This window comes from Perissodus microlepis, chromosome 13 (genome assembly GCF_051167445.1).
Source record: "Perissodus microlepis isolate ML-2025 ecotype Zambia chromosome 13, ASM5116744v1, whole genome shotgun sequence".
Taxonomy (NCBI): domain Eukaryota; kingdom Metazoa; phylum Chordata; class Actinopteri; order Cichliformes; family Cichlidae; genus Perissodus; species Perissodus microlepis.
The window spans coordinates 31,565,636-31,851,551 of NC_140473.1; the positions used below are offsets into that span (position 1 = coordinate 31,565,636).

General features: G+C 45.7%; 9 protein-coding genes and 11 non-coding genes across 43 annotated transcripts in view; 9 read left to right on the forward strand and 11 right to left on the reverse strand.

Moving 5' to 3' along the window:
- Window positions 1-14,782: 14,782 nt before the first annotated feature.
- trnat-agu (transfer RNA threonine (anticodon AGU)) lies at window positions 14,783-14,856 on the reverse strand. Its single transcript has one exon. It is a non-coding gene; the product is annotated as a tRNA-Thr (tRNA).
- Window positions 14,857-16,939: 2,083 nt separating this feature from the next.
- On the reverse strand, window positions 16,940-17,013 carry trnai-uau (transfer RNA isoleucine (anticodon UAU)). The gene has a single exon. It is a non-coding gene; the product is annotated as a tRNA-Ile (tRNA).
- Window positions 17,014-27,272: 10,259 nt separating this feature from the next.
- Window positions 27,273-38,515, forward strand: LOC146375409 (uncharacterized). The gene is made up of 4 exons (XM_084947903.1): window positions 27,273-27,707; window positions 30,732-31,007; window positions 31,449-31,580; window positions 36,851-38,515. Exons 1-4 carry the CDS (start codon window positions 27,338-27,340, stop codon window positions 37,126-37,128), a joined length of 1,056 nt encoding a protein of 351 aa, XP_084804029.1. The 5' UTR covers window positions 27,273-27,337; the 3' UTR covers window positions 37,129-38,515.
- Window positions 38,516-64,153: 25,638 nt separating this feature from the next.
- On the reverse strand, window positions 64,154-74,262 carry LOC146375410 (clathrin heavy chain linker domain-containing protein 1-like). Of its 2 annotated transcripts, XM_084949515.1 has the most exons (11): window positions 73,871-74,262; window positions 73,269-73,456; window positions 72,985-73,073; window positions 71,330-71,528; window positions 70,009-70,124; window positions 67,741-67,831; window positions 67,550-67,656; window positions 67,077-67,248; window positions 66,809-67,011; window positions 65,321-65,503; window positions 64,154-64,494 (listed from the first exon to the last, which is right to left on the reverse strand). In XM_084949515.1, exons 1-11 carry the CDS (start codon window positions 74,036-74,038, stop codon window positions 64,298-64,300), a joined length of 1,713 nt encoding a protein of 570 aa, XP_084805641.1. In that variant the 5' UTR covers window positions 74,039-74,262; the 3' UTR covers window positions 64,154-64,297. The 2 variants fall into 2 exon arrangements, with proteins under 2 accessions (XP_084805641.1, XP_084805642.1); XM_084949516.1 differs by lacking the exon at window positions 65,321-65,503.
- A 95-nt stretch (window positions 74,263-74,357) lies between these two features.
- Window positions 74,358-77,589, forward strand: rps27a (ribosomal protein S27a). Its single transcript, XM_084949526.1, has 6 exons — window positions 74,358-74,425; window positions 74,535-74,599; window positions 74,986-75,040; window positions 75,859-75,944; window positions 77,196-77,327; window positions 77,405-77,589. Exons 2-6 carry the CDS (start codon window positions 74,552-74,554, stop codon window positions 77,552-77,554), a joined length of 471 nt encoding a protein of 156 aa, XP_084805652.1. The 5' UTR covers window positions 74,358-74,425; window positions 74,535-74,551; the 3' UTR covers window positions 77,555-77,589.
- Window positions 77,590-78,725: 1,136 nt separating this feature from the next.
- LOC146375412 (bone morphogenetic protein receptor type-1A-like) lies at window positions 78,726-119,662 on the reverse strand. Of its 8 annotated transcripts, XM_084949525.1 has the most exons (13): window positions 119,447-119,657; window positions 102,075-102,173; window positions 89,271-89,552; window positions 84,054-84,216; window positions 83,865-83,967; window positions 83,669-83,768; window positions 83,485-83,572; window positions 82,665-82,809; window positions 82,132-82,324; window positions 81,508-81,805; window positions 81,256-81,431; window positions 81,015-81,145; window positions 78,726-80,642 (listed from the first exon to the last, which is right to left on the reverse strand). In XM_084949525.1, exons 3-13 carry the CDS (start codon window positions 89,335-89,337, stop codon window positions 80,517-80,519), a joined length of 1,590 nt encoding a protein of 529 aa, XP_084805651.1. In that variant the 5' UTR covers window positions 89,338-89,552; window positions 102,075-102,173; window positions 119,447-119,657; the 3' UTR covers window positions 78,726-80,516. The 8 variants fall into 8 exon arrangements, with proteins under 8 accessions (XP_084805651.1, XP_084805643.1, XP_084805645.1 ...); XM_084949517.1 differs by having other exon boundaries at window positions 83,485-83,768; window positions 119,447-119,662; XM_084949519.1 differs by lacking the exon at window positions 119,447-119,657 and adding an exon at window positions 108,279-109,519 and having other exon boundaries at window positions 83,485-83,768.
- A 4,725-nt stretch (window positions 119,663-124,387) lies between these two features.
- On the reverse strand, window positions 124,388-160,554 carry LOC146375413 (LIM domain-binding protein 3-like). Of its 4 annotated transcripts, XM_084948495.1 has the most exons (15): window positions 155,518-155,753; window positions 155,242-155,429; window positions 144,454-144,605; window positions 142,083-142,152; window positions 141,129-141,295; window positions 137,137-137,325; window positions 135,001-135,164; window positions 134,748-134,787; window positions 131,278-131,334; window positions 129,178-129,446; window positions 128,697-129,090; window positions 128,333-128,513; window positions 128,067-128,187; window positions 127,616-127,731; window positions 124,388-127,511 (listed from the first exon to the last, which is right to left on the reverse strand). In XM_084948495.1, the coding sequence occupies exons 2-15, from the start codon at window positions 155,335-155,337 to the stop codon at window positions 127,422-127,424; spliced, it is 2,106 nt and encodes a 701-aa protein (XP_084804621.1). In that variant the 5' UTR covers window positions 155,338-155,429; window positions 155,518-155,753; the 3' UTR covers window positions 124,388-127,421. The 4 variants fall into 4 exon arrangements, with proteins under 4 accessions (XP_084804621.1, XP_084804618.1, XP_084804619.1 ...); XM_084948492.1 differs by lacking the exons at window positions 137,137-137,325; window positions 155,518-155,753 and adding an exon at window positions 160,464-160,554; XM_084948493.1 differs by lacking the exon at window positions 137,137-137,325.
- Window positions 145,807-145,880, reverse strand: trnat-agu (transfer RNA threonine (anticodon AGU)). Its single transcript has one exon. It is a non-coding gene; the product is annotated as a tRNA-Thr (tRNA).
- trnat-ugu (transfer RNA threonine (anticodon UGU)) lies at window positions 147,018-147,091 on the forward strand. The gene has a single exon. It is a non-coding gene; the product is annotated as a tRNA-Thr (tRNA).
- A 1,755-nt stretch (window positions 160,555-162,309) lies between the features above and the next one.
- opn4a (opsin 4a (melanopsin)) lies at window positions 162,310-201,457 on the reverse strand. Its single transcript, XM_084948620.1, has 12 exons — window positions 200,614-201,457; window positions 197,504-197,711; window positions 176,063-176,205; window positions 173,930-174,063; window positions 172,952-173,155; window positions 172,620-172,791; window positions 172,366-172,542; window positions 171,533-171,640; window positions 170,241-170,436; window positions 170,002-170,166; window positions 168,805-168,864; window positions 162,310-166,970 (listed from the first exon to the last, which is right to left on the reverse strand). Exons 2-12 carry the CDS (start codon window positions 197,678-197,680, stop codon window positions 166,800-166,802), a joined length of 1,707 nt encoding a protein of 568 aa, XP_084804746.1. The 5' UTR covers window positions 197,681-197,711; window positions 200,614-201,457; the 3' UTR covers window positions 162,310-166,799.
- A 5,984-nt stretch (window positions 201,458-207,441) lies between these two features.
- On the forward strand, window positions 207,442-209,332 carry prorsd1 (prolyl-tRNA synthetase domain containing 1). The gene is made up of 4 exons (XM_084949636.1): window positions 207,442-207,635; window positions 208,412-208,537; window positions 208,611-208,700; window positions 208,786-209,332. The coding sequence occupies exons 1-4, from the start codon at window positions 207,555-207,557 to the stop codon at window positions 208,996-208,998; spliced, it is 510 nt and encodes a 169-aa protein (XP_084805762.1). The 5' UTR covers window positions 207,442-207,554; the 3' UTR covers window positions 208,999-209,332.
- A 376-nt stretch (window positions 209,333-209,708) lies between these two features.
- Window positions 209,709-209,782, forward strand: trnat-agu (transfer RNA threonine (anticodon AGU)). Its single transcript has one exon. It is a non-coding gene; the product is annotated as a tRNA-Thr (tRNA).
- Window positions 209,783-210,147: 365 nt separating this feature from the next.
- On the reverse strand, window positions 210,148-210,220 carry trnat-cgu (transfer RNA threonine (anticodon CGU)). The gene has a single exon. It is a non-coding gene; the product is annotated as a tRNA-Thr (tRNA).
- Window positions 210,221-210,330: 110 nt separating this feature from the next.
- trnat-ugu (transfer RNA threonine (anticodon UGU)) lies at window positions 210,331-210,404 on the forward strand. Its single transcript has one exon. It is a non-coding gene; the product is annotated as a tRNA-Thr (tRNA).
- A 1,993-nt stretch (window positions 210,405-212,397) lies between these two features.
- Window positions 212,398-212,471, forward strand: trnat-agu (transfer RNA threonine (anticodon AGU)). Its single transcript has one exon. It is a non-coding gene; the product is annotated as a tRNA-Thr (tRNA).
- Window positions 212,472-212,829: 358 nt separating this feature from the next.
- Window positions 212,830-212,903, reverse strand: trnat-cgu (transfer RNA threonine (anticodon CGU)). The gene has a single exon. It is a non-coding gene; the product is annotated as a tRNA-Thr (tRNA).
- A 110-nt stretch (window positions 212,904-213,013) lies between these two features.
- On the forward strand, window positions 213,014-213,087 carry trnat-ugu (transfer RNA threonine (anticodon UGU)). The gene has a single exon. It is a non-coding gene; the product is annotated as a tRNA-Thr (tRNA).
- Window positions 213,088-232,545: 19,458 nt separating this feature from the next.
- On the forward strand, window positions 232,546-272,826 carry usp54a (ubiquitin specific peptidase 54a). 10 transcript variants are annotated; one of them, XM_084949460.1, is made up of 23 exons: window positions 240,874-241,184; window positions 248,276-248,949; window positions 255,603-255,695; window positions 255,784-255,918; window positions 256,092-256,205; window positions 256,729-256,811; window positions 256,919-257,021; window positions 257,115-257,261; window positions 257,361-257,510; window positions 260,313-260,481; window positions 260,719-260,910; window positions 261,428-261,562; window positions 261,944-262,658; window positions 263,445-263,569; window positions 263,694-263,858; window positions 264,554-264,673; window positions 265,976-266,162; window positions 266,261-266,335; window positions 267,646-268,451; window positions 268,904-269,001; window positions 269,095-269,211; window positions 270,257-270,482; window positions 270,940-272,826. In XM_084949460.1, exons 2-23 carry the CDS (start codon window positions 248,761-248,763, stop codon window positions 271,476-271,478), a joined length of 4,683 nt encoding a protein of 1,560 aa, XP_084805586.1. In that variant the 5' UTR covers window positions 240,874-241,184; window positions 248,276-248,760; the 3' UTR covers window positions 271,479-272,826. The 10 variants fall into 10 exon arrangements, with proteins under 10 accessions (XP_084805579.1, XP_084805582.1, XP_084805586.1 ...); XM_084949453.1 differs by lacking the exons at window positions 240,874-241,184; window positions 266,261-266,335 and adding an exon at window positions 232,546-232,753; XM_084949456.1 differs by lacking the exons at window positions 240,874-241,184; window positions 266,261-266,335 and adding an exon at window positions 232,546-232,753 and having other exon boundaries at window positions 248,279-248,949.
- Window positions 234,457-234,530, reverse strand: trnat-agu (transfer RNA threonine (anticodon AGU)). The gene has a single exon. It is a non-coding gene; the product is annotated as a tRNA-Thr (tRNA).
- A 10-nt stretch (window positions 272,827-272,836) lies between the features above and the next one.
- mmrn2a (multimerin 2a) overlaps window positions 272,837-285,916 on the reverse strand; it is a 28,255-nt gene continuing 15,175 nt past the window's right edge. For 3 of the 4 annotated variants that reach the window (XM_084949462.1, XM_084949465.1, XM_084949464.1), the window contains 7 exons: window positions 283,355-283,621; window positions 278,171-278,595; window positions 276,789-276,986; window positions 276,219-276,683; window positions 275,705-276,086; window positions 275,078-275,542; window positions 272,837-274,967 (listed from right to left, as the gene is read on the reverse strand). In XM_084949462.1, coding sequence (XP_084805588.1) covers window positions 274,558-274,967; window positions 275,078-275,542; window positions 275,705-276,086; window positions 276,219-276,683; window positions 276,789-276,986; window positions 278,171-278,595; window positions 283,355-283,621 — 2,612 coding nt within the window. In that variant the 3' untranslated portion in view covers window positions 272,837-274,557. The remainder of the gene's footprint in view (window positions 274,968-275,077; window positions 275,543-275,704; window positions 276,087-276,218; window positions 276,684-276,788; window positions 276,987-278,170; window positions 278,596-283,354; window positions 283,622-285,916) is intronic. The other variant, XM_084949463.1, reaches the window with a different exon arrangement.

The window sequence follows — 285,916 nt, forward strand, 5'->3', positions numbered from 1 at the left end:
ACGACTCTGTCAAAATAAAACAGGAAACACTGAGAAAACACAATAATCAAAGAATAAAACTAAAATACACAAAACACTGAGCGGCAGACCCGGTGCTGTGACACAGGCAGACAGGACTTTGTACCTACGCTGAGGCTACTACTGGCTAATCTTCCCTCCCTCACATAGTGACAGTTTTTCCAGCAATGACATCGTCCTCCATTTAAACGGGATCCTTTTTAGCTTTTTCACGACATCACGGTAAACTTCAAATGTCCTCGTGTAGTGTCAGTGCGCGCTGCTGTTCATTGTTGTAGGTCGTGGAGTTTCAATGGTACAGACTGCACTCGGATACTAAACAGCGTCTATTTGTCAAAGTCACCCATTCAAAAACTGATCCCAGCAAAATTGATCAATGTGACAGATCGAAGACACGTTTTATTCCTGCCATAAACTGCAAACATGTGGGACTGACTTTAAAATAAATGTTTATATTCATGAGCATTTTTATATTAATAGAACAATGAACAACAGTGAGGAATTATTCATTTAACAGTATTCATAAGAAACATTGCATATTATTACAAGGGCCAATGCATTTTCATTTAAAAATCAAAGTATATATTCATTTACAAGAAAAGGAAATATTGTTTTTCTTTAAACATCTAAATGTCTCTGTGATGACACAGAGCTTCTGTTTGGGTTTTGTTAGCTTTTTAGGATGGAGGTGATCATTTTGGGAGCTATTCTCTGTATTTCCACTGATTCCAATGCACGTTGAGCACTCTCCCAGTTGCTGCACACGTCCGTTTCAGTGTTGTTGGGTTTTTTTGGTGTGATAAGTTTTTTCACTGTGCTTTCATGTTACAGCGCTGATGTTTCAAAGGATTCAAACAAAGGCTCAGTCTAGGTACACATTTCTGTCTCCAGTGTAATTGTCATATTAAAGAATCACACAGAAATATAAATGCTTATATTTGCTCACAGAAAACTAAAATGAGTATAAAATAAAGCCAACACCCTACTGTTACCAGGGTAACCCTGCCTTCTCACTGATCTCAGAGATGTTACCAAATATCATCCAAAGTTTGGAAGTCTTGTTGTCAGTGTGGACAAAGCTGTAAGCAGATGTTCTTGACAGAATCCTCTTCTCACTGTCCACAGTTGTTTTCACAGATCATTTAAGGCAATCGGCTCCGTCGCTTCTTTAGATGTGATAATGGACCCAAACTGTTGTTTTGGACACTTGTAATGTTTTCACCATCTCTGATGGATCTCTTGTGTTTGCAGCCTGACCTGTTTCAACTGCAGTGGGATCTCATTTTGTCATTTCAGAGATATCACTTCCAAACTTCCTTATCATACTGACCATCCTCTGGCCTTTTTATCTGATCTGTGCATCTGATGAAGAAATAACCCACACAAAGAAATACAATAGCTTGTGAGCAGATGACTGTACTTTTCAGCACCTGCAATTTAAGACTTTATTCAACAAATAAAGTAAAGCGCTATACAAATACAGGCCATTTACCAAATAGTTCACTGAGCTGTTGTGGTGCGTTTTATTATTATGGTCTAGGATCATGCTGCTTTTATGTTTGGCTCCTCCCACCATGGTCTGTGGGTTTGAGCTTTTCTTTTCTCTACTCTCTCCAAGCTCTGTGTGTGTGTGTGTGTGTGTGTGTGTGTGTGTGTGTGTGTGTGTGTGTGTGTGTTTTCATGCACACATCTATCCAGTCATCCTTTGGCTTTTAAAAGAACAATAATAGTGTGAACAACAAGATCCGACCCACAGAAACAGATCACAGCAATTCAGTGCCATTGGGCATCAATTAAAATGTTGACAATTAGATTAAACAACCGGTGACAAAAGCAACGACAGGTTGTAAAGTCATCCAGTCAGCTGCTCACGCCCATCCCTACTTCCTAGCCTCACCTACTCACAACAACCCAGCTACAACTTTCTTAAGCAGTAAATGGCATCATTTCAGTTCTGCTGTTTTGGCTCATGATTGATTTTAAATAATTGTTCTTTCACACACAAATTATAGTGACTGCATCAACAGCTTAACAGCAAAGTAACCTCAAGAGCTTGAGTACTGACCCACATCTATAAGACTGCAGGCACAACGTGACCTCTTTATACGCTCGAAAACAACACTGAAGATGACGTTTAATGAATTTCATTCTTTAGCCGGGATATTTCCACCACTGTAGCAGAGCAAAGATGTAGGCTGGTGCCAGTCCGTGCACAGCTCTGTAGGTCAAGACCAGGATCTTAAAATCAACTCTAAATTTAACAGGAAGCCAGTGTAACTGAGATAACAACGGTGTCACATGTGAGTACTTGGAGGATTTTGTCAAAAGCCTCGCTGCAGCGTTTTGCACAACCTGCAGACGATCCAGAGAACCTTTGCTTAGACACATAAACAGCGAATCACAATAATCCAAGCGTGACGAAATAAATGCATGTATAGCAATCTCCAGTTCAGAGCGAGATAAAACCGGGCTTAGCTTAGCCACATTTCTCAAATGATAAAAACAAGACCGAACCAGAGATTTCACATGCCCATCCAATGTGAGACTCGAGTCAAAGGTGACACTAAATTCCTGATAGAGGATTTAACATAGAGTGAGAGAGGACCAAGGGCTTTCACTATCTGCGATAGAAACCTATCAGGGGCGCATACGAGGACTTCGGTTTTCCCCTCGTTGAGTTGGAGGAAATTTGCAGCCATCCAACGTTTGATCGAATCTAAGCAATCATTCAGACGCTGAAGCTTAGATAAATCCTCAGGCATAAAAGAAACGTACAACTGAATGTCATCAGCATAACAGTGATAAGAAATGTCCTCAAAAGAGCCCATTATATGCTGGAGGGGGAGAAGATAAATTAAAAACAATAAAGGCCCCAAAACTGACCCTTGAGGGACACCATAAGTAAGGGAGGTAGAGGATGACCTAAAATCGGAGACTGCCACAGAAAAGGATCGGTGATGGAGATAAGAGGAGAACCACTCTAATGCAGTTCCAGATACACCAACCCATTTTTTCAGCCTTTCAATGAGGATGTGATGGTCAACTGTGTCGAAAGCTGATGTGAGGTCCAACATGAGTAGAACAGAGCATTTTCCTGCATCATTATTCATCAAGATATCACTTGAGACCCTAAGAAGAGCTGTCTCCGTGGAGTGAAATCGACGAAAACCGGACTGAAACTTATCCTAAACGCCATGTTTATCCAGAGCTGCCATAAGCTGCTTAGCCACAACCTTTTCTAGAAGCTTAGCGATTAACGGTAACTTAGAGATAGGTCTGTAGCTGCTCCAAAGAGAGGGGTCAAGCTGAGGTTGTTTTAAAAGTGGGAGAATAGCAGCGTTTTTAAAATAAACCGGAACTGTACCAGATGCCAGTGAAGAGTTGATTAAAGTGAGCACACATGGGCCAATAGACTGGAAGACATTTTTGAATAATGATGCAGGTACAATGTCAAGTGAACAGGAGGATGCTTTCACTGAATTCACTAATGTCACCAGCTCAGGTAGTGAAACCGGAGAGAAAGTATCCAAGATAATGGGCCGGGATGGGGTAGAGATCGAGATAACAGGTGCTGAGTGTGTAAAACTCATTCGCACGTTATGAATTTTTGCAAGCAGAAAAGAGAGAAAATTTTCACAGTCCTCGTTAGAAAAAATAGGGGCCGCAGGCAGAGCAGGAGTAACAATGTGACTAATGGTGTTGAATAGCACCTTAGGATTGCCTCTGCTCTTTGTAACCAAGTGTGAGAAATGGGCAGCCCTCGCATCTCTGATCGCATTATTAAAAGAAGCTAAAAGGTTTAGATGAGTTTTCCTCCACCTGCGCTCCGCTTTACGACAATCACGTTTTAGACAACGAATACTGTCATTTAGCCAAGGAGGAGATTTAGAGGCAGAAACACTCCTCGTCTTAACCGGACAGATTTAATCTAAAATAAAAAGGCAATAATTATTAAAAAGACTGGTTGAGAAATCAACACCATTTTGAGGAGATAGCTGTAAGTTAAAAGCATCCGCAAATTTCTCCGCTGTGGAGGAGTTTAAGATGCGAGAGCTAACCATCCGTCTGACGGGGGACAAAGGCTCATTAAAAGACAAGTTAAAAACAATAACATAGTGATCAGAAATAAAAATGTCCTCAGAGCAAATAAAATCAATATTTAAACCCAAAGTAAAAACAAGGTCCAGTGTGTGAGCTTTGCTGTGTGTAGGACCGGACACATGCTGAGTCAAATGAAAAGAATCCATAATGTTCATAAAGTCTCTGGTGAATGGGTCGGAGTCATCATCAACGTGAATGTTAAAGTCCCCAACTATAAGCACTCTAGACAGCCTCATAGTAGCGGATAAGAAGTCACTGAGCTCCGATAAAAATAACCTGTTATATCCAGGTGGACGATACACCACAGCACAGTAGAAAGGATCCTTGTTACCAATTTTAAGCAGCTGCAGCTCAAACGAGCGAAAAAGTCCAGTTTTCACGGAGCGGCAGGAGAAACGGTCCTGGAAAGCCACGGCAAGCCCACCACCCCGACCAGACAACCGAGGCTGGGTAATAAAAGTACAGCTATCCGGGCAGAGTTCAATAAGTGACGAGTAGTCTACATCCCGCTGCCAGGTCTCAGTCAGGAATAAAAAATTGAGTTTTTTAGATAATATAAAATCATTCAACAAGAATGATTTATTAGAGAGAGCTCGAGCGTTAAAAAGCGCCATATTCAGTGAGCTAGAAGCCTCATTATTTGCAGAGGCTCGAGTTAAGGGACGTAAATACACAGGGTTCGAGCCGTCACGCTCGTAGAATCCACTCACCGAGGGAAGAAAAAGCCAGCCCGCAGAAGAGTCTGGATAAACCCTCCTGAGGTGGCACGGTCTCAAAGAGCCGGGCCCAGCGTATCCAAACAAGGCCGTGGAAAACAAGTCGCCCTCCATGGAGCTTTTCTGGACACAGGAGACAACGCACGCTCGACGTCGCTTGCCAGCCAAACCACGCCGCCAGTACATCCTGAGCTTTACCTGAATACCTCCTCTTCTCCCTCTCCTTCTCCGTGGTCTGGAGGGACCACTGAAATCGCCCGACGAGGATCCAGCTAATGCTTGCCCAGAGAAACATTCGTACGATGCCTCCTGCTTGTCTGCACTAACCCACCTACAGAACACCAATACAGACATAAGAAGAACAGCAGAAAAACACACGAACGTGCTGCAGATGTGGGATTCAGAGCAGGATGTGGTTTGTACAGTGACGGCACACTTGGACATGTTACCCATGTCAGACATGATGGTCACAAAAAGCAGAGCTCCAAGAGTGGAAGGCCCACAGCTGGATTCCTAACCCGCTGACCTGTATTTTGACCCTGTGAGCTATCAGGGCTGTTCCATTATATGATTGCTTTGAGCATTATCTCAGTCTTTCCTGTTCATGGCTGCTCAATTCCACAATAAATAGAAATGAAAATGTGTTTTTGACATTAGTTGAGGTCACCATACTTGTGCTCCGGTCCACCAAGCTTTACTTCCACCTGCTTGTTGTTCAGATTGATCCCAGTGTGTTTAAATCCCCACCTCTGGTTGTTTTTGTGATTGTGTTGCTGAGAAGCAGCTTTGTGTCTACATCAGCATCTCTTCAGAGTGAGGATGAGTGCAGGAAGCTTTCATCCCCTTCGATGAAGCTCTGGCTCTTTAATCAGTCTTTCTCCACAGGGTCCCCGTACCTGGGATGGACCCTCCTGTCCTGTTTCTGGATCTCAGTGGGATGTTGTTGAAGCTCCCGGCTGTTTGTGTGCGCGTCCGTGTGTGTTTTCCCTCCAGATCATTAAAACTACCAGATGCAGATGGAGGGAAATCTCGAGTCATTTCCTTTGGATGTGTTCCAGGTGAAGGCCGAGGCATCCTGGGACTCAACAGTCCACGAGCGCTCCCAGCTGAGTCGTGCGGCGCCCGCTGACCAGAGCGTGTAGCTGACAGTGCGCAGGGCGGTGCAGATGGTCCTCAGGAGACGCATCTGTGTCAGTGTTACTGGAAGACAGGTGTGGCGTACAGTACAACAGGCTGAACCAGAGGGGGTCGAGCAGGCTCTGCTCCCTAACCTGAGTTTGTGATCAGGAAGGCTGACTCTGCCTGGCTACAAGCTGGGTACTGCTGAGGCTGTGGGAGGGAGGAGGTGACGGAGCAAACTGTTATCCATCAGGCATAATCCTGACCACCTTCTCTATCACCAAGGACAGATACCTTCTCTGCATCCATTATTATTATAGGATATATTGTACAATATAAAGCGCCTGGTGTTGTGATTTGGGGCTATATAAATAAAATTGAATTGATTACAGAACATCTGTCATACCACACGCAGTAACTCCTTAAACTACTCTTTAATTTCATATTTTTACTGCCATTTAAAATTCTGTGATCACTTCTAGGCTTTGTTATACATGGATGAGGAGAGGTGGTGCTCTGTCCTCCTGCACCTCTCATGTTTCATCATCAGGAACTGTGGCCACATTTAATCCGAGCATCAGACACAGAGGAAGGAGAGGACAGTGCTGTGTGTGATTATGTAGAGTCAAGCGCCGACAAAGGTCCTAAGTTGACTTTAATGAGGATGTTGTGGTTCAGGGTCAGAGCAGGCGGAAAATATTAACATGCAAATTATTTAGGAATTTAATCTCTAAAAGAATAAAGCAAAATGTAAATATTTCCTCCTGAATGCAGTGAAGCAGAAACATAAAGAGGAAATGATCTATGAGCTAACTCACAAATGGGCATCAGTGCAAAGAAATGCTGCTTTAGGAGGAATGCAGAGATATCCAGGGTGGCCTGACAGGGTCACATATACAGTTACACAGCATGCTGATGACAGGCCAGGCTCTATATATAACATGTGAATATATATGTCACAGTATTTATGGCTGCTTCACACGCACAGCAGGCCAGCATGTGATCACATGTGAGAGGAGCCGAGGAGGCTGCATATTTACAGAACTGTCCCTTCAGTAAGATCTGACATCATCTCCTTTACTTAAATGATTGATGACTAAACTTCAGCTTTAGTTCTGCTTAAGCCTTTGACTCAGAAACACGTCCTCAGTGTAAAGACAATAAACTGTTATTATCTCTGGTTATAAAGAAGTGAAACAGCCGTGAAAAGAGAAAGTTGAGGTGACTGCTGAGAGCATGAACGAACATGGTGATGTGAGTCATAAGGAGATAAATCTTCACGGGTTAACCAAAACCAACGTCTGTGAAACTCAGAGATCCACGAGTGGATTTTACCCACGCAGACGAACCGTCACCGTCTGAACACTGAAACTGAAACCTGACCCAAGCTCAGTGTCACGATCATTAAAGGAGGGGCGGCGTGCCGGGGATGGCACGGGTCATCCTGGCTCCACCCTCATGTAAATAATCACAAAGTTTAATTTTCAAATAAGAAAACAGCTTTAAGAGTTTAGTTTCACCTGACCTGGACAGGTGTAGCTCTACCTGGACCACAGTAAAGATCTCAGTGTCTCATGTTGTTAAGCTTCATAAACTGACTGGACCTCATGCACTCCAGTAATGATGCTACGATAAGATAAACAGGGTTTGTGCAGCAAGTTCTGCTCATTTTTACTGCTACAGCAGATTTGCATGATTTAAAGTCCAAAATAATCCTTCTTTATCTCACACTGAGCCTCAGTTCATCCCAGCTGAAACAAGCTGTTTTAGCCCCTCCCCCTTAATCAACTTTAAACCAGAGGTGGGTGGAGCTTCTGTCCCTGACCATCTTAGGGATATCCCTTCTTTATGACATCATTCAGATCCAAGAGTAGAAAAAGCTGTGATAAACTGAGTGTGTTTGGGCTCACAGTGATCACAGCTCACACTCCGAGCTCATTACTGTGAACACGAAACAGGAAATGAGGAAAACAGAAAAGATCCACTTTAAACATTTTAGCTCTTCTGTGCAGCAGCCTGAGCTCTTACAGAGCCCTGTTAAAACAGCACATAACCAGGAGAAGTATCCTCAGATGCTACATCAGATACCACAGAAATACCACAGTAACTGCAGGAGGAGCAGAAGTGTAAGGACGGAGTATCAACAGAGTAAAAGAGCAAAACCTCCCCGAGCCAATTGCAGCTAAAGTACCGTGTCTGCCATGATAACGCTTCGTCTCCTCTAGCCTCTATAACATTTGGCCCGCGAAGCCATACCAAATTACTATTAGAGCTGGCCTACTGGTATTATACAGCTTATACTGCGGGCGGTTTATCCTTCAAGCTCGGGTCCTCTACCAGAGGCCTGGCAGCTTGAGGGTCCTGCGCAGTGTCTTAGCTGTTCCCAGGACTGCGCTCTTCTGGACAGAGATCTCCGATGTTGTTCCCGGCATCTGCTGGAGCCACTCGCCTAGCTTGGGAGTCACCGCACCTAGTGCTCCGATTACCACGGGGACCACCGTTACCTTCACCCTCCACATCCTCTCGAGCTCTTCTCTGAGCCCTGGATAGTGTGGTAGTTAGACTACACGCCTTTGGAGCAGAGGATCACAAGTTCAATTCCTGCCTGGGGCGTCTGTATCCAGTAAGGGTCCTAAAGCTAGACCCCCTATGCTAAGCGAGCCTACCGCAGACATGAGCGAGACAGATAAATATGAAGGCATGCCGGCTCGGACGTCGCCCGGATCAACAAGGTCCGAGTCAGGTGTTGAGGAACCAGGGCACTCTGAGGAGAAGTGGGCTACTGGAACAAGAAGGCATCGGTGGGCAAGAGACGAAAACAGGGCGTTGTTGGAATGCTACTACGCAAGTAACCCTGGCCGAAGGGGCTACATGAATAGGATGAGGGACCTATATATATATATATTGTTTAGTATTAAGCTTTGCTTGTTCCATATTCAGTTTTTCAGCAAAACGTGTTTGAGTCCATAAGAAAAGATTCATTCTTATATCTGGAGGAATAAATATATTTCAATAAATATTAACGTTAGCCCGCGACTTTGTTCCAGTTTTGAATTTTGGCCCACTGTGTATTTGAGTTTGACACCCCTGCTCTATAACGTCCAAGTCATAGACTGTACATAAAAGATGGACACCGCCATCCTGCAATCACCCACTTGTTTCTTCGCTCTGTATTTAAAGCTGTTATTTTTTAACCTATTAAGCTGCATTAAAACGAATAAAAAGTAGTTTTATACCTGCTGAAATTCAATGACTCTCCACATCAGGTACTGAAACACAGCAGAAATGATTACCTGCTAATCAGGGGTGGATTATTTAAGGTTCAGTTTCATGTTCAGAAGCAAAGTTTCTTAAGCAAAAGTCACACAACCTGCAGTGTGTGTGTCAGATCTGAAACTACTGAATTGTCAGGATTTGTTAATGTTCCGACGATTTTCTCGGTTAATACGTTTTGTTGTTTTGCACAGAACAAACTCAGTAATCATAACAATTAAAAGTCTTTGGTTTCCCAGAGCCCAACGACAAGACGACAGATGTTCCATCAAAATGAGCAGAGAAATGAATTCACCCCCAGCCTCAGCTCTGAGTGGGGGAGTGAAACCCCGTCACTGCCTCTGTGACCTCCACATCACAGCAGACGGTCTCCACTGTTTGCACTGGGATGGAAACAGCCGTCAGCTGACTGGGGGTTTACTGGGAGTCTGAGTCACCGCCAACAGGTGAATCACTGCGCACGTGACCAGTCTCTGCTGGAGCTCTGTTTAATGGTCACACCCTCCATCAAACACCAACACAAACCTGTGCGGCCTGTTAACACGGCTGCAGAGGTGTAGATGGAGACACTGAGCCACAAAGCCCATCAGCAGTTATTTGGATTGATCCTATAAAGCCGATCAGATCTTTGAGCCTTGATCCAGTTTAAACAGGCGACTTATAAAATCATCCTCCACCTGTGCAGGTGTCATGAAGGGGAAATTATCTTTAGAGACCAAAACAGGTTTTGTATCAGGTTTTTAACACGCAGATTTTAACATGGGAGTCTATGGCACTGACTCACTGCTGGGGCCCCTGCTGGACGTTAGAGGAACTGCAGCTGGGTTAAAAACAGTGAGGTGATGAAGCTTCGATACAGCGATCTGGTTTCCACTGTGAGCATGTTTGAGTCTTGCACAGTTTTACACACAGAGTTAGCACAGCAGCATTCAGTGGACAACGTGATAGAAACCAGAATGTGTCTGTGATCAGACACTTGAAGCAACGTGTGATTAAATCACTATTTCATGCTTTATTTTGTTTCCAGGGTAAACCAGTGCTAACTGGTGGATTGGTGTGAGTGTTGACCCAGTTGCTGCATGCTGCTGATATACAGAGTTATCTTTAGTCGATGATGATGAGGAGGATGATGGCAGCTGCTCTGATTAGCAGCGGTTGCCTAAGAACGGCGTGGACTGTTTACAGAGTGTTTGAGGAACATTTGGCAAACGTCTCGCAGAGAGCGGAGGACACAGAGAAAACTGAGTGCTTACTGAAGAGCCTGAGAGACATCAGCGAGGTCCAGAACCAGGCAGAACTGTCACGTCCTCTCAGGGCCGCAGCGTCAGTCCAGGTACCTTTATAAAGACACCCCAGCACCTAGTTACTGCACTTACTGAGGTCACTTTGAATCCTTTTACCCCGATGATTTGCTCACACTCTGTGTCAAAAACCTGACATGATTTCTGCTGAACCTCAGGTTTGAACCACTGATGTCAGCTATACAGCACAGATCCTGGTCTGGGGCAAAGCCACAACTAGTTTCTTTAGATTTTGCTCCCAAGGAGCCGGAATAAAGTTAAAGTGCTTTTGAGCCAAAGTTCTCCACCTTTCTAAAGAGTCTTTGGTCCAGTCCTTGTACCTGACCTATCAGAGGGGTGTTATTTGCTTATTAGGCCACTTAAATCTGACCTATGAATCATTAAAGCATAAAAAGACTCCTACCTCAAGTAACTAGTGTTGAGCCAATAAATGAGAGACGACTCAGCAAAGAAGCAGTTATAGATGGTGTCTTTAGGCTCTCTGTTAGCAGCAGCCTCTCACACAAACATCCTCTGTTTCCATTTCTTTATTGGCTTTGTGAAAAATGCCAAAGATGACACAGTTTGACATGTGATGATGATGATTCCCAAAGAGCTGTTAGTTGAAACTTGGCATATCTCAACATGCTGTGCAGCGTGTCCCTAAAATATTAAGGAAACTGGACAGAAGAAGAAGAAATGTGAGACCTAAAAACTCCCTGTAGATGAACAATATCTGAAAGTCACGTCTTTCATAAATGTGTCAGTGAAGGAGAAGCTGTCGGAGAAGGGAAACAGGAGGAAAGGCTGAGGTCTGAAAATGACACAAGAACTGAAGATGAGAGGAACAGGTGTGATGGAGAGATGGAGCCACATCATGGTCAGTTTGTACGAGGAGGTGAGGGGGAGGTCCAACAGTCTGCAGCCATCTGTGAAGCTGGGTGGAGGCTCTGTCATGGTTTCAGCTGCAGCTCAGTCAGAGCTGTTGGAGATCTTTGATAAACTGATGAATCACAGAGTCTGATCCACCACGCAGGAACATCTGGAAACATCTGACTGACAGCAGCTTCCTGTTCCAGCATGACAACGATGCAAACACACTGTCAGTGCAGTGAAAGCACACCTGGATCTGATAACACACAGCAGGACACCATCAGTCACGGATGGGCCTCAGCAGGACTGAAGCAGTGTGGGATCATCCTGACAGAAGAAGAAGCCTGGAGACGTCTTCCTGAGGATCCTCACAGAGCTGACAGACAGCTGCTCACACTGAGGGAAGGATGAAGCTGCTGCTGGTTTCTTCCTGTGCGGCTTTAATAAAGTCACAGTTACTGTGGATCGTCTCTCCAGCAGAAAAAATCCAGAAACTGAAAACAAGCAGCTAATCCCAGTGAGAAATATGTCCATGTGACTGCTGTCGGCTGCTCCTGCTTGGCCTCTGCAGGGTGAAAACACCGTTTCTCGACCCCTCCTGTGGAAATGCTGTGCAGCAGGCTGAACGTGGATTTGTGAGAGTCTTTTATTTGCTGTAAAGTGACTTAGTAAATAAAATAATGATGCAGGAGAGCAGGAGGAGAACAGACTGAATACGAGGACTGTAGATGAACACGAGGGAAATCAAATCAAACCCAGAATGCAAAAGTGCAAGAACAAAAACCGAGCTCAAAGGCCTCCTGAAAAAAGAAGAAGAACCAAAATGAAATCAGAGAATAATGAAGCTCAGTTCCAGGACCATGACATCTCCGGGTCTTTGCTGCCTCTTCTGGTCATTACAACACAGAGGGTTAACAGGGACTGTAGAACATCTGACTAGTATTGTTCATTAATGGGGATTTCCTATACCTGTTCAAAGTAGTACACTGTGCACGCACGCAGCGAGGGAATGTCTAGACCCGCCCCCCCGGGAGTCAAGCTGCTTGCATGTATTGTCTGCTCAGTGACATAGTAAACAAAGCTGCCAAGGAATCATGAATCCAGCGTCGTTACTACACATCAAACAGGGATGAGTTTGTCATCATTGTTGATTTGCAGTCTGCGCTGCTGCCTGTGGTTGTGTAACTGTCAGACTGCAAATCAGCACCTGTGACGGGTCTGAAGGTCACAACACACAACGAGTACACAAAGTTAAAAATGCTGCGTAATCCCCCACGCTTTCTCTATTTATACGCACGCGCACACACGCACGCACGCGCACGCACGCGCACACGCGCACACGCGCACGCACACACACACGCACACACACACACACACTGCTGGTGTAATACGCTCAGTCATGAGTCACTGGAGAGGAGACAAACTAAGTGTGTGTGTGTGTGTGTTTTTGTGTGTGTTTTGATGGATTGAAGGTGTTGTTGCTGGAAATATTTTGCAGAGCTGGTGGAAGATATTTGCGAGGTGGGCGGGGCTTGGCGTCAGCATCATGGAAATGTCTGTCTGAGCTCCTCTGCAGGACTTTGATTTATCCTTCGTCACATGTGCGAGGCGTCCACAGACTCACTGTCCAAACATCCACCACAGTCAGTAAGAATCTTATAATGAGGAAGAGGAGGGAGGAAAGGCAGCTCAGTGAGTTTTACCCAGCAGTCATCTTATTTGAACCCAGATCAGCCTGACGCATCCTTAAGTTTCACATTTCTGAGCAGAAGATTCAGAAATGTTACTGAAAATGAAACCAAACAGTCTGAGACTTCAGCAGCAGACACTCCTCGGAGCTTCTCCCAAGCAAGCCGGTCCTGAGTAAATGTGATTCTAATGACTCGTATGGTGATGATGCAGAAAATAAAGGAGTGTGTTACCTCAGCCAGGACAGGGAAATCTCAGCTCACGAGGTCAGGTGGGCTCAGCTTCTGGATCAGGTGGCAGTCAGAGGCCTCTGCAGTCGGACGCTGGGTTTGCAAAGCTCTCTGTAGGGACATGAAGTTTCTACTAAAAGTAAAAGAAATACATTTTTGTAGTCAAAAAACTGATGATGTCAGGAGGAATGACCACATGACCTGTGAGTCGTGTGAACCTGCCCTTTAACACCTGGGAGAACGGTGACGTTTGCAAGAAGGCGATAGAAAGTCAAAGAAGCTGTGTCATGCTGGACCAGCATTACACACACACACACACGCACACACACACACACACACACTGCAGGAGATCGATGTGCTGCGACACGAGCCAGGCTGTCGTGACTCAGCACTGAGTCTTTGGATCTTTTCCTCGTCTCTCTGCTCCTCAGCCTCAGCTTCGTCTTCCCCTCGTTTCATTTCTGCTCTGCACATTCGAGGCCTCAGTGTCGGCATTTTGGTCGCCTCTTTTTTTCCCTTTGACTCTCGCTGCTCTCCTTCTGCTCTCCTGAATTAATAAGAAAACAAACAGAGCTTAAAGCTCAGATTAATAACTGACCGTCCTCACAGACTCTCAGGGTACAATAAATGTTGGAGCCTTTTAACTGCAAATGTAAGAGAAATGATAGAAACGGCCGAGTGATGCAGTCCAGGATGGAGCTGTGAGTTCAGTCTCATAGTCAGCTGTTTCAGAGTAAACTGAGTGTTTTCATCCGCACGAATCACAGCTGAATTTAGGCTAATCTGGATTAAATCGCTGTGACCAGCTTTGCAGGTGTGCATGTGTACCTGTGTGCATGTGTACCTGTGTGCATGTGTACCTGTGTGCATGTGTACCTGTGTACCTGTGTGCATGTGTACCTGTGTGCATGTGTACCTGTGTGCACCTGTGTGCATGTGTACCTGTGTGCATGTGTACCTGTGTGCACCTGTGTGCATGTGTACCTGTGTGCATGTGTGCATGTGTACCTGTGTGCACCTGTGTGCATGTGTACCTGTGTGCACCTGTGTGCATGTGTACCTGTGTGCACCTGTGTGCATGTGTACCTGTGTACCTGTGTGCAGTGCCGTGGCTGAGCTGGTTAAAGCGCCTGTCAAATAAGGGTTCGAATCCTAGCAGCGCCTCAGTGCTGAGGCTTGTTTCTTTGGTTAGATAAACAGGCGAGAGTGAACAGAGAGGATGCTGGGTAAACAGTGCTCGCTGTGTTTATAGAGTGGTGGGAGTGTGTTTGTTCTGTGTGAGGCTTCATTCACTGCGACTGGACACAAAGGCTCCTCTGTCTGACCCCCTGAGTGTGTGTGTGTTTGCATAGAGGCACTTATGAGGACCCGTGACAGCGTCTCCACAGACGTCCTCAGCTCTGTTAACAGTGACAACTGCGATCGGCTCTTGCTGCTGCTTTCTTTTGTGCGTTAGCTTAAACTTGGAAAAAGTACAGCACCAAGGCACTGCTGGGATTCGAACCCAGGATCTCCTGTTTACTAGACAGGCGCTTTAACCATCTAAGCCACAGCGCCTTGCATGTGTGCGGATCACATGACCGCCTGCAGGAAGGTGTGGCCTTAAAGCTGGTCAAACTGTTTTCTGACTTCTTCAGTTTCAGACGACTTTGCCTCCGGGTGTGGAACGAAGAAAAGGTGAACGGCCCACGATCACCTCCCACCTCGCTGCCACGGTCACGGTTAAACCTCCGTCCATCCAACATCTCAGTTCAGCCTGTGTGTTTGGTAAAAAACATAATGATGACTGTAAAGGCTGCTGATGTTGGCCAGAAACATTAGAATTAATGCAAACTGATCAGTTAATAAAGCTCAGTGTCAAGTTAGAGAGGACATATTTATGGTCTTCACAAGGACACCGCTCGATAGGAGGCTGATAATAGTGCAGCAGCTGTTTCTAATAATAACAATAATAATAACAATAATAATAATAACAACAACAACAACACGCCTGTTGTTGAGAACATGCTTACAGTTGACATGATTCGACAGTTTTGCTGTGAGTGAAGCGTGGCACACGCCTCTCCTTTCAATGTCTCCTCTGCTCCTCTGGCGCCGGTGCCCACCTCTCAATTTCAAATCCATGTAGACATTGAGGGTTCTCGGGAGGGGCCGTGCTAACACCTGCTGCTCTCTGGCAGCAGCACCATGCTCTCCCGTGTTTTAAATGCACCTTAGAACAACACTACACATGAACAGCAACACTACACATGAGCGAGAGGAGGGAGGTTTGGGGTCTTCACACACCCCTGTTCTCTGCTGGCCATCGGGGCGGGGGGGCTGGGAGGAGGTGTTGGCCGTCCAATTGGGATCTGGGATGCGGGGCCTCCCTGCTGCTGCGGGGCCTGGGGCGGTCTGCTTGCCTCCACCCCGGGGGAAAGGGTAACATCTCCTGGGTCTAGGTGCCGTTTCCCCCTCCAGGGGCGAGGGTACCTGGACCTGGGGTATAGAGTTTGTTTGGGGAGTGTGATTGTGTGTACAGTGTCCATGTATGTCTATCCTTACGTTGGGTGAGTGCTGAGTATTTGTATATGTGTGCATGAGGGTGGGAATGCATGTTTGTGTCTGTGTCTATATGTCAGGTCGGGTCTTACACTCCACCTCTCTGGGAACTCCCCGGCCCTCCAAAGGCCTATCTCCCCTCACCACACTCCCTGCCGGTAACTGATGCCCTCAGGGGTCGGTGCGTTGGTGGTTCTTGGGGTCCGGGGCTGGGCGCTCAGGTATGTACCAGCTCACTCCCAGTGACTACCTGGCGGGGCCTGGTGCCTGTTGCTCGGTCAGGCCTCTTCCGGGGCAAAGGGGGCCCTCGGGCCTCCGGGCCTGCGGCTCGGTTCACTCTGGCACAGCTGGCTGCCGGCAGAGCCACCACCACTGCAGCCCCCTCTGGCTTCTGCTCCGTGGCTACTGGGTGACCCCTCATCTTGGGCTCTCCTCAGCTCTTCCCAGGAGGGTGGCACGGATGCCCGTCCGGTGGTCCTCCTTGGGCTCTCGCACTCTGGGGCCTCTGGATGTCTGGAGCCTGGATCTCCTCCATGCCTGCTTCATGCCCTGGGGGCGGGGCTATGGCTCTCTACATCCTCTAGCAGACCATTACATGGGGAAACCTTTTGAATACAAGCGGGCTGATCCACACAGGTGTGCACACGGGTGTTCACTGTTCATAGACATAAACTACACCTTTATTGGCTGCTATTTCCAAGCACATTGTGCGCTGTCGGTCCTGCTTGCTACACAACAACATTCAATATTTAGTATTTACTGCTGTTTACACTTAATAAATAAAATAAAAATAAATAACAACAACAAAGGTCGATCAAATGGACCAATATGTCAAGGCCGTGATGATCCATTTGGCAAAGTAAATCCATTGGGTATCCTTGTTGGTCTGCTAAGGAGCTAATAAAGGAAGCACTTTCCTTAGACGTGCAGATGCTTTATGGTGACTTGTGTCAGACGGGGTCCACCTAAACACACCAACACTCTGATCTCTGTGTTAGTGTGGGAGGTTGTGAGGCATCCACGATTTAAACTGGGGTAAAACCAGCAATCAAACCAGTAAAGGACACCTGTACAGTTTTAGGGGACCACACTCTGACAGCGGCACTGCTGGGATTTGAACCCAGGACCTCCTGTTTATAAAACAGGTGCTTTCACCTGCTCAGCCACAGAGCTGCAGTCAGCTGACCTGACAGCTGGTCATCAATCAGGATTCATCTGTAAAGTTGGACATGTTGAAAATGAGCAGGTATTTTGAACATGACATCAAAGTGCTCGTTACGACAGCGGCTTTCCTTAGGAGGAAAAACCTTCTGACCAATAAGACGCCGATGTCACGACTGTGATTCTGGACGTATTAACAGTGACATCATCAGTGATTGTGTCACTGTGCAGGTCACAGAAAACCAGCCTCTACACAAACAGCACTTCCTGAGAGAAACTACCTGCTGAGCCACGTTTGCAGAGCCACAGTTAACGACAGCTTTCAGGCTTTATGCACAGCTGGAACTTGAACCCTGAAACTCTGCATCTGCACAACAGCTGCAAGGCACTGCTGGGATATGCACCCTGTTTACTAGCCAGCACTTTAACCAGCTGACCCACAGCGCCACAGTCTGTAAACCTGTCACAGATGAGGAAAGGTCCAAAGGTTCATCTCTGCTGTAAGGCTGACACTTTAACCAGTGACGTCACAGCTCCTCAGCTGTCACAGGTTAGATTCAGTCACTGCACCATCTTGTGGTAGAAATCAGTATTGCACCAAAGAACAGCCAGGCCCTGCTTCGACTTCAGTTAAGTCATCAGTACTCAGACTCCTCTCAGGCTGTCTCAGGCTGTCGTGCACCTGCTGATGTTTGTAACTTAGTTTCACCTACAGTCTGTAAATCTGCCTCCATCAACACCAACGAGAGTAAAAGCTTGTTTGGACCTCATCCTCCTTTTCAGCCACTGAAACACAAGCAGCCACATGAAAACCTCAGTAACTGATGCTGGGTTTGGATGTAGGCGTCCAGCTCAGTATCTCTACAAGTGCCTGTGTTGGCTCACACATGTGTCTGAGCTCCTGCAGCATGGAGCAAAGTCAGGTTTCAGACCATCATGTTTGCAGAGGCGTGGTTAACACATCCCCACCTACAGTCTGTAAGCAGACATGACTCACAGTACATACACTGCCTGGATCAAACTGAAAGTACAGCGCAGACACAGACGTGTTTATAGTATCTGACATACCATCGGTAATCCAGCTGAACAGATGACGCCAGCGTCCTCATCAGGGGGGCGGTCTAACTGTCTGCAGACCACCTCAGCATCATCTAAGTCCCAGCCATCATCACAGATTGTTCCCCAGGAGCCACGCTGACAGAGTCCCAGTCTTCCAGAGCACCGAGTCGACCCAGACCCAGCTAATCTGAACAGAAGATGACTGACCTGCAGCAGAAAATGTCTGAACAGTTGATGCTATAATTTAATTAAATGTGTTGAATTAAAGCTGAAAGTTCTGAGTCGTGCAGTAAAACCTCCAAACTCACAGCAGAAATCACAGAGACAGAGATATTACAAACAAACAGGAACTTTTATTTCACCCCAAACCTCAGAGTGTAGCGACACGATTACAGCCTCAGAGCTCTGAAGTGTTTTTATTCCACAAACCTGATCTGGGACCTGCTTACTGTGACCTTTGACTCTGAGCTGTTCACCATGAAACACTGAGGTCATAAGGTCATACTTTAACTCTGCAAAGTTACACACTCCTCACCACAGACACGGAGGATTTCTGTGGAGGCGTGGCTGCCATCTGCTGGTGATTTTGTGTCATTGTTCCTTTGATCTGCTGGCAACGGGTGTTTGTTTTATTTATCAGAGCTTCTAAATGTTGCCTCTTACTTTTTTACCTGGAGCCAAACAGTGTGCAGACTTTTCCTCTGACCTTTCACAGCTCCATGATAACAGCCACCCAGCACAAACCTGCTGAAGATGTGACTGACACACAAACAAGGCTGAGCTTTGATGTGAACAAAAAGTCAAAGCTGTTCACTCGTACATTTTGTAAACATTAAAAACTCAAACTGAGTTTACACAAATAAGGTTTACATGCAAAGATGGAAGTACTCCATCTGTTATATGTCTGTAATGCAGACTGTTATGATGTTTCTGTTAGTTCAGCTTCAAACTAGAAACTGATTCTGGACTTGAGTAACTGCATGGATATCAGTTTGTTCAGTTCTACTGTTTCATAATAATAAATGACTATGAATAAAAAAGAAGCAGTGCAAACAAAACACAACAAACCACTTTAGTTATGGATCACATACACTGCCTACCTGTGACAGAGGTTAATAACAGATATGATTCAATGCAGAGAGGTCTGTTAATACATAGTGAGTGAAGAAGAAACACCCAATGCATCATGGGAATCCCCCGGCAGCCTACGTCTATTGCAGCATAACTAAGGGAGGATTCAGGGTCACCTGGTCCAGCCCTAACTATATGCTTTAGCAAAAAGGAAAGTTTGAAGCCTAATCTTAAAAGTAGAGATAGTTTCTGTCTCCTGAATCCAAACTGGAAGCTGGTTCCACAGAAGAGGGGCCTGAAAACTGAAGGCTCTGCCTCCCATTCTACTTTTAAATACTCTAGGAACAACAAGTAGGCCTGCAGAGCGAGAGCGAAGTGCTCTAATAGGGTGATATGGTACTACAAGGTCATTAAGATAAGATGGGGCCTGATTATTTAAGACCTTGTATGTGAGGAGCAGGATTTTGAATTCTGGATTTAACAGGAAGCCAATGAAGGGAAGCCAAAACAGGAGAAATATGCTCTCTCCTTCTAGTCCCTGTCAGGACTCTTGCTGTAGCATTTTGGATTAGCTGAAGGCTTTTCAGTGAGTTTTTTGGACATCCTGATAATAATGAATTACAGTCGTCCAGCCTGGAAGTAATAAATGCATGAACTAGTTTTTCAGCGTCACTCTGAGACAGGATATTTCTAACTTTAGAGATGTTGCACAAATGGAAGAAAGCAGTCTTACATATTTGTTTAATATGTGCATTGAAGGACATGTCCTGGTCAAAAATGAATCCAAGGTTCCTCACAGCGTTACTGGAGGCCAAGGTAATGCCATCCAGAGGAAGAATCTGCTGAGACCATATTTCTAAGATTTTCAGGGCCGAGTACAATAACCTCAGTTTGATCTGAATGAAGAAGCAGAAAGTTAGCGGCCATCCAGGTCTTTATGTCTTTAAGACATTCCTGCAGTTTAACTCATTGGTGTGTGTTATCTGGCTTCATGGACAGATAGAGCTGGGTGTCATCGGCATAGCAGTGAAAATGTATGCTATGTCTTCTAATGATGCTGCCTAAGGGAAGCATGTATAATGTAAACAGAACTGGTCCTAGCACTGAACCCTGTGGAACTCCATAATTAACCTCAGTGTGTGAAGAGGACTCTCCATTTACATGCACAAACTGGAGTCTATTAGATAGATATGATACAAACCACTGCAGCACAGTACCTGTAATACCTACAGCATGTTCTAATCGCTCTAATAGGATATTATGGTCAACAGTATCGAACGCTGCACTGAGGTCTAGCAGGACAAGCACAGAGATGAGTCCACTGTCAGAGGCCATAAGAAGATCATTTGTAACCTTCACTAAAGCTGTTTCTGTGCTGTGATGAGCTCTGAAACCTGACTGAAACGTTACTCTCAATGAGTAACGTAACGGAATACTTTGGATTACTTAATATATTATCATGCTTTTTACAACTACATGAATGTACTGTTGCTGTGTGATTTATTACTATTACTGAAGGCTACTCTCCATACCAACACCAACCAGATGTTTAAATCTTAATATAAATGAGTAACAGTAGGTGGACATTAGGTAAGGCTGCACTTTTTGCAGTGATCTCGTATAGAAAACTATTCCACGCTTCCTATAAAACAGGTCAGCGGCTCCGAACCGTAGTAAAGGGACCTCTGGCTAATACGTCGGGTTCGTGTCGGCTCGTAGCTGAAAACTAGCTTTACTTTGTCTGGGTCAACTTTGCTAGCGAGAGACAGAGAGAGGCGTTGAAAGGCTGCTGCAACAGGACTTATTGTTTCAGAGGAAACACGAACACAGCGTACAGTCGAGTCTTAATAGCTTACTTACAGCTGGGCTACACCGCCCATCAGGCTGCATGCTTTAGCGCTATGCCTGTAACACTGCCTGTTGCCTTCATATTAAATCATTTTTTGAGCACTGATTTTTAAAAATATTTGTTTACATCATTATGCTGCTGCAAGTAGAGGTGACATGGGCCGTGAGATTGAGACCCAGACATTAGAGCCTCTTAATGCGCGTTTTGTTTGGGTTTCCACCGGCGTGGAATTACCAAAAACAGAGAGGGCATAGCCGAACATATGAAACAGGAAAGTACCGCCATGTAATCCCTTTATTTAGACAAAGTAACTGTATTCTGAATATCACCTTTTTAAACGGTAACTGTAACAGAATACAGTTACTCATATTTTGTATTTTAAATACGTAACGGCGGCACATGTACTCTGTTACTCCCCGACACTGGCTGTGTGGCACACAAATGAACAGAAATGTTCAAAGGTTTTTTTTAATCCAACCAGTAAACTGATTAACATGTTCAAACAGTACAGACATCTGTGTCACGTAGCAGAGAGATGGTAGGTGTGAAAAACTGAGAGGTCTGGGTTTGTGATGCCGCTACAGTTTATCTGCTTCTTTCTGTCAGTGTGACTTCTGGTGGGAGTTTTGTGGTTTTACTGCAGTATAAATGAGAACACCAGCTGATGTTTTTTCCTGTGAAGTTGGTTCACGAGGCTGGCCATTTTAATAAACATGTTCCTTCATGTTCTGCATTTTAATGCCATTAATTCAGAGCTCTCCCATCATGACTCCTCATTGGAAACTTTTGGTTTTACATCTACAGGTCAGCAAAGGATGAGTGTCTTAGACTAGAGTGGATGTTTACACACCTGCTGTTAATATTTCCATCTACAGACAGGTTCATTTAGACAGTGACACTTTCATACAAGCCTCCATTATCACAGTAATTGAACAGTTTACTGAAGAACAGTTTCATGGCTGCGTGAATATAGAGAAGGAGAGAAACAGCTGGTGGTCTGAAGCATACCACATCACATGTCAAACATGGTGGAGGTAATGTTATGGCTCGGGCCTGTACGGCTGCAGTGGAAGTGGGTCACGGTTTATTGATGTTGTGACTGCTAATCGAAGCAGCAGGATGAACTGTGACGTGTGACCTTTGCTCTCCGCTCAGAGTCACGCAAAAGCTGCAAAACTGATCGGACAGAGCAGGTGGAGTATGAGCCAAAGCAAACTGTAAAAGCAAATAAAGTAAAGAAATGGAATGTTCTTAATGAAATTATGAAGTTTGACAGTTGAAGATTGTACACACGTGTATTTTCTTCCATATACGGCATTAAATATGACACGTGTGTGGCTTAATGTCCACTGTATTGTTCGCTGCTGTGCAAGAAAGCAGGAAGTGTCTTAAAGCCACAGTGTTCAGTCTTATCTGTAGCTTTCTGCCACTGACAGCTCATTTCACTCTTGTGTGTCTCAGCCATGTGGACACAGCAGACAAACTTCTTCTTTTTGGCCACAGGTGAGATGCATTTGACATCACTGAGTAGTTTTCTTATCTCAGCATGTTTCACTTTACAGTCCAGAGAATAATCAGCCTTGTTTCTCTTTTCTACAGTCTCTTGTGTGTCAGCTGCTGCAGGTCAGTCGTGTTTGACAAAATGAGTCTAAATGATAAAGTTTGGTGTAAATAACATGACATAAATACTGTGCACGCTCTTCTTTCTTCTGTTAGGTGGTCAGATCAGATTAGCTGGGTCTGGGTCAACTCGCTGCTCTGGAAGAGTTGAAATCTATCACAGTGGCTCCTGGGGAACAATCTGTGACGATGACTGGGACTTAAAAGATGCTGAGGTGGTCTGCAGACAGTTAGACTGTGGAACAGCACTGAGAGCCACTACAGATGCTCACTTTGGTGAAGGAACTGGGCCGATCTGGCTTCATTATTTGGTCTGTGCAGGAACTGAAACGTCTCTACGTAAGTGCGATCATGGAGGCTTTCGGCAACAAGACTGTGGACATCATGAGGACGCTGGTGTCATCTGTGTAGGTGAGAGATGTTTGGATTACGCACGGTGTGTCAGATACTGTAAACGCATGTTTTTGGCTGCACTGTACATTAAACAAATCTGTTTTATCATCCAGCAGTTCAGGTATGAAATGTTTCCTATTCAATATGAATGCAGCTGTAATCCACAGAGAAAAACATCCACTGTTCTCTAAGCTATAAAACTGAAAATAACTTTGTCCACACAGCTATGTTATAATTATGTGACACCCGTCCCACGCTCTATTGAGAGGGGCCCTGGGCTCCTGTTGTTACTTAGTGCTGATTCCCCCTTTCTGATGCTTGTGAAATGAAATATGCACTAAACTACACTATATGGAAATAAACCACACACTAGCAGGTTAATAAAGTTAACACTGCTTTAGTGACTGATTAGTTCCAAAAACACAAAAGAAAAGAAGTAAAATTAATAAAGTTGGTTGAGCAATGGTAAAGTATTTAACATCAACTGAAACCAAATAATTAAATAATAGTGTGGGCCCACTCTGTCACGGCTGTGGCAGCAGTCGTGTGGTGTAGTGAAGGAAGGACCCAAACTGCACTGGCTGTGATGCGAGTGAGCTTTATTGCAGAAGGTGAACACAACAAAGTGAGGGCAAAACTAAAACACAACCTAAACTGTGAACAACTAAAGAACAAACCTCAAACCACAGAAACACGGGATGAAGAGCAAAAATGGCACGGAGAATGTTGGGCAGAGAGACGCAGAAATTACACCAGGTTACACAGACGACGCGACAAGGAACACAGGCAGGCACACACTATGAATACACACAAGGTAAGGAGGGAATGACACACCACAGGGGAACACAGCTGAACCTAATTAGACAAGACAAGGAAGTAAAACAGAATACAGGACCTTCAAAGTAAAACAGGAAACACAGGGAAGTGTCCAAAACTCAAAAACACTGGGTCACCAACACAGGGCCATGACACACACACTCTCACTGACACACACACCTTAACTGCAACAGTCTTTCTGTTAGCAAACACCTCGTTGCAGGCCTGAGTCGTGGCTCGGGTGCGTTGGGACTAGGGATGGGTATCGTTTAGGTTTTATCCGATACTGGTGCCAAACCGGTACTTTTGAAACGGTGCTCGAACCGGTGCTGAAAGAATGGAAAAAACACAAACTTTGTCCAAAAACCTCTCATGTTTAGCTGTTTTCCACTTTTTCTTTGGTCATTTTAGCCTTTTTGGCCAGGGTGAAGGGAGCATCTGCCATCAAACAAGAAGACAGCCGCATGTAACTACGACGGTGTTTGCTAGTTCACCTTACGTGCATTAATGTAATAACGTGGTTAGCCTACTCAACGTAAATTACACACGAACAACATTAAGCTACTCACGCAGAGAAGAACGGCTGCTGCTGCATCATCATCCTCATCATTTCTGCTACACTGGCAGGGCTAGGGGCCAGGACTCTCCTCTTCGGGTTCTTGGGGGATGTTGCTAACTCCGGGTCCGATAACAGGCACCACACCCGCAGTAGATGTGCTCGGTGTGAGGTCTCGCAGCAAGCTATCAAATACGGCGCATTTCTCGGCTTTTAAAAAACGCTATGCGTCGCCAGGTGTTTCATCAGATTCGAGGCGTTACCTCCTTTGCACAGTATCAGCTTAAAGCACTTGTTGCAGGCTGCTGAGTTTGCATCTTTTGCTGTGAAGTACAGCCAGACTTTGACCGCTTCGCTTTGGGCATTTTTAATCTGTAGCTCTGCTCTAAAAGAACGTACGTACCTGGACCCGCCTACTATCCTTGCAAAGGTAAAATGATTGGCTAGAATCCAAAGTGTATGACATCTCAGGAAAATAAAGCACCGAAATGTGCGCTGCTTTTCAGTCTGGTTACTACCGTTTATGTCAGAACCGGTGCCACCCATCCCTAGTTGGGACCTAAAACAACATGGTAAATGGTCTGATTCTTATACAGATCTTTTCTAGTCTCCCGGAGTACTCAAAGCACTGCATACAACATGCTACATTCACCCAGTCACACAAGCACTTTCTCTAACCACATTCACACACATTCACACTCTGATGGATGCATCTGAGCAACTTGGGGTTAGTATCTTGCCCAAGGATACTTGGCATGCAGACTGGAGAAGCCAGGAATCGAACCACCAACCTTCCCATCAGTAGGCACGCTGCTCTACCTCCTGACCTACAGCCACCCATAATGACAACAATGACATACACATATGTTCGTTGTGTTTTGTGTTCAGGGGTCAGGCTAGCTGGGTCGACTCTGTGTTCTGGAAGAGTTGAAATCTACCACAGAAACTCGTGGAGAACAGTCTCTGATGATGGCTGGGACTTCACTGACGCTCAGGTGGTCTGTAATGAGCTGGACTGTGGAACACCAGTTAATGTCACGCACTTTGGTGAAGGATCCGGAGAAATCTGGTTTGATAATGTGACGTGTTCAGGAAATGAAACATCTCTAACTGAGTGCAGAAGATCTGAGATAAAAAGCAGCAGACTCCATAAATATGCTGGTGTTATCTGTTCAGGTGAGTTACATTATATATAGTTATTCTGTTATATAGATGTTTGCAGACAGATACTAACTTCTGTGAGATTATATCTACAACGCTCCCTCGTTTATTGCGGGAGTTACGTTCTAAAAATAACCTGCGATAGGTGAAATCTGCGAAGTAGTCAACTTTATTTTTTACAATTATTATAGATGTTTTAAGGCTGTAAAACCCCTCACTACAACCTTTATACGCTTTTCTCAGACAGGCATGAACATTTTCACACTTTTCTCTCTTGCTTAAACTGTCAAAGTTCAAACCTTCGTAGAAAAATATGCCCAGTGTTATAGAATGAAAGCAAAGATCAAACCCTGCTTTCAGGTTCAGAACATGAAACAACTGAATTATGCTCTTTGACAAATTTTGGCTCGTTGCAAGCCCCTGTACAGACAACATGCAAATCTAGGCAAGAACCCAGAGTGAAAGCTGTGTGATTGCTGACTGCAGGCCAGCAGACCCTGAACTTCAAAAGGTAACAGACTGATGAGCAGTCAGTATGCAGCCTCCATTTCTGCAGTGGCTGTAACTGTGGCCATTGCCTTGAAGTGGTTTTCTAGGCACTCTCACTTGGTGTTCGTGTTGGCTCAGTGTCACTTACTGTTCCTGTTACAGCTCTATAAATAAGCCGTTCCTATGCAGATGATCTGTTAGCTGTTGACTTGGGAGACGACCTGAAACAGTGCTTGCGCCACACTCTTTGCAGAGGTGGTGTGCAGCGGCACTCGTCTTGCATAATCCACCAGAACTAATACAAAGTCCAATGAGGTCCACACCAATGCACTTGAATGGGACCTCCATTAATGGTACTGGGCACAATAACTTTTGTAATGAATGACACTCCAGCCATGACATGCACGTCTGCTCGGATGCACGGTCATTGTTCTCTCCAGAGTTTTGTTGCATCTCATATGCCCCTTCCTCATTAGGAAGGCGACCCTTCCTAATGAGTCGCCTGGAAAATCATTTCCCAGCAGCTTCGCAGCACCAAGAATTCGGTTTGCGTTTCGTGGGTGTGAGTGTCACGACTCACTCAGCACAGCCTATCATTCCGTAATAGGAAATGCGGGTAAATCCGCACTTGTTTCTAGGCTGAGTGTAGGGTGTCATCACAAGACTGCTTCAGTGAAAAATCTTTTCGGCCACCTCCAAAAGCAGACAATCCTGCCTCAGGTGTCCCGGCCGCCCATGCTTCCAACGCACTTGCCCTGGCGTCTCTGCTGCTCTCCGTGGCTCCGAGGCGGTGTCAGGCGCTTCTGGGGTCTGGGCAGGAGACTGGGCCACAGATTAGTTGGGCTCCATGCTGGTGTCAGCTGGGGCAGGGAGATTCTTCCACGGCACTGGGACAGGCAGCCGGGGACCGGTAGGCTGGCCACCCCGCTCCACTTCCTCCATCCCAGCGGCCAGGTCGTCCTCGGCTAAGGTGACTTCTGCCTCCAGGCTCACTGGCCAGTGGCACAGAACACACTGGCCCGGGGAGCACCTCCACAAACTGCTCCAGCATGATCTGTGCGAGCATGTGGGCCTCCTCCTCCAATGTCCCGGCTGTAGCTATCTCGCGGCTGCATCTTGTAGCTTACATGCCCAGGTGAACAGCCACTCCCCTCTGGTCATCCGACTGGCCCCAAACCGTCGCCGGTGGTTGTCGGGAGAGAGGCCCAGACGATCCAGCACCACGGCCCCTGCCAGTCACTTCCATACCTCCGTCTGCCACTCGACTTTGTCCCGCAATGTAGCCAGCTGCTCATCGTGAGCTCCATGGCAATAATGAACAAATGTGTGGAAACACTGGTGTTCATTCTTCTGTGTTGTTTCTTTTGTACCCAGTCCCTCTGCAACAGCCCAGCATCTCCCTGACGTCTCCTAATGGAGGACTGGTCTGGGATCCTGAAGGTGCAGAGATCACCAAGGGCTCCAGCTTCGTCTTCAGCTGCTCCATTAACTCCAGATATACTCCAGGACATTTCAGGCTCTTCTTCTCTGGCGTGAACCTCACAGAGCCTGCAGTCAACCACTCGGCCAGCTTTAGTTTCCCTGCAGCTGAGTATGAACACCAGGGCGACTACAGCTGTGTGTATGAGTTACTGCTGCCATCAAGGACATTCACTTCTCCTGAGTCAGCACCAATTCATCTCATCATCACATGTAAGTAGAGCACAGGACTCAAATCCAGCAATGGGGTAGTTTATGGCAGGGATAGCTCCGTAGGTAGAGTGATCGCTCCCATGATCGGAAGTTCCAGGGAACACCTACCCTGAGGTACCCTTGAGCAAGGTACCGTCTCTACACACTCTCCCTGGGCACTGGAGTGGTAGCTGCCCACAGCTTCACTGAGTGAATGGGTTAAATTCAGAGGACTACAAAATTTCCCACGTGTGGGACTATAAGGGGTTAAAAATAAAATAAAAAATATGAGCAGTAAATAATAATGACACATTGGCCACTCGTCTGACTGCGAAAGCAAAACAAACACTTGTTAAGCAGCATCGGCCGTGCTGTAGACGATGAAGAAAGTTTTGAATTTAAAAATAAGTGACATTCAGAGAATCCATTGTATCACAGCTATAGTTGGACTCTTCAGTCTGACTGCTCACCAAGTAGTGATGTGCGATACCACTGATTTCCTTTCCGATCCGATACCAAGTAAAATTCAGGGTGGTATCGACGATACTGATCCGATACCGATACTTTGTACAAAAACTTATTTTATTTATTGTATCTTTTATTGTATCTCAAATTACAGCTTCATAATGACCACAGAACATCATAATAATAATAAATAATAATGGATTGCATTTATATAGCGCTTTTCGGGGCCCTCAAAGCGCTTTACAATGCCACTATTCATTCACTCTCACATTCACACACTGGTGGAGGCAACTACAGTTGTAGCCACAGCTATATTTGAGGATCGATCCGCACATCACTATCACCAAGCAACAGAAAGTGAAAGAAGTTGCTTTCAGAGCGAAATCTGCTCCAATATAGTCAAACTGACTGTGTTTAATTTGTCAGATTTGAAATGAATTTGGCCCAAGAAAGATGTCTTTTTTTTCTCTCTTTAGACCTAAAGAGTCAGTTTTAAGAGTTTTAATCATTTGTGTTTTCAAATGTATAAATAGGCTTGTCCCAGAGTATCCCAGAGTATCTTAATAGCTATCTTTCAGCTATTTATTAATAAGCAACTTATATATATATATATATATATATATATATATATATTCATATATACATAAAGTATATGTGGCACTATGTTAAAGACAGAGACATGAAAATAGTAGCCCCCCATTTTATTTGATGCTCAGAGACATTTTCTTTTAGTAAGGCCACTGTAATGTCAGTTTTACTGTTGTATAAGTTCCACCAGCAGAGGGCGCTCAGTCCTGTACGCATCGGTAGCTGACACTACACTAGAAGAAGTAGTGTCAGTGGTGACGAGGCAGCGTATGGCCCGCGCGCCGAAAGAACTGATTAATCAGACATTTTTCTGTCTTTACAGTTTTCTGTAAAAATAAATATGTTGCACGGGAGATGAGTTGGCCCATCATTTCAGCAGTGTAACATATTTATTGTACTATTCTTAGTTAGCGTATTGTCTGTCTTGTTAATGTTTGTTTATAATGGAGCACTGTAACAAAATAATTTCCCCCAGGGATCAATAAAGTATTCTGATTCTGATTCTAATAGATACATCCATAGACAAGATAGTTATCGTATTACTTGGAGCATTGCGAACAGCATCCGCAAAACATCATATCGCAGATCTAAATTTGGACAGTCAGCATTTTCCACAAAGGTTTGCCAATGGTAGAAAATTAGCGATAGCTATAAACTTATGTGCATTACATCAGCTTCATGTTTTGTACTTAGACTATGTTAAACTGCACTGCCCCTTTAAATAAATAAATAAAATATAGCCACAAAGATATGATCAGGTCTCAACTAAGAAAACTAATCGAAAAGGCAAGTTTGCCAAACTTCTCAGGACTCTAAACAGCTTGGAAATATAAAAGATGAAAAAGACCTTACTGTACATATAAGTCAATCTTCTGCTGATTAGAAGTCTTAAAGCAGGGGTCCCCAATCCCAGTCCACGAGGGCCGGTGTCCTGCAGGTTTTAGATCTCACTCTGGGTCAACACACCTGAATCAGATGATTAGTTCATTACCAGGCCTCTGGAGAACTTCAAGACATGTTGAGGAGGTCATTTATCCATTTAAATCAGCTGTGATGGATCAAGGACACATCTAAAACCTGCAGGGACACCGGCCCTCGTGGACTGGGATTGGGGACCCCTGCCTTAAAGACATGTAAAGCTGTCCAGGCTTTACATGGAGTTTAGTTCAAAACTGAAAGTTTTATTTGTTTAGATTGCACCTACATTTGGTTTCAGTAGCTCTACATTTAAACAGCCACCTCCTCTAGTGTATCCAGGGGAACACTAAGACATTCCCAGACCAGCTGACAGATATAATCTCTACAGCGTGTCCTGGGTCTGCCTGTGGGCCTCCTCCCAGTGAGACAGGCCCAGAACAGCTCACTCAGGAGGCATCCAGTAACACTACTGTTCTGTCAAGTCTGACTGTAAGCACTCGGTTTAGATTAGAAAATTAATTGACTTATACTGAGGATATTGTTGGGGAGTGAAAGGAGTACTTAAAGAACCTCCTTAATCCCACTGACATGTCTTTCATAGAGAAAGCAGACTGAGTGAGGGGGATGACTCATATGTAAGCAGGGCCAAGGTCACTGAGGCAGTTTAACAACTCCTTGGTGGCAGGGGTCCAAGGAGTGGATGAGGTTCGCCTCGAGTTCCTGAAGGCTCTGGATGTTGTAGGGCTGTTGCATGGAGATCTGGGACGATAGTTCTGGATTGGCAGAGTGGGGGTTCCCATCTATGAAGCGCCTTGAGGCGACTTTTGTTGTGATTTGGCGCTATATAAATAAAATTGAATTGAATTGAATTGAATTGAATCTTCGAGAAGAAGAAGCAATAAGTCTGACTCATTCACCATGGCTGTTGGACTCTACCAGGGCTGCCCTTTGTCACTGATTCTGTCCATAATGTTTATGGACAGAATTTCTAGGTATAGGAAGGCTTCCACTTGAATGGTCTCAGAATTTTGTCTCTGCTTTTCACTGGCGATGTGGTTCTGTTGGCTTTATCAGGCAGTGGCCTCCAGCTCACACTGGAGCAGTTCACAGCCAAGTGTGAAGCAGCAAGAATAAGAATCAGCACCTCCAAGTCTGAGGCCACGGCCCTCAGCCAGAGAAGAGTGGAGTGCCCACTCTGGGTCAGAGATGAGCTACTGCCTCAAATGAATAGTTTAAGTATCTCAGTCTTGGTCACAAATGAGGGGAGAGGGGAGCAGAAGATCAACAGAAGGATTGGTGCTACAGCTGCAGTGATGTGGATGCTGTCCATCATGTTGAAGAGAGCTGATTGTAAAAGTGAAGTTCTCTTTTTACCTTTCAGTGTCCCTTCCCTCACCTATGGTCACAAACAGTACAATCGGTATCTTTCTCTGAAGGGTGGCTGGCCTCTCCATTAGAGACAGGGTAAGGAGCTCGGCCATTCGGAAAGGGCTCAGAGCCGTTCCTCCTCCGCATTGAAAAGAACCAGTTGAGGTGGTTCGGGCATCTGACAAGGCTGCCTCCTGAGTGAGCTGTTCTGGGCATGTCCCACTGGGAGGAGGCCCACGGGCAGACCCAGGACACGCTGTAGAGATTATATCTGTCAGCTGGTCTGGGAACGCCTTGGTGTTCCCCTGGATACACTAGAGGAGGTGGCTGGGGAGACGGAAGACTGAGCGTCTCTGCTTAGGCTGCTGTCCTCGCAAGAGGTGGAACAAAATGGATGGATGTTGTAATCGTTTTCTCTCGTAGTTCCTTGGTGGCTGCTGGTGGTGTCAGCAGCTCCTGGCATCCTGGTGCTCCTGCTGGTCCTGTTGGTGGTCTGTCTGGTCCTCTGGAGAAGACGACGAGCCAGGCGGTTTGATCCCAACGTCCTAATGCAAAGTCTGTGCTCGTCTGAGCAAACAGTATACAGTGGGCAAAATAAGTATTTGACACTCTGTTGAATTCACCTTTTTAACTATTTACAAATAAATTATCAGTTTATAATTTTTAAATTAATAATTTCATTTTAATAGTGGAAGATGTTCTGTAACAGTGAATGTGTGTTGTAGTTGGAAAGCACAGCTGTGAGATGTTTCCTGTAGCTGGTCACCAGGTTTGTGGACGTCTCAGCAGATTTTAAACTTCTCCCTGCAGATCGTTGCTTGTATAAAAACTTCAGCTCTCTCTGGAGGTTTTATATCTGATTAAGTCCAGAGACTGGCCAGGCTGCTCCACGTCTACAATGTGCTTCTTCACGAGCCACTCATTGGTAGTTTTGGCCATACGCTCCGGGTCAAAACCTCTCCATGATGATTGTTCCTGGTTTTTTTTTTTTGTCTTCAGTGCCGTCCAAATGCCATGAGTGGACTGATGCCAGACAGCTCAGTTTTAGTCTCATATAACCCCATCACATTCTCTCAGGTCTCATCAGAATCATTCATGTGTTCAAATTCAAATTTCAAATTCAAATTTTATTTGTCACACACACACAACCATACACAGTATGACATGGGGGTGAAATGCTTGTAGCTGTACAATGCCTGACCATTAAATGACAGAAAAAAAGTTTTACAATATTTACAATTTACAGGTCACTACAAAATTTACAAATTAACTTAGGAATTTACAGTAAAGAATGTGCAAATAGCAGAAGAGATTATAAAGATTATAAATTATAGGAATTATAGGATTATAAGAAATGTGTGGTGGTGCGTGTGGTGATGTGATGTGTGTGAGAGTCCAGTCTTATAGTGACGTGTGTGGGAGAGTCCAGTCCTACACCTGGTTCAGGGCCCGAAAAGCCTGGGGGAAGAATCTCCTCATTCTCTCTGTTTTGGCCTTAAGGGAGCGGAAGCGCTTCCCAGACCTCAACAGTGAGAAGAGTCCATTGTTGGGATGGGAGAGGTCCATCATAATCTTCCTAGCTTTGGACTTGCACCGCTTGGTGTAGATGGACAGCAGGTCAGGGAGCTCTGATTGAATGATGCGTTCGGCCGAGCGCACCACTCTTTGCAGATCTCGTCTGTCCTGCTTGGTGCTGTTCCCAAACCAGGTGCAGATGTTTGCCGTCAGGACGCTCTCGATGGTGCAGGAGTAGAAGTTCTTGAGCACCTTCAGTGGCAGATGGAAGTCTCTAAGTCTTCTGAGGAAGAAGAGACGCTGACGGGCTTTCTTAACCAGGGTGTTGATGTGACAGGACCATGACAGGTCCTGAGTGATGTGGACACCCAGGTATCTGAAACTGTCCACTCTCTCCACTGGCGTGCCACTGATGATGAGGGGTTTGTAATTCCTCGCCTGCTTTGTAGTGAAGTCCACGATCAGCTCCTTAGTCTTGCTGATGTTTAGGAGGAGGTTATTCTCCTGGCACCAGGTCTCCAGGTTCCTAATCTCCTCCAGGTAGGCCGTCTCGATGTTGTCGGAGATCAGGCCCACAACAGCAGTGTCGTCAGCAAACTTGACAATGGAGGTGGTGTCTGATGTGGCTACACAGTCATAAGTGTACAGTGAGTACAGCAGGGGGCTTAAAACACAGCCCTGAGGCGCTCCAGTGCTGAGTGAGATGGAGGGGGAGACTTGTTTTCCCACCCGCACTGATTGGGGTCTGTCTGTGAGGAAGTTGAGGATCCACTGACACAGTGATGAGCTGAGTCCTAGATCCGTCAACTTGGTGAAAAGGGAATTATTGTGTTGAATGCTGAACTGTAGTCCACGAACAGCATCCTAACATAATTAGGATGCCAGTGTCCAGGTGACTCAGGGATGTGTGGAGCAGGTGAGATATGGCATCGTCTGTGGAACGATTAGTCCGGTAAGCAAACTGAAGTGAGTCGATGGTGGCAGGAAGTGAAGAAGTGATGTGATCTCTCATCAGTCTTTCAAAACACTTCATCACAATTGAAGTCAGTGCTACTGGACGGTAGTCATTGTGGCAAGCGGGCTGTTGTTTCTTTGGGACAGGAACAATAATGGACTGTTTGAAGCACGTGGGAACCACAGCTTGGGCCAGGGAGAGGTTGGAGATCTCCGTGAACACCGGTGCTAGCTGGCCAGCGCAGGCTCTCAGGACCCGGCCAGGGATTGCATCTGGTCCTGCTGCCTTCCTGGTGTTCACCCTCCTGAAGGTGTTCCTCACGGCATGCTCTGTGATGATGAATACATTTTCTTCACTGGTGCACTCCGAGCGCGCGCAGCCGTTTGTTGTTTTAATTGCTGCGGCGTCGAAGTGACCGTAAAACGTGTTCAGCTCATCAGCCAGTGAAGCATCGGCATTCATCATTGAAGAAGCTGGTCGTTTATAGTCCGTTATAGTCCGCAGTCCTTTCCACAGGCTCCTAGAGTCGCACTGTCGTAGCTGTGACTCTAGTTTTTCCCCGTAGCTCCGCTTTGCCTTTCTGACCGCGCTGCGCACGTTGTAGGACACAGCCTTGTATAGGTCCATATTACCGGAGACGAGCCCTTCATTGTAGGCAGCGGTGCGTGATCTCAGAGCGTCGCGGATGTTTTTATCCACCCACGGCCTCTGGTTGGGAAACGTTCGGATGATAGTTCTTTCTGCTGTGTCGTCCGCTAGTTTCCCGATAAATCCCACAACCACTTCCGTAAACATGTTGATGTCATCAGAGCTGCGCCGAAACATGTCCCAGTCTGCGTCATCCAGTGCGTCCTGCAGCGCGGCCACTGATTGGTCCGTCCAGCGAGCGACCTCCCTCCTGATTGGTGGTTGCTGCTTTAGCCTTTGTTTGTAAGCAGGCATGAGGAAGATGGCGGCATGGTCCGATTTTCCAAATGCCAGCAGGGGCTGAGCCTTGTAACAGTTCTTGAACGGGGTGTAGCAGTGGTCTAATGTCCTAGTGCCCCGGGTGGGGCAGTTGATGTGCTGGTGAAGGTTGTGAAATGTCCGTTTGAGATTCACTCTGTTAAAATCTCCCATAACAATGAGTGCGGCATCTTGGTGAAGTGTTTGTTGATGTGTGAGAGCCTCATGTAGCTCACATAAGGCAGTGTCCGAGTCCGCGTGAGGCGGAATGTAAACAGTGCAGGCAATGACCGCAGTGAATTCCCGAGGGAGATAGAAAGGGCGACATTTAACGATCAAAAGTTCCAGATTGGGCGAGCAAGAGCGTGTGAGTGGGGAGATGTTTGTGCTGTCGCACCATCTGTTGTTCACCATCAAACACACTCCACCACCTCTTTTCTTCCCCGACTCCATTGTCCTGTCCATGCAGTAAACCGAAAAGAACCCTGTCGGCTGCACGGCGTGGTCTGGTATCGCTGGGTTCAGCCAAGTCTCGGTGAAGCAGAGGAGGTTGCAGTCCCGAATGTCTCTCTGGAACTTGATTCTGGCTCTGAGGTCATCAAGCTTGTTCTCGATGGATTGAACATTGGCTAGCAGGATACTGGGCATGGGTGCGCGGTGTGCGCGAGCCCGTAGCCTGTTCCTGATGCCGGCTCGTTTACCTCGAGGCCGTCGCTTAGGGTCGCGTCCTTTGTTCTCTCTCAGGATCTCCTTTGGCCAGGTTGGGTCCGGAGTTAAACATGGTGAAATGTTCGTGTATTGTAGACCAATAGAAACCAAAGTGTCTCTACTGTAGCAAATTTGTGTGTTTTGCATGATGCCCATGCAAGATTATGGCAGATATAGCAAAAAGTGAGGAAAACCGCAAAAAGTGGAGAAGTTGGGGCAGAGCATCCAGCACGGCAGCCGACCTCACCGGCGCCATCTTTAAAACCATTGACAGACTTCAGATGTACATGAACGTGAGCCTTCTTGAGGAGTACCTGTGTGTGCTGCAGGTTTAAAACCAACACAGAATAATGTTTTCCTGCTCACTATGGTCCCAGCTGCTTTGAGATGCTTTTCTTTCTCTCTTCAAGCTGCTTGTATCAATGAGCAGTTCTTCAGTGTTGCTTGAAATATCAAATATGCACCTTTTAACCGTGTCAGGGAGAAAGGGACGGCCTGTAATGTTGCTGACGGGATTCTCCAAGTTTTCTTTGAAAGAAGTCAAGAGCTTATTGATGTCACTGGGGTTTAATGTCTCTGTCTTCTTAATTTGTTGGGCCTCAGGCTGTCAGAGTTTTCAAACATAAAAAACACACGGGTCTCTCCTCATCTCCTACCACGTTCACAGTGAGTGAATACATCATATTTCCTTTTTGGCTTATTATCAGCATTTGCCTCTTTGTCTTAGACTCAAACGTTTTTCTTTTCGTCACTGTCAAATATCTCTCCATTGTGATGACCATCCACAGCAGCAAATGTGCATTTATTATTAATGTAATGGAGTCGAATGTGGAACTAATTAATTACCACAATACTTTTCTGTAACTTGCGCCCCACCTGTTAGGCTCTGGTTACTCTTCCACTGATATTAATAAAACCAGCAAGTGGAGATATGATCCCCCTTCCGGCCTCAGGCTACATATGCCCGCTTCACCAATATCTGCTGTTCTCATTTTTATGCCCCCCTTTTCTTCTTTCCTTCATTCACTTCTCGTGAGTACATGGGGATCTGCCCGGCCCGGGAGACGCTGCCAGTCCCCTTTGAGGGCTTCCTGAAACCGCAGCACCAGTTCATGGCCTCTCATCCATCATCGCTCATCATAACTGAGCACGTGGTCCCAGCTAGTTAAACTTAGATGTTTTCAAATGTTCATAACTTGAGATATGATATATAAGTATGAGAGAATGATAGAAGGACAAAGGTTTTCTATCTAACACTATTTGACTTTATTTGAATGCTCTATTAACTGAAGGAGAGGTCTGTTATTCACAGAGCTTCGGACGAAGGTGAGTCAGATTGCACCAGTGAGGGGAGGAGGTTTGCTTACTTGTTTGCAGGTGAGGCAAGGCTAGAGTAGGGGTGGCCTACTTGTTGTTCCCAAAGTTTTTAGAAGTAGAATGGGAGGCAGAGCCTTCAGTTTTCAGGCCCCTCTTCTGTGGAACCAGCTTCCAGTTTGGATTCAGGAGACAGACACTATCTCTACTTTTAAGATTAGGCTTCATTGATTTAATTGATAGTGAAAAACAAATTGTCAAGAAAACCTATTAAAATCAACATACGACCTATGAATTCAACAAGAGTCAAATACTTAATGCTTCATTAAAAAAATGAATGTTTTTTATCTTCATATTTATTGATTTTGTTTTGTTGCTTGTGTTTTAGTGGCTGTCACAGCCAGATATGGGTGTGATGGCAAAAAGAAAGAAGAGGACGAGGAGGAAGAGAAGCACTATGTGAATGTTGAGCACGTGGAGACTGAAAGTAAATATGCAGAGCAAGCAGAAGGAGTGAAAGAGGAGGTGACTGACGCTGATTATGAGGAAATAGAGGATAAAGATAAAAGCTGTGATGATGAAAATAACTATGTACATGTAATAGAGGCGTGTGCTGAAGAAGATGTGGACGTTTATGGAGGAGAGCAAATTTACCAAAACTTTTAGATTTCACTGAAACGGACTGCTTCTAATATCATGCTTTTCCACCTGAGCATTCAAAGCATTCTGTACATTGACCCCTTCTTTTGAAACACCTACATGCTTTCTGTCTTAATTTCATATAAATTCATATTTGGTGAGCGGCTCAGGGTTAGCATCCTGCCCGAGGAGACAGCAGCAGCCAGTGATTGAATCACAAACCTTCAGATTAGTAGCTCTGCCTCTGAGCTACACCAGGCTGCATGAGGAGCATAATGAATTTGAGAGGTCATTACCAAATGTAACAGATTCTACAACACAATTAAAGGGCTTATGCAGAGTGTTGCCTGATTTTATTTTAAATATTTTAGTTCTCAGTCCTACAGGTGAAGTGGTGAAGGAAAGAGGACAAGGAGACTTGGTGGTGCAATTAGGAAGTTTGGGAAAGTATTCAAAGGAAGAAGTTAGTGAAGGAAAAGCAGGATAGTCGGAGAGATGAGCGTACATGAGGATAATAATAATCAGATTACAGCATTTACATTTATGTTAGACTACTTTTAATTAACTGCTTTAGCCCACTTACAATGAAAATGTAAACAAATCTTGTTCATGACCTGTAGCATGTTAACACTATTGGAAGGAAAAATAACCTGAAATCCAATAAAGCTCTGACTTGTATTCTGAGTCTGTGGTCTGGGAGAGAGTCTGTAACTCTGTCTGCAAAATACAGTAAATAATGACCAATGTTGGGCAATTAACTATATAGTTACTTCTTCAAAAAAGTAACTGAGTTATGCAAACAACAAAGTCTTTTGCAGCTGTTTACCTAAAAATGCAGCCAAGGCGTTTTTTAAATAAACATTTCAAACTATTTACAGAACAATCAGCTGTTCTGCATCAAATCTGATGCCACACAAATTATTTGTGCTGCTCCAAAAAATAATTTCTGTCCACTATGAGATGAAGGAGAACAACAGCCTGATACCTGCAGGCCTGACAGCAGCAGATGTATCACTGCTGTAACACCTGTAACACTCAGCAGTCGCCTCATTGTTCTGACACACACAACAAAACTATTGACTACACTACACACTAACTACACACTAACTACACAAGATTTGCGCTAAACGTTGCAAATCTCTCACATCTCAAACACGCCGTCACTCCTAAAACTTCCCCCTCCCTAAACAACTAAATGCCATGTTGCCATATCATTTTTTGATTGGTCCACATGGTACATTTTTCCACCAATAGGAAAGGCTGGAGGGGGGCTGTCTTTGCTCACAGGCTTTTGAGTGTTTTCCTTATAAAACGCCGTTTTTACCGTTTCTTCCCGCAGTAAATATAAACAACGACAGTATTCAGGAAGAAAACCAAACATTGCAGATATTTTTATCATAACTCTGGTTTTACGTGGCCGACCAACACTATTTAAAAACGGGTATAAAGTCCACACTGTTTCCGTCAGTTGTTCCGTCTGTCCTGCTCACATCTCCAATGGTTGTCCACGTTGGCTGTGTCCCAATTAAGAGACTATGGGCTCAAAATGTGGTCATAAATATTTTGTACTTGTAAATCAGTTTTGTATGTGTAAAAAAGATTTGTGTGTGGACTTAGCCAAAAAAAACTCTGCAAGTTACAAGTACGAATTTTGACCCTATTTTTCTTCCTTTCATCTGATTGGTCAATGTCATGTCAATCACAAATGTAACAATCCAATCGGAGAACAGATGGGTTTGGCTGTCGGAGGGGCGCTTTTTTGAACTTAACTGCTTTAAGTCACACAGAATAGATATCAGAGCCTTAAACAGGCTGACTTCTGCTAAATGGGTCAAACTGGGCAGAAAGTCTACAAACACATAACATCCTTATAGAATATGATGTAACACTATAGATCAACTTAGCTCAGAATATATAAAGCATATAAACAATTACAGCAATATGATGCAACAAACACAGCAGCTACTGATCCAAAACACTCAAAGCTTCATAGAACTGAAACAAACATTTATTTTTAGCTCCATTCTGCTGCTGATACAGACTTTAGGTTTCTGAACATTAAACTTGTTGCTGCCTTTCATAGTGTGTAACTTGAAGGCCCTGAGTACTTTCTCCCACACTGAAAACACTGGATGATCACATTATTTGAACATTACCTAATAAGACTGATTCAGGACAGACAGTTATGTTAAACTTTCCTAGCAGTCCTTCACAAACAGGGAACAGTCTGTCTATTCTCTCCATCTGTCAGCTGCTGCTGGCTCTTCCTCCTCCTCTTCCTCACACACTGCTGAGTTTGTCCTGGTGGATCATCAGGGGTGCAAAGCCTCACAGATGATGTGCAGCAGTGGGTCCCTCAGTCTGTCCTCACTCTGGACACCTGCAGTCGTCACACATGGAAATCAAATGTGTGATAAGCTGCAGGATTCAAACACAAGTGTAACTTATAAACACATGTTCATACTTTTATTCCACAATCAGAGAGAAAGAAACAGAGAGAGAGTGCAGGACAGACAGACAGGTGACAGTCTCAGGTGTACACACTGCTACACAACAGCACCAGAGAAGCAGGATTTAGTGTTTGTGTTATTACGAGTGCTAAACAAGAAGAGTTCCAGATGGTCCAGTGGACACATGTGTGACTGCTGTGATTAAAGCATCTTTCTTTCAGCTTAACGAGTGAACCGTCAGCTCGTTCAAACACACGTTAAAGTCCGTTTGGCTCGACACCACCGAACAGAGGCAGCAATATAACATAGCTAACATTAACAGTGCAGTGAATCCTGCTTGTGCCGTGATATTCAGGACTGCAAACCGAGCAGCATCACTGACTTTCAGCTTGTTGTGTTTGTGGATATATGACTGACTTTAATTATCCATAAATCATCAAATTCTCTGTAAGATTAAGGTCGACTATATATATATATGTAGAGGCTTTAAAACCAAGTTAACGCTGAAAGTACAAACATCACTAATGTCACATAACTTTGCCGACATGTGGCCAACAGTAATGTTTTAATTCGCACATAAATAAGTGACATCATATTCAGTACTTACTTTTGACAGTTCACTCTTCGGACGCTCCCTTCTGCTGGATTTTGCGGCAAAATTATCCACACCCACCGCCGCGCTATGAATTGTGGGATATATGGGACCACGAAGCGTGCACCGGACCACGCTTGATATTTGGGGAAATCGACGCTGCATTTGGAGTACACGGGACAGCCGTCGTCGCGTCACTGTGACGTAATAGGTCTCAAAATGCGTACTTGAAGCGTGCGGTCTCTGGATTGGGACACAGCCCTTGTCATTAACGTGGCTTCACTCCACATCAGCCGCTTTGCTCGCTAAAACACCGGTGTCGGCACATAAGGACGCTGTCATAGCCTGTCAACCACGTGGATTAGCTGCGTATATACGAATGTGAATCACATCGTTGGCTGGACTGTGGGATAAGGTGGCATCGTTCTGATCCCATACGGGAGCAGAGAGTCACTCACTGACTAACACTGCAAATCTCACAGCTGAGCTTGTCAACAACAGTTAGTCCAAGAGGATCAAATACTTCTTTCCTACTAAAATGCACATTTATTTGTAACTGGTACAGAATGTCTTCCACTGTTAAAATAAACCTGCTATAAAATGATCAATTATGAAATTATAAACTGATCATTTATTTCTAAAAGGTTAAAATGGTGAATTCAACAGAGTGTCAGAGACTTATTTCCACTGTATACTGTTTGTTCTGATGAGCACAGACTTTGGATCGGGACGTGGGGATCAAACCGCCTGGCTCGTCGTCTTCTCCAGAGGACCAGACAGACCACCAACAGGACCAGCAGGAGCACCAGGATCCCAGGAGCTGCTGACGCCACCAGCAGCCACCAAGGAACTACGAGAGAAAACGATTACAACATGTTTCTGGGAAATCTGCAACATGAAAAGTGATGCTGTATGAGCAGTCTCTTGGGGTCAAATGTCTGCCAACTGAAAGCAAAAGCACTTTGATGTTTTGTTGTCGTCAACGTTTTAGTTACATTTTTGAAACTTTTCAATTGTTTTTTTTTAACCTCCTAGGACCTGCCGTCCACATATGTGGACATCACATTTTGGGTTATTTAGACCAAAATACTGAATTTTGCTCTACATGGGCCTGATATCCACTTACGAGGACATTACGCTGCTACTGTTCTATCACATTTTAAAACGAATATCCTCATATGTGGCTCTTATTTTTCCTAAAAACAAAAATAAGGTTAAAAAAATCTGGTATTTCTTTGTTTTTACATTCATCGGGCCCCAATCAGCCCAAATATCAAAGAGAAATTAAAAATGCTGCTGTGGAAGAGTTCGGGTCTTAGGAGTATGCGTGTGTATGCACCAGCTATGCAAAAGTGGTCCTGTTTGAAGTATACATGTGGGATAATGCATCATGAAATGATGCTTTGTAGCAGCTTCTTGTGTGGAAACAAACCTTTGAATAACCTGTGGTGTTTGGCGATCAGGTGTTGTTGTGTGCACTGCTGAAAATACAATATTCACTATTTGAAACAACAGCAGCAGGAAATACCAGTGCTGATCGTTTGGACAACCTAAGTCTCCAGAGATGAGTAGTAGATGCTGATTAAACACCAGGACTGGATGGCATTTAACTCCAAGTCATTTGAGTCCTCCCCCAACGTCACTGTAGGTGGTTTTGTTCCATGTAGCCGTAGTTAAAGCTCTTAATTCTCATGTCCACTTCCTTTAATGTTGTATACTGATCTACTGCATGTAACATAATCAGTTTCATTTCATATTGTGCGACTCCCTCCAAGATATCATGCATAATATCAACAGAGAAATTTTCACATGTATTGAAGCACTGCAATGAGTTTAGAATCCAAGACTGTTTAACACCCATCACATAAGGCAGTCTGGGATTTGCCTCCATGTTTTGTTCAGTATGAAGTGCTTGAGTTGGCATAATTATCTTGGGTGAATCCTCTGTAACCTGTCTGAAAGTCGTCTTTCTCAGCAAGACAAAAGTGGCAACAATATCTGGCACTAAATGACTCTAGAAAACCAAACAGACAGTGAAGACCAAGGTTGTCAGTAGTAACTTGGACAGTAGTTCCATGTACTGGGTCATCATGCAGGGCAATCGTAACTCCATCCCCTCCAGGATTTTCATATCCTTCACAATTGGATCAAGTATCTTAGAGAAGCCATATGTTCGGGATGTTGAACTTCTTGGCAACTGAACATAATAAAATTGCATTATACATTTGAAATAAACACCAGAACAAGACAAAGAAAGTGAAATTAAATAAATTGAACAAAATAAACCTAAACAGTTGGTATAGCAGCTATTATAACATCATCCCCAAAGCTTGACTGATTCACACCATGAAACACGCAGGAAATGTTGACGTTTTTTACGCATTCCAGAAATGATCTGTAGGTCAGCTGGCCCGCAAAACTGATGCACTTCTGTTGTTCTCTGCACTTCACATGCACAGCTCGCATCCTTCATGATATGAAAAGGATATTTTTAAATAATTCGATTTACTACAAATACTTACAAAATTGAACAAAACACAGGCACACACAAAACACAAAGGGCTTAAGAAACATCTAAAACTGCACACTTGTGCAGACTGCAACCATGTATGCTTTTCAATTTGAGTAAAACACACGTGCTTGCTAAACTAACAGCAGTACACATACAAGGTTCACTCCATTAAACACACATGCTCCTAACCAAAGATCAGGCGAAAACAGTCGTGTATGTGACTCAGTTCAGAGTAAACCACACGTGCAAACTGAACAGGTGAAACATCCACAAACGTCAATCCTCGATAAAACACACACTAACAGAACATCAGGTAAAAAAGTTTCATGACTCAGTTTGGAGTAAAACACGTGCTCACCGACCTCTTTTGGATAAAACATTGGTGCACTGGATTTGCTACAAACACACGACTCTGGTCAGTTATCCTACCTAAAGCAGCTATTGAGCAATGCTAAACTTAGTTTAGTGATACATACCTTAATGCTGTCTGTGAATAGTCTAACGACATTAATTTAGCAGAAGCTAACGTAAGCATCAACCTTGCCAGTGATGCAGCATGTAGGACCCACAAGCTGTAATGTTACTTACAGACCTTTCAGATAAACAGAAATTCCCTATTTTATCCTAAATTAAATCATTATTGAGCACTTGGCTCACCTACCTGGCTCATCGCTGACAGTTGTCTCTGTTCTACTGTGGGATAGTGGGCGTGGTCATGCCATATTACTCCAATGGAATTTCCTCAGTTTTTTTGCTCCAACTCTGGCGGCCAATCGAAATGATTACAATCCAAAATGAGTAAAAATGACTCTTTTAGGGGGAAATAATGTTAAAAATTACTCTCTCCATTTTCCTGTGTAGGATAGCAACCTTGGAGGTGAGGACGCCTAAAAAGCTTAGTCCTGGGGTTGGTTCCCCCACCGTACTTTGGACGCAAGGTACGGTCCAGCACGTCTGGTGATCCAGGTTTATAAGCTGAGGACTCAGGGCTCTCAAACAATAACAGAATAACACTGAAACGGCCGCATAATCACGGGTTTACATTAACTCTGGAATAGAACAAGAGGATATTTTGACATCTAAGGTTGAATTACTCGCTTCAGTGGTAGAAACTGTTGATTGCTTTGTGCCTGTCCCCTGACGAGTGTGTAAAATTAAATAAGAAAGAGGAAAAGAGGGTAATTTGGAGCCACATAGAGATAGACGGGCGTAATTGGGTGCAATACTCTGTGGTGTAAAAAAAAAAAAAAACAGTAAGAGGTGAGTAGTGGTGTGAAATATGTTGGGTTTTAAATCTGACGTAGAGAAAGGAGAAATAAAGGGAGAGTGGAGAATTATGGAGAAGCAGAGAGAGGACTGTGTTGTGAGACGGGCGTTTGTGCTGTAAAGCTGGGCGTGTTGCCTGCTGGTCTATTTAACAGTGATGAAAATGATATTAAATAGATCTCTGAATACAGGAGGCTACGGACCTGGACCAACCGCCCACCACAAGCACAGCGACCGAAGCAAAATGATAGTGATGGGAACCACACCCAGCAAGAATCAGCAGCTGTGGAACCGACAGCAGAGAGGAGAGAAGTAGAGGAGAAACTAAGAGAAGCTGTAACACATAAAATTGGGTTGAAATTTGGGGCCAACGGACTTGTGGAAGTTGGGAAAGCGTCCGGAGCATCGCAACAAAAGGTGAAACAAAAACACACACAAGCAGAGAAACGTGAGAGAAAAGCTCCTTTTAAGGAAACGCCTTGTTTGGAAAAAAAGAAAAAAGCTAAGGCAGAGAGAAGCTTTGCTGGATCTGCAGCTGCAATGAACACACATAAAATTAACTCTCCTACAAACGCACACACATGCAATGAAGAGCAGCTTACACTCATGAACACGTGAAGATTTTTCAGCAAGGTTAAAGCAGGTAAACTTAACCTACACCTGTTGTTAAATGGTGAAGTTTATCCATTACTAACAAATAAACTCAACTTAACTTCAAAGAAAAAGAAAAGAAAAAGACTGGTTTGACCAACCAGTGATGAGACAACAAATTTAGTGGTTAAGAGTCAAATTGTGAGATGTTTCCTGCTGATTGAACAACACAAGTGAGTTACTGACAGAAGGAAAATTCTCTTTTGTGCTTTTAAACATGATCTTAAGAATTTAAACATGTACCTGTGTTGTCCTGTCAACTTGGTGGGCTATGAGTTGATTATATCGTGAGAAAAAAAAAAAAAAAAAAGGGGGAGAGAAGGCTGACACAGGGCCTGGCCCGGTGTCTCTCCCCTCTCTTTGTAACACAGCCAACACAACATCATTTTCCTGTTCGTCTGTTTTTGTTTTTTGTTTTTTCTCTGTATGTTTAATTACAGGCTGCTTTGCCGGCCCTGGAAGCCGAGGCTGACCTGGACTCCTCCTCTCCCCTCTACCATCTTTGCTCTCCCCTCTACCATCTTCGACGTGACCCTGACCAAACGCTGCAGCAGCTGGACCCACAACAACAACCTGAAAATGTCAACAGTGCTGCAGGAAAAGGATCTCATGCAGCGGAGACGGAGAGCGCTGAACCTAAGGCCCGCTGTTACGTTCTTAGTCTAGGCGTGTATTGAACGCAACAAGAAATTGGCCCCACTCAGCACCACCCAAGAAAGAACACAAACAGTCGTATCTTTTAAAGTGCTAAACAGCCATTTATTTGCTTCAGCAGTGAGCAGTGCCAAAAATAACAAACAAAACTCCCTAATGGTCCCTACGCTTTCCTACACAAGATGAAAACCAACCAAAAGACAATTCACTTACCTAACTTTCTAACAAAAAACAGGAGAAAACTTAATCAACAAAAACCGGCTTCTCACGCCTACTAGGCTGCTGCAGTGAACAATATATACAAGGTGAACAAAATACACAATTGCTACTTTACAAATCTATTTACAGCCATTTACAAAACTAAGACACTAACACCAGTCACACACACACACGGCTATACTTGCAAATCAATAGGCAAACGCTGCCGATCTCCGACCTGTATTCCCATGTGATGTCTATGTTGTGTGCGTAAGTCGGGGGGGGGGGTTCTATTCCACTGCGGGGCAACCTGCATGTGGCCAATAAAGCATTCGTTCATTCATTCGTTCATTCAAAGACACTCTATGAAACGACGACTCAAAAACACATGCTATTTGTTGGATGGTGGTGGCGAGTAGAGAGAGGGGGCCAGGTGGCTGTCATCTGGTAGTTAAATACTGGAGGTGATTAGCCAATTATCCAATCCAAGGACAGGGAGAGACTCCACCCAGCTACTCAGCAGGCACGCCCAGGTGTCAAACTCCTAAAAGAGAAAGGGGAAAAAACCCACAGCCATCCTCTGGTGGGAGGAGTCACTCATAACACAAACACTGACAACATTGGATCATAAGCTTCGTTCGGCGAGATGTCCGGACTGATATGTTGTAGATATTGACTTTGAGTGCAGAGGATGCAAACACACTTACACACACATGGATTATGATTAGAATAAGTCTCTGGGTCAGAGAGTCCTGAACATGATATTCTAAACCAAATTTGCATCACTAGAAGAACAATGGATAACAACATTAGATTATCAAGGCTAGGCAGAGAGGTGTTTTGGTTTTCTGCCTTACAGAGAAAGGAACAGACACCAGACGAGGTCACAGAGATACGAGGATCCTTCGCAGCAGAGACAGACACAGAGACGGCCAAGACAGCAACTGGGGTCAAGGGTCATGGTGTTTGGGCTCCGGCTAGTCACCTCGAGAGGATGGATCCCATAAACACAGCAATAAACACGAAGGGGTTGGCGAAAAACCAGGAACACCAGACCAACGAGGTTCGAGAGGCTCTTGGTAAAAAGGGGGACACGGCTGTGACCCCAGAATACACAGATCGTTGTTTGAAATCGGGGCAGAAAAATCCCCTGATCTGTGCAACGACCGAAGGGTGGTCTAACCCCTGAGGTCGAAGAAAGAAGAGCAGAGGATCACCCGACTGGAAGACACTGATAGCTGCAGCAATAAAATAAAGGTTAAAAGCTCCTTGGACAGAGGTTGTAGTCTGAGTACGTTTGAAAGGTACAAGGTGGGGGGCTGAAGCTATAAGTATGTAAGAAACGCTCAGACACTTCGAGATCAGGCGGACACCCTCCCGCGCTCATCTCCCCTCCGGATGGTTTATGCTCAAAAGTGTTGGAATAAAATGATTGTTGACTGAGCATTTATACATGAGTGTTGTCCTTCCTTCAGCCCAAAGATCAAAAGAACTGGGAGGATTTAACACAATGCATTCTGGGCAGTTTGTTCAAAGTCTGACCATTCTGCACTCCAGATGGGTTGATTGCGTTAAAAATTTTAATCACGTTAATTGTGATTACGGCATTAACGTGTTAACATTTACAGCCCTACAACAAACACAAAAACAGATGACATCATGATATAGACTTATAATTTGCACCGATGTATTTTCTATTTCTTGCTGTGTTGATTTGTCTGCTATTCTCAATGTATGACAAATTATAATGGCTGATTGTTCGCCATTTGCATAGGGGAGGGGACACAGAGGAGCCAAAGAATATGAAAAATACTAAATCAGAGAATATAAATTAGCAGGTCCAGTGATGACCTGAGAGCTCGTGATGAGGGGGTTTCAATCAGTGAAATAAAGACGTTTTGGTAAATCTGCTCTCCTGCAAAAATGTCCAGTTTGTTCAGCATCCATCTGTTACATTCACATAATCATTTTCCTCATCAGTGCTTTCAAATTCATCCTCTATGTTGACATAATTGTGATCGTCAGATTCCTCGTCTGACACTACTGCTTGCTCTGCACATTTCCTTTTTATCTTCACCGGCTCAACATTCACGTAATCCCTCTCTTCCTCCTCCTCCTCCTCCTCCTCCTCCTCATCATCATCATCATCCTCCTCCTCATATCTGTTTGTGGCAGCCACTGAAACACAAGCAGCAGAACTGAGTCAATAAATATGAACAGAAAAACACAGAAAATGGTTTTCGTCATGAAACAAACAAATATTTGATTCCTTGTTGAATTCATAATGAGCAGTATGTGTCAGGTTTCATTATGAAAGACAAACAGCTACAAATTCATGTGCATTTTACTGATTAACAGTTACCAAGCCAGCATTAACTACACCTGAAGCCCCAGCCTGACTTCAGCCTCACCACTGTGGGAAGCACAAAAGCCTGTGTGAGGATGTCGGGGACAGACTGCTGACCTCTGCTGTAGCTGGAGTGGGCTGCAGGAACATCAGCGAGCAGCTTGAAGACAAGATGAGACCTGTGTGTGAGATTATTCTCAAACGGATGGAACAGTGAGGGGTAACTCCAGAACTACACTGGAAGATCTCATGAAGGATCTCCAAGCAGCTGGGACGTTACACTGCGACGGTTTAAACCCTGCAGCACACACAGGTACTCCTGCTGAAGAGCTCACGTCCATGTGAAGTTTGTCAATGAACACATGAACGATTCTGATGAGACCAATCTGAGCTGTTTGAATGGAAAAGAACGAATTACTGCATCACACTGAGGGAAAGACAGGAAATCTTAGGCAGGGAAAAGCCTCATGGAGGAGTTTTGACCCAAAACATACGACTGAGGCTATCAAGAAGTGAGTCACGAAGAAACACATTACAGTCATGGAGCAGCCTGGTCAGTCTCTGACTTTAATCCAATAGAAAACCTCCAGAGAGCTCAAGTTTTTCTAGAAACCTTAAGGATCCTCTGCACGGAGGAGAAGTTTAAAATCAGCTGAGACGTCCACAAACCTGGTGACCAGCTACAGGAAACATCTCACAGCTGAGCTTGTCAACAACAGTTAGTCCAAGAGGATCAAATACTTCTTTCCTTACGGGGCGATCGTGGCTCAAGAGTTGGGCGTTCGCCTTGTAATCGGAAGGTTGCCGGTTCGAGCCCCGGCTCGGACAGCCTCGGTCGTTGTGCCCTTGGGCAAGACACTTCACCCGTTGCCTACTGGTGGTGGTCAGAGGGCCCGGTGGCGCCAGTGTCCGGCAGTCAGTGCGCCCCAGGGTGGCTGTGGCTACAATGTAGCTGCCATCACCAGTGTGTGGATGACTGGATGTGTAAAGCGCTATACAAATGACCATTTCCCACTAAAATGCACATTTATTTGTAACTGGTACAGAATGCCTTCCACTGTTAAAATAAACCTGCTATAAAATGATCAATCATGAAATTATAAACTGATCATTTATTTCTAAAAGGTCAAAAATGGTGAATTCAACAGAGTGTCAGAGACTTATTTCCACTGTATACTGTTTGTTCTGATGAGCACAGACTTTGGATCGGGACGTGGGGATCAAACCGCCTGGCTCGTCGTCTTCTCCAGAGGACCAGACAGACCACCAACAGGACCAGCAGGAGCACCAGGATCCCAGGAGCTGCTGACGCCACCAGCAGCCACCAAGGAACTACGAGAGAAAACGATTACAACATGTTTCTGGGACATCTGCAACATGAAAAGTGATGCTGTATGAGCAGTTATGTCTGTGTAGGTTGTCATTCATCCAGGTAATGGTGGTCAATCATGTGACTCATCACATGAGCCAAGGTGAGAAAAAAGGCGTCTGGGGAGCATCTGAAAACTGGATTATAGGTGCCAGGTGTCCAAGCCCCGCCCTCTGTTCAAGGATCACAGTGGACTCCTCTTTCAAGCCGCCTGTCTTCTCTGTCCAAAATATCCTCAAGGAGTGACCTTTGACCTTTAGATGCAGACGTACAGCTGAGTCTTGTCCTGTCGAGGTGGCTCTTCTATGTTGTGTGTTTATGAAGTGTTTGGTGTCTCCAGCGTAGAGGTCCGAGCGTTCCTCACTGCAGCTACGTTGTTGAGTTTGTGTTTGTGATGAAGCAGTTTGTGTCTGAGTGTGTGGCTGAGTCTAAACTGGGATGTCGTGCTTGGAGGAGACTCTCCTGAATTCCTCTGATAAACCTGCCACATAACGGAGGATGACGTCCTGTTTCTCTAAGGACTTAGAAGTGAAGACGCCTCATGGATGAGAGGTGAAAAGTCTTTCACTTTCTTTCCAAGCTCTTTAGAAAATTTGAAGGTGCATCGTGTCAGGTTGTTGAAAACTTCATATGTTTACATGTTGAATGGTTTAAAATGTCTTTCCATCAATTTTCAGATCTAAACAGGGTCCTAGAAGAGGAGCAGTCCTCACAGTGGACAGCAGAGTAACCCTGTAGTCACAAGTATCTATACATACATCTTTGTATTTATATGTAGAGCTGTTGAAACAACATGTATGTTCAATCTGGATTTGAGTCCTGTGCTCTACTTACATGTGATGATGAGATGAATTGGTGCTGACTCAGGAGAAGTGAATGTCCTTGATGGCAGCAGTAACTCATACACACAGCTGTAGTCGCCCTGATGTTCATACTCAGCTGCAGGGAAACTAAAGCTGGCCGAGTGGTTGACTGCAGGCTCTGTGAGGTTCACGCCAGAGAAGAAGAGCCTGAAACGTCCTGGAGTATATCTGGAGTTAATGGAGCAGCTGAAGACGAAGCTGGAGCCCTTGGTGATCTCTGCACCTTCAGGACCCCAGACCAGTCCTCCATTAGGAGAGGCCAGAGAGATGCTGGGCTGCTGCAGAGGATCTGGGTACAAAAGAAACAACACAGGAGATTGAACATCAGTGTTTGAACACTTTTATTCATTCTGATCTTCATCAAACTCGTCCTGTTCAGGTTCCGACTCTCAGCAACATTTAAGCCATGATCACAGACTGTTTTGTTGTTGCGATCAATAAAAAGTGCCGCCTCTCAGAAAGCCAGACACACCACACAGCTCATATTCTGAGTTCATATCAGTGATACATTCAGTCAGCCACAGCTGTACCACTCTGGAAATGCACACACTGTCCTTACTAATGCAAAGCAACATCTGTAACAACATCTGTAACTACATTTATGCTACATTTCATTTCATCATTAAAGTAAAGAACACTTCTATAAATACAAGTACAAACACTCACTGCCAGGGCTCTAGAGTGCGACCAATTTGGTCGCAAATGCGACCAAATTTTTCAGTGGTGCGACTAAAAAAAAAATATTTGGTTGCACCTGTGCGACCAACTGTTCAGGTAGCAAAAAAAAAAAAAATCTGCAACCTTCCCTGTGGTCAACAACAGACACACATTTTGCCCCTATCGTGGACTAAACCAATCAGAGATAGTAAGGGGCGGGACCTCTCTGATTGGCCGTGGTCCAGTTGAAAGTGCAGGTGGAAGTGGGAGGTGAGTAGCTTGAATAAAGCGATATCAATTCATTAAATCCTGAATCGACTTTTAAATATAACTGTGTTTTGCCAGAAACGCCAGATTCTCAGATCAAAGCTCACAAAACCATTTCAACAACAACCAAACAGCAGATGAGAGCAGGTACACGGATTCCACACAAAGACGTAAACACAGAACGGACCGACGCATCAGAATCAACTTTGTCTTTCTCGGCTTTCTCACCCGACGGCCCGTAGACGGACACGCTGTCGGAGCTCAGCGATTCTGATGCGTCCGGTCCGCGCTGTGTTTACGTCTTTTTGCGCTGATTCTGAGCTGCAGGTTTTGTCTCTCTCCAAAATTCACCGAGCCAGCAGCAAAAGAAGCAGCAAACTGCGCTTCACATTTGATCAATGTCGTCATGAATTTTGCTGTTTTGCTTCCACGACTATTAAAATCACACTTCATGCACAGCTAGCTCTCTCTCTATCTCTCTCTGTACTTCAAGAACAGTTTCCCGTCTCCAATCTCTGGTTTCTGTATTATTCATTCGCTTATTACCCACCAGTCTACCGTTGTTTACAGCGCTGTCGGCTGCTGTCTTTTTCTTTTCTTTTTTTCACTTAAATGACCTCGGACAAGAAAGCCTATTTTTTCTGTTGTTCAATACTGAAGAAATTTAAACTTTATATGCAGAACATTGTAGAATATTTTTAAGGTTATCTGCTATAAAAAGCCAGACCAGGAAAATCTCCTTCATGTTTTTCTGTTTTATTCTCAGTTACTTTCACACAAAGGCATCTGCTGTGATGTTCACAATTCTGATGAAGTCAGTACTGATAAATGATCAGAATTATAATATTTCTGACTGTCTGAGGCTAAGTTGAATCGAATCGGGACTTTGAAAACCGGAATCGAATGGATTATAGAAATCAGTGATGATACCCAGCCCTAGTGAGCAGCCTAGGCACGACAGAAGTGGATGTAGCTGTAATAGGAAAAGAACTATTGTTAACTTTTCTGTTAAGTTAAGACCTGATCCTTCTGAAATTCATAGCCAGTGCTCTGACACGGTGTCATCAATCTTTGAATGCTGAAAAAGCACAGTGTATCCAGAAAAACACATTATATAAATTATTATAAAATTTGTGTGCGCCTAACTTTTTAAAGTTAGGCATACCGGTACGCCCATGGCAAAAAGTTAGTCTAGAGCCCTGCTCACTGTAAAGTTTAACCTCATGGATTCATGTTGTGACTGATGTTTCTACTCACATGTGATGATGAGATGAATTGGTGCCGACTCAGGAGAAGTGAATGTCCTTGATGGCAGCAGTAACTCATACACACAGCTGTAGTCGCCCTGATGTTCATACTCAGCTGCAGGGAAACTAAAGCTGGCCGAGTGGTTGACTGCAGGCTCTGTGAGGTTCACGCCAGAGAAGAAGAGCCTGAAACGTCCTGGAGTATATCTGGAGTTAATGGAGCAGCTGAAGACGAAGCTGGAGCCCTTGGTGATCTCTGCACCTTCAGGATCCCAGACCAGTCCTCCATTAGGAGAGGCCAGAGAGATGCTGGGCTGCTGCAGAGGAACTGGGTACAAAAGAAACACAGGAGATTGAACATCAGTGTTTGAACACTTTTATTCATTCTGATCTTCATCAAACTCGTCCTGTTCAGGTTCCGACTCTCAGCAACATTTAAGCCATGATCACAGACTGTTTTGTTGTTGCGATCAATAAAAAGTGCCGCCTCTCAGAAAGCCAGACACACCACACAGCTCATATTCTGAGTTCATATCAGTGATACATTCAGTCAGCCACAGCTGTACCACTCTGGAAATGCACACACTGTCCTTACTAATGCAAAGCAACATCTGTAACAACATCTGTAACTACATTTATGCTACATTTCATTTCATCATTAAAGTAAAGAACACTTCTATAAATACAAGTACAAACACTCACTGCCAGGGCTCTAGAGTGCGACCAATTTGGTCGCAAATGTGACCAAATTTTTCAGTGGTGCGACTAAAAAAAAATATTTGGTTGCACCTGTGCGACCAACTGTTCAGGTAGCAAAAAAAAAAAAAAAAAAAAAAAAAAAAAAATCTGCAACCTTCCCTGTGGTCAACAACAGACACACATTATGCCCCTATCGTGGACTAAACCAATCAGAGATAGTAAGGGGCGGGACCTCTCTGATTGGCCGTGGTCCAGTTGAAAGTGCAGGTGGAAGTGGGAGGTGAGTAGCTTGAATAAAGCGATATCAATTCATTAAATCCTGAATCGACTTTTAAATATAACTGTGTTTTGCCAGAAACGCCAGATTCTCAGATTAAAGCTCACAAAACCATTTCAACAACAACCAAACAGCAGATGAGAGCAGGTACACGGATTCCACACTAAGACGTAAACACAGAACGGACCGACGCATCAGAATCAGCTTTGTCTTTCTCGGCTTTCTCAGCCGACGGCCCGTAGACGGACACGCTGTCGGAGCTCAGCGATTCTGATGCGTCCGGTCCGCGCTGTGTTTACGTCTTTTTGCGCTGATTCTGAGCTGCAGGTTTTGTCTCTCTCCAAAATTCACCGAGCCAGCAGCAAAAGAAGCAGCAAACTGCGCTTCACATTTGATCAATGTCCTCATGAATTTTGCTGTTTTGCTTCCACGACTATTAAAATCACACTCCATGCACAGCTAGCTCTCTCTCTCTCTCTCTGTACTTCAAGAACAGTTTCCCGTCTCCAATCTCTGTTTTCTGTATTATTCATTCGCTTATTACCCACCAGTCTACCGTTGTTTACAGCGCTGTCGGCTGCTGTCTTTTTCTTTTCTTTTTTTCACTTAAATGACCTCGGACAAGAAAGCCTATTTTTTCTGTTGTTCAATACTGAAGAAATTTAAACTTTATATGCAGAACATTGTAGAATATTTTTAAGGTTATCTGCTATAAAAAGCCAGACCAGGAAAATCTCCTTCATGTTTTTCTGTGTTTTATTCTCAGTTACTTTCACACAAAGGCATCTGCTGTGATGTTCACAATTCTGATGAAGTCAGTACTGATAAATGATCAGAATTATAATATTTCTGACTGTCTGAGGCTAAGTTGAATCGAATCAGGACTTTGAAAACCGGAATCGAATGGATTATAGAAATCAGTGATGATACCCAGCCCTAGTGAGCAGCCTAGGCACGACAGAAGTGGATGTAGCTGTAATAGGAAAAGAACTATTGTTAACTTTTCTGTTAAGTTAAGGCCTGATCCTTCTGAAATTCATAGCCAGTGCTCTGACACGGTGTCATCAATCTTTGAATGCTGAAAAAGCACAGTGTATCCAGAAAAACACATTATATAAATTATTATAAAATTTGTGTGCGCCTAACTTTTTAAAGTTAGGCGTACCGGTACGCCCATGGCAAAAAGTTAGTCTAGAGCCCTGCTCACTGTAAAGTTTAACCTCATGGATTCATGTTGTGACTGATGTTTCTACTCACATGTGACGATGAGATGAATTGGTGCCGACTCAGGAGAAGTGAATGTCCTTGATGACACATTTATCTCATACACACAGCTGTAGCTGCTCTGGTGTTCATACTCAGCTGCAGGGAAACTAAAGCTGGCTGGGTTTGTGACAGCAGGCTGTGTGTACTTTTGGGTTGATCCAGAGAAGAAGAGCCTGAAACAGTCTGGAGTATATCTGGAGTCAATGGAGCAGCTGAAGATGAAGCTGGAGCCTCCTGTGATCTCTGCACTTCCGTGTCCCTGCACGTGTCCTCCATCATGTCTCAGGTGGATTCTGGGCCGCTGCAGTGACTCTGTAGTAAAACAGAACAAAATGAAGACCTGAAACCGTCTGCAGCAGTTTGCCAGTGTGGACGTTAAACATTTCACTTTTATTTACGTCTTCCTCTGACTTTCTCACTGCATTAAAGAATTTCAAACCATCACCTTCACCATCACCATCAAAAACTAACCCCTCGCTCTCAGCACAGCTTATGATCAGCTGATATGTTCCAGGTTTTACATGCATTATATACATTTCAGTTATTCATCCATCTTCAGACGCTGATCCAGATCACAGAGACTCAGCAGGAGGGTCTCCTCTCAGGTAGAGTTTCCTGAAACAGCTCACAGGAAGCTTCCTCGTTTGATGCCAAAATAATAAAATGTCTCAGTTTAAATGTTTCATTCACTTTCTGTGTTCTAATGTTAATAAAAGATGGATTATTTTAGACAGCATCTCAACTTAGGGCTCCAGGAGTGAGTGTGCGAGCACATGCACGGCCATAACTGTATAATGTGAGTCTGTGTGAAGAGACAAACCAGCATATTTATGGTGTTTGTAGTAACTGGTGTTGTAGTGCAGCTCATTATAGACAACCAGAGCATCATCTCAGTCCCAGCCATCATCTCAGACTGTTCTCCATCATTCACAGTATCTGACACACCATCACAACCAAACGTCTCTCACCTGAACAGAGGACCCCAGCGTCCTCATGATGTCTACAGTAGGGCTGATATCTGTTGAGATCACACTCACTTAGAGACCTTTCATGTCCTGAACAGTTCACACGACGCAGCCAGATCGGCCCGGTTCCTTCACCAAAGTGAGCATCTGTAGTGGCTCTCAGTGCTGTTCCACAGTCTAACTGTCTGCAGACCACCTCAGCATCTTTTAAGTCCCAGTCATCGTCACAGATTGTTCCCCAGGAGCCATTGTGATAGATTTCAACTCTTCCAGAGCAGCGAGTCGACCCAGACCCAGCTAATCTGATCTGACCATCTAACAGAAGAAAGAAGAGCGTGCACAGTATTTATGTCATGTTATTTACAAACTTTATCATTTAGACTCATTTTGTCAAACACGACTGACCTGCAGCAGCTGACACACAAGAGACTGTAGAAAAGAGAAACAAGGCTGATTATTCTCTGGACTGTAAAGTGAAACATGCTGAGATAAGAAAACTACTCAGTGATGTCAAATGCATCTCACCTGTGGCCAAAAAGAAGAAGTTTGTCTGCTGTGTCCACATGGCTGAGACACACAAGAGTGAAATGAGCCGTCAGTGGCAGAAAGCTGCAGATAAGACTGAACACTGTGGCTTTAAGACACTTCCTGCTTTCTTATATGTTACCAATGAAAAACATACACCATGGTGTTCATGAATCTGTCATATTTAATGCCATATATGGAATAAAAAGAAGTCTGACTGGTAGGGCTGGGAGACACACCCTCAAAATTATATCATGAGATGTCAAAGAAGTGATCAACATACTAAACTAACTTCACCTTTAAACTCTTCAGAAGCTTCACAGCATCGTCTCGTAATCAAACTGAAAAATATTTTCTTCCTGTAACTGTTGTTGGCGTTTTTAAAACGTTTCTTAAAGCTCTGCTGTTCCCCATGTTTGAGTTGACGTCATACTTGGCTCAACGATGTGTAACTGCATCAGTAATTTTCATCCAGCGTTTGCTTTCCCCGTCATACGGTGTATCTACAGGGAGTGCAGAATTATTAGGCAAATGAGTATTTTGTCCACTTCATCCTCTTCATGCATGTTGTCTTACTCCAAGCTGTATAGGCTCGAAAGCCTACTACCAATTAAGCATATTAGGTGATGTGCATCTCTGTAATGAGAAGGGGTGTGGTCTAATGACATCAACACCCTATATCAGGTGTGCATAATTATTAGGCAACGTCCTTTCCTTTGGCAAAATGGGTCAAAAGAAGGACTTGACAGGCTCAGAAAAGTCAAAAATAGTGAGATATCTTGCAGAGGGATGCAGCAGTCTCAAAATTGCAAAGCTTCTGAAGCGCGATCATCGAACAATCAAGCGTTTCATTCAAAATAGTCAACAGGGTCGCAAGAAGCGTGTGGAAAAACCAAGGCGCAAAATAACTGCCCATGAACTGAGAAAAGTCAAGCGTGCAGCTGCCAAGATGCCACTTGCCACCAGTTTGGCCATATTTCAGAGCTGCAACATCACTGGAGTGCCCAAAAGCACAAGGTGTGCAATACTCAGAGACATGGCCAAGGTAAGAAAGGCTGAAAGACGACCACCACTGAACAAGACACACAAGCTGAAACGTCAAGACTGGGCCAAGAAATATCTCAAGACTGATTTTTCTAAGGTTTTATGGACTGATGAAATGAGAGTGAGTCTTGATGGGCCAGATGGATGGGCCCGTGGCTGGATTGGTAAAGGGCAGAGAGCTCCAGTCCGACTCAGACGCCAGCAAGGTGGAGGTGGAGTACTGGTTTGGGCTGGTATCATCAAAGATGAGCTTGTGGGGCCTTTTCGGGTTGAGGATGGAGTCAAGCTCAACTCCCAGTCCTACTGCCAGTTTCTGGAAGACACCTTCTTCAAGCAGTGGTACAGGAAGAAGTCTGCATCCTTCAAGAAAAACATGATTTTCATGCAGGACAATGCTCCATCACACGCGTCCAAGTACTCCACAGCGTGGCTGGCAAGAAAGGGTATAAAAGAAGAAAAACTAATGACATGGCCTCCTTGTTCACCTGATCTGAACCCCATTGAGAACCTGTGGTCCATCATCAAATGTGAGATTTACAAGGAGGGAAAACAGTACACCTCTCTGAACAGTGTCTGGGAGGCTGTGGTTGCTGCTGCACGCAATGTTGATGGTGAACAGATCAAAACACTGACAGAATCCATGGATGGCAGGCTTTTGAGTGTCCTTGCAAAGAAAGGTGGCTATATTGGTCGCTGATTTGTTTTTGTTTTGTTTTTGAATGTCAGAAATGTATATTTGTGAATGTGGAGATGTTATATTGGTTTCACTGGTAAAAATAAATAATTGAAATGGGTATATATTTGTTTTTTGTTAATTTGCCTAATAATTCTGCACAGTAATAGTCACCTGCACACACAGATATCCCCCTAAAATAGCTAAAACTAAAAACTACTTCCAAAAACATTCAGCTTTGATATTAATGAGTTTTTTGGGTTCATTGAGAACATGGTTGTTGTTCAATAATAAAATTATTCCTCAAAAATACAACTTGCCTAATAATTCTGCACTCCCTGTAACAGTGAAATTATGCTTCACACGTGGTTGCTTTCCCCCATTCTTTAATATTTAATATGTATAATGTTACATTTTGAGGTGTTGTGATGTTTCTGTTCAATCAAAGATAATTACTGAGAGTTCACAGGAAAACAAACTGCTTTTCTCAGTAAAACCACCAAACTGACAGAAAGAAGCAGAGAAACAAAGAGGAACCTGCAGATATTTCAGACCTAAACCTCAGAGTGTTACCGCAGACAGTCTGTCCAACATACTGCACGGGTAATATCTTTAATTCATGTATTTATCAGCTCATTTATCAAGTTATTGTGTAGGTACAAAAACATTTTATTCATGTGTCAGATACAGGTCACCTGTAACACATGAAACAATGAGACAGATGCTGGTCATTTATGGTTTGTAGAAACAGGAAGTCGGTGTCTCTAAATGCAGCTACAGCTGTGGTCACATGTTCACATCCCCCCATCGTGGGCATGAATGTCATGGTGATGTTGTGCTTTTAGAACGGCTCTTCTTCCAGGGTCGACTGTACAGCACACATCTCTAATAACTGTAAAAACAAGAGCCACATGTTTGATTTCAGGTTTTCTCTGCTCAGATACACGTGCACTAATATTTGGTTAAATGTGCTTTAGCGAGCTGCACCTTGGTCAGACACTTGTGTATCACTCCCTCTGCCCCGATCCATCGTTGTCAACTTTCTTCAGTCAAGATGAAAGAGACAGTCCTGAAGGAAACATGGTGTAGAAGCTCGCAGCACAGAACAAGCTCCTGTCCTGTGACCATGACTACACAGAAGCGGTGGTGCAACAGTGCAGAGCCAACAAAGATGTGAAGAGCGCATTGAAAACCAAAGGCATCGGCTCCGTCTCCCTATACAAAGCTGTGGGGCCACTCAGACTCGGACGAGCCTCGGGATCGTGCTGGATTCAACACTGCAACACTCAACCAGCTGGATGACACATCACCATGGCAACGCGTCAGTCGGCAAAACAAAGAGGGAGCTGTCAAACGTGTGCACGAGCGGCTTCAGGATCTGAGGTCTGATCACACTGAGTTTTCTTCGCCTCTTCATTGGAGCTCGTATTTAATGTTTGTGCATCAGAGACATGAAAACAATGATCTGAGCTGTGCTACAAACTACAGTGTCATGGCTGTGCTGTGGCAGGCAGGATGATTACCCAAACGCGGGAATTTTAACTGAAAAGAGCAGCTTCATTGCTGCAAATAAGTCTTCACAAATACAGGAAACAGAAGCAAAAGCGAGGAACTAGAAATATGAAATCAAACCAAAACTCGGAAACAGAGAGCTAGAAAACTACGAGCAGCCCGGAGGAAAAACACACAGCAAAGAGGATTAACAACACGACAACAAGCAGGCAAAGACTGAGGACCAAAATACACAAGCAGGTAACAAGAGGATGGGGAACACGTGGAAACTAATCAGACATAATGAGACACACTGCAGGACAGGGACTATCAAACTAAAACAGGAAGCACGACATTCATAAAGATGCAGACGAGACACTGAGACGTGGAAACATGAAGCACAGAGACAAAAGTAACCAGACACGGGGAAGACGTAGTGACAGAGAACCAAGACAAGCATACAACACACGGAGACGAAAGGAAAACTAGATTACAGAACAAAAGCTTCCCTAGAGACACGACACCTGGAACACAGGGGAGGCTCAGAAACAGGAAACCAGAAACTCTCAAAACAACACAACAATCAAAGAATAAACCTTAAACCAAAAACACAGCAGACTGTGGCATATAGTCCAATATCTATTTGAACATTGATTAGAAGTTTTACACCTCAATTACTGCAAAAGGACCAGAAACAGAAACATTTGTAACAGTTTTAACTGATGAAGATCAGTGCAGGTTTATTCAGGGCAGACAAACTCCAGGAGACACGGGGAGACTCACACACAGCATGAGGGAGATCACGACACTGACACAGAGAAACACAGGGCTCAAATACACCGGGAAATAACGAGCGGAATGAGACACAGCTGGGAGAAATCAGACATAACGAGACCCAAGGGAAGCAAAACTCAATACATTCACGTAGGACACAGACCTTCAAAGTAAAACAGGAAATGTAACATAGACGCAGACTTGACTAGGGGAGACAGAGCAACTAAGAAACACAGAGAACAATAACAGGGAGACACAGAGGGCGGCTACGAAATACTCAGAGAACTAAAGAGAATACAAGAGACCCAAACTAAGACACCAGACTAAAGAATAAACTGGGGCAACAAAGAGAACTAAGATCATAATACAAAAACTCAGAGACACAAACTCAAAGCACTGGGTCACCGACTCAGGACCGTGACACACAAACTTAAAACTGCACTTCCGAGCTGCACCACTTACGCCCCTGTGCAGTTGGTGTGATAACGCTTATGTACGGTGGAAAGATGTAGAGACCTGCGGCTCTGGCTATAAAATTCAAACAATATTGGGGAAGGGGAATTTGAACTCCTCACTTAAGAGTAAACTAGACCCTGTCACTGGGGTTAGGGTTAACCCTCTTTAGAAACATGGCTCTTTCTTGCTAAACAACTTAAACTGGAAAACTCTTAAAAGTTACTAAGGTGGATTGGCCTGGGCGATGGGCTCCAACCAGGGACACGTGACTCTGTATTTCAGGCCTGGATGAGAAAGGGTTCGACAGCCTTTTGTGTGAATAGAAACAATATGATGGGGAGTTTTCAGGACCTGAAAGACACATTTGGCCTTAAAAATCATGACCTGTTTAGAAATCTCCAGTTAAGACATAAAGATGTAGACGGTGCAGAACTGAAACCAATAGTTGAAACAATATGTGGAGCTTGTCACCAAAGGAACACTAAGATGATCTCTAAACTATACCGCAGTCTGAAGGCTGCATCACTTTATGTAAAAGCAAAATGGGAACAAGAACTTGATGTCACTGTCACAGAAGAAGAACGGTATCAAGCCTGCGGTTCCCTACAGACCTGCTCAAACTCTCTGCGGTGGACAGAACGTGTCATTAGGTCCTTTATCACTCCACATGTGAAGAGCAAAGAGCCCACGATGGGGGGATGCTACCTGACCACAGCTGTATCTGCATTTAGAGACACTGACTTCCTCTTTCTACAAACCATAAATGACCAGTAACTAATTACTATTTTCAAGTAACTTGACTGACACTTTATGGCTGATGTTTCATCTCTATGGTAAACTCAGTTGCCTTAGTAACCCCTTGATATCTTTACCAGGCTATAATAAGTCGATGAAAGTTATCTTTGCTCTCATTGGTCGCTCCTTTAAACTTCAGTTTCCCTCACATGCATCTTATCAGCAGCGCCTTGTACAAAAAGTCCTTCACACCTGGTCCTGACTCTGCGGTCAGAGTGAGAAGGCTTCAGCCTAAAACCAGTATACTTCATTTAAAAAAAAATAAAACTACACTTTATTATATTGTTGGATAACTGTTTCTGTACTTATCTATGGCACAACCAACATATGGCAAAAGCATCATTGTAGAAAACAATGCTGGCTGTCCGTGAACACACACACAAGTAGATTCCTCCTCATCCTGAGAAGTCATCTCACACATCCTCATTCATAAATCATGTTCTGGAAATAACGGACACCAAACAAAATGCAAGCACAATCATTAAATCGTACACACATCCTACTGTTCTTAGTCTTGGTAAATACAACATATTTTAAGACAATCATGCCACAGAAAATTCTTCTTTCACTCTTTGCCTCAGTCTTATGGAAGCCCGTTTCCGCCACTAAATAAAAACAAAAAAGCTAGTATCCATAACTCAAAATTTCGAGTTATTTTCTCGAAATTTCGAGTTAGCTCTGCCAATCAAAAATATACGTGAATGAGGTCGCTTTCTTGTTACCCGGAAGCATATGGCGCAGAGGACCGCGCACTCAAAAACGGATCCCAACAAATTGGCGCTTTCGCGAGTACGTTTGCTGATAGTAACACCATGTGATTCAGCTAATAACACAGGGATTTCATCATTTGTGAAGCCAGGCTGAAAACACTCAGCAATCTGTGCATTCACGACTGGATGTAATACCGGTAGCTTAGCTGTAGCATTTGTAGCTGAGGGCTTCAGCTTCCGGGTAACAAGGAAATGACGTCATTCACGTAGATTACTGATTGGCAGCGCTAACTCGAAATTTCGAGTTGCTTTTCTCAAAATTTTGAGTTAATAAATCGAAATTTCGAGTTAATATGTCGAAATTTCGAGAAAGTAACTCGAAATTTCGAGAAAATAACTCGAAATTTTGAGTTATGGATCCTTTTTTTTTTTTTTTAGTGGCGGAAACGGGCTTCCATACAGTCTGCTTTGGTCTGGTTAAATCCTTATAGCACAGGTGAGAGGATGCAGGGGTGCCGATTGCATTATTTCTAATGACTGTCCAGCAGGGGGCGACTCCTCTGAATGCAGAAAGATGTTTGTGATCTCTGAGCTTAGTAAACACAGTCGCTAGTTTCAAAGCCTTAATAAATAATCATGATGTTCCAGTTCTGTCTAAGGAGCAACAATATCACACACAGACTCAGCAAAATGCTTATTTTTTATTTTGTTATCATTACTATTTTTACTGATTCAGTAATAATTGTACTTGTGCTTTAAGAAGTAAAACGGTGTCACCACGCTTTGGGTTCTTCATGTTTTTCTTTTGGCAGTTTAGCAGAGATGTGCTGAACATGCTGAGCACGAGGCTCGTGATCTGCTTGTGCTCCTCGTCTCCTCCAACTTTGAGTCAAACGTGAACTTTTCCTTTGGCTTTTTTCACCTTCAGTCGCACTTCTTCTTGGAGATGGTTCGTTGTACATTGTGCTGGTCCCTTCCAGCTGCTCTCCTCTGAGCTGGTGCTCGTTCGGTTGGACATTTAAATCTGCACCAGAGTTCTCATGGATGCAACAACTTTAAATAACACACAATGTTGTTACTGAGCAGGTGCACATAAACATAAACATATAAATACACACCTACGCCAGAATGCTGTTTACAGACTTCAGTTCAGCGTTCAATACAATCCTCCCCTCACAACTCATCAGGAAACTGACAGACCTGGGCATCAGTTCCCTCATGTGCAAATGGTTACTGGACTTCCTGACCAATCAGCCCCAACATGTCCGGCTGGACAACCGCTGCTCATCTACAATCACAGTGAACACCGGTGTACCACAAGGCTGTGTGATGAGCCCTTTCCTCTACTCCATCTTCACCCACGACTGCAGACCTGCCGATGGTTCCAACACCATCATTAAGTTTGCAGATGACACCACGGTGATTGGCCTCATCAGTGACAACGATGAGGCCGCCTGCAGGGAGGAGGTGGATCGTCTGGCTGGACACAAACAACCTGCTGCTCAACACCGAGAAGACCAAGGAGCTCATCCTTGAGGCGACTGTTGTTGTGATTTGGCGCTATATAAATAAAATTCAGTTGAATACAATAATTATAGTTTTTACAACTGTTTAATAATACTCACAATTGTATATCTACAATCTGTATAGTTTTCATATTTTTAACCATATGTATAACCTTTCATAGCCTGTACATACTTATAGTTATAGTATATTCATAACATACCTTCATACCGTGCACATTATAACATACCTATATTACAGAATATGGATCCATTCTATCTATATTATGGCTAAAGCACTTCTGGATGGATGGAAACTGCATTTCGTTGCCTTGTACTTGTGACATGTGCAATGATAATAAAGTTGAATTCTTTTTTTTCTATTCTATTCCAATCTATCCATCACTTTGTGCATGATTTTAAATATATATTGTTTTTTTAAATTCTAATATCACAAAACAAATCAGAAGCAAAGAATGAAGACACGTGGAGACTTCCATGAGCAGCATAAAGCACAGCCGGCGCCTTCAGAGAGGCGAGGTCGTCCCAAAGCTCGCTGCTGCACTCTTTGATACCTTTCAGCAGGTGCAGGTGTGACCGCGGTTGTTTCTTATAGTTTCAGAATCTCCTGTTACTGTTTTATGCTTCACACCTGAGTGTTTTCAGCTGAAGCTCAGAGACTGCAGAGAGGAGCTCAGGTGTGATCCTAAGGGTGAATAAATACGTGAATAACAAGATTCAGACCAAAAACACCCCCCCCCCCCCCCCCCCCCCACCCCAAAAAAAAAAAGTCAGACGACTCTTTGCAGACTTGAGACGTTTTGTTTTGTTTATTGTGCAGTTATATCTTTGTGCCAGAAGGTGCTAACATGGAGTTAAAGTCTAAACTACCAGAACCTGTCTGTTGTTTCATGAGAAGGAGAAAATCTGCCTTCCAGTCCAGTCTTCACAGGTAAACGTGCTCCATGAGCCGGGCTCCCTCCGGGTCCGGGGTCACGATTCTGGTCCCGCTCTGACTCAGCAGGACGGACAGGATGGCCCGGCTCAGGTCGTCCCGCTCCAGCTCGGAGCACAGAGACACCACGTGGGTCCACACGTCCACCGAAGAGCCGACATCCCCCACGATCACTTCCTCTAAAGCCCCTGAGAAGACCAGCAGCACATGTATGTGTCCCAGAATTTTCTGTCCAAGCATCACGTCACAGGTGCTTTTATCCAAACAGACTGATAACAAGTCTTATTTCATTGGCTGTTTTTAACAGCAAGCATCTGTCAGGGGACTCAGTAAAACCATTTCTCATCTTTCTTTCTCAACTTTAAAATAAAATGTAAAAACCCAAACAGTTCTCAGTTTGGGGCAGTCACTGTGTTACCTGTAGTAGGTGGCATGAGGCCACGCCCCCCCAGAAACTAAAGCCACATATGATGAGTTTACACATCTGAAATAATGACCATCCGAGCCACAACAGTGGGCAGCTTTGGGTGAAGTGTGGGGCTGTGTGGGCACAGCATCTCACCCAAATACATGTGGACGAATCGCCTGAAAGCACAGATCAGCTCTGGCTGATTCCTGACTTTATTTTTTATAAATAAACAGAACAGCTCATCGTTCCTCTACCAGGACATTATAGACACTGCATGTTAGCCTGCACAGCTGCAGAGGGAACAGCGTCTGTGTAGGTCACTGTGGATTATCCTCTGCAGTGATCATACACCAATGAGCCTGCGTACATTTTGAATAAACATATAATACAGGAGGTAATGTGCAATAACACTTTAATGTTTCACAGGCTGCTGTCTTTACTTGTTAGAACTGTTTTGTAGTAGAGACGAGTCCAGAGTCCAGATGTCCCAGTTTTAGCACGTGTGTGTCACCGCTCACGTGTGAATCTAACACTCGTGGATGACTTCGTTGCAACACTTCTATAAGGAAGTGACCCGACGGGTGCCCGCTGTCTGCTCCACCCACCTCGCCCTCGGCTCACGAAGCTGTCCAGGAGCTGCAGCGCTACGGGCCGCCGCTGAGGGTCCGCCAGCAGAGCGGCACAAGCCCCGCCCACAGACAAGATGGCAGCACTGTCCTGCAGAGGCTCCGTCAGCAGCTGGAGGAGAGAGAGGCTGGGCGAGCGACACAGGACCCACATGCTGTCCTCTGAGAGAGAGAGAGAGAGAGAGAGCTGAAGCTGTTTTACTAATGCAGAAACCCTCGAACTGCACATGCTCAGTGAGACTGAAGCTCTCTGATGCTCATATTCTGATGCTTTACAGTTTATTATGATTAAACCATAATTATTTTGTGACGTTGCTCCTTCCACCTTTTCACACTTTCTGTGTGTGTTCGCACAGAGGTGGGAAGTCACTGAGTACAAATACTTAGTTACTGTTACTGTACTTAACGTCACATTTACCTAACTGATTTGAGTACATTTGTTAGAATCAAAATAGACTGAAATAAAGTTCTTTTTTTCCCATCTTCTAATATTATTTTATTACACTAATATAACACAAGGCTCAGTTAGCTTTGTGTACAAACAGCTTCCTGCAGAGCTGGTACTTTGTTCCTTAAGTGAAGAAGGGAGGCTGATGCCAACTCCCACCTCCTCGACCTTTAGGACATGGATGAGGAGGAGGATGACTCCACCTTCCCTGCCCAGCAGTGTAGGCCGCCAAGTGCCTATACGAGGTCTGCAAACGGGCTGCTACAAAGCTGGGTACCTCATGGCCAGCTGCCCAGGATGCAGAACGTGACCTGTTTGATGGCAGGAGGCTCCCACCAGCCTGGTCACCAAAGCAGCTTCTGCATGACAGTAATGACCTGCTGTTGGTCAAGCCCTTTACAAGCAAGCATCCAACCAAGCGCTGCTCTGAGCTCGAGGTCCAAGGGATGGGTGAGCTGGGGCTGCCCGAACCCCCGGCTGTGGAGCCTTCAGTGCTTCATCACCTTCACCCTAACCGAAGGGCGATCAGCTTCCTCCTGCATTTCTTTGCCCAGTGAGATAGATCGCCTCACTGCATCTATTTTTAAAGGGTGTACAAATATGCTGCACAGTCAGTGTGCTCTCTGGATGCAGACACACTGCTGTCGGTATATCAGGCACTCGTCAGCTGGACTCGGGGTCCCCAAAGCCAGCCATGAAATCTGTGTGGTCAATGATGTCATCCTTCGCTCCTCCAGGGGAGCTGTCCTAGGGTGTGGGTGTGTAATGGGTCTATGACGGAGGTCATAGATGCAGCCTATGACCCGCGACCAAGGGTCTCTTTGGCCCAGCCCTGGAGACAATGAGAGAGACGAGCACTCGCATTCTGTGTCACCCTCTCCTCCCCCACAGATCTTTTATCTTATTAAGAAAAATGACCCAAAACGAGACCCTAACGTTAGCCTGGAGCAGAAATGTCCTCGCTACACTGGTTTAACACCAAAACTGGTCCTCACAGAGACACTTCCACACACACAGACCTGCTGTGAGGTCCTCGCAGTGCTTCAGGAACTCGGCAGCACTGTGGATCAGCCCTCTCCTGCACATGCTCAGTGCGGCCTTCCTGTGCAGCCTGCAGGCCTCATAGATAATGGTGGCCAACGTCAGACACAGGTCAGCCACGCCGGGGTTCTCCTGAGCATGCTCAGTCAGGATGTCGCCCAGCTCCTCAGTGAAGGTCAGCCTGAGAGCAGAGAGAGTGTAAAGAAGGAGAAGCAGGGAAAGTGATGAAACTGACATGAAACTGACTTCTTATGGGTGACGGCGTAGCCGACGAGCTGCAGGGCACCGCTCTGGAGGGCACAGGAGACGCCCTGGAGGGAGAGCGGAGCCGACAGCTCGCCGTCGGCTCCGGCAGTGAACAGCAGCGCCCAGAAGAAGAGAAACGATGGGGAGAGCGAGCCCGGGAGGACCTCCACACCTGAAAGAAGACAGAGGTCGTCACACACAGCAGTGCCTTCATGAAGCACCACCAGCTGCAGTTCCTCTAACGTCCACCAGAAGCTCCAGCAGTGGGTGGGTGTCCATAGACCAACTTATTTACCTGACAGGTTTATAAGACGATGACTTCCCACCTCAGCTGCACTCACAGGGGTGTCCCTGCCTTTTGTGGTCAGATTGAGTCTCTGGGATTGTTTCAGTGCTTTGGGTCAGACTAATTTCATCTTTGCTTGAAATCAACATAATCAGAGCCCTGATAACTGTACAGGTGCTGTTCCCACCTTTGAACATCTCCATGGTGTCGATGTTCCTCAGGACTCCTCGAGGAGCTCTGGCGGCGATTAGAGCGGCGTCCTCGTACTGAGCCAACTCAAACAGCTCGAGAAACCTGCGGACAAAGGAGAAGGAGGAGATGGGCACTCGTCACACACACACACAAAAACTCATCAGAAGGTTTTTGTGGACGCAGCACCTGTCCAGGTAATCTGACACAAGTTCATCAGCTCCGGTCGGCTCCTGGTCCTCAAACAGCTGCTTGATGCTGCAGATGTCCTCGTCCGTCCCTGCAGGACAGAAACGCCATCTTTACAGCCACAGTCTGTCCACACTCATGTGTCAGGACAGGTAAAAGTTACCTGGTCCTCTCAACGTCTTAAAATAATTTAAACGCAGCCTCAGATGAACAATAGCACGTGACAGCGTGACATTATCTGCTTCCACAGGGGAGCGGGTCTGCATCGCTCAGGCGTGTGAACACAAAGGAGGAAACATCAGGATCTTAAAGACGAGTTAGAAGGTCATCTCCAATCTGAAGTCCAGTATTATGGTGCCAGTGAGCGTCACGGCAAATTAACCCCGAGAGCTCTCTCAGACTCTGCAGGCCTCAGTCAGCATGTTAGGGTTAAAGGTCACGATCAGAAACAGACTGACCAAACTACAAACACATGAAGGAAACCAAATGCGGCGTGAAGCCGTCTCACAGATAAAGCTCGGACCAAACTGATCATCAGCAGGACAAAGATCTGAGCACAGCTGCAAGTCTGCAACAGCACGTCTGCATGGAGCTGAAGCAACGCTGTAGAGAAGAGCGAAAACTGCTCCACGGTGATGTGAGAGACCGATGATGTCACATAGAAACCATCACTGGATTGCTTCTGGAGGAGGAGCTACAAGCTGCTGGATCAGGGGGCGGAGTCGGTTTGCTTTAGTTTCTGTCAAATAAATACTGACGTGATGTCATATGTCACATGATTTTGTTCTTCTGAGGCTGCATTCATCAAATTTTAAGACCTGATGATTTTGATCTTTACATGTTGTTGGAATTGATATTTCTTATATTGTCATTTGTGCTCAAATATATAGATATAGAATCATTGCCTTCATGTGTCCATATATGGCTACCATTACGAAGAAAAAGCCAGACAGTCAGAGGATTTATCTTCTAACATTTCCTTTATCTGTGTCTGTGCTGACAAAATGTGCTTTCTTTATTCAGAGTGCAGCTTAGTCCAGAGATGTGTTACACATTTGGAAAGCAACATGTTCTGTTTCTTTTAAAGTCCAAGACTTCACACCTTTAAATGTTCGTCTGAGATATGACTTATTACAAGTTCCTGTTTTTATAGTTTAGCAAAACGCTTATTTCTGCTTTTCTGCATACCTCATACACACAGTTTAAGTTCACTGAAAGGTCGTATGTCTATGTATAGTATAGACACACACACACACACACACACACACACACACACACACACACGTAATTGCATATTCATGAATGATTGCTTGCTGACAATAAAAAGGGCTGTAGCGAAGGAATCAGTTGGAGTTGCTTGGAGAGGCGAGTGACAACACTGCTCTCCAACGCTCCCCATGCAAGTGAAAAGTCCACTAGTGTCTGTGTGGTTGCTTTCAGTAACAGGTTCTGTTTACCAGCAGGATTGACTTAAACCCAACACATGTCCTGATATGTAAAACTACGGAGCCCCGCAGGGGACATGGGAGAAAAAAAAATAAAAATAACACGGACTTTTGCGAGATCTCGCAAAAACTTTTGCAACATCTCGCAAAAGTTTTAGCCGCATTCTTCGGAGGCCGCCAGCTCGAAGCTGACCGGGAGATCGAGGCACGATGTGCCGGGAAAGCGGTGTTCCTCCCGGCTGGAGTAGGTCTCGACCTCCTGTTAGCTTCGAGCTAGTGGGTGTCAGATCTCCGAAAACGTCGGAGCACTTTTGCAAATATGTGATGTCTTGTAAACCGAGCAGGTATCTGACGTTTACACAACTACATTCACGCCTCAAAATATATAAGTGTATTTTGTGACCCAGAAAGAGTAATATTACAACTAAATAGCTGCCGCCATTGTTGGAATTCAACTTTTGGGAGATCTCGCAAAAGTCCGTCTTCATTTTTTTTCTCCCATGTCCCCTGCGGGGCTGCGCATAAAACCTTAGAAGTGACAGGAATGTTGTTCCTCAGCAAAAAATTCAACATTTTTAGGATCTACTTAAAATAAATTGGAAAAAACAATTATACAAGTAAGAAAAGACGTAAAATATGTTTTAATTAAAATCTATATCCTTTTTTTAATATTGAGGTAAATATCTCACCATTGTGGAAGTGTTTGGTGACGTGAAGCAGCACAGAGAAATTATTCATTGATGTTTTACCACATTCATTCTGGAGGTACGCAGTGATCACTGACACTGAACCCAAAACTCTGCTGACTGCAGCAGCGTCTCACCGTCTGCCTCCCTGATGTTCTCCAGAGTGGAACCCACGAGTTCCCCCAGAGGCGCCGGCTGACCCTCCTCCTCCCAGCTGCTCAGACAGTCCCACACGCTCCTCAGACGTTTGTATCTAGAGACAGAAAGGTGATCGTGGTCTTCAGCGGCTGAGCCTCAAATCCAAACCACACTTGGTAAACTCAAACCTGCAGTGACTGCTTTGGTCCACTTGGGGGCAGCAGACACATCACCTTTAACTTTGTGGTGCTCTGTATCAGCTGTTAGGAGCATCATCAGGGGTCAGACGCAGGTTTTGCATGTGGAAACAGTGGAGTACTTAAATACTGTGCAGATACAGTTCATGAGAATGAGATTCATCCTCGTGTCATTTATAATCTGCAGGTTCACATCAGGTTGCTCGTTTTGTCAGTTTTGGTTGGTTCACCTTAAATATTAAGATGCTCTGATCATCTCTCTTTAACTTCCCTGCAGCTTTTGTTACCTAATATTTCCGCTCCTCGTCTGACTGCTTATAATTCGGATGCGTTTGTTTCTGTGAGCGTCAGTGTGATGAGATCCAGTCTGAATAAACTGCGACACGTAGCGCTGGTACCTGATGTTGGATCTGATTCTCAGAATTCACTGGAGCAAAGTTACAAAAGTGCATTCTGGGTAAACTTTAAAGGCTGATATCAGCCTGTGGGAAGGATGTTAGAACATATGCAAGGGTTCATTGGTTATCAGGCTGACCTCTGACCCCGACTCCCTCTGGTCTGATTCTGAGGTCGTTCTTTCTCCAGGTTGGGTTCAGTTTGTAAGGACTCGTTCTGACTCTGAATACTTTGCTTCTGTCAAACTGTTCTTTGGTGCAGACGATGTTCAGGATGTTGTTCTGTGAGATCAGCATTAAAACAGAGCCGGAGCCCAAAATCAGGTTTGTTTTTATTAAATCTGATTTCATGCTGACTTTCTGTCTAAAAGCTTTGTTTCCTGCTTTCATTATTTTCAATAATCTGTTTCCTGTTGGTGTCAAACATATTTCCTCATCTGCTCCTGCAGGAGTCTGCAGAGGTGCTCAGGAGGAAGCGATTCCCTAACCTTTCAAAATAAAAGGCACCTTTTTATCAAACTGAAATTATGTTTTTTTTCCTTTTAGGCATCTGGTGAAGGAGGAGCTTTACTGCATGACTACATCTTTGTGTTACTGACTTCAGGTGAAAGGTCCTTAATCCTTTAAGTAAAAATTCTAAAATATTCTGCACTCGTCCAGCATGAAGTCTTACTGATGACCTGCATATGTACAGAACTGTATGACTTCCTGTGAGTTTCTGCTCTTACAGGACTGTCAGGTGGTTGTTCTCGGCACTCAGCTCGTCTCTGCGGCGTTTGGCGGCCTGCAGCTCGGCGTCCAACTTAGTTTTGACCTCCAGAGGAACACAGTGACTCTTTCTGTCCAGCAGAGCGTCTCTCTGCGCCTCCATGTCCTTCAGGTACCCGTCCAGAGCCTCGGGATCCTCAGACTCAGCCACTGTCAGACCTGCGAGATGACACCAGTGTGGAGATCAACCCTGGAGGACCTGACAGAATATTTAGCAGCTATGAATGACAGATCTGTGGGATCTAACAGGAGACCCACCACAGAGGGGTGTGTTGTGTTTTTGGAGGTGCTGAGATCCTCGGGCAGCACTGCTTTAAAAGCAGATCTGATCCTGAGGTGGAAACCACTGCACGGGCTGAGGCACACATCTGAAAACCCCTGGCATCGAACACAGATCATCTCTGCATCCACACATGGATCCAGAAACACTGCCGCTGGGCCTGAGCTCATTCAGCATGTACGATTAAGGCCCAGCTAATATGTTGTTGTGTACGCTGCACTTTGAGCTTACTGAGACAAGACAAACCACTGTGAATGATCACATTATAAACACTAAACCGCTCCTGAAACAGGGAACTGCTCTTCATCCCAGCTCCAGGCAGGCGTTGCCGATTTGCAACAGTTAAAAACTAACAACCTGATTACCCCACATACATATTTTATGAGGTTTTTTTACTCAGAAGTACCACTGCAGGACTTGGTTGTGCATTAGCAACAAAACGTTTAATTTGAGCCTGAGAGGGTTAAATGTGGCATCCCCCAAGGATCCATTACAGGTCCTTTCCCGTTTTCATTAAACAGGTCAGCAGCTCCGTCTTTCAGGAACAGTGTCAGTGTTATAGTAGTGGGTTATAGCCACCTGCCACACATATCAGGAACTCTTTGACTGTGTGGAGGAAATCCTGAATGAGAAAACTTTATCTGAACCACCGAGCTCTACAAATACCCGAACTATATGTTCAACCCACATCTTTGAAATGTAGCTGAGAATTTGAGTTTTTGTGTAAAATTCTTTGACTTTTACTTTAATCAGATCAGTGAAGAAAAGCTTTCACCAACTGAAACGTTGTAAGGTAAAAGTCAGTTTGGTCTCTAAAGGTCCACGTCTTCATCAGCTCTCAGCTGGACCTCACTGTAAGTATCCTGGCAGCCTCATTCTGTTACAACACAGGTGGAGAGACTGACAGCAGAGTTTGCAGAAACTTCAATTATCCAATAACCTCAGTTAAAGGTGACAGCATGTCCATGTCCACACCCCTCATATGTAAACAATGACCAAAAAGCCGAGACAACAGCAAAACGTCTGTACTGCTAATCCATAATATTCCATCACTCTGTAACATAATACACATCAATTAACTTCATATTTACTTGCAGGACACTAAAGCTCAGCTATTATTATATTTATTCATTTGAATCTTTTTTTATTTGAAGGTTTTTATCATTTTGTTCTAGTATTTTATATTCTTTTAACATTTTGTTGCAGTTGTGTATTTTTGCTTCACTTTTCACTTTAATCATGTCCTTCGTATTTGTGTCTTTGGAGATGTGACATGCTAACATCCCCTCACAGGCTTTGAGGACCCTGCTTTAACTCATCTGTCTGAGGGTGTACCAGGTATCCATGTGCTCTGCTCTTTAGAAGTTTTCTCTCTCTCGATCTCCTCCTGAAGTTCTGCTGTTTCCCTCTGAAGGGTGGAGATCCTGCAAAGAGACAAAAAGCAGCAAAACAAAGGAAATGGAAAAATATCGACTAATAATTGTTTTTTTTTCCAGACAGTGTATTTTCTCACCTTCATCTCTGATAATGGTGACTTTTATTTACACATAATTCCCTGGAGGAAAGTTAATGTAGTCTACATACAGTAAGTCTTATTTACACAGACAGCAGTCACTCACCTCTCCCTCAGGTGGGCGGCTTGGCGCTCACAGGTAAGCAGTGATTTCAGGCGTGACTCCGAGGCTGCCACGGTTAGCCGTGCTGCCCTGGCTTCCTCCTCCCTCCTCTGCAGCTCTCTGATGGTGCTGTCATACTCCGACTTTACGGCCAACAGAAGCCTTTTATAGGCTGTTGCTCGTCCAATCACCTAACAGAACCAAGGAGGACACAGGAAAAGTTCATTTTCTTTTTTGGTTTAATGTTTCTCATTAATTTGTTTTTTTTTCTCTCTTGTAAATTGTCGAGTTTTTTCTAATAACTTTACATTTTTTGCAAATTCAGTTTGCATGTTTTATTATCAGGTAAATTTGTCACCCCGGGTTTTCGGTCCTCTGTGTCTTCCGATTTATCATTTTATTTTATATTTTTGTAAAAGAAGTAAAATTGTGGATTTTTTTCCCTTAAAAAATGGCAGTGAGGGGTTTATACGAGTACCAGGGTCTTCTCCTTTTACAGAGTTTTTCAGATTTTCTGCTTTCCTCGTAAAGTTGCATTTTTGAAGAAGTAAACCTGTCCAGTTTTCCTTTTAAGTTTTCCGGGTTTTTTTTTTTCATTGTAACACCTTGCTGAAGACGGAGCGGTGGACGGTGTATCGGAGCTCGTCGGGACCCTCCCCGGGACATTGCAGGCACTTCTTCTCGTGCTCCATGAACTCGTATAAAGACTGGATGAAGCTCCGGTCGCTGTCAGTCGTCAGCATGTCGGCTGTGAAACGTGAACTGCGGGACATTTGTGCATCGGACGTTGTTCTTTACGATGATATTTTAGGCTAACTTTCCGTTTAGTTTCCCTTCTTCCCACAATTTCAGGGGAATCCTCGCGTCGCCGTGGTTACCGCGAAAGTGCACCTGGGAAGTGTTGTTTTTAGTAGATGAGTCGACTTTTTCTTTAAATAATCATCCAAATGATCATTAAAGTGTAAAAAAAATCGACATTAGCACTAACAATATACGTGGGAGAAAAAAAGACGCCAGAAAATGACTAAATATAGTGTTTGCGTTGTATTTTGATCAGGCACCAGAACGGCGACCCTAACCCCTGCGAACGCGTGCAGAAAACCCCGTGTCTGGAGAGGAAAGCCCTCTTCTCATGATCCGCCATTAGGAGCAGACCGGTGGTAAGCTCGCGCTCCGTTTTTTGACGGGTTTTTGTTAAAAATCGGCACTTTTAAACTGACGCTTGGGCTCCAGCAGAGACTAAAGTGTCCTGTCTGTCTTCCCGTGCAGGTGGATTGAACGCCAGGATGCAGATTTTCGTGAAAACCCTTACGGGGAAGACTATAACCCTCGAGGTGGGTGACGGGCTGTGATGGAGGGCAGCGGCGTTCACGGGCTGCCGTTAACCCGAGTTTTACTTATTGTGGATCTAGATTAGAGCGGCCGTTTGTACACGTAACTGATCGGTGCTGTGTGTTAACTGCCGCCGTGTGTTTGGAGGCGGAATCAGGCCGTTAAACTGACGCTGTACCGAAGGCTAACGGCTAAGCTATCCAGGGCAGTGTAAACACGTGGAGCGGGCGCAGCAGCTTAGTGCCGTGCTCGTAAACCCCTGATTAGTTGTAGTTAGTTAATAAAAGTGAATGTGTCATTCGTGTTTAAAGAGTTGTAATCTGCATGTGAGTAGAGCTTTGACCGGAAGCGCGTGCTGTCCCGGCTCACCTGTCCTATGCTTCCACAGGTTGAGCCTTCAGACACCATCGAGAATGTCAAGGCCAAGATCCAGGACAAGGAGGGTGAGTGAGCCTGGCTGATTACTTTTACTCTATTACTTTATGCATCAAAGGCCAGGAGGCCTTTTTTATCCTAAAAAAGGTGAATGTGGGAGGCTGAGCTGCAACGAAGCTTCCTGTGTTTACCTGAAAACACGTGATGAGCTTCGTGTTTGTAGAGAAACACAGACTGCTCGAAATAAGAACTCTTCAGAAATCATGTGTGAGCTGTCAGGGGTCGTAGTTCAGACTGTTTATAGACCACAGACTGCAGCAGGAGTCCGTGAGGGAGATGGTCGGTCTTACAGATGCATACTGAGGGATTAGAAAGCATCATTACGGGGGTGTACGGGGCACACTTACAGGAGCATAGGTGTCAAATAACCAGGACGAACTGATGTTTAAATGTGAGTGAAACTTCCTGGAGGACGAACAGAAGTGCAGCTGTGTAGAGACGGTGTGGACAGTGGAAGCAGGGTGGTTGGTGTGATGATTAAAATAATCGTGTCAGGGTTTGAAGCGTTCAGACCGCCGTACTTAAATAAGAGAAATGTGCTCAGCCATCATCTACTCAAGCACCATGAAGCTGACACATGAGCGTCACTGTCAAAATCATTTACAGTCACAGATATGTTCAACAAGCGGGACAGTGATTTAAAACGTGCTGTCACAGGGAGGCGGAGCTTCAACCATACTGCGTTTCTGAGATGTGTGTGTGTGTGTGTGTTTGTTTCTGGAGTCCAGAAACCAAATGTATGCAGCAAAGTACAGGAAGTTCAAGTGCTGATTGATTACTGGGGAAACAGTGATGATCCTGATCAGCTGGTGTTTGCTCTCTGCAGGAATCCCTCCCGATCAGCAGAGGCTGATCTTCGCTGGGAAGCAGCTGGAAGATGGCCGCACGCTCTCCGACTACAACATCCAGAAGGTGAGCCGGGAACGCCGCCCCAGAGAAATGAAGGCTTTTCTGTAAATGTGGACTCCGAGTTCAGTTTGAGATTTAGAGCCAGCGTCATTCAAAGGTCATCTGATGAGCTGTTGCTGTGTTTATTTTACCTCTATTTTGGGTTTAATCGAGTTCCCAGAGCAGGGTTTAGATCAATTCTAGCTGCATTTGGACAGATGTTGGAATAAAAACATCTGGATCAGAACCTCTTTGGAGCAGTTGGTTCATAAATTCAGACCAAAGCTCTGTGGTTCTGAGCTGTAATAACTGGCTCTGCAGTCGGACGTGTCGTTACTGAAGCCTCAGATTCAAACAGTTGGAACTAGAAACAGATTTGTGACGTGAGGTAGCGTTAGCTCACAGCAGGAGGTCCAGACGACAGGAAATCCGGTTTTCATTTAACTTTGGGGGGAAAATCCAGGTCTGGAATTTGTAACTGGGTCAGCTTTGGAGTCTGTCGCCCCCCGGTGGCTTAAATGAGTCCTGCAGGCTTAAACCTCCAGTCTGAATCCTCAGTGGATCCCACACAGGCTCTGCTGCCTTCAGGTTCTCCTGAAGCGTTGGAAAGTCTGTCCTCCTGTCACAGCAGCAGTTTCCACCTTCAGGACTGTGCTCGGGTGTAGCCAAGGAATTTTGCCTTGGCTGCACCCGATTTATGGAATAACCTCCCCATCGCTATACGCGAGTCTGATTCCATCCATTCCTTCAAACCGCGGTTAAAACCCCCACTTATTTAGCCTCGCCTTTTCTACCAGTTAACGCTTGTTGTTAGTTAGCTTAATGCTTCTTATCTTCGGCTTATTCTTAATTACTTAATCTTTTTAAAATTTTTGACTGTTTTATCCTTTACACTTAGTTTTGTGTAAAGGATGTTTTTTGTGTTTTAATGCCATTCAGCCTGCCAGCATGTTTTGGTACCTTGCCATAGCCCTCATCCTTCCCTGTTACTTCATCCTATTCTCTTGCATGTTAAGCACTTTGGTACACCACTGGTTTTTAAATGTGCTGTATAAATAAAGTTTGTTGTTGTTGGACTTTTGTTTGATGAAGGCATGAATTAAAGATGCAGCAACATCAGCTGTGTCTGCACATAAGAGGTTGTGGTTGTCAGGTTCTCCCTGGTTTCCTGTCACCCTGACCCATCTAAGGGGCGGAGTTAAATTCAAGTCTCGAGCGTGTTTTTACGTGTTTGTGTCGTCTGGCGTCCCTCTCACGCCTGTTTGGTGTTTTCAGGAGTCAACTCTGCACTTGGTGCTGAGGCTGCGCGGTGGTGCCAAAAAGAGGAAGAAGAAGTCTTACACCACCCCCAAGAAGAACAAGCACAAGAGGAAGAAGGTCAAGCTCGCCGTGCTCAAATACTACAAGGTAAAAACGCCACCGGAGACGCGCTGGAGTTTTGTGCATTTTTGGTTTCATTAAAACCAACACTTTTCCTCCTTCAGGTGGACGAGAACGGTAAAATCCACCGGCTGAGGCGCGAGTGCCCCGCTGACGAGTGCGGCGCCGGCGTGTTCATGGCGAGCCACTTTGACCGTCACTACTGCGGGAAGTGCTGCCTCACCTACTGCTTCAACAAACCCGAGGACAAGTAGACAGGATGATAAATAAAGAAATGTTTGACTAAAAATGGTGACTGTTTCTGTTAAAGTCGTTTAAACAGGTCATCGCTAATTTCAGATTTGAGCTTTAAGTTGTATTTTCAGTGACGTGAGCTGAGAGGCCTCGGACACGTGCAGCTCATGTGAACAGCAGGATTTACTGATGTCAGCCTGTTCTTCAGAGTTTCAGGTGTTTATTACTTGCAGGTCATCAAAACTAAAGTAGTGGAAAGGCCGTGCTGCACTGGAGTTTGACTTGTTAAAACCTCGTCATGCAAAGAGTCAGGAGTGCTTGAGTCACGTGGATGTGGTGGCACTTTGATACCAACATCACTGTAACACTGCTTTAACTGCTCACAGCTGGAAACGCACCACAGCTGTTCACCACCTGCAGTTGTCACATGACCAGGCTGCTCAGCTGAGTGATCGCCTGCAGAATCAACAAATGACATTTGGAAGCTCACGACAGAAAGTTTAGATAAAACCAAAACTGACTGCAAAATCAGGGTTAATCTGTATTAGTACAATTTTAAGGTTGTGAAACTACAAAAAACTTGAATATTTGAGTAATCCTTTGGTCAAAATTCTAATGCAACAAGTTTCAGTCCCAGGATCATTTTGTCGCTGACATGGAATCAAAAACATTTTTAAAGTTAAAACTTCTAAAATGTTGAAGTATCCATGTCATCCAATGCCAAAATTTAAAACTTGGTGGATCACATGAATCCTGTAGTAAATTTGATTTCCTCTTTATTGGAAATGAACATTTAGAATCTTGACTTGCAGATTTTTAGGTATGTTTTTTAAATAAATCTGAATTACCTGAAAATTGTATTGTTAGTGATATTTATTAGTTAACCTTTGTTTTCCATTAGAAATAAAATATTTTCTCCAATAAAGTTTTTATAACTTCAAATGGGAAGTTACAAAGTTTGAGTTGGTAAAAGCTGAAATGTAATAAGTTACTATTTTAATTCAATTTTGACTAAATCTCTCTGAACATTAGCACACTGACAACGCGGGAAGTAAAATGAGAAAAGTCAATCCGAAATAAAATTCATGACCAAATTTCTTTTGCTTGTAGGAACAAAAACGAGATTAAATGCAGGATTTTCAAAGTAAAAGCTCGGGTGTTGATGGGAAAGAAGCAGAGCGACGCTGTGGCTTTGTGTACTAAAATAAGAGTATTTATTTAAAAATCGGTACATTGGACAGACTGTATATAGAGTTTTCATTTCGTTGGTAAACTCATAAGGCACCATACCAGATGCTGTACAAAACACCAACAGCAGGAAACAAAAAGACTTTTACATATTCAAGATTATTTCTATACTGAGCTTTAATTACAGACACACTAAGGTTACTGCTTAAATAGCTGCTGTACGAACGTTAGCCTCATTCACGCGCAGCCAACATGCACGGCGAACCCACTGCCGCCGACACGAAACCGCTAACAGCGACCGTAGCCTAGCTTAGCACAAACTGTTAGCTTAGCGGCACCGCTGCTAAAACAGCAATTCTTACATTTTAATTTCTACGTGTGTCCGAGAAACCCTATAAACACATCCAGAGTTGATGAGGCGAGGTTCCAGTCTTTGTGCTAAGCTAGGCTAAAAACATCCGGAACCAGTTTCCCAAATATTCCTAATGATTAAAGCAAACTCACCAGCAATAAGCCAATCAGCTCGAAGGGGACCTGTTCTGCTTTCTTACTTTCTGACTCGCATAACGATCAACTTGACTGCATGCAGTTTCATATGATGACATAAACTTATGTAAAAATAATCCATGCTTGTTGAGTCCAAACCTCAACAACGCCCCCCTCTGTGGACTTCCTCTTCCACAGGGGGCGCTCTAGGGTTGGTCCAGAGTCAATGAAATACAAAGTCTTAAATATAAATCAACCCCGATGGCTCACAGTTGCCCTGCAGACGAGCTGCAGTCAAATTTATTACACTGCTATTAAAAAGGAGTGATAAAGCGACCCCTCGGCAGTCTTCCAGAACCTGGCTAATCAGAATAAAGTCAGGCTTTGGGAGGTGGGCCTTAAAAAGGGGCAAATATCCCATAAAACTGGATTACTTTAAAAATAAAATAAGCCAGATTTACAGTTCATCTACGTCAGCAAGAGGTGGAGGAACTCTCGAACATAAGGTACTGCCCCTCTGCTGGCTTCCAGAAGGTGGCCAATCAGAAGACAGTGAGCTGTGTGAGACAAATGAGTACTATTTCAAAGGGTTAATCATACTAAGCCACTCTGAGCAGAATAAGTCCCCTTTCAAAGCGGTTACGTCGCTGAGATTTTCGTGAAGGTCTTCTTCGGGTTTGGCGCCACTTTGTTTTGTTTAGTTTTTTTTAAATTTCATCAGACAGACAGACAAACAGGACGGCAGACGTCTCCGTGCTGACCCCGCGACCTCCCGCCGGCGTCTCCGAGGAGTCGGCCGGACGTCAACACCACTGCAGCATAGTGTTCTGGTTTGAACTCCTCTCACGAGCAGGCACGGCATCTAAAGATAACGTTTATTTACACATTTAAATTCACATGTTATTATAGTACCTTATTCTGCTTATATTCAACTAAGCGTGGAGATGATATCTTAATATGGCAGGAGAACTCAGTCCTGAAGAGAAACAAAGAAAACATTTTCAAACAGGCGGAGGTGGAGGAAGCTCGGCGAGGTGGGTCCTCAAAGGAATAAAAAAAAAATCTCAGTTCATTCATGAGGAATGAAAGCCCCGCCTCCCCCTCCTCGCCCCTCCACAGGAAGTCATCTGTATCTTTTGTTTGGCTTTCACAGAAAGCGTCACTCGGCGCAGAGAGAGGAGGAGGAAGAGGAGGAGACACAGTTCAGCCCTGAGATGGGTCCTTTGCTCTTTTAGCTCCTCCCCTTCATCCCCCTGATGAAGAGGCGGTCTGGGGCGGAGGTTGAGGTGAGTCTGGAGGAGGGTGGGGTCAGATCTTGATGTCCTGGGACTCCACCATCTTGGCGAGCGTCTTCTTCACTCTGAGGATGGTGAGGCGGGAGGCGGGGTTATGAGCCCAGCACTCTGACATCAGCTTCAGCATGGCCCGGAGGCACTGCGGACACAAATACGCCGTTAAAGGACGAACAGGAAGTCACGAGAACACAGCCGCTCTGACACCATCATTGTGACACCCAACTCTCTGCCGCCGGCACGGGGACACTTCCTGTCTGACCGCATCGCCAACGTATTTATCCGCCGCAGTCTCAGTTTGACTGATTACAGTTCAGACACGAGGATGGCAGAAAGAGACCGGCGACAGGTCAGCGGAGGAATACGTTGGTGGTTAGGTCAGATAGGAAGTAGTCCCGGTATTGGCTGCTGTTTTGAATCAAAAGCTCGAACTTTCCCATCGGGCTGGAATAAAACAAACATCCTCGAGAGTCGGGAGAGAGACAAACCAGACAGGAAGTAGTCCGAGCCTCACCTCGTCGCTGTTCCAGCGGTTAGACACCGTCGGCCGCAGGCCCTTAACACACACCACCTCCAGCATGTCCTCATAGGAGGGGTCAGAGGGCACCGTGTCGTAGTACGGCAGCTGGTAGTCCTCCACGATACCTGCACAGGAAACAACACCTGTATTAACGTCAGAGCGGCTGACGCGCCCAACAGCGGCTGACGTTCTTCTTCTGGTGTGTGTGAGTGTGCGTGCGTTTGTTTGTGCGTACCCCCGGTGACGCAGCGTCGGGTCATCTCCCAGACGATGAGTCCGAAGCTGTACATGTCGGCCATGATGTAGGCCTGGAAGTGGTTCTTGTTGAGGCTCTCGTCGAGGACCTCGGGGGCCATGTAGCGTCTCGTCCCCACCCGGGTGCTCAGGGGGATGTCCACTTCGTTCGTGTCACTATGGCAACACAACGAGAGGTTAGGTCAGCTGAGGCCAGAACAGCCTGAGAATGCACCACGGAGTAAACGCGAACCTGTTGAACTTGACGGCGAGGCCGAGGTCGGCGATGCAGCAGGTGCCGTTCTTCTTGATCAGGATGTTCTTGCTCTTCAGGTCGCGGTGGGCGATGGCCGGCTTGCCCTGCGTGCCGTAGATCTCCGTGTGCAGGTGGCAGAGGCCGCAGGCGGCCGAGTAGGCGAGCCGCAGCAGCGCCTGCGTGTCCAGCGTGGTCAGCTTCAGGAAGTCGTACAGCGAGCCGTTCTCGTGGTAGTCGGTGATGAGGAAGAGCTGCGTGAAGGCGCCCGTGCCCTTAATGTCCGCCGCGATGAAGCCTGCAGAGGAGGAAGGTAAAAACATCCACCTGACATTATTTACTTTATATTCGCCTCAGGCGCCCGGAGACCATTTCTTATTGGCCCGTGGTTAGCGCGGTCTCTCTCCTCCGACACTCTGATGAACTTTCATGAAGCTGAAATAATGGTTCAGCTGTTTCTGCTGGGCAGCGGCGCCGTGCATAATCAAAATCGGCGTATCGAGCGCTCTGAGTCCTCGGGCTCGGACGGCATCATAAAGCTGCTCAGAACCCACGACTCGCTTACACACATGACCTGCACCGTAACTTCGTGAGAACGCGGACGTGTTTGGCGCAAGAGCCTACCGAGGATGTTCTCGTGCCTCATCAGGACCGTCTGGTAGATCTCCGTCTCCCTGAACCAGCTGGCTTCCTCTCGGGTGAAGAAGACTTTAACGGCGACCTTCTCTCCCCTCCAGCGGCCCAGCCACACCTCGCCGTACCGCCCCTTTCCGATCTGACGTACCATCTGGATCTGCTTGGCGATGGTCCGCTGCACCTGAGGACGCAGAAAGGAAGTTTCAGAAGGGTGCCCCGAGTTTCCTGGTCGTTAACCTGGTCTGTGACCTTTGACCCGTTTTAAAAACAAAGCTCTGTATGTGTGTGTGTGAGCCTCTTCTTTGACCCTCGAGCGTCCTCCACCGCAGCCAGCGTCGTCGTTTTTATCAATGACAGCGATGACATCACAGGTGGAACAACCTTCACTTGTAATCAAACTGAAACTACCAGATAAAATAAAACTCAAAGAAACAAAAATAAATTCTAATAGACAACAAAGTAAAGTCACTGCTGGTGCTGACTGTTCTTTAAATCAGAGCAGGTGTGTTTGTAGCTCCTACCAGCAGGGGGAGCCCTGAGCCGCTGCCTGAGCTCTGAGACTGATGAATGAGGTCTCTGAGCGACTCGCCCTCCCGGATGAAGACATCGTGCTCCTGGTCCTTATGGTTCTTATGATACCGCTGCCGGTCGCTCTTAAACTTATACCTGCACACACACGCGCGCACACAGACACACACACACACACACGCGCGCACACAGACACACACACACGCACGCACATCTCAGTTTGATTCATCAACAGTTTTACAAAAGGGTCCAAAGTGAGCATAATAAAAATGTCTGTGTGTTTACTACAGGCAAAAGTGAAGAAAATGTAAACAGGAAGCCGTCAGTTTTACTCTGAGAATGACTCCAAAATAAAAGCCTGAGCTAAGGAGCACTTTCTCTTTAACTTGACGTCTTTTTTTTTAGGCTCAAATTTGACATGAAATATTTTCAGTTTTGCTTTCTGCTCACTTTCAGTCACATTATTTACTTTGATTTTACTTGTATTTATTTCACATGTGATTTCCTGATGTTGCTGTTTGTTACTTCATTATTGCCTTGGATGTGTTAGTGTGTGTTGTGTGCTGGTTGGACCATTTAGTGACTGATCATTACGAGCGGTAAGAATTCACTACACCAGCCCACGTCAGGTGATTTATGCACGGCTATCGTCGTATCAGAAATCAACAGGAAGTGAAAGCCAATGAGCTACAGACACGTCTGCGTTTCAACTAAACGGATGTCTGCATCGCCGCCTCTCCCCGCCGACAGCAGCAGGTCCAACAGTCTCTGCTTACTTGAAGGTGTGCCGGTCGCTGCCAGGTGAGCTCTTACCTGTAGTAGTAAACCACGGTGATGCAGATCAGCGTGCAGCAGCAGACCGTCATGGAGATCAGGAAGGCCAGCCAGTGGGGGCTTCGTTCTGCGCGCACACACACACACACACACACACACATTAGTCGCCTGTGCGGCTTCACGAGCTCACCTGCTTCACACCTGCATCTGTGTTCCACGTTACCGGTGGGGGCCAGCGGGGGCAGCGTGGGCTGCAGGTCTCTGTTGCACAAGTCTGTGTTGCAGCACTCGATGGTCCTCCTGGTCTGAGCGTTGGGGGAGTCCTGCCGAGCAAACGGAGCCAATCACAACAGCAGGTCAGGAGGGAGGAGACACAGAGGCGAGAAAAGTGACAGACACGCCCACACAGACCAGCTCACCTTGCACTGGAAGTGAGAGCCTTCATACTTCATGCAGCCGGAGGTGAGCTGCACATCTCCGTGCTCGTCCTGCTCGATGATGGCGAAACACTGACCGTTCGTCCTGAAGACAGACATCATCATCATCATCATGGAGCAATGAGGACTCTACTCAGCAGTGACAGACTCTACTGCGCTGCTTCTACTCACTGGCAGGTGTTGTTGATGGCGTCGTCCGGGCAGTGACCCGAGCAGTAGCAGCTGAGGGATCGAGGGAGGTCCTCAGGTGCGATGGTGGGGCTGTCGCCAGGGCGCCGGGCCTCGGGTTTCACCCCCGTCCCCTGCAGGACGTGGTCCGGGTTCTGACCTGCGGCTGGACACGAAACAAACAGAAGTTAAAACATTTTTTAGTCTTTGGTGACGGCTTAAAGCCTGAGAGCAGCTCGGAGTGACTCCTGCAGGAGGTGAAACATTCTCCTCTATCAGCTGACGACAGCAGGAGCAGGAGAGCTCCGTAGAAGGACCACAGCAAACGAGACGGCGGGTCGGAGATCGCCGAGCAGAAATAAAGTTTATTTGACGGTTTTTATGGGCGCGAGCGGCGGCTCGCCTTCAGAGAGAGGATCAAAGGCAGAGACGGGGACGATGGTCCTTATCAGCTGTCTGCTCTTTATCTCAGTCCTCCTCTAATCCCCGCGCCTCCTTCTGCGCTGACGCCACCGCTCTCCTTCACGTTACTCCTCCTCCTCCTGTATTTGTCTTTCAGATCACTTTCAAACACCTCGTCACCTTCCTTCCTTCCTCAGAGTAAAGACGGCATGTGGATGTGCACGCCGTCATGCCTGGACATGAACTACCTGCTGGTAGCTCACCTCCAGTCCCGCCCTCCCCCTGCCCCTCCCCCGAGAGTCGCTGTTACCGAATCACAGCTTTCATGTGCTGATCGTTTCCGTTTCCCTCCGAGAGGAACACAAAAGTTCATCCTGAGCAAAATCACCTCAAAGAAACTGATCATGTGATCATGTGATCATGTGACGGGGTAAAACTAACACCTGGATGCAGAACAGCTGGATCGTCTCTCAGCTCTTCAGTCATCGTCTGTTTCCTGTTTTCATTATAAGAAGTTGTGAAAGCGTGCGTCTGCGACGCCTCGCAGCACATGTCATCACCTGCTTCCTGTTCGTTTTCTTTGGGGAACGCCTCTCTCGTTCTCACATGTTTGGACGTTCCTCCTCCTGCAAGGCTCGCCGTCGAGGCGGCCTAATGTCGCTGTTTCTGTTCGGACCACACCGGCTGCTCCAACCGTGCTCCGCCCTCAAGCCGCGCTGCCACTTTAAGAGCACACAGGGGGGAGTCAGATTACCCAGCGTCCTCTCTGCCAGACCTCAGTCTCCACTCCGGCGGCCGGCACAATTATTAAGCACACATGTGGACAGAGGCAGAGCAGAGGCTCCACCCGTCACTGCCTTTCACCCAATCAGAGGCCCGAGGGGGCGGTTCATGAAGGCCTTCAGGTCTAGACAATGATGACATCACTGCTCGCCGATTTTTTTTTTCAGCAGAAAAAAAAAAAAAGACTTTAAATGATGGAGACGGTTGTTTGAAAGCTGAGATGAAGCTGCAGCCGGATCAGTCTGCTTACTGATTTCTCCTGTCACATGATTTCCAGCTTTTAGATTTTTAACTTAAAATATTATTTTTAACCTTCTGGGTGAAAAAGCTCAGCTTTATAATTCACACACTGAAGCCGTCTGCAGTCTGTAATCAGGCACAAACACACGAGTCTTTAATTACTGCCTGTGCTGAGTCACAGTTACCTGCCCACCACACACCTGAGCTCCCACATTATGTCCTAATCCCGCTCTGCTCGCCGTCACGCTAACATCAGCTCAACTTATTTACAATAAACAGCTTTAAGGTTTGATTGATTTTAATCTCACACTTGTTTTAAACATCAGCTGTGACAGTTTGAATATTGAGCAGAAACACACGACTCCTCGTTTATGCTTTAACTCCACGTTTTATTTTATTTATAATCTCTTCGTCCTTATTCCCACTGTGGACTCGCCATAAAACATGGTTTCCTGTGTCCCGGCTCCACGTTAACACATCTGCCTCCTGTGGGCATCACTGTGACCTGAGTGCTGTCTGAAGGTGGAGGCCTCCACCTTTCCTTCATTCTCAGTGGTGACAGTTTGTCTCCTGTGAGGAAAATATTCCCGTGAAACCATAGAAACGGGAATATAACCCTTTGATCTAAACCATGTGGATCCTCTCACTCGGCTCCTCCTTTGTTTGTCTCCACTTTTACAACGCGAGCCCACCGAGCACCGCCTCCCTTCCTTCCTCCTCCTCACCAACTTCCTGCCGGGGATGTTTATGCATTCGTGTTGCCGAGGTGACAGAGAGCAGCTGAAAATCTTCCCAGCGAGCTAATTAACAACCTCGTTATAACCCTACAACGAGCAGCGCCGTGGAGAGGACGCGAGGAGTCTGAGGAGGAGTTAACACGGAAACACGGACGCAGCAGGAAGAGCGCGAGGAGCTGCTCCCAACAGCCGCGGCGTCGTGCTGCAGGAGGTTTATGGATACGCTGTGATGTCACCACAGCTCTGTACCAAGTCAACCACTGCTGAGAGGGCGGGGCCTCGCCTGACTGACAGCGCTGACGGAGGAGAGCAAGTCAAAACTAGAAGCAAACAAAGTCTCTCCTCAGCAGCAGCTCCGCCCATCAGTGTGAAACCATCGCGCCTTCCAGCGACACAGCAGCTCGCAGTGCACACGGCACGTCTCCGAGGACAACGGCGAGTGTGATGGGCCGTCAGCCCCGGGGGAGCAGCTGGTTTGGACCCTGCAGCTCGCCGTCTCATCAGGAAATCTGCTGGCCAATGAAAGACAACCATGGACTTGACCCGCCCATCCACAGGCTCATCTTTGGTTTCTTCAACATCCTCGGGGTAAAGATGGCCGACAGACGGCGGTGACCTTTATCATAATTCAAAGATCAGATGAACGAATGACTGAGCCACAGCCTGACAGCAGGTGGGAGAATGTGCTGCGATTACCTGTGTTTATGTTGCTTTAGAGAGAAGCCCCGCCCCCAACATTCAACTGACTCTGCCCTCCAAAATAAAATACGAAGTGTGCCGCCGCCACGGCAGGGTCCGCAGAGAGGAAACAAACACCGCTTCCAAGGGTGAATAAGTATCCGGAGGGATTGACGGATGTTTCCGGAGAACAATGGCTGTTTGGGGAGTTTAGCGCCGCCAACAGCTCGTACAGGAAACGGTTAATGTGCAGAGAGGAAGTGAGAGCGGCAACAATCAGTTCAACAGCTTCCTGCAGGGAGGGGAGGGGCTCAGAGCGCCGCTCCAGCCCTCGCTGTGAAGAAAATAGATCCGCTTTCTCCTCAGAACAACGGCTCAAATATTACTATGAACTTATTTTCACATCCAGTGTCTTTAAAGTCACAGGTGTGTGTGAGCAGCTAACTCAGGTATGATGATGTCACAGCGAATCGTCACTGACACGGGGACACGAGCTCGGGACAGCAGAGCATCTATGACACATTTCACTGCCCAGCGTGTCTCAGCTCACCTGTCGCAGGTGTACAAGGTACTTATTGAAAGATCCTGACTAATCAGTAAAAACTCGTCATTGAACAAACGCACACACAGTATTAAAACAGTCGCCGTGTGAACATGAAGAGCTTTTCATCTGGCCACCAGGGGGCGCTAGCTGTGGCGCCCAGGAAGTCGTCCCTCTGTCCGACCTCGACTCTTTCCTGATGGTTTATGGGCTCAGACTGAAGACGGCGCTTTTGGTAAATTTACAGACACTCAGACGGAGGCTCGTCAGCCAATGAGCAGCTCTCTGAGTCAGAGCAGTGACGTTAACACGTCAGCTCCACCTCGCCGTCACTTTGTAAATGTCACAGACACAAGTGGCTTTCTGACGGAGTGAAGGTGGAGTCAGCAGGCGAGAAGGTGGATGGAAAAACTGTTTGATAAGACGGCGGAGAGTCGCTCCCTTCCTGAGATTACAGCCGGCTCTTATCAGCGGACTCTGGGTGTTTGGAGGTCAGAGAGTGGCGAGGGAGGAGACGACCTCTCTCACATCCTCTAACTCAGAACCACGCCAAGCTGGAACGCCTCCTCCGCCCTGAGACTCGGTCAGGAGGAGACGCTGACTCTGTGGCCCCTCAAACTGACGCTCAACAATCACGTCAGTGATTTCTTTCATATTGAGCCAGAGTTACAGAACAAAGGACTCAAACATAAGGCCCACGGGCCACAACCGGCCTTACAAAGGGTCCAATGTGGGCCACACGAAGGAAAATGTGGAAATGTCAACCCGGCCATAGAGTCTGAACTTTTACGGCATTTTCATCGGTTTTACAGCCTTTTTATTGACGCCTGTCTGTTTCTTTTTTCCCACTATTTACAGTAAAGTTACTTCCACACAGCGATCGATATTTTCTATACGTTTTCTTACTTCCTCAGCCCAAAGCAGCGTGCAGACGGCACATCTCAGGGACTACATGTGTATTGATCAGCTGTCAGGTTAAAGCAGTTTAAATGCATGTTTATGATTATAATACATTTAAAAGGATCCAAACAGCAGCTTCAGTGAAGCTCGTCTCCACCTGCAAACATCGAGCAGACGTCGGCTGCCATCGATCTGGAAAAGTCTCCCCTGTGAATAACCCACAGATGCCGAATTCAATGTGCGGGAAGAAGCTGCTGGGAATATTTATCGGAAGCAGGAGGAGCGGCGTGACATTTCTGGGTCTGTTTCTGTCCTTATCGGTCGGCCGACACTTAAAAACAGCTTAAACAAAAGGCTGCTGTGTGCACAGGGAGGGGGGCGCCGCTTACAGAGGAGCCCCACGGCGACTCTGTATGCTAACGTCGCCTGAAGTAGCGCTTATCTGCCGAGGACAAACTGAAGGGTTAATGAGTAACCGAGCAGCTCGTGGGTCAGAGAGGACACGTCTGAGCCCAGCGACACTAACTGGGACCATCGCAATCACACAAAAAACACGAGAAACGATTAAAAAAAAGATGGAGCTCAGGTGGAGTCCATGTGACCGTGAGACAGGAAGCTGTCACCAAACCGCAGCCTGATGAGGTCACTGGCAACAAAACGTGAAGCAGGAAGAGCCCAAGCTCAGTGATTAACAGCAGCTAAACTTTCAGAATAAAAGCACAGGTTTGTCCACTAATAACTGGATCATGTAGCTGACATATGAAGCCTTAAACATGTGGCCTTTCACTTCCTGTTTCTAAGTCTGACCCTGTGAGAAACACGCTGCCTGGTGCTGGTTCCGATGACGGTCACCATCATCTCTGCACGTTGTGTTTCTGTGACACTGAAAAACAAACACTGGCACAGCTGCTCACTCCAACCAGCTTTTAAACATCTTACCGTCAGTTCTTAGGGACAGCAGCAGAGCGACGGCCGTCACCGCCGCGCAGACCGGTAGACCTGGCATCCTGCAGCAGGCCCGGACCGACCCGACTGGGTCCCACACCTTCTGATGAGCCGGTCTGGGCGTGGAGTAGATAGTGTTATTGTTCTACGGCAGGAGTCTGAGGAGCAGGGAGGAGCTCCAGATGGAGGCAAGGGGAGGGTGGAGGTAATGTGATGAAGGGCAATATCACAAAAACAGGTCCTCCTGGGTCTCACAGGCTCTGTGGGTCCAAAACCCTGAAGAAGAGAGAGAGAGAGAGAGAGAGAGAGGGGATTCAGTAAGACTTCAACATCAGCTGATCAGGAAAGCCTCAGATCAGGGCGAGAGAGCACTACAGACAACTCCGCTCACCTACAGCCTGACCTGCATGTTACAGAGAGGCCAGCTGGTGGATTCAAACCCACGACCTTCATGCTGTGAACCATCGCACCGCCCTCTTTTATTATAATTAGTTTCATTATTCATCTCTCTGGTGTTCGAACACTGTAGCTGCTCACGATTCTCAGAGGAAACATTTCTGCGCTCTTCCAGCTCCAGAGCTTTCCTCCCCGCTCTCCTATGGCAGCTTTGCATGATTCTCCGGTGAAAATAATCCTCCTTTATCTGATCCTGGGCCTCAACGCAGCCCCTCAGTTGATCCTGTGTGAAACGAGCGGCTTCAGCAGCTTTCTGTTTCTGCAGCGTTGTAGTTATTAACTTTAATAACACTTCCTGTGTCATCACAGTGACCTCACACACATACACACACACACACACACACACACCAACAGTTTGGGCCAAAACATTAGAATCACCTGCTCACATGAGAGTGATGATGATGATGATGATAGCATGCTCCTCAGCGTGCCGTGACCTAGTGACCCTGGCCGCCTGGCGCTGGCCTCCAGGGCCCGACTAACTACCCGACCATTTGTCCGGGGATGTTCTGCAATTACCGACGCTCGGGTCCTGCGCAGCTCTAATAACGTAATGTCGCAATTAGTGGGCGCCGAGAGAGGGCCAGAGGGGTGTGCGAGGGAATTAGCGGCGATGCGTGGCCGGTGTCTGTCACTTTTTATTTGCCCTCGGGCCTCAAAGGGGTCCGACCTGTGACCCACTTTTCACACATCTCCAGAGAGACGGAGAACAAAGACGCACACACGGGACGGCGCCCAGGGCGGGTCGAGCGTACACGACAAACACGGCTTCAAATCCGAGGACAGGCATCGCTGAACGGTTTATTAATATTTACTAAACATTAATGCAAGAAAGCACATTTAGACACATTCTACTGTTTGTCTACACAAACCGCAATTCAGGGTCATCATGTATGGAAGGCTAAAGCTGCCAATGTGACTCATGACCCATTTAATTAAATAATGCTTAACTTGGTCATCACTGAATTATTGATTTGGGGGGTTTTGGCTCCTCACACTCCCACAGTCACCCACCCAAGTCAACCCCACGACACAGTCTGAATCAGAAGTTCACCCATTTTCATAACTGCAATAAAGTCATAAACAAATCTTTAAAACTGAAAACAAGCTGAATCCATCCAATAAACCTCTGTGTTGGTGGGACACAGGAGCAGTGCTGTGATTGGTTAATCTGTTATTAGGCTCCCAAAATACTTTGATGTTTTATGCTGAGAGGCAACGGAGGTAAACTATGTGCTAATTCCACTTTATCAGAATTACAACGTTTAGCAGGAAGTTAGCGAGTTAGTTCCACCTAAAGCTGATCCACGATGTTCTGGACACGAACGAAAACAAAACTGGACGGCGTGTTAGAGAGACGACATCTTTTTACCCTCCAGTCCCGCCCTGCCCGAACATTCACACTCAGGATTTACTAAAGGTGTGTGTGTGTGTGTGTGTGTGTGTGTGTGTGTGTGTGTGTGCGCGTCTCTGAGTCGATATCACAGAGTGAAAAATTCTTCACCTCTTCGTCACAACAAAACCTCCAGTTTGTTTGCGGCTCTTCGCTCCATTTAAAGCCGACGGCGTGCGGCGATAACGCCGTCAGACGGGGCGGGCAAGTCGAGGCAGGCTTGGGACAGACCATCTGCTGCGACCCCCCCGGCACAGGAAGCACGCCTCCCCCAGCCGGTAATCGCCTGACACGTCCACTTCCCTTTGAAAACACCCACGGCTGTTATCACAACTGAAACGCACAAAAACACCCAAAGTCGCCGTGGAGACCAAGACGCCAGAGAGACAAACGACTGAATCTGTCACCTCGCAGGAAGAGCCTCAGACGCAGTTCACAAACGCTGCGGGTGAACTTTCACTCCTCCTCCTCTTCCTCATCGTGTTCAGACTCGTCTCCAACTCCTCGCTCTGCTGCAGTCAACAACAAACGCCTTTCTTCAGCATGGCGCTCATACCAGCAGATATCAAACTACCAACCCACTGCAGGCCGAGATAATCGGCTCAGACTCGGGCTGCGGCGGCCTCCTCATCCTCCGCAGCTGTTTACAGTAAACAGGCTGAACTTACAGCACAAAACCCTCCAGCAGCCGCTGCCGGCTACAAACAGGCGCGCTGCGTCTGTCCACTCAGGTTCATCTGCACAGCGACGCCTTTGAGCAGCACATGGTTCAGAAGAACCAACCACTCAGGTAACCAATCCACACACAGGAACTCTGGGCTACTGCCACATTAGGACGTCCTCACAGCACTCCCACGACTCTGAGCATGAATATTCATCGATGCTAACACGAGAAGAAACAGTAACAACCATCTGTGAAAAGAGCAGCTGAGCTCCAAGCACCAATCAGCACAGAGGTCTTAATCACATGACAGGAAGTGTGCGCAGGTGAAATCAGTGTTTAAAATGGTAAATGGCCTGCATTTGTATAGCGCTTTTACTCAGTCCCTAAGGACCCCAAAGCGCTTTACACTACATTCAGTCATTCACACACTGTTTAAGAAGAACCGCTTCACGTAGAGCAGAGAAAGAAAGAAAAAACTCAGCAGCTCACCTGAAATTCTACATTTGAGCCTTCAGGGCTTCAAATCCCTGCGTCACCTGCGTAGCTGCACAGGTGCTCGCCGACGTCCACAGATGCTTTTTATCCATTATTAAAATTAAAACGTAAACTCATCAGTGAGTGCTGGTACATAATCTGCACACCGAGCTGCACACATGTAAACTGAGCAGGTACTACTCCTGTGTACTTCTATTCTCTGTGACCTGCGACCCTGGAGGGGCCCTCCAACCCTACTTTAGGAACCAGCTGCCAGATTAAATCTCTTTCTTTACACAAGTAACGAAACACTGTGGATGTGTTCAAAGGAAGAGAACCATTCAAATCTGAAGCAGGAGAATAACCGAATGAAAGCACGGGGTGAGATAAGAGCAGAGACCTTCGCGTGGGCACGTCATTTTATGACTCATCAGCTGTTATTCATCAGCTTTGAAAGGCCAGAAAACAAAGTTAAAGGTGATGTTTGCAGATTTATTCACTCTGGATTTCCCCAGACCCCCCCGTAAAACAGAACGTCTAAATCCAAAAACAGGTCTTCCATAAATGAAGGTGCTGCCTGCAGTGGGATTCAAACCCACACCCTAACCCCTCCCTCTCTCGTCTCCTCAGCTAACAGAGGTTAATGTAGCGTAGCTGCTCTGGCGAGCTGGACGTCACGCCGGCGTCCTGGAGGAGGAACATTCACCGTGACGGTGGGAATGAAAGGAGGTATTGTTGGCGGTCCCACCTGTACAGAATAAACCGCCCTTATAGGGAACCACTGAGCCATAGCTGCCACCCCCCCACGGGAAGGAATTTGAGGTCACGCTGCTCCGGGGATGCTGGGAAATTTGGTGGGATGAAACCCAAGCAGCGGGTTAAGACTTGTGGAGAAACAGTCCTTTAAAAGGCTTTTATGGAACAGGGCGGCTTCGGGTATAACAACTTTTCATTCGGCCATAAAACTATGAAGTAAAATGATATCTGTGCTGGAGGCTCAGGACACACACAGTTTTACTCTGATTACTTTTATTATTGCTGGCGTAGCTTCCTGTCTGACAGCTTGTTCTGGATGCTCTCGTGAACGTCAGAGTTTCAGAGCTCAAGCTGCTTTTGTACTTGTTTCAGCTCCACGATGATGATGTCAGAATGACCATAAATGGAGCTGATTAACGATTTGTTTTTGGCGTTCTGTGGTCAGGATTAAATTTACCCGAATATAAAAGGCTTTTCTTCAAACAACAAAGATTCATTAACAGCTGTGCCTACATGTGCAGTCATAGCCACGCTGCCCAGTTAAAGGCAGGAAACCCGATTCTGTGGTTGTAGCTCCTGGTATCGATGCAGATCGCTGGACGTTTGTGGAGAGATCTTCACAAATACACATCAAGCTGGAATCACAAAACCTGTGAGTCGTCTTAGTGTTCTAAAAAAGCACTCACAGGCATCCTTGTGGATCCACAGAAGGATTTTCAGCTCGGATCTGTACGTTTGAGTTTGGCCTGTCCCAGTGCATCCAGAAGCAGACCGGCCTGTGAGTAAGCAGGTAAATCTTTTTTTATTTTTTAAGTATTTGATGGCAGCTTTCAGCACTTCCCCCACTTCCTGTTACAGGAAAAACAAAAGCCGAACATGTGTTGTTCAGTCACGTGGCCTAAATATTTCAGTCACAGTTTTAATGCTACCAGCTCGCTGAGGAGAGAAACTCCCGGGCAGCTCCACTCTGATTTACCGACCTTCCAGCTCCTCCAAGAGCTGTAAAAATGCTGTAAAACGACACTGGACGCTGGCAGGGAGGGAGAGGTGGGGTGAAGGCATTAATAATCCATCCCCAATACTGCCCCCCTCTCGATGGACTGCAGGGTGAGGGGCCACACATCAATAATCAAGCTTTAATGCGCCTCCACTTCCTGTGCTGGAGGAGCGGCGGCGACAGACTAAATAAACACTACTGAGAGCTGATTGGAGGAGCCAGCAGCTCCTGCGCTCAATAAATAAATGCAGTAATGAGAGAGATGGGCATCAGGGGCGGTGGTGCAGCAGAATATTAGTGGGACTGGGGCGGAGGGATGGACGGAGGTGCTTTTTCCTTCTGCTGAGTTTCATCAAAATCAAATCAGAACCTGGACAGGCTGAAAGAATATTTCTGCGAAATCAAACGGACATTTTTCTAACCTCTCAGTCTGAGCTCCACTCCATCAAACTTTCCACTCGGCCTGAACGAGCTGATAAAATCTGAGCCGTCGTGAAAATCAGGATGAAAAACAAAGTGGATTTAATTTCACACATGCAAACGTTAGCTCAACGTTTCAAGAATCTGCTGAAGGAAAAAGATGCTAAAACATTCAAGTTACTCATTTCATGTTTAAAAAATGAAAATAAAACCATCTGAATAAGGACAGTGGACTCTAATGTGTTAAATAATTACAATTATCATTTATTTCTTACCCGACACCAGCTCAGGCTGTTTGTCAAAAGCTTTGAGGTAAAAACATGAGCCCCGTCGTTCTGTCTTTTTAGTCCAAGTTTGTATCGAAGCACGTCTGTGACAGCGAGAGCATCAAGGCTGCCTGTTCTCAGTTACGAGGCTTCCTGAGCCGATTTCAGGAGGTCCGTCCGTTAGCTGCAGCAGTACAGCTGTGTCCTCCTCGAGTGACGGACACCAAGAAACCACCCACATGTGTGTCCCACAGACCCAACTCAATTCAAACCTCTCCTCTCCTGTATCAGGCCCTAAACATGTTTAACATGGGAGTCTGTGTTCACTGCATCATTCCATGTTTGGCACTAATCACCACCTGCACTCATGTATATATCTATCTACTTAGCACTGTTAATTCTTATTTTTATGTCTATTTAAGCGTTATATGACAGTATGTTTGCACTAAGTACCGCAGCAATTTCCTAATGTTGTAAACCTGCTCAACATTTGGCAATAAAACCCTTTCTGATTCTGAGTCTATGGGGACTGACTGCTGGAGCCTCCGGTGGACACTAGAGGAACTGCAGTTTGAGCCGCTCTGGCGTTTGGTTTGGGGCTAAGGCCGTCCTCTGCGTTGCGAGAGTCTCGGGTGTCACGTGACCATCCTCACATCGTGAGGCCATCTTTGCAGTGCATCGTGTGAGTACAGTCATGCCTGTTTTTAGCACGTTTAATGACAATGCTGCACAGAAGCTCAGAGACACACGGATGTTGGAACTGTTTGAAAACTTTTTTGTCAAAAGAATTTTGCAAAAAAAAAAAAGTTGTCTTCTGGTTTTGACTTCTCTTCATCAGCACGTGTGACATGCTACTGTCTGAGTGGTGATGTCTATCGTTTAGGAGAACACTGCAGCGGCAGCGAAGGCTCTACTGGCACCATAAAGCCTCGTCTGAGCACGGGAGCCTGAATGGGCCAAACTGACCAGCTACCCTAACCCTTTATCCCATCTCTCCCTCTCGTTCTTTCCTCCTTGCTCTCCTTTGCTCCTCATCTTACTCCCTCTTCTTCTCCTAGCATGCTCCATTTGCTGCCTTCCCTTCTCCCCCTCCTCTCTCCCCTCCTTCCAGCTTTCCATCAGGTTTCTCATTTCTCGCCTCATCTCCCTGCCTCCATCTTGGCCCCGTTCCCCGGCCCCTCCAGGGGCCCCCTCCTTGCAGGCGGGCCTCTGGGTGCTGCAGCAGCCTCCCGTTGGTGTCGGCGCCCTGCCTGACATGCCTTTCAGGGCCTGGGAGACTGCAGGCCAGACTTTCTGGCTCCACTGCCATTGTTTGCCTGGCTGCTCTGTGCCTCTTCCCCGGCGATGGATTAGCATAAGAATACCCAGAATACCCCGAGCCCCGGTGAGCAGTTCTGCGGGCCTCTTCCTCCCTGCATCTTCCTTCTCCTAATCCTATTCTTCTCCATCCTTATCCTCCATCTAATCCCAGAAATTAACTCAAACGCACCTTTTCTTCTTCTTCCGTTGGGTTTATTAGCACTTTATTAACAGGATGAACTTTAAGCTGCCATCAGGTGACCCTACATGCAGATGTAACATGACGTCAAGGCCAAGAGCAACTCAGATGTCTTCCAGACTCTTATTAAGTAAGATTTATCATGAGAGGGCTGCCAGCACAGACACAGACTGCCAGAGCTTTTATTCTGAAAGCATCTTTCAATTTGTCGATGACATCACAAAGAGCTTTGTCTGATTTTAGTGTCCGAGTCTGACCCGCAGAAGAAAACGATGCTTTTGGTTTAAACTGAATGATTTGGGGGAATTGAACCACAGAGTGCCTGAGCCTCACTTCAGTGGCACACGCCCTCACCGTGTGTGTGTGTGTGTGTGTGTCTGTGTGTGTGTGTGTGTGTGTGTGTGTGTGTGTCTAGCTATCTTTGTGACGACCAAAATCTGCATTCTACTATACTTGTGAGAACCAACAGTCACTTGTGAGGACACACTCACCGGTCCTCACAAGTTTGAAGCCTTTTTGAGGCTCAAAATGTGATTTTAGTGTCAGGGTTACAATTAGGTTATGGTTAGGGTCAGGGATTCATTTTTAATGGTTGGGGTTAGGGTCAGGCGCTAGGGAAAGCATTATGTCAATGAGGGTCCTGACTAAGATAGCTGAACGGGGTTGTGTGTGTGTGTGTGTGTGTGTGTGTGTGTGTGTGTGTGTGTGTGTGTGTGTCTGCGGAGGCAGAGCGGGCAGCAGCGAGGCTTAATTTCATTAGAGGCCGACGGAGGATCTGCAGAGCAGCTGCAGCACCAAACCGGAGGAGGAACATTTACTTCAACTCTTCATCATCGTGTTACTGCAGCACAGATTACCCACAATCCACAGGGGCAGCGCAGGTTTACGGGATCTTTTTTAAATTTTTTATCAGTACGATCCGTTTATTGATTACGATCAAAGCTGGAGACAGAGGCTAACACGGGTCCCACTTATATGATAATACAGCAGATCGGCTTAGTTCAGGATCCCTAAGCGTTTTTAATCACGCTAATCGCCATAGAAACAAGTCCATCCATCACTGCCACAGTGCTGTGTGCCGCGGCTGAGTCATAAAACAAACACACTCAGATCATAAAAACAACATTATGATCCTGAATCGCACGCCTGAGGGGAGAGGACGCTCAGGCAGACCTCCCAGTTAAACCAGTTAGCTCCACCAAAGTGGCTTCATGGGAGGTACTAAACATGCCGACCCCAGCCATCACGAGGTACCCCCCAACATCCAGATTTACCCCCCATCCTCCCCCGAGGTCACAAATCCAATCAGAGGCACAGCAGACAAACACACAACAGCACTAAAAATAAAACTTCTCAGAGACAACGGCTCATCTCACACACACACACACACACACACACACACACACACACGTGTATTTATATCCTTGTGGGGACATCTGAACTGAAAGATTTCACATATTTCAAATCAGATGCATAATGAAATCATATATTTAATATTTCAGTCTGAAGGTAAATAAAGCCCATCAAAGCAAACTGCATTATCCAAACCCAGTTTATTTCTATAGCACGTTTAAAAACAAAAAGTTTGCCCAAAGTGCTGAACAGAAACACAAGATACAACCACTGACACTCACTTAAAAACCATATCAACTCAAGCCAGTCTGAACGCTATCGAAAAAAGGTGTGTTTCCAAAAGCATTTTAAAAACAGGAAACGAAGATGCCCGTCTAATATTTAAAGGCAGCGTATTCCAAAGTTTTGGGCTCGTTCTCCTCTACGTTTAAGCCTCGATTTTGGGACAACAGCAGCAGCTGATCTGAGGGTCCGTGAAGGAATATAAGGCGAAGTAACTCGGAAAGGTATGGAGGAGCAAGACCATTAAGGCATTTATAAACCAGTGTTAGGACTTTGAAATTAATTCTGTGATGAACAGGAAGCCAATGAAGAGAAGGCAGGACAGGTGTTACATGTTCATAGCTGTGGGTACCAGTTAAGAGGCGGGCAGCAGCATTTTGAATGAGCTGAAGACGAGCAAGAGATCGTTGGCTGACTCCAGAAAACAGCATTACAGCAGTCAAGCCGTGTTGAGATAAAGGCATGATTACCTGCAGCTCTCCTCTCAGTAATTTCCAACTTTCTGAGCCCCGCCCCATCTGTCCACAAAAGCCCCGCCCATAAACCCCATCCAAAGCTCAATTCATATGGCCTTTATTTATAGCACCAAATCAGTCAGCGTGAGGTAAAGACCTACAACCACACAGAGGAAACCCGACACTCTTGGCAACAGTGGGAAGGAAAAACTCCCTTTTAACTGTCTCGTGTGATGCACCCTGCAGGGCACGTGGAGCCAAGTCTGTCCGCCCAATCATAGCCTTGCTTTATCACTTTTATAGCCAGCAAATGAAAATAATCTGTTTCTGAGCGAGAGTAGGATTTCTGTTTGTAGCCACAGTCAGCTGATCTCTGCTGCATTTCGATTAACAGCCTCCTCCTTCACCTCCCCCTCAGACTCGCTTTTCACTCCGCCCTCCCCCCATTCCTCCTCCAAATGTTGCTGGAATGTGGGGAGCAGGTAATGGAAAACACCCACCCCCAACCCCCACCCTGCAGCTCTCCGGGCCAGGAAACCAGCGTCCTGCCAGCATTTCACCACGCAGCAGAGGAGAGGTCCAGAATTTTAGCACATAGTTGAAACACAGAAAAACCTGTGAAAAATATAAAGAATCACAAAGGAGAACACGACAAACGTTAGGAAGTCATGTTTTTACCCAGTTCAGCTCATACTGAAAGACTTCTATCATCGCTGAATGTAAACGGGGTTAAATGGGACTGTGTGTTCTTGTGCTGCTTTACGTTACTCTCCCCTCATGCTGGATCAAACAACCTCAGCTTCCACACTTTCCTTCTTTAAACAGAACGTTTATCACATCCTGCCACAGTTATCACAGATCTTTGGCCCATCCATCCACCCTGGGCTCCTCTCTACAGTCCTCTGGACCTGCTGCTGGAGCTGTTATAGTGAAGCCATGCTACAAACAGAAACACTCTCACTCTCTGGACTTCCTGTTCCAGTAGGGGGTCACGCTCAAGCCCATCCAGAGAAAACGAGGCTCTATGGAGCTTCTGGAGATGTTCACCATGTTAGACAGAAGCAGGCGGGCTCTGTTCACTGACGACCGTCTGTTTCTGTTCGGTGGGATTAACAGAAGTTCAGACTGGCTGCACAGCTCTGCACCAAAGTGCACTGAAGGATGTGCAGCTTGTTTCTGGTGGAGCTAAAACCGTCTCATCCCAATATGAAGGAGGGGAAACTACAGAGACCGGAGCGCCAACAAGTTTTCCCACACACAATACAACTAAAATATGACTGTAACTTTGTGTGTGTGTGTCCATGTGTATGTGGGTGTGTCCATGTGTATGTGGGTGTGTGTGTGTCCATGTGTATGTGGGTGTGTGTGTGTCCATGTGTATGTGGGTGGTCTGGTCAGACTGGACTGTGCAGAGAGGCTGGATGGTTTCATGCACCGTGTCACGCTGAAAATGCAGCCAGGCCACAAACGACACGATACAGGTGGTCCTGTGTGTGTGTGTGTGTGTGTGTGTGTGTGTGTGTGTGTGTGTGTGTGTGTGTGTGTGTAAACTGCAAATATGGATATAAAAATAAACAGAGCCAAAAAAAGTGTGTTTTTTGCCAGTGTTTGTTAAAGAGCCATGTGACCCTGTTAATGATGCCCTGCACTCATCAGTGTATCACTCAATGACAGATCAGTGTTCACACTAACCAGCACTGGCCTGGCTCAAGCACACTGGTCCATCATCATATAGCAGGGTGTATTTACTGGTCCAATCACGATCGAGCAATTAGGCCTGAGGTACAAAACGTCACTGAGATGTAGTTTAGAAATCACTGATGGTGGAGTTTCAGCTAAAGCTCAGAAATCTTCTTTGCATGGACGCCTGGACGTTAGACTAACAGCTGGGACATCTCACTCATGGCGTCACTGCAGTTAATGATGGTTAATCAGCCAACCAGGTCAGTGCTCATCGTCAGCACGTCCACTGAGGTAGCTGTACAGTAATGACATCAGTCATTAGTTTAATTAACATTTTCAAAGCTTCCTGCTGTCGACTCCTGAGAGCAGGAACGATGTGAGGCCTTAAATTATTTCAAACAGGTGAAATATACACTTTTTTAAATCTGTTGTTACTGCTGCTGCTTTCATCTCTCCACGTTTCCTTGTGTTTATCTCAGATCCATCCACGAGCTGTGATGAACTCAGTTTTCCCCGAGCATTCGTCGCCACTTGTGACTTTCCTCGAAGTATGTGACTGCGTGCTGAAAGGAAGCAGACTGCTGCCTTTGTTTCAGCGCGCGGTGACTCAGGCGTCTGAGTTTGAGCTCGCTGACAGACCTTCAAACAGAGCCGGCCAGTCTGCAGCACCAAATCGCTCCCATATGTCCCCGAGGAGCTCTGCCCCCCCACCTCCACGCTTCATTCACATGCCGCGGCGCGCAGGGCAAACCTGACAGGGTTCAACTGCAGTCAGGATTCCAGCTTTAGCCGAGTGACAAAGAACATGTCAACAATCTCCAAAAATAGCAAACGAATGTCAGACGCAGCCGATTACGTGAGCGTCTGATAAAGTGTTCTCTCAGGCTGACTGCTAATGGCCGTCCTGTCACAGCTACGCTGATAATAAAACACTAACAACGAGCTGGCTTTGTTGTTTTTCAGAAACATCAGTGAATAACCGACTGAAGGAAGCCAAAGAATCAGACCGTCTGCAGCTGTAACACTGCGTCGCATCAAAGTTAACCCTGAAGGCAACACGAGCCAAACACAGAGATTACAAACAAACAGGAGCTTCAAGTTTTTCCACTTTTAACAAAAGAGGAAAAGAAATGAAAACGTCTTCATGCTGAACACCGTCCGGCAGTCCTCACAGCACGTTACCTGCATTACTGTCGACCCGATTATGATTACAGAGCCCAAAGAGCAGCGAGGCCACCTTCATCATCATCTTCACAGTAACTCATTCCCCTGCTGAGACCTGAGCAGTATTTCGATATTAGTTAGAGCCCTAATTTGGTGTGACATTACATAACGCCTCTCCAACTCCTGTAGCCCCGCCCCCATCACAGAAAACTGTTTTTTCCATTTTAACGTGTTCGTCTAATCCTTTCAAACACCCAGTGACACCAGCACTAACTGACCGAGGCCAGCCGGACGCAACGCCAGCAAAGCGGTGCGAGCATGTGTCCCCGCCCACTCTGATTAGGCTGTACTAAGGTGTTTGTGTCACGATTCAGCCCAAAAATATCAGACAGAAGCACCGAGCTGACAGGATCCTCCTTTCCAACCTGACTGTCAACGTTTTTGACCTTTAAAAGCTCAACAGCACAGAGAGGCGATCAAACCGGAGAACACAAAAAAAACTGTCATCGAGGGAGATTTAACCTTTTACACAGATTCCAGAGCTTTTCTTAAACACTTCCCTTACAACACACACACCAGCACACACACCAGCACACACACACCAGCACACACACACCAGCACACTCTCTCTCTGATGGAGATGCAGCCGTCGGCTTGCTGTAATCAGTGCTCTTCCTGCTCTGCTGTTGTTAATCAAACCACATGACAGCTCCAATGACCCAATCAGAGCCTGCAATTAAAAGCCAGGAAGCCTCCTGATTGGCCAGCCTTTTCTTAAACAACCCTAGGGTCAAAGGTTAATCTCCTTGAAGCGCAAGACAGGCCCAGGCAATCACAGAGTAATCACCGCAGCCGTCCACAAAATATAAAGTTTGTTTGTATTTTCTGCAGATGTGACACATCAGTGTAGAGTGTGTGTGTGTGTGTGTGTGTGTACCTGACTGTTGAGTCCATGGTGGAATAATGTGCCTCTCAGTACACGGCTCCATGGGAAACGTAGTGTAGAAGTCAGATCAAACCAACATCACGGCGGCAGCTGAGAGAGAGGAAAACAACGACGTGGTTATAACTCAGTGATGATCATACCTGCAGTACGTGTACCTGATTAACATCATCAATCATCATTAAGGCGGCAGCGTTTTCTGCCTGGCTGAAAACCCAAACAGAGGTCAGGAAAGCACGGGTTCAAATCTGTCCGGATCATCGTCCTCACTGACTGATGAAAGTGTTCCCAGAAGCCCTCGAGGACCAAACGCCACCTTCCAAGACTGTGCACCCTCTGAAGGACCACCTTTAAAAAAAATCCTCCTTAAGCTCTCCGGGCATGAACGCAGCTCATCATTAGCTCAGTGTTGATGTCAGATAAGTGGAACAGCGTGGCTGACAGACGGGGAGCCTCCTCCTCGCCTCCTCGGGCACAGAAGCCTTTTTATCTGAGCGCAGAGGCCTCCTCAAAGGAGGCTTTATGCAGCCGAGGAGGCCCATGTCCTCAGAGCAAATTAATATTCACACCCAGAGAGCCGAGAGGAGGAGAGTCCAACACCGAGGACTGACAGGAAGCTGCTCACACCACAGCCAGTCTGACAAAATAAAAGTCAGGTCCAAGTCCAGAAACTAGAAATAATAATTGTTGTAGAAGTAACAACAACAACAATAATAAAAAACAATAATAACAACAACCACCTGTTGCCTTTTTTTCTTCGGCTCGAGTTGAGTTAAACAGCGAGTGAGTCTGAGCTTTAATGGAGCTTAAAATCCAGTAAAATCACTCACACACACACGTATATAAAATATGTAAAAAAAGAAATCACATTTAAACTGTGAAAGTAGTCCAAAATGCTACAGAGCAAATTACTAATCACACAGAAATCTGAACAAACTGCTGTAAAGGTCAAAGGTCAGGGCCCTAAGTGAGCAGTCCCTCCTCCTCACACTACACCTACGTGCAGCTGCCGAAACTAATACTCAGCTAGAGGTTCGGGCTCTTACTATGGTAGGAAAAGCATTATGTCAGTGGGATGTCCCCACGAAGATAGCAAACCAGACGTGTGTGTGTGTGTGTGTGTGTGCGTGTGTGTGTGTGTGTGTGTGGCAGAAAACCCCGTCAGCGGTGAGTTATTATAGAAGAGAAGGGGAGAAAATAGATGTCCGAGGACGAGAGCGGTCACAAGCTTGGCCGACAGGAAAAAACACACACACACACACACACACACACGTGTGTATTTATATCCTTGTGGGGACATCTCATTGACATAATGCTTTCCCTAGCCGCTTACCCTAACCATCAAAAATGAATGCCTAACCCTGACCCTTACTCTAAATACCTAACCATAACCTAATTGTAACCCTGACACTAAAACCACATTTTAAGCCTCAAAAATGCCTTCAAACCCAAGGGGACCAAAATCCTGGTCCCCACGAGGGCTGTATGTCCCCACAAGTATAGTAAACTACCAATTTTTGGTCCCCATGAAGATGTTAATACCCGTACACACACACACACACCCACAGGGAGTTACAGGGGAAAAATGAAGGGAAGCTAACAGCTGACAGCAGGTTAGACGACATGAGCCGTGGTTGAGCTTCAGTCACAGACAAAGCAAGAAGGCAGGACGTGCAGCATATCGTTCACCCTGCTCTTCTATGCTTGAATGATAAGAGAACGTGCCTGATTCCAAGAAAAAGACCTGTATTAACAGTTCAGGAATATACTGAGCTTTAAATTTGGCACTTTCCATTGTGACCTAATTTTTATGAGGACTTGGAGAGCTGCAGGGCTGATAGAGACAAGAACTAATGTAAAAAGTTTTATTTTTGCACCTTCAGTCAACAAGCTGGATGGAGTCGAGGGAGAGGTCAGTAAAAGTTTCTGAGGGCGAACTTGTGGAGTCTCTGCTTTGGGCCCAGAGGCCTGCAGACGGCTCTGCAGTCACAAAGACCTCTAACCAGCTCCCCTCAAAACAAAACTGTCATATCCCATATGAGTTCATGTCCCGTTGACACAGACCTGTTTAACATCCACAAATGAGTTGAAAAACAGCGAAACATCCAAATGATAGTGATGATTTTTGCTTCGATCAGCAGGGTTAGCATCCACAGGCACACAGAACAAAAGGTCCTCAGAGATAGGGCTGCTCAATTAATCGAATTTTAATCTCGATTACGATCTGGGCTTTCAACGATCATTAAAAATGACTGAGCCGATTATTAGCCCCTCCCTCGTGCTTTACTCTCGCGCTGCTCCGTGTGGCAAATCGAGCGCACCTCTCTGCATTTCGAACACGTGTCACAACAATTAAGAGCAGCGGTCCTCAACCTTTTTTGCGCCACGGACCGGTTTATGCCCGACAATATTTTCACGGACCGGCCTTTAAGGTGTGGCGGATAAATACAACAAAATAAAACTAGTACTGGTACCGAAAAAGAGAAGATTTATTCATAACACACGTGAAAAGACCCAGGAAAACCGAGTAAACGATAAAAACGATAACAAAATAACGCTGAAAACCGATAAAAGCCCTGAAAACTATACATTTCACACCTGAGCCTCAACTCTCGCGGCCTGGTACCAAACGACTCACGGACCCCAACCCCCGGGCCTCGGGTTGGGGACCGCTGATTAAGAGGACCCGAGGGAAGCTCGGAAAGCTAAGCAGAAGTTATTTGGAGAGGAGAGCGACTGCCGTTGGTTGAAAAGAGAGGTAAAAAAACTTCAGTGGTGTGGAAACATTATGGGTTCGCGGAGTCAGACGTGGATCAAGTAGACACAGTGTGTAAACTTTGCTACGGTGTCGTAGCTGCACCACAGAGCAACACTGCAAAGTTCACTAAACACAGATGTTTACATTTTTCATTTATTTCTTATATTGCAAACATTTGCACTGTTATCAGTATTTGCACTATTTTATATTATTTTTTGACAATCTTTAAAGTCATTATTCAACACATTGTTATTGTTAAATAAATATCGTCAAATAATCGAGATCTCAATTTCAGTGAAAATAATCGTGATGATCATTTTTGCCATAATCGAGCTCAGAGAGAATCTAAAATCTAATTCAGTTTTATTCACTGATTAGCATTAAAAGTGCACACAGTGAAAGATTTACATATTTGGGAATCACAGTGACAAAAAAACCAAAAACCTTTTCAAAGAAAATGTGGGTGCATTGCTGAACCAAGTGAAGCGGTCCCTCCCCCACTGGACACCACTCTGTCTCTGGTAGGACGTATCAATTCAATTAAAACCATTCTACCCAAATTTTTATACCTTTTCCAGGCCTTACCCATTTTCATTCCCAACACCTTTTTCAATGAGCTGGACTCTGTCATCTCATCTATGGCAGGGTAAACTCCCAAGGCTTATAAGATCTTCAAAAATCTAAAAGTGAGGGTGGGTTTGCACTTCCCAACGGTTGTTTTTATTATTGGGCTGCTAATGTTTGGTGTTCTGGTATTTTTACCACAATCGGAGTGGTTGTCCTGACTGGCTGACTATGGAATTGCATAGTGACAACAGTATATCCTTACCAGCTGCACTTTGTTCTCCACTCTCATCCTCGTCGTTCAACTCCATCCCCAACCCCGTACTGGTACACTCATTAAAAATATGGGGCCAGTTTAGGACATACTTTAAACTCTTCTCAGCCCCATCTAACCATCTCTTTAAACCTTCGGCCCAGGACGGTGGGTTTGTGGAGCGGCACAGAAGTGGAATTACTTGCTTTAAGGACCTATTCATAGCCAACAAACCAGCATCATTTGAACAACTTGCTAACAAATATATTCTTCCACCATCACACTTTTTCAGATACTTGCAAGCCAGGCACTTTATTTGTTCCCAGACTCCAGGCTCAAGCCTCCACCAGAGCCTACACTATTAGAAACTATCCTACGACTCAATCCAACCAACAGAGGGCTGATTTCCCTGCTTTACAATGAAATGTTAAATTTGAGACATACCTCTTTATCCAAGCTCAAGACACTGTGGGAAGAAGACCTAGACGTAACCTTCTCTGACGAAACATGGGCCTCCACACTCAAACATGTCAACACAACATCATTATGTGCCTGCCACTGTTTAATCCAGTTCAAAGTGGTGCATAGAGCCCATTTCTCAACATCCAGACTATCCCGTATCTATCCTGAAATCACTCCACATTGTGACAGATGCAAAACTGCTGAAGCCTCACTGGTCCACATGTACTGGTCTTGTCCCAGTCTCGTTCAGTTCTGGACAGATGTTTTTCATACCAGTCCAGGATTCTCAGTGTGACGCTGGCCCCCTTCTTGCTCTGTTTGGCATCAGTGGGAATGAGGTGCTTCTACGCCTCTAAAAAAAACAGACATTATCATTCTGTTCCCTGTTAGCCAGGAGGTGGCAGGACCCCCCCCCCCCCCTCACAAACCGTGGTTATATGACCTCATGGCCTGTCTAAAACTGGAAAGAGCAAGACAATCACTCCAGAACTCTACTGGGAAATTTCAAAATCTATAAGAATTTTTCAGCAAACTCTCTTATGTCAGGTGTGGAAATCAGTGTTCAGGTGTAGGGCAGTGACCTGGGTGGGAATGAATGGGATTATTTTGCAGGGATTATGTTACTTTGGGAAATATCATACATCTGTTTATATTTCCCTTTTTTCTTTTTCTTTCTTTTTTTCTCCTTTTATTTTTGGGGCGATCGTGGCTCAAGAGTTGGGAGTTTGCCTTGTAATCGGAAGGTTGCCGGTTCGAGCCCCGGCTCTGACAGTCTCGGTCGTCGTGTCCTTGGGCAAGACACTTCACCCGTTGCCTACTGGTGGTGGTCAGAGGGCCCGGTGGCGCCAGTGTCCGGCAGCCTCGCCTCTGTCAGTGCGCCCCAGGGCGGCTGTGGCTACAATGTAGCTGTCATCACCAGCGTGTGAATGTGTGTGTGAATGGGGCGCTTTGGGGTCCTTAGGGACGAGTAAAGCGCTATACAAATACAGACCATTTACCATTTATTTCACAGCTGAAGATACATTTCTGAAACCACTTTACAGCCTAAATGTACTAGTTAACCCGGATGTACAGATCATCTGTAATCCTTTTTTCTTCCTGTTTATATGTATAATATATATGTTTATATGTATAAAAGGAAAACCTCTTAATAAATAGACATTGTTTAAAAAAAAAAAAAAAGTGCACATTGGAAAAGCCGTGAGGGAAACAACACGCTTGCTTGAACGCTTTATCATGACTGCGTGAAACTTACAAACCGCTTCCACTCTGATAGCCGGACTTGAGCTGAAATCAATCGTTTCGACCAGATGAGCTGAACTGAAGGTCTCGACGACTCAGAGCCAGAAAGTCCTCGTGGCGATGTTTGTGTTGCTCTAAGTGAGATCATCTGTTCTGATCCTCTTCAGTCAGAAGGGCAGTTAAATAAACGCCTCACACAGCCAGTTTGATCCTGGCGTGGACATCAGGCACATGTCAAAGCATTCCTCAGCTGCATTTCTGCTCGGCCTTTCAAAATAAAACTCCAAACTTTATTTACAAACAAACAGAGATCCTATGGCAGTAAGACAAATGTGGCAGTGTTTACAGGTCTGTGGAGACGCAACAGCGTGGATGTTTATGGTCATAAGGTGGAGGCTGTTTCCTTTAAGAAGTGAATGAGAAGCAGCCCGCCATCCATCCAGTCAGGTGACAGTGAGCTCTGGGTGAGTGCTCATGATGCCCCTGATGATTTACCGCCACGGCGAGCTGTTTACACCAACCAGCTATTTAAAGGAAACCCGGCAGCCAGAGAGAGGGAGGGAGAAACAGGAAGCTGCTCAGTTCATGCTGACTGCATGTTTACACTCCCCTCAGCTCACATACATGTTATTACCACACACACACACACACACACACACACACCTCTCCGAATTATTCTTAGAATATAAACATGGATTCAGATGGGAGCTGAAAGTCATTCTTGAAGAGGTTATTTTGGACATTTAACTAAATTCAAACAGGTAAGTTACTCAGAAAAGAAGAACCTGCCTGCACAGCCTGTCAGTGAACATCAGCAGCCACGCTATTGGTCAGAAAAGGACAATAAACAGATCTGGACGTCCGGTCCACCTGCCTTTAGCTGGAGCTGTAATTCTGATAGTGTACCTCATGCACACACCTCTCACAGCTTTGGCCCTGAAGTCGTTCCTCCCGTCCAAAACCTGCCTTATGGCCCACCTGAAGACTCATTTTTAATAATCAGCCGCCGCCGTCAGCTCTGCTTTAAACTGGGCTTAGAGTGCTCCGGGGCAGCTGATGTTCACACGCAAATTCCAGCGTTTGAGTGACGTGTGAGATGAAGGTGTGAAACCACAGTCTGACAGGAAAGCAGTGAAACCAGTCGTCCTTGTGTGAAAGCAGACGGGCAAAGCGCCCGAGCTGTGCCGGCACATAAACAAACACATGGCAGGACCAGAGGGGAGACGAGCTCAGAAGGAGGTCTGTCTGCAGCGGGGAGAGAAAACAAAGTCCAGCATTTAAACGCCGCTGAAGCCTCGCTGCACCGCTGCGCGTCTGCTTCGCCTCAGGCCACACCGCGTCAATCTGATTCCCAAAGAAACCGCCAGTGCCGCTGGCCACCAAACTCGCCGTTTTACATCACCACCCCCCGAACACAACAAACATCAGAGGATCGACCCTGAACGAGGCGCTGCAGCCCGACAATCAGCCGTGCGTGTGGAATACTACAAATGCAAACGCTGCCTTTGGTCACGGTGCTTACGAGGGGCGGTCAATCAGAAGAAAGCTGCCTTAAAGGGGGAGGAGCTAAGAGCATCAATGACGTTTTAACCTGACCCAACCCTCCTGACCTCAATTCTGCACTTTGATGATGTGACTCGTCTTCCTGTCGGATGCTCTTAGTGATGCTCGGGCAGATTACAATTAACATGTGGAAACTGCTCCAACTGTCTCACCTGCAGCGATGACAGGTGTACTGAGCTGTTCACCTACATTTTCCACAGCGTCGGAGTCTTCAGCGTGCACCGCAGGGCTGGACGGCGCTGCAAGGAAGTGGAAGCAAAGCGTTCAGATGTCCCACGTCTCATCAAAGATCTCAGCTTTCACAAAACCAACAGAGGAAGACGAGCGCAGGGATGAGACACTAATGGCATCAAAGCGAACAGCAGCCGGCACCCAGAGCTAATTGAAATTAACGAGCAGAAACCAGGAGGGAGCGGCGCTGTGTTCACAGACCCCGGGCGGAGTGGGAAAACTCAGGGGTGCCGGTCGTACAAGACAAACCGACTGAGACAGAAAAGGACCGTAAACACTCGGCTGTAACGGCTCAGTCCTCAAACAGTTTGCATAGTTCAGCTTCAGATTTATTTTCAGACTTCTAAAGCACTTAAAAACCAGACTCTGCTTATTTTCACCACTTAAGAACTGGCAAAAGAAAGAGTGGGAACAGGGCAGTAAATGAAGAGGGGGAGCGCCAATGTGACGACAAAGACGACAAAGAAATCCAACCTTTACTAATACATATGACAATGTGTTTGATACTTGTGTCTAAACTAACCCGACGACGTTTGTAGCTCAGTCCAGCAGACGCCTCCACCTGCACTCAGAGCAGATTACAACAATTTCAATGAAGCTGATTAACGATGAACTGTCGTTCTCACATAGAGAGAAAGTGCCGTAGAAGCTTTCGGTCATCTGAAACTCACAAAACTTGAGCCCAAACTCAAACACTCAAACACACCCTTCACAAAAAACAAATAAAAAAAGTTGAACTTATGAGGAAAAAAGATCTGAGTTTAAATGAACGTGTGATTGCTGGATGCTCGTGATGCTGTAACAATTATTTCCCCCGAAACACAAAAACGGATTGTACGGTTACCTGCTGACTGTCTGTGTGTTGGTAGCCTGGGCTGCTCAGGCATTTATTCGCTGTGCAGGTCTATAAGATTCAGCCGTTTCTGAGAACAACCCAGTGCACACATTAAACTTCATGCAAAACTGATTACTGCAAACAGCATGAAGGCTGGAGGACCGAGGCGGAGATCCACCGTCACCTGAGTCCACGATCGAGGTGGGGAGGAGACGGCTCCGTTAACGAGCTGGACACGGAGGGGAGGGGTCAGGGGTCAGGATGGAGGTCGGGGGCCACCACCACTGCCCCCACCAGCTAGGAGGATTAGGAAAAACAAATCTGCCTCAAGAATGAAGGAGGAACTGAAACAGACGCCTGACAGTCCTTCCTACGAATCAGTCAGACAACCTCAGACTTCCTTTAAACAACAACAAATTTCCTAAACGACACTAACTTCAACTAGTTAACTTCTGCTAAAAACAAACTGACAGAATGAAGTCATATTTATGTAGAGAGCTGTGGTCAAACAGAACTAAAAAAATCATTTCTGTCTATAAATGTCCAGGAAATAGAGAAAAAGTCCAGGAAATGCGTGTTTGGTCTGCAGATGCTCCAATACATCATCTTTACTTCATACTTGAAATTTCACTTCAATTTTATTTACACAGCACCAAATCACTTAAAGTAAAGACCCCACAATAATACCAGAGTGGGACAAACTTGACTGGAGCCAGTTGGTGACACCAACTCTGCTTCAAACACTGTAAAGTCTTGTTTTGTAACGAGGTTTTGTGGTGAGGGGACAGAAAGCTCCGATTCCTCTGCTGTGGTTTGGTGAGACTTCAGATATCTGAAGTCGAGGAATTCAGCCCCGTTCGTTGCAGTCACATGACCGCACGAGTAATCACATTTAAAAGAGCCGGTTTGACGTGAAGCAGAGAGGGTATTCATCTGTCTTCATGGGGGGGGGGGTCTGCTGAATTATTTACTGGGATGGGTGGTGTGTATTTAAAGCTGAGATCGATACCACTGAAGGTCTGCTGGAGCCGCTGGAGGAAGGACGAGGTCGAAGCATAGAGGTTTCGACCTTCAGCTGATGTCGATAAATTCAGTTATTTGCATTCATCAGTTTGGGAATTCATAGGGAGCATTTTACACTACGTTCCAACATCCAATAAGCTGCAGGCTTACATGCTTACAGAAGCAGCGGGTGGGCAGCTCAGTCGTTCACACAGACTGCTGCAGGCCAGTTCAAACTATGTTCTGACAACACAAACCTTTAACACAACTCTCAGCATCACACAAGCTGAAGCTGAGGCGGCTCCTTCAGGGTGATTTACATCATACATCGTTATTTTCCAGATTAAGGTTTTTCCACTAATGAGACACAAAACAAGCTCTGGATCAAAAACAGGCCAGAAGAGGAAGAACATTAAACATTACTTGTAAAAAAAATGTTTCATTAGTTCAGCTTTGTGTTAAAATCTAAATATTTCAAAGACATTTTTCACTAAATTATAAAACCTGAGTGGGAAAGAAAAATCATCTGAATCATCATCAAAGATTTCACCTAGAAAAATCTCCAACCAAACTTTTATTATATATATTCCTTAAACAGTATTCATTATAAATCAGCCCGAGCCCTCCTCGGTATCCAAGCAGCCCACACTTTGGGTCACCGTGCTAGAAAAAGGAACGCATGGACACAAACAGATTCATCTACGCTCAGGAGGAGGACATGAAATCTCTCTGCAGGGACGGAGGTGAAGAATCGTCCCTCTGTGCGCTCAGCTCCCATTTACTGCCTTTATTTATCTGCACAGAGGCTGGCCGCATGGAGGGGGAGGGGGGAGGAGGAGGAGGGTGGATTGCATGTTTTCCTCCCTGGCTCAGCCACTCTGTCTCCAGGCTGCTGGGGGGAGAGGAGGAGGAGGGAGGCGAGGCAGACAGAAGGGAGCGCTGGAGATGTGAAACCCGATCTCCTTTCCTCCTTCCTACCTTCATCCCTCCTCCTCCTCTTCCTCCTCCAGCAATGCCACCTCGCCAGAGAGCCTCCGAGACTCCCCGAGTAATCTGATCCCCAGCCTGCCAGACTGGAAACCCACTCCGAGAAAAGGATGGAGGGAGGGAAGGAGGAGGAAAAGGAGAGGTGGAAATAGAGCAGAGGAAAAGGGAGAGATCCCCGAGCTCAACCTCCGAGGGTGGAAAGTCTCCCAGGAGAGGGAAAACTGAGACGGAGCGCCGGGAAGGAGGAGAAACAGATGGGGGGAAAAAAGCTCAGTGAGTTTGTAAAGCAGCTTTTAATAACAGAGCTGGGCCTGAAAAGGAGCCCGAACAACCAGAAGACTGCTTTCAGCTCTCCTGTGTGCTCGCTGCTCACCATCAGCCTGCCTCAGTGTTTAAGGTTATCGTGAGAGAAATAACGCCAGCACCAGACAAACACCCCGAGCATCAAAACGACACAAACTGAGCATGAAAACCCTAAATCAGACGCCGCGAGCGTGTCGCACAGCAGCACGCCAACTTTAACAGAACATCTGATTCCAGCAGCGAGCTGGGCCGTGTGTTTTAAGGCCCCACCCACCACCGACCGTGTCACCTGACGTTGTAAAACCAGCGGCTAGCTGCCGTGTCACGTCCCAAAACCTACAAATAATGAATCATTAACAAATCGCCTACAGTTTCTGCAGCCGCCTGCTCCTGATATTAATAATTTTCTCGTTTATACTTTCTTCTGTTGGGCGACTGCACGGATGTGAAACAGTGACACACACGTCGCCAGCGTTTCCTCTGACCACCTCGTGGCTCACACCGCTCAGAGTCCCGGATCTTCTGTTATTCCAGTTTTATCCACAAAAACAATCAGACAGGCCAGAGCTGCCTGTTAGTCCACACACTGATGCTAAAAATAATGGTTTGACTTTTGAACATTGAAGCTGGCAAACATGTGATGAGACTGTTGCCTACTGGTGGTGGTCAGAGGGCCCGGTGGCGCCTCTGTCAGTGCGCCCCAGGGTGGCTGTGGCTACACTGTAGCTGCCATCACCAGTGTGTGAATGGGTGGGTGACTGGATGTGTAAAGCGCTTTGGGGTCCTTAGGGACTAATAAAGCGCTATACAAATACAGGCCATTTACCAAGAGCTGTTAAAAAGCCTCACAGACGTGTTTCAGATGAAGAGAAAAGTTTCTGCTGTTCATTTTTTTTCATCCATTATCTGATCCTATTTAATAACAAACACAACCAGCAAAGTAACGCGTTCTTCCACCCGAACCACACGGCGAGTCTGAGTTTTAAAATTCAAATACAAGGACAGGGCTTATCTGTGGGACAACAAACTTCAAAAGTCAGATTTATCTCGATTATCTTCTTTTCTTAATAGTTTGAACACAAAATTCCCACAAACACAGTCTAACGTGTGTGCAGGGATGGTATTTTCCTGTACCACAGACTCAAACTGGGATTTTTAGCCATACCACATCAACCACCATCACAGCTACGGCCCGTCTCCAGGGTGATTCACCTCCTCTGGTTTTCTTTCTGAGCGCCTGAGAAGACATAACCGAGGGCGCGGTGACTCACGCTGCGGTCACGACGATATACCTGCTGCTCGGTCCGTGGCTTTTTGTCAGACCCGGGGACCACGAGTAGCCGTTTCCCCACGTTGAGGAGTTTCAAAAATGGTGGTTTTGATTTTCGTGATTGAGACGCGCTCGTGACTCATCGAGTGACGCCACTGACCAGCCAATCGATGGCATGCAGCCTGACAACGTCACATTTTAATATCTGTACGAATCGCTTTGGGACCCCTTTGTGAAGAAATGAGTGAAAACGTCAAACAAGCATGTGGCTGCATTTCAGTGATGCTCAGACTGCAGAGCTGAGCAATGACAACATCAGCAGCTGGATAAAGGTTTCCAACTGGTCCTTCAACTCACGTGTGTTCTCCATAGTAGCAGGAAATGCATAAAAATGAGGCTTTTATGAAAACACTGAATAAAAATGACTTCCTTGAAAGACAATAAATGTACAGTTCAGTATACGAAGTGTGTTTGAATGGCAGAGATGAGCCATGGCTGAACGGGACTCACAGGCCTGAGTGTGCACTTCAGAATTATTCAATGTTTTAAGTTCAGCTAAATTCAGTTTTATTTACAAAGGACCAACTTACAAGAAACAGTCACATTTAAGGTGTTTTATACTGTAAATACTGACAGCCCAACAATCAGACGACCTCCTGTGAGCAAACACTTGGTAACAGTGGGAAGGAAGACCTCCCTCAGGCTGCGTCCACACTGGCCCAGATAGATTTGAAAATGGCGTTTTCATCAGAAAACGCTCCGCGTCCACACTAGCGTGTTCAGTTGTTTTCACAGAGTTGTGCGTCCACATTGAAATGGCCGAAAACGCTTACGTTCCAGTGCTGCACGTGCGTGAAGCGCAAGAAGATTCGACCTGCCTCATTTCTGTCTGCCGCTTTTTTACTTCCGTCTCGTTGAAACGTCGCAGCAGAATGTTGAGGAAAAGCACCGAGTTTGTTAAATGGACTCACAATGAGGTGGAGTCGTTGCTGCGAGTAACACAAAAGTACAAAGTTGCAAAAGCGAGTGAGAATTAGAAAAAAGAAGAAAAGCTCTCTGGAGCGCGTACAGACTGATATTAAGTCTCCGTTTTCTCTGTCCACACTGCGACGTATAAGCACCTTCTTCAAATGTATTCATTTTCGAGAGCGTTTTCAAAACGCTGTTTTTTCCTTCGGGGAAAACGCCGTCTCAGTGTGGACGGGCGGCCAAAACGGAGAGAAAATGATGCGTTTTCAAACAAAGACGCATTAGTGTGGACGTAGCCTCAGGAAGGGGAGGCCATCTCAGACTGCTTGGAGGTTGGGAAGGTTGTGTGACCTGGACCCCATTCACAAGAGAGCTCACTAATGCCCCCTCCCCTTTTGTTTAGATAAAAAGTCAAACTTTCAAAATAAGAGCGTGAGGCTTGTCCGTGATTAAACGGACGACTGTTTGTTTGAATATGACAAACACACCTTTGCACACTTGGCTAAGAAAATGTAATCTGTGGCTGCACAAGGACACAGGGTTTAGCTACCCTGCAAGACTCCATTAGCATTAACTGGTGTTTTTCTGTACACTGGTCTGGTCCCAGTGCAGAGGACTGGTGTCATTTCATAAGTATAGATCATTTAATTATGGGATAACAGAAGAAATCACAAATCCCTGGGAACGTCTTTAGGTTTCAAGTAGACAAAAAGAATAAAAAAACAAAACAAAAACAACTTTCACTCGAAACTTTAAAGAGTTTTCAGTCTTTCATGTTTCTTTTTGTTTTAAACTATAAACATGACTCAAAAAATAAAGATTCAGTGGTTTTATGACACAAAGAGGAGGAGGTGGTGGAGGAGGAGGTTGTGGAGGAGGAGGTTGTGGAGGAGGAGGCGACTGCCAGTCTTATCTTTTTCAGACCCCCCCCCCCCTTCTCTCTCTCTCTCTGTTTCTCTTGTTGTGGCCTCGCTCACTCGCCTGCTGTCAGTGTTATTTCGGTTACAGCGATCTGGGCTTGGCTGAGGAATGTACAGCTGCCTGACATACGGATAATACTAGATTTTAATTTCTAACACCCCCTCTCTGCCCTGCCGTGTGCCTCTGCTCCCTATCAGGGAGGAGGAAGAGGAGGAGGCCTGCAAAGGTAGCGGCTGTGAGAGCAACAACGACATCGATGCTTTCTGTAGACCTTTTTAAAATACAGGAAACTTAAATCATGCTTTATATTTATTATAACAGAGTACGTGAGGCTGCAGGCAGGAAAAAGGAACCTGAAGACATCATTTGGTGGTTTCAGCCGTTTACACTGTGGAGGTTTGGATGCGTGCACAGACTGTCTGGTTTCTGTTTGTTAGCATCTCAAAGCTAACTACTCAACAGACCACAGACGGACATCCAGCTTAGACACCCTTAGACTTTAAACAACACTCTTTAAAGACTTTGGATGCACTAAACAGAACTCAGACACTGTTAAAGCTTCTAAACATGTTAAAAACCCCTACAAGGCTATATACACCTTTACAGATTCTACAGGCTTTTAAAAATACTCAAACCGGCATTAAACAATATTAAAGGATTCTGTACCATTAACAGAGTTAAAGACGCAGCAAAAGACAAAACAAAGAAGAAGACCCAGAGGGTTGGCATCTACTTTCAGCAACATTTCTAAAGCTTCTTCTTCCTGATTGTCACTGAAGACCTTTTAATGACCCATATGCAGGAGGCAGATAAATGCCAGCAGCCAGGTCTCACAGGGGCAGCCAAACAGGTTTTCCTCCTCTCCTCAGCAGCCATTAAAAGACGCCGCCTAAAGCGATGCGGGTCAAAAATGTTTATCTGAGGCCCATTCGAGGCATCAGCAGTCGGCTTACAGTGAAAATAATATGTGTGTTATTATCCCTGCATCCATATTCAGTAAGCAAACATGCAAACAACCAGGAAATCAGCACTAAACACCCAAATACTCGTGTATTTTGCAGGTTTAAGCCTGTTTTTAAGTCACTTGGATTAAGAAAGAGCCTGCATCTGTTACTCTGTTTGGGACCTCACTTCTCTGGTTCTGTTAGCTGCTAAAGGTTGTGGTCTAATAATCAAACAAACAGATGGTTGTTAGCATGTACGAGGATCGCTTCATGCAGGATTTTACTGCAACCATCCCAACACGCTGCAGTTCTCATGCCACAAACTCTTCAGGCGATGTTCGACTCTGTGCCTCTAAATCATATCATCGGCACCAACGCTGGTATAAAACTTGGAGTGATATTATAGCGTCATGTTGTCATGTTTAAGTTCCCTAATGTGTGCAACAGCAAGACAAGCCCAGACATGTCTGAGAGCGAGAGCAGCCTGTGATGATGATGATTTAGTACCTAAAGCAGGAGCTACTTCAACACCCTCCCAAAAACCCAGCACACACCATCGAGCAGATGCTGCAAATCACATGTAAACACAGGGCCAGCGTCGCAGATACCAGGACGCATATCTATAAAGGCAAGTTATGTATAAGTAATATAAGTATATATTAAGGATCCTGTCGTGCTTGGATCGATCCAATACCTATACCAGCATTGGTATCGATATGACCGATATTTGCATTGCTCCTCTATCATCGATAACACGCCGCTTCCAACAGAGAAGACGCGAGCAGCCGGCGACGTGTGACCCAAATCTGGACAAATGACCATCGAGCGTCGCTACCTGGATGGAATGACTGATGATGCAGTTACATCGGTGAAACAGCAGCACTTCAAAGAGCTCGACCAACATTCAAGATCCCAGTTAGGAAATGTGACAACATCGTGCCTGACGAGTTAGTTACTGTTAAACTCCAGTGCTAACGCCTCGTCACTGTCTGTAAAGTCGCTGCTTTTACATTTACAGACGCTGCTGCAGAGATGCAAGCATCACTGGTAGGATGATCTTAAATGCTTTAGAAATATTGTGACATAACTCATATTGCCCACTCCTGCTGTAAATCAAAATAATGTTTGGCAATTTCATGTCATTCACCCACACAAGGCGGGCAGTTCGGGCTTCAGTGTTTTCCCTGCACATCTGGACCCGCTCTGCCTCCAGAGCCAAAAACGCTTCAACAGTTATTTTTACATTTCAAACTAACGTCTGACACAACGACTCTGAAAACCTCACATCACATTTCATCTTAAGGGAATTCTAAGGACTCTAAAGACCACTTAGATTAAATTATTATTGTTGTGATGTTAAATCTCCTCTTTATTATTTCTGCATTGGTCATCAATGACCAAACACGACAGGGGTGAGTAAACGCACATATGAGCTGAACATGACACAGAGCGTCGTTAAAGAGCTCACACACCGTTTTTACTGAATAAAACAAACTGGTCCAGGTAACTGTGCTCGCTTTTAGCCTCTTGCTTCTCCTACAGTGTCGGCCTCGTGTTTGAGATTTTCATATAAACAAACACCCTGAGAGTCTGTGCTGCAACGAACCTGGAGGACGTCTACTGAATCACGCCACAGATGAATGTGCCTCATGATTGGGCTGTTCCAGTAATGGTTTTATATACAGGTGATTAAACTGTTCCCAGTATGAGCTGCCAGATGTGGTTGGATGTTAGATCCTGCAGTTTAACAGAAACCGTGAGTTAAAAATCAAGCCCCCCCCCCAAATGTAAAATGAGTTTGACACACCTGGATTAGAGGATGGCTTCAATGTTTCACACAGTGCTGGGCAGGTGGATGTGCAGGTGTTTAGTTTTTTATTAGACAAAGGTGTGAATGACATCACATTAAAGGTGCTCAGGAATAAGCTGCCTCTCCGGGAACTCTTTCGTCCTGCTGTTGCACTACAGCAGCACTTTTTTAAGCTGATTTAAAATCTGTGATGTCTGATAAACAGATTATTGGAAAGATTACTCCCATGTCCGCGCATTTTAAAAATAGGAAATGGCCTTAGTTTAAATTTAAAGTATTTTAAACAAGTACTTTAAGATTTTTTTAAGGAGGTACAAGAAAATAAAAGTGACTCTTTCATGCTGCCTTATAAAACCTCTCAGATTGCAAAGACATAAAAGCCGCGATAGTTAATCGATTAGTCGATCCGTGAACTGTATTGATTATGAGCTGCAGACACGTGAACGATTAAAAGCGAGAAACATGGCGGAATAAACAAGAGACAGAACTAAGATCAAAACCATCTTAAAACACGCCGAAGCAGCCTGGAAACCTGGAGCTCACAGGTGGCTTTACCTGACTGCTCAGGTGGGTCAAAAATCAGAGTTTAAAGCAGGTAAACATACAGAAACACGGCTGCTTAGCCCACGATGCTAACCAGGTTAACAACATTGAAGGTCAGCAACGAAAAGCGCCGTAAAAAAACTTTGACAACAAACTTTAACCAGTTTTTCTTCTTCGTTTCAGCACCTTAAACCCGCTCAGAGCTAACTCGGAGCTAGCAGCGCTAACAGGAATGCGGCTAACCGAGCTGGAAACAAATTCTCCCGAAACAAACTTCACCAAACGCCCCCGAAAACACCCCTACACCCCAAAATAGTCCGAATCTAAGGTTTAAATAAAGCCCCTGTGAGTTTAAAGCGATAATCTGTCACTTTTTAAATCAAAAACGAGCCAAATTTCTGCTGCAGCAAAACTACAGCCAACTTTTTTTTTTCCACGACAGCAGTTAGAGAAGGAGGGGATGCGTCTATCTGCTGGCACAGAAATAAAATCTGTACACGGATAAAATTTAATTCTCATTTTTTAACTTACATCCACAGTTAAACACACTAAAATTATTTTACACCCACCCACACACAGGTCTACTTAAAGCTGCTTCACTGAAAAATAAAAATCCTAAGGGAGTGCGTGTACTCCAGTAAATAGACGACGCTCAGAAGTCGGGCTCAGACCCGCAGTCTGGACTGAAGTTTGGGATCGTTTGACTCACCTTTCTTCCTGTGTCTTTACTGTCTCCTGGATGTTCGAACCTTTTCCCCCGCGTTACTTCATCCTGTAAGTCCTGTTCGAGCTCGCGCCAGCCTCCGTTATCCCGCACAGAAATCTATATTTCCAGACGTTTTTCGTTGGCGTCCCCCGCTCCGTGCGCTCCGCTCGCCTCTGCGGGTTTGCGCTGCTGTTGGACAGAAAAGCAAATACCAGGCAGAGATCGTCTCCTACTCTCGCGATGACTCACTGTGCAGCACGAAACACCCAGCCGAACTTCCGGTCGGATCGAGGGGTGTGTGGGAAATTTGCACGCGCTCACTGTTTCACCTCTCAGGTAACTTCAGAGGACCTGAGGTTTTGAGTGGCCCAGGTGTGAGGCTTTCGCGTTCTTCTATTTTCACTCCTTAAAAAAACCCAAACAATTATTTTTCTATTTTCTTCCTTTTTCTCCTTGTCCAGCATTATTTGCATCCTGTGTACCTGAATGACCTGCAAGTTAGAACATGTTTGTAGTATGAAGGATTCATTAATAAGTGCAATGTTATGTGTGCAATTGAACTGAATTTCCTGGAGGAACCCACCCGATGGATTAATAAAGTTTTATCCAATCCAATCTAATCCAGTACTAGGAAGTGTATTACCACCCTCACTGTACAGTGGTTTGTATACAGTAAATACTATGATTTCTACATTCCTTCCTTTATTTCTATTTTCCTTTTTTTTATTTGCTTTGTCTATATCTTGTAAAAAGTGTAACTTGACCTGGAGGGCTCTGCACAATAATTCCAGTGTGCATGGACTGTTGGTCCTGTGCACAAATTGCAAATAAAAACCTTCAATCTAGAAATAGAATTACCTGGTCCTGATCATCAGAATCAGAAGACTTTATTTATCCCCAAGGGGCCAATTAACCAACAACAGAGCAGCACAATGCTGAAGACAAGGACAATAAGAACAGGCAAAAAGAGTGAGATAATAAATAAATAAAAGTATATGGACAAATAAATGAGTGCCTCAGTGGTTGTGATTTGGCTTATCTTAATGAACTATGACATAAATCATCACGCTCGTTGAGTCTCAATGATTCAGCAAAATAAAAAATAAAGAAAGTATAAATGCTGAGCTTCAACATTGCAAATAATAATAATAATACTATTATATGAGGTATATGTAATACTGATTCAAATGCTAATTTAAAACAATAAATAAAATGTTATTAATTCAAAACATGGTATTTGATTATATAAATGTATGTTTGGGCTTTGACATATTTTCTTTTTCTATCTTTACAAAAACACATAAATACACAATCCTCCGAGTCAGCATCGTATCTGAGGTTTTTTATACATCTGGAAAGTTGATTTAAAAAATAATTTATAAACTTACTTTATATTTTTAGCCACTGGCAATCTGGGGCTTTAACAAAAATAACTGCCTAGAAAGTCAGTGATGTAGTCTAAGAGCTGTTTTTGGTGGCAGAGTGAGACCTCTTGCCTTCTTCACTCCTCTCTGAGTCCAATCTCTGCTGCTCAAAAACCCGCAGGCTTTTATTTTGAAATGCAATCAGGAGAGGGTACTAGCTCCATCTGGTGGCTCCAAAATGAACAGCATTATCATCGCTCAACAAGAACGACGATCGTTATCATGATGACGATGGTCAGATGATGAGGATGATGTGTGGGTGTGACAGTCATGTTTTTCGGTTGGAGTTACAGAAAACTGATGACAGATAAAAATGAAAGAGATTTGTTCCTCTGAATATTTGCTGCCTCCAAACCATCAACGTGTCTTTTAGACCCCATTCCTACAAAACTGCTCAAAGAAGTCTTGCCATTAATTAATGCTTCGATCTTAAATATGATCAACCTATCTCTAATAATCAGCTGTGTACCACAGGCCTTCAAGCTGGCTGTAGTTAAACCTTTACTCAAAAAGCCATCTCTAGACCCAGCAGTCTTAGCTAATTATAGGCCAATCTCCAACCTTCCTTTATATCAAACATCCTTGAAAGAGTAGTTGTCAAACAGCTAACAGATCATCTGCAGCGGAATGGCTTATTTGAAGAGTTTCAGTCAGGTTTCAGAGCTCATCACAGCACAGAAACAGCTTTAGTGAAGGTTACAAATGATCTTCTTATGGCCTCTGACAGTGGACTCATCTCTGTGCTTGTCCTGCTAGACCTCAGTGCAGCGTTCGATACTGTCGACCATAATATCCTATTAGAGCGATTAGAACATGCTGTAGGTATTACAGGTACTGTGCTGCAGTGGTTTGTATCATATCTATCTAATAGACTCCAGTTTGTGCATGTAAATGGAGAGTCCTCTTCACACACTGAGGTTAATTATGGAGTTCCACAGGGTTCAGTGCTAGGACCAGTTCTGTTTACATTATACATGCTTCCCTTAGGCAGCATCATTAGAAGACATAGCATACATTTACACTGCTATGCTGATGACACCCAGCTCTATCTGTCCATGAAGCCAGATAACACACACCAATGAGTTAAACTGCAGGAATGTCTTAAAGACATAAAGACCTGGATGGCCGCTAACTTTCTGCTTCTTAATTCAGATCAAACTGAGGTTATTGTACTCGGCCCTGAAAATCTTAGAAATATGGTATCTAAGCAGATTCTTCCTCTGGATGGCATTACCTTGGTCTCCAGTAACGCTGTGAGGAACCTTGGAGTCATTTTTGATGTCCTTCAACGCACATATTAAAGAAATATGTAAGACTGCTTTCTTCCATTTGTGCAACATCTCTAAAGTTAGAAATATCCTGTCTCAGAGTGACGCTGAAAAACTAGTTCATGCATTTATTACTTCCAGGCTGGACGACTGTAATTCATTATTATCAGGATGTCCAAAAAACTCACTGAAAAGCCTTCAGCTAATCCAAAATGCTGCAGCAAGAGTCCTGACAGGGACTAGAAAGAGAGAGCAGATTTCTCCTGGATTAGCTTCCCTTCATTGGCTTCCTGTTAAATCCAGAATTCAAAATCCTGCTCCTCACATACAAGGTCTTAAATAATCAGGCCCCATCTTATCTTAATGACCAGTGAGTAATCAGTAACTAATTACTGATTACTTCCCCAAAAAAGTAATCCTGTTACTTTGCTGATTACTTATTTTCAAAAGTAATTAATTACTTAGTTACTTAGTTACTTTTTAAAAACACGATTTACAACCTGAACAGGTGATAAAGTGATAGATCTTTCAGCCCAATTCTACTTTTTCTGCATAATCCATCATGCAAAATGTAATCAAATGGAAAAGTCTCTTTTTAAAACTTGTTTTATTAGTTTTAATCTTTTAACTTTATGCATCAAGCAAACATTAAATTATATGCACCATTCTTTGACTTGAAGAAATTAGTTTAACATTTAAACCTATTTTCTGCACATTCCAGCACATAAAATAAAATATTTTTTGTGTTTACACTCAGTCTTTCAAATAGATGCAAGTAAAACACAGCAGAAAATAAATAAAATCAAAGACTAGCGGTCCTGTTGCTCTATTTTCACCTGTAAAGCAGGAGTGGGTTAGGCGGAGGTTTACCCTGGTGCAGGTGAGCCGCAGCGGTCAGTGGAAGAATCCGCGAGTTTCTCTGTGAATTTCCCATTACGTCCTTGCGCACTCGGTGCTTGTTTAGGGGTTTTTTCGGTGCAAAAAGAAGTTTTCTTCCCACCCACAGCAGACACTAATGTTTTTGTCACTTTTTATGGAATCAAACTCAAAGTAAGGTCAGTACTTCCACGCTTTAAACGCTGCACGCTCATACTCTCTCTGCACTTGATATATGATCCATTGATGATCTGCACACAGCTGTTGTCACGAACGTCGCGCTCGCTTACGTCACTGTCATGAGACATTCTCGCAAAAAAATCACGGTTTTAGTAACGCAGTAACGCAGCGTTCCTACGGGAAAGTAACGGTAATCTAATTACCGTTTTTGCAACAGTAATCCCTTACTTTACTCGTTACTTGAAAAAAGTAATCAGATAAAGTAATCAGATTACAGTAACGCGTTACAAGTAACAAGTAACGCGTTACAAGTAACGCGTTACTCCCCATCTCTGTTAATGACCTTGTAGTACCATATCACCCTATTAGAGCACTTCGCTCTCACACTGCAGGCCTACTTGTTGTTCCTAGAGTATTTAAAAGTAGAATGGGAGGCAGAGCCTTCAGTTTTCAGGCCCCTCTTCTGTGGAACCAGCTTCCAGTTTGGATTCGGGAGACAGAAACTATCTCTACTTTTAAGATTAGGCTTCAAACTTTCCTTTTTGCTAAAGCATGTAGTTAGGGCTGGACCAGGTGACCCTGAATCCTCCCTTAGTTATGCTGCAATAGACGTAGGCTGCCGGGGATTCCCATGATGCATTGGGTGTTTCCTTTCCAGTCACCTTTCTCACTCACTATGTGTTAACAGACCTCTCTGCACTGAATCATATCTGTTATTAACCTCTGTCTCTCTTCCACAGCATGTCTTTATCCTGTCTTCCTTCTCTCACCCCAACCAATCACAGCAGATGGCCGCCCCTCCCTGAGCCTGGTTCTGCTGGAGGTTTCTTCCTGTTAAAAGGGAGTTTTTCCTTCCCACTGTCGCCAAAGTGCTTGCTCATAGGGGGTCACATGATTGTTGGGTTTTTCTCTGTATGTATTATTGTAGGATCTACTGTACAATATAAAGACTTTGAGGCAACTGTTGTTGTGATTTGGCGCTGTATAAATAAAACTGAATTGAATTAAATTCCTAGTTTATTCTCAAAATGTAGAAACATTCTGTAACACCTGCCAGATTTCATATGTTTTAATTTATTTTTTCAGTTTTAGCTTAAAATTGTTGATTTGTGATTGCACATTCAGGAGCTCAATATATTTTTATTTTCTTGCTTCTTAAACAAATCTCCATATCAGAAAAATGAATCAATTAGACGTTTCCAGAAGATGCTTCCAGGTGTTTGAAGTGCTCAGTTTATTCAACCTGCAACACAAAAACTCTTCAAATGTTCAAAACCTGTTAAACAAAAAGTAAAGCAGAGTTCTTCACTCACAGTATGACATCATTACTTAGAAACACTTAAAAATAACGGTGAACAGACGTGTTAGCTTGTCTTTTTTTCACAAACTGATCCTGACATGCCGCATGCACACATTCATCCTCAGAAAAACACACAAACTGTATAAAAGTACAATTCAGAGTAAAAACTGTACACCGGCACACAAACTGGTCAGTGTGCCAGTCAGACCGAGCAGAGGTGGATTTCAGCAAAGGCACGGTTCTCCGCAGGGAGATGAACACTTTCATTTAAATCACAGAATAAAACTAAAGTTTAAATCAAAGAATCAGAGGCTCCGTTCACACTACTCAACAACCAAAGTTTATAAGCTGTGCTCAACCCAAAAGCTTACTTATTTGCAGTTCCTCTACTGGTCACTAGGTGTAACTAAAACACCTCACCTGTACTAGCAAATTAGAGATGAAAAACTCACATTTTTCTCCACAAAACAGTGTAGTACTTTAAAAAAAATCAAATAAAAATTAGTTCCAAGCTCCTCTTGTTCTTTTACCAAACGTTTCACAATTCCGAAAGTTTCTGTTTGCTTAGTTGCAGTTCCTCTAGTGGCCACCTGAGGCTGCTATAACATACGAAGTGTGTTCAGATGCCTTTCATTCTTTTATGTGAGTTTTATTTTATTTTTCAAAAAAGAATCATATTATATTGTTATGGGGGTTAATTACGGTTCCTCTCATGGCCACTAGATGTTCCCAAAACGATTTGTAGTGAAATGCAAAAATAAAATTACATTTGAAAAAATTACAACAAAACCCCCCATTATAGTCATTTTTTAAATTCATCTCTTAGAAACTTATCACAAAGTCTTTTCTGTTTATAGAATGATTTAATATAATGAAAGTTCCATTTGCTCAATTGCACTTCCTCTAATCACCACCAGAGGCCACTAAAACACCACAGCAGTGTTAAATCGTTTTGGGAAGTAAACAAAGTCCGATGATTTTAATTATTTTATATACTCTATTATTCAGTTTGTAACAGTCACAGTGGTGTGGTGTCTCTTTAATGTAACATAAGTCAAGGGGTTATGAGGTCATTAGTGTGCGCCACTAAAATGTAAAATGTAAAAAAGTCTTTATGTGCTTAATGATTAAGTCTTAGCAGAGAACAAGTCAAATTAAAGATCTGAATTAAGTTGTGGTTTGCTGATGTTCCTTTAATGGCCAAGAGAGGCTCCTAAAAAACTGTCTTTGTATTAAAAACGCATGAAAATTAACAGAGAAACGCTTTTAAAAACCTTCACTGAAGTCTGTTTCCCAACTGTAATGATCTAAGTACATATAAGATTATTCTGTGTTTTACAACCATGAGAGCAGCCACATATTTGATGTCACAAAAAAAAGAAAGAAAATACAAAGTCTAATTTTTTTCAGATTTGGGAGGATTCACGGTCTGCAGTGTGGGCGGAGCCATTGTGTTGTTAACAGTCAGACTAAGGTTATCACATTTACAGTGTAGTTAAAACACACACACACATAAATCATCATGAAATCAGTACTCAAACTTAACCACGTGATGCCAAACGCTCTGAAACAAACATGAATCAAATAACTAATCATTTGCACGCAGCACTGACGATATACTAGCGTCTCAATAAAGATCACACTGTCGAATAAATATGAAATTCAAGGTTATTTCTCCCCCCGAAGCACGTGAAGTCGAAGAGCTGCCTCACCTGAGCAGGTTCACCTGAACAAACAAGTCCAAATGCACCTTAGTGCGGCGTGAGAGCAGAAACACACCTGCACTTGGAGCCCAACAGCTTCTGTGGTCAGTTTAACATTTCCAGTTTATCTAGACTCCGTCACTCACACAGTATCTCTGTGCGTTTAGATGCGGTTTTCACATTTAAAACATCTGGAGGTTCACCTGCTCAGGCGGGGCCACAGAAACGTGTCACCTGTCGTGTGTTCATGCCCCCAGAGTCGGAGTAGTGACGACAGGTTTCAACGCCAGAAACACTTTTCAGTCTTTTTTTAGCTCCAATTTGCTGCTGTTTATAGATTTTTCAGCTTCTCTGCAGTCTGTTGTTTCACTTCGTATTGTCTCATAAAAACTTTTATATAATTCTATTTTAGTCCAAAAGGGAAATAAAAATATTAAAGTCGCATTCAAACAGTCAACAGAGGCACATTACCAAAAATAGTCCAAAAAATGGTGAGAACAATATCAGCCATACGGAGTCCAGAGAGTGCCACTAAAAAAAGAAGCACATTTTTTTTTTTTAAAAATGTTTAATTATAATAAATTTGTAATTTCATTGATATAAAATAATTCACAAGTTAACTTGAAATTTTATTTGAAACACTACAAACCAAGCCAAAAAAAGTACTAATAAAACTTTATAATAATTTTTATTTCTAACATTTTTTCTCATAAAAATAATAACTTTATCAAAATAATTAAAAAAAACTCTCTTAACCCTCTTAACCCTAAATATCCCACTACTTTAACCCTGTGTTTAAGAGAAAAATAAACATACTTCAAACACTCTGTTTTTGATATTTATTAGAAAGAATTTCTTCCTCATATTATAATATTATTATTTAGACTTACTTAAATATCTATTTAATCCTTATTGCATAGCTTAGCCAGTTTAATATTTTTGTTGTTATAAGTTTGATTATTATTATTAAACACTAAAAAATATAATATTTAATTTGGCACCTTGCAGACTCCCTACAGTCACCTGTATTTCTGCAGCTCAGCAGTCTCACACACACACACACACTTTTTCTGGTAGAAAAATAAACCACAGTACGTGATGCGACGGGTCGGATGGATCTGAAGCAGAATCATCAGGCAGCAGAAATTTGAAATTTGCACAAAAAAAAGAAAAAAACCCAGCGTTTCCACACGTGTTGGTGGCGTGATGAGGCGTGATCCGGTGGGTTTACACGTTGATGGCGTGAGCGTGCTTCTTGCACAGAGGTTTATCTTTCTTTGAGTAGAAGGGCTGACCCTCGAGGTTCACGTGGCAGACCTGCAGACGAGAAAACCGGGGTGAAAAACTTCAAACTGACCTCTGCTCCCCTGCATCGAAGATTTAACCGGACGCCCTCAGACCCAGCTGCTCGTGGTCCTTACCGCACAAACGAAGCAGGTATCGTGCCAGGTGTGACCCAGAGCCTCGATGAACTTATCGCCAGCTTCCACTGGGAAGTCGCAGCCATGACACTTAGTGCTGAACAGCGCGATGTAATCTGAGCGACACAGAGATAGGAAGTGTTGAAGATGGCAGCCGTGAGTCCAAAAACAGTGAATCATGAAGTACGTAATCCCTGTTAATCTGTTTCACACACTTTGTTCTACTCTCGGATCTTTTTGATGTCACACAGGGCACACAGAAGCTCCACACACTTGTTGTTTGTGGGGGCAGGGCCAATCAAAAGAAAGAAGAGTTAAAATTGAGGGGCTGCACTGAGACTCTGATTAGCAGTTCCTTCTCTGAGCGTGATGCATGTGACAGTTTTTTGCGTCTGCCTGATGTCTGTGCAGCTTTTCTCGCAGCTGTGATGAAGGCGTGGTGTCGGCATACCTTTCTCGCAGTACGGCTCTCCGTCCTCCATGTGGAAGAGGCTGTTTCCAAAGGCTTTCCCACAGGCTGCGCACACAAAGCAGGTGGTGTGCCATGTTTGCCGTAGGGCGTGCATCACTTCCTGCGACATACAGCGTGACAAGATTTAATAAGGTCTAATCAGCCTCTAGTGTCACATACGGGTGGCATTTCAGTGCAAAACTTATGGTTTTATAACATTAAATAAAGGAAAATAAAATCAGAAATGGTGTGTGAAAATTCCTTACCCCCATGATCTTGGTGTTGCAGCGAGCGCAGGTCGGGGCGAAAAACTCCTCGTAGCAGTTCTCACAGTACACGTTGTTCTGTTCCTCCACGAAGCTGACGTCGGCCAGAGACATGTGGCAGTAGTGACAGTTAAACTCCTCGGGGTGCCAGGACCGGCCGAGGGCCACCAGGAATGGACCCCTGCAACAACAGCAGCAGCATTTTAAGTAATTTGATTTTAATTTGCCCTTAAAGTGACATCGTTTCATTAACGTCACTCGTTTTAACCCAAAGGAGGAACCTCAGGAGCAAAATAATAAAGCACCAACAGCTGCAGTTCCTCTGATCTCCACTTGAGGCTCCAGAAGCGTGTCAGTGCGTTACCTGATGACGCTGTTGCAGGCCCCGCATAGAGGCGTGCGACTGCTGGCTGCAAACCTCTCCGCTCTTTGGGCCACGCCTCTGGCCACAGGTGGAAAGGGGGCGGGGCTAGAGGTCATGGGGCCAGGGCTGGGGGTGATGGGGGAGGGGCTGGGAGCTGCATGCCCAGCAGGGGAGGGGTTAGGGATGTACGCTGGTGGGGGAGGGGCAGCCTGGGGCAGTGGCTGCACCTTGATGGTGCTGGAGGTGGTCTTGCCGGGGTCGAACTTATCAGCGAAGTTTGAGTCGGTCACCCACGGGGGTCTGTTGGAGGATGCTGGAGCAGCCAGAAGCGGGGCCGGGGCGGCGGCTGGAGGGCGGGGCTGCGGTTGCACTGCAGCTGGAGCCATAGGTGGTGCTGTGGGTGGAAGAAGTATAAATATGTGTATATAAGTGTATATAAATATTATATGTGCAAGTTAATATAAACAAAACAGAAACTCACCTGGCTGTGAAGGGTAGATGCAGGCAGTACTGACTACCTTAGGGGGGGCGGAGCCAACAGGGATCTGAATTGAGCTCTGTTGAGTGGGTGGAGCCTGCTGTGTGGGTGGTTGTTGGTACTGCTGTGGCATTGGTTGATACCGCTGTGGGGGCAGAGCTTGTGGAGCTTGCTGCATAGGTGCATGTTTGTATTGCTGTGGTATTGGCTGGTACTGCTGTGGGTGTGGAACTTGTGGCGCCGGCTGCATGGTAGGAGGTGCACCGTACTGGCTGGAGAGGGAAAGAAATGTCATTAATATCTATTTAGAATGATTTCCAAATGGTTCCGTCATCAGGTTCAGTTTTGTACTTGGGGGCTCGTCCGGGATTTTTAGTCATAGTGAGCCTCAAGTAGTTAGCCTCAGTGGTAGTTATGGTATTAACTACTTCAGGTTGTACTCAAAAAAACTTTAACTAAGCTAAGCATGTTTCGAACCACAAGCTAAGTTAGTCATCAACACTGACTCAAATTGTAATCTCATCAATGGGTGTAAAGATCCTGAAAGATGAGTTTTTCATTGTTGTGTCTGACTTTTAGGCTGTAACACTGTGTTATTAAGAATTTAATGCTTTCTTCTAGCAGTTTCCATCTAATATATGTGGAATTTACTAGATTTACTTTGATAAATATTCCAACATTGAATGAAGTTTTAGCTGATATTATTGATGTCTTTGACATGCTTACATGTTCATGCATTTCATTAGCTATATCAGATATTTAAGATAAAGATAAAGTTTTGCTGTTGTTACACACACAGTAGAGCTGGTTACATAGGAAATCTTCTGCAGAGCTTAGATTCAAATAAATACTATATACATGTAGTATTTATATTATGTAGTCATTTATCCATGTGATTAGAGTGGATCAGAAACGCTTTTAAAAACTTTTTAAAAATTAATAGCTCCATCAGTGGAGCTATTAATTTGAACTGCATTTCAACAATCAATTTAATTTCTAGCAAGCTTTTCTAGAGCACATTTAACTATTTTCACTTTTTCTATATATTTATGAATTTTCAGCTAAAAAATGACCCATAACGTTGAACTCTTTCAGCAGTTTTGTTGATTTTAGTGTTAACCATGTGCTTTTCGGGTTTAGGTAACTGTTTCTGCTGGTTTTAAATTTCTCTCTAAACTGTTTAACTAACCTTTCTTCTATTTTTTGTGAATATGGCGGTTAGGGTTAGTCTAGGCTTCCAAGCATCCCCTGAGGTGCAGATACTCACTGTTTTTAAACAGAAACCTCTACAGACCACATTCAGGTTTGGTTTGCATCCTGGACTGAGTCAAAAATGCTCTTAAACTTGTTCTAACTGTGAATCGTCATCTGAATATAGATAAGTTGCAGTAAACAGTGATTACAGCCAGGCTGCTGCACTGTTTTATGAATCACAAATTTAATTTGTGAGCCAAAAGTTGGGCTTTGGAGTGATTCGAATGTTTATGATGTGTTTACACTCTCTGGATGTGTCAATATAATATTGTCACAGACAACAAGCATATAGAAACTAGCATCAACAGCTTGTTTCAGAGAAAGAATAAAATGTTGAGCAGGACAGAAGCACAAAGGGTCCTCTTTCAAGAAGTGTTGACAGGTTTTGGGGTGTAAACCTGCAGTTTTTCTTTCTGGGGTATCAGTCTCAGGTCTGGGTGTTTAGCAGCAGCTTAGCTGTATCAGACTTACCTGATGTTGAAGCTAAAATACGTAAACAAGGTTAGTGTTAGGGTAGAGGGCTTCAAACCAAACTGAATTCAGCTTTATTAACAAACAGCAACAAAAGCTTTAACGTCCCTCCTTCAGAGGGCGTTAGCAGAGACTCAGCCTGTTATTCAGCTGATGAAACGATGGTGAGGTTACTGACTGTTACTCAGGTGTTACATGATCCTGACAGAACTGCCAGAGTTATGGGTTCAAACACCACCCGTGCACAAAATCCTAACAATCCACTTGTGCGCCGCCAGGAGTTTTAGCTGAAGAAGCCCCCGTTTAAAAGCAGCTGCTGTGTTACTGAGTGCTGTGAAGCCCACGGCCGCGAGCGCACCTGCCCGCAGGGGTTTGTACCTGGAGACTGCAGCTCTGTACTGGAGGCCGAAACCAGCGGCAGGCTGTCTCTTTAGGCTGCGGGCATAGAGACAACAGCAGCAGAGGTCATCCAAACTGAGACGCTACGTCCCCATCCTGACCCCCGCTCTCTCCCCCCTGATGTTACTCAGGTGCGACTCGGATTGACCATCAACCTTTTTCTTTCTGTCTAACAAATAATCAATAATCAAATCAGGACCCAAAGACCCAAAAATAAGAAACTCCATCGCCTTCACCAGACCAACAACGCCACAGACAGAAGATCCTTCAGGAAACTGCCAGACAGCTTAAAGACAGCCGACAGGATGACGTCACCTCGCTGCTTTGGTCTCAGAAACATTGGATCAAATGTCAAAAAGGTTTTTTTCTATTCTCCGGTTCTGCAAAAACATTTGTACAAAGCACAGAGATCAAACCAGAGGAAACTCTGACACGATCACTCAGATGTGGTTCCTGAAAGACGGTAATGGCTCTGAAGCGTGACAACTACGTGGATTTAGTTCAGTGTAACTCCAGCAAACGAAAAAAACAACAAAAAGCCGAAAAACAAGCAGATGAAACCCACATGTCAGACTCTCCCTTCAGCACGTGAATGCAACACTGAAACTCTGGGAGCATATATCCTTAAAAAAATCACATCAACACACACCAAAGCTTTGGAGAGCCAAGAGGTGATTATTATTTCCTGCTGAGCAAACAAACCATCTGTCCAGGTTTTTATTTTATTTTACTGAACTCTGTTTTATTCCCCGTGTCCCGTCGTGTGCTGATGTCATGGCTGATCTCAGCTCTTAACCCCTTGATTTTCTTCCTCCTTGCACTCTTTGCAACCTTGTCACTGTGTCTCTTATAATCATCGATGAAGCTGTTTAATCTGCACAGACCTGCATGAAAAGAAGTCAGCGTAAGCCCAGGTGGATTTAAACACTCTGATTATCTCAGTTTTCTACTCTTGGATCTGGATGATGTCATAGAGGGTGGATATTCCTAATATAGTCATCGCAGATGCCAAAGCCACACCCACCAAACTTGGCCTAAACGCAGAGGAGCTAAAACAGCTTGTTTCAGACGCAGGATGAACTGTGACTCATGCAAAGCTGCAGAGCTTCTATTTAACAGATTAGCTCTGCTTTAAAGGAACAGAGAGACATCATAGGACATAAACTTTTATTCTGAGAGTGTTGTCCTGCACACGATAGATTATTTTGATTTGTGAATCATGCAAAGCTACTTCAGAAAGGCTTTTAAAAACCTAATTTATTTGCTTCTACTCAGTTTTTCTTTCCATGGACAGAGGAATAAGACAAAGGATTTTATATTTAGCCAACCAACATGTGTTTGTTAGTCAGAGATAAGCCAGTCAGCACTAGTCATTCTACATTAGAGGTGTACGGACACCAGCTCCTTGTTTCAGGCTGAGGACTTTGCTGCACAAAGCCATTCAGATAAATAAGAAATAATTAAAACTTGCGCCAGAATAAGAACACAGATCCTGAGATAAGCAGAATAAACCACCTTTAACTGATAGATTTTTCCATTTCCCAGCATGATCGGGATCATGAAGCTGGATTTTGCAGTGAAAAATTTCTTTCTGTGTCTTTGCTGCTCTGCTTTGAGGCTTCCAGCTCAGCCCTGTGAGTCTAAGCTGCTTCCTCCTCGATGACTTACAGCTGAAGAGAAAAAAAGCACACAGTCTCTTTATTGGCGGATAAAAGCTTGACCTCTGCTCCTATTGATTCACGGTGAGTCATTGGATGGCGTATGGACTCTGACGAAGGACAGAGGGGAGCCGGAGCTTTGAGGGGGAGGAGGTTGTATTTCAGTCCAAATTGGGGGGGGGGGGGCAGAGATCGATGGTGCATAATGGAGGGTTGATTAAATAAGTGCACAGAGAATAGAAAGCTCCATCCATCAGAGCTGGGACGGGCTGTACGGGTGGGGCGGGGTTGAAAGGTTTGCTCGTCCTCTCGGAGACTCGGCTGTGATGAGATTTCAGACGAGCCGCTGGGGAAACAGGAAGTCATGGAAAACAGACTGAGGGCAGTGACACCTTCAGAGGTCGTCAGCGGACGTTCGGCCCAGCCCTCACCTGCAGCTCACCACACCTGGCTTTGTCTGACAGCGCGGATTCTTAGACTGTCCTCGGCCACATAAAGCCCTGTTTAGGACTTCTGAGCCACCCAAGATTTGAGGTGGTGTAACTGAGATATAAGTAGCCATGTGTCTGCCGTCTGAGGCACCTGATCCCTGAAACCAGCATTAGACCCAAAACTCTTAAACACAGACACTTATTTGCACATGCTAACTCACAGCAGCCTGTTTAAGCTGGGCATGCTCCAAACCTGACAGTCTCAGCTGTTCATGTTTCTGCAGGTGAAATGTGGAGATTTTAACTGCGAGCTGTGAGCTTCACCGCCTGTTTATAATCTGATGTCTGCAGAGTCCTGCAGAGTGTCGAGTACCTGCAGGCTAATCAGCAAAACACATTCAAGTAAAAAAATCTATTTATTTAAATTCTACGAAGCACGGATGATCTGTTTTTATTCTTCTTGTTTTTTCATTTTTAGAAATCACAAATGTAGGAATTCACAGTGTGAAGGAAATACTTTAGTTTGACTGTATGACGTCACACAGGTTGAGAATAAAAAGTCTGCTTTGTCACGTTTGCGGTTTTTGCTTGACTTTCAGTTTTTTCTGCCTCGGCTAAACGTGACAATAAAGAGCTGGAGGATGACTCTCCTCTGCACACTGGTTTTCTCTCTTTAACCAGTCAACACCAGTTACCAGTAATCAATAAAGAAAGGACCAAAGAGGCGGGGAGTCCCTCGTGGTCCCTTGGCAGTAATTGAAACCTTTCAGCACATCTGAGGACTCTTTGGTGTCTGCTCACTTTGATTAGTTCATGCAGTTGAATCAGTCTGGATGGTGAGGTTTGCTTTAACAGAACCCTGTGACCGGCGCTAAAAGAGGTGCCCCACCAATTTTTTAAATGATGTTTCCTCTGAGCAAATACACACACACATTCTCGTTTTGATATCTCAGTGAGGACATCTATTTGACAGAATCCCTAGCTACTCACCTCAACCATCAAAAATGAACCCCAGCCATAACCTAACTGTAACCCTGAGACTAAACCCACACTATGAGCCTCAAAAATGCCTTCAAACCCGTGAGGACGAACACTGTCCCCACAAGGACGTCTAAACAGGTACACACACACACACACACACACACACACAGTCCGGTGTCCCCTCCTGCTGGTCACATGAGCTCATTACACGTGAGCAGATTCAAAAGGCTTCAGACACCAACCAATCACATCGCGTTTACGTATATATCAGAGCCTCAAACAGAGACCGCCTGTGCAGGTGTTCTCATGTCCGGGGCAGATGAGGTCGAGACTACAGGTGAGGGGGTCAGCAGCTGACTACTGGAGCTCTGCTGCCTACCTGCTCCTCTTCACATCCGCCGCCTCCTCTTCAGTGAGCGCTGTAACAGAAACAGAGGAGAGAGGGCGACACTGAGCACCTGATGATCAGATTTAACTTTAAAATCATTCCCACAGGTAATCGTTTATTCTAATTACACACCTTTGTTTGTATGGAAACATACATGAGTCTGTTCTTGCTTTTATTTGCTGTTTTAAATAATTGAGGACAATACGGGGAGGAAGAAGAGGAAGAGGAGGAAGAGGACACTTACAGGACTCGGTGCCGGTCATGTGGGCCAGGACCCGGAAGGACTTGGACTGCACGTTGGTGCTGCGGCGGCTCCATTCGCTCAGCTCCGGGTCCTTCTCTGTGCTCTGGACGGCCTGATAGACCAGCGAGGCGCTGTCCACGAGGCGGTCCATGACTGGGACAGAACTGGGACCACAGACAGGGGGCGCCACGTCGCCCACGACCAAAGCGAGTGAAAAATAAAGAGACAGTGAAGCACGAGCTGTGGGCCCAGCAGTGAACGGAAACAAGTTTTCCCTGCCCAAAGTTTTGACGTCCTTCTCAGTCTGGAATTAAATATCTGATATTTCAAAGGTCACACCAACAAAACGTTACTGAAGGCGTTCGATGGAGCCAAGAGGAAGCCGGACTCGCATGTCTGAGGACGGTTTGTTAGAAAAAGGAACAAACGGAGATAAAACACAGAAAGAGGCTCAGAACATTCAGCTTTGAGTCTCTTTGTGTTTGTGTATCTCACGTGTTTAATTTGTGCATCTTTGTGACTTTATTCCATCTGTTTTTCTGTCTCTTTTTTTTGTCCAGCCCAGGCAGACCTGAGCCTTTCTGCTCATTTCTACTTCCTTATTTATGTTCTTTGTCTTGTCCTGCACCTCGCAGCAGCTCATCCTGTTTGAAACCAGCTGTTCTGCCTGCTTGCTTCTGATTGGCTCTCTGATAAACGGAAACCTCGGCAGGGTTTTTGCAGCTTTGGTCATTTTTCTGAACATCCACCAGTTTGTGCTGTGAAGTCAGTTTCTTCTCTTTCAGGCTGTTTTCAGTCTTTTAATCTTTGTGTGGATGTTCGGGTCTCTTTGTGGTTACAGATGCTAACATTAAAAACTATTAATGACACCATTGTGTTGTTTTCCATCTTTCTGAGGTTTTTTTTAGTAGTTTGAAATGTTTTGTTGTTCTTTAAGCCCCCTCAACCTGCAGTGCACCTTTTGTTTGGCTCCGCCCTGCAGGACAGGACTGCAGCCTGTCGGCTGATTCTGGTGACACGTGTCATGTTTCTGTCTTGTGTTTGATGTTTGATCTTTCAAAGATTTAACACAACTCAGGGGAATCAAAGCTTTTACTGGCTCTCAGTGAAGGACACACGGTGAGGGAGGAGGAGGATATCATACTGGACTGTAATTGGTTTTCCAGAGATGCCCCCTCCTGTATGGATGAGTAGTTTTATTCAGGCTTACATTTCAATAAGAGCGGCTTTATCGGGGTCTAAAATTAGAGAGGCTGAAATAAAGAATGGGCATGGAGACCTTTGGAGGGGGACAGTAAACAGTGACAGCGCTACATCTCAGAGGAAGAGCAGGCGAGGAAGACACCACCAAAAACACTTCAGCACCACAGCAGTAACATGACTTTATCAGCAGTTTCTGACAAATCAGTGCGACTCTGAGCTGGAAATGCTCCCACAGCACACCCGAGGCTTCAGCCACACAACACACGACGCACAAAAAAAAGGATCCCAGAGCAGCCCGAACCAAAAATTCTGCTTTCTGATATCACGGAAACCTTAGCAGTTCCTCAAAGCCACCACAGAAGAAGTCACCCTCTCCCCACATGTGCACAAACTGGCAGCACAATATTGCAGCACCAAAATCATCACCACCAGTGTCAGTGATGAGTCGGACGTGAAGCGGGCTGAGACCAAAGAGGACGGACAGAAAGGAGAGGACAGGTGGAGGACACTTAAATAGAGTAAAGAGAAGAAAAGGGAGGAAGAGGCAACGAAGGGAAAAAGACAAAAACAACAAATGAAAAGTAATTTCTCATCAAGAAATATCTGTGGGTTGAGTACTCAAAGCATCAGCCTGTAAACTGAACGCTGCTGCCTGTAACACATCCACAGCTCTGTGTTAGAAAACTACAAATATGGATGATCAGCCCTCAGCAGGACTGATAGTAACTGTGTTAGTCATAACCCAGGTGGTGTTGTGGCTTTTGATGTTTTTGATACTGAAAGTGTAAAAAACTGGTGGCAGGGTTGAGGGGTGCACGTGGGTGCAGAAGAGGAAGATGAGGATGTCAGGAGGAAGAATTAGAGATAAAGTCAACGTAGAAAGAGGGAAGGAGGAGGAGGACGTGGAGAGGGAGGAGGAGGTGGTGTTCATACCCAGCGTCGTGGCCCTTGGTCTGTGTTTGTCCCGCGATGGCGTCCATGATGGAGTCCTGTGAATACATACTGATGGGCGTGTTGTACTGGGCGTGGATGATGGTGGCCTTACCGCCGGGGCCTTTTACTTCAATGGGCTTGCTGGTGGAGAGGGCGGTGTCCTTCAGCACGCTGGGATTGAAGCCGGCACTGTCGGGTGGGGAAGAGGAGGGGGAAAGGTGGAGATAAAGGAGGCAATGGAGGGACGGAGGTGAGGCGCGTGGGTGAAGGTGATGGGTTTGTCATGCTCACAGCAGACGGACTAGTGAGGCTAAAGTTTTCAGGCTAAAGCTGAATGTTTCCAACAGAATCTCCATTTAAGGTGGAAACCCCACCCACAGCATCACGACAGACTACAGAAAACTCTGAGTGGCGTCCCACAGGGATCCGTTCTCCGCCCACTTAACAGACTCAAAAATAATGCTGACTTTGATTCATTTGATTACATGTATAAAATATATGTTGTAAAACTGATTCCATTAAATATAAATTAGATTTGTGTGATTGAGGTTCACAGGATTAACTGTTAATACCAAGCAGAACAAAAGAACCTTTGATTTAATATATTTCATTTGCATTTTATTTAAAAGTCTGCTTCACATTCATGAGGGTGAAGAATCTTTTGTTTTTAGTGCATTATGCTCTAAATAATAACAACAAATATCAGGAATATATCTGTTTTTTATGTATATGTTTCTTTAAGGCTGAAAGAAATTATTACAGTTAAACCATTTTATAATAATAATAATAAATTCTCCACATGACTGTAAAGTACAACTATAATGAGTTTATTAAATCACCTCTCATGAATCAAGAAAACACAAATATTGTCTATAAATCTGTCAATAACAAAAATATCAGATCAATAGTTTTTGGGGAAAACAAAAAAGTGAATATTTTATAGCCAAATTTGTGAAGGTACAACTTTCAATAATATCAAACCAAAAATTCAAACCAAGTTTTTCAATCTGCATGTTCAGACATGCAGATTATGATGATTATGATGATGTTGATTATTATTATTATCATTATTATTGTTATTATTATTATTATTATTATTATTATTATTATTATTATTATTATTAATAATAATAATAATAATAATAATGATAATAATAATAATAATAATAATAATAATAATAATAATAATGATAATAATAATAATAATGATAATAGTAATGAGTAAATGACTCTAATTTTGTATCTTAAGCAGAAAACTATAATTTTTTTCTGTGTTTTTGTAAAAGAGAACATTTAAAATCCACAGATAACAAACATAATTATATCGTTAATCTAACTGTGATAACAGAGCTCGTGCATACAGGTGGATTAACCAGCTGTCACATGAACTCTGGTGACCATCTAATAAATTTGTTCCACACTGCAGATGCTGAACCATTAGATGAATCTACCTCAAAGCTTGTTGGTGCAAAACGCTGATAAAAATACAACATTTAACCCTTTTTTCTGCAAATGTTGGACACACTGGACACAAGCTGAAACCTCTCCTATAAAATTAGGTCATTTTTTTGTGGGTAATAAATACAACATGAGCGATGTCCTTTACAGCTGCAGAGAAAAAGGAAAAGTCTTATTTCCACTTCAACAAAACCCAAACTGGTTTCTGCACATTGGTTAGAAACGACTGACGATGCTTTAAATTTCATGCTTGAAACATTCGCATGCGTCCACCGCAAAACGTCACAGCAGCTCATTTTAGCAGTGCGTCAAACCACGACCTTTAATCCCAGCACACGAACGTATCAGAGCAGGAACACAGCTGACATTTAGTCCACTTCACTGCTGCACAAAAACAACCTGAAGGCTGAAGCTTCTCACGCTCTAGCAGGCTTTTATTCTGAAAACTTTCCTGTAGAGTTGCCTCAGAAAAACACCAAATAATGAAAAAACCACAGAAAGCAAAATGCATCATGTAGCCAGCTGTTCCGCAATTTCAGTTTGCATGGATAATTTTGAAATAGAGAGTCTGTAAAGCTGCAGGACCGCACTCGCCATCGCCCCACGCCATGCCTTTAGACAAACACACATCCAAGATGCATTCAGCTGCAGAGGATACTAACGGTGGAGCGGCGGGGGGGAAAACCTTGCTTGACCAACAGCAGGGACAGAAGAGAGGACGAACACGTGGAAGGACAAAGGAGGGAAGACAGAGGAGAATATGATGTTAGAAAACATATTCAGCATCATTCACTGTCCATCAGAGGTCAGAGGTCACATCCTCTGTTGGCTGCTGTGACGTCCGCTCTGCGAGTGAAGAGGAAGATTTAATCACAGCCTGTTCACAGATCCCACAGATCCCACAGATCCCAGCTTCAGTGGATGGAGCCTGAGGCAGACTTTGTTGGGGTCACGTGTCTTCTGGACATTTTTTAAAGTTGTTTAACTCTTTGTTTTGCTCTTCTCTTATTCTGTCTTGTCATCACAGATACATAATTATGCATAATGTTATTTATCTGTTTACCTTTTCTTAATTTACGATTCTAATTCTTTGGATTAGGATGTATTTTTCTTCTTATTGCTCCCCTTCTCATCATTATTAACAGCAGTGGTGATATTATTATTGTTGTTATCAGTAATATTAGTAGAAATAATAACCAGGGGTGTGCATACTTAAGTGTAAACCTATTTATGGAAGTGCAGGAACGTATCTGTGATGTCAACGTTAACTTTGAGATGAGCTACTGTACATGATTAATATAATATGTGCGGAAAAAACACATAAATGCTAATAATCTTTGTGAGTTTCATCTAAGAAGAGTCAGCGACATATGTGCATATGGTATGATAATTACAGCAGGATCATTATTATTATAAGTGTGTGTGTGTGTGTGTCCAGAGGGTCCCCTGACCTTTAAAAGCAGCCAAACAAACTAACAGGTGTTTGGGCTCTTCGGTGACGGAGTAACTGAATCACATTATTAATGGCGTGTGTGTGTGTGTGTCACTGTATACGTGTTCGTGACTGTAAACACACACCTCCACTGCAGCTGCAGCTGATGCAGAAGTGTTTGGATCGGTCGGCTCATTGCACCTTTTTCTGTAAAGTAACGTGTGACGTGACGTTCTTCTGCTCCCAGCTTAGAAACAGAGTCACTGACATCGCAGCACAACACAAACTCCACATAAGGACAAAGGCTAACGCTGAGGTGGCCTAACTCATGATTTACATAGAGACAACATTACACAGCAATCTAAGGTTAGCCAGCTAGCTGTAACGTAGTTGCACAGCACGTATCTGAGCTCCATCGCGTCCAGGTCAGCTGTACATATTTGCAAATGCACATTGTTGCAGTGGCCTGCAGTTTGCATGGGAGACGCAGCTTGTCTGCAAACACTTGCCAAGTACAATCTGAGAGTTGGACCTCCTTCGGGGTATGAAAACATCAAGTCCGCATTGAGAACATAAGTTTTAGAGTAAGTGTGGTGTGTGTATGGGTGGAGCTGCAGTTTAACATGTTTTTTTAGGACACATGACAGCATCACTGATTTGGTTTCACTTTTATGACACTGAAGGTTCAGATGCACTCATGTTTCTCCTCTTTGGAGTCAAAGGTCGAGAGCGTTCTCGTTTACTGAGATTACTGCAAGGTTAACATGAACCTATAGTATAAAAAGTCCTCTTGAAGGGGGCGGAGCTAAAACAGCTTGACCTATAGGCTGAGCAGAAGCCCAGTATCAGATAAAGAAGGATTATTTCAAACTGTGAATCATGCAGAGCTGCTGAACGAGAATCCAGGACTATAAATGTAGAAATGAGCAGAATGGGTCCACGTGAATTATTTTGTATGAACCGAGACACCGGAGACAGCAGTTACTGGTACCTCACCAAACAGGAAACGTATTTTTCTTCCTCTTTGAACCATCTTTGAATCTGTTTCTGCTTCTTGACCTCTCATCAAACATGTCGAAGGGCTTCTAACGCCTCCACCTACCCCGCAGGCCGACCCGCCTGCATCGCGGCCATCTCCCTAAGAGTTTCCTCTGAGTACAGGCCGATGGGGGAGTTATACTGCCTCCTCTGAGCGGGGCTGACCGCCGCCGCACGCCCCCCGGGAGAGTCTGCCTCTGCAGGCCCGGAGGAGGTACTGCGGCCGTTTACCTGCACCGATGGAGGCGTCAGGAAGGGGAGGAGACAGGAAGGAGAGGGAGCAGAGCACACGCTTAAAAGACGATATATTTTTTTAATCAAGGTGCTGTTATTCTAACCATGGGATCCTTTCAGTATAAAAGCCTGAAAGCATAAAGTGACTGAGAAAATCATCAACAAGAAAAAAGAAATAATTATTGTGAAAATAAATAAACTGACCAAATACATTCCTTTCATTTTAAGTTAATCTGTTGGATCAATTATCATCACTGATGGAAATCTCTTAACTTAAACAGGAAATGAAATTCATCATGACTGCTCCTGTTTCTGTTTTCCTGCATTTTTGTTTTTGCACAAAACATTTTTGAGGTGCTGAGTTTGGCCTTTCTTGCATTTTTTCCTGCAGCAACCAGGGGGCAGCAGCCTTATACGTTTCTCCAAAATACCTTTAACTGGTGTGTGTGTGTGTGTGTGTGTGTGTGTGTGTGTGTGTGTGGGGGGGGGGGGGGGGGGGGGGGGGGGGGGGTTGTTGTTTCACTGTAGACAAAAATAACCAGTGCTGCACAAATACAGGACAAAGATTAAAAATATAAATAGTAAGTACAGAATAAAATGATCCAATGCATAAATTAATGAATAAGTTACTTCAGTATGAGGAAACCTGTATGCGTGCATTACAGTGTTGTTACTTCTCTGTAATGATTGTACGCTGCCAGATATGCCGACAAAACAAAGGTGAAGTAAATTCATCCTGTTGAAGAATAAAATAATGATTTTGATGCATTATGGGTTCATTTACCTGCTGGTGAGGGATGATGGGAATCGTGGCGTCCATTCTCGGTGCTGCCATCGGAATCGGACGCTTCGACCTGCACGGAGAAAAGAAAGAGAGGCATTGACGCTCGCATCGTGAAATGAAAGGAGGGCAGCTTATCTAAGAGAGAGAAGATGAAAATGAAACGTGAATGTTTTAATTCTCGTGCGTTCCTCTGAATATTTGTGCCTCGTAGAAACGACCGTAAAGTCTGGTTTTCATCAATCATCTGCATTCTGACAGATTAACAGTGTAGTCTGTCAGAGCGGCAGCGTGACAGCGTCCATACAGATCTGCATTTATTCATCCAGCAGGTTTAATAATCAAAAACAAACTGAAACCACCGTGTGATGAAACGTCTAAGCAGGACTTTTACAAATCACTTTACTTGTGGCTATTATAGAAAAAAACATCAGCAGCAGGAAAAGCTTCAATTTCTCCAGAGAAAATAATAAAAGGAGGTCAGATGTTAAAGCAGACTGACGACAGAAAACAGGAAAATTTAAGTCGGATAAAATTGCAGCAAATGGAAGAAAAGGTGAAAGCAAGGGCACAAAACCAAAAAAAGTTGGCTCCAAATGCTCGCCTCAAGAAATAAAAGACAAGGTCTGAGAGCTGCGATGAGAATGAACACAGAGAGAACGTCTGCTCTGAAGAGTAATGAAGCTTCCTGCTGCAGGCCACAGGGCCAACCACAGCCTCACTGTTTCCTGCCTGACCCGACGGCAGGTGAAATTTCTTTTACTCCACTCAGCACTGTCGCCTGTTCAGCAGCTCTCAGTTCATATTCAAGATTCAGAGATTTCACCTGACAGTGGATCACTATAGGAACACCTGGAGGTGAAAAAAAGTCATCGGGGTGGGGAACTCCAGGCCTCGAAGGCTGGTGTGAGACCTCCTCAACCTGTCTTGAAGTTCTCCAGAGGCCTGGTAATGAACTAGTCATGTGATTCGGGTGTGCTGACCCAGGGTGAGATCTAAAACCTGCAGGACACCGGCCCTCGAGACCTGGAGTTCCCCACCCCTGTCCTACATGTTGGCAGCTTTAGCTGCTAGCTGCCTGCTAGGCTTTGCCTTAGCTAACAGGAGTCCTTGAACTGGACCTCTGCACCATGTCTGTGCTGTTGGAGTGGGACGTAGCTGAGCAACGCATCTGTCTTCTAAACAGAAGATACCATAACCAGGCTCAGGGAGGGGCGGGGCCATCTGAAAGCAGCAGGGGGCGACTCCTGTGGTCGAGAAAAGAAGCAAAATGATGTTTTCGGTCCCATTAGAATAAAAGAGAATCAAACAGGATGTTATGATGACGATAAGGTTGTGGTTATCTTCAGTGTATGCTCTTCTGAGGTTTTTATCTCACCCTCTGTCTCTTCACAGGTTCGTTACGGTCGTTTTGTTCTGGTGGGAAAAGGAAAATGACCCCGATATGAAAACTTGACTGAAGTCAGTTTATTGTGAGCGGTCCGCCTCATCAGTCGATACAGCTCGAGGGTGAGCGGGGGTTAACAATGATTTCCTGGCCTGTTTCCACCGCTTCATCACAAGCTTGACTTCACACCAGCAAAACATTTAAAACAATAATATCATCCTGAGCTGAGCGTCTTATTTTCATCACCCCGAGGCTCTGTGGTTATGAGAGACCGCAGGGAGCGCTTTGTGGGCCAACATTCATTTCCCCTCTCAGCTGTCAGACGTCTTCATGCCACAAAGAGACGTAAACGTAATGGCTGAAAGGAGGAAATGATCCGAGCGCAAAGGATGCAGCAGACTGAGGGAAATCCCAAAATCCACAACCTTCATTCCAGGCAGTGGCCGTGCGCTTCAATCCAACATCACACACAGGACAACAGGATCAAAACATCTAACCCGGAAAACCCGAAGAACTAAAAGAACGAAAAGAAACTTCACAAACTACATTTCAGACAGAGGATGAGCTGAGGCGGTGCACGGAGGCTTAATATCACACAAAGAAGGATTATTTTGAACTGTGAATCATGCAAAGCTGTTGCAGGAGATTGTGAGAACAAAATATGGAGGTGCAGATGAGCAGAACCTGTCCACTTTAAACCCAACAGGACTTTTTATTTATGATATCTGACCAGTTTTTCTGCAGAGCGAATAACGAATGCAAAAAACACAGAATCATAAAAACCGTCAGACACCTTCAGATCTTCTGACGCCCCAAACGAGTTATTACCAATCAATGTGACCTCAGAGACTGGCAGGTGTAACTGTCACCTGTGTGGGGCCTAAAAGGTTTACGTTTTCACATCAACATCTGAGCTCCAGACAGCAGGAGGACAAACAGGAAGCTGTTACAGACAGGAAGTGTGAGCAGGGAGGAGTCGGTTCTTACTTGGACATGGTGAGTGCCAGGTTGTAGTTTGCCATCTTGATTTTGTTCTGGGCCTCCAGGTGAGTCATCCCCTCGGTGCTGACGCCATCGATGGCGACGATGACATCACCCTGCATCAGGTTGCCCTGCGCCGCCTTGCTGCCTGGAGAGATCTGTCCAAACACAGAGACGACCACGTGTGAGTCACCTTTCACAGGTCAGCGCGCACTCGTTCATCCTGAAATGGTTTTCCACGAAACAATCCATGAAATGGGAAAAGATTTAATCAGCTTTAAAACGTCTGCACAACCTAATCTGGACACGTTACAGAAACAGTGCGTCAGCAGGGTGAGGCCTCAACTTTCACGGTTCAGTTTCTCAGAGAAAAACACGAGAGGAGCTTTTCACAGAGCTGGAAGACGTTTCGATTTTAGACAGAAAAACAGACGTTCCTGCTCTCATGAGGTAGCTGTGAGGTTTTAAAGAGAGAAGCAAATCACTCCTCATCACCAGGATTTGGCATTTTGAACCATCCACATGAAGCCCCACAGTGATGTCATCAGTTCTTTATGTAAGAGCACTTTGGCATCTGCTTGGAACCACACTGTGGGACAGCCACCATTGAGGACACCAAGTCGCATTTTTGTATTTTTGTGTTGAAATTTCATCCCTGAGAAGTTTCAGGTTGCTCTACACACCAACAGAAAGTGCCCTCCTGTTGTTAACACTGCATCAGCATGACTTTATTTGGTGGGGGCGGTTTAGGCTTGACTTTAAATTCAGTCTGGGAACAGAAGAAGAAGCTAACAGTGACACTGTTCCTGAACACTTTGGGGTTCTGGATCTTTAATACATTTCAATTCAAGTCAATTTTATTTTTATCTCCAAATCACAGCAGCAGTTACCTCGAGGTGCTTTAGATTGTAAGTTAGCAATAATACTGAGAAACCCCAAACCTCAGTCCCAAGGCTCTGCAGCTTAGCTGGTCAAAGCACCTGTTTCGTAAACAGGAGATCCTGGGTTCAAATCTCAGCAGTGCCTTTTAGTACAACTTTGTTACTTCCCCCTTTAATCAGGCCTAAGATCCATTGGACTTCATGTGACCCTAACAATTGACATCATGCGGGAGGCTGTATGTGGTCCTCCTGGTGACTGCAGGGATGCACGCATTCAGAGGAAGGTTGCTACAAAACAACAGCCTTTTACCATTTTTTGATAGATGTGTACGATAAGCTAGCATTCTGAGCGTGTTTATAAAATGCTGACTGCAAGTCGAGACCAAGTGTAAAATCATAATTTATTAGAAAGTGAGACTTTGGATTCCTGCTGAAAGGAAACGCTACAAAAACACAGCTGCTGTGTGAGACGACAAACAGGCACCGCTGGGATTTGAACCCAGGATCTCCTGTTTACTAGACAGGTGCTTTAACCAGCTGAGCCACAGCGCCTCCTGCATGCCAGCATTTCCTGTATCTCACACTGTGATATGTGGAAGCTGTCCAATCGGGCCTCTTGTCTGTGCTCCATGCCTGGTTGAAGAGGAGCTCACGATGGTGCCCTGATCATGTGATGTCTCACATCATCAACAGTGGCTCAACGATTTTCAGGAGCGCCTCCAAGGGGGACGGCCCCCTCTGGGGACGGCCCCCTCTGGGGGGTTTTCACCTGTTTTAGAAGTGAAGAGTTTCTAAATGTGAACATCTCACGGACAGAAGAAGTCCAGCTGCAGTTGGTTCAGGCTCTCCAGACCAGCATGGATGACCTCTGGCTGCTGTTGCTGTCCATGGTGCTGAAATGATGCTACTGATATTATTAATTATTTCTATATGATATTATTTGAGTAAGAGAGAGAATATGAGATGGTCCCAAAATGGTCCGTCACCCAGGGCGTCTCACCGAGACGCTACGCCTGTTTGTCAAACATCAGGGTGGAGCGGATCAGGGGCATTTTGCAACCTTGCAGCTATACCCACATGGCAGGATTTATGTTCCAGCTGCCCTTTAAACCTCTTACTGGTGATGAGGTGAGAGCCTCCAGTAGTTACTGAGCACAGGGACTGAGCTCGCTGTGGTATCACCGGAGTTTATTAATCAAATACAGAGCAGGAGGATGGAAAAATCAATCGAGGAATATGAAGTGTGAGAGTTGGCTGGAGGATCCTCCATCAGCTTGTTGGATGTGACCCAGCACCCTGCTTCATCCTGCAGCTCTGATCCAATCTTTGTCCAAAAGGATGGCGTGGTTGGTGCACAAATACATGGTTACCATCATTATCTTCTCTCCATGCAGTGTACCATTACTGAGAGCACATCTACCCTCAGACGGGCCTCGCTGCTTTGTCTCTGAGCAGTGCAGGGCTGGGACGGCAGAGTCCTGGGAAGATGACAACCTCGACATCGTTACGGCTCGCTCTGTCCTCCCGAACCTCAGAAGCCTGCAGAAGCTCAGACTAGTCTAATCTCAGTGTTTTCACACACACACCATCTTAACTGATTCAAGGGAGTAACCTTGTTTAAAAAGACCAGCGGCCCAATCAGGGGACCATCGGAGTTCTTTAAAAACAGATAATCGGGGTTCTGGCTGAGGCGCTGTGGCTTAGCTGGTCAAAGCATCTGCCTTGTAAATAGGAGATCCTGGGTTCAAATCCCAGCTGTGTTTTCATATTAATGAAATTAAAGTTTAACTTATCTGACTTCACTGAACCTGCTGATTTAATCGGTTCAGACAATCAAGGCGGGACAGAGAAATGGAAGATGGGTCAATAAACACAAGCAGCAGGACGACTGTCAGCTGTTTAGTCCTCGGTGATTCAGGAATACGATGCCAAACTTGGCTGGTTTGCTGCTCTGAGTCAAAGGAAAACCACAGATTGAGTTAAGTGGCATGAAGCACATGGATGCACAGCTGTGATTTGAATCCAGGATCTCCTGTTTACAAGACAAGCACATTAACCTGTTAAGCTACAGCGCCTCATACTCTGAGAAACTAAAGCTAACATATTTGCTGCTTCTTTAACCAGGTTAAACAATGTTATTATAACTAGGTGATCATATGGTTCAACATCCATCACAGGTCATCAATGGCTGTTCAGTTTTCTCACCAAAGCTGGAATCATTCATTTATACTTAGATGCTCTTCATTATCAGACTTTAATAAAAGAGGCTGATGGAAGGGCTGCTCTCAACATGAGGTGAGATTTAATCTGGGGGAGAGAACCAGTGTTTCTTACATGTGGGGGTAGAAAGTTCCACAGCCTGGGAGCAGAGCTTTCGGGTGGTCTGTGCTGGTAGGAGGGGTTCTGGTAATAATGGGGCCAGCAGAGTTTTGAACCAGTTGAAGCTGATGGAGGGATTTTTGGGGGAGACCATGCAAGAGAGAATTACAACAGTCAAGGCGGGAGGTAACGAGACTGTGGACAAGAATGGACGCAGACTGGGTGGAAAGAGAAGGACGTAACCTGTTAATGTTGCGTAGATGGAAACAGGCAGAACAGCTGAGATTACTGATGGGAGAGTTAAAGGACTGTGATGACATCAAGGCTCTGAGGTGAGGGGAAAACTGTGGAGTTAGTGAGAAATGGTTTGCCTTCACTAGGTTGGATTTAGTGCCAATAAAAAGGATTTCAGTTTTATTCTCATTGAGCTTAAGAAAATTAGAGATGAACATCCATGAACCTGGAGGAGGTTAAGGATGTAGTGATGGAGGAGGATGCTGGGATAGGAGATGATGTGCTCTACAGAGACCTGAGGGAAGCAGCTGTAAGAGGGAACTGAAGGAAATGTTCAGCGAAAGCAGGAAGGAGGAGGTGCTGTAGGTCAGCAGGTCAGAGCACCTGTTTACATACAGGTGCTCTGACCTGCTGGGTTCAAGTCCCAGCAGTGCCTAAAGGAGCTTTTTCTACATATTTCACTGCGACATCACCCTGATGGTCTGGCTGTAGGAGCTGTCGGCCTCTCTCATCCAAACGTTTGTTTGCTGCTTTCAGCTTTTCTCGTCACGGCCGAGCTGCAACAATGTGAGGCCTGTCCAGGCTGCAGAGTGGCCTAGTTTCACTGGGAGCTGACCTACATACACACACACACGCACGGACACACACAGATACACGTTAGGGGTGTCCGAAGTGAGATGACGTCAGAGGAGGCGGGTCTCCTTCTCTTTATGGTCGCTCGTCTCCTCTCTGGACAAGAAAGAGTTAGAACTGAGGCTGGACTTTCTCTGACAGCAGCGACAGTAACAGTAGATGAGCTGAGAAAGCAGAGATAAGACGTGTGTGTGTGTCCGTGGGTATGTGTGTGTGTCCTTCAGAGGCTAAAAACAGCCCGCTGCCTGTCAGCAGCTGCTCGCCGCCTCGCTGCAGAGATAAACTGCAGCTGATTATTTCTCACATCGATTCATAAAGTTAACTTTTATTTGTTTGCGTCAGATTTTTTTTGCATGCCTGTGTAACAGTTTGTCCCACAGCTGTGGGCTGAGTGGATCTGTGACGGCCACTCCTTCCCGTCGTCCTCACAGTGGTTTTGCTGAAGTCATCCTTCAGTCTGAATGTTTGTTGCTTCTTTCTGTCTCTTTTTGATCGTCTTCCATCCTCAAATAACCATTTGTGTCACCTTTGTGTGTCCTTACGTGTGTGTGTTTGTGTGTAGTGATTTAATTCTATGCCTTCTAGTTTTTAAATTCTTACTGTTTTTTACTTGTATTGCTTTTATTTATTTATCTTTTTAGTTTCAAATAGCTGTACGCTTTATAAATGAAGTTATTATTATTGTTATTTATTATTTGTATCCTTTAATTTGCACTTTCTCTGATTCTTTTGGCCTCACAGTTGATTTCATTTTCTTTGTTTTTCTGTTTTACATCATCTTTGTGTCTTTTTGTGCGTATGGTTGTTTTCCATTTCTGTGTTGGTGCTTTTTGTTGCTTGCTGCACTCTGTTTGCATCCCTTTTCAGACATTTTGCATCCCCCGGGCTTCAATTTGCACGAGTGATTATTGTACATCTCTTTTAGCATTTCATATTTTGCATCCTTAAATAATCATTTCATCTTTTGAGTTCATTTTGTGTGTCCTCTTCTGTCAGTGCACATCCTTTTGTAGCAGCTTTTCATCTGTATGAAGTTTGTTTTTGGTCCTTTTCCCTCCATTTTTATGCATTTTGCAGGCATATTTTGATCTTTTTCAGTGGTTGTATATCTGGTATGTGCACTTTGTTTCTTTTTGCTAACTCTGCGCCTCCTCACAGTTGTTTTGAATCTGTTTTGGGTCCAGTATGACTGAAGAAGGCCACAGTTGTTTTGACCCTCCTGCTTAGTCTAAAGAAACGCACCTCTGTGCAGTCTGACTAAAGCTGCTTGGTCTATTTGTGTCGATCTCACAGCTGAAACTTGTATTCAACTTCCCGCTGACCTACTAAACCGAGCCCAGTCTTGGTTCTCACGTCTTATTTGGGGTTTCCTGAAGCCATTTGGGATCCCCTGACCATCAGCAGCATGTGCAGCTGTGGCAGGAAGCAGCGGGGTCAGCGGGGAGCTCGCCGAGTGCTGAGTCAGCTCCGTGTGTTTGTTACAGCGGGCATCGAATTACCGCCGGCTCGGCTTTCGCCCCGACTGTAAAACTCGAGCGAGCTTTGAGCTGTGAGAGGAGCAGCAGGAACGCTCAGAGCCCCGTGAAGCTTTGTAAGAAAATCACTAATTAAACACAGACATGAAGTAAAAGCACAGGAATCTCTGCTGCGTGGGAACAAAGGTCATTTATGTCTGAAAAAACAGCCACAGAGAAAGACTGATGTGTCCTTCAGCAACTGCAGACTTTCTGGTATTTACTTTTTCATCTTTTATTTCTTTAGCTGAGAACAGAAATGCCTCAAAACAAGAAGGAATTCTTTGCTTTCACACAAACACACCTCTAGCTGCTCAGAGAGACATTTAAAGATGTGTTTCTAACTCATCTTCCCAACATTTGGGACAATCCCACAAACGGACTCGGAGTCGATGACGTAAACAGGAGATCTCTAGTTCTGCCTTTCAAACAAACTCACATGTGTGAAAAATATATCACAACAAAAAAGTTTTTTTAATAGATTTTGTAGCTATAGATGAATAAGACATTCTTTTGTGTTTGTATGAAAGCAAAGAGACAAATATTCTTGTTTATGAACCTTTCCTCAGTTTGGTCTGTGTTGATCTTATACTCTGAGTAACCAAATCCACAGATAAGACTCTTTAACTTTCTTATTGACGAGTGTGGTTCTGCTACGTATACTAAAACATCATCTGTGTACACTGAGATTTCGTATTCTTCATATTTGATCTGAACTCCTTTGATGTGGTTGTGCTGATGATTCTGTGCTAATAGTAAAGACAGAAAGACCCTCGAGGTGGTGACACTGTTTTCAAGTCAAAGAAGCAAAGCAGAAATCTTGACGGCATTTTAAAATCAACTCTAAATCAACCTCACAGCCAGGAGGACTCAGCTGTAAGAAGCTGCAGGGCCCTCAGGAGGCGTGCAGCTTAGCTGGTTAAAGCGTCTGTCTCGTAAACAGATCCATGCTTTACAACAGACCTGGTAAACAGGTTAAATGAGCTTTTATCTCTGCGCTGCACAAATGAAACCCATCATGTTCTAGATTCTGGATGATGTAGACAGCGTTGGCCTGACACTGAAAAAAGCTCCTGCAGTGTGCCCGTGAATATCCTGCTGTTACTAGACTGTCATCTGGACAGGATGACAGTAGAAATATTGGCTAAAATCTGCAGAACATTTGGGCTTCTTAAACGCCATCTGTCACCTATTGCATACATAAGTCCTTCACTCCAAATAACCTAAATCAGAGATGCTGTTTGCAAAATACTAAAAAACCGTTCCAGGATAAAAACAGTGGAAATGACCTGGAGATGTTGGCTGTAAAACAAAACTGCAAACTTTTAGAGGGTGTGCAAACGGCGCAGAGACGTTTCCATGGATTAAAGCGGGACGCACAGATGACTTACTCTGGTTTAAAGAGACACAGAAGAAGACAACGAAATGGAATCCTGCTCCGTGTGAACACTTCCTCACTGCTGCTGGTCCTTTAGAGGCCACCAGCTGCCACTGTTTCAGCCTCGAATCGTCCCAAACTCCCAGACACGACTTCAGAACAATCGCCGCTGCCGGCCCGAAGGATCCGAGTGTAAGAAGAGACTGAAGTCATTTGGCTCTAAATATATTCAAACAAGGCTCCAACAGAGCGCAGAGGAACTCTGAGATGGAGAAGATTCATTACAAATCCTTCTAACTTAAAGCAGCAAAGCTTAAAGTGAAGCTCCTGCAGCTCCTGCAGCTTCTCAACCAATCAGAGATGAAACATGCAGACTGTCCGGCACTGTGATGTCACTCAGTGGTACACACTGTAGTACACACTGTGGTACACACTGTGGTACACACTGTAGTACACACTGTGGTACACACTGTGGTACACACTGTGGTACACACTGTAGTACACACTGTAGTACACACTGTGGTACACACTGTGGTACACACTGTAGTACACACTGTGGTACACACTGTAGTACACACTGTGGTACACACTTGGTGATACACACTGTGGTACACACTGTGGTACACACTGTATGGCAGTTATCTGCTACATGAGCTGGTCTGTGATCCAGTTAAAAAGTAAGAAGTCGTTACTATTTAAATAATCCAAGTGAGAGTCACACTGGACCTGTTTGACCCACACTTCACTCATGTTCAGGGGAAAGGGTGCATGTGTTGGGGACTATTTTGAGCAGCGGATTAATCCACATCTGTGCCGGTGCAGCGACATGCATTTCATTCCTTCTGGAGCTCTGCAGCTCAAAACATTGACGGAGAGATGTCGGGCTTTGAAGGAAAGCTTGGATGGGGAGGATCCTGTGACCCTGCTGATATTCTCTTTGAGCGCTGAGCAGCAGATTGGATCTAACTCAGCCTCGTCTGCCTGTAAATCCCACCTCTTCACCGCCGCTCCCTGAACCTCATGCTCTGAACAATGAACCAGCGAGCAGAGAGGGATGATGGGAATATGAACACTGCTGAATTTCCTTCTTCACTGGTATTAGTCTGTTGAGCATTTGACAGGATGCAAGTGTGTCTGGCCTACAGCAGCAGTGAGAAGAGAAAGCAGACATGTCTAAATCATGGCAGCATTGGCCGACGGAGCTGCTTTACATGATCCTCCAGCAAAAGTAAAGATGCATTTCATTTTAACCTCAGAATCGGTTATCAATTGGCGTCACACACGTTCATGTGCAGGAGTCACTGTGAAGGGCTTTTATTGTGAAAGGAAGGAACAGGAAGAAGCTCCATCTGACTTCCTGTCCTGATGGAGCAGCAGCAGGCTGCAGCAGGGTCGTTACAAACCGACTCAGGACGGAAAACGTTGACAGGGACGTGAACTTGGACCCGAGCCGACAATCAGGCAGAAACTGGAGGGTCGGATGGAAAAGGAAGGTCCTCGTTCTCAGTTCTTCACGTAGAGCATCATCGGCACTAGAGGTGAAACGAGGTCCATGTAGCAGAAGTCTGTTAATACTCATGAATCCACAGTTCATTCATAACTTTTTGTGTGGTTGTATGGTTGGTGTAACATGACTGTCACATCCCAGAGCGATGAGCAGAGGTCCCGCCAGCCTCTCGGGGGTTAAACCGGTCGCTGACTCTCACACAGACAGAGGTTCTGCTCGAGTCTTATTTTTGGCTCGTCTCCGGCAACGTGGAAACACCTCCCACCAACTCCGTCAGCGAGGCGCAACCTGAGAGGCAAAACCCGGGGCCAAAAACAGCTCCTCGAACCAGGAACACAAGATTTACTGCTCCTGTACGAGTGCTGCACTGACACAGACATAAGGTCTCACTTCAATCATCAAGTGAAACAATTTAAGAATAAAAAACTAAAACGGTTCTGAAACGTGAGGCTTTGTTTCAGCCCTGTGACTGTTCTGGATGACTAAACATGATTTAGTATCTCAAAGAGGACCTCCATCTTTCTCAGCCTGACGGAGGAGCTGCGTAAAGCGCGTGGAGCTGTTAACAAACAGCGCGCTCACAGAGGCTGATGAGTGTAACAGCTGAGCAGGGGGAGCGCTGAAGGTCGGTCGTCCCCGAATGAATGAGTCCTCACAGCGTGTGTGTGTGTCTGTGTGTGTCTGTGTGTGTGCATTTTTATCACTGCTGCTGTTGTAGGGTCCTAAATCTGTTCACAGTCATGTTGTGGGGACCTGCGTCTGTCTCTCCTGTGGGAGGACTCGGTTTAAGGTGAATGCAATGATGGAAACTGTGGAGCCGCCAGCAGAGACTTGGATTACAGATGCAGTGAATAACAATGGAAGAGCAGCAGCACCCAAACACAACACAAAACATCTGTAGGCTAAATGTGTGGAACAGAGGCTCACATGAACATCTGGAACATCCTGCCAAGTTAAACAGTTTGAATAAAAGTACAGCAACATACATGAACCCCAGTAAACACAGTCAGTGCTCAGGGTACAAAACCACCAAAGTCGGCTGGACAATAACTGCAAATCGGTCAGAAAGAAACATAAAATGAACCCGAGCCCATCACAAAGAGACGCACAAGAAAACTAACAGAAACACAGCAACCCGAAAGGGTCAGAGGCTAGAACTACAAGAAAGACACGAAACTGCCAAACTGAGCTGCAAAAAGACGACTTACAACCTGACAAAAGACACAGAATTACCTGAACGAACCAGGAGAGACGCAAAAAACAACTGAACAATTAAAAAACGTTAAAAAGACCCAAAACACAAACAAACCCCCGAATTTAACAACCACAAAAAGTCTCAAAATCACTAAAAAGAAAAGAAACCCAAAGAATTTAACTACACAACAACTGCAACAAAAGGCAGAAATACCAGAGAGAGAGACATTTAATGACCATAAAAGGAAAAGAAACTAAAATTAGATGCAAAACTACAGAAATAAGTTGTGCAGTATCTCCAAAATCATGCAGACTAGCTGCACTGCAAACCCAAACAACCCACAGAGACACCAAATAACAGCAAGAGGACAAAAACAATCAGCGCTGATACAACGTGACCTGAAAAATGCAAAACTGCCAAAATTCACTGCCAACAAGAGGCTACACAAAGCTGCAGCCACAGCTTTTGTCCCAACACATCAGGCATCACATCCAAAATCACCAAACAGAACCCGACACAGAGGTCAAAGGTCATCACCATCCCACCAGCAGATTACAGTGGAGCTGCGGGAACTTTGTCTCTCCATCTGTCCAGAGAGGCGAGGCTCCGAAAGCAACACCAGCTCCAGTTTCAGGCCTCCACCTCTGCTTCGGCCTCCCTACCTGACCGGGGGGGGGGGAGACGACGGGCTTCACCGATTCAAAAAGAAATCAGCCACACATCAGAGATTATGTCCCAAAGCAGCCACGTCTCCTCAGCTGGACTCGAAATGGAATTAGTCTACAGCAGGTTGAGTTGAATGACTCATGAGCACGTCAAACAGACCCGAGGCTCACGTGTTTCACACCAGCTCGGATTTTAAATATTAATCATTAAAGTTTCAGTAACAATGCTGAGGGGAATTTTGAGCTTTATTTTGAAAGAATACAGATGACAGGAAGTAAGGCAGGACATGCAACAGTGGTTTGCATCTTAAACCGTCCCTGCTTCGTCTTTCTAGATTCATTCCCATTTGTAACACCACTAAGGACTCAGACTGGGACACAGATATCAGAGACTCACATCTTTCAGCCAAACACAGAAATTGGGCGAAGCTGCAGGTGAAAAAGTGCGTTTCCTGTTCAATTTCCTACCCTGGAGATGGTCAGCGGCATGTTGAAGTCCTTGCCCCCCTGCAGCCTGAAGCCCCAGGGCCCGGGGCCGGGCAGCGACACGGTGTAGGTGCTCATTCTTCTTCCACACAACTACAAAGATCCTTCAAAGTCAGAGCAGAGTTTCTGGAACAAAACCCGCCGGCAGCTGCAGGAGACACGGGACGGCTCTGGAAGCAGAGAGAGGCGATAGAGAGAGAGGGCGTGAAGCAGGTGAAGCAATCATGGAGGAAAGAAAAATGAGTGAAATGCACCAACCGAAGAGGAAGAGAACGAGTCGCAGCAGCTGAGAAGAGAAAGAGGAGGACCTGCCTGCTCGGACGGGCTGAAGTGACAGCCTAAGAATAGCCTCAGACAGTGGTGTGGCATTGTGGGGGGGCGGTGGGGTGAGGCGGGGTGAGGCAGGGGGGTCTGCAGGGAAAGGAGGGGGGGTGGACTTATATGGCGTGAAAGGGGACACCCGGTATGCCAGGCTCGCCGTGATTCACCGCGGCTAATATAGACCAGCAGATTCTTCTAGACCCTCCTCACTGCCCCCCTCCATCACACAGCGCCCAGGGTCTCCCACGCACCCAATCAGGGGCAGCGTCAGGAAACGTCTCATTATCTCGGTGGCGATAAAGCCCAAACAGAAAGGCCACGAGTGGAGTGGCACTGATAGCTTAAAGGTCAGCAGGTTCAAATCCCTCCACGGGTCGCTGCCGAAGGCGTCAGCGAGGCCCGAGCCCGACTTCACCCGTCAGGGGAACGCTCTGAGCCTCGTGGACCCAGAAGAAAAGTGTCCACCTGTCAGGACTGTCCTCAGGTTTACCCCAGCCTAAAGGACTCCAACACCTACAGAAAACTACAAACATGACCGCCACAGAGAGCCAGTGCAGCCAAAAACAGAGCCGATAACCTCAAAGAACGGCAAAATAATCACACAGAGATAAAACCTCTCAACATCAGATGAAATTTATCTTTACGAAGATTCAAAAGTAAACGATTAATGTCCGACAAAGAGAAGCACGATGACCACAACAGGACTCAGCTGCCACAAATAGACCTCGAGAGGACGACAGCTTAGAGAGACGCAAGACACAAAATGATAACGAAGAGACAAAAAAGCCTCAAATTAGGTGGAAAATGACAGAACGGGACAAAAACCGCCACAAAGACACACAAACAGACCCCCAAAAGACAAAAATCCACAAATATTAGCACAAAAACTAGAGAGAGGCAAGAAAGAGCCAAAAACTGCGGAAACAATCACAGAGACGAGCAAACACACACGAGGGAACCTGACAGGAAAAAATGAGAAGCCCAACAAAGTGAGTCTGAATCAGCACATTCAGTGTTTTTAAAGGCGACACATGAAGCCCACGAGAGCATACGGGTTAGATGTTATCGGGGTAACACCACCTTCTGCCTGATGGTGGGCAGGGTGGTGTCTGTGTGCACACTGGGAACCAGAAATGCTGTTTGTAGGTGTAATTTGGGGGGCAGAGTCACACCTACAAATCTCACATGTTTTTAATTCAGGTGGTGCTCCATGTGTTGTATGTGGTCTTCATTAAATATGATAAAGTCTGTGAACGTTCCAAACACCTGAGGAGGCTGCAGGACTTTAAACAGCCCAGGTACCCTGAGCACACCTGTGGACGCCCCGAGCACACCTGTGGACGCCCCGAGCACACCTGTGGACGCCCCGAGCACAGCTGTGGACGCCCCGAGCACACCTGTGGACGCCCCGAGCACAGCTGTGGACGCCCCGAGCACACCTGTGGACGCCCCGAGCACACCTGTGGACGCCCCGAGCACAGCTGTGGACGCCCCGAGCACACCTGTGGACGCCCCGAGCACAGCTGTGGACACCCGAGCACACCTGTGGACGCCCCTCTAACATGTGCGTGTCAGATGGAGTGGGGCGCTGTGGTTAAAGCACTAGCCAGCTAAACAGGAGATCGTGGGTTTGAATCCCAGCACTGCCTGCTTATTAACAGGAAGATAAAAAAGCAGCTCTTCTCTCCAAGCAACAGTGAGTCAAAAACCACCAGAGATGCAGAGCCCTCACTGCTCACACAGGCCGGGGGCGATCGGCCCTCTGCACCGACTGACAGGCTGATCCCAGAGCAGCGCTGAGCCTGTTATATCACCGGCTAAGTTTAGACTCTGAGAGGCAGAGTGGACTGGGACGGAGCTCTCCCGGTGGCTGTTTAAGGTTTTAGAAACTTTTATTGTTACTGAGCTCTCTCACAGTATCTGAGTATTACACAAACCATCCATCTATAACAGTCCTGACCAACGTTCCCTCTAAGCTGCGCACGTGCGCACTGCTGGCAGGTCTCTGCGCACAGAAAAGAAAACTAACCTGAATTGAAATTAAAATGAAATCTTTAACAATTCTGTTTTGCAGTGTTAGTCAGTGAGTGACTGGCTGCTCCCGTATGGGATTAGAACGATGCCACCTTATCCCATAGTCCAGCCAACGATGCGATTCACATTCTATAAACGCAGCTAATCCACGTCGTTGACAGGCTATGACAGCGTCCTTATGCGCCGACACCGGTGTTTTAGCGAGCAAAGCGGCTGATGTGGAGTGAAGCTTGGAGATGTGAGCAGGACAGACGGAACAACTGACGGAATAAGTGTGGACTTTATACCAGTTTTTAAATAGTGTTGATCGGCCACGTAAAACCAGAGTTATGATAAAAATATCTGCAATGTTTGGTTTTCTTCCTGAATACTGTCGTTGTTTATATTTACTGCGGGAAGAAACGGTAAAAACGGCGTTTTATAAGGAAAACACTCGAAAGCCTGTGAGCAAAGACAGCCCCCCTCCAGCCTTTCCTATTGGTGGAAAAATGTACCATGTGGACCAATCAAAACATGATATGGCAACATGGTATTTAGTTGTTTAGGGAGGGGGAAGTTTAGGAGTGACGGCGTGTTTTGAGATGTGAGAGATTTGCGACGTTTAGCACAAATCTTGTGTAGTTAGTGTGTAGTTAGTGTGTAGTGTAGTCAATAGTTTTGTTGTGTGTGTCAGAACAATGAGGCGACTGCTGAGTGTTACAGGTGTTACAGCAGTGATGCATCTGCTGCTGTCAGGCCTGCAGGTATCAGGCTGTTGTTCTCCTTCATCTCATAGTGGACAGAAATTATTTTTTGGAGCAGCACAAATAATTTGTGTGGCATCAGATTTGATGCAGAACAGCTGATTGTTCTGTAAATAGTTTGAAATGTTTATTTAAAAAACGCCTTGGCTGCATTTTTAGGTAAAAGCTGCAAAAAACTTTGTTGTTTGCAAAACTCAGTTACTTTTTTGAAGAAGTAACTATATAGTTAATTGCCCAACATTGGTCATTATTTACTGTATTTTGCAGACAGAGAGTTACAGACTCTCTCCCAGACCACAGACTCAGAATACAAGTCAGAGCTTTATAAAAAAGAAATAATAAAGTTGTGTTTTCAAAATTGGAGTTCAGGTTATTTTTCCTTCCAATAGTGTTAACATGCTACAGGTCATGAACAAGATTTTTTTTTACATTTTCATTGTCAGTGGGCTAAAGCAGTTAATTAAAAGTAGTCTAACAGAAATGTAAATGCTGTAATTTGATTATTTTAATAAACATGTAACTTGGATGGATTCGATGCTGGTGTGACCACAGTGCACACGTCTGCTGTTGCTCACAGTGGTCCAAGTGACGCTCAGGGAGTTTGTGTGTTCGCTCAGACACGTGAAAAATTAGAGGGAACATTGGTCCTGACTCATAACAATCATCACAAACATGTGAGTAACATAATTAAACTACTGTTAGCTGCTGTGCATTAATATCATTGTGACCTGCTGCAGAAAGCGCTCCTGCACATGTGCAGAGCAAACAGGAAGTGAAGGAGTGAAACTGATGAGGGGGACATAAGAAATGGAATCATTAGAAAAGCCAGTTTTTGGATTGTTCTGCGATTTTAAAGAAATATAAGGTTTAAAAATGAAACGTGTTCTCTAAAAGAGCTCTGCCAAGTTAGTTCACACTAATGCTGGTGGTTTTTCTAAAATCTCACTGACAAACTGCAATGAGTGTTATCCACGTAAACGCGTCAGAAAAGATGGCTTATTTATCCATAAAAGGAACGCATGCTCAATGGTTTTTCAGGGTCTAAGTTAGGAGTGTAAATGTTTAAACCAACACTGAGAAACACCAAAAGCTGCAGTTCCTCTGGCGTCCAGCAGAGGCAGCAGTGAGTCAGTCTCCATAGACTCCCATGTTAAAACTTTCCAGCACAAACAAACATTATTTAGAGCCTGATACACAAACTGTTTGGTCTCTGTGGATCATTTTGTGGCTGCTTCAAAGTTAGAGTTCAGAAACGAATTGCTGTGCCCATCTTTTATATACAGTCTGTGGTTAAGCCAGAAATAAGGAGCTGTGGGTTTAATGTGCAGGCCTGGCTTCTGTTACTCAGAACTAAAATGAAGCTTTGTGGATCAGCACTGCAGGGACGTGTAAAGCGAACCCTGCTGACCCTCAGCGAGGAGTTTAAAACACAAACTGAGTCAACCTGAAGGCATGAGGCGAGAGCAGAGGGGAAACCATCCACAGCCACAGCAGTGATACTGATCCCCCCCCAGCTTAGTACCACAGCTGACCTCTGAGCATGTGTGAATAGTTTGTCATTTTAAACAGCTTCTTAATGGAGCTGCCTCTTTACATGAAAGGTCAGCTGGTGAGTTACAGCCTGCTGTGTCTGTAAACATCAGCTACATCCTGTTTGTGAAGACAAACTCACAAACAAACGTAACAAGAAAATGAAGCTCTAAAATCTGAGTCCAATAAAAGCCTCAGACGTCACAAAGTCGTTATTACTCTTCCTAAACTCGACGCTTCCGGTTTCTGCTCTCAGGTGGTCTGCAGACTGACACCGCCCACCTGCTCTCTGCTCCGCCCAGCTCGGCGCACAGAACCCAACGCACACCCTCAGAATAAGTAAAACCCACCAGGTGAGGCTTCAGGCTCCTCTTCTGCCATACCTGAGAGCTGACCCCACCCACCGACCCGGTGAGCCGGGAGAAGCTGTCGGTGTGACCGGCCGCAGCAGCTGCGAGCCGGCGGGCGGTGCGACTTGTTGCCGGTTGTGGTGGTGATGCAGGAGGTGGAGAAGGAAGATTAAAGAGTAGAAAGCAGAGGGTGGAGACGGGAGGAAAGGGTCTGAGAGGCGGGTACCTGCCGTCGCTGTGCAGCTCCGACACACCGAGCGGAGTGGCCTGCCGCGATCACGGGATCCTGCTCCGCTCCTCGGGCACAGAGCAGCAGGGAGGCCGGGGGCAGGAGGAGGGCAGGAGGGGGTGTTAACAGCGGATTTTCATTAGCAGGATTTTATTTAAAGAGGCAGGAGGCACCTGAATCCGCGCAGAGCTCCAGGTAAACACAGAAAACAGGAGCATCCGGAGCCAAACGCGTCACTCTGCGTCCATGTTCATCTATTTAATTATATCCGTAAAGAAACGAGCAAATACACTGAACGGGATTATGAAGGGACTAAAGAAATTAAAGAAATGACCTGTTTTGTATTATTATACCTTCATTATAATCAGTCTAGTTTTTATAGGCCTGTGAAGTGTATTCATCACATTTCTGTGGTAAGTACATGTTTAATGTGTGCAGCGTTAAACACAGGCTGTATAACAGAGACCCTGTGACGGGAATGTTTTATATCACTCATGAGCAGTGTTGGTCACGTTACCTGAAAAAAACAATCAGTAACTAATTACTGATTACTTCCCCCAAAAAGTAATACTGTTACTTTACTGATTACTTATTTTCAAAAGTAATTAGTTACTTAGTTACTTTTTAAAGTAACAACCTGAATAGGTGATAAAGCGATAGATCTTTCAGCCCAATTCTACTTTTTCAGCATAATCCATCATACAAATCAATGATGGAAAACTCTCGTTTTAAAATTTGTTTTATTAGTTTTAATCTTTTAACTTTATGCATCAAGCAAACATTAAATTATATGCAACATTCTCTGACTGGAAGAAATTTGTTTAACATTTAAACCTATTTTCTGCAAATTCCAGCACATAAAATATATATATATATATATTTGTGTTTACACTCACTCTTTCAAATAGATACAAGTGAAACACAGCAGAAAATAAATAAAATCAAAGACTCAGCGGTCCTGTTGCTCTATTTTCACCTGTAAAGCAGGAGTGGGGCAGGCGGAGGTTTCCCTGGTGCAGGTGAGCCGCAGCGGTCAGTGGAAGCTTCTCTGTGAATGTCACATTCCCTGGTAGCTGCTCGGTGCTTGCTCAGAAGTTTAGGGGTTTTTTTTCGCTGTAAAAAGAAGTTTTCTTCCCACGCAGTGAACAGCAGACACTAATGTTTTTGTCACTTTTTACAGAATCAAACTCAAAGTAAGGTCAGTACTTCCACGCTTTAAACGCTGCACGCTCATACTCTCTGCCGCACTCATGTTGATCTGCACACAGCTGTTGTCATGAACGTCGCGCTCGCTTACATCACTGTCATGAGACACTCAAAGTCCTCTCGCGGTTTTAGTAACGCAGTAACATCGCGTGCTTACGGGAAAGTAACAGTAATCTAATTACCTTTTTTGCAATAGTAATCCCTTACTTTACTCGTTACTTGAAAACAGTAATCGGATTACAGTAATGTATAACGCGTTACTGCCCATCTCTGCTCATGAGTGATATGTTTGTGGCATTATAGGGAAACACGTCATTTATAATAGCTTACATTTATTATCAAATACCAGAAATCACATTTTTAACACTATAATAACAAGTTGAAAAATTCATTTAAATTATATTAAGTTACATTTTAAAAGCTGTATTAAAGTATGAAGGTATTTTAGGACCTGAGAATATAAGGGACTGCATGTGATGGTGATAACGAATCATTTACTCTTAGATTAAAGTTGTAAATTTAAAGAAAAACTGTTTAATTAAACTGATTAAATTAAATGGCTGATATGAAAACTGACAGCTCTGGCCTGGCTGTGTGACGTGTCTCTATGGTGATGGGGTACAAAGGAGGCGGAGCATCACGGTGAATGACAGATTTTATTTAGAAAAATAAAGCAACACTGAAATAAATGATCCACAGTAACTGCTCTGCCCGCTCTCCAACATCGCTTCATCAGAACAGGAAGTTTAACACAACAAATCAAACATCTGTGTGTGTGTGTGTGTGTGTGTGTGTGGGGGGGCAGCAAAGACCCCCAGCAGCTAGAAAACAGTGTTGCTGACTAAATCTGTACCAGCTGAAGCATCAGTTAGAGAAGTGAAAGCTCTTCCACACACTTTGACAGAAAATAGCCTCCTATTCTGGTTCTGTAGTCATGTGACTGCTCATCACATGACCCTCTGCCATTTTGGACACTGACACTGCGGGGTCATGTCACAGGCCTACAGAGGCGTGTGTGACCCCTGGAAACTAGACGCTCAGAAAAATGTGCGACCCCGACCAGCTGGTGAAAACCCCCGACTGCTTTGATCACTGACAGATGCCGATGTCCTCAAACAGTCGCCTCTCTAAGTGAAACTATCCCGTCTTTAAGTCTGACGTCATTCGCCGTTTCCAGATCCAAACTCTGCTTCAGGTCCCAAAGTCAAACGAACGCTGCGGCATCACTGAGAGTCACAAACTGTTGAAATTCTTTCAGTGTTGCTGCTTTACCAGGTGTAACAATGACGTTTAACATCCATGAAAACAGGATTTATTACATTTAACGGAGTTAGAAGTTATTCACAATACGAGGTTAGTCATTAATATACTGCTGCTGGGCTGTAGTTACATCGTAAACTGAGCTTTAAAATGAACAGTGGTAATAAAACCCGAGAGAGGCCGACAGTGGTCACTGACTGTTTTTGTTCAGATTGAATGGAACAAAATACAAAACATGTTAAAAATACAACAGCCTTAATAAACACAGAGTAGTTTGGAAGCAGGGTCCATCCTTCATCACTTAAAGACCGGATAGAGTACCACTTCCTCATTTCCTGTTTGTGTAGTTGTAGACAAGTCAGCGTCCTCCACACAAACTACAGCTGACAGTGGCAACCTGCTAATGTCCAAAGCAATCACGGGAGGTCCCTGGTGTGGCATCGTCTTTATGACTGATTTCACCTCCACCAACCAGCAACCGGACTCCAACCAGTCACAGGGAATCCACAGTTTCCCGTGTGACTGCTGTTTTTGCATCATGTCCACTATGATGGTGGTATTTACTTTTTCCAATATTCAGAGTTATAACCGTGCTCCATGTTTTTGTACATCTCTTTCAGTTTATTGGCTTTTTTGTGACGTTTGGATGCAGAAATGTTTTTTAGGATTTTCATATATCAGGACATGAGAAATCATCTGGTCCTGATCAGGTCTTAAAATAATTAGATTCAGCCTCCGGTGAACAAAAGCATGTGGCACGTTACATCATGTTAGTATCTATTAAAGATAAACTAAACTAACTGCAGTGTGAAAGTCTAACTCCGCCCCCTGATTCAGCGGCGTGTAGCTCCTCCTTCTGAGTTGCGGTGATGTTTCTGTGTGACTCCATGCGTCTGTCACATCACTGTGGAGCAGTTTTGTCCCACTCGTCTTTACAGCGTCGCTTCATCTCATTCATGCTCAGCTCTCTGAACTCTAACCCTTCCAAGCGAGCCGCACCCGTTCAGTGTGTATCTAACTGAGCTGTCATGAACTTTAACCTTTAACCTGCTATTGAGGCCTGTATCTTGTGATTTTTGCAGTTTCTCTGCAGCCCATATCTGCAAACTGCCAAACCGTCTGCTTTTATAGACGTGCTCACACTTGCTGGTGTAACAAACGGTTTTAACCTGCAACTTTTATGAAACTGATTCAGATTAATGTTGGAGTTTAGTCACCTCTGAAGCTGTAGATGCTAACAGTTAGCATGTACAGAAGATTGGTAGTACAACACAAGCTAACAGCTCATGTGTGTTAGCAGCATTAAACTGCTATACTTGCTAAAACACACTGCTTCAGCTTTATCAGTCCGATCTTGTTTTGTTAAACCCGTTTTAACCAGTGAGTTTGATGGTTTGCTTCAAGCTTTCGTCCCAACAGGAAAAGCACCATGAGCTTTATCTTTTTAAAGAAACATTCAGGTAAAGTTTAGGGAACAGCTGAGGAGCTCAAACAGACATGACCAAGAGCTGCGCTATTATCGACATGATTTTCTCTTTTAAACACTATAAAAATATCACAGTCACATTCCACGACACTGCGCTTCAGCAAAGTACGCCTTTAGTTAAATAAAGGAAAGGAAGCCGCAGAAACAGAACGAAATGATCTGAACAACACTTTAAAACACAAAACACTTAAAATATCTTCAGAACAAAAGCGTTTTTGCAGGCCTCTCAGGACTCGTGGAGATTACACCGAAAGAATCTGACTGGAAATAAACTCTATGTACAGGCCACAATGAGCTCAACACAGAGACTGCAAAGGACGTCCCAGCATGTTTTCCCCAAGTCGGGCATCGGGCTTCCCGGAAAATCTGATATTCAGCTTTTTAAAGGAAGAGTTTAACTAAAACTAGAACTTACAGCTAAAACACAGCAGTTGACTTTTTGGTTTAGATATGGTTGTTGAACGTGAACTAACCCTGAAGGGTGTACTACGAAGGAAAGCTACATATCCAGGCTTTCTTTGTCTTAGCTGGATCAGCAAAACCTAAAGCCCCAGAGATAACAGATAACAGGTTATCAACTGAAGAAAGACGATTCGTGCATCATGTGACTCTTTTTTTTCTTCACAAAATGATCCCCGTGAGCGCCACCCGCTCCATTTAGAGATGTTATCAAGTGAGGATGATGATGATAAAATAGTAAGTAAAATATTATTAAAAAGAAATTAAATGTTTACAAAGAACATAAAATATAACAGCTAAATAATCTGAAGATTATTGGAGAAACTGATTAATCTGGTGATTTGTGTCACAGAGATTTGAATTGCAGTGAAAGATTTTGTGTCTGAGCGCGCTCAATGCTGCTGTTTACTTCTAAGCACAACATTACAACAACATTACTTTTTCCTTCATTCAGCGCTCTTTGTAAGTAGATATAGAATCTATATCACACTGAAAACATGCCAGAAATAAAAGAATCGTTGACAACTTGGCGCTTCCAGACAATTTTAAACTGAAAATTCAAACATAACCTGCTCCTGGCCAGGTGATGTCTTCAGCATCAGTTGCCATGGTGATTTAGCTTGTAAAATAAGAGCCACGTTGGTGACATGGAAAATTATGACTTTAAGCTCCACACAGTTCACTAACCCAATAATCTTCTTCGTAGTTACACCCCTCAGTTTAGAACATATCAGTGTTGGTTACACAACAAATAAATGAGCATCGTTTCAGCTTTCCTACTGCTGTGGTTCAAGAAGTCACAACTATACAGGCCAAAAACGTTGTGGGCAAGAAAAGCAGCTTTATGTTTTTTATTCTTAAAGAAGGTTTGGATGGCTGTTCTTTTTACTGCCCCTTATTAGGTTTCTGGAAGCTGACCAATCAGGAAACAGTGGGTTTATGGGGTGGGGGTGTTCTTAAAGAGACAGGAGCTAAAATGGCTCATTTCAGATAGAAGATGAACAGAGGGGCAGCTTTAAAGGCCGATACAAAGGAGTGGTTTTTCTAAACTGTTCATAATGACAAAAAAGATTTAAAAAATACTTTAAAGTTGGAAATGAGCAGAAAAACTGCTTGGTGCAGAGCCACATCCACAGCGATCGGTAATCACTGTGGGTATAAGATCGATGCCCTGAGATGTTCTTATTGGCACTGAGTCAGCGATTTCTTGAATTTATAGTAAGTTTTGGTTAGACGGGATGCACATAACCATCTTTATGATTTAAACTTTATGATTTGCTCCGGTGGCGTCACATTGAGGTCTGAGCTGGAAATCCACATGCAAAGGAGAAACATAAGAAGACCAAGGGCAGGAAAGCACACGGTTTACTGAGGAATCACAGAATGAAGAAATCTCCTCCCTCAGCTCAAAGTCCTCTCAGACACCAGAAAACCTCTAAAGGGACCCTCACCTGTCAAAGGAGACCTTGGCTAAAGAGGCATTTTCATCAGTCTGACTGAACATTTCCACCCTCAGAGTCCGTGTGGCTGCAGTGTAATCAAAGATCAGACCTGCTCTCAGCTTTCAGGAGCTCTTTAAAGAGCAACTCAATGCAAAATATGAATTCTGTAACATTTCAACTCACAGCAGCTGCTTTCCCTTCACTCAAAACAACCAAACGGAGTGAGAGGAAACACCCTGTTTTAGGTAAGCTGCTCTTTAAGTAAACTCTTTTGTTCGTTGGTAAAACAGCTCCAGGTTGGGTTTGGAATTTGTCTCCATCCGTATCGGTACAAATCGGGTAAAATCTATAAACGACCTGCAGATTTACAATCTGATGAGTGCTGATGGCTTTTTCTGAACTGCACAGTCCCAAATATCTGCCTGGACCTTAGGTGGTCACATGGCTGCAGGTGTTTAAACAGGAGAGGAGGGTGGAGCTCTACGCCGAACCCGCCCCTGCACCTCCACCGCCGCTGCTGTTGGTCGCCTTCGATCGAGCTGTGCGGGAACCACTTCGTCCCGTGGAAAGGAAAGGGCTGGACTCGGCGGTGATGACGATACTCGGGATTCGACAGAGTGCGCCTCTTGCACCATCTGTAAAATCACCGTTCTGTGAAAGAGACAAAGACGGTTATTTAAAACAAATGTGACTGAGGAATTAGAGACGGAAACATCTGACGAGCTGATGCTGAATAGCTGAACTCTGAGAGGGCAGGCATGCTATCGTAAACCAATCACGGATCAATGATAGTGCTAAATGACCACCGCTGGGTTTTTAGCGCCGTCGTCGGCACAAAGCAAATTTGTAGGTAATCATTTAACAGCTGTTTAACAGCTGTTTGCAACAGAGGTCACTGGATCCCTGATTCATGAGAGCCAATCCTCCGAACCAACAACTGAAGCCGAAGCGGAAGTGCCAAAAACAAAACCTGCAGTTTCTCTAGTGTCCAGTGGAGGCAGCAGTGAGTCCGTCCCCACAGACTCCCATGTTACAACAGAAACAAACACGTTTACAGCCTGATACACAAACTGTTTGTCTCTGTGGATGATTTTATTGTTTCATAGAAACAACCTGAAACCACCAAACGATGAATCCTGTGCAGGACGTGCGTGGTGCTCTCGTACAGATTTGCACAGATGGTTTGTTAATTCATCAATATTCAGATCATTTAATAACATATATATTTGAAATTATTTTGAAAATATTTGTATTACAACACTGTTGTCACTAGGGATGGGTACCGGTATCCGGTGCCATGATGGCACCGGTTCTGACATAAACGGTAGTAACCAGACCGAAAAGCAGCGCACATTTCGGTGCTTTATTTCGGTGCTTTTTTTCCTGAGATGTCATACACTTTGGATTCCAGCCAATCATTTTACATTTGCAAGGATAGTAGGCGGGGCCAGGTACGTACGTTCTTTTAGAGCAGAGCTACAGATTAAAAATGCCCAAGGCGAAGCGGTCAAAGTCTGGCTGTACTTCACAGCAAAAGATGCAAACTCAGCAGCCTGCAACAAGGTCTTTAAGCTGATACTGTGATACTGTGCAAAGGAGGAAACACCTCGAATCTGATTTTTTAAAAGCCGAGAAATGCACCGTATTTGATAGCTTGCTGCGAGACCTCACACCGAGCGTGTGTGGTGCCTGTTATCGGACCCGGAGTTAGCAACATCCCCCAAGAACCTGAAGAGTACAGTCCTGGCCCCTAGCCCTGCCAGTGTAGCAGAAATGATGAGGATGATGATGCAGCAGCAGCCGTTCTTCTCTGGGTCAGTAGCTTAATGTTGTTCGTGTGTAATTTACGTTGAGTAGGCTAACCACGTTATTACATTAATGCATGTAAGGTGAACTAGCAAACACCATCATAGTTACATGCGGCTGTCTTCTTGTTTGATGGCAGATGCTCCCTTCACCCTGGCCAAAAAGGCTAAAATGACCAAAGAAAAAGTGGGAAACAGTTAAACATGAGAGATTTTTGGATAAAGTTTGGGTTTTTTTTTCCATTGTTTAAGCACTGCTTCCAGCCAAGAGTGATACCATATATGCCCCATAGCTGCAGAAAAGGCTAACATTGTTATCGTTTTACAAAAAAACAGCTGAACATGAGAGGTTTTTGGACAAGTTTGTGTTCTCCATTCTTTAAGCACCGGTTTGAGCACCGTTTAAGCACCGGCACCGTTTCAAAAGTACCGGTTTGGTACTGGTATCGGATAAAACCTAAACGATACCCATCCCTAGTTGTCACATTTTCAGATCTGTATAAATCTTTGGATCAGAATAAAATTGTTTGTCCTAATTCATCTAAATACAGATAATCGCTTACAAAACAACATAAATAAAAAAAGCATAAATTAAATGAAAGGGTCCTGCTTTCACCTTCACATCATTTACTGCACCTCTACCAACAGATGTGACTGTAAAAGCTGTTTGTGAAACTCACATTTGAACTGCTGCTGCGTTCACCTGCTCCTGCCATGGGAAGCTTAGTGTCACAGGACGTCTAGAAGAGAAACACATGGACTCATACTGTGACTCATGCTGCTCAACACCAACAGTTCAACATCATGAACCATGAACGACAATGAAGACACAAGGAAAATGGTACAAATCACCTATTTAATCCTAAAATCTTAAAATATGTATGCAAAGTTTTCTATCTCTGAGAAAAGTTAAAAAATTGTAGATCAGCCGTTGTTACGTATATGTTATTATGAGAGAAGATCTATTAATCCTGAGTCTTGGCAAATTCTCACAGAGGCCAAAACATTAAACATAAATTAAATAAAGTCACTTAGCTTAGTAAAAATGAGATGTCACTGAACAGAAAATCTACACAAATAAAACTGCTTTTTAACAGATGAAAAGGTCAAAAAGCAAAAATCCAGACAGAAAACAATAAAGGTTCAAAATAATGAATAAATTATTCTCAATGAAAAGCTGAATATAAGTCTGTAGTCTCTGTAGATTAGAAAAGCTCAATACATTTAAAAAAGTATTTAACTTCCGGTGCCGCTCTGAGCTGGCAGCCAGTATCAGCAGCTCTGTTCTATTCTATTCTATTCTATTCTATTCTATTCTAAAAAGCAAAAAAAAAAAAAATAAAAAAAAAAAATACAATGGTAATAAAAAGTTAAAACATAATAAACACAAGATAATAAACAATTAAATGAAATAAAGTTTAAAATAAAGACTAAAAATCGATTGCTAAATATAATAAAACACATGTAGTATTATGTGGTTAATATTTTACAGATGAATCATACTAACACTGGTATGTCCTTAGTAATGATATTTATTCTGTCGTGTTATCGCAGCTGTGATCGTGAAACACGTTCTCACATCGTCATCATTATATTAGGCCTCCGGGCTGGATTGTATTGTCTGTCTGTGTGAGTTCACTTCCTGTTCCATAGGGGGCGCTCTTGAGCTTGTCCTGGTTTTATTTGTGGATTTCAGACTTGTTGTTTTGAGCCTGCGGCTCTTTGTGTTTGCAGCATTTACAGCGCTCAGTTTTGAATAAACGAATGGATTTTCTTCTTGTTTCCTCCTGATGGCGTCAGCGGTTCGATCCTCTCAGTTTTAAACTCACACTGTGACACTTTCACAGTTTATCCACTATTTTACATCTTCCGTTTACCTTTTCAAAGATGCCCGAGTCGTGGCTCTTCAGCTTGGACTTGAAGCTGGATGAGGGTTTGAAGTCGGGCAGCTCCGCGGTGTCTCTGCTGATGTCACAGGAGACCTGACGGCTGGCCGGTCTGGATCCCAGACTGGACAGGTCAGCCTCGGTGTCTGTCAGACCCTGCAGAGGTTAAACGGACGCTCCTGAACATTGACTGTTTTTTAAACTTCCTGATTAAACCGTTTCGAGCTTACCGATTCGCTGTCAGAGGCAGAGGAGAGGCGGGACTTGAAAGTGCTCTGCCGCCTGAACTGGCTGCTGATGTCAGAGGTCTGGCTGGTCACAGTGGAGCGGCGCGTCGACACGAAGCTGCTGCTGGTCGAGCGGAGGTCACGAGGACGGACGCAGAGCAGCACACCAAGACATGGGATGTACTTGGCCAACGCTACCCTGCAAAGAGAGGTCAAAGGTCAGTGTGGAGTCTATACCGATCAGTACTTCAGTGGCTCATGCAGCTAATGCAGTGTCCAGTCATTTGAGTGATATTTAGTCTCCTTTTCAGCTTACTTCCTGTTTTATTTTGAAGGTTAGTGAATTTCTGTGCTTTCACTTTCCTGCCTTTGTTTTCCTGTTGTCAGGTGTCGGGCGTTGAGCCACCACGTGTGAGCGAGCATTTAGCAGCTTAGTTCACGCCCACGTTAGCTGAGCAGCAGCTATTTGATCTGAGAGTGCGAAAGAAGCTTACGACTCGGTGCTTTCAAAGCCAATTCAGCGCTTCACTCAGATGTAATCGCAGTGAACAGAGAAGAACCTGATGAAATGCTAACAGCACAGCTACAATAAAAAGAAATACAATAAAAAGCAAATACATCTATGACACAACCTAACAAATGCTCACTAACTAAAGTCAGGACGTAGGTTCGTCCCGTTGTTGATCTCATGATGCTCCAGATGTTTTCCGTGCTCCCGCGGAGTCTTATCCTACGAAGCCGTGCTGCTGAATTAGATGCAGTCTGTGATTTAGCTTTGTCCTGCTCAAACATGAAGTCCTTCTGGATGGATGGATGTGGCTCTAAAACAAGTATCTACCTTCCAGCACTGATGGAGCCTGTCCAGATGTGCCAGCTGCCAGTCCCACAGTGACTGATGCACGTGTGGACGGCACGCTGAACTGCTCACAGCCCGTGCACTGATTTTTAAAGCACCCGAAGGTCACTCGTCTGATTCTCTGAGTATGCTGATGATGAGATGTTCACAGTGAAACTGAGTCACAGCTTGTAGGTTTACTTCTGAGAAACTCTCTCCTTCCTGTTTTAGAAACTGATCATGTGATGGACCTGCTGCCAAATAACCTGATCAGCTGCTACATGTTTCTATCAGGTGTCACTAAATCGAAGGTCACATTTTTCTGAAAATTGAACATTTTCTTAGTTTAAACATCTGATATGTTTTCTGTGTTTCATTATGAATAATTGTAGCTTACACTCTGTACATTTATTTGGAATTGGGACTGCAGTCAGTCTTTTACCTGTGCAATGGGGTTTACCTGTACTTTGGGTGTGTGATGGCGTAGATGATGGGGTTGTGGATGGCCGAGGCCTTGGCGATGATGGCGGGGATAGAGTTCATGTAGGGTGTCAACATGTCTGCGTACCTGTGAACCAGAACACACAGGTTAATGTGGGGCTCGCCGGGTTAAACGAGCATCGGTTCAGACAGTCGAGCCCTGCTGCTCCTTTCACACTCTGTTTGTATCCTGGGACTAAGCAGCTCTGCGTGACTCACGGGTCGAATTTGAACCTCAGCCATCTCTTAATGGCTCCACCCCCCCACCACCTACCCCCCAGTCTGAAACAACTCGCTTCAGCTCCTTTTCTCTTTGAGGCCTCTTAAACTTTGATTGTCCAGCTCCCGGTATTTAAGATCAGTACTTCTCCAAATTGTTTTTACCATTTCAGTTACAGTAAAGTCACTTTTTGTATCTTAATTTTTAAAAATATGAAGCAAAACAAGAGGACCTGACAAAATAGGAGCTTTTTAAATATTATTATTACTTTTTAAAAATGTTTCGTCATTTAGGACTTCAGCTTTTTGTTTTCTGAATTCGTTTACAGCGTCAGCCACTCTTTCTTTCTCACCAGCCTCGGCGATGAGCTTGGATGAGAAAACACTTTTTAACAAAGATCTTTCAAACTTTAAAGCTGCAGTGGACAAAAATGTAAATGAGCGGAAATAAACGAGCCACATTTCTCTAAGAGACAGAGAGCAGCACCTAGTGGCCATCAGAGGAAGTCCAGCGACACAAAGCTCAGAGTTTTGTTGTAGTTCGACTCAGATGACACACACGTTTTCATAGGTGTGGAGGTTTGAGCGTTTTACCCGGCGAAGGCGGTGAGGGCGACGGTGGAGTACGGCGACCAGGAGATGACGTAGAGCAGGATGACGATGAGCGCTATCTTCGCCATCTTCCACTCGTTCTGCAGCCGGTGGAAACTCTTCATGGATTCACGAGTGCTGCCGTGACTGTGAACACTGCCGTTAATCTTCCCCACTGCCCTGAAACGCACACGAGCTTCAGTCAGTCACTGAAGTCAGGCACAGCTGAACGAAAGACATTTGAGATTCAAACTGACTGGTTGGTGGTGCGGATGGCGCGGAAGATGAAGATGTAGCAGTAGATGATGATGAAGAGAGGCAGGAAGAAAACGAAGATGAAGAGCAGCATGGTGTAGGCTCTCACAGATGGCGTGAAGGTCATGTAGTCCCACGTACAGGAGGTCATCAGGCCCTCGGGGACGTAGGCGCCTGAAATGTTAACACATAGAGAGGTTGTTCTTTGGACCGCCGTTTTGATCTGGATCTTTGTCTGCCTGGACATTAAAGTGTTATTCAGTCTGATAAACGCTGTTACTGTCACGTGCTGTCGTATACAGTATTCTAAATGTGGTGTGTCACGTGTCCTCACTCCAGCCGAAGAACGGCGGCAGGCTCCAGCCCAGCGAGTAGGCCCAGGCCGCCACGAGGATGAGGAGGGCCCGCTTCCGAGACAGCACTCCAATGGATGTGAGAGGCCTCGTGATGACGAAGTAACGGTCGATAGCGATCACCGTCATCGTGATCATGGAGCAGATCCCAAACAGAGCGCCACAGAAAGCATACAGCTCGCAACCTGCAGGCAACAGAGAGGGATTAGAGTCGCTCGGGAACTTTAAACTTCTCTTCTTTTCTGTGACAAATAAACCACCTTCGCTCAGCGTCTCTCTGAGCGACTCAAACACAGCGCTCTTCTCTCTGAGCTGAAAGTTACTGGTTCACACCGTGGTGGAGAAGAATGGAAAAGAAGCTGCAGATAGAAAATAAAACAATCAGTCATTTTAAACCCTGAAGCTCAAATTCAGTCACACGTCGGACACGGTGAAGGAAAACACCTGTGAAGAGGCAAGAACATCTTTAGGAAGGCAGAGATTGGTCAAGAGGTTTCTACGCAACAATAAAGCCGTAAGACAAACATGTGTGTTACCAGCCTCTGTCGTTTCACTTACATCCAGCAGAGGGCAGTGTACGCATTTATAGACAGACCCTGAGTGAAGTTGGCCCCCCCACCTTCGCTACGTTTGTGATGCTAACATTTTCACTGGTGCCCCTAAAGGTTTTTAGGGGTCATCCAAGGTCAACCAGCCCCTTTCCTTACAGTGAAAACATCACAACATTACAAACACTTTTATCATGATCACACTCTTAAAAGCAAAAAACTGTAATAGTTACAATCAACTTTGTATTCTGTCCGAGAAAGAACTACAAAAAAGAAAAAAGGGGGCGTGGCCTGACTGACAGGTGGCTGTAGCTGCTAGCTGTCTGTTAGCTTCACCTGAACTGGTCCGTGTTTGTGCTGTTGGAGCATTTGTAATGAGATCATCTGTAATATGAGCCATGCAGTTGGTACCTTTCTCTCCAAAGATCCACCTCTTGTGCATGCTGGTGGTGAAGAAGATGGGTGACTGGGTGATGCACATCAGGAGGTCAGTGATGGCCAAATTAATGATGAACATGTTGGGCGGCGTGCGCAGGCTGCGACTCCTGCAAAGACATTTTAAACAGAATTAATTTGTTAATTACAGAAAAACTGATGAAAAATACTCGAACCTCCCACAAACTGCTAACTTTAACTAAGTGATGTAAGTAAGTAAGTAAATAAAACTTTATTTATATAGCACCTTTCAAGATAAAAAATCACAAAGTGCTTCACAGAAGCTAAAACCTAAAAATAAAAATCAACCAAAAACAAGTTTAAAAAGATGAGTTTTTAGCTGTTTTTTAAAAGCGACCACTGAGTCCACAGATCTCAGGCTCAAAGGGAGACAGTTCCACAATCTGGGGGCCACAGTTACAAAAGCCTTGTCCCCTTTTGTTTTCATCCTCGTGTGTTGGACAGCAAGCAAGCCCTGGTCACATGACCTCAGGGACCTGCTGGGAATGTATGGATGTAAAAGTTCACTGATATATGTTGGTGCTTGTCCACGCAGAGCCCTGAAAGTCAAGGCCAAAACCTTAAACTGGTTTCTGAATTTAACGGGAGCCAGTGCAGCTGAATCAGCAGGGGTGTGACATGGGAGTACTTGGAGGACTTGGTCAGAAGCTTTGCAGCAGCGTTACGAACGACTTGCAGATGCTCCAAAGAGGCTTTACATAAACAAGTAAACAAAGAATTACAATAATCCAGACGAGATGAACCAAATGCATGAATGACAATTTCTAATTCAGAGCGCGATACAATGGGACTCAGCTTAGCAATGTTTCTCAAGTGATAAAAAATGTTGTTACATTAGTGAAATTCTGTTTTTTACAGAAAATAAAACTGAATTTTGAGCAGATGATCCAAATCTGAACAGTTTGATGTTTTTCAGTAATGACTGAGTCTGTCTGAAGGAGAGCACTCAGGGCTCCTTCAGCTTGAACATGAACGTTTAATCAATGACGCATTCGCCTTAAACCACAGCTGATTTTAGCAGAAGAAGGATCGATGCCCATCCAAGGAACAGGCAGATCGATGCGCACATCGAATTTTTCTTAGGTGGAAAAGCTTCTTAAAGGAACTCCTGAAATCATTGTGCTCATTGTTTCTCTGCAGACATGGAAGAAGAAAAGAGCTGCTCGATAAATGAGCGGCGGCTCGTTCCAGACAGAGGTCCTGATTTCCTACCTATCCCAGCATGAGGAACCTCTGATTAAAGCCTTACGGACCGTCCTTTCTCTCCGGTGCTTCTGCAGCTGCTCATGCGCTTCATCCTCAAACACTATACCAGCGTTCTTTTTAAAGACCGTTCATTTCCAGCTCCATCCTTTTCCTCTTGGACTCTCTGCTCCTTATCTATCTTATACTTTCCCTCAGACCATCCATTAAGCCTACTTTCTTCTTACTGGGCGACTTCTGGAAGCCTGTGAGCCTGTCTGTAGCCAATGAGCAGATAAAGAAATCCTGGATGAGATGAGTTTGAGTTGAGCCTCTGTTAACAAGTAAAGCTAAATCTGTTTAGTCGTTTCAGGTTCCAAATATTTATTCTGGACTCTCCTGAGGCAGCTTTCCATTACTCAGAGTTCAGAATAATCCTTCTTTATCTGATCCTGGACGTCAGAGCAGGTCCAAGAGTAGAAGTGAGAGTTTTTAGAAGTGTCGGTCGTGTCTAATATGATTTCATTTGAACAGGAGACGTTTGAGGGCAGAGATGAGAAATTTCAGACTGTGAAACATATAAAAACTGTTTCAGCTTTCATGCTGTGTTTGCAACTATTATTCTACGGCTAATTAACCCAAATCTGAAGATTACCTGAGATTTAACATGTGACACCCTGTATTATCATTTGATCAGTGTAGAAGCTTCTTATATATATATTACAATGCACACATGAAGTTACTATAGTTATCACAAAGCAATAAGACACTGTGCAGCACCGCTGTTACAAATAAATACATGAGTGAGAGTTTTAGTCAAGTTTAGATTAAAATAAAATGAACAGTAACTGTTTTTGTGGCCACAGGCTGCATTTTCACCTGAAAGCAGCACGGTGATGAGCGTACCTGCTGAAGGCGTATATGACCAGGAAGTTCCCAATCATGCCCGTGATGCCGATGGTGAGAATCACGGAGCCAATGGTGTAGTGGGCGTGGTCGGGCACATCCACGGTGGGGAATGGGCGTGGCGCCTCGGGCACCATCGCCACCTGCAGGACCGAACGCAGAATGACAAGAGAACGTGACACCTCTGCAAAAGCAATTGCGAAACTTTCAGCTGCTCCCTTCAGGGGGTCACTATCTGAAAAGAAAGAAAAAGACCCTACAATAATACAGAGAAAACCTCAACAACTAGACCCCCCCCCCCCTATGAGCAGCACTTTGGCGACAGTGGGAAGGAAAAACTCCGTTTTAACAGGAAGAAACCTCCAGCAGAACCAGGCTCAGGGTCTGCTGGAGCAGCTGGGATTGAGGGGAGGAAGACACGCTGTGACGCGTTGTTAATGTGTGAACAGCAGCTTCTGGAAGCTTTTAAGGTGGAATGCTTCCCTGCATGTCAGGTAGTGTAAGAGCTTTGTTTAATGAAATGAAAATGCAGTAAAAAGTACATACGACAGAACCATGACACAGGCTGAGATATGATGGTCGTATTTAGAGACAGGCTGTCGTTGTTTAATGTCCCGGTTTTCTTGTTGGGAGGTCTAAAGCACCTGTGTGAAACAAAAGAGCCTCACAAACACACACCTGAAAACGACGAAGCATTTCCTGTTCAACTAAAAGTCCTCTTCAGATTGATCTTAAAACACAAATACAGATTTAAACCTGCAGCTGGAGGACTGATTGTTTCTAAAGACTAGAAGAGAACGCAAGGTCAGAAACTCCTTCCTGTCGATGATGTTGTTATTCCACTCGGAGGAAAGCCTTCACGCTCACAGACTTCACTAATCACTAACCGGCGACCTAAATCCTTCCTGACAGGCGGCGTCCATCGCTGTTTCTAATGAACCTCCTCTGAGCCTCCTCCCTGTCAGGCCTCAGATCAGTGCCAGCAGAAACATCAGGAACAGCTAATCAGAGTTGGAGGTTGGCCCGAGGAGCGACTCGAATTATTGGACTTTTAATAAAGCTGTTTAAAACCCTGATGGACTCTGGCAGGGAGACGGACGCGCTTAACTTAAAGCAGAGCCGAGAATGAACTGAAATCATCTCGGTGTACAAACTGAGCCTTTTCCGCGGAGGGACAGTCTAATGAAACGAATCAAACCTAATCAATCGAATGAAACACCGCCCAGAAACTCACGAGATCCTGAATCGATGATCTTTGTGTGTCACAGCCTCAGTTTGTGTTTGTGGATGGCAGCGAATCAGAAACCCTCACAGAGGCGTTAACAGATGAGGACAGTGTGGGGAGGGCTGCAGATGTTGAGTTTTGTGTGTTGGACTCGGTTTAGTTATCTTCAGGCTGTTTCAGGACCTTTATGAGCACGTGGTGAAGAACAACCCAAACGTCAGATGTGAGCGTGTCCTGTAACGAATAGAAACACTGAAGATGTCGTGATGTAATATGCGTGCACGTGCAGATGAGCTGTGTGAGGCTCCGTGTCTCTGTTATCGTGTTTCCTGAGAGGTCGGGTTTTTTGGATGTTTGTTTCTTTATCAGAACAGTTTGTTTCCAAAATAAAAGCTCAGCATTAAAGCTGTGTTTGAGACCACTTCCTGCCGCCAGACTGCCAGACTTTCACGATCGCCATTTAACATGCCGATGAGTACAAAGGTGGAACCTGTGACATCAGCATCTGTGGGTGGGGCTACCACAAGACCGTCATCCGTGATTGACAGATGCAGCAAACAGATTCTGTCTCCGACTGAAATGAGCCACACGTCTATCAGAAACGTGGAAGAAGAGTCGTTTAGCGGTCGCGTCCACACGCGTCCAATTCTGGAGGACGGGTGGATCCGTGCTGACGTGGCAAAAACCGGCGACATGGTAAACTGCAGCTGACGCGTCACAGTCGGCATTGCTGCATTCTCCACAGAAATGGGATGAAACGTGACACAAGTCCGTGCTGCAGTGATGAAACATCCACAGTGGGGATAAATGCTGAGTGTGCTGCACACAAAACACTGCAGAGTAAACTCAGCATGATGCATTCAGGTCCTGTGTTTAGCAGAATCACAGGCTTGGATGGAGGACACACACAGCAGTGGTGTGAGCTGCCCACAAACTTCTGGCCCCGAGTATCCAGTGGAATAACTTGGATTATGGATTATGCAGAACAGAACAACGTATAAATGATTCTTGGCTTGTTTTCAGCCGTGAAGCAGTTTGGACACGGACACACACAGGTCAGCGTGTGTGACGCCGATGGTTCCTGTCTCCTGCCGTGACCCCTGAATGCAGTCACATCCACCATCAGCTGTTCTCAGAGCCCCGCCTTCGATGATGATGGCGTCTGACAGGTTGTGACAGGAAGGGAAACGTTCAGCTCAGGACGGACGGCCTGCCTCACACAGAGACTCGGAAAAATGACAAAACATGACACAAAGCAACGCCTCCATCACTCACCAGCCACTTCATTAGGTACACCTGTTCCGCTGCTCCTTAGCACGCCAGCAGCTCATTGGACATAATTGAAGAAGAGCTGCTGAAGTTCAAACTGAGCCTCAGGATGATGAAGAAAAGCGAATAAAGGGAGAAATAAGCCGCGGTTGGTCAGAGCAGAAAGGCCAGGCTGATGGTGAGGCAACGGGAACTCAAATAAGCACTCATTAAAACCAGCGTCTGCAGAAGAGCGTCTGTGAACCTTGACGCAGATGGACAGAAGAGCACAGTCCTGTAGCAGGAACAGGAACCTGGACAGCAGAAGATGGAGAAACGTTTCCTGGTCTGTGAGTCAGAGTTTAAAGTGTGGCTCCATCCTGCCTGTATCAGTGCTCCGCCTGCTGCTGTGGTGAGGGCCACGGCCTGTCTGAGTGTTGCTGCTGACCACGCCCATCCCTTTCTGACCTCACTGAACCGTCCTCTGATGTCATAGTTCACTCAGATGGCTCCACAGTCACAGATCTCAGTTTAACAGAGCAGCTTTGAGATGTGGAGGAACAGGAGGGTCTGACCAATGATGTCATGATGATGTCATGTCAACATCATTCAAAACCTCTGAGGGATGTTTCCTGCAGCTTGTTAAACCTGATCCATGAGGAGTTAAAGCAGCTCTGAAGCACACCGTGTAGCAGCAAGGATCAACCGGTGAGGTGGAACGCAAGAGCAAACGAGCCGGGAAAAGCAGGAAACCTCGACAACGAGGAGAATAAAGGTCAACGAAGAAGACTGATGGAGGTCAGGCGTGGAAACCGTCACAGCCTGACTGTTATTTATTTTTACGTCTTCAGAGATTGAATAGAATAGAATAGAATGACCCTTTATTGTCATTGTACATACTGTGGATCCCGGACAGTTCCGAGCACATGGACGTGAGGGACTAACATTTAAGTTTGTGTCCCGGCTGGTTTTCACCATCAGCACTGGGACATGGTGTAAAATCAGCCGTTGTATGTTGGTACTCTCTAGAGACTCTGTTGTTTCGGTGCTTTGAGTCTCCTTCTGGGAGGTCTGAACACCCGGAGCGCTGCGACTCCTTCGGCGACTTCCACTGGGACGCGACATCGTCGTCTTTACCGATCAACAAATCCGAAGCTGAATCCGTTCCCGCAGAGACAAAAGTAGTGCAGTAAACTGTGGAGGATTACTGAAATGAGAGATAAGGCGTTGTTAAAATGCAAAGTCACGCGGGGACGTTTGAATCTACATGCTGCTGCAGTCTCAGAGTCGTTATTATGAAAATGTTTTCCGTCTCGTCGGCGGTTTCCGTTTCGCCGCGAGGCCACAGATCCTCCCTGCTGATGAACTCCGTGGAGCGGAGCGCGCCCGTCACAGAGGATTCAGAGTTTCACCACGACACCCGAGCGAGGATCGCTGCAACAGCAGAAATCCTCCCCTGCACTCACTGAGACGCTAATGCGTTCATCTACTGCTCATCTGCCCACATGTGCAGTCACAGAAATCTGTTATCAGTGATCATCATTGAAGATGCTGCTTCACCTGTAATCACGTCTAAATTCAGCAGCTCAGCGTGGTTTTCATTAGTACTACTGATCACTGCTGAGAGCAAACATGCTAGCATCTTCATGTTTGGGTCATTTTTCAATAACACTTATATTTACAAATGCTTATTTCCTGTTACCTCCTCATTCCACTGTATTTGCAGCTAAAATCAATTATTTAAGTAAAATACACTTAAATTTGAATTACAGAGAAATCATAAATATCACCAAAATATTCAGTCTGATTGTTTCAGTAATAATGAATCACATGCTGTGCTGGAATAAACTCCTGAATATAAAAAACTATCATGACACATGAAGCAGTATTTCAGTAATAACCATTTGTAATAATAACTTTTGTTATTATTCCCACAGGAAACACTAAAGTCAAATAAATGATACGATAATCACTACATTAGGAAACAAAATATTATCAAATATAAATCATATTTAGATCATATTTGTAGATGTAGATCTAATTGTAGAGACTCCAGTATAATACACAGATATAAATGCTGACATGAAGGTGCCCCTAAAACACGTGTGCAGAGTTTTCAGCACACGTGGTCTGAAATGACAGCAGCGACGATGGAGAGCATGAATGAAGGTTAGCCTCCTCTAAATGCAGGACGATATGAATGAGCGGATCAGTGCGGGCGTACAGCGGCTTAATAATGAAACACAATCAGTGTTTTTAGTCTCGCTGTAATTACAGTCGTGCTCGGATCGCTCTGCGTGGAATTAATGCTTCGCGGCTTCATGCGTGCTCATTATCGTCCCTCGTGTGCTCTGCAGGGACATTTTTCCCGTCCTCAGAGACGCTGTCTGTTAGAAGTCATCTGAAAGTCGAGGCTCGCGGGCTGAAGTTTGGACAGGAGATTTATCGGTGGGTCAGCTGATCGCAGAGCGTCTTTGGTTCTGCTGCTGTAGACTCAAAGAAAGAAAGGAGCTGTTCTTCCTGGATGACAGCGGCTGTAAAAGCTGAGATCAGGTGACCTGAAAGGTTAAAGTTCCTGTCCTTTCTGTTCCCTCTACGTCTTCGGTCAAACATCTCCAGCTGGTTTGGTTTTCTGCACCTCGTGAGTCTGCTGGACGCTTCACAGCAGGCTGAAGGTCCTGCTGCTTCTCTCTGCAGGAGAGCTGTGCTGCTCGTATGACAGAAAACTGCAGGCACTGGATAGAGTGACATCATCTACTGGTGTCTGTTCTCCAGTTTCACGTGTGGGTTTCTTTTAAAGCCAGACGTTATCCCCACTGCAGCCGCAGACTGTATGACACACCACAGATACCCGCTAATTAGTGCTCAATAACGTCCTTCCCTGAAACCTGCAGTTCCTCGGGCATCCAGCAGAGGCAGCAGTGAGTCAGCCCCATAGACTCCCGTGTTAAACCTGTATCGCAAAAATAAACACATTTACCACCTGATACACAAACTATTCTAGTGTTTATAGATAATTTAAAGCTTGCATCATTGGGGCGTGGCCTCTTTGACTGACAAGTTAATGATGGTGGCACAGGCGGCTGTAGCTGCTAGCTTCACCTGAACTGGACCTCTGGACCGTGTTTGTTCTGTTGGAGCATTTTTAATGACATCATCTGTATTAATTAGAACGAATTATCTGGTCTCTGTGTCTGTGTGACGCTCCCACACAGCAAGCAAGCTAACGTTAGCTGATAACTTCACGCTCTCGTCCAAAGGGTGAAAACACCAAAACCAACGAGTGATGTCGCTGTGGTTCATTTTTTATATACAGTCTATGTAGATTAGCTAATGGAAGCCTGCCTCTAGTGTGGTGGTAATTAGAGGACCTGCAGTTTTCTGATGCAGGTTTCAAAGTGAACAGCAGGTGTTTAAATGAATCTGCAAAACTCGCTTCATTCACAGCGTGAACAAACGATAACGACCAAAACAATCTGTGTGGACATAAAGAAGGAAAAATGCAGCGGAGCAAGTGCACAATATAAGAGAGCGTTGCACGTGCTCACTGGCAGCCTTCCACTGCTGCATAATCCCAACACAAACACACATAAACAAACACACAAATGATGGTGAAATGTTCCATCTGAGCACGCCGTCCACGTCTTATAACAGGATCAGACGAAGTCAGACTGTGAGGAAGAGCAGTGCAGAAAATCCACATCGCAGGCTTCATGTGGCTCGAATCTTCCAGAGTGGAGACGATGACGAGACCACAGCTTTCCTCATTCCGACACATGATTTACCCTGCGGCTAATACGCTAATGCGAAAACACCAGTAATACAGTGGACATTTATTCTTTATGCTGCAGATTATCTGAAAGTGGAATCTGATGGTTTGCTTTGGTAAGATGATTAGAGGAAGCTTCCACAGTCCTGTCTGTCATCAACCATCAATAATTACGTTACAGCTGATTTTTTAATGCAACAAAAAAAAAAATCTTAGTTTGTTCTAAAAACATAAAACACAAATAAATATATCAAACAGAACCTGAGTCTGCAGAGAAACATAAATAAAATAGCCTAAACGTCTCCCTGGAAGCACATCTGTCTTCACACTGACCGAACTGGAACAGGTTTCAGTGTTTGAACAATGAGACAGAAAAATTGCAAAGAAATATAAAAGTGGAAACTTCAAAATGAGCTGAAAATCAACAACAATCAGAACCGACTTTGTATTTCTGCAGCTGTGTTTCACCACCGGACACGACCCATCTCTCAGATTTTAATCGACAAATATTGGAACAACTGATCAATATGTTTCTGGAAAAAATAATCATTAGCTGCATCGGTGACTTTCATGTAATGAGGTTAAACAGAGCGAGGAAAAAGGCACATGCTTTTAATTTGAAAAAAAGAGATCAGATGGTTCACAGCACTAGGGCCTCACGCTGGATATTTCTGAGCGCACACACACACACCCGCGCACACACACACACCCGCGCACACACACACACAAATAATGAATAAAAAAACATGAAGTGTGACAGTAATCATTACATTCATCATTAGAACCACAAAGATGCTTGAAAGAGACCCAAAACCAAAAGAACATCCAGAACTAAAACAAGCATCTTCATTGTGTCTAAAATCAGGACAACACAAACAACAACAACAAAAACAGCACAGAGAAATGAAATGACTTTAAATAACACAGCTGTGCCCTTTGGTATCTGAGTCTATGGCAGCCTGCACATCAGTCCAGAACGGGTTTACGTCCGTGAGAGTCCTCACTAAGATGCTAACCAAACCTGAGTGTGTGTGTGAGTGAGTGAGTGTGTGTGTGTGTGTGAGTGAGTCCTCTTCTTATCAGTCATCCTTGAAAACTTCCCACGCAACAGCTGACTGAACTGCTGTATCACATGAAAGCCTTCAGCACTCAGTGTGTGTGTGTTTGTGTGTGTGTTTGTGTTCAGGGTCTCTTACACAACAGTCGTTACAGAAGAGATTCCAGTCATGCTGACACAGATAAATAATGTTATGAAGCTCTGAGGGGCTCAAACAGGAGGCGAACGTGTCTGTGCTGATTTTAAATAAATTATTATCATAATCATAGACGTACTTCAAATACCTGACCCACTCTCCTCTCCTAGAGCAGCTTTGCATGACTCACAGTTCAGAATAATCCTTCTTTGTCTGATCCTGGGTTTCGGTGCAGACCCTCATTTCACCCTGTCTGAAACAAGCTGTTGTAGCTCCTCCCCCTTCTTGATAACTTCTGATTGGCTGACCGTCATTAACAAAATATTCAAACAGCTCGTGAGTGCGGGCTCCTGCACCTTAGTGAACCATATTTGGGATATCCCCTCTCTGTGACATCGTACAATGCTGTGAAAACGTATCTGCCCACTTCCTGTTTTTTATTTTTTTGAATATTTTTCACATATTTTAATATTATGCAAAGAAAACCAGCGTAAATACAAAAATACCATTTTTAAATGATGATTTAATTTATTAAAGCTAACCAAGCCTACCTGCCATGAGTGAAAAGGACCCGCCCACTTCTTAAATCATGACTTAACTGTTATAACCAGATGTTTTGGAAAGCTGAGTTCAGTTTCACACTCAGCCCCGATCACAGATCGGCTGGATCACAGCAGCTGTCTGTCAGTGAGGCAGGATAAAAGATCTGAAACAGCAGCACATCAAGTCATGAAACAAAACCACAGACATCTCTGAAAGGGTTACAGAGACACTTCTAAGGCTTTGGGACTCCAGTGAACCTCAGTGGGAGTCCACACATGGAGAAATCCTGGAACAGTGCTGAATTTTCCCAGGAGCGACCGGCCGACCAAAGTTACTCCAAGAGTTCATCGACGACTCATCCAGGAGGTCACAGAAGAACCCGGAACAGCATCTAAAGCCCCGCAGGCCTCACTCGGCTCAGTTCAGGTCAGAGGTCGTGAGTGGGAAATATTCTGAGGACTGATGAGACAGAAGCTGAACTTTCTGGAAGGTTTGAGTCACATCTGCGTCAGACTAACAGCGTTTCAACATCCCAGCAGCAGGCAGACGTGGTGGGGGAGGTGTGATGGTCTGGACTGCTCTGCTGTGACTGAGGGAACCACGAGTTCTGCTCTCTACCAGAAAACCCTGAAGGAGGATGTCCGCCCATCCCTTGGAGTTCTGAAGCTCAAGAGCACTCAGGCAGCAGGACAATGATGCAAACACAGCAGCAAGTCCACCTCTGATTGATCGAGTCAAAGTCTGTTCTTAAATCGCTGAGGTGCTTCAGCGTGACCTCAAACAGGCGTTCGTGCTGGAAAACCCTCCAATGTGTCTGAATCCAAACAGTCCTGTGAACAAGGGCGGAGCTAAACTTCCTCCACAGCGATATGACTGAAGTTTGAAGACTCACTGACGTTATCTCTGCTGCTGAGGGTGGAGCAACCAGTCACGAGGGTTAGGGGGCAGTTACTGTTTCACACAGGTAGGTTTGGATGGCTAAGTGAATTAGGCGTTTATCCAGGTTATGTGTTTATCTGAAACATTTGCTAAACAATAAGAATTCAGGAAGAGAACAAATACTGAAAATCAGACAAACTTCAACCATCAGAATATTTATTAAAAGAAAGCCAGAGGTGTGTTTTGGTATGAGAAGCATCGAACATTTCAATTAGTAGAGACGTTGCTTTTTTTTCTCACAGCAAATAGACTCTGAGGATAACGGTTCATCGGACGTCTCCTGCAGGCTCAGTTTCCTTGGCGATGGCAGAAGAATTAAACTGTGCACTAGAGATGTCTCAAGACCGGTCTTGGTCTCGGATCCCTCGGTCTTGTCTTGGTCTCGACGGACTTTGGTCTTGTCTCGGTCTCGCTGTCTCAGATCAACATAGAGGTCGGGAGATTTGGAGTCAACGGTATCCATGACACACAACGTAACGTTCGATAATGTGTCGTGCACAGAAGCATCAGCTCTAAGAGCCGTGCTTACAGAGTGCTTTGCAGTGAATCAGAAGAGTCGACTCCCACTGAGCGAGAGCCGCTCCTCACTTCCTTTGGCTGCTCGGCTCTCACACAGTGGCTCAGCTATGCTCCAATCCCTCCATATTGTGGCCAATCACATGGGAGGATATAGGATAATATCATTTGGTGAAAAACAGAGAGCATGAGAGCGTGCGTCTGTCCTCTCAGTAAGTGAGTGAGACAGTAGACAGCGGTGAGGAGGGCTGTGCGAGTGCATCGCAAAAACACATAAATATGCCCGACACCCGTAAACCTGCAGTTTAAAGACTTTCTTGTCTCGACTTTGTCTTGATTCGGTCTGTCTTGGTATTGTCTTGGTCTTGGTTTAGGCGGTCTTGACTATAAGTCTACTGTGCACAGAAAGGATGAAAATATATGACGACAGTGCAGACAGACGTCACACAGAGGCACAGATCCGATGGCAGGCTTCAGCTCCACATGACTTCAGCTTCTGATGGAGCTTTGCAAAACGAACCCTCTGGGCCACAAAAACTCTTCATTTACTTCGTCTACCTGCCAAACAACATCACACGTCTGCAGCCACGTTAGTGCTGCTACACCAGCCACAAAGCACACAAGCAAGCAGCTTCAGATCCTCGCCGTCCAGCCGCGGATCTCTCAGAAATCTAAGAAATGAGCTGAGACCTTTTCCTTCAGTTTCAGAGCAGAGCCCAGAAGGAGGATGGTAGTGTTTAATGCCTGGAGAATCGCTTCAAAGGTCCAAGATCAACTCTCTGATCTCGGCTCTGCTGCTGCTTATGCTAATCCGGTTCATTTGGTCCTTCAAAGCTACAAAATCAGACAGAAGAGCCGAAGTCAGGCGGATAAAGAGGCTCGGTGGTCCTGGGTCGGTGACACAGTGTTTTCTGTTTTATTAATCTCTGATTTCTTGATGTGTCTTTGTTAGTTCTTAGGGTTTTGGTGCTTGTGTTTAGTGTTTTGTTATATCTACCTGTGTCCTCTCCTGGTGCTCTGTTTGTGTCCCCCAGTTTGTGTTTGTAAGACAGTTTGCGAATTTCCTGTTTTACTTTGAAGGTCTGTGTCTCTCATGTCTAATTCGGTTCAGCTGTGTCCTCCTCTCGTTACCTTGTGTGTTTATATAGTGTGGGTTGGCCTGTGTTCTTTGTCGCTCCGTCTGTGTTATTTGGTGAATATCTGCGTCTCTTCATTCTCCGTGTCATCTCCACTCATCATCCCCTGTGTAACCTCCATATGTTTTTCCCTGCATGTTGTTCTGTGAGTTATGGTTTTGGGTTTTGTTTGTTAATAGTTTTTTAGCTGTCATCCTCCAGCTGAAAGAAAACAGAAAAAGTTCATAAAAACATTAAAAGACTTGATTTGATTCAAAACTGAAAGAGGCAAATCGGAGGAAGAGCAACAGAGCCAGAGAGCAATGCATCCATCCCTCCCTAATCCCTCCATCTTCTGCTGTTTATAGGATCTGGGACTTGGGACCAGCAGAGACACTTGGACTCTGCAGAGTGTCCTGGGTCTGCCGTGGGGTCTCCTCCCAGTATGAGGCCAAAACACCTCACACAGGGAGCATACTGGTATCTTTATAGGTGCCTTTCAGTTATGGAGCAGCGGCTCCACTCTGAGACCCTCCTGCAGTTACCATGCTTTTGCAGAAGCATGGTAACTGCAGCCAGAAAGTGAAACCAACTAGGCTGTTTGATCGAAACTTCAAGTGTGGTGTGACGTCGAGAAGTACATAAATAACCTGGCTTCCTTTTATTTGCTTGAGACCTGGGCTTGTGTGTTCGTGTGTTCAGGTCTCCATATTCCGGGATATGTAAAATTAAAGATCATTTTTTAAGTAAAAGACCACTTTGAGCCGGGTCTTTTTTGGCCGTAAAGAATATAAAAGAACAGGATTTAATACTTGGTGCCAGTGACCCGGATTCTTTTGCGGCTGAGGGGACGAATTTGGAGCTTAAGGTACGATCTGATATGAGGCGGACAACAGACGGGTCTAAAAGTTTTAAAGGTAAACACAAGCCTGTTCAAAATTGTGCACACTGGATGAATTCTAAATTATTTGTCCGCTGAGTTGATGACCGTGACCGTTAAATTGGCTCAGTAGTGGTGAAATTAAACTAAATTATAAAATCTGTTAAGTAGATTTCAGGTGACATGTCCATGATAATTTTGGGTAATTTGGGATAAATAAAGGTAAAGTTTGGGGATATTTGATGAAAGCTCATTGTTGTTAATACTGGGGTGGATTTTTAATTGTTGTGACGCATGTTTGAAGTTGGTGTGTTATGTGTGTTTGGTACGTCAGCCAAGAAAAGAGATTAGATTAGGACATTTGGTCAGGGAATTTTATTCCCACATTGATTATAGGGTGGGACCCGAGCATCAGATAATAAACTGACGGTTAGAGTCCACAGTGATGCGTCCAGAATTATTTAAATTACTTAGGACGGGAACGGCGATTCCTAGGAGCGTGGTTGCTCAGCGTGTGACAGCGACTCCTGGTGGCGGACGCGTCACCAGGCCTGGCGGCGTCCAGATTAGTCCGGGTCGTACCCGCGGGACTTCGGGCACCCGTTAAAAACCAAGTGGTCACTGACCACTTCCTTACCGCGCTATTTGACCAACAGGGGCGGGGCCTCGGACGTGACCATTTCAACGTGGCTGACAGGTGAGCCTTAAGTAAAGCTTTAAGGCGTAAGTTTATACGCCGATAAGTGGGGCTTCCTGTCGAGTTGCGGGAAGCGCTTATAAATTAATTAGGGCCTAGAAATTTGACCGCTATCGGAGAGGGCGTTCCCGAAGCGGGGCGAACCTGGGCCTTAGAGGCTTTTAAATTAGTCGAAAAAATGTGTGAATGTATGAATGAAGTGTAAAATTGTTATTTGGATGAATGATTAAAGATGCACATTGTTTTGAGAGAAAAGGCTGTGTGTGTGTGTGTGTGTGTGTGTGTGTGTGTGTGTGTGTGTGTGTGAGACGATTATGAAAGTATTGTGTCAATGATGCTAAAAAACTGAGTTGAAAGAATGGAGATCTGTGTAGAAAAAGAAAAAAACTTAATTGTTCTGAGGTTTGAAAAGCTCTGCTGAGCACGCTGAAGATTTTGATGTGACTGCTTGCAAATGCAAAGAGTTGAGTATATTTAAGAGTGTGTGCGTGTAATAAGGGTGCATTTTTTTTAGATCAAGACTTAGCAGAATTACAGAGGGTTTATAGACTGTAAATATATATTAAAAAAGAGAGAGTTCGATTAGGCTGTAGAGACAGAAAAAGAGAGAAAAGAGAGAAACAGTGTGTGTGTCTGGCAGGAAGTGAACATGCTTGCATGCCCATAAAAGGAAACTGGCTGGTGTGTGAAGTGTGCACCCAGAGAGAGACGAGTTAAAATCTAGGTAGATGAAGCCAATGGATGTCTTAAGAAAAGTAATGAAAATGATATTAATTAAATGTTTTAGTGTGTTAATACAGGTGGACTCTTCTCAACCTGAAAACATGAGTACAGCGGCAAAAGGATAGATTAACAGGATTGGGAGGAAAACAGGTCAGGCTTTGGCTTAACATTTGACAGCTTCACCTCTCATTGTCTCGTTATCCTGAGAAGAAGCTGAAAGGACAGTCAGTCTCCTGATGAAGACAGAAGACAGACAGAACACCGTGTACTGGAAGAGTTAACAGCAGGCAAAAGACAACTGACCTATAACACTGACGACTCCAGCAGCAGCATGTAAGAAAACACTTGATGGAACATGCACTCTGAATTACAGGCTGGGCAGTTGAACAGTGGGATAAACAACTGCGTGGAAGCACTGAACAGCACTGGACACTGAGTTTCATATTTGCCATGCTTGGAGTAATCCTGAAAGAAAAGACTGAAAAGATCAAGAAAGAAGCAATGGGGAGAAGAAACAGCTGATTTGGGCCTGTGTTGATCTGCGAGGCCACACAGCTGATTGAGGACAGGGACGAGGATGATTGGAAGGTGAATCTGGGGTAAGATAGGATTGAAGGTTGAGACTGAACTCATGGAGGTTTAGAAATGTTCACCACATCACAACAAAGAGGTAAGAAATAAAAAAAAAAGAAGTTAAAAAGAAAGATTAAAAAGAAATAAATAAACTAACAAGTACCTGAATGAATAGAAAACACATATACAAACTGATACATGTGAAATTATTTTTGGAGAGAATCAGAAGTGAGACAGTTTGAATCCACAGCTCAGTGCAAAGATGCATGAACCTGATTATAAAACACACATGCAATGAAGAATCAGCTTACACTCAATATTAATATGAACACACAAAAAACATGCAACGAAGAACACGCCTACATTTATGAATGTGAATCCATGACAGAAATGCGAGATTCAACATACTTAAAGCTTGAAGTGAGGAATAACTCTGGGAAGTTTCATGACAATAGAGTGACGTTGGTGAAAATGAAAAGCGATTAAAAGCTTAAAGTAGTTTTAAAACAGTGAATTGGAAGTGCTCTTGTGTCGATTGAGCAAAACAAGTGATTACTCTAGGAAGGAAATAAAATAATTTAATAATGTGGTGAGATTTAAATGTGCCTTTCTCTTGTCACGGTAACTTCCTGAGATATGACTCAGTATGCAAATTAGCTGAAATGAGTGTTGAGAAAGAAGCTTCCTGTGTGGCTGTGTGTCTGAGGCGTTGAATGAAGGAGACGTACCAGAGACTGAGGAGGATTACTTGGTGAAAGATATAATGGTAAAATACAGGATAATTAAATAAGGTGGTCAGGTCTGTTCAGAAGTGCAGATTTGGACAAGAAATGTATAATTTAGTGACACATTGTTATAACGTGTTTATATCTTATGCTAAATCTAAGTATGTTAAAGTGCTTAAAGGGGAACATTACTGTGTGCAAACTGTGGCTTTTAACAAGATTTTGTGTGTATTTAGCAGGTGAAATTATATCAGTTGACCTCGGACTCTCAGGACGCTGTGGAGTCTGAGGCCAACCACTGAGATATGATGTGGGGAGAATGAACAGAGGGAGTGATTTTAAGTCTGATCTCAGACTATGTAAGTATTAGTTAAACCAAGAGTAGGGCAAAACCTTTGTGGCCCTGAAGTTCTAATCTCCATAACATATCGATAGATTAATAAGCAAAATGTTCTGTGTTTAAGATCTTTGGGGTTGTTTGAGTGATGGGTGGATTGTGTCTGTGAGGTTTGGGTTTTTTCTTATTTTAATAGAGGGAGTTTTATTAATCATGGACATGTCTAAGAGGGGCCCATTATTTTTGTAACAGTGCACTTAGAGAAAACCTGTCAGGTGATTATGTTTTGTGTTTTGATGAGCTAATAAGCAGCTCTCTTTTTCTCATTTTTGTTCTAAGCAGGCCTGCAAGATTGAATTAACAGCGCTATGAAATTTTCGGGAGAGCAAATATAAGGTGAGCTTTTCCAGATTACAATGGGCTGAGGAGAAGCCATCTGTGGGGACCTGGAGTTCCTGTCTAAAAGGATTGCAGCGTGTCAATCCAGACCAGAAATGATAAACAAGTGTTTTTCCTTTGAGCGAATGCGTGTGAATGAGTGAATGCGTGTGACTGGACTGTGACTGGACAATGGCTGGACCAAGGTTAGGATGAATAAAGGTTCACAAACAATTAACCACGCCGGCAAGAGAAAGGGGATGCTTGGCTTTGCTTTGCTTTGCTTTGCTTCTGGCACGAGGAGAAGAGAGATCGTAGGGGAAGAGTGTAGTTTCACATGAGTGTGGAGCTGCAGACTTAATCTTAATCTTTTGGCTGCTGACTTTGGGTTGCTGATGTTTGCTTTAAGAAAATTCTGTTTTATTGACTGGGTTTAGATTATGGTACTACATTATATTGTAGGGACAATGCCAAATGCTAAAGGGGAGAACATTTTTGATATTATTCATGTTACTATTAACAAAAGCAGGCCGCTGAAGAAGTCAATTAAATTTTATAGAGGAAATAACTACAACCAAAGTAATATTTATGAGTCACATAGGGAATCGCTAGACTCTTCATATAAAATGCAGTCACAGAATAACAAACACTTGTTCCTTTAAAACAGTAAATTATTAAAAGAGCTGCTACTGGAGGGAGCAAAGTAAGGAAAGCACATATATTTTGGCTAAGTCTGATAAAGTAAAATTAAAATGTACCGTTACATTAAGAGGAGCAAAATGAAATCAAAATATATGGAAATTGTGTATGAAGAACATGACTGATAACTGTTCTGTCTTCAGTTTTGTTATAATACAGATTGTCTGTGAAGGTTCTCAGTCATCCAGGTCATCGTAGTCTAAGGAGCTTGCAAAGAAAAGCGTCTGGACTTCTTTAAGTTACTTGAAGACATTTCACCTCTCATCCGAGAAGCTTCTTCAGTTCTAAGGTCAAATGGTGGAGAGTCCCAGATATAAACCTAGTGGGAGTATCCCCCCACAGAGGGACAAAAGGACCCCCTGATGATCCTCTAATCGCCTGAGCCAAGGTGTGAAACTGGGTGTGGGTCCCAATCAGCCAGAGTTTCGGGTGTGTTCATTGTGAAACCTGGCCCCACCTTATCATGCGAATTCCTGAGGTCAGATGGCCCAGGATGTGAGTGGGCGTTAAGGCGTCTGGGAAGGGATCTCAAAACTGGATTATAGATGGCAGAGAGTTGGTGTCGTAAACCCCCGCCTCTGTTCAAAGATGGTCGCTCACAGTGGACATAGATGCTTCTTTCACTCCTCTTTCAAACCATCTGTCCTCTCTGTCCAAAACGTGAACATTGGCATCCTCGAAAGAGTGTCCTTTATCCTTAAGATGCAGATGGACTGCTGAGTCTTGTCCTGTGGAGGTGGCTCTTCTGTGTTGTGCCATGCGCTTGTGAAGTGGCTGTTTGGTCTCTCCAATGTAGAGGTCTGGGCATTCCTCGCTGCACTGTACAGCATACACCACATTGTTAAGTCTGTGTTTTGGTGTTTTGTCTTTCGGGTGAACCAGTTTTTGTCTGAGCGTGTTGCTGGGTCTGAAATGCACCGGGATGTCATGCTTGGAGAAAACTCTCCTAAGTTTTTCTGATACACCGGCTACATAGGGGATGACAATGTTGTTGCGTCTGTCCTTCTTATCCTCCCTCGCTGGTGTCTGGTCTTCTTTTCTGTGCCTCTTTGCTGACTTTAAGAACGCCCATTTAGGATAGCCGCACGTTTTGAGTGCTTCCTTTACATGTGTGTGTTCCTTCTTTTTTCCTTCAGGCTTAGAGGGAACATGTTCTGCCTGGTGGTGTATAGTTTGCAGGATTTCTATGTTATGTAAATTGCCCAAGAAATAGTGTTAAGACTGGATTTATGTTACCCGTAGAGGGGGTGAAAAAACTAACTCTATAGAGGCTGTTTCCAAAGAGTGATAAAAGTAATGTAGGTCCTTTTACCAGGAAAAGCTAATTATACCTGTTGTTAGTAAACAGTAGTTATTGAGGGAGTCAGTTAATTAGATTAACTAATAGAATTAGTTAAGAGGGGGTCTGTTAGGTAATAAATATATCATCTTAATGCTGATTAGAGTGTTTTATGAGAGGCCCAGACTTCAGTGTAAAACTAGGTCGCAGGCTGACAGGAAACTGCATGCTTTTGCAGAAGCATGGTAGCTGCAGCCAGAAAGTGAAACTAACTAGGCTGTTTGATCGAAACTTCAAGTGTGGTGTGACGTCGAGAAGTACATAAATAACCTGGCTTCCTTTTATTTGCTTGAGACCTGGGCTTGTGTGTTCGTGTGTTCAGGTCTCCATATTCCAGGATATGTAAAATTAAAGATCATTTTTTACGTAAAAGACCACTTTGAGCCGGGTCTTTTTTGGCCGTAAAGAATATAAAAGAACGGGATTTAATACTCCACAAGCAAGGAACCGCTTCCTCACCTGGATTTTAATTATGACACCAAGATCCTCTGGCATGTGAGACGTAAGACTTTCAGCCAGAAGAGAAGAGCTTTAAAACTGAGCTTTGAGCATTTCTCATGACCTCTGTGGTTTCAAAGGAAACCGTCTCAACTAGCCGCATCCTTAAATGTACTCGTGATTTTATACAAATGTCTGATTTTCACTTTAATCGTTTGCTTCTCAGAGCTCAGAAATGTGATGCTCTGTGGGAGACGACGTTCAAACCGTGGACATTAAAGAGTCTGATTTCATTAATAATTAATGAGTCAGTGACACTAGCAAATATTTACATGAAGTTTAAAACAAAGTGAAAGTCGGGGCTGCGTGGAAGGAGAATGATCCTCGAAAACATTTCCAGACTCCTCTCCTGAAATCGATGACTCACTCGGTGGAGCTTGGGCTGGTTTGTGGGTAATCGAGGAAAACAGGACACTGACGTGTTTTGAGGGTCAGCACCTCGCGCCTCAGGAGGTTAATCCCCGGGAGGATCAGCAGATAAACCTGTGATGGTGAACGGCAGATTAGACGCACGCTATGTAGCATTTTCAGCTCTTTGTGGATTGATTTCCATGGAAAGGATTTTCCTCGAAAAACTAAAAAAATTGACGTTAACCTTGTTTACTCATCAATAACCATCAGCTTAGAAATGCACCAATCACCGAGCTCAGCAGACTCGGACCAACACACACTAACAGAAGACGGACGGGGCTTTTACTGGCCACCAGGGGGCGACTCCTCAGACTGCTGAATGATGCCGGGTCATGTAGAAGTACAGTCTACTGAGAAGTAATCAGTAACTAAATCATTTAAAATCATGCATATTTTAGGCCGTGCATTGATAATTTCAAGTACTGCAGTATTTTCAGGGCTGTATTAGGAACCATAAAAAAAAATCATTAAGTACATAAAATGATTACAAACTACTCAAATTTACTTACAGTATTTCTCAGCATGTCTGTGTTTGTAGGTGATTATTAGAGTGAAATTCCATTTAATCACAGGGACATGACGCCTCACTCGCTACTGTGTTATAAAGTGTTACCAAAACAATCTTACAAAAGAAACGATGGTGAAAAATTTCACTTTATTAATGATGTTAATTATTCTTATTTACACAAGCATAATTATTTTTAGTTATTTTTAGTTTACAACATGAATAAAATTATTCTTAAATATATTCATCAATACTGTTGATGATTATGAGCCATACAAACTGCTTAATGCTCATCCTTATTAATAACCAGTAATGATCATTTTCCCGGCTCTGCGGTCGCCTCGCTGCGACATGCAGCCGGCACAGATTCAGCTCTGCTTATTTCTGATCAGCTGCACCGGCAGCAACTGCAGTAGCACCGACCTTTGACCTTTGCTTGGTTGCTCTAAGCCGTGCTCTGACTCACACGTGGCCCGAAGCGGCCCCTTAAATATCACCAAAGGTTATCAGCCAGCAATGTGTCTGCACGCTGGTCCCAAATGAAAACACAAGACAAAGGAGCAGCTTGAGGCGCTGGCGTGTGCCTCCCGCCGTAACGCCTGCAGGGCTCCGCCTCCCAATCAGAGCCTTCAGGGGAAGTCTGGGGTCCAGCATCTGTCTGCAGCTGTGACTGAAAACAAGGCTGACTCTCGTCCAGATGTTTTTACCTCATAATAAAACGACATCGTGGCAACAAAACGCTGAACTTACAACACTGTGTGGCCATTTTCTATCTACAGTCTGTGTTTATAACAACGTTGTTTCTGGGAGATGCTGCTGTGTGATAACACCGTTAAAGATCACATGTAAATGTCATCAAAATGCCAAATTGCAAACAAGAGCAGTGTGAACGTGTCACATTAACCTACATTTGTGTGCCTGCTGGTCACAGGAAGTGCTCCCAGCCTCCTGCGCGCGTCAGCTGACCTCCTGCAGCGCCGTCGTTTATAAATGCGGGGCTCTCACAGAATCGTTTACTGGACTGAGATTTCCTGCAGTGATACAGACTTCCTCGAACATCACGCCCAGACTCAACCAATCACAGCCAGAGCAGGAAGGACAAAATGTTCTGACTTTAAAAACAAGTGTCGTCTAAATGCCGCCATCCCAAGTCACTGAATACAGACTGTTAGCAGGCGAGGCACAGATTCGATCTACACGAGCGTGCCCACCGTGCGCCAGCACGCCCCCCAGCGCTCCCCCGACGGCTCATACTGGAGCCCAAAGCAACCATGTAAACTTTATGGAGGGCCAAAAGGGGTAAACTAACTAAAGGCTTCACAGCTGCAGGAGTGATAACTCTCCTCTGAAGCTTCGGGTTGGAATCTGCCCCTGACGGTCGGCGTCCTGCCACCAGAGGTTGGAGACTGTAAACCACAGCAGCACAACTCCAAGCACCTCCTGCAAAGGACACAATACCAAAGTACCCCTGCACGGTACAGTGAGGTGCTGTACTGAGTGTGTAGTGTAGTGTGGACCGTGACACAGTCCACTATGATCACACTTTCACTTTTAGGACTGTTGCTTTTGTCTGAGCAGTTCCTGAATCACCTGACTGACCTGCAGCATTATCCAAAGCTTCATCCTGGATCAGCGTCTCAGTTTCAAGCATCACCTGACAACAATATACCGGCTAGAAAAGATCAGAGCAAAAACCTCATAAAATAACTGCATGTGTCATCCACGCCTCCCATTCTCTGCAGTAACTGCAGCTCGCTGTATACATGTGTAAACGACCGCCTATCAGCAGACCTTTTTCTTACATCTTTCCAGCCCTGAAAGGTTCGTGTGGAGATCTGCTGGCTCATGAAGGACTTGACCATTTTTTCTTGGCTTTTTTCTTTGGCTTTGGAGCTGAGGTGTTCAGATGTTCAGTGAGCAAGATGGAGATGAGTCCATCAGAGTGACAAATCAGAGTCACAAAGGCTGAGAAGGTCTGAGCATGTGCAAAGGAGGGAGGGTGGAGGGTGAAGATGGAGCTGCAGGCAGGAGGAGAAGAGGAAGAGCTCAGAGGTGGTTCATGGGTACAGTGAAGGAGAGATGACAGAGGAGCATGCTGGGATAGGAGGAGGTGGAGGCAGGTGATCTGCTGTGGAGAGCTCTCAGCTTCAGGTGATTCATGTCCAGCCAGGAAGAAAACCTGGAGCAGAGAAGGCCAGAGTCTGCTGCTGGAAACCCACCACTATGATTAGGTCCCATGACACTGACTATGCACTGAAGCAGAGAAAAACCGCCTCCACCTCCCGTCACCCAGCTGGTCTGAAGCAGCTGAACTGCTGCAAGGGAAGACAGCATGTGAACCACAACCTGCAGTAAACACCAACCTGCCAGCAGAACATCAGAAAGAAGCACGCCGACTCCGCCACTGACAACAGCAGCTCTGAGAGCGCCACACCTCACATCAGCCTGAAATCAGTGTGTGGACACACAGCAGCCTCACACGCTGTTATCAGCACGCCACCAATCACCTGAGCCACCCGCAGCGTGTCCCGCAGCCTCAGTGTGTGTGTGTGTGTGTGTGTCAGCATGTGTTTAACTTCAGTTTAACTAGAAAGCATGCTGGGCTCACAGCTGTACAGATGTGCTTTGCTAAGCGCTGTTGGGTTCATACAGACACACAGAGCCTGCAGTAAACCCGGATGCACTCAGACCGCCGCTCTCTGATTTCTGCTGCTGTCACTCTGAATTAACGTCACTTTTCCCGATCAATAATTTAATGAGCTCATGATGTGAGGCTGATCAGTTAGTTATCAGATTAATGATCAGCTGCACTTTAAAGCCCCGAGGACACCGACGAAGCGAACCTTAAACTATGAATGTGAGATTTGAGTTTTCAGCACTAGATTTAAACCGCAGGTACCGGTACCGACTCTGTCTGACTCACTGCTCGGTTTGTCACACTTCACAGAATTTTCTTTGTGTTTAAACAAAGCTCTGCGCTCTCCCGCGCCGCAAGCGCCGTGCGTAAAACCACCGAAGAACCGCCGAGTGGATCGAAACGCGCTCTGGCAGGTGAAAGCTGCTCAGGTGTGTTTGGATCCTGCGATCAGAGGAATCAGAGAAATCAGAGGATTTAGAGGGAGACTTACGGTCGTAGCGGCCGCAGCCGGCAGTTGGAGCTCCTCGAGCTGGAGCGCGTCCACGGCCGAGTCGTTGGAGCTCCACGCGGAGGATCCTGACAGCTCCAGGGTGTCCGGGTGGCGCGCGGCCGTACAGTTCGCCTCACGGTCGCTGCAGGAGATGATGCTCTGCCGCGCCGAGCGCATGCTCTGATCTGCTCTCTGCTCCGCTCGCGGACTGCAAGAACAAGGGGAGAGAGGGGGGGGGGGGGGGGCGGGGGTTAGTTCATGGAGGTCTGACTGCAGGTGTGACAGGTGGGAGAGAGAGAGGAGCCACAAACAGCAACACGTGATCAGCATTATAAGGTTTACAGTTTTATTCTCTCGGTGAGAGAAAAGCTGCAGTTCCTCTAACATCCGCCAGAGGCAGCAGTGAGTCTGGGCTCAGAGATCACGCCTACTTCCTAACACCTGGATTCCATCACTCACCTGTTTACACTAGCTGTGCCGCCAAAACGTCGGCTGCATCCTTCGGAGGACGCATTTGTAGGCCAATTATGTCACAGCCAGGCGACGAAGGCTGTCCCAATTCGTCGACTCTTTCAAATGCGTCCTTCATTTCCCCGGATTTGAAGGATGGGTCGGTGTGTCCTTCGTGGCCCACCATATCCCAGAATTCATAGCGCAGCCCAGCCAGTTTCAGTTTCCAACAATGGCGGCAGCTGCTGAGTTTTAATATTACTCTTATTATTCTTTCTGGGTCACAAAATAAACTTTTAACATATTTCCAGGGGAGAAAGTAGCTGTGTAAACATCAAATATCTGCTCGGTTTATTAAGACATCACATATTTGCAAAAGTGCTCCGACGTTTTCGGCAACGTCTGTTACCCACCAGCTCGATAGCTGACCGGGAGGTCAAGGGTCACTAGAGCCGGTGAGAGCAGCGGACACCCGGCTTCATCGTTTTCAGACCCCCGCTGTCTGTCGCTACTCGGGTTAAACATGATATAAGTCACTCGGATAACTTAAAAATGTTGTTGTTTGGCTTTTTTCAGTGTTTTATTTGTTCCGGAGTAAATCGGTTTGGCTCAGATTAAAGTTATTAGATTATTAGATTAAATAAAACTTTATTAATCCATCGGGTGGGTTCCTCCTTGGTTTTCACACAGCTGAATAAACGTCAAACAGAAAAGTGTGAGATGGTCGAGAATTTACGCCAGTGTCCTGTTATATTTTAGATAGCAAGGAGCAGACGGACGAGTTTATTAAACTCCACCGAGACAGCGGTGACGCAGATCTGAAGGCCAGACCGTCACATTTCACAGCCTCACACTTCCGGCCTTCTCGGTCTTCGAAGAACCCGTCCCACGTAGACCGCAAAGGCCGGGTCCTCCAAAGGGACACAGCTACTGTGTTTTCAATATTAGGGGCGTGGCCTAGCTCGAGCTGTTTAAGGACAGCATGGCTGCTCTGTTTTTAGGGTTCAGTGTGCAGACCTGAGGAGCCGGGATCAAACCACGGACCTGCTGCTGTCGCTGCTCAGCCACAAGTTTCCAAGTCTGATCTTCAGTTTTCATCAGAATGAGGTTTGTGATGATGTCGGTGGACTTTTGATCCGTTCGTCAGTTATATCAGAATAAAATGAAGCGTTAACAACTGACAGAAAACAGAAATCCAGTCAAAGTGACAGTCTGGTTCTGCGCCCGCGGACAGGACGCCATGCAGGACGATGCTGCTGCACACCAACAAAGACATCTGGACCTTCGTTACTTATATTCGGTCACTGTGGGAAACACAGAGGTCCAAAGCTAATGTGCAGTCTGTAGGTCTGTAAAACCCCAGCCTTCGCTCCTGTGATGATTCTGTTACTGGTGTCACTGGTGTCACTGGTGTCAGTGTATCCAGTGTGTGTGAAACACGGCGTCACACTCTGGGCTGTCAGCTTTAATGTCCACGTTGTTCAACACTGACACCAACACATCACAGTGAGCATGTCTGACGATGGGAAGCTTGGCGGTCATATAGCAACAGTAACCAAGGTGATAAGGACTCATGGAGAAAAACATTTGAAATGAAATGTAATGCATATTCAAAGAAACGGTCTGAGAGGTGAAAGGCTTTCTTCCTCTGGAGCAGCACATTAGTGTTAATCAGAGGCTGGACTCTAACCTCAGACCGTGAAGAGAAGAATGAAAAGAAACTGTGTGGGAGGAGAAAGTCAACCTGAGAGCGTCTGACCTCACACAGACCCACAAAGCAGCTCCAACACAGCTTACTGGAAACATTTAAAGGTTTTATCTTCCTCCAAACTCATCACACCTTTAAAGGCTCTGCAGACTTTCACATTACTCGTGTTTCGTGCACAGACACTTCGAAGCTAAATGTCAGCAAAACCTGAACAATTCATTATATTTGAATTATTTTTACAAAGCACCTAAAACTCAGTTTCCAGCTGTTTTCAACAGTTCATTTAAATGTTGCATTTGAGTGAGTTAAACCTATAAAAACAGCCTTCCTGTAATTATTCAGTGTTTTATGGACGTTTGTCAAATGCATCTCTCATCAAGCCATCCTGAGCCACAAACATCATTCCTGTCACAACGTAGAAGCTACGGTCAGTTTCTGGTTAAGTGGCTTTTACAATCCTTTATTCGAAAAGTGTCACTGACATTAACAATATCTGCTTTGAGACTGAGCTGGCCAATAATGTATCAGAACAGTATATATGGCAACAAATGTAAGATAATGGTTCTATGGATGGTTTTATAATGTAGGTGCGATAACACAAGATACTCACAGGAAGGTAATGTCTTTGATTTCTCTATAACCTGTTTGTAAATCACTACAGTCTTTCAATACAAATAAAGATAACTACAGCTAAAACAATTAGAAACATCAGAAATGACTTTTTGCAACATGGAAACAAATCTGTCCTCGTTCCCGTGTTCATGTTAACCTCACAGCAGGATCAGGTGGACGAGAACGTCAGCTGGAGGAACTTAACAGTGAATCACTTCAGTTTTCTCTGCTTTTGTTTCTGACAGTGTCAAACAAAGATGCACAAAGCCAACACACAAGTGCCAAACAAGCAGAAAAATGTCCATGTGAGCTGTGAACATGCAGAACACCTGAGACTGACCTCTCTGTACCTGGAAGCACGAAGAAGCTGGACGAGCTGAGCTCTAAGCTTCAAACACCCAGAGCCGAGAGGAGATCTTCTGCTTCAGCATCCACGCACTTCCACGTTTCTCCAGGCAGCTGCCAACACAGAAAGCTCCACAGACGTTCACATCGTGTCAGGGAGACGCTCAGAACCAGCTGACGATCTGCAGACGAGGCTGATCGCAGGTACTCGTACTTATAACGGGGGAGGAATGCCTCCCCCGCGGGGGGAAATGTGGGTCTTCAGGTCAGCGCTCTGATGAAAAGTCATTACGCTGATTATCTGCTGGCCTGCTGCAGCTTAGCGAGGACTGGAGACACAATGAGAGGACAGCAGAGGTCAGGCTGGTTTCATCAGAGTGGAGAGATTTCCTGTCACCGTCAGATTTTACTCTTATTTTCTTCTGTCTTTCTGTTTACTCATTTGTGTTTTATCCGCTTCCTGTCAAACTTCCTTTTCCATTTGTCTGGTCATGGTTTTACTTCCTGCTTCTGAGCGTCTCCTTTTCTGTGGATGTCCTCGTCAGGTTCACCTGTGTCTGAGCCCAGGCTGCAGCTTGTTCTTCCTTCTTGTTGTATCTTTGTCTGAATATTACTCTGTCTCCGTTCTCTGGAAGCAGACGGCGCTTAAATCCATCCAAAGGAACGGTTCAGGTGTCTTTTTTCAATCTAAAGATGAAAGTGGAGTGTCTGTGGATAACAGCTGGTTTGGTCCATTTTCACGTAGTAATGGAAGCATAAAGACTCAGGCTCGGTCGTGCAGGAACGATCAGTTGCTGCCTCCTGCTCAGTAATGGAGGTGAAGCTTCCCACTGTCCTGTTTCCGGTGTCCTCCGCCTGCAGGGTTAAATATCTGTGTCTTATTTAACCCTGCAGGCAGAGGACACGAACCTTCTCCAGCTCTCCTCACACCCAGAACACCTTCATGAAGCCTTGACTGACTTTTCTTCTAAACCTGATGGAGAAGTTTAACTAATCGTTTCATGTTATTACATGAAAGTTCAGTATATTTTATTATTAAAATTACCTATTTATACTTTAAGGTAGGCACACAAGAATGAAGAGGTAACAAGTCAGGTTGTTACAGGGAACAAAGAAATAATCATACATATCGTCTGTTCCACCTGCTCGCCTGGCTACCACGGGACTCAGAGCCTTTAGTCGTTCTGCCCGAGACTTTGGATGCACTTCCACCAGATCTGTCTCACCACTTTTAAATCACGTCTCAAAACCATGTATTCAGCGTTGCACATACCTAATTCTGTCCATTTTTACCTTGCTCAGCTTTTGTACTGTTATGCTTGTGTTTTGTTTTTTTTACCTTATGTCTAAATTTTATTTTGCCATGTTTATATTTTATTGCTGCTGTTGTTCTTGTGTTATTGTAAGGTGACCTTGAGGGTCTTAAAGGCACCTATAAATAAAATGTGTTAATATTATTATTATACTGCATAAGTAAGTGGGGTGAAATTTCATGGTAATTTCCCCCCATTTTGTATCATAAATACAAAGAAAAATAACTTATAGAAATATTATTATTGTTTTTTCCTGTGTGGACCTGTATGTAGATGAAATGTAATTACAGCTCTCAGTCGTGTTATAAAGTGTTAGCAAGTTTTCACAAGACATCCAACGTGTGGCAGAATAAACGGTTGTTCTCAGTCAGCTGTTTCTAAAATCTGGAGCACGTACAAACAGAGTCAGGAGGAGTGTTAGTGAGAAATCAGCTGACGTACATCCAAAAAGCACAAACGCCAAAGAGAAGTCACTTCCTGCTCCGTGCATTTCTCTCTCTGCTCCTTTCTCCTCTCTCCCTGGGCGGAGCTGGTTATCGTCTCTGGAACGTTGACCCTCCCGTGTTCGTGCTCTCAGCTGTCTTCGCCTGTTAGACTAACCTGTGTTCTGTGCATAGATTTTCCCGGACCTGTTGACGGACCCTTCCCTGTGATTCCTGTGTGTGGCTGCGTGAGTGGAGATCAGGACGAGAGTGGCTAAAGAGGAGAGTGTGTGGATTACCTTCCCTCTTCCCCCCTGGACCCCTTCTCTCTGTACACATATACTGCACTGTGGTTCACCCTTTTGTAAATAAACTGTAACCTTTGACCCTGACCAGAACGCGTGAGTCCATCCATTAGCCGTGACAAAAACAGGTTTACGGGTCGGGATGGCTGGCTTTAAATCCCAGTGTTTCCTGTTTTTTCTGTTTGTGTGTAACATTTAAAGTTTTGTTCTGAGTGGTGGTCTCAGTTGTAGCTGATATTGTTTCCCTTTATGTTTCCTGCCTCACTGCTGAACATGAACCTGGTCCCTGGTTTCCTACGACAGTATTCTCTGCAGTCTGTTTATATTTCAGGTATCTTCGGGCTTTTGCATTATTGAGTTTTCTTGTGTGATCCCTGCCTGTGCCTGTCCCACCTCTGTCTGTTACCTGTCTCGTCTCCACGTTTATTCACTTGTTCGTCCGCCTCAGTTCGGTTCGTTCACCTCACACAGGTATTGAACTTTTCCTTTGGTCGTTGTCGCGTTGTTGCCGTATCCTCCTCACGCCGTGTTCTCTGTGTCTTTTGCATCCTGCTTCAAACTTCTGGCTGTGCCTTTGTTTTGCATCGCGTTCTGAGTTTGTGTCGTCCAACAATAATCCGTCTCCAGAGTCCTGCACTTCCAACTTCCTGCTTCCACGCAGCCACAGATTTTGTAAGTGGTTGCATCAAAACCTGTTAAAAGGGAGTTTTGTCCAATATTAAAATTAGTGTAATGATCTGAACATGTAAGTGTGACAAATATGCAAAACACTAGGAAACCAGGAAGAGGGCAGAGGTCCACAGCTGGAACCGCTGGCAGCAGCCGCGAGGTTTGGCTGTGAATGAGCGCTGAGTGCTTCCTCAGTGAGGTCAGCGAAGACGTGAGCGAATGTTGGAGGTTCTTGAAAGGACGGCACGTGCTGCAGGATGAACTGCGGAAAGGAGCAGATGTTTCTCAGCAGGAGCTTCGATACGTCTCCTGAAGACAAGTTTCACATCTCAAACTAACAAACATGAGTGCAGGATGTTGGTGTTTAAGACCAAGCGGCACATTAGAGCACATTTCTGGCCCAAAGAAAACAAAAGTGCAAGACAGATGACAGCACATGAGTTCAGGGTCATGACCTCGTCCGTACTTTCACTTTGACTGGCACTGAGTTACAATCAAGAACCGAAAGAGAAGGCGTCAAATCACAGCACGATTATTAAAAAACACAAAGACACAAAGTGGGGCTAAATGATGACAAATCTCACAAACCACAGGGACACTAAAGGGCTAAAAGAAAAGCACAGTGTGTGGTGGGAGTGAAGATGACTGCAAAGCAATGAGAAATGACTCAAGCAGAAAGCTTTTTAAAAAGGTGCAAAATATCCACCAAGTGATGCTTAATGCCTACAGAGGGGCTCAAAATGACTAAAAAGGTTTCTTTATGAGTACAAAGGGATGGACAACAACATCAAAGAGGTGCAGAAGGATTAGAAAAGGGCTCCAAAGAGACTTAAAATGACAAAAAGGATGCAGCATGACTCTATAGGAGTGTAAAATTCCTGCACAAGGATGCAAAACCGCCCTGAAGTGCAGATAGATGAGCACAAAGATATAATGAACTATTACAAAGGAACAGAACGACTTCAAAGGGATGCAATGTGCGACATACGGCTGAGAAACGTCTATAAAAGGACAGAAAATGACCTCAGACAGCATCAGCTCACAGTAACGTACATTACTGTGAAATTTACAGTTCCACTACTGTCCAGCAGAGGCAGCAGTGAGTCAGTCCCATGTGTACAGACAAACTGTTTGGTCTCCGTAGATAATTTCCTCCTTCATAAGAACTGTGAGGATGAGCTGATGTAAACCTTTACATCAGCTCATACTCAGCACATTTACAGTCATAAAGACATTTACCTTCTGATTTTCAGTGCTGTAGTTAATGACTAGATTTCTGACTGAAACTGAAACAAGTGTTAAAACTGCACTTTAACCCTGTGGAGTTTCTCCTGAAGCAGGCCCTGCAGAGATTCAAACACAGCCTCTGCTGTTTAACCAGCCACAGCACTGCAGCTGAAGCAGCTCCACCCGTCCATGGTGATGGAGCAGCTGGTGGTGTTTGCACCTTTGAAGAGCAGCTTTGCCATGAATAAGAAGACTTCTAATGATGGGCTGCTGGCTCAGCTCACCAGGTCAGGTAACCTGTGCTGTATGCTGTGAGGCTGCTGTAGAGGTCAGATGATGTCGACAGGTGTTTGATCTGCTGGCCTTTCTTCCCAGTTCCCTCACCGTTTCCCCCGCTTGCCTCCCTCTGTCTCGTCTTCCTTTGCAGCTCCGAGCGCACTCTGTTGGCGTTGCACTTTTTAGTTTCTTCCCCAGAAACAGCAGCAGCACATGCAGCGCTGTCAGGGCAGCAGCGTGGACTCTTCAGTGTTTACGTGTCGTGAGTTAGACTTGGTCATTAATCATGTTATTGTGTAACAGGCTTTCAGTGTGTGTGTGTGTGTGTGTGTGTGTGTGTGTGTGTGTGTGTGTGTGTGTGTGTGTGTCACTAAAAGCTGCTTCGTAGAAAAAAATCAGAGCGAGATGTTTTAGTTTTTATGCTTTCGTGGTTTGACACACTGAGCAGCATCGACCCATGGAAGAATGATTTCAATCAACTGTGCATGTGTGTGTGTGTGTGTGTGTGTGCATGTGTGTGTGTGTGTGTGCATCCATTTAATCAACAGTTAAACTGATGGAAGCTGAGATGAATGTAGGGCACTGAGTGCGCGCTCTCAGTAGGGTGGATGTTAGAGTCCAGGAGCAAACATGTGGACTAACACTGAGCAGGAAAAGGAAGACGAGACAGAGGGAGGGAGAGGGGGAAACAGTGAGGGGATCAAACACCTGTCGACATCATCAGGAAAAGCCTCATCAATACGTAATAATAAGAGTCAAGCTCACACCTGAGCAGTGATTCCAGGCAGTGAGCCTCCGAGTGTGCGTCCTCTTATGGGAACAATAATGACTCGCAGATTGCTTCTTCTGAAACATGAAAAACGTCCACCTGCTTATGTGAGCTCTGAATGTCTGAGATTATCTGCCCTCTGAGGTCACAGCTGCTTTTACAGCCTCACTGAAAGCATCAGCCTGAGATCGCCTCCTGACCCACATGTACAGTTAAGGTGGGAGGACTCTCCCCTCGCTCAGTCTGAACCTGAGCGACCAACCAAAGACCTGGGAATGTGTACTGGCAGTCGCAGCTCCGCCTGCCTGAGGAACCTCGCGTTAAAATCTCTACAATGACTCACTGGATGGTGTCTCTGCGTGTCAGGTGTGACGCCTCGCACAAAACACACAAACTGCCTTTAATTCTTAATGAACAGAGCTCATGAAGCTGTGCAGCAGCTGTGCAGCAGCTGTGCAGCAGCACGCTCACATCCAGGTGGGACAGTTTAAACACCTGGACGGCCTCACAGGAGGTTCATGAATGTGTGAAGGAGGCCATGCAGAGGCTGGAGTTGGAAGAACACGACCACGTCAGAGGGGACGCTGCTGGGACGCTTTATCCAGCTAAGCCACGGCGCCTCCTACAGGCCTTCAGTCAAGTTAAACATAAACCGTGGATCTGCAGCTCAGGTGAAAGGCGAGGATTTGAGGTGGGGCCGCTCCGTGGTCCTCCTTCTCCTCACGTGTGGTCACATTTATGTTTGATTTGAACTGTGAGTTGATGAATGAACCTTGGAAACACGTCACCGTAAGCTGAATGATGAAGCGTGCGCCTCCTGTCGAGCAGAAACAGTGAACATAAACACACTTTGCACTGATGGGTGGATGAGCAGCGTGAGTGTGTGTGTCACATATTTCATCCGTGTGTAAAGAAACATCTGGTGGAAGTGATGTGGAGATCAGGACTTCTGCTCCAGCAGCTGCTGACGCAGGAAACAGCAGGAGGAGCTGACGGAGAAGCTAACGGAGGAGACACAGGTGAAGCCTTCAGGGTTCAAACCACCTGTGTGAACGTCAGGAACACTAAAGCTGGACCCTGCAGAGCTGCTGGAAGTTCAGATGTGTGGTCACCTCTGACCATCAGGGTCTCGTGTTCATTGTCCTGCCCTCTGAAACGTCATGTGTTCCTGCTCCCTGCATGTTTTTTTATTTTAAACTCCTCATAATCCCACATGTGGGAAATTCCGTAAATAAAGGTCAACGCCCAATGTGGGGCTCAAACCCAAGCTCTTGAGATTAAGAATCTCATGCTCCACCGATTGAGCTCGCCAGGCTTACATCCTTGGCCTCTGATACCTCTGTATCGTTCACATCCATCCCTGATGTGGATGTTTCTTATGCAAAAAGCTGAAGTAACGAGTCTGACTTAAACTGAAAGGATGATAAAGTCGAGACGCGGAACTTAAAATGTGAGGAGTAAAAAACGAAGTACGGCTACTGAAAAGTCCACTTAAGTACTCACTTAGTAACAAAGTATTTGTACTTCATCACCTCTGAAACTGTGTGCATCTGTGTGTGAGTCTGTGTGCGCATGTGTGCATGTAGGATTTTAATCTCAGCACTCAGATTTTCGGGTTAAATGGAATTGTGTTGATGCTCGGAGGCGCTGTGATTGTCTCTCTGACCCGTCGGTGCTACTTTGACCCAAATCGAACAGTTTTATAATTTTCATTTTCTAAAAGAGCCTAAGACCTCGAGCTGCACGCAGATCCGTCCCCATTACAATCTGCACTCTGAGCGGGCACCCCGTGCTCAGTTTGAGTAGCTGGCTCTGTTCCTCAGTCACACGGTGGCACTGTGGCAGGAAGCGAGCGGCCAGCTGCAGGAAAATAGCTGCAGAAGAAGAAGAGCTGCTCCTCAGCGGCTACCTGCCGGGTCCACCTGTGTCCGTTTGAGCTGCTGTCTCACGTGAAGATGTCGGAGGACCTGCGCGCACAGCTGGAGAAACATCTGCAGACTTTACACATCCAGACGAGATGCGTGGAGCACCCGCCGGTAAACCGGACAGCCCGACTACACTGAATCCCATTAGCGCTTCTGGCATTTTCAACATCCCCATCTGACTCTAGATCATATAAATACGTGAAAACATGCTCGGAGACATTTCCACAATCGGAGAGACTCGCACTTTTATTCGGCGCCACGCGTGACCATGACAGGGTCTCCTGATGCGCGCTCACTGTTGTGGAAGTGCGCGTTTCCTCCTCAGTTTCTCGCTCTTTCAGTTTCACTGACACGTGGGGGACTAACAAAGTTGTCAGCTGAAGTAAAGAAAAGCCGCTTTGCTTGCCGTGTGTGTGCTGACTTCACGAGCACACGAATTCACGTTAAAATTACGTGATGAAGTTTAGGCGCAGTCAGCTGTGTTTGCGCAGAATCTGTTTATCCTGCAATGCGCAGTGTTTTTGAACGGGATCCGTTGGGACGGGCGCTTTAGAGCTCCGCTCAGAATCGAGCGCGCCGTGAAAAAGCAGATATGACTTTGAATGCCTGACTTATGTGCATATATTAATGTACTTCCTGTCTGCTGCAGCTTTCATAAACTGCTCTGACACGTTTGTGCTGCAGGACCTGCTGTGACCTGCAGAGGGCGCCAGACCACAGAGTTTGGTTTAGTCCTGCAGGCATGGATGGCATCACAGTCAGACAGCTTTATTAATGTAGGAAACCAGGAAGAGTTGCAGGAGGCTTTGATGTTAGTAATACAGTGAGGTACTACATGCCCAGCTTCCACAAAGAGCCCGCTCTCACCCACTCTCCTCCTCCTGCAGGTGTTCACGGTGGAGGAGATGATGCCTCACCTGCAGGGCGTGAATGGCGCCGTCACCAAGAACCTGTTCCTGAAGGACAAGAAGAAGAAGGGGCTGTGGCTGGTGTCGGCCCGCCATGACCGCCAGGTCAGCTCCTCCACATGACCTCTGACTTAAAAACTAAAGACTAACACCTCACTTCCTCTCGTTCCATCTGCAGGTGAACCTTAATGACCTCGCCAAGAAGCTTGGTGTCGGGAGTGGAAATCTGCGCTTCGCAGATGAGGCAGCCATGTTGGAAAAGCTGAAGGTAGGAAGGATCAAAACGGGGAGGGCCAATTATTGAGCTGGATTCACAGGTCACAGCTTTAGACTCCTCCTCCCCTCTCCTTCAGGTGCGTCAGGGCTGTGCGACGGCTCTTGCTCTGCTCTTCGATCAGGATCGCAGCGTGAAGTTCGTCTTGGACCGGGACCTGGTGGAAGGAGGCCACGAGATGGTCTACTTCCACCCGATGACCAACGCTGCCACCATGGGGCTCAGACCGGACGACCTGCTGCGCTTCCTCAAGGAGACGGGACACGAGCCAATCCTGGAGTGCTTCGAGTAAAACGGACACCCGGGCCTGGTTTACAAGCGACGCGAGGGCGATCCTGGTCGGGCTGAGAGCAGGATACGGCCGTCTGCCGCCGAGGATCTTGAGAAGCTTCAAGCTAGGCTCTAAGTGTAAAAACTAACATTTTAAAAACGTGTTTGTGTGGAGCGATGAGAATCTGCAACCTGAACATTAAACAGCTTCTCATGACATCTGAAGTTCACACGGACGAGCACACCGTTTGTCTTCTGTGCATCATTCGACTGTGGTGGTGGTCCTACTGCTCTTCACTAACAGCCTGTCATGTTTATCAAAGTCCCCAAAATAAAATTTATTCACTGAAATTTGACCCTGGATGTTATTTATTATCCTGCAAATGTAAAGCGAGAGAATAAAAAGCTTTGTCATCTCTGTTTGGTTTTAAATTAAGAGTTTATCAGAAAGATGCTTTAATCTTTAGACCTTAACAAAAAGAAACAGCCTGTAAGAAGGTAAAACACGAGGGTCACAGTTACTTATTTTAATAATTACACAAATAAGAATCAACTTACATGGTTCTAACAGTATTTAAAGGGTTTGGTGAGTAACCAGGAGGTAAGCTAAGAATCCGCTTTAATTAAGCACTATTTTCTGAATGCCAACATTCATAGTGCCCGAAAATTGAACTCGTCTCCTTCTGCAATACCAGGTAATACCAGGTATTACCGGTTTGCCTGACAGCAGGAGGCGCTGTGGCTTAGCTGGTCAAAGCGCCTGTCTAGTAAACAGGAGATCCTGGGTTCAAATCCCAGCAGTGCCTTCCTGTTACCATTTGAAACCATCTTCTTCACAGTGTTGATTGCATTCTTAACCTTGTAGTTGGGAAACCTTTCAACGTCTGTGTATGTGCTCAGTTATACACCTCACGGTACTCTTGAGAGCTTTAAAAACTTCTTTTCACCTTATCCAAGAAGCGTCTTCAAGTCTAGAATAAATGCTGGAGGGTCCCAGGCATTAAACCGCTAGTGGAGCTTCTGAGGGTTGTTCACCCAATATTGATGTCTTGGGCATGTCTAAATCTTCATTGTGTCCTCTTCTTGGAAACGGAGGAGAGAAAGCATAAGTCCCAATGCTTCCTGCCATCAGCACTCGTTAATGAAATGTAATGGCATTGGTAGGGAGGCAAGGCACTGCTGGGATTTGACCCAGGATCTCCTGTTTACGAGACAGGCGCTTTGGCCAGCTAAGCCACAGCGCCTGGAGCTGTGTGCCTCTGGCTACTGTCCAACAGCTGGTGGGGAAAAATGTGACAAACCGATTCAAACCTGTGTCTGCAGAGGTTACTTGGTTTTTCCCTTCCCTGAAGGAGGCACTGTAGCTTAGCCGGTCAAAGCACCTGTCTTGTAAACAGGAGATCCTGGGTTCAAATCCCAGCAGTGCCTTTTGAGCCATTTCAAAATAAGGAATTGTGTGTAGGCAACTTTTCCTCAATGTCAAAATAAAAGAAAGTAAGCTGTTCAATCTCAAGTTTGGAGGAACTAAAGATTTAGCAAAGGACACCCCAGCAGCTGTGCACCACATGCAGATGAAAAAATTCAAAACTGAAAGTGTACTAAAACATGAAACTGCGCAACTGTAACAACAGACATAAATGGACCAGTATAGACACTGGGTGAGGCAGGGTTATATTGAGCTTTCGTCCCAAAAGTACTGTCAAGATTCTGCAAATCATTCGAGTTACTGATAAGAGAAGGTAAGACTGTTAGGTGTTGTGTTAATATAAATGCCGAAGTGTTCTCTATTAAAAACAGCATAAGGAGGTGTTCTAGTGTTCTTGTTTCCTCTTATGTTATGGAAAAGTGTATAGGCAGCAGGAATTTGAGTCAGGTCTCGGTTTTTCTTGATGATGTCACTCCTTTCTCAGCTACACTTGAGAACCATGAGGAACGATCGCTGAAGGTCCTCCATAGGATGAAAGAATTTACTTTAAAGCTGTCGCCAGAGAAATGGCAGTTCTTCAGGACATCTGTCCAATATCTCGGCCATGTTGTATCATCAGAAGGGGTCAAAACAGATCCAGCTGCCCTCACTACCTGGCCAAGACCAGCTAACATCAAGTAGCTTAAGTTTTTCCTTGGGTTCACTGGATATTACAGGAGGTTTATAAAAGACTATTCCAAGCTTGCAATACCCCTTAATCACTTAAGTGCTGGTTGCCTCCCACTGAAGAGAAAATCCAGTCTGTCTGGCAGAAACCACAAGGTTTCTACCAGTGCGGATCTCAAAAAGCCTTTTCACGAAAAATGGACCCCAACCGCTGAAGATACTTTTAAGACATTGATTCTCAAGCTCACAACAGCTCCTGTTCTTGGGTTTGCAGATCCAAAGAGACATTATATTGTGCACACCGATGCAAGCGCCCATGTTCTCGGTGCAGCCTTATATCAAGAACAGGAGAGCAAGTTAAGAGTCATTGCCTGTGCCAGTAGGGGTCTCTCCAAGTCCGAGCAAAGGTACCCTGCACACAAGCTTGACTTCCTGTCTGTGAAGTGGGCTGTCACCCAGAACGTTTTCCGCTGTCTCTATGGAGCAAAATGTACAGTGATGACAGACAATAATCCACTCACATACGTTTTAACATCTGCAAAGTTGGACGCAGTAGGGCATTGCTGGTTGGCCGTACTTTCCAGTTTTGATTTTGACATTGAGTATAGCGCTGGGAAGGACAACCAAGATGCAGATGGGCTGTTGAGACGTCCGTATCTGCATGCCTGTGATATATCTGATCAGAGTTCTAATGATGAGGAAAATGCCATTGAAGGCTTTACTGCACAGCTCTTGCACCGCAACAAAGAGCCTGATTTTCCAACCGAGGCAGTAAGGGCAGTATGCAAGAGACATGAGTATTCCTCAACTCTTGAGGAGGAGGCAGCAGTACCACCGTCTGCACGAGTACAATGTTTGGCTATTGGAGCCTCTGCAATACCAGCAGATTTCTGTCAAACTGATGTAGCTGGGCCATGCCCCCTGATGCAGATGTCTCCTTCCGATTGGCTACGTGAACAGAAATTAGATCTGGAGAGCTGAGAGAGTCTTGCAGAAAGCTACCAGTTAGCCATTGAGCACAGTCAAACGAGTGCTTTGCAAAACAAACAAAGCTTTGACAGTAAAGTGCGGGAATCCACCCTTGCCAAGGGAAATAGAGTTGTTTTGAGGACTTGTTCAGACTCACCCTGTTGAATCAGTCTCAAAAGCTTCTCCTTCACCTTATGATGTTTCCACTGAGGTCATTGAAGAAGTGAGGAACAGGAAGTTACTTGTTGGACTATTTGACCATATGCTACATTTAGAGTGCACAAAAGTTAAAAAATTGAACTCGTCTCCTTCTGCAGTACCAGGTAATGCCAGGTATTACCGGTTTGCCTGACAGCGGGAGGCGCTGTGGCTTAGCTGGTCAAAGCGCCTGTCTAGTAAACAGGAGATCCTGGGTTCAAATCCCAGCAGTGCCTTCCTATTATCATTTGAAGCCATCTTCTTCACACTGTTGCTTGCATTGTTAATCTTGTAGTTGGGAAATCTTTCAACGTCTGTGTATGTCCTCAGTTATACACCTCACGGTACTCTTGAGAGCTTTAAAAACTTCTTTTCACCTTATCCAAGAAGCATCTTCAAGTATAGAATAAATGCTGGAGGGTCCCAGGCATTGAACCGCTAGTAGAGCTTCTGAGGGTTGTTCACCCAATATTGATGTCTTGGGCATGTCTAAATCTTCATTGTGTCCTCTTCTTGGAAACGAAGGCGAGAACTCCCAATGCTTCCCGCCATCAGCACTCGTTAATGAAATGTAATGGCATTGATAGGGAGGCAAGGCACTGCTGGGATTTGAAACCAGGATCGCCTGTTTACGAGACAGGCGCTTTGGCCAGCTAAGCCACAGCGCCTTGATCTGTGTGCCTCTGGCTACTGTCCAACAGCTGGTGGGGAAAAATGTGACAAACCGATTCAAACCTGTGTCTGCAGAGGTTACTTGGTTTTTCCCTTCCCTGAAGGAGGCACTGTAGCTTAGCCGGTCAAAGCACCTGTCTTGTAAACAGGAGATCCTGCGTTCAAATCCCAGCAGTGCCTTCATATTATCATTTGAAACCATCTTCTTCACAGTGTTGATTGCATTCTTAATCTTGTAGTTGGGAAATCTTTCAACGTCTGTGTATATCCTCAGTTATACACCTCACGGTACTCTTGAGAGCTTTAAAAACTTCTTTTCACCTGATCCAAGAAGCGTCTTCAATTCTAGAACAAATGCTGGAGGGTCCCAGGCATTAAACCGCTAGTGGAGCTTCTGAGGGTTGTTCACCCAATATTGATGTCTTGGGCATGTCTAAATCTTCATTATATCCAAATTTTAGGATTTGATCCAAGGATCTCCTGTTTGTAAACTAAGTCAAAGCGCCTCCTGCTGGATCGGTTTGGCTACACAGCAAAGGACACCCTAGCAGCTCTACTCAATACATATAAAGAATATCATGAAAAAAATAATGGCAAAAACAAGAATATTAAATCAGAATGTCAAAGATGAGCCGTGGTACATGTGTCAAAGTAAAGCTCAACCCAGTAACAGATGGGAATAATGAAGTGAACTGAGGGACTGGAACCATTTTACTACATCTAAAGACTCGGGCTGAGCATTTAGGATCTGACTTAGTCTGAGCGACCCTGTGTTCACACAGTGGAGACTCACCAATCACAAAAGGTTTCCTCTTCCTGCATGCTCTGCTGCTTCATGTTTCCTGGTTCCTACTTCTCTGTGACTCTAAAAAGCCCATCATCTCCTATATCATAGGTGTCAAACTCTGGCCCGCGGGCCAAATTTGGCCCGCAGCCTAATTACATTTGGCCCGCGAAGCCATACAAAATTACTATTAGAGCTGGCCTGCCAGTATTATACAGTGCATGTACTGCTAATACTACAATTCCCAGAATGCTCTGTTGGTGTTTTGGCACGTCAGTCATGACAGGACCCATTAGCACCCTCTCCTCTGTTGACCATAGTCATAGCAACCATGCAAATGAAGCACATCTTTGACTTTGATGAGGTAATTAATTACTTAATTACTTACTTTTTAAAAACACGATACACAACCTGAATACGTAATACAGTAATAGACCTTTCAGCCCAATTATAGTTTTTCTGCATAATCCATCATATAAAATTGAATCAAATGGAAAAAATCCCTTTTTTAAAAAAATCTTTTATTAGTTTTAATCTTTTAACTTTATGCACATTGCGTCAAACAAAAATTTAATTATATGCAAGAGTCTTTGACTTAAACCTATTTTCTGCATATTCCAGCATATCCCTTGCATTACTCATTACTTGAAAAAAGTAATCAGATTACAGTAAAGCGTTACTTGTAACTGCCCATCTCTGGGCATCTCTAGGCAGGAGCTAGGGGTCAGGATTAGCTCAGCTGCTGCACAACTTCAGTCTTCTCTGCTCACAGTTCATTTTCAGCAGGTTAAAGTGTGTGAACGTGACGACACCAGAAGTCTGAGCAGCTGCAGAGCAGAAACGGCTCTGAGAGTGTGAACCTCTCTGCATCACAAATGGGTGTGTGAGAATTGTTGCATTGTTGTGTAAAATTAGCAACTGAATAAAGGTTACGTACAGACGCTCCGTTCCCAGGAATGCTTTCACACGCTCTGTGTGTGTGTGTGTGTGCATGTGTGTGTGTGTGTGTGTGTCTGTGTGTGTGTGTGTGTGTGTGTGTGTTGTCTCACTGTGGGAAATAGCTCTAAACTGTTGGCTCAGATTTGGTTTTCTTATATATCTGGATACATTTAGGACATAAACAGAGTTCTTACATATCATAATGTATCAATAATATAACAGGTGTTTGATTTGATCTTTTATCGACTACAGCAAAATAAAACAAAACATTCTCAATCGAGTCAAGAATTTAAAAAAGGGAAAAAAATGTTAAATCAGATGTTGATGGAGATCCTCATGAACATCTGTCCTTCTCAGGTGTGAGCAGCTGTGACCCTGCAGGTAATGTCACTCTGTCAGCTACAATAACTATATATAGCTTTCCTCCACATCCCAGTATCTCCCCGCAGCTGCGGAGTGCGATGGCAAGTAAGTAAGTAAAATTTTATTTATATAGCACCTTTCAAGATAAAAATCACAAAGTGCTTCACAGAAGCAGAAACGGACATACAACCTCGAAAAAACAAAATCAACCAAAAGCCAGTTTAAACAGATGGCCTGTAAATGGTAAATGGCCTGTATTTGTATAGCGCTTTACTAGATACGTTTTTAACTGCTTTTTAAAAGACATGACTGAGTCCACAGATCTCAAACTCAAAGGGAGTGAGTTTCAGAGTGGGAGCCACTGACGCTCTGTCACCTTTTGTTTTTAACCTTGGGGCGATAAGGAAGAAGAAGATCACTGATGTAAGTTGGAGCTACACCGTGCAGGGCCCTATAAGTCATGATTATGATCTTAAAATGGACCCTGAACTTGACAGGGAGCCAATGCAGCTGAATCAGCAGGGGAGTGGCATGGGAGTATTTGGGAAGCTTTGTCAGAAGCCTAGCAGCAGCATTCTGAACACCCTGCAGTCGTTCCAGGGAGGCATTACTTAAGCAAGTAAACAAGGAATTACAATAATCTAAGCGAGATGAAACAAAAGCATGAATAATCATTTCCAATTCGGCGCATGACACAATGGGACTCAGCTTAGCGATATTTCTTAAATGGTAAAAACAAGAGCGAACCAAAGATGTAACGTGTGTGTCCAGCGTCAGAGCTGGATCAAATGTAACACCAAGGATCCTAATGGAGGGTTTAATATAAGAAGCAAGAGGGCCTAGATTTTTAACCACGAGTGGAGCAAATTTCTCAGGAGCAAAGACAATGACTTCAGTTTTCTCAGCATTTAGTTGAAGATAATTATCAGCCATCCAATCTCTAATGGAATCAAAGCTGGACTGCAAGATCTGAAGCTTAGAAACATCAGGTGGCCTAAAAGAGATATATAGCTGAATATTATCTGTGTAACAATAATACAAAATATCCGTAAAAGAGCTAAGAAGTTGCAGAAGAGGGAGTACGTACAACAGAAACAGTAACAGTCCCAAGACAGAGCCCTGTGGCACCCCATAGGTGAGAGAGGTGACGAAGGATCTGAACCACAGAGAAAGACACATGCTGTGTGAAATGAAAAGAGTCCATGATACTAAGAAAATCTCTGGCAAAGAGGTCAGAGTCATCTCTTGATCTCTTGGTGGCGCTGTCACTTGGTGTTCGCTCGCTCTGCGGTAGAGTATCACTTCCTGTTCCTGCTCAAACACAGTGGTGTTTCTGAGTAGCTTATTTGCTTAGCAATTTAATTAACAACTTTTAAATACATTCTTCTTTCATAGTATAATCTTCACGTGCTTCATCCAAAGCACACTTTCTGTGTACTCACTACCTAATTTATAGCCAAAGTATTCACTCACTGTCTCTGTACTGTTTCGCTAGCTTAGCTTAGCTCGTAGCCGACTCGTTAGCACCATGGCTACTTCACCTGTCCCTCTTGCACTTTCTTGCTCATTGTGTCAGATGTTTAGTTACTCCTCGGCCTCCTTTAGCAGTAATGATATCTGTAACAAATGTAGCATATTTGCAGCTCTGGAGGCCAGGATTACTGAATTGGAGACTCGGCTTCGCACCCTTCATTCACCCGTAGCTAGCCAGGCCCCTGTAGCTGGTGCAGCCGAAGATAGCGTAGGCCCCGCTAGCTGTTCCCCGGCAGACCCCAAGCAGCTGGGGAAAGAGGGCGGCTGGGTCACGGTGAGGAGGAAGCATAGTCCTAAACAGAAGCCCCAGGTACACCACCAACCCGTTCATGTGTCTAACCGTTTTTCCCCACTCGGTGACACACCCGCCGGGGGTCAAACTCTGGTAATTGGTGATTCTGTTCTCAGACATGTGAAGCTAGAGACACCGGCAACCATAGTCAATTGTCTTCCAGGGGCCAGAGCAGGCGACATTGAAGGAAATTTAAAACTGCTGGCTAAGGGTAAACGTAAATTCAGTAAAATCATAATTCACGTCGGCAGTAATGACACCCGGTTACGCCAATCGGAGGTCACTAAAATCAATATTGAATCGATGTGCAACTTTGCTAAAACAATGTCGGACTCTGTAGTTTTCTCTGGTCCCCTCCCCAATCAGACCAGGAGTGACATGTTTAGCCGCATGTTCTCCTTAAATTGCTGGCTGTCTGAGTGGTGTCCCAGAAACGATGTGGGCTTGATAGATAATTGGCAAACCTTCTGGAGGAAACCTGGTCTTGTTAGGAGAGACGGCATCCATCCCACTTTGGATGGAGCAGCTCTCATTTCTAGAAATATGGACAAATTTATTAAACCCCCCAAAATATGACTATCCAGAGTTGGGACCAGGAAGCAGAGTTGCAGTCTTACACGCCTCTCTGCAGCTTCTCTCCTCCTGCTACCCCCCCAAAAACCCATCTCCATAGAGACTGTGTCAGCTTCCAAAAAGACAAAAAACAAACTAAAAACCAGCAACAAACAACTTAAACATAAACAATCAAAAAGAAAGAACAGTACAGTATCCACATCTGAACCAAAGAGTAAAACAGTGAAATGTGGATTATTAAATATTAGGTCTCTCTCCTCCAAGTCTCTGTTAGTACATGACTTAATAATTGATCAACAAATTGATTTACTCTGCCTTACAGAAACCTGGTTGCAGCAGGATGATTATGTTAGTTTAAATGAATCAACACCCCCGAGTCATTCTAACTACCAGAAACCTCGAAGCACAGGCCGAGGGGGCGGTGTGGCAGCAATTTTTCACACCAGCCTATTAATTAATGAAAGACCAAGACAGACTTTTAATTCATTTGAAAGCCTGATGCTTAACATTGTCCACCCCAGCTGTGAAACTCAGAAACCAGTCTTACTTGTTATCATCTATCGTCCACCTGGGCCTTACACAGAGTTTCTGTCTGATTTCTCAGACTTTATATCTAATTTAGTTCTGAGCTCAAATAAAATAATTATTGTGGGTGATTTTAACATCCATGTAGATGCTAAAAATGACAGCCTCAACATGGCATTTAGTCTGTTATTAGACTCAATCGGCTTCTCTCGAAATGTAAAAGAACCCACCCACCACTTTAATCACACTCTAGATCTTGTTTTAACATATGACATAGAAACTGAACATTTAACAGTGTTTCCTGAAAACCCTCTCCTGTCTGATCATTTCCTGATAACATTTACATTTACAATAATTGATTACACAGCAGTGGAGAGTAGATTTTATCAAAGTAGATGTCTTTCTGAAAGCGCTGTAACTAAGTTTAAGAATATAATCCACCCACTGTTATCATCTTCAATGCCCTGTACCAACACAGAGCAGAGCAGCTATCTGAACGCTACCCCAACAGAGGTCGATTATCTTGTTAATAATTTCACCTCCTCACTACGTACGACTCTGGATACTGTAGCTCCAGTGAAAACTAAGGTCTCTAATCAGAAGTACCTGACTCCGTGGTATAATTCTCAAACACGTACCCTAAAGCAGATGACTCGTAATCTGGAGAGGAAATGGCGTGTCACAAATTTAGAGGATCATCATTTAGCCTGGAGAAATAGTTTGCTGCTTTATAAGAAAGCCCTCCGCAAAGCCAGAACATCTTACTATTCATCACTGATTGAAGAAAATAAGAACAACCCCAGGTTTCTCTTCAGCACTGTAGCCAGGCTGACAAACAGTCAGAGCTCTGTTGAGCCAACCATCCCTTTAACGTTAACTAGTAATGACTTCATGAACTTCTTCACAAATAAAATTTTTATCATTAGAGAAAAAATTACCAGTAATCATCCCACAGATGTAATATTATCTACAGCTACTCTTAGTACCATTGGTGTTAAGTTAGACTCTTTTTCTCCAATTGATCTTTCTGAGTTAACTTCAATAATTACTTCCTCCAAACCATCAACGTGTCTTTTAGACCCCATTCCTACAAAACTGCTCAAAGAAGTCCTGCCATTAATTAATGCTTCGATCTTAAATCTGATCAACCTATCTCTAATAATCGGCTATGTACCACAGGCCTTCAAGCTGGCTGTAGTTAAACCTTTACTCAAAAAGCATCTCTAGACCCAGCAGTCTTAGCTAATTATAGGCCAATCTCCAACCTTCCTTTCATATCAAAAATCCTTGAAAGAGTAGTTGTCAAACAGCTAACAGATCATCTGCAGAGGAATGGTTTATTTGAAGAGTTTCAGTCAGGTTTCAGAGCTCATCACAGCACAGAAACAGCTTTAGTGAAGGTTACAAATGATCTTCTTATGGCCTCTGACAGTGGACTCATCTCTGTGCTTGTCCTGCTAGACCTCAGTGCAGCGTTCGATACTGTCGACCATAATATCCTATTAGAGCGATTAGAACATGCTGTAGGTATTACAGGTACTGCACTGCAGTGGTTTGTATCATATCTATCTAATAGACTCCAATTTGTGCATGTAAATGGAGAGTCCTCTTCACACACTGAGGTTAATTATGGAGTTCCACAGGGTTCAGTGCTAGGACCAATTCTGTTTACATTATACATGCTTCCCTTAGGCAGCATCATTAGCATACATTTTCACTGCTATGCAGATGACACCCAGCTCTATCTGTCCATGAAGCCAGATAACACACACCAATTAGTTAAACTGCAGGAATGTCTTAAAGACATAAAGACCTGGATGGCCGCTAACTTTCTGCTTCTTAATTCAGATAAAACTGAGGTTATTGTACTCGGCCCTGAAAATCTTAGAAATATGGTATCTAACCAGATTCATACTCTGGATGGCATTACCTTGGCCTCCAGTAACGCTGTGAGGAACCTTGGAGTCATTTTTGACCAGGACATGTCCTTCAACGCACATATTAAACAAATATGTAAAACTGCTTTCTTCCATTTGCGCAACATCTCTAAAATTAGAAATATCCTGTCTCAGAGTGACGCTGAAAAACTAGTTCATGCATTTATTACTTCCAGGCTGGACTACTGTAATTCATTATTATTAGGATGTCCAAAAAACTCACTGAAAAGCCTTCAGCTAATCCAAAATGCTGCAGCAAGAGTACTGACAGGGACTAGAAGGAGAGAGCATATTTCTCCTGTTTTGGCTTCCCTTCATTGGCTTCCTGTTAAATCCAGAATTGAATTCAAAATCCTGCTCCTCACATACAAGGTCTTAAATAATCAGGCCCCATCTTATCTTAATGACCTTGTAGTACCATATCACCCTATTAGAGCACTTCGCTCTCACACTGCAGGCCTACTTGTTGTTCCTAGAGTATTTAAAAGTAGAATGGGAGGCAGAGCCTTCAGTTTTCAGGCCCCTCTTCTGTGGAACCAGCTTCCAGTTTGGATTCGGGAGACAGAAACTATCTCTACTTTTAAGATTAGGCTTAAAACTTTCCTTTTTGCTAAAGCATATAGTTAGGGCTGGACCAGGTGACCCTGAATCCTCCCTTAGTTATGCTGCAATAGACGTAGGCTGCCGGGGGATTCCCAAGATGCATTGAGTTTTTCCTTTCCAGTCACCTTTCTCACTCACTATGTATTAATAGACCTCTCTGCATTGAATCATATCTGTTATTAACCTCTGTCTCTCTTCCACAGCATGTCTTTTATCCTGTCTTCCTTCTCTCACCCCAACCGGTCGCAGCAGATGGCCCCGCCCCTCCCTGAGCCTGGTTCTGCCGGAGGTTTCTTCCTGTTAAAAGGGAGTTTTTCCTTCCCACTGTCGCCAAAGTGCTTGCTCATAGGGGGTCATATGATTGTTGGGTTTTTCTCTGTATCTATGAAGCGCCTTGAGGCGACTTTTGTTGTGATTTGGCGCTATATACATAAAATTGAATTGAATTGAATTGAATCATCAATGTGTATGTAAAAATCCCCAATTATTAACAATCTGCACAGCTTCAAGATGGAAGTCACTGAACTCCTTTAAAAATGGACTGTTAGGTCCAGGAGGACGATACACTACAGCACAGTAACACAGATCTTTGATTCCAATTTTAACCAGCTGTAGTTCAAATGATGAAAAATTTTCAACCATTAATGAACGACAGTGAAACCAATTTCAGTGCACCACAGCCAGACCTCCTCCATGACCAAAGGTCCGTGGCCGACTGAAGAAGGAGTACCCGCCCGGGTAAAGTTCGATAAGGGAAGAATAGTCACCAACACGCTGCCAGGTTTCAGTTAAAAATAAAAAATCCAGCTTTTTGGAACGACTAAGATCGACAGACTAAGTACTGTCCTATCAATCCCGTCCCAAAAACACCATCCACCCTGCCCCTTACATCCACACAAAGACAGCCAGACAAGGCCCGATGTCTGGTCCTCTCCCCAACAGGTCCAGTTCCATCTGTAGTCTTAACATATTTGAACCCAGAGCAGGAAATAGCAGGGGCCCATTCTCTCAGGGCCCAGCCATCGGCTTATGCCTCAAAGGGTCAAAAACCAGAAGCAGTTTGAATTTAAAAAAAATCATCCCAACGAAGAGGGGTCCATGCCTTTTGGGGTTGAGTGGGTCTTATAGGTTATCCATTTTGTCCAATGTTTTCAGTATTTGTCAGATTTCAGTCTCAAAGTGTGGGTCATTTTCTCCATTGTATATTTCCTTAATTACATCGGTCCGTTGTTCCAATTTTAAGGGGTCACTTTTCAGCCAGTTTTTTGTTATTACCTTTTTGCTTGACAGCAACATAATTTTAAAAAAGTAATAGTCCTCCTTTCTTACATTTTCCAATACTCCAAAATACATTACTCGTGCCTCATACGACACGTCATACCCCAGCACTTTCTTCATTGTTACTGCAATGCTTTCCCAGTAAGGTTTGATATTTTTACACTTCCAAAACACATGAGAGTGATTGGCGTCCCAGTCTCCACATAATCTCCATTGTTGGGGTGTTTTCAGCTGCTTGCTTTTGATATAAGGAGTAATAAAGAACCTAATCACATTTTTCCAGCCGTATTCTCTCCATCGTCTAGAGCTGGTGGGATTATGCTGTGTGAGACAAACGCATTGCCAGTCATCCTCTGACAGTTCAAGATGTAATTCAGATTCCCATTTAATATATAATGCTTCATTCCTATTCAAATTTCGCAGACCATTATATAATTCAAATAAAATCTTTGATGGAGGATTTTTTGTACGCACCTGTTATTATTTCTGGCTTCCTTCTCTCAAGGGCTTCTTCCTAATTTCTGTATTATAAAAATGTCTTAATTGGAAGTAAATAAGTCTGATTTATCCAGTCCAAATTGTCTCTGTAGATTCTCGAAGGATTTGAATATTTTCCCGTCTATTAATGTGCACATTGCTGTAATTCCTTTATCAACCATCTTAAAAATGTACTATCCCATTGGCCACTTTGGGATTTTTGTGAATATACAGGTCGAATCAGCAGTTTACAGTCTTCTATGATTCTATATTTCGTCGCTATAATCCACCAGAGTTTAATAGTGAATTCAATAATAGGATTTGCGTTCGTAGACTGTATAGTTTCTTCTCCCAATCTTGCTTGTGGATGATATGATGAACAGTAATCTCCATATGCTTCCATTTTGAGGTGCAGTCCGGTGAGCACCAGTAAACAATATATCTCAGCTGGGCTGCATAGAAGTATTCCTTGAAGTTCGGGAGGGCGAACTCTTTCTTTTCTTAGTTGGAGTATTTTAAATCTTACTCTTGGCTTTGTCCCTTTCCAAATAAATCTACTAACTAATTTATCCCATCTGCCAAATTGTACATCTGGTCTATGGACTGGCAATGAAGTGAATCGGTACAGTAGTCGGGGAAGCACATTCATTTTTATTACCTCTATTCTTGAGCTGAGGTCCATGACAAGTGGAGCCCATTTACTCAAATGTTTTTGAATTGCATTGCTAATCTTTACATAATTTGCCTCGTATAATGTGCTTAATTCACTGGTTGGATAGACACCTAAACATTTGATCTTATTTGAGTTCCATTTCAGTTTATATTCATGTTGGATTGATGTCTTTTCTCAGCCTTTCGTTATCTTGTTTCATTTCTGATTTCAATGATTCGATAGCTTTTAGTAGCTCACCAGCCGAGTCACTAGCTATGATATCGGAGCTCATGCTAGCTTGTCCTGTTGCGTTGTTAGCATTTGTTTTTGCGGAGGAAGTGGCTTTGTCCTGTCCCCTTGGCATTTTGGGTTCCCTTTGCCTTATTCCTCACCAACTGCATTCGCCTTGCTCAGCTGAATTGTCTGTTAGCGAGTTTCTGTGTTTTTCTATCCAGATTGTGGGGAGCAGCCACCAAACGCGTCAACTCACTGCGCCATGACACGGGAAGTTGTCCAACAAGAACGTTTTATTTGTCATAGATCAGGCATTGAGAAGCACCATGCTCAACTTGGAATAAGTCAAACAAATACTGACACTGACCCGTTTTAGGGGACGTAGAATCTGCGGGTTCGATCCGTGATGATCATAGTATATAACCGGATGACCACTCCTAAGGTAACACGATCTCGTAAGTCCAGGCCTTGCAAAATCCAGCAGGGACAGGGAAGACAAATTCTCCTCCGAACAAGCAGTCTGAGCACAGGTGACCAGAAATCCTCGACGTCGCTTACCCGCTAATCCTCGTCTGAAGAGCAGTCTAAATTTCACCTGGACACCTGCTCTTTCACCTCTCCTCCTCCGTGATTTGCGTGGATCCAAAAGGGTGCTGTTGGCGGCATCTGTCAAAAATCCAGACACTGGCGACGGAGGGGGGGATGAAGCCATTGTGGGAAGAAGAGATATCCAGGTCCACCATAGAGGAGCGAATAGAGAGTAGTGTCAAATGATCATAGACTAAGGCAGGAAATACATCAGAGATGAAAAAGGAGAGCAGGACAGTCAGAAACAGCAGTGTAGCAGAGCGAGGGAAACTGCACCCAGCAGCGGCAAGGCTGAACACAGGCGCCATCATACCAGAATGAGTGGCTCTATAGCCAGATTGAAGAGTAGAAGACAGTGTGGAATTAGTAAAAACTGAGGCACTATGACACATGTATAACATGTATAACATATCATGTTATCCATGAAATCAATTTCTATCCAAAATTGAATTTTTCTAGAATTGTCTCTACATTTAAGCAGAAAATGCACTCAGGATTCTGACCGGAAGGGGTGTATAATATATCTAATAAACCTGCACCTTCTTAAATGGTGGCGATAGCTGTGGCTGAGGCTTTCTGTCCTACCTGTTTGGACATGGCAGGCTTGGGGTTTCTTCACCTTTTTTCTTTTACTCGCTCTTCATTTTTTTTTCTTTCCTCTTTGATGGAGACGTGTGCAGACTACCTTTGCTTCCTCCAAAGGGGGCGGAGCTGTCCTTTTTTGCAACTCACCACCTTCATCTGTGCTGTGTATTTAAGGTTACAGTGTGTAAAATTTCACCACTAGATGTCAGTACATTGGAGATTGCAGTCAAGTTTTCTTACCCCTTCCAGATCAGGAGCACAATCCTCAGGTGCTATAGGACAAGTACGTTTTAGTCAGCCAAGACAGATCTGGATTCCCACCTCACCCCCAGAGTTTTACTCTAAATGTGGAAATATGTCAGGCCTCTGTTTACCTCAGCTGTAAAACTCTGTGAAAGGAGTCTGATACAAGTCAGTGAGTCAGGTCACTTATGATTGATGACAGGCATACTGATTCAATTCAAATTCAAATTCTTTATTAGTTTAGCAACAGGATAAAAGTAAACAAAACAATAATATAAAATGACAATAATAGTAATCGAAAATCCCAGAGCGGTTATATGCCATTTAGGAGACAGGATGCAGTAGAGATAAAAGAAATTGTTGAGCTGAGGTGAGCCGTTGAGGATATGCTGTCTTTAGTGCTGCTGATTTTGTATCGTGGTCCCCCCAGCCGACACGCTCCTCTTGGCCCACACTCCCACTCGCGATTAGCTGTCATTACCTGTCCCCTATTTGAGGCTGGGATGCAGATCCTCTCGTCGCTGGATGGATGATTGTGCGAGACACGTTAGTGATCCTCTCAGCTCCCGTGAATCTTTGCTTAAGTGTTTTGTGACTTGTCTGTGAAGGTTCTCAGTCATCCAGGTCATCGTAGGCTAAGGAGCTTGGAAAGAAAAGCGTCTGGACTTCTTTAAGTTAAACTTAAAGAAGCCCAGACGCTTTTCTTAAACTGTTTTGTGACTTGTGAGTAATTTCCCTCTCCTGTGTGATAGTTTTCCTTCGGGACCTTCCTGCTGTGCAAACGTGTGTGAGTTTGGGCGTGAAGACGAGAACGAGTGTGAGAGAGCTTCCTCTTGGACCTTTGGAACCCTGGATTTTCCCCTCACTGTATATATTCTGCACTGGTGTTGTAAATAAACTGTGTTTGGAACGTCAACCTGCTCTGCGCTTGAGTCCCTGCTATCGACCGTGACATTTTGTCTCTGTTAACCTCTGTTAGTCTCTGTTAGCTGCTCTCATCGGCTGTTACCGTTAGTGGTGGTGGAGTGTGTGTGTGTGTGTGTGTGTGTGTGTGCGAGGAGACAGAATTAATTCCAACAAAAGGCGAGCCTTTATTTCAGCTGATCAGTGTTGGGTAAGTTACTTTAAATTAGTAACTTAGTTACATTACTAGTTACTTCTATCAAAAGTAACTCAGTTACTTCAAGTTACTCGTTACTTTCAGAGTGCCTTCGATTGTACTCAGAACTCGGAAATTCTGCCTTCTGAATAGGAAGATGTAGGTAACACCAGACTGCATACAGGGCTGGACTGGGACAAAAATCGTCCCGGGGAATTTGACTAGAGACCGGCCCACCATTATAGGAAAAATCATAAAGACTTTGAATGAAAACAAACACTGTTGTGACAGTGATGTACACTGTTCTGATGGTATATATGTATCATTCTATCAATCGTTTGTTGTAAGACTCAGATAATTATTTTTTTAAAAGCTAGATATTTTAAATAAGAATAAGAAAGAAAAGTATATCTTTGTGCCCCCCTCTCCCTGTTAATGCCCTACCTGCCCCCCCTGGCAACACTTTGCTAGACCCGCCCCTGCACAGTTACCAGCTGTCAGCTACATAGAAAAGGATCCTGGTGTTATTTGTCTCTCAGAAACAGTTCATAACTTCCCTTCAACTCATTCATGTCACCTAAAAGGTAAACCTGTTTCTCCATCACCTGTTCAGCTCTGATGATTCAGTAAGGACGTCTCCTGGTTTCATCTTCATGTTTCCCTCTCACCACATATCCAAACTGACATCATGACCAGCAGCTTTTACAGCTGTGGCTCCAGCAAACATCAGCTGATACTAGAAATTAATATTAAATAAATTCTAACATCAGCTGATCAAGCTTAAACGTGCTGCTGTTGTTTAGCGCGACATACGGCGGTTTCCTCTTTCTGGCACAAAGTGGGCGATAAACAAACAAGAGAGAAAAGCTGATCAGCTGATCACTGATCAGTTTTATGATTGAAGTAGTAACAGGAGAGGGAGGGGGAGAGAATGAGAGAAGACGAGGCAGCTGTGCAGCAAAGACACAGAATAACTCCAGCTTTGTGTCTTTTTCATTGTAGCTGAAGTCCGGGACAAACTGTGTTCCTTTTCACCTCAATACGAAACGCGTAATATTTTCTCTGAATACGAGACGATTTCGTTTTTTACGGGACGGTTGGAAACTCTAATAATTAACCGTGAACAAAATAAAGTTCAACATCAGTAACATCATAGCACCCACCCAGCTGTATAGAAACTCCGTCATGCTAGCTAGCACGCAGTACGAAAAAGTCAGCACAACGAAAATAAACTCCACCTAAACTTGGTTTATATCTGACCCAGATAGACTGCAGGTCATAACTTCTTACCTGAAGTTCAGTTCACCTGACACTCGGACCAGCGGCCGCTTCGGGTCTCTCCTCTTGCCTCCCTTTTCCCTCATCCACCTGCTGGCTTCCACCACTTGCTAATGTTATTGAATCTGTGGAAGCTCCGCGATAGCCACCACACGAAGTAACGAGTAACGAGCCTATTTAAATCCCAGTAACGAGTAACGCATAGTTACCGTACTCGTTACCACAATAATGACGTAGTTACTGTAACGCGTTACTTAATAACGCGTTAGTCCCAACACTGCAGCTGATATATGTGGAACATAAATCAAAGCAAAAACCAAACTAGACTGTGAAACTATGACTTAACAAAGAAAACTATGAATCAACTAAGACACTACAACGACTATGAACTGTTGTTTCTATGACGACTATGACACATACACAGACGACGCAACGAGAAATGAATGGAAACACACACAGTAAATACACAGGAGGTGATGAGGGGAAGGGAAACAGCTGAAACAAATTATCATGATGACACCACAAGAGAAAGTGAAACTAAAACAATGAACACAAGAACTCTTCAAAATAAACAGGAAACATGGAGACTCAGAGATGACAACACCAGCTTAAAGGACGTGAAACACAAGTCAGACAAGACAAGAAATCAAACAGAGAAACAAGGAGACAGATGATAAATAATAACCAGGCTTAACCTCAACTAAAGCTTAAATAGGAATAACACAAAAACTATAATCACAAACCTAACATGAGAATCTCAACAATACAAAATAAAATTCAAAACGCTGGGTCAGAGACCCAGCGTGTGACAGAAGGCTGCTGTTATCCGCTGTTAGCTGCTGTTAGCTGCTGTTCGCTGCTGTTAGTTGGTGTTAAGATAAGATAAGATAAGATAAGACTTTATTGATCCCACAATGGGGAAATTTTTGTGTTACCTCAGCTCCGGTACAGATATCAGAAGGAAATACAAAAATACAAAGTACAACCAATAAAAAAAAGTAAGATAATACACTATATACAACGGTAGCATACACAGCTTTTAGCTTTTTAGCTAGCTTTTGATAGCTACTGTTAGCCTCGTTTAACTGTTGTTCACTACTATTAGTCTCTGATAGCGTCGTTTAGCTGCTGCTAGCTGTACTGTTAGTTAAACTGTTCTCAGTGTATTTCTGTCTGCCTGTGAACTAGTGAATAGTGTGTGTGTGTGTGTGTGTGTGTATGTGTGTGTGTGTGTGTGTGTGTGTGTGTGTGTGTGTGTGTGTGTGTGCATGTGTGTGTTGTTATAGCATTATTAGCCACAAAGCTGCTCTAGACTAAGTGTCACGTTATCGGTCAGTTTTAGCTGATGTCAGCTCGTTGACGTTTCAGAAACAGCATCACATCTGTTACCTGTGTTTTTAGAAATATAATTTCAAAATGGACTCATTCTGTAACCTCTGTGTGACCTCTGACCTCCTGAAGGTGATGGTGTTTCTGTCGGTAGCCTCTCTGTATATGTAGTCTCCACAATTTCTTGTTTCCATCAGCTGTGGTCCTGAGCTACAGCTCTATCACCGTGGCGACAGAAAGCAGTCTGGTCGCTATGGGAGACGGGGCAGAAATAAGCTGTCGTTAGATGAGTGTGTGTGTGTGTGTGTGAAGCACCATGATGTAATTGTTTTTCTGCTGGTTTTAGTTCCTGCTGTAGAGTCTCATCACAGAGAAGCCTGCTGGGAGGAGGAGGAGGAGGAGTGGCACACACTCAGCTTTCTCGTCTCTTTGGGGTTGTTTTTGTTATTGTGCATCTTTCTGGTTTATATCCCAGATTTCTCACTTTTGACTCACAGTGATGCGATCTGGTTAAAGTGGGTGTGTTAGATGGGTCATGTGATCAGGTTTCACGTCTGTGTTTCTTGCTTCTTGCCAGCGTTTGATCACAAAATATAAAATTAGCGAGAAAATCATAATTACCTGCTTCCTTCATTTACATATTTCAGTAATTGGTTTCTTCTTCCCATGTGAGAGACAGAGAGAAAGAACAGCAGATCTTTGGTTATTTTCCGTGGTCACCAGGATGTAAAACCTACACGAGTAGAATCAGCAGACCAATATGATAAAAGAAGGTTCAGAAATGATCGGGGTTTGGAAAGACTCAGACAAAAATGGCCAGATTTGATAGATTAATTATGGAAAGTCAAAAAAAGCTGTGGGGAATCCAGGATATTTGGCTGCTTTGGATGCATTGGTCCAACTCGAACAGCCAACACTGCGATGATGGGCTGCCACACCAACTGTCAGTGACACTCTCCAAAATAACAACTAGAGATGAAAGGCAAACTGGGGTACAGGACCACAGGTAACAAAGAGGACCTGATTACCACCCTATTGGCGAGGACGATCTGAAATCCATCTTGCCTTAAAATGCCAGGAACTTGTTTACTCCATTCAGAGATAGAAGACTCCGCCCACAGCAGAGCCAGCCCAACAACTCCACCTGAGACTGAAAGCCAGAGGACGCTTTCTCACCTGTTTAGTCTGGTGGAATCACACTCAGGTGATACCGGTCTCAGTCCTCATGAACCCCACAGAGCTGAGCAGGCTGGCAGGTGCCAAGTTTGAGCTAAACACCTCCACAAAGCCAGGTGTGTGTTGCATTCTGGGATGCAGCAGGTTACCTAGCTGGGTAGCTAACAGCTAGCTGTAAGATGAACGTAAACTCTCTGTGTTATCCACTGGGCCAGAGTGCAGCACCTTCTTCCTGTAATTACTTTTGTTGCCCCCACCCTTACACATATCTGACCAATGAGCAGACTGAATGCTGTCACATGGTTTATGGCGACACATTTTGGTTCAGTTGCAGTTTTTTCTATGTGAAAGACACGAAACAACGAAAGGTTTCTCTCTGATATTTAACCTCTGTATGTCCGTCTATCCGATCCGTCCTGGTCCTGGTTCTTGTGATGTTGGTGTTTTTGTAGTTTGGCTGCTGGGTCTGGGTTGGCACACTTTGGTTGCTTCCTTTAGGGGTCTCCAGCGAATCATCTGCCTCCATCTCCTCCTCTGTCACACCAACCTTTTGCATGTCCTCCTTCCCTACATCCCTGAATCTTCTCTGAGCTCTTCCTCCGTCCTGCAGCTGCAGAGTATCCTCTAGCCCAGGGGTAGGCAACTCCAGGCCTCAAGTGCCGGTGTCTTGCAGGTTTTAGACATCACCCTGTGTCAACACACCTGAATCAAATCATTAGTTCATTCCCAGGCCTCTGGAGAACTGCAAGACATGTTGAGGAGGTAATCAGCTGTGTTGGATCAAGGACACATCTAAAACCTGCAGGACACCGGCACTCGAGGCCTGGAGTTGCCTACCCCTGCTCTAGCCCTTCTCTGCACAGGTCCAAATCATCTCACCTGTCCACTCATTGTGGAAAAGTAACAGCTGTTTGACTGTAATCTGTCCCCCTTTCTCATAGCCTGAGGATGGACCACCATCTGGTACCTAAATTAAACTATAACATTAACTCTAAAACTGTACACATGTCCAGGTGTCATTGCTCTGATGGTGTAAAACTGAAACAGGCTTGCTTTGCTTTGTTGTTGCTCCTTGGTTTCCTCTCACTGCAGGTCTTAATGCCGATTTTTTTTGTCTGGTTGTTCACACTACAAATAAAATGTGACCTCAGTTTCTGTCCATTGACTCGCTCCGTCTCCATGCTTTCTCGTTTGTCTTCTCCGGCGCTGATAATTGGCGTCTGTCTTGTGTCAGTGACGTAAAAGACGGATTTAATGCGACATGACCATCAAACAGCAGTCGCTTTCTAAAACATCGGATATGTATCGGATTCAGTACCACATACGAAAGTGACCCAGATCGGATTTGAAAATATCGGATTTGTGCTGTTGAAACTGTCATATCATGATTGGATAGATGGGTCGCAGAGGGTCAAAGAAGTCGGATTTGATGCGCTTTGGCCTGCAGTGTGAACGTAGCCTTACTCTCAGTGTGGTTTAGAGGAGCTGCCGTCTGCGCAGACACACTTCAGCGAGAGCATCCTGATGGCTGTCCTGATGCTACAGGATTAGCTGTGACATCTGCAACGCTCAGCAGAAACACCTCACCACAGCAGGCTGAGCCACTTCATCTTTTCATCACATCCATTTTTATTCTTCTTCTCAAATGTTGACGTCACCACCCGTGGGCGCAGCAAGAGGAAGACGAGGATAAGCCAAATGCATCTGCACGTCAGAGACGAGACAAACAGCAGTGAAACACACACACACACACACACACACACACTGGTAAATGAGGTGGAAGCCTGAAGAACGTTGACTGGTTTCTAAATTTACTCCCTGTGGTTGTTGATTCGACAGAAACTGGAAACTTTGCCCTCCGACTCTCAGACCAGTTCAGGACCAGTACCAGAGTTCCTCCCTCACTGGAGCTCACCAAGACCTGTTCAAAGCTCATCTCCACTATTGCTGCACAAAGCACAGCGGCGTGTTACAGATATGGCCACGATGGCCACTTTTCTCTAACAGTGCTGTGGAGGAAGTTTAGCTCCGCCCTTGTTCACAGGACTGTTTGGATTCAGACACATCGGAGGGTTTTCCAGCACGAACGCCTGTTTGAGGTCACGCTGAAGCACCTCGGCGATTTAAGAACAGACTTTGACTCGATGCTCCAAAACCTTTGTTTACTCTTCCTGAGCCAATCAGAGGTGGACTTGCTGCTGTGTTTGGATCATTGTCCTGCTGCCTGAGTGCTCTTGAGCTTCAGAACTCCAAGGGATGGGCGGACATCCTCCTTCAGGGTTTTCTGGTAGAGAGCAGAACTCGTGGTTCCCTCAGTCACAGCAGAGCAGTCCAGACCATCACACCTCCCCCACCACGTCTGCCTGCTGCTGGGATGTTGAAACGCTGTTAGTCTGACGCAGATGTGACTCAAACCTTCCAGAAAGTTCAGCTTCTGTCTCATCAGTCCTCAGAATATTTCCCAGAAGTCTCGGGGATCATCCAGATGTTTGTGAGATGAGCCTTTGTGGTTTTGTTGGTCAGCAGTGGTTTTTTTCCTCGGACTCTCCCACAGAGGCCATTTTTGCCCCGCCTCTTTCTTATTGTTGACTCATGACCTCTGACCTGAACTGAGCCGAGTGAGGCCTGCGGGGCTTTAGATGCTGTTCCTGGTTCTTCTGTGACCTCCTGGATGAGTCGCACTGTTTCAGGATTTCTCCTTGTGTGGATAATGACTCTCACAATCATCTGACAGATTTTCCAGCTGTTGTTACAGAGTGGAAATGAGCTACCAATCTTAAAATGATGCTTTTAAAGTCATGTTTTAATCCAGAGTTGTTTGAAATCTGATTCAAGTCCCCAGACTTCTGCACCAGCAGGTGGCGCTGAGCACACCTTGTCTAATCATGATTTAAAAGTAGCTTGAGTTTCTTCTTCTGTGGTCCTCCTCTGACATCAGCGCTGCATCAGAGCAAACACAGAGGAGAGGAGGCCTTCAGCAGACACAGAATATCAATATCACAGATCAATATGTGTGACTGATGACTCCAGCGCAGCCAGTTACTGCAGCAGGGAGGCTCACCTGTTGCTCCAGAGGGATGCTGTCCCTTTAAGAGATCCAGGAAGTGCATGGGTGCAGGGGGGGAGGTGTGTGGAGGCAGAGGGAGGTGGTGCTTTTGAGGAAACAGGTGTGTGTGCTGACAGGGATGATGTCATTCTCTTGAGTCACCTGGGAGACGGCTGCTGAGCGTTGAGGGAGACAAAGGAGGAGGTGAAGAGCTGCGACCATCGCTCCTGTTTGTCTCCCTGAGGAGGTGTGAGGAAGGAGACCCAGCCGAGAAGCAGGAGGAGGAGAGCATCTGAATGCTGCTGTGTTAAGGTGAGAGACTGAATGAGACACCCTGACCACACCAAACTCCATTCAAATTTCACCTGATTTTACTTTAAAGCTTCACTGTGGAACTCCAGCTTAGTCCTGAGCTCCTTTGGTGTTTTGCATGCTTTGGCTCACTATCTGCTAACACATCTGTCCCCCCCCCCCCCCCCCCCCCAACACCCCCTCACCACCGCAAAAACTCTGAACAGGGTTTACAGCCAAACTACAGTCAGGTTTATGTAGCTGTAGTTCTTCAGTTTACAGGGTGACAGACCATCAGGTGTAATCAGAGTGTCATGTGGAGAAGAGCACGCCTGGGATCATTTAGAAATGGTGTAATTACACAGTTTGTCCAACGTTGTGGCACCAAGCTCGTTATTGATAATCCTCTCAGCACTGAGAGGAGCAGCAAAGTTCCTCCAAATGGAGTTAGACTAGTTTGTGTTGCAGGTGTCAGTGTGTGGCAGAAACACCTGAGAGCAAACAGGCGACTAACAGTCTGTCAACACAAAGTACTCGATGACGCACAGTTGCCCCTGGCTGTGTGTGCGTGTCACCATCGTATGATTGTGAGAGTAAACAGTAGCGATGCAGAGCAGTGGAGGCTGAGGTCATGCAGGAAGTAGTCATAGTGAAATGAAAACAAGGTGATAGCAGCGTGGTGTCACATGACAGGCAGGTTAATGTTTAGCAGGTTTGACTGGTGCTGTTTTTATGTGAAACTTTATTGACTCACCTGTGTGTATCGTGCAATAATGGACCAAACTGCAGTTTACTGATCATGGATTATTGTTCTTCTACAGCTTCAGCGAGTATAGTTTTAACTCTTCACCACTTTCTAATAAAGTGAGAAAGTCATTTAAAAATAATCAAATTGAAATAAAAGGACAATAAAAGGTGCAGTAAAGGTGGCAGAGAATACATGGGTATAGTTTTCCAGGTGAGGCTGTGAGAACTTCCAAAGTTGGAAACTTATCCCGGAAACTCCCGTGTGTTTTACGATACGACGGTGGCGACACCTGAGGGAGCTGTAGCCATCACTCCGAACTCCTCGTGGGATGATGTCTGCTTACAGAGTGTAGGCGAGTTTTTCTTAGCAAAGTTCCTGAGTGAGTGACGTGATCCTGAAGCATCTGCAGCTGTTTGAACTCGCCAAATTCTAAGGAAAGGCACTTCAGTGCTTCCTTTATTACCTTCTTTAGCAGAGAAAGTGTGACCGACATCATCTAAAAGTTTGTCAGCAGTGTGTTTGCTGCTCCATAACATAATCTGCTGAAGTGTGTTCAACACTCAGCGACAGGCTGTTAAACCCACGGCTGAACTCTGAACATCAAACTGCTGGAAGAACATCTGCTTTTAGTCCAGATGTTGCCTTATGAGCTTGGTTAACGGGACCAGCTCGTGTTCAGTTTCAGTCATGTCTGTTGTTGTATTGCAGCATTTATGAATGTTATGAAAGCATTTTCAGATCAGCTAAGAGAAGGAAACGAATCCCGACTCTCCTTCTCTCTCACTGCCTTCTAACATGCCTTCCCCCTCTCCTCTTCTTTATCTTTAGAGAGTTTTGCTTAGCTGGTTAAAACACCTGCTAGGGTTCAAATCCCAGCAGTGCCTTTGCACTGATGTCTAACCTCTCCTCTTCTTACAAATGAAACAGGAAAAACTTGTACCACAGCATCTTCAATGTAATGGTACCAAGAATTGCAAGGCACTGCTGGGACTTGAACCCAGGCTCTCCTGTTTACTAGACAGGTGCTTTGACCAGCTAAGCCACAGCGCCTCCTGCTGTGTTTGGCTTTCAGACATGTTCCATCATCGTGCAGCACCTGGGTGAAGCTGGAGGTTTCCATAAAGTCTGTGAAAAGTTCTAGCAGTGGTTCAGACTGTGATTCAATGCTGACCCTGATAGCCACCGACAGAACCACAGCACCTCCACCCACCTTCAGAAGGAGCCCTGAAGCTTCAAGGAGGCGCTGTGGCTGAGCTGGTCAACAGGAGCTCTGGGTTCAAGTCCAAGCAGTGCCTTTGGGCTCTCCATTTGAAACCATCTGCATCAACTGCATGATGGATGCATCTGCATCCATCATGCAGTTAGGAAAGTCTGTGTATGTCCTCAGTTATCCACCTCTCGGTACTCTTGAGAGCTTTAAAAACTTCTTTTCACCTGATCCAAGAAGCTTCTTCAGTTCTAGAACAAATGCTGGAGGGTCCCAGGCATTAAACTGCTAGTGGAGCTTCTGAGGGTTGTTCACCCAATATTGATGTCTTGGGCATGTCTAAATCTTCATTGTGTCCTCTTCTTGGAAATGAAGGACAGAAAGCATAACTCCCAATGCTTCCCGCCATCAGCAGTCTTTAATGGAAGATAATGATATTGGTAGGCAGGAAGGCACTGCTGGGATTTGAAACCAGGAGACACTTAAAAGAAGCATCCCATGCTTCCTTTAAGTGTGTCTGTGATGAACCAGTGGCTTCCACTGATGAACCAGTGGCTTCCACTGGTTCATCAGTGCTGTGAGGGAGGAAAGGATGCAGTAATGTGTGTTTTTTTTATTATAACTTATATACTGTTCACTGTTAGCTGTTCTGTCACTTTTCTGCCTCCCAAAAACACTTCCTTTGTTTCTGTTTTGTTTCCTGACTTTTTAAAACTTCTGTGGGCTTCTTTTCTATTTGCATTGTGTTGTTTTGTTAGGCTGTAGTGTGTTTGACCTCTCAGGGCCACCGTACCAACCCCAGCTACGCTGCAGAAGTTTGTTAGCAAAGAGCAGTCCTGACTTCTCCTGCAGAGACAGGTGTTGGAGTGACTGTGATTGTTGAAGCTGTTTTGTGGCCCAGTAAACACAAGCAGCTGCTGTGTGTGTGTGTGTGTGTGTGTGTGTGTGTGTGTGTGTGTGTGTGTGTGTGTGTGTGTGTGTGTGTGTGTGTGTGTATGTGTGTGTGTGTTTGTGTGTAGACTCTTTATGCTGGAATCTTTCTCACTTCAGCGAGCGCTTTGTCCATCATCTCAGATTCGGGGAGGGATGGTTGCTGTCAGATTGCAGTGTGTGAGGCGATGGAAGTGACTCACAGTGTTTGAAAACACGTTGGATGGCGCCCGCGGTCCAACAGTAGCACGCCAGCATGAGGAAACCACAGGAAATAAACAAACTGGCTTGTTTGTGAACTGCAGAACGTCACATTAGACGTCTCATTCTGCAGGCATTGGAGATTTTTGCAGCAGTGATACATGAAAAAATGAGCTTATTTTCTGGTGAATATAAAGTGGTGTTTGCATGAATATTAAACTCTGAAATGAGTGAACAGGTGGCTGAACTCACAACTGCGTTTTCCCAAAAAGCTGGGACACTGTAAAACGTCAAAAGCAGAATGGCTCCTTCCTGTGTCCTCCCGTGAAGCAAGAAATTATCTGTAGAGGCCGAAACAGTTTGTGTAGCTGGCTTCTCGTCAGGGTCATTCGAGGAAAAGCCAAGTGAAGGTCAAAACACCCAAACTGCATAGGAACAAACCTCTGATAGGTCTGTGTGTGTTTAAAGGCCGCATCCTCCTGAGGCCACATTTGTAGGCCGATTACGTCACAGCGACGCGGCGAAGGCTGATCAAATTCATAGACGCCTCCAAAATCAGCCGACAAATGTGTCCTCCTTTTCCCCAGACTTGAAGGATGGGTCGGTTGTATTCCTCGTGGCCCACCATATCCCAGAATTCATAGCGCAACTCAATTCCCGTTTCCAACAATGGCGGCAGCTACTTAGTTTTAATATTACTCTTATTATTCTTTCTGGGTCACAAAATAAAGTTTTAAGACATTTTCAGGCGAGAATGTAGCTGTGTAAACTTCAAATATCTGCTCGGTTTATCAAGACACCACATATTTTCAAAAGTGCTCCGATGTTTTCAGAGACGTCTGTTACCCACTAGCTCGATAGCTGACCGGGGCGAGAACAGCGAACTCCCGGCACATCGTTGTCAGACCCCATGATATATAAGTGTTTGATTTGTTCCTGAGTAAATCGGTTTGGCTGAGATTAAAGTTCTAGTTTTCACACAGCTGAATAAACATCAAACAGACAAGTGATCATCAGAAGTGTGAGACGGTCGAGAGTTTACTCCAGTGTCCTGTTATATTTTAGATAGAAAGGAGTTTATTAAACTCCACCGAGACCGAGGCCAGACTGTTTCACAGCCTCACACTTCCGGCCTTCTCAGTCTTCAAAGGACCCAGCCCACGTAGAACGCGAAGGCCGGGTCCTGAGGAGGACGCAGCCTCTGAATTTGGATACAGCTTGTGTCACCATCTACCTGTCAGTCATAGTGGCCACGCCCCCTAACATTGCAAACTTTAAGCCTTAATCCAATTGAAAAACTTGAGTAAAATAAAACACAGGTGAAAGTATCTACAGGGATCAAACAGTTTGTGTATCAGGCTGTAAACATGTTTATTTCTGCTGGAAAGTTTTAACATGGGAGTCTATGAGCACTGACTCATGCTGCCTCTGCTGGATGTTAGAGGAACTGCAGCTTTTCCAGCCCTGTAGGCACACACTTCAGGCTGTTAAACCAATGAAACTTTACAGCCCTGTCCCATGTTGGATCCCATCGTGTGTGCTCTGTTTTCAGATTTCCATCATTTGTTCTCATCTTTTCTTTGACGTTGTTGCTGAAGCTTTCAGGCTCAAACAGAAACAGTATAAATCTGTGCCAGCGCTCTCTGATGAACACGCTGTGTGTAAATGAGCTGAAACCTGGTCACTGACACTTGTTACCGCCTGTAGCAGGACAGTGAAACACAGGAACGAGAAGATAACTTTAGACTGATGTGGCAGCCCTCGGAGGACACTGTGCCTTTTTTTGGCGTGGATAAACACAGCTGGTGGCGATAAGCGTCACTCAGCAGTGGAACATCTCAGCAGGAGCTTCAGAAACAGGCTGGACAGTTTCCACCGGTGGAAATATCCCGTCAGTGCAGTTAGACTCAGATCTGAGATCAGCCTGGCTGTTCCCCCACGCTGTGATTTAAACTGTGAGTCCTGAGCTCACAGTCGTCATGCTTTGCACCTCTGAAGTAAAACATCGGCTGACACAGCCCGCCTCCTGATCTGATTTAGTCGGTTCATGTTGAGGTTGTTTGTCAGAAAGGCTGGTTCAGAAAAGTGCCAGTGATTAAGTACCAGGATGCATTCTGAGCACACTTGTTGCTGAATGCAGCGATCTGATTGGTGAGAGCTGTTAATTAGTCCTGTGAACAGCTGTGTTAGAAGATTCACAGATTTTACGTGTTCGCGGTTTAAAGGCCCAGCTCTCACATTTGACAGTAAAAACATGGTGTCTGTCCACTTTAACCACACACTCCCTCTAACCACTGTTGTCTGTGTGCTGTGACCTTTGACCTCTGTACCGCTCACTCTGCCTCCCTCTGGGTGGAAAACCACCCTCCTCCTAACTTGATTCAGTCAGACGTGAATCGAGATTAAAGAGTTGAGCGAGCTCAGAGATCGCCCCCTGCTGGCCATCAAAAAGACTGCAGCTTTAAGGTGCTTCCACTTTCCCGAGAGTCTCTTTAATACTTTAAAGAATAGAAACTGCAGAAGAAAGAAAGAGAGGCAGCGGAGAGTCTTTTGGCACGTTCACACTGACATCGTCTGCTTTTAATTAAAAAGTCAGAAGCAAACAAACGAGCGAGTGAGCGTGAAGCGTCTGCTGCTGCGCTCCGGTTCAGCCCAGTTTAATGAGAGCCAGGCGGATTCCTCCCAGCAGAGGAATGTTTGAGGCTGCACTGCGGTTCAGACGTGTTCTCCACCCAAACATGAGCCGAGCCGCTCCTGTTATTTCATTAAACAGCGTGGACTTACTGCTCGGCCCTCCTCCTGTTTTTACCGTGGCTGCAGCAGATCCTCTGCAAGGAGAAACAAGTCTTTACGTTCTGATATTAAACGATTCTTTAATGACTGTGTTCTATGAGCATCGTTTCTCTGGGCCGGTGTTTCCTGGGGTTCATCGAGTGCTGCTGCTGTTGTTTCTGGACTGCAGCTGTTTCCACTCATAAAGTCACTCAGCTTCAATTTTCTCTGTGACATAAAAACCATAAATTAATTTTGTTTTGCTGCGGTTTCATTTGTTTCCATGTGAGCAGCTGTATGAAGTCTGGGAGTGACCCATTCAGTCTAAAAGTCAGGCGGAAAATATAACAAAATGTGGCAAATCCAGTTTTAATCTATTTGCTGTGTTATCATATTTAGCAAATAAAAAAATCTAAATCTGTTGAGATGTGGGCCACGGTGCGCAACGCACAGTCGAAAATCAAAAACAGGATTTTTCTCTCATTTATTTGACTGATTTTTCTGCTCCTTCATTACTTTGGTCATGAAGTGTGAACAGCCACGGTGGAGCTCTCAGTTATGAGCCCAAAATCTGTGCCATGCTTCATATTTTCCAAAACTGCCCAGTGTGGGCCACTTAGGGGTCTGTGCGGGACCAGTTCTGGGCCCCGGGCCTTATGTTTGACATCACTGAATATCTATGATGCTGGATTGTTATAGACAAAGCTACAGCAGTATATGTGTCATTAAAATCATCTCCAGCTGCAGTTTGGTAATAACCCTCTGCTTTTTCACCACCAGGGGGCAGCATTTTAATGTGTTTTCTGGGTCTTTCTTTTTTCCCTGTTTCTCCAAATTCATTAGGAACCGAAGATTTTTAACTTCACTAAAAATGGACAAAAATAAGAACAAGTTGTTTTATGCCCTTTCCAGTGAAGGTCTTAACTCTGTATTCTCACAGATAGGTGGGGTGTGTTTGTGTGGGGGTGGTTGCTATGGCTGTGCCCCGGGCCCCACATTTTCTTCATCTGTCCATGTCAGTGTGTGTGCCGACTCAAGGAACAGAAAGGACTTTTACTTATTAAAACCATGAATGATGGTTTAAACGTGTGCATCATGAGCCCTGTGCAGCTCCTGCAGTCAGAGCTGAGCCCAAAGCGTCCTCCTGTGCTCCGAATGTGATCAATAACCTCATCGATAGAGCCTCACGCACGCACGCACACACACACACACACACACACACACACACACACACGGTCGGCTGATGACTTCAGCACTGCTGCGTGCTGCACAGTCAGCTTGCAGGTCTTTATTTTCACCATAACACTCCCAGATTAGTCTCTTGTTTTCAGATACAACTGTGCTGAAAAGCTCATGACTTTATTTAAATGTGATCATACTGAATTCACCTAATCTCACAGTAAATCCATGTGTTTACTTTAAATATACCCTAAAGGGTCCAGTGTTAGGACACATTTAGCACAAAAACATTCATCATTTTTTAAAAACACAACAAATGTCCCTTAGCCGCTCTTACATGTTGGATCAAAGAAACGGGCGGTACCAGAGATTTACTGTAAAAGCATACTTCAGAACAAACGTCATTATAAAATCTGCTTGCGTGTTACTTAGTGAGAGTGAGGGAGAAAAAATGTTAGATATACACACTCGAGGACGTTTGGGGGGCGAAACGATAACTTTAAAGCATCAGTGCTCTAGTCCCAAAAGCTGCAGTTCCTCTAGTGTCCAGCAGAGGCTCCAGCATGCGTCAGCCCCCATAGACTCCCATGTTAAAACTTCACATGAGAAATGTTTACAGCCTGATACACAAATGATCATTTCCACCTTAATTACAGCTGTATTAAAGTTCTGTTACGCGATAAGAGGAAGTCAAAGAGGAACGTAGAGAAGGAGAGTACCTCTATATGCAGATGACACAGTTTTACATAGTGGAGAACAGAGACTAACAGTTTATCAGGGGTTCGTTTCAGGAGGCAGAGACAAATGACTATTAGGGGCGTGGCCTCTGTGACTGACAGGTGGATGGTGACACAGACAGCTGTAGCTGCTAGCTTTGTGTTTGTGCTGATGGAGCCTTTTTAATGACATAATGTGACCAATAATATGGCTGCTGTGAGGTCACCGTACTACAGACCTATCAGTGTCTGTAACTCCACCCTCTCGTCCTAACAGGGCTCTTCTGTCTTGGCAGCAAAAATGTCCATCTTTTATATACAGGTAATGCTGGCTCAGCGGCTGAGCGTGCACACTTTATGACGTGTTTTACTGCAGGTGTAACACACATGAGCGTGACCAACGGAGCTTAGTTCCGGTGTTTTTCCCGGTTCAGTAAAGGACCTTTGCTTGACTTTTACTTGAATCACCCTGAGGAGCAGCAGCAGTCCTCGGAAGCCTCCGTCTCATACGCACGCACGCGCTCACGTGCTCACACACCATCGCACCGGCGCACGCGCTGGTGCTCGCGCCCCATGCTGCAGGTAGTAACCCCTCCCCCTCCGTCCTGCCGCTTCAAACACAATAACCTCCGCCGCCGCTCCTTCCCCGGACGCGCCGGCCGCCTTCCCCCGGGCTCTGCCTCGCTGCTCCGGCCACAGGTGAGCTCCTTTCATGCCTCCATGTTTCCGCTTTCTCGCCTGCGTGTTCAGCTCGAGCCTCGGAACGCAGCAGTGTCACCGGGCTGTCGGTACCGGGCACAACCGGGACCCGCTGGCGCTGCCAGGCTCCCCGGCCGGAGTCCGTGCTTCCGTGCTGCCAGCTGGAGGCTGTGCCCGGGTCAGTCCGGCCCGCCGAAGCTGCTTCGCCCTCATTGTTCTCCCGTGAAGTTTGCTAGAAGTGATGTAATGTAGCCCCGGTGCGGTGCGCCGGACTCCGGTTAAAAACTGCGGGTTTTCCGCCGCACTGCTACGCTGCTTCTGCGCACGTTTCGGGTTTGATCCCGACTCCGTGTGTCGGGGTCACTCACACACCGCGTACACACCGGTCCTCATCTTTATGTCATCGATCCCAACTCCATCCGTGGATCCTTGCTGTTCTTCATCACCGGGAACAACAGGCTGGGACTTTTAAAGAGATCTGTTTGGTTATGAAATGTAAGTGTGGGCTGGAACTGAACCAGCCGAATTAAAGCGCTGTTCCCGATTTTTAAAACGGCATTTCTTTAATATTATTTACCTTGTGTGCTGTGCTTAGCAAGCAAAGAAACATTAAAGTACCATGTTTTTAAAAGGAGTTTGGCGCGGTGCGACAAAATGCGATGGAATGAGTGGTTTCTTAGATTTTCGTGTAACAAATGAGATTTCAGAGCCAAAAACTACAAAACTAGCTGCTCTCATGTTCCACACATGGGTGGTCACCGATTGTGGTTTAATGAATCATCGTGAACAGAAGCAGGTTTAATCGGAGTAAAACAACCTGTAGGTCTGGTTTCACTGCAGCTCCATCAGGCTGAAGCATCTCCACCTCTCAGGGAAGTTTTGGAGGTGCAGCAGCTCTCACTGTCCTGCAGGAAATGTGAGTTATGTAGTGTGCCGGGGTGGCCACTGAGGTTTAAATTAAAGAACATTATTCAGCAGTATTCATGGGAAAATAATGTGCTGAAAGAACAGGAGGAGGAGGAGGAGGAGGAAGACCTCCTCCCAGTCTGGATGATTTACTGTTGATTCACTGAACTGATGGAGCTGCTGCTGCTGTGAGGAATGTGGAGAGTGAAAATTAGAACAATATTTTGAGAGGAGAGGGCGTGATGACGGGAAATGGCTGAAGCGCTCACATGGGAAAAAGTTTGTGAGTTAGAAGCTTTAAAGTCCTGTTTCTGAAGTGAAACCAGAGCAGCAGCAGCATCATCATCATCACTGATCGTTACATCTGAGGCTGACATCCCAACACCGGACTGCAGATAAGACACGTGAGTGAGAGCTGAGAGAATAATTAACCGTGGAGCTGTTATTGTCGTATCTGTGTAACAGCTTCTAAAGTTGCAGTGTTGTTGGAAAATATTCAGACTTGAAATCTGTAAATCAAACGATTTTCCAGCTCAGACACAAACAGATAATAACAGTGATAATAAAGTTTGCTTGTACCGCGCATTTCAATACCAGCGTTACAACGCGCTTCCTGGAAATGATGAACAAACTGAAAGAAAATTATAAATCTGTGATTTTAATCATTAAAATGAACTCAAAGCCTGAGATGAGCTGTAAATATTCTCCAGCATGAAGCGTGGGTCTGCGAGAACCCCACTCGTGACCTCTGAAGCTCTCACAGGTCTCAGCAAAGTTTGGCAGGTTGCTAATGACAGGCTAAATGAGAACGCTGGCGTCGTTAGGGCTGCTTATTTTAAATATGTGTCTTTAAAAATAGTTAAAAACCTTCCAAAGTGAGCAGAAAGGAAAATGTCTGCATTGTGCCGCAGTGATGTCAGCCGAAGTGTGGACAAAGGGCCGCGCTGTACTTTGGTGTGATACCACTTTGCACCACAAGATGGTGCAGTGAGCAGTCATGTGTCCACGGTGTAGTTCAGTTACAGGTTAATGCTGGCGTTTCACTTCCTGTGATTGGCTGAAACATCTGTGAGACACCGGATCGGTGCCGCTCTGGTTCCCTCAACTGAAACAGGATTCTTTTCATCACAGACAATAATCTGTGTTTTCATCAAGTTGCATCACTCTTAATCAACTTTAAAATTAGGAAACACCGCTAACGTTAGCCACACGCCTGCACTGACTCACTAATGCAGCTGATGTACATCATCGTCTGCATCACCCTGCTGCCAAACCTGCAGACATTACAACATGTAAACATCATTTTTTGGACCGATTGTGAATAAAACATGACTTGAATTCATGGGAGTGACAGCAGGCGTCTTTTCTTCTGCTGCTGGTGTTTAAAAAGCAGCCGCTCTGAGAGCTGCCGAGGCCGTCATCCTCGGCTCGTCTGAGAGCCTCACAGGGGAGACGACAAGAAGCTAATTCCTCCTTTCACTGAGTGGAATTAAGTGATTGAAGTGCTCCACATTCCCAAATTCTCGGAGTTATTTTGGGGCCGTGGCGGCGCTGAAGGACAGCTGTATATTCATGAGCTCTCCTTTTTAGTCATTAGGCCCCAAATCTTCCTCCAGACGAGCTGCCAAGCAGGTCAGCGACGCCGGGTCTGCCCGGAGAGCGTCTTAGCGAGGATCTGCACAGATCTAAGCTCGGCTGCCGTTAAACGCCTTTAAAGAAACCGCGTCCTCCTCCTCTTCTCACCGCCGTCCATCGCCTCCTCATTATTGAGTGTTTTCTGCATCTGGCACATTTCATTTTTACAAGTATTGACTTTAATTTGATGAATAAATGTTGAGCGGAGGCTCCACGGAGTCCCGCAGGACCCGAGAATCTGCACTTTACATGAATCGAGCTTCAATCGATTTGTTCCAGCAGCCTGAAAACATCACAGAGCGTTTATTAGATTCATCCTGTGGGCAAAGATCCAGGCACAGCAAAGGGAACAGCCTGTGTCTGAGGCCGTCTGCGGAGCACCGAAGCGGACAAAATAAATCACATTTAAAAAATCAAATAAGCTCAAGAACAAACTTTTAGTGCTTATTTATTATCATTATTATTATTTAATTCCAACTGATAAATAGGGCTGCCACGATTAGTCGACTAGTCACGATTACGTCGACTATCAAAATCATCAACGACTGATTTAATAGTCGAGGCGTCGTTTGAAGCTTTGTAAGATCCTGAAAGACGCAGGAATAAGTAGTAGGATTTAAGAGTGTAATAACGGACTGAAACAGAAGATGGCAGCACTGCATGTACAAGGATGCCAGCTGCCGTTAAACCCCGAAGAAGAAGAAGAAGCTCTGTCCCAGAATTCATAGCGCGGCCCAGCGCAGTTTACAACAATGGCAGCAGCTAGTTAGTTTTAATATTACTCTTATTATTCTTTCTGGGTCACAAAATAAACGTTTAACATATTTTCAGGCGAGAATGTAGCTGTGTAAACCTCAAATATCTGCTCAGTTTATCAAGACACCACATATTTTCAAAAGCGCTCCGACGTTTTCGGAGACGTCTGTTACCCGCTAGCTCGATAGCGAGCCGGGGGCTAGGCTCACTAGAGCCGTGAGAACACCGGACTCCCTGCAAATCGTTTTCAAACCCACCGCCGTCTTTCGCTACTCAGGTTAAACATACATAAGTCACTTAGATAACTTAAAAATGTTATTGTTTGGCTTTTTTAGTATTTTATTTGTTCCTGAGTAAATCGGTTTGGCTGAGATTAAAGTTATAGTTTTTACACAGCTGAATAAACATCAAGCAGACAGCTGATTATCAGAAGTGTGAGATGCTGGAGAATATACTCCGGTGTCCTGTTATATTTTAGATAGCAAGGAGTTTATTAAACTCCACCGAAACAATCTGCAGATTTCATTAAAATGTAATAAACTATCATCTTGTCTTTATTTTTAGTTAGCACATACCTTACACACTTAAAGCTGTAAGCTAATGATAGTTATATAAGAGCAGATGCTGCTGGTGCAATAAGCTGTAGTTTTACGTCCAATGGATGATGATCTGATTAGTCGACTATCAAAATAATCGTTTGTGGCAGCCCTAATGACAAATCGACTAGTTACTGCATGTCAATTATTTTTATGGTACTTTATATTAAAAATGAGCATTAAAATCATTAAAATATCAAATGACAAGAACATAGCTGTATTGTATGTATTATTGTATGTAATGTTTGGCATAATAAGTATAAGCAGATTTAAAATGACTTTAGGTTAATAAGTTGAAATGAGCCTCAAATAGCCAAATATTGATCACGTCTTATTGTTTTTATATTTGTATTTACGTCATCGTTCGTTTCTTAACTTCATTGTGGTCTTTGTTTATTTGGCGAATCGTTTTTAAAGAGTCTCAGAGACCAAAAAACCTCAAAAAGAGCCCAAACCAGAACCCCGCCTCCCCGCTCGCATTCCATCTCCACCATCTGGGACGGCAGCAGGTGGAGGACCACCCCCTGCCCTCGAAGTGGAGCAGGTGGAGTGTCTTTGAAGGTCTTGATAAGGAAGACGCAGCCACGGTCGTGGCGTCGGTGCCGGAGCTGGACGGTCCGACTCGCCGAGCAGGGGCTCTCTGGGTTTGGTTGTTTTTGCTCGCTGATGAGGAGCTGCGAGTCTGAAAACAAGGCGTGAACTCACAGACCGAATCTAATCGATGCTCCCCCCACCCCCCGGCTTTATCCCAGCACCCCCACTCTGCCCAGTGCTCCCAGTGCAGCCGCGGTCAGGCTGCACACAGGCAGCACCGAGGCAGCCTGCTGAATTAGAGGTAATTATATCGCTGTGTGTGTGTCTGTGTGTGTGTCTGCGTGTGTGTGTGTGCCGCCTGTGTGTGTGTGTCTGCGTGTGTGTGGCTGTAAAGCCTCTGCGACAGACTGCCGTTTTGTTACATAACCAGTTTTACACTAAATCAGCCTCGGCGCTCACCGGGAGAGGAAATGACCTCCGACCTGTGCTACCACTAATCGCTAACAGGAAGTTAGTCTACAGGTAAAAACCCAAACACCCTAAAAGCGTTAGAGCGGACGATACGATTGGTTTTCTTTGTTTCACCTGTTTGCTGGTCAGCTTTTCATTAATCACTCTGTCATCACCTGTAGGCGCGGAGCTCCGCCCACTTCATTGTTTTTAAGCCTGAGAAAAGAATTGTGTCTGACAAAGACCTCAATAGATGGCCTCAGCTCAGGATTTATCAGATAACTCAAACTTGTGTCCCTCACTGACTCACACGCTTTCTGCCGTGAGCCTGACTCCCTGCTGGAGCCTCCGATGGACGTTAGAGGAACTGCAGCCTGGATGTCCACAGCGCAGTGACCCTCAGTGCCTCGGTGTGTCTCAGTGCACTGGAGCCGCTTTCATTGAGAAAAAATGTCTTGGATTGAATAATAGCTGTAGCGCCACCTGCTGGTTTACCTGCTGTATGTATTTGCCAGATGTGTTTGGGAGAACCGGATTAGAGATGCTGCTCAGAAATTGTCAGAAATCGTGCAGCATGAACGTGTCGTTTGGTCCTCGTCACATTTTAGTTTTCTGCGCAGGAAGTGAGGCGAGTCGTTCGGAGTTTCTCTCGAGTTACTTAAGCTCCATGAGCTCCTCGCTGCCTCTCAGCCTGCCTTTTGCTCTTATTCTTTCCCTTTAAATGACATTTCACTGCCGCAGAGGCAGTCGAATGATCCAGGCTGTTAGTTTGCACTCACCACGCTAAAATCATTTGAACCCTCTTAGATCATAAACAAAGCTGTACGTGTTGTAAGGCAGAAATCACAGCAGTGGTTTGTTGATGATGCAGCCCACGCTGTTTGCTTCACTCTAACCTTCTAACCCTCGGGCTTACAGCCAGACAGAGAACACCTCTGACCTCAGCGAGGTGAATTCAAACGCCCGCCTGAGTCTGTGCTCAGTTGGACTTTATGAAATCGGTCCCAGTTCTGAACCTGTCATGGCTCCTTTGGAAAAGTGTCCACACGGAGACTCGGTCCTGCACAGAGACACCCGCAGACAGACGGCGTAATCCTGACCAGACAGACGCATCTGATCAGGCTAATCCCTCCTCACCTCCCTCTGCTCTGACCTGCAGATTACCACAGGCACGCACACACAGGCACGCACACACATGCACGCACACACAGGCACGCACACACAGGCACGCACACACACGGACACACACCACTTCAGAAGGCACTGCGCTGTGTAACCCTTTCCTAACCCAAACCCTGCTCAAACCTTTGCATTGATCCTTTGAACCAGGAGGTTGGTGCAGGTGGTGCTGGTCGTGTGAGGCGTGCTGGCGAGCGCGTGCTGGCGAGCGCGTGCTGGCGAGCGCGTGCTGAGCTCAGTGAGCTGTTGAACATGCACACCGTGTGACTCATAACCTGTTTGTGAGTGTTTGGCTTTAGTGGGCAGTTTGCATGGAAACAGCCGAGGCTAAAGAGGAAACGCTTCAGGAGCATCGCTCCGCCCGCCGGAACGCCCATCGAGTCTGACAGTTAATGATTAAATGTTAGTAATGGCAGAGTAATGGCAGCCTTGCAGCCTGTCATTACCCAGCACACCTTCATGTCTCTGCTCCTGCAGTTTGCACACAGCTCGGGCCCTGCTGCGCTTCTGCTGATGTCATCAGTAACCGTGCACGTGTTTTAAATCCGGAGGGTGTTACACGTCCGCTGAGGCCCTGCTGGGCTTTAAACAGCAGGAAGTGTTTTACTGTCATTTAGATTTAAGTGTTAACGTCTAATGGAATCAAACGCACGCTCACAAGCTCATCAAATGGAGCTGCAGAATAAAGCAGGGTTTGGTATCAGGGGTCGAGGCGATGGATGCACACAAAGGTTTACAGGTTTCTGTTGTGGTGAAATACTTCCTGTGAGCTTTGGGGACGTCGCAGCACCTCGAACTGCTTTACAGCACCCTTTGTGTTGATGTGTTGGAGCTGGGCGCTGCTCTCGGGACATTTCAGTTTCTTCATCCTGCCAGGCTCAATCGGTCCACACAGAATATCAGAGACGTTTGTCTCTGCGTTTGATGAGCAAAAGGTTGGGTGTGCGTGAGGATGGGGGAGTCAGGCAGAGCATGAACGAGCGCGACAGTAAATAAGGTCCTCCTCTAAAGCCTCCCTGTCCTCTTTCTCTCCAGCAGGTATGTTCTGATTGGCTGCCTGCACTCGACCTCTGACCTCTGACCTGAGTGTGTGTCCGACCTCAGCCCCGTGGCCGCGGCGATGAGGATGACCTGCTCTTGCTGATGTTTGAAGGGTGGATAGAAGGGCAGGAATCCTGGGATTACACAGCAGAGGATTTTGGGAATGCTGGGAATTGTGCGTTTGGAATATTCAGCCTGTAAACAGATGCTCATTAAGAATGTGAAGCCTTTTATTCCCTGAAATACTGAAGTGAGAAATTTTAGATAACTGATACATGTCAAACGTTCAGATGATTTATTGTTTTTTTACATTTTATTGGATGCTAACGTTCCTGTTTGACTTCACGTTCTTCGATTCTGGATATTTTTATCTCCGCCTCCCTCTTGGCTGGAGGAAATGGATCAATCTGCACTGAAGCGAGAATACGCGACAGGAAGTTGATCCCTACAGGGAGCGAGGACGAGAACAAACTGGGAATATGTCGTGGAAGAGGAACTACTTTGCATCAGGCAGCAGTGGAAGTGGTGTCAGCGGAGGAGGAGGAGGAGGAGGTGGGGCTGGGACGCAGGGAATCCTGACACCTCGCACCATGACGTCCATCGCTCCCAGCAAAGGGCTGAGCAACGAGCCGGGACAGAACAGCTGCTTCCTGAACAGCGCTCTGCAGGTACCGCCTCACGCTCTGACCTTTGGCCCCAGCTTTTAGGCTGGATGTGTGTGTGTGTGTGTGTGTGTGTGTGTTACTTTCTGTGGAATCATTTACTCAGAAGTCAGATGTTTCCTAAGTGTAACGCTTATTTTCAACAGCATTAAATTACAAAACGAGCTGCTCAGACAGCGCTGAGCTCTGTGCGTCTCACACACACACACACACACACACACACACACACACACACACACACACACACACACACATTTCCAGAAGGTACAAAGACTTAATTCTTCAAATAATTCAAATTTATACAGAGTCAGTAATTGCAGGCCTCACATTTTTTCACAACTTATGCTTAATAGAGACTGCGATGATGATGAAGATGATTATTATTGTTGTTATTGTTGGTCTTGTGCAGGAAAAGAAACTCAGGAAAACACCTGTTGAGTTTAAAGGCCGCGTTGAAGAGCTGAAACACATGCGTCGCTGTCATCTCACAGCAAGAAGGTCCTGGGTTTACGCCACCATGTGGGCGGGGCCTTTCTGTGTAGAGTTTGTGTGTTCTCCCACAGTCCAAACATGTGCAGTTAGTGGGGTTAGGTTAACTGGTGACTTCAAATTGCCTGTAAGTGTGAATGGTTGTCTGTCTCTCTGTGTTAGCCCCATGACACACTGTCCATGGTGATGGCCCCAATAAAGACAAGTGGAAGAGGACAGATGGATGGACGGACGGATGATGGATGGATGGATGGACAGACACACGGTTGGTTGGATGGATGGTTGGATGGACAGACAGACAGATGGTTGGATGGATGGATGGACAGACAGACAGATGGTTGGATGGATGGATGGACAGACAGACAGACAGTTGGTTGGATGGACAGACAGACGGTTGGTTGGATGGACAGACAGACAGTTGGTTGGATGGATGGACAGACAGATGATTGGTTGGATGGTTGGTTGGATGGATGGACAGACAGATGGTTGGATGGATGGACGGACAGACGGATGGATGGATGGATGGATGGACAGACAGACGGATGGATGGATGGATGGACAGACAGATAGACGGTTGGTTGGATGGACAGACAGACGGTTGGTTGGATGGACAGACGGATGGATGGATGGTTGGATGGATGGACGGACAGACGGATGGATGGATGGACAGACAGACAGACGGTTGGTTGGATGGATGGACAGACAGATGGTTGGATGGATGGTTGGTTGGATGGATGGACAGACAGATGGTTGGATGGATGGTTGGTTGGATGGATGGACAGACAGACGGTTGGTTGGATGGATGGACAGACAGATGATTGGTTGGATGGACAGACAGACAGATGGTTGGATGGATGGACAGACGGATGGATGGATGGACAGACAGACAGACGGTTGGTTGGATGGACAGACAGACGGTTGGTTGGATGGACAGACGGATGGATGGATGGATGGACAGACGGATGGATGGATGGACAGACAGACGGTTGGTTGGATGGACAGACAGACGGTTGGTTGGATGGACAGACAGACGGTTGGTTGGATGGACAGACGGATGGATGGATGGTTGGATGGATGGACAGACAGACAGATGGTTGGATGGACAGACAGACAGATGGTTGGATGGATGGATGGACAGACAGACAGATGGTTGGATGGATGGATGGACAGACAGACGGATGGATGGATGGATGGACAGACAGACGGTTGGTTGGATGGACAGACAGACAGATGGTTGGATGGATGGTTGGTTGGATGGACAGACAGATGATTGGTTGGTTGGATGGACAGACAGATGATTGGCTGGTTGGATGGACAGACAGATGATTGGTTGGTTGGATGGACAGACAGACAGATGGATGGATGGACAGACAGACGGATGGATGGATGGACAGACAGACAGACGGTTGGTTGGATGGATGGACAGACAGATGGTTGGATGGACGGTTGGTTGGATGGACAGACAGACGGTTGGATGGATGGATGGTTGGATGGATGGATGGTTGGATGGATGGACAGACAGACGGTTGGATGGACGGTTGGTTGGATGGATGGACAGACAGACAGACGGTTGGTTGGATGGACAGACAGACAGATGGATGGATGGATGGTTGGTTGGATGGACAGACAGATGATTGGTTGGTTGGATGGACAGACAGATGATTGGTTGGTTGGATGGACAGACAGACAGATGGATGGATGGACAGACAGACAGATGGATGGATGGACAGACAGACAGATGGATGGATGGACAGACAGACGGATGGATGGACAGACAGACGGTTGGTTGGATGGATGGACAGACAGATGGTTGGATGGACGGTTGGATGGATGGACAGACAGACGGTTGGATGGATGGATGGACAGATGGTTGGATGGATGGTTGGTTGGATGGACAGACAGACGGTTGGATGGACGGTTGGTTGGATGGATGGTTGGATGGATGGACAGACAGACGGTTGGATGGACGGTTGGTTGGATGGACAGACAGACGGTTGGATGGATGGATGGTTGGATGGATGGACAGACAGATGGTTGGATGGACGGTTGGTTGGATGGACAGACAGACGGTTGGATGGACGGTTGGTTGGATGGACAGACAGACGGTTGGATGGATGGATGGACAGACAGACAGATGGTTGGTCTTTAAATGCCTTTATTCGACTTTATAATCTGCTGAATTAAAGATGTTGTACATGTTTGCGCCGTCTCAGATGCTCGTGTGAGGTTTGTGTGTTTTCGGTGTTTCTTCTGTAATAACAGTCTGAACGGTGCTCATTACTGAATGACTGGCGGTGGTTTGGTTTAACCCTCTGTGAGTCAGCGGAGGTCTGACTGATGTAAACGCATGTCCTCCAGACGAGCCGTTCGCCGTCCCGTCGTGACGCCCTGTTTCTTAAAATGCTCGCCGCTGCACAGCCTCGCACTTTCGCCGCAGTGCCTTTGAGCCAATCAGCTGGCACTGCAGCAGGTAAACAACACGGGTCCGCCATCCGACACACCCTCTCTAATAACAGCCCGGCTGATCTGCGCCGCTTCTTTGAGTGAGGCTGTAATGAGCGCGTGCAGCAGCGTCGCCTCCCAGACTGAAGGCAGCGCTCGTTAATGACTCATCGGGAGGGGGAGGGTGGAGGAGGGTGGTAATTATCGGCGTAAACAGGCTGACTCGTTAACCCCTCGTGGTGAGGCTGGCGGTCTGTGCTGCTGAAGTGACGGCGCTCGTTATGAGCTTAGAGGCTGAGCGGCACAGGTCAGAGGTCACCACACAAACACACGCACCTTTGCAGGTGTGCGACATCATGTGAACAAAGCTGCTGCTCATCATTATATTCCGGTTTCTCACACACCCATGAGTCCCAGACATCCGATCGGCAAAACTGGAGCTCCGACTTCTTGGATCAACATCAAAGAGTCTGAGGTAACGACCTGCCTCAGGTGTCCGTCCGACCATGAACACATGCTTCCTCCTGACTCCTGCACCTTTTGGACCCTGCAGCTGTCCGTCCGCCCGGTCACGTCAAACCGTAATGGATCAAACGGAGCGAGCCTGTGGGGCGCCGCGCCAAGGTGAGTAGGTGGCGGATCGGAGAGACATCAGTACTGACGGGACGCACAGAGGCTTCGATGTGATGAAGGCAAAATGAAGAGGAAGAAGATCGCAGTAACAAGCAGCTGCTCACACTCCATCAATATCATCATCCTCCTCCTGCTGCTGCTGCTCAGAACATCCACCTCTCCAAGAAAGCCTCGCACACTCTGACTTTATTTTACTTTGGTCACTCACGTGTGAGTTGATGTTATTAGTCATGTGTAGTATGAGCAGCACAGGTGTATGAACACAGCATGTAAAACACCACAGAGCTCATTTTTTAAAGGCTTCAGGCTGCAAACATCAAACTTCTTCAGTTGTTGATCCTGGAAATTCAGTGAGTCTGTCCCCATTGACTCCAATGTTAAATCTTTCCAGCATTCATAACCTGATACGCACACTGATTGTTCTCTAGCGATAATTCCCCCTCACAGCATGTGTTTAAATTGTATTAAAGTTAGCATTATTAGGGGCGTGGCCCCTTTGGCTGACAGGTGGATGGTGACACAGGTGGCTGTAGCTGCTAGCTTCACCTGAACTGGACCTCTGGACCGTGTTTGTGCTGTTTTTTGATGGCCTCATCAGTAAAATGCTGCTGTGATGTCACTGTACTAACGGACCGAGGGAACATCTCGGATTTTGATTGGATGTTCCTGATTATCAGCTGAGTGTCGCTCCCGTAGAGTCTGTGGTGGACCCTTTGTGTTTGCGTGTTGTTCGTCCTGCAGGTTTCCGTTTGGGCTTTGATTTAAGTGACGACTGCGGCTCGTCCGGCTGATCTTTGTGCTCAGGTGTTGATGTTTCCTCCTGCTGCGTCCTGCAGGCTGATTTTATCCTTTCAAAGCAAAAAAAAGCGCTAAACGCTGATTCCCCTGTGGGACGTGTGCTCGGCGTGCCGATCTGCACAGACGGTTTGTTACCTGGTTGACCTGCTGGAGGCCGCAGCGACATATTGCAGCCGGCGGGGGGGCGGGGACAGGAAGGAGGAAGCAAACGGCCAAATGCTGACGCTGCAGTTTGTTTCACTGAGGACTCAGGTCCAAGCGTGAATCAGATCAGCGCCTCTCCGTCTGCTTTTAAGCCCCAGCATCACGTCTGAATCGTCCTGATCAGCACATTTCTGTTCACCCCGTGTCGGTGTAATAGACACCCGGCTGTGTGCTTCAAACACACCAGCATTTGTCTGCAGCGCGAGTTTGTTCTGATGATAATTTCCTGCGTTAGTGTGAAATGTTTCATGAAGGGATTCAGCTCACTGTGAATGAAAGTAAGTCAAACATCCATGTTCTCACAGGCTGTTTGATGTGAAGTCTGCAGGTCGTGAGGTTGTGAATGGATCAGATCACCGTGTCGACACCTCCATCAGGGACTGTCTTTAAATGTGAAACCCTGCAAGTTTAAAGCATAGTAATGGTTAAACCGTGGTTATGGTTGGTTCACTGTTTCAGATGGCTGAGTGGTTAGGCCTGGCTGTTTCTGCTCCTCTGTCACGAGCTCAGCTGGGATCTTTCTGCGGTTGGCGGCTCGGTGCCGGCCCCGGCTGCAGGCACGTCTCAGTCACTGAGACAAACACAAACCACTCACTCGTCACAGGCAGACAAACACACACGCACACACTGCAGGATTCAGAACTGTCCGACCCTCCGGGCCCCCGCGGATCGTTTTAAAACCCTCCTCATGAGTAAAGTGATGAAAAAATTCCTCCGTGTCTGGATTCCTGCTGCTCGGCGGGAGGCGAGGCGCCCGGCTTCTCCGCGGGGTTCAGCTAACGCGGCGTAATGCCCCTTTAACCCACGCCGGCCCTCACGGCTGCTCCGGTCTCAGTCTGGTGAGTTTTGGTGCCACGTAGCTCCGCCCTTATCCACCCGGCGAGTCCTGATGTCTTTCCTCCGGCTCTGACACGTTTGCTTCGATGGTTTCTGGTCTCGGCTTAAATCCTCAGAGCCGTCTTTAGCTTCTGCTCCACTAATTCAGTTTCCTGTCAGTGTTTGTTTCTGTGTGATATCAACAGAGGTTTTAATTCGTCTTAGCTTTGATGTGGTGAAGGTGCAGAAACCCCAGCATTCAAATTAAAGCGTGTATTTCACAGACTTTATTTGTGTGCAGCGTGAGGCACTTTCTTACATTAAATATTACATAATTCAGTTTGAAGTTTCTGCTCTGCAAACATTTCATTTACGAGATCGTCTCTGGAGGCGAGAAGCGGCTCTGTGGTGAGCGGCGGCGAGCCAGCTGGTGAGGAAAAGACAAAATGGTAAAAGCTGTGCTGACTGAACTTTCAAAATAAGAGTCAAAAATAAACTAAATGTGTGGTGTTGTGGAAAATCAGTTGCAGATGGTGTTGTTCTCGCAGACAGATTAAAAAGATGAGTCTCCCAGGCGGCCCGCCCACCGCTCTCTGGTTGTTTTTCTTGGTGTCTTCAGGTGATTGTTGACTAAAAGGATGTTTTTAAAGACGTGCCCTCCGTCTCGAGTGTGTCCGGCAGGTGATTCACACCTGATGACTGATCCTGGTCAGCGTGAGTCACTGAGATCTGCTAAACGAGCTTTTATAAAGTCTGCAGTGAAACTGAGCGGCGAGCTGATGTTTGCTGTCTGTGACACGTGCAGCGTCGTGTTTTCTCTTCCTGTCAGTCATGCACACACACACACGCACACACACGCACACACATGCACACGCACACACGCACACACATACAGCTGCAGCAGTTTGTCCTCTGGGCACGCTCACGCCACCTCCCATCATCGCGCCGCAGACGTCTTCATCACGCGGTGTAGACGGTTTCCTGCAGCAGACGGAGATGCTGACGAACTTGGTCTGACACACAGACTTTACTTTTACTTCTGCAACTCCTCAGGTCACTAAGCCCGCTCTCTGATTGGTCAGGACAGCATTGGCTGTTGGTTCGTGCTGACAGGTGATTGGCTGACAGGTGTGGCGATGTGTTTGGTGGAGTTAGAGCAGCAGCACAGACACACACCGTCAGTAAGGACTTGTCCTGCTGAGGTGAAGCTCTGACTCCGTTTCCCAGAATGCTCCCCTGTTTTGTTTCATTTTAAAACTTGTTTTTCCTCCTCTCAGGTCCTCTGGCACCTCGACATCTTCCGCCGCAGTTTCCGTCAGCTGACCACCCATAAGTGCATGGAGGACTCGTGCATTTTCTGCGCTCTGAAGGTGAGAACCTCTCCAAACCTGACCCTCAACCCTCAAGCCCTGACCCCGGTCCCTCCTCTCACTGACCCCTGACCTCTCTATTCCACAGAGCATCTTTGCTCAGTTCCAGTACAGCAGCGACAAAGTTTTGCCATCCGACGCGCTCCGCAGCGCGCTCGCCAAAACCTTCCAGGACAAGCAGCGGTTTCAGCTCGGCATCATGGACGACGCTGCGGAGTGCTTCGTAAGACGATGACACACAAACTCTGAAGGCGCTGCAGCGCTTGATCAGTGTTACAGTAGAGATTACACTTTGACCAATCAGAACCAGCGCTTCAGTAGCTCAGGCGTGCCCGCGGGCCCTCGCCACGTTCACTCGATTATCTAAGCTCAGGCTTCACTTCTGCGTCTGTGCAGGAAAACATCCTGATGAGGATCCACTTCCACATCGCAGACGAGACCAAAGAAGACATCTGCACAGCCAGACACTGCATCCCCCACCAGAAGTTCGCCATGATGCTCTTTGAGCAGGTGAGGAAGAAACTCTGGGATCACAGAGAGGGTTTAACCAGTCAGTCAGGTGCAGATGACTGTAAAACCAGTTAAAAACCAGTAATATTCATTTTATTTTTATTAACGAGTCGCTTTAAAACAATCATCTGTCACTGGTTTACCTGCTGCTTCACACACCTGCAGGTGGCTTCATTTCCTGACTTTACCTGATATTTTACTTTTGTACTTTGACTGTATGAGCATGAAGAGTCAACACACAGACACACACAGAGCCACACACACAGACACACACACACACACACAGAGCCACACACACAGACACACACACAGAGAGACACAGACAGACACACACACACACACACACACACACACAGACACACACACACACACACAGACACACACAAACACAGACACACACAGACACAGACACACACAGACACACAGACACACACACACACACACACAGACAGACAGACACACACAGACAGACACACACACACACACACACACACACACCGTGTTCACCTTCCGTCTGTTTCAGTGTGTGTGCAGCAGCTGTGGAGCCTCCTCGGATCCTCTGCCCTTCATTCAGATGGTCCACTACATCTCCACCACCTCCCTGTGGTAAGTCCAATCCAGCGTTTACCAGATCATATTTTAATGAAGACTGGAGCTTCTTCATCATGAAGAACTGACTCGCACACAGTAACACTCCTCCTCCTCCTCCTCAGTAACCAGGCAGTGAAGATGTTGGAGTCGAGGGAGAAGGCGACCCCGGGCATGTTTGGGGAGCTGCTACGAAACGCCAGCATGGGGGACCTGCGCAACTGTCCTGTGAGCAGCAGCTCTCCTGCGACGCACACACACTGACTGGCGTGAAGCACTCAGAGGTCACGGCTCACCTTTCTTCCTCCTCCTCTTCCTCAGAGTCAGTGCGGTCAGCAGCTGCGGATGGCTCGCGTCCTCCTCAACAGTCCGGAGATCATCACCATCGGCCTGGTGTGGGACTCGGATCACTCGGACCTGGCCGAGGACGTCATCCACACCCTGGGAACCTGCCTGCGCCTCGGGGATGTAAGTAGAATAAGACACGGCATTAAAGCACGGTCTGAACAAAGCGAAGGGTAAACGCGAGCGTCGGCGGCGTGCGGTGACATCTTCCCCTCTCTGCAGCTGTTCTACAGGGTGACCGAGGAGAAGGCTCGGCAGTCCGAGCTCTACCTGGTCGGGATGGTGTGCTACTACGGGAAACATTACTCCACTTTCTTCTTCCAGACTAAGATCCGCCGGTGGATGTACTTTGATGACGCACACGTCAAAGAGGTATGCGTGCACACAGGTAGAAACATCTGCAGCGACAGACGTGTCGAACGCTTTTCTTTACTTTATTCTCACGGTCGTGTCGTGACACTTGTAATAATGTAGTAATAACGAGGTGCGGTGCCACCGAGGCCGGTTAGACTCTGCTGTAGTGTGACTGTAATACGAGTGCGTTTTGTGTGTGTTTGTGATGTAAAGGAAAGCTTTGACCTTTGATCTGCATCAAAAAGAACAGTTTGCTGTTAGGAGACTTCTCAGAGCCACGTGTTCTCACCGTGTGGACATGGGGGCGTGGTGTCAGGATCTCGTCCCTGCTTTTGCAGACGATGTGGTTCTCATCATTAAGGTTCGCAGCTGAGTGTGAAGCAGCTGGATCAGGGGGAGTTTCATTATCTCGGGGTCATCTTCAGGACGGAGGAGGAAGTGCAGCCGAGTGGTGTGGTGGTGAGGCGTGAGCGGGCTCAGCCTTAGAGACGGCTGAGGAGCTCGGGTTCAGCATCTGTCCTCTAGCTGGAGGTGATGTCTGATAAGAGGGTGTTTAGACCCACACCACCGCGATCTGGACCCAGATGAGCAGCAGGTGGTTATGGATTAAAAAGCCTCGTTATTTAAGTCGCGCTGCTTTGCTTTATTTAGGCTCGGGGGGCCCACCCGCAACACCTCCACAGCCCACCAGGGGGCGGTGGCCCAGACTTTGGGAGTTGTGGGGTTAACTGATACACAATCAAATTTCCGTGTGTGGTCAGGAAGAGAAATGACCTCATGTGCTTCCTGTCCTTCCCTCGACCTCCCCACTATCACCTCTTTCCTCCTGCCTCCTCCTGCTCCCTGTCGCCTCTCTCTTCTGTCATCAACGCTCTCTGATGGAAAGCGAGATGTCATTCCCCGCACTCCCTCACTCTCTGCTGGTTGTGAAAACAAGGATATCCCTCTATTGTTGACCAGTCCAGCTGGACAGAGTGGAGGGTGTGGTCAGAGCGCGCTCACACCACAGCGACACTTTTGCTCACGCTGCAGACTTTCATTCTGTCTCTTTCTCTTAAACAAACACATATTTTCACACGGCCGGGTCGGCGCGGCGCGCTGAATCCCACGGACGTCCTGTCACAGCCGAGCGGGGCTGAAGCTTTTGGATGTTTGGAAGAATCGGAGGAAGTGTTGAAGTAATCGAGCAGGAGGATTTTACAAAGACAGACTGAGCGGGAGGATGGGGAGGAGGCGTTTTTCCATCACGAAGCCGTGAGCTGCTGTCAGCATCTGGACGTCCCGACTGCAGCCGGTAAAGCACCGGCTCCTCCTCACCTTCCCAACTGTTGGCTTGAATTATCTTCCATTAATTCAAGATTATTGCTTTAAATTTGTTTCTATATTTTTGCCTGAAGTTTATACAGAAACACTTAAGGTTAAAAAAAGGTAATAAGTTCATTCTTGGTAATTACGGGAACAGGAACTGTCTGCGGTGGAGACAGATGCCTGGGAACCTTTTTTTTTTGGCAGCACTGAAATGAGATTTTAGATAAGAACTGGATGCAGCGCCATGACTCCTCCCACTGTTTTCAGGGCTTTGTAGCCTCAACAGGGGCAACAAACAGACACAGCTTAGTGTTAATCAGAGCTCAGTGATATCCAATTAACTGCAGACAGTGTTAGTACAGCAACCTCACGGCAGCCGTGTTATTGGTTACGTCATGTTAGAGAGCTCAGGGACCTCCGCCTGTTTGCCATCTACCTGTCAGTCACAGAGGCCACGCCCCTAACAGTTGTTTGTCTCCGTCTCCTGATAAACTGTTGGCCTCTCTCTTCTCCGATATGTAAAACTGTGTCATCTGCATATAGTGACACTCTTCTTCTGCTCATTCCTCTCTTTCACTTCCTCTTAATCTTTATTCTGTAACAAAAGTTTAAAACTGTTTTTATTAACTTACCTGTAGAGACCAAACAGTTTGTGTCAGGCTGTAAACGTGTTTATTTCTGCTGTAAAGTTTTAACATGAGCGTCTATGGGGGCGGACTCCCTGCTGGAGCGTCAGAGGAACTGCAGGTTTTTATCCCGTTTGTTCTCAAGTTTGCACATCTGACCTCAAACATTTGTTCTTGCTGTTTAACCTGTTAGCAGCTGTGAAACTGCGCTTCAGTGTAGATTTCAGGCTTTAGTGGGTAACAGCTCTGCAGCTCTGGAACTGCTCAGTGTGATTTGGTGTCTTTTAAAAGCATCTTCTAACCTGCACTCGACCATTTAGGATATATCTAGATTAAAGCAGAGCATCAGATTTTGCTGCAGCCTCTGTGAGCTCTTTGAACCAGCTCTGCACCTGCTGCAGGTTCTGCTTGGAGTTCTCCTCCAGCTCACAGGAGGTCTCCAGAACAGATCCAGGACCAGCCGAAGGATGTCGAGGAACACCGTCGCAGCAGCCTGGGGAAACAAAGTGGCTGCTTGTTGTTCAGTATAAGAACCAGGGGATTGTTCACTAGTGCCCTGACTTCATGTGCACGAGTATGCATTAAAATCCTGCTCAGAGCGAAGCGTTTGTTTGTGTCTGCTGTTAGATTCAGGTTAGAGATGTTCTTGCTGCTTTCTCATTGGTCTGCAGCTCTTTGCTGTTGGTGCTGTGTGGTGGTGTGTGTGTGTGTGTGTCTGCGTGTGTGTGTGTGTGTGTCTGCGTGTGTGTGTGTGTGTCTGCGTGTGTGTGTGTGAGCGTGCGTGTGTGTGTGTCTGCGTGTGTGTCTGCGTGTGCGTGTGTGTCTGCGTGTGTGTGCAGGTTTGTGACTCACTGATGTCTTGCTGGTTTTCGTCGCTGTCCTGCAGATCGGGCCCAAGTGGATCGACGTGGTTTCGCGCTGCATTAAAGGCCACTACCAGCCGCTGCTGCTGCTGTACGCCGACCCGCGGGGGACGCCGGTGTCTGCGCAGGACCTGCCCTCGCGCCTCGACCTCCACCACCTCAACAAGGCCTGTTACGACAGCGAAGACTCGGGTAACTACAACACAGCTAGGAGTCGTAGTAGTAGCACAGCAGCAAACACTCAGGTAACTAAACCAGCCTCAGTCGCTCCAATAACACTTTTACTGGCAGGCGGCAGCTGGAGGAGCAGTAGAAGTAGTTCTTAATGTTTAGGCGTGTCTGATGTGATGAGTGCTTTTGTTGTGCTGTGTTTGTGTGAGTCCATCTCCACTGACCTCCTCCCTCCATCCTCGCCTCCCACTCGCCCAGGCCGCGAGCCGTCGATCTCCAGCGACACTCGCACCGATTCGTCGACGGAGAGCTACTCATACCGACAGCCCTCCCACTCGCACCATGAGTCCCTGGCCAGTCGCTACTCCTCCGACTCCCAGGGAACCGTCATCTGCATCGACCGCCCAGACGGAGCCCTGCACGCCTCGCTCTGCAGCCTGGATACCGTAGGTGGGTCAGAGGGGGGAACCGGAGACACTGGAAGTGTCTGCCAGCATGTGAGTCCACCAGCGGTCCTAAACTCAAAGATGGAAGGCTTGGGTCTCTTCCTAGCAGAGATGCCCACATCAACAGCCAGTTTTCTTAACTGTGTTCAGTTTGAAGCTTTAGTTTTTAAAAAGGAGCTGGTGCTCCTGTGGTAACCAGCACTACCATAAACTGGGCTTTAATGTAATCTTGAGCTTAAACCATATTTTCGTCAAACAGCCAACATGAGCAGGAAATGTGTTTCGTATTTTCTTCCAGAATAAACGATGAACTTTCTCCATCTTTGTGTTTTGGACGCTCGGTGCGATGAAACAGGATTTAATGAACGTGAACGTGTTGCAGTTACATTCATTCACATTCATTGCTCCGCCTCAGTCATGTGACCCATCTATGTAGCCAATCGCATTCATGCATTCTGCTTCTTTTTCCTATCATGGCGGTCACGCTGTGAACATGTGTTGCCCTGCTTCTTGTTGCTAAGGCCACGTGACGGACGGTGAGCAGCATCAGCCTCCGAGGAAAGGAGGCGTGGCCGGGGATAGGAGGCGGAGCGCTAGCCGCCACCGGCGGTCTAAACCTGAGAACGAAGCGTCGTCGGCTGGTTACCACAGTGAGGGTAGGCGGGGCTTAGGCCAAAGACTTGCTCTGTGAACTGCCTGACATGTGAAATGAGTCTAAAAGTATCACGAGCCCACGCTCAGCCTGGCGACAAACACTCGAGTTTCACAGCTCGCTGAGCACAGCAGGATGATTTCTGGGCCATAGCGCCATCTAGTGGCATTTTTGTGACCTCTGCTAATTCAGCACCAGCTATGTAGGTGTAGTGTATGTGGGTGGAGCAAAGTCTCAGGGCGTAGATCAGCTGATTCTGAAGGTGAAGCCGTGTTTTTATTTCCCATCCAGTCATTCATCCACCTCCTTCGTTCACTCTCCTCTGGGGTAAGGTTACTCCTTCTCCTCCTCGTCTTTTCTTACTCCTGCTTTTCTCCTCCTCCAGGCGAGACGTTAAAGGAGCAGCAGGTTCCTCGTCACCTCCCCAAACCTTCGTCTTCCTTCTCATCATCGACCAGCCGCCTGCGAGACTTCAAGGAGACCATGAGCAACATCATCCACAGCCGACCCCTCTCCTCCTCCTCCTCCACGTCTCTGCCGGCCGCCGGCTTCTCCTCTGAAATCGCCCCCTCCTCGAACAGCAGCCATCACCACCACCTCCCTGCCAGCAGCGCCGCTCCTTCCTCCTCCTCCTCCGCTGGGAAAGCTCAGGACTGGGAGGCCGACAGCACCAGCAGCGAGTCAAAGTCCAGCTCCTCCGGGGGAACAGGGAGGTACCGGCCGGCTTGGAGGCCCCGGAGGGAGGCGCTCAACATCGACAGCATCTTTAACCGCGAGAGGCGGAGGCAAGCGGGGTACAGCCCCCTCGGAGCGCCGCTGCTCGACGACTGTGGAGCTCAGGACGCCTCCTCGGCCCTGGAGGAGGTGACGCCTGTCCGGACGGGCTCCTCCAGGACTCTCCCCGCCTCCTTCTCCAGCAGCCACAGAGGAGGTGGAGCTGGAACGGGAGGTGAGAACGAAGGAGCGGGAGGAGCCGTGCTGTCTCCCGCTGCTCCTCCTGCTGCTCCACCCAGGCTGATCCAGAGGATGGAGAGCGGCTACGAGAGCAGCGAGAGGAACAGCAGCAGCCCGGTCAGCCTGGACCTGAACCCGGGAGACAGGTGAGCTCCAGAAGGTCGTCATCAATCAATCGATCAGTCGATCAATACTCCAGTCGGCAGATCGTATCGCACTTTACGTGAAGTCACTGTTTAAGTAAAATAATTATATTTATTAAAGACAGAACAAGGGAGTAAATTCAAACGTGAGATGGCCTGCGTGTAAGAGAACACAGTAACGTAAAAAACACAAGATGAGATAATAAAAACACAAAGTGAAATAAAAGGTACAATAAGAAAAGAACTCCATTAAATAAAAAGAAAACAATGCAATAAAATAATTTAAATATAAAATAAATCAAAATCCTTCAGCAGATTTAAAAATGCACATTTTCTCATCTGTATAAACAAAGTGGCAGAATCAGGAAATTTCCACCTTTTCAGTGGTCCTTGAACTGCCCATGTGCCCTGTTTACTCAAACAATTGGCAAAAATAAACCATTTGCACCAATCAGATCCTGTAAAAACAAATAATACATAAAAGAAAACATGCAGGATCCCTGTCGCTGTGTTTCTGCAGCTGGTTTGTCAGATTAGGAGCAGAGCTGATTACGACCCCGTCCTGCTGCAGCAGTTAAACTCTTCATTTTCATCCACCTTTTCCTGCCATGCTAAGTGACTCCTTTGGAGGTTTGAGAGTTCGTTCTTGTAAAGTCATTAAAGAATGACCCTGCCCCTGAACCTGTATGACAGAATATGAGTGTTCAGTGGAGTCTAAACTCAGGATTGGCTCTGTTATATGAAACTTCAGCTCCTGAAGCTAAACGTGTCTCTGTTTCTCCTCTTCAGGGAGTGTGTGGTGAAGAAGGCTTTGTCGTCCTCTTCCTCCTCAGGACCCTCGTGGAGGAACGCCCGCTCGAAGAGCAGCGGCGCTTTGCTGCAGGAGCTCAGCTCGTCCAGCAGGGGGAGCCTCGGTACGAACGTCTTTGTGTTCTTGCTCATGCAGACGTTGAGCTCTCAGCTCTGCATGTCAACAGGCCGACCTTACTCCGGCGTGCAAACCTGTTTTATATATTAATGCTGCCGATGTTGTTGCAGCGCCCTCTGCAGGCCGCAGCGAGCTGGACGAGCTGCAGGAGGAGGTGCTGAGGAGAGCGAGGGAGGAGGAGCAGCAGCGGCGGCAGGAGAAGGAGAGAGAGGCGGCGCTCGGCTTCAACCCGAGACCCAGCAAGTACCTGGACCTGGACCAGCTGCAGATCCAGGGTACACACACAGACACACACACTGATACACGCAGACAGACACACACACAGACACACAGACACACACACTGACACACACACAGACACACACACTGACACACGCAGACAGACACACAGACACACACACTGACACACACTGACACACACACACACACGCAGACAGACACACATGCTGACACACACGCAGACAGACACACACGCACGCACACTGACACACAGACACACGCAGACAGACGCACATGCACACACACACATGCACACACACACTGACACACACACAGACACACACACACATGCACACACACACAGACACACACACACTGACACACACAGACACACAGACACACACAGACACACACACACTGACACACACAGACACACACACAGACACTCTTCACGCTTCAGCTCAGACTGTTACTAAATTCACGATTTCATAAAAAATGGTTTTATTTTGAAAATCCTGTTGGCTGTAATTCTCACTCTTGTTGCTTCCTCTTTGTTTTTTCTCTCGTTATGTGGCGTTTGTCTCGTGCTGCGAGTGGGTTGTTTGATCGGACGGTTAGCTAGTGTCGCGAGCAGAAGGAGAGACGCATCGAGGCGTTGGGAGTTCAGTGGAAAATCCGCGGGACAGTCGGGAAGGACTCCGTGAAAACACAAAGTTTAAAGATGTGTGCGTCTTCCTCTTTTGCTCTGCAGGTAAATCGGACACTTACGAGCGGTGCGTGTCAGAGGCGGAGCTCCTGCTGGACCAGTCGATGCGTCTGGAGCAGGCAGGCGAGGTCGCCGCCGCGCTGTCAGCTGTCAATGAAGCTGTCTGTAAGCTCCTCCCACTGCCACTGACCACACTCTCTCCACTTTGAACACAGCCAGGCAGAAACCTGACGGCCGACTTACACACACACGAACGCGAGAAGCTGAATCGAGCTTTAAACGATCCGCTCACCCAAACAAACATCGGGATGGTTTTTGATGACATCATTACTGCGTCTGTATTCGCCGCTGTTTGCTTCACGTGTGTCAGTCAGATGTGAACCATGAGGGTCTGTAAATATCACAGAGTGTTAACTCAGCTCAGGGTTCGAGTCACTTCATCAGATTTGGCTCATTCTGTAGTGGGACAAAGTGAAGACTGTCCTCATTAAAAATAGACAGGAAATGTCCTCAGTGTGACCCCGCCCCCTGCAGATCCTCTTATGTCCAGCAGAGGCAGCAGTGAGTCTGTCCCCATATACTCCCACGTTAAACGATAGAGCAGGAATATTCATACTTACAGCCTGATACTAACGGTTTCCCTTCAGAACGCCTGTTTTAAACTTCTGTTAGAGAATAAAGATGAGAGGAAGTAGAAGTAGAAGAGTGTCACTGTATGCAGATGACACAGTGCTGTAAACGGGAGGCGTTGAGGGGTCAGAGGTGGACGGGGTCACAGTTCGACTTCATCCTGTAATTCTGCAGCCCGTCTGTGTCCCTGCTCATTTCTGTCAGTAATCTGGAACTCCAAATGGTCCCTCTGTCTTTTGTTGGAAAGAAGTTTAATTCTGAAAGTCATCCATTTATCAAACAGACCATCATCACAGCACGTCAGTTTTTCCTCGCCACAGAGAAAAGCAGCTGGAGTGAATCTAAGAAGCCGTGAGCTCTGCTCCTCTAAACACCTGCAAACATCCCAGAAAAGCACAGAAAGGCTGTTTCACACTGGGCTGCATCACACAGCAGCCTCTGTTATTTACTGGTTCATGTGTGACTTCCTGCGCTGTGAGGTCACACATGAACGCGCGGTTCAGCGTTGTCACCCATAGATGATCAAACGTGTCGGAGGCGTCCTCGAAGCTGACAGCCGGGTTGTTTTTCTTTGGTTGTGATTCTCTTACTTTAACCTTCTGTCTGGACTTGATTTCTCCATTTCATCGTTAATAACCACGCCACCTTCATGTCAGCAGTGCGATGTTTGATTTCCTGTCAGCTGTGAGTTTTCTTTGTCAGATTATTTTGCATGAAATCATCATAACGAGTTCTTTTCTGCATCTTTGGTTCATTTTTTATTCTTTTCTCTCTTTCTGTTTTCTTTTCATTTTCCTTCTGTTGTGGATTTTCTGTTGAATCGTGACCCGGCTGCAGCCAAACTGCGGCCGGTGGTGGCTGAGGGTGGAGCTAGTAGTCACAGCCGGCTGCAGCGCTGCATGAGGAGAGCCCGCAGCCTGCAGCAGCGCATGCAACTGCTGCAGCAACAACAGCAGGACTCAGAGGCAGGCAGAGAGAAACCACCGCAGCAGCAGGAGGAGCAGCAGCTCCAGGAACGGCACAGGTACCGCTGCAACCTGATCAGCCAATCAGAACGCACCAGCAGGTGGCGCCCTGTTACCTTCTGTGTATTAAACCTTGTTATTCCTGATGTGTGAACAGAACCTGTGGAGGTTGGAGGTGTAAATCCTCAGCTGAGCTCAAAACTCCTGACATCTTACCTCCTCATGGGCTGATGTAAGAAACTGACGAGAGCTTCAACCAGAGCAAAAATGAATTGAGAATAAATCGGGCAGTAATTATTAGTCTCGTGCAGTAAACTCACACATGTGGTTCTAACGCGATGATGTGGCGTTATTTTTGTGCCACTAATCTGAGCGCAGGTAAAAAAAAATTGAGCGCACGTTAAAAATTTGCAGGTTTTGCATTTTGAGGAGAAATTTGTTTTGAGCGAAGAAAAGCTAAATCTGAGTGAACAAAACTCATTGCTGCGTGCAAAAACTGTGTTTCAGTGTTTGCTATTATCCCCACACACACAACAGCAGCCCCTCTCGCTCAGTTTTTGCATGTGTTGCTCGCGCTCTCAACATTTCTGCCCGCGCGCGCTCAACTCTTTCTCTACATCGTTATATTTGTGCCACAAAACCAGCCAATCACAGACTTGGATGCAAAAAATTCTGATTGGCTGTTTTGGTCTCCAATCAGCTTGTCAGCTGCTGTAGCTAAACCCAGGCAAATATCCCAGAATGCATTTCATCCAAAACTCAAACGAGGCAGTGGCGGCGGAACACAGAGTGACCGAGTTTGAAATATTACTCTGTCTGGGTCACAAAATAAACGTTTAAGATATTTTCAGGCGAGGATGCTGCTGTGTAAACTTCAAATATCTGCTCGATTCATCAAGACGTCACATATTTGTTCAGCTGTGGCTCCAGCAAACATCAGCTGATACTAGAAATTAATATTAAATCAATTCTAACAACAGCTGATCAAACGTGCTGCTGCTGTTGTTTAGCGCGACATCCGCTGGTTTCCTGTTTCTGGCACAAAGTGGGCGATAAACAAACAAGAGAGAAAAGCTGATCATTGATCAGTTTCATGAAGTAGCAACAGGAGAGGGAGGGGGGAGAATGAGAGAAGAAGAACAGCTGTGCAGTAAAGACAGAATAAATCCAGCTTTGTGTCTTTTTTCACTGTAGCTGAAGTCCGGGACAAATCGCTTCCCTTTTCACCTCAACATGGATGTATTGTAATTGGTCCAGCCCAGCGTTGATCATGACCAATAGGCTAATTCACCACCATCATCGTTTAAACCGTTAGAAAATGAAAGTGCCAAATGCCCGGCATGCCCAATGGCCGGTCCAGCTGTGCGGTCAGCTGGTGGCTAACAGACGTGTCTGAAAACGTCGGAGCACTTTTGCAAATATGTGACGTCTTGATAAATCGAGCAGATATTTGAAGTTTACACAGAGCTCTGGCGTGAAGCCAGTCATTAACACACCCCTCTCTCCCCCCCACCCCCCCTTTCTATCCTATCCCCCCCAAAGTGAAAAGCCTCTCTCGGGCCGAATACTTCTGACAGAGATGCACAGCAGCCAATCAGCCGCCTCTCTGGACCAGCAGACGCCGCCTCCCTCCACCTGCCTCATTAGGTCGCTGCCTCCCCAGTCAACCTTGGTGTCTGACCCCGCCCCTTCAGGTTCACCTCGGGAGGACAGGAAGACCCTCTGTAGCGTCAGCTCCCTCCCTGCTCTCTGTGTGGATGCCCCTGTGGAAGACTTGGCTCCACCCCCTCCGCTTGAAGAGGAGGAGCTTTCAGTGCAGTGGACCATAACATCTCCTGCCCCAGTGCCTCCAGTACAAGCCCCGCCCCCACCCCGGCTGCATCCACAAATCCCGTCACCTGTTGAGACGTTGAAACCGTCTTACACCCGGCAGCCTCAGGCCACACCCCCAGACTCCAGCCACATACCGTCCCCGCCCCCTGCCCCTCATCCAACCAGGAACTGGTCGTGCCTACACCTAGACCAAGACGTCATCGACTCTCCCAGTCCACCAATCAGCTCGCACCTGTACTCACCGCCAGACTCCCCCGCCAACATTCCCCCAGTGAGCCGCCCGGACCTGCCCGTTTCCCCACCCACAGTGGCGCTGCCCGTGGAACGCTGGGCTGAAAACGTCAACAGATACTACGGCTCCCAGAGCATTGGGGGAGGGGGACTGGTGGCGGCGGCGGTGACGCCCGGCGAGGAGCTGTCAGAGCTGGAATCGCTGTACCAGGCCAGTCTGCTGGCTCCCAGCATGCACCGGGGCAGCCGGGGAGTCAGCCCCCAGCCGAGCGGCAGCAAACCAGGTAGGAGCCTCTGCTGGACGTCAGTGGAACTGCAGCGTTTGGTGCCTCAGAGGTTGAAGCTGGACATTTATTAATAGTTCCAACCAGTCAGGAGCCTTCGCTCAGCTGACCTGTTCATGCCGTCATAAACGTGAACTGATGGCGCTGCAAACACGAGTTAATAAAATAAGTTCAGATTGTTCCAGCAGAAGCTACGCCTGCTCCGAGCGGACGCCTGCTCCGAGCGGACGCCTGCTCCGAGCGGACGCCTGCTCCGTGTTTACCCACAATGCACTTTAAGTTTCCTGCAGTGAGTGAAACGGATCAAACGTGAGGCACCAACGCTGGTCTCAGCTCCTCTACGTCACAGACATGAAGCTGCTGATAGCAGACGCCATCCGTGTGACTGTGAGCTATAAATTATGTTCATAGTGTGTGTGTGTGTGTGTGTGTGTGTGTGTGCGCGCGCGCAGGCGTGAGGAGGAGGCAGTCGGGTCCTGGACGCTCAAAAACGCCGACAGCTGAGATCGAGAGAGACGCCTACAGGACCCCAATAGCAGGCCTGCAGAAGGTGTGCACACCTGTGCGTTCAGCCGATGACGGCGTTCACGTTGTGTTTGTGCGACCTTGTTAAAAAAACTGAACTCTCCTGTTTGACCTGCAGCCGCCGTCAGCTGAAGACGAGAGCTACAGCGCCGAAAACCTGCGACGCATCGCCCGCAGCCTCAGTGGGACCGTCATCGGGTCGCGACCCCAAAACCTCGCCCACTCCCACAGCTGTGTAAGAGAGAAACACACACACACAAGCCCGTTCAACTATCTTAGTGAGGACCTTCATTGACATAATGGTTTCCCTAGCCCCTGACCCTAACCATTAAAAATGAATGCCTGACCCTGACCCTGACTCTAAACCTGACCATAACCTAATTGTAACCCTGACACTAAAACCACATTTTGAGCCTCAAAAAGGCTTCAAACTTGTGAGGACACACCGGTTCTCACAAGTGTAGTAGAATGCAGATTTCGGTCCTCACAAAGATAGTTAGACAGGAACACACAGAGGCCGGCACTAGCAGCTTCCTTCTGCCACCTTGTGGTCGCACCCTGTAACTGCAGCCTGGAGCTCAGCTTTGGTGCAGAGCAGGGAAACCTCTTTATTCAGTCCATGTCACAGAAAAATTAGGCATCTTTAAAAATCAGTGAACCTGTCCAGGTGAACTCGAGTCACACCTGTCGAGTGACGCTGTCACATTTTAGCCTGTGACCTCATAAACATGTTACCACTCATGAGGATGGAGAATATTTAACTGGAACTGTCTCTGAGCAGCAGCTTCCTGTGTTTCTGCACGCTTCGCTCTGCTCTCGGCGCCGCTGGCGTTCAGCCATCTCGTATTCAGGCCTCAGGAATCGCCTCAGGCCGCCGCATTAAACATTGATGGGCAGTTTAGTTCTCCCATTAAGCTTCTAACCTCAGAGCTCACTGCTCCCGCCCGACAGCTGAGCGGCGCTCGGCGTCAGATCCTCACCGCGTTCCCTCAGCCCGAGGGTTTGATTCCTAAATCTGTTACAGCGTGAGGGGAGAACTCAGTCATTCAGATTTCTGTTTAACAGCAGCGTGCACGCAGACACGATCATGGTGTCACCCCCAGACTTGCATCTCAAAGATACAAGCCCCTCCCCCATGTTTGTTGGGTTTTTTTTAATGATCTTTTCGCTCTTGTTTCATGTGTTTTTTTCTTCATCACGTTAACATGTTTTCATTTCTCCCCCCTCCCTTTGTTTTCTCACTGACGCCTCCACCTTCACTCCTCCTCCTCCTCCTGAAGAACCCCTCTGTGTCCAGACCCCCCCTCAGACATTCTTCCTCCTCCTCTTCCCTCCTGCGTCGCTCCAGCTCCTCTACCCTGCATCCCCCCTCCTCTCCCTCCTTCACTGCAGACCACTCCCACCACCACCAGCCCCGACTCCACGGCCCCTCTCCTCCTGCACAGCACCCCCCCACGCAGACATCACAGCCCCCCAGCTCCAGGCCCTCATCCTGGGGACACTCAGGTAACGTGCCGGCCCTTCACCTCCATCTTCAGAGCAGCTGGCCGGGCATGCTGGGAAATGCAGTTCAACAAATGCTGAAGTCAGATTCTCTCTGTAGTTCAGACAGTTTAGTTTGATTAAACGCTCCCAGCGTTCCCATGGCAACCTGCTCACAGGTGAAAATCTCAACCTGGAAATGATCAAAGTGACAGGATTCCTTTGCAGTCATGTGACCCTGCTGCCGTGCTGTACATGTGAACCCGTCACGCCTACAGTGCTGTGCATAAGTCTTGAGTCACCGTTTGTAGGAAAAAGTGAAACGTGTGCAGAGTTACTGAAACATGATGGAGGCGGGCTGTTTGGTGTGAGCCCCGCCTCATTTCTGCCGGTCGTCTTCAGGACTTTTGCACAGCGCTGAGGGTGTGGCAGAAAGCGTGAGCGTGAACGCCGCCTGACGTGTCCTCTTCCTCTTCCTCAGGAGCTGGTGCGAGCATCCAGCAGCACGTTCTGGTTGTGCCTGACCGGCGTCAGACTCTTTCAGCTCACGGCGTCCCGCTGAGTTACGGCACGCTGCCTCGAGCTCCTCGCCGAGCCCCACCTCCCTCCACCTCCTCCCTCCCCAGGCCCAGAGCTGGCACTGGCCCCGCCTCCCCTCTGGGACAGCAGAGCCTCTACGCCACCATGCTCCGCCCTCGTCGTTCCGCCGCCAGCGCCAACGGCCACTACGGGCACCCCTCATTGGGCTACGCCCCCCACCACCTCAGAGCGTCAGATGGCCCCGCCCACCCACTCCGCCTGGACATCCCCCCAGACGGCGACTGGCGTCGCGATACCAACTCCAGGACAGTCCAGCCCAGCTCCTCCTGGGACGCCCGCCTCGCTCGCCACCCGCAGCCTCCTCGGCCCCGCCGGCCCCCCCAGCTCTGCTCGCTCTGCCAGCAGCTTCCTGCCGAGCCGGCGCGCTCCTGTTGCTCCTCGTGCGGTGCCTACGTGGCTCGGTTCCGGCCAACCAGCTGATCGGACCACAGCGAGAGTTTTACTGCAAATGTGACTCGCTGACATCGTGAAGGAGCTCAAACGCTGTGTGTGCGGCGTGATGATGTCACTTTGGAGGAAAACTCTTGGATTGGCTCTGCAGTGTCGCCCTCTCATCCTCACTTCTTCATCACGGATCTCCTGCTGCTCCGCTCGCCTCGCCGAGCTCACGCACACCAACACGTCTCTGACATCACGAAGCTCCGAGCGGCGACCTGCTGTCTGCTCGGCCCTGCACTCTGATTGGACAGAAGGAAAGAGCGGCTTGGTTTGAGAGCTGAAGCACGCGCGAGGTCCTGATCTTAGAGAAATGTTTGATAATTTCTGTAAAGCTCAAATTCAGACGCGCTGCTTGTAAACTTAAACGCCAACAAACAGTTGCGATGCCTGGCGTGGGTTCACCTGCTATCACGTGAGCCCCCCCCGGTGGACGCCAGCGTTTTAACACCACTCTGCTCCTGACCGTCTTCAGAGGAACGTCCCCAACGAGCCGGCGCAGTTTGCATTAACCTCAGCATCATTTTTTTTTTGTTTTAGTCTGTTTGGAGGTTTTAACTGAAAAACTGTCAAATATACGGTCCGGGGGCCAGAACCGGCCCGCCAAAGCAGGGCGCTCTGGTCCACCTGTATGAAAACAATGAGGGCTTCAGCTCGTTCACAGTGACGGGTGGATGCTGGCTCACGGGTGTAGGACTTTCTTCTGTTGGTCCAGTTGATCAACTTTGATTGGAGCATCAGGAGTTGTTTGCGGGTCGTGGCGCTGACGCGTGGAAGCGCGTCCTCCTGGTGATTTTTGTAGTTGTGTGTAGACGAACTAACCTGATCGTGCTCACCTGTCGCAGCCCGGCCGGCTCATTTCTCTTCTCTAGATTATTGTAGAAGAATAACCGCAGCTTTGTTTGAGCAGCTAATATTTAGCATGTCTTCAGCTCACCTGTCGCAGGTGTTCGTGTGCTGCCGTGATGACGTTTGTTAGCGCGGTAGCTTGACCGCTTTTAGCGCACTTCACAAGTGTTACGATAGACGTTTCTTTCGCTCGTTGCCGATTTCTTTCGACATCCCTCCCATTTATTTGGGGGAGGAGCCTCCCTTATTTTTCTTGCTCCGATTGGCTCGTTAGACTTTCTGCCAAGACCGGCGCTGGCTCCACCCACCTGGTGCTCCAGATGAGCTCGGAGTGAAAGGTTGATGTTTCAGATGAAGTTATTTTTGCATCACGTTTGCTTTGCCACAGTGGATTTTGATTTTGTTGGTATATTTTTGATGCTTATTTTTCTACGCTGTAGAGTGAACACAGACGAGAGGACGAATAAAATGTTTAAAGGAAAAAGTCTCACTGGTTTATTGTCTCATTCAGCGTTTATTTAAATATTTTCTGCTGTGTTTTTACATCATGAAACTCGTGACTTTACATTCAAATATTTTCTTCATGTAAAATAAAGTAAAAATTAAAAATTCCCTCAAGTTTAAAATAACAAAAACATTTCCCACTTTATGTCCACTCTGATTGGTCAGTAATTGAGCATTTTTAAGCTTGTATGAGCTCTCTGCTATAAGCCCCACCCATCACACGGGCGTGGCTTTCACTCAAGTCCGTCCAGACTTTCAGCGTCACGGCGTTGCACAGAGCTGAGGGTTTTCAGGAGAATGACGTCGATTCTGTAGTTTTGACAGCAGAAGAAGAAAATCCCTTTTTTTTGTCACATGTATGAAACTAGAGCTCAGCAGGAAGCTTTCCTGCTCGAGCTTCTGCATTTAAAAACCTTTAAATAACCAAAACCTGCAACTGAATGTTAGCAGAAACACGAGGCTGAGCTGTGCTCTCTGTTTTAGTCTAATGATTCAAAACACGAGTAAAGACTCATCGGGTCAAACCCTCCTTCAACTCCCAGAATCAACACTGACAGGATACACGGGGCAAGTGTTGATAATTTAAAAAAAATAAATAAATAAAAGCATAAAATTTCACATCCATGAAAACGAGGAGTTACTCTCCATATGAAGATCACACAGACGTCCGTCTTTTTTTCAGTAGAACCAAAAATGTAGTTTGGAGGCTTACTGCCACTTTATTAGGTACACCTAGAGCTGCTTTAATCCTTCACGACAGACATGACAAGCTGCAGGAAGGTTCTCATCCACGTTGACATCATCACGACATCATCACTCAGCTGCTGCATCTGTGATGAGACCCTCCCGCTCCTCCACATCTCAAAGCTGCTCTGTTAAACTGAGATCTGTGACTGTGGAGCCGCCTGAGTGAACTCGCTTTGTGACATCAGAGGACGGGTCAGTGAGGTCAGAAAGGGACGGGCGTGGCCCTGATCACAGCAGCAGCAGGCTGAGCTCTGATGCAGGCAGGATGGATTAACTCTGAGCCGACCATCTGACACTCACAGAGCAGGAAACGTTTCTCCATCCTCTGCTGTCCAGGTTTCTGTGTGAGCTGTAGCCTCAGCTTCCTGTTCTTAACACAGGACTGCTCTTCTGCTGCTGCTGCACATTCACAGATGCTCTTCTGCAGAGCCTGGCTGTAACGAGTGACTTCCCGTTTCTTTCCTATCAGCTTGAAGCAGTCTATCGTCCTCTGACCTCAGCGAGTCATTTCCTCCCTGAGAGCTGCTCACTGGATGTTTCCTCTATGAGCTCTGTGTGAAACACTCAGACCAACTTTGAGTCTCTTACTCCTCCTTTCTCAGTCTGAACTTCAGCAGCTCGTCTGCATGCTTAAATGCTTTGAGCTGCTGCTCTGTGATTGGCTGATTAGATATTTACAGGAAGATGCACCTAATAAAGTGGCAGTGAGTGTAGGTTTGAGAGGTTTAGATTTTTTCTTTTGCTTATTTCTATCATATTCTTTTCCTCAGTGTTTTGCTGGAACCAAACTGGAACAAACTCGCCGTCACGCTAAATATGACATTAAAAAAAAAACAGAATTCTTCTTCTGAGCTGAAATCACAACATCGGATTATTTCACCCCTCCTGATCCTCTAAGCTGCCTTCATCCGTCCATTCATCCAACCAGTTCCTTCAGCTGTCAGCTGATTGGTCCACAGCGCCCTCAGGTGGTTGGGTAGAGCAGCAGACATGCGAACATGTCATCCTCTGACTCCGCCCACTCTCCTCCCCTCAGTTCCAGCCTCACCTCCTGCCCCTCCCTCAGCAGCAGGAGGCTGACCCCGGTAGCCGGCCCCTCCTTACTTACTTCCTGCCTCTGCAGAGGCACCCACGCTCCGCCCTTCTCCTCCTCCTCCCCCATGCTCCTTAGGACCACATGGGCGGGGCCTGGTCTCAGGTGCAAGGTGAGGACAAACAGGTAGATCCCATCCACTGGAACCGTGAAGGTACTGCCAGAGTAAAATTGACCCTGGGTCAAAGACGGCTCAAAAACAACAACGCCAGAGACGCTCTGAAGAGACCGAGCAACGAACAGCGGGGCGCGTTCTGATAGGCTGGCGGGGACGGGCTCACCTGGAGAGAAGAGGAGGGGACAATGGAAGAAGATGTAAAGAAAAAAACCAACAAACAAACAACTATTATCAATAAAACATTAAGAACACTGTTGGGCAGCAGTGTGTTACCTGAAACCTCACCTGGTGACTCCCTCCTGCTGCGGCGCTTTCCTCCCCTCTCTGACTCCTCCCTCCGTCCTCCTTGCTTCTTCTTCTCTTTCTTCTTCAGCAGCTGCCACAGCTTATCCAGCTCCAGCGTGGCGTTGGATCTCGCCAGCACGTCGGCGTTGCTGAAGACGTTCTTGAACACCCCCAGGTGTTGCTCCAGCCCCTTTTTCAGCCAAATCACCTCATTCATCACCGTGGCAGCCACACGTGAGGAGTTGGGGCAGGAGCACGTTTTCTCCTCCAGCTGGGATAGCCTGCGCTCCACCTCCTCCACCTTCCTCTCCAGGTTCCATAGGTCACCGCCATCCCCGGGATGGAAGAGCATCTGCTGCTCCCTAGCAGGAAGTCCGTCGCCGCCGCCCCTCCTTGGGTCACCGGGCAACCAGGAGGGAGGCTGGTCTGCAGACGGCACCTCCTCTCTGCCTCCTGAGAACAGATGAGTCAAAAATGAGTTGAAGCAAAAACAGGAAGTAGCTTCTTAAAACTGCATTTTATCTAACATCCAGCAGGGGGCAACCCTGACAGAATAGCTCATTCAAAATAAAAGCATCAGCTGCCTGCAGCTGTCCCTTCACAGTAAAGGCGTACCCGTCTGGCCCTGCTTCAGCATGATGATCGTATGCTCGTGTTCTCTCAGCTGCTCCTGCAGGTGCCTCAGGTCCTCCTTCAGAGCCTGGACGGAGATGAAGTCAGCCTCCTCCTCCTCCTCCTCCTCATCCTCGTGGTCCTGCCTCTCCTTCTGCCTGTCCTTCTCCCTCAGGCTGATCATCTTCAAGAAGTCGATCACCTCGTCTCCCAGCAACATCTTCAGTACCCTGCTGTGTCGGCTGGCGTCTTGGAGGAGGATGTTGAAGGTGGTGTCCAGCACCTTTATCTTGGCGTCCTGCTGTCTGTCTGCGTGCTTCAGGCCGGAGACTGAGGCATTCAGGTGGGTCAGGCCGAGGTCCAGAGTCCTGATCCTGCTCTGCTCCTGCAGGAGGAGGATGGAGAGCAAACAGAAACACAGAAAGCAGCCTGTTTAGAAACGCTGTGTGGACCTGTCTCTGGATCGTTATCAGCTGAAACTCATGTCTGCTGTTATTTACAGTTTCATTGCTCGTACCCTGTGGAGGCCAAGTTGGAGCGTCTTTACCGCCGGCTCCCAGTCGCTGCTCGTACCCCAATGCCCTTCCCTGGTGTTCTCGTCCAGAGCTAATCTGTTCTCATTGGCCAGCTCGGTCACGTTGGCCAAGTCCCTCTGCAAGATAGCCACGGTCGCCTGCAGGCTCTCACAGTTGCATTCGATGCGCGAGTTGTTTTTGCAGGCGTTCGGGATCGTCCACAGGCAGTCCATGTCCTCCTCAACATCGTCCAGTCGTTTAACCTGCTGGTTCAGGTTCCCCGCCAGCTCGTTTACATGATTCAGCACCTTCACTTTGGCGTCCTCCACCTCCAGCCCCGTCTCCATGAACAGCACCTGGGTGCGCCGCGCCGTGTCGTTGATCTGCTTTTCCAGCTCCTTAACGTGCCGACTCAGCTGCTGGACGGCGCGCGATGTCACCGCCGCATCCTCCATCAGTGTGGTCACCTGCACGGGACACGTTTCAGTTTCCTGTTTCAGTTCTGATTTTACTGTCAGAAAGCACACTCGTACTGAATGTCAAGAACAAAGTCCTCATGTGTGCAGGCTCACCTTCACCGTGTTGTTGACCACCGTGTTGTCCAGCCGGTCGATGGTGTCCCACAGCTCTGAGGCGTCCGTGGGAGGCGGCAGCTGGTGTGGAGGGTTGGTGGGCGGATGGAGGTCGTCCTGATCCCGCTCATCCTCAGCCATCTGCCACTGGTCCAACTTCAGCTCTGTCAGCGTGGCGTTCATGGCCTGCAGGCTGACCTGAGATCAGCAACAGGAGTTATTAATAAATGTGTTTCATTGGCAACATATGAACAGACTGTACTTAAAAATTAGAGCTGCCCTGACTCTGGCTTCCTCTAACAGCCTGAGGGTCCCGCCAACACCAGCTAATGTTAGATTATAATGACCTATGTCGCCGATCGGACCAACCACACAATGACAGGGAGGAAACATCAGCAATGATCTCAGGGAGGCAACTGCAGCTGTGCATCAACCTCAGGAGAAAGATCATTCAGACACCTGACAGTCTTCTTTGAAGTCAGGCCGTGCAAAACCCAAGAGCTCACACTCTACTGGCCTCAACTAGCATGTGAAAAGTTTGGAAAGGTTGCAGGAGAAAGCCTCTTCTCTCTAAAAGAAACATGGCAGCAGAGCTTTGGTTAGCAAAGCTGCATCAGAATGAAGCGCGTGCGCTCTGAAACCTCATTTTCTAACAGTTCGTGGAAACATTTGTACCCTGCACAAAAAACATGCGATTCATGCAACATGCACGCCAGCCTGTGCAATCTGCATAAGCCCGCCCCCATTTCCTCTATATAACACATTTTCCTCCAGGTGAAGCAAGCTTGCATCTCTAAGGCAGGAAAACAACGAGCTTGTTCGTTGTGTCCAAGAGGAATCAAGAAAAGGCACAACCGTCCAGACTGCATCCATCACAGGAACGATGGTTCAAGAACAAAAAAATAAAATAATGGAGGAACCGCATGTCATCTCCTCTGACACTGTGGCTCAGTCGAAAAAGAAAGTTTGGACAAAAGTAAGAAAGAAAAGAGACAAGAAGAAGAAAACAGCTGGAGATGACAAACTCCAGATTCTCCAGCATCCAGGGACAGTGCCAAAATATTAGGCCGTCAGTGATGACACCCAGGAATAACAGAAGTCATTTTTTTTAAAAGAGAAGCTGGGATGAGGAATACTGGAATATGTTTAAATTAAAAGTTTCATGGAACCTTCTAACGTTTTAGAGAACTATAAATAATGACCAAAAGGATGAATTATTGATCGTGGCCATTTTAAAGATGTTTAAATTCCCAGCCAGGCCTCAGTTTGTCATGTCATCATTTCTTTTCATTTTACATCCTCCTGATTCATTATAAAGGTTTATATCGACATCACCATGAATCCTGTAAAGTGCTGGCATCTCGCCTCCCTCGTGCACTGACCTGCAGCGTCTTCTGCTGGCGTTTCAGCTTCACGTCGATGTCGGCCTTGAAGCTGGTGAGGTTGTAGTGCAGCATTACATGCTGCGAGTGCAGCCTCTTCTCCATCTCAGTCTGCTGCGCCTCCACCTGCCTCTTGACCTCCCCGATGTTCTGAATCACTTCATCTAATCTGGCGTCCAACCGCTCCTCCACCCCATCATCACGCTCCTCCTGAAGAGTCATCTGATGCCCCGCCCCCAGCTGGCTGCTCTTCAGCTGGGCCACATCATGGGCCAGGTCACCTACCCTCTGGCTCAGGTGTTCCAGTGAGTGGTTAAAGCGCTCCATGACCGGCTGCAGCTGGGACCACACCCGGTCCATCATGTAGGGGACAATAAGGGGAATAAGGGCACCGGGATATGGGAGAGGGGCGGCACTGAGGTCATCTGGAAAAAATGAAAATGATGTTTTTAATGTATGGACATTTCAAAATTAAAGGAACCAAACGGTACAAAGGAAACTGCAGTTACACAGCTCAACGACTGTGTGGGTTGTCCTGGAATAAACTACTTGGTTATAATCGATCTGTAAGTAGATCTGTGTGGGAAAAAATGCAAAAAAACCCCAAATATTTTAAATAAAAGGTAGAAAGAATCTAAATGATCATACAATGAGAGCAGGTCCTTCTAACGTCCTGCCATACCTGTGTAACACCTTTGAGTCCACCTGTAATTAATGAAGGTGATCCACAGAGATCATCTCTGCAGTCATGCAGAGGACACTCTCATATGTGCCACCAGCTCGTCTCTCAATCCGCTTGATTTCTGTTTCTCATGAAATATGACGTTTTTCTAAACTGACAAAGGGAGCAGCCCAGCACGCTGTTTATTAATGAGACACTTAACTTAGCCAAAGCTCTTATTCTTACACTGAACTTGGAGTTAAATATTCTGCGTATTCTGATTTCACTGGAGAGTTTAAAACTTTGCATTTATTTATTTCTGCCTTTACTCAGACCTTTGTTGACACGTGAACACACTGTCTTTGTGTTACCTGCTGTGACTGCAGCCATTCCCCAACAACAGCCTTGACAATTTGCATATTAATGACCAAGAAGCTGAGCTCGTTGTTAGTCAGTGTGCTGATGTTTCTCCCAGTGAGAAACTACGTCCAGATGAACAGAATCAACTTGTTGGGACATTTTATTCTTGATGAGCTCATGGTCACATGTGAGGATAGGAACACAGACTGGCCTGCAAACATCCAGCATGGCAGCGCACTCCTTCCTGCTGATATCCATCAACGTGGCTTCACATCTGTCTGCAAACTGCTCCAGTGTGAGCTGAAGGTCATCATTTGATGATGCCAACAAAACCACATCATCTGCAAAAAGCAGAGCTCCTGAAACCTCTGAACAGAAAAGTCTCCACCTCATAGCTGTGCCTAGAAATTCATCCCACTAGAAGTCAAGAACTGAACTGCTGGAACATTAAACTGGAACCTGTGTATCTACTCTGAAACTGTATGAACTGTGTTGTGTGCACAGGTCTGTTTTAATGTCACTGGTTTAATAAATGATGTAATGGTAAAAATGTCCAGTTTCTATCTTCACTGGTTTAAAAGCTGATTCAAAAACACGAGAACAGTCATGACCACATGAGGAGTTGTGGGCTGCAGCAGAAGTTTTGACCTGTTGGCGGCACTAGAAGAACGCAGGAACCTGACAGTAGGATATCAGCCGCTGGGAAACTCTGGACTTCTGAACCAGATTTCTGAAATAAAAATAGAACCCCGAGGGGATATTCGCCCACTGCTGACAAAAACACACTCCCCCCTGTGAATCATGGCTCTCTGGGGAGCTAGACTGGATTGTTGTGCTCTGAAATGGAACCAGCTGAGGCTCCAGTCTGGGTTAAAAACACAGCGGAGCTCCAAAGGGAAGCAAACACACCCCAGACTGCTGCTGGGAGGATTCAGGGGATAGTCGCTGAGCTTTACAGCGCCTTGGGATGGTTTGATGAAAAGTGAACATGCAGACCTCAGGGCGCTGCCGGTCCTTCAGCTGGTCGGAGGCACCTCGGGGCCAAGAGGATCTGATTGTGTTGTTATTGTTATTCCTGGAGTCTGAAATAAATCCAACTGTGCTTACACTTCCTGCTCAGCGATCCCGAGAGGCTCTGAAGGACAGAACAGGCTGAGCCAAAGCCAGCCACAAACTGCTGCTGAAAGCATGAAAGCTGTGTTTCAGCAGAAGCACGTCACATTACGATCACCTCCACTGGGCGGAAACACGTATTTGGCTTATTCCGAGTTCAAATCCAGGCTGCATCTTCGGAAAGTTAGAAAAGTGCTCTTAATCTGAACCTGTTGATAGTCACCAGGTTTCCAGTAAAGCACTTAACAGTGGGGCTCAGGTTAGCGCTACACATACTACACAAAGTGAGTTTCACAGAGGAAAAGGTGTTGGCCTTCAAACCAACTCTTCACTGGAAAAATGTCTTTAAAAAGGGCGAAATATGAATGTAACCCTGAACGAGTCAGAGTGGTGGATGCTAACAGATTAAAGGATTCGATTCTACGGCCGGTTTTGTGTGGAAGACTTTTTCCAGTCTGTGAGTTATTTTTCTGTTGGGAATTGGAACACTTTGAAAGCCCCCCAGAAACCCTCATTTATTGGACAAACATTTAACCCTTTCATGCATGAATTATGACAACCTCAATCAGGATTCTTTTCTTACGTATTTTTATTCATCTTTAGGCATGAAAAAAAGATTTCTTTACATGTCCACCAAGGTGAACAACACTGGCTGACCAGTGGGTGGCAGGTCATGGACACATCAGTGTCCAATGTAGTGGTTTATGTGCAAGTAAACCATCAACATGGACATAAATACAAGAAGACAGCCTTTGAATAGCTGTAGGCACCACTATGTCTGAAAGGGTTAAATGCAACACTTTTGTTTTTGCTCCCATTTTTCATGAGCTGAGCTCAAAGATCTGAAACATTTTCTACAAACACAAAGACCCACGGCTCTCAGATATTGTTCACAAATCTGTCTAAATCTGTGTGAGTGAGCACTTCTCCTTTGCTGAGATAATCCCACCTCACAGGTGTGCCTGTGACTGCTCACACTAAAAGGCCACTCGGACATGTGCAGTTCGATCACACAGCACAACGCCACAGATGTCCCAACCTTTGAGGGATGTCTACCGGAGCAGCTGCCATGAAATGAATGTTCGTTTCTCTACCATGAGCCGTCTCCAAAGGTGTTTCAGAGAATTTGGCAGTACATCCAACCGGCCTCACAACCACAGACCACGTGTAACCACACCAGCCCAGGACCTCCACTTCCAGCACGTTCACGTCCAGGATGGTCTGAGACCGGCCTACCGGACAGCTGCAGCAACAATCGGTTTGCACAAACTGTCAGAAACCGTCTCAGGGAAGCTCATCTGCATGCTCGTGTCCTCACCGAGGTCTGGACCCGACTGCAGTTCGTCGTCGTACAACGCTCACATTTCATGGCGTCTGGCACATTGGCGGTCTGTTCACAGATGAGTCCTGGTTTCACTGTTCAGGACGGATGGCAGACAGCGTATGGGCGGGCGGTTTGCTGATGTCAGCGTTGTGGACCGAGTGGGGTTCTGGTATGGGCAGGCGTCTGTTATGGACAACGAACACATTGCTGGCATTTTGAATCACAGAGATCGTGACACTGATGGTTGTGTCATTCATCCACAACCATCACTCATGTTGCAGCGCGATAATGCACAGCCCATATTACAAGGATCTGTACACAATTCCTGGAAGCTGCAAACTTCCCAGTTCATGCATGGCCAGCTGACTCACCGGACACGTCACCCATCAAGCATGTTTGGGGGGGGGGGGGCTTACGGGTCTGGGTATGCTGGAAGCAAGGGTCCTCACATGTGAGGAATACAAGTGTGTGTGTGTGTGTGTGTGCTCGGCTTTGGAGATGCAGTCCAGACACAAAACCACCTGAAACACTCACTCTGATCATCATGACCTGTTTTCTTTAGCATATTGAGAGGTCAAAGGTCAGCTTACAGTGAGGTCACCTCAGGCTGCAGCTGCAGTCAGGAGAGAGGGAAAGAAATCACACGCTCCCCTGTCAGCTGCAGTGTTTCTATCTAATGATCGTCAGCGTGATTTACGGAGGCGAGCACAGGCGACTTCCTGTTCCGACAAAAGAGCGTCTGTTACACTGAAGCGCTTCATTTCTTCTTCTGTTTGTTGTAAACGTCCCACTTAAGAAGGTGAGACGTCACTTTAAGTTTATTAAAAGGAAAGCTTAATATGGCATTAATTTCAGATGTGAAGTAGAGACTCATTTCTGTCTGGGTGATTTTATCAGGCACAGCTGGATAAATCCACCTTATTCACAGAGCTTCAACACAACAAAAAGTTACAAAAATGCCTCAATTTATGTAAAAAAAGTCTGTAAGAAATGAACCCAAACTTACACAAAATATTGTGGACTGAAATAAAACTTGCTGTTTATCACTGGATGGTTTTATAAACATAAACTAAGGACTCGCTGTCTGTGCTTTCTACACCAGCACAGGAGGCTAAAGCTAACAGCTCCGTCACAGAGATGATTTTATAGATCAGCTGTTATTTTTCTCTGGACTGGAGGTTCTGAAACACTCATAAATGTTCCTCTCAGGATGATGTAGCTGGCTGGTCACTGAGGTCAAAGGTCAGAGAAAACAGAACTGTGGGAAACTGAGAGCTGGCCAATCCCAAACAAGCTGGAAGTGGGGGTGTGATGTCATAGGTGTGCTGGTCGGGTGACTCACACACACTGATGTATATGTAACGGAGGAACAAGCGGATTTCCTTCGGCGGAAGTGTGGGTGGGTGTTTATCAGCAATGGAAGATGTGCTCACGTCTTTATTTAAATAAAAGTCTCAGGAACGCCAAAATAAAAGCCCTGACTTCATCATGCAGGCAGGTTGCAGTTCCTCCAATGTCCACCGGAGGCACCGAAGTTTTTAAGTGTCACCTGTTTAAATTATATTAAGGTTCAAAGTTTGGAGGGGCGTGGCCTCCTTGACTGACAGGTGGATGGTGACACTGTTAGTCGTCTGCTCGGCTTCACCTCAGCTAATTAGAGTCCCTGAACTGGACCTCTGGGTCGTGATTGGCTGTTGGAACCTTCTCAGTACAGACAGAAACTCACCTGGCGTTTGGTGACCGTGCGTTTGGTGTTCCTGCTGTGGGTGATCACGATCGAGGTGGTAGGGGTGTCGGTCGTGGTTGTGAGTGTTCGTCGCATGGTATGATGTATGATGGTGTTTGTGGGCGTGTCCTGGCCCCGGGGTGGGCTGTGTGTCGTTGTCCTGGCTGCTTGGGTAGCTGGCATCATACAGCGTGCTGTCGGGCACTTGGTGGTCGTTCTGTTCGTGGTTCAGGTCTCCGCCCCGCTGCTGGGGCCGAGTATGAACAACTGAAACGTAAAAACAACAGATCAGTGCGAGAAGCTGCAGAAAACGTAAAAACTCAGACTGACAAATGTCTGAGATAATCGAGGTTAACCTAAAACACGCCCAGGAGAAGCAAACCTGGTGTGTATTCTTCTTTGGGAATACTGAACTGAAGGCAGACGGTGACGATACGAGCCTCACTGACCTGAACTAACACAGGGATGAACAGGAAGTCTTGCAGACCGGCAGTGAGAGAGACAGAGAGGCTGATGGGAAACAGGCTGATGTATTTGGGGATTTCTCCGCTGAGCTTCCGTCGTTTTTTTTAGCTCATTGTTGGAATCGCAGCGACAGCAGGAGCACTGATCTCTGAGTCGGTGACCTGCAGGCCGGGTCGAAGGCATAAAATACATCAAAGCAGCTTCTGCGGCTGCAAAGGAAGACAGCGAGGAACACTGTCATCGTTTTCTCCTCTGAGGCTGCAGCACGTCTGAGGTCTTTGAGTTTGGTCCCATCTAAAAGTTTTGTTCATGACAACTCAGAAGAGTTAAAAACTTTTCATTCAGCAGGAACATCAGTTTGGCTGGATCAGATTCAGAGGAGGCCGGGGTGGATGGAAAGATGAAATATGTGACCAGTAAAACCTTTTTGGTAATTTTACGTTGCTAGGCTTATTTTGTGGGTCTGCAGGTGAATCTCTTTGTAATGGTTTGTCATTTTATTCTCCTTTCACATCCTGCTGCAGTCATTTTGCATCCCTTTGTGGCTGTTTGTCTGAAACCACAACAGTTTGTAGATCAGCCTTCCTGTGTGCTCTCTTTGCATCTATCTGGAGCGATTCGGTATCCCACAGTGGTCGTTTTTACTTCACTACATTATGTTGTGTCTCGTTATCATCGTTATTCCTCTGTAGAGTGTTCCTGGTCTTGCATTTCTTTCAGGTGCTTCCTTCAGGGAGCGCTACAGCAGATCTGCCTCCAGGATACCCCCCAGCATCCCTCTGTAATCATTTCACATCCCCTTGATGTAGTTGAGGATCTGTGCCTCTTTTGTATGATTTTAAAATCATTTTCCATTCTTTTGTGCCCATTTTGCATCCCTCCGGTTGCATATTTTTGGTTCTATACGATTTCTTTTTCATCCGTCTGACTGCTGTCATCCTGAATGAACTCGATTCAGTTCGGAGAGTTTCTCCTTCAATTTCTTGAACTCTCTGCCTGCATGACCTCATTCATGCATCTAACCAGGAAGGTCTGAAACTTTATCTTCCTCAGCGATACTTTACCTCAGGTTGGCTGCAAACATTATCCTACTGGGAGCACTCATGTGTCTGCTTCCATATGATCTGCAGTGGACTAAAGAAACTAAAGAATAAGTACAGTAAGCAAATGTGAGTCGCTGTATTTGCGTCTTTGGACGGTTGAATAGTTATTTTGGTCACTTTTAAGAAAAAACCCCAAAGATTTGTTTGTTTTAGCTTCTTAAGTGTGAACATTTGATACTTCTCTTTTCTCTGAATTTAATATTTTAGATATTTTTGGAGCTGAAGAAACTGATAACTGATGATTTAACCGATAGCTGCTGCTCTAAAACAAAACTGTAATCTCGTCTCATTTATCATTTTTAAGACCACTGAGAGGTGATTCAGGGATTCATGGCTCAATTTGTTGTTTTAAAGTCTTGATCTCTTCTCTCTTTAAAAAGCTGGACACACGTGCATTAGCTTCCACTGCAGAGGCTACTACAGCACAAAGAATTTCATGTGATGCAGTGTTTGCAAGTGTTATGAGTGGATGACTCACGCTTGTTGTATTTGAAGGTGTTCCTGTTATTGTGTCCCATCGTGTTAGTGATTTAATTACATCGACCCCAGCTCGCAGGAAGTGGGTTCAATCGTAGGCGCGGTGGGAGCGGACTGTACCGTGTGGAGGTGTGTGAGGAACGGCCTCTTTGTTTGTCTTTCTTTGTTAAATCGAGCCCGTAAAGGCCAAAGGTCTATTTCAGTCCCGTGTTTTTCCAACAACATCGACTGTTTTGATTCTCAGGGTTCTCAGTGCCGCACACGCTATAAATACTTCATGTACTCTGCATGTATCCTGCAGTAATGAAATTTCACGGTACTGCACCGAAGCTGAGAAAACTGTTGTTGTTACTTCCTGTTGAATGAAAAGCAGAACAAAGAGAATCAACCTGCTGCAGTTATAAAACCGAAAAACAGCAGAACAACCAAAAACTTGCTCTCCTCGGTTCATTGATGTTTGTTTGAGTTTCTGCTGTTGCGCGCTCTTAAACTCCCTTTAACGTCTCTTTGTGCTTAT

Excerpts from the sequence above, each read along its gene's own strand:
- LOC146375409 (XM_084947903.1), top strand. The coding sequence starts at position 27,338 with ATGTGTGGAAACACTGGTGTTCATTCTTCTGTGTTGTTTCTTTTGTAC. Across the intron at positions 27,708-30,731 it reads AATTCATCTCATCATCACAT|GCAGTGGCCTCCAGCTCACA; the intron begins GTAAGTAGAGCA and ends TGGCTTTATCAG. Across the intron at positions 31,008-31,448 it reads CATGTTGAAGAGAGCTGATT|TTCCTTGGTGGCTGCTGGTG; the intron begins GTAAAAGTGAAG and ends TTTCTCTCGTAG.
- LOC146375410 (XM_084949515.1), bottom strand. The coding sequence starts at position 74,038 with ATGTCCCGCAGTTCACGTTTCACAGCCGACATGCTGACGACTGACAGC. Across the intron at positions 67,249-67,549 it reads CACCATGGAGATGTTCAAAG|GTGTGGAGGTCCTCCCGGGC; the intron begins GTGGGAACAGCA and ends GTCTTCTTTCAG. Across the intron at positions 65,504-66,808 it reads CTGCGAGGACCTCACAGCAG|AGGACAGCATGTGGGTCCTG; the intron begins GTCTGTGTGTGT and ends TCTCTCTCTCAG.
- rps27a (XM_084949526.1), top strand. The coding sequence starts at position 74,552 with ATGCAGATTTTCGTGAAAACCCTTACGGGGAAGACTATAACCCTCGAG. Across the intron at positions 74,600-74,985 it reads GGAAGACTATAACCCTCGAG|GTTGAGCCTTCAGACACCAT; the intron begins GTGGGTGACGGG and ends ATGCTTCCACAG. Across the intron at positions 75,945-77,195 it reads CCGACTACAACATCCAGAAG|GAGTCAACTCTGCACTTGGT; the intron begins GTGAGCCGGGAA and ends TGGTGTTTTCAG.
- LOC146375412 (XM_084949517.1), bottom strand. The coding sequence starts at position 89,337 with ATGCCAGGTCTACCGGTCTGCGCGGCGGTGACGGCCGTCGCTCTGCTG. Across the intron at positions 82,810-83,484 it reads ACCGTGGTTTACTACTACAG|GTATAAGTTTAAGAGCGACC; the intron begins GTAAGAGCTCAC and ends GTGTGTGTGCAG. Across the intron at positions 81,432-81,507 it reads CTCGCCGTCAAGTTCAACAG|TGACACGAACGAAGTGGACA; the intron begins GTTCGCGTTTAC and ends GTGTTGCCATAG.
- LOC146375413 (XM_084948495.1), bottom strand. The coding sequence starts at position 155,337 with ATGAGCACCTACACCGTGTCGCTGCCCGGCCCCGGGCCCTGGGGCTTC. Across the intron at positions 134,788-135,000 it reads CATGACCGGCACCGAGTCCT|CGCTCACTGAAGAGGAGGCG; the intron begins GTAAGTGTCCTC and ends TTTCTGTTACAG. Across the intron at positions 128,514-128,696 it reads GCCTGCAACAGCGTCATCAG|GGGTCCATTCCTGGTGGCCC; the intron begins GTAACGCACTGA and ends CTGTTGTTGCAG.
- opn4a (XM_084948620.1), bottom strand. The coding sequence starts at position 197,680 with ATGCGCTCGGCGCGGCAGAGCATCATCTCCTGCAGCGACCGTGAGGCG. Across the intron at positions 168,865-170,001 it reads ACTCGGGCATCTTTGAAAAG|ACGTCCTGTGACACTAAGCT; the intron begins GTAAACGGAAGA and ends TTTCTCTTCTAG. Across the intron at positions 166,971-168,804 it reads AACGCAGCAGCAGTTCAAAT|AACGGTGATTTTACAGATGG; the intron begins GTGAGTTTCACA and ends TCTCTTTCACAG.
- prorsd1 (XM_084949636.1), top strand. The coding sequence starts at position 207,555 with ATGTCGGAGGACCTGCGCGCACAGCTGGAGAAACATCTGCAGACTTTA. Across the intron at positions 207,636-208,411 it reads GATGCGTGGAGCACCCGCCG|GTGTTCACGGTGGAGGAGAT; the intron begins GTAAACCGGACA and ends CTCCTCCTGCAG. Across the intron at positions 208,701-208,785 it reads CCATGTTGGAAAAGCTGAAG|GTGCGTCAGGGCTGTGCGAC; the intron begins GTAGGAAGGATC and ends CCTCTCCTTCAG.
- usp54a (XM_084949460.1), top strand. The coding sequence starts at position 248,761 with ATGTCGTGGAAGAGGAACTACTTTGCATCAGGCAGCAGTGGAAGTGGT. Across the intron at positions 255,919-256,091 it reads ACGACGCTGCGGAGTGCTTC|GAAAACATCCTGATGAGGAT; the intron begins GTAAGACGATGA and ends GCGTCTGTGCAG. Across the intron at positions 257,262-257,360 it reads CCTGCCTGCGCCTCGGGGAT|CTGTTCTACAGGGTGACCGA; the intron begins GTAAGTAGAATA and ends CCCTCTCTGCAG.